This window comes from Hippopotamus amphibius, chromosome 3 (genome assembly GCF_030028045.1).
Source record: "Hippopotamus amphibius kiboko isolate mHipAmp2 chromosome 3, mHipAmp2.hap2, whole genome shotgun sequence".
In the NCBI taxonomy this organism is placed as follows: Eukaryota; Metazoa; Chordata; class Mammalia; order Artiodactyla; family Hippopotamidae; genus Hippopotamus; species Hippopotamus amphibius.
Window position 1 is genome coordinate 142,144,991 of NC_080188.1, and position 288,358 is coordinate 142,433,348.

Genomic DNA, 288,358 nt, shown 5'->3' on the forward strand with positions numbered 1-288,358 from the left:
GAACTATTGAGCCTGTGCTCTAGAGCCTGTGAGCCACAAAATAAATAAATAAGTAAATAAATAAAAAATAAATAAAAATTTGTTGAGGGTATATCTCATGTCAAGTAGTCTTACCAAAACCAAACAAACAAAGGGGCATGAGGAAACTTTTGAATATGTTATTTCCTTGAGGGGTGATAGTTTCACAGATGTATGCATATGTCCAAGCTCATCGAATTACATACATTAAATATATGCCGATTTTTTTTGTGCATCAATTATACTTCAATAAAGCCATTGAACCAAAAATGAGTGGTATACAGATAAATGTTTAAAAAATGGCCAGGGGTGTGGGGAGAGCTAGGATTTGTAGTGTTTACCAGTTTTCATGATGTAAACACCCCCACCATGAACAATGTCAAGCTACTATGTTGAACATTACTGTGTGTAATGCCAAGCTATCACTGAACTTGGAAGAGACGCATATTCTCACTGTGCAAGCCAGCTCCAGTATACCACTAAGTAAGAATATTGGAGAAATTAGAAAGTGGACTGTATGTTGGATGACATTACTGAATTTATATTGACTTTCTTAGATGTGGTAACGGTAATGTGATTGTGTGGGAGAATGCCCTTACTCTTGTGAAATATGTGCTGAAATATCCTGAAGGCATCCTGATGTTTGAAGACTACTTTCATATGTGTGTGCACAGGTGTGTGTGTGTGTGTACACGTGTGGAGAAAGAGGGGGCGGAGAAAATTTCAATGTGTCAAGAGGTTGCTAGTTGATGAAATGGGTGAGGGATACATTAGTGTGCATTAAGAAAATTGTTCTTTCAACTTTTCTGTGGGCTTAATATTTTTCAAAAGAAAAATTAATTTGTTGCCAATTTCTATTGAATTTTATTTAAAAATCTTAATTTGCAGTTTCTATTGAAAGGAACCTAAAACCTTGCAATTTGGAGCTTAAGCTCTCAAATAAGACCATTTAGCTGAACCTAATAGATGGGGGATGTGCTTTCCAGTCAGATCTTATCCCAGCCCTCTTCCCTCATTTAGGTTACCTTCCTGACCCCTGTGGGCATCTTCTTTTGCACCCCTGGTCTAGAAACTCTTCAATGAGCCTAAAATGGTCTTTTATGTTGGTTTCCAAGCACTCAATGGAGAAGAAAAGGAAGAAGAAAAAAAAAAAGGTGGTGCCTACTTAGTATTCTATTATTGCCAGTGCTTCTGTAATTATTCCTCACCTTGTGCCCTAGACTAATACCTAAAACCAATTTTACACTTTTTTCAAACATGTTTTACCAGCTTCCTCTGCTGACCCTTTCGGAAAGGATGAAACTGCTTAAATTCCTTATAAATTCTGAATTTTGAAATCACACTTCTGGGGTTAGGGAACTCTAGACTTGGGAGAACTTGATGATATGATAGTCACTTAATTGAATTTCTCCTATGGACAGTTCCTATGATGGTTCAAGGGATTAATTCAAGTCAGACTTTAAGTAGAGGTAGAATGGCTGTTCCACCGGGGATTGTGGTTTGGGGTGGCTTGGCGCCCTCTAAAGGCTACAATGAGAAGAGCAGTCGCTTACCACGTGCTCCCCTTTAAGTTTAGGGCTCCGTCGGAACTGTGACGTTTGGGAGGGTGGAGGAAAAGGGCAGAAGTCGCTTGGGGCTTCGAAACCGAAAGCTTTATTCTAACTCGTCATTTAGCCCTCCCTCGAGATCACGGAAGTATCCAGCTGGTGCCCTACACAACTTTTTTTTCTTCAGTGGGTATAGTTTCTGCTGTCATCAGCATGACAGGAAAGACGGGTGGTTTTTGTTTTAAACCGAGAGCACTTTAAGTCAGCATTCCTTTATTTTTTATTTTTCTTTTAGAATAAAGAGATTGCGTTTGGAATCTTTTTTTTAAGACAGACACTATCTTTGGCTTTTGGCTTTGAAAAATAATTTATCAAAATATCTGCTGTATGCCAACAAGGTAAGTGTCCTGGATTTTTTTTTTTTTTTCTTTTTTAATGTTTAATGAAATGTTTCCAGAAGCTTTCACAGAGAATGACTATTCTCCTCGGTGAGTGCACTCCTTAAAAATGAATGTGATCTCCTTTGAGAGCCTCTTGATTAGGGTTAAAGCAGCAGAGTTATGGAGAAAACCAGGAAGCCAAGGAAAGTTGTGAGGAAACAGTCATGTTGTAGGGGGAAACCACCCGGAAGGAAGATGTGGGTGAGAATAACAGAATCGTGGGACTGTCTGTGATTCCAGGCTCACTTGTGCTTTCATCTTTTGGATGAGGTGGAATTGCCAGGCATTGGGAAACACAAAATATTCCGCAGATGTTAAGTTAAGAAATACCACAGCCAAGGAAGAGCACTGGTAGAGTGATAATAAGAAATATAAATAGATCAAAGTCCAAACTCAAACATCATAATCAGCTACATAATTTGCTAATCATCCAACTCTCTTCATGTCTCAAAATGACTCCTACGTTTTCTGCTCTGTTAGGTATGGGATGGGGTTTTCGTGTTGTTCAAAAGTCCAGTTCAGTAGTTTAGAACCCCTCCTGTTAAGGAACTAAATGTTAGTAACCTTTGCCATACAAGGGACCTTATGTTTATAGCACACTTTGATAGTTTACAAAAAGCTTAACACACCTTACGTCCTCTTCAAGCCTGCAGTATTCTCCCCTGCCTTTCAATCCACATCTATTTTGGGCACAGTTATTTGGCACTTAGTCTCTAAGGCAGTCTGTAAAGGACAAGGTGTTTTTGCTCAAGAAAAACACAACTTGCTATGTGTCTCTAACTAGGTCTCCAGGCATAGCTAAGCAGCCCAAGAGTGTCTGCAAACATTTGTACCCAGAGCACGCTGCTATTAAAACAGGAAGCACCATGTGGTATCATGTGTGTCAGACTCTCCAAATAATGGCATCTTCTTGTGAACAGTCACTGGGGCTATGGTTATTACTATTATTTAGTCATTGGTTCTTAATCATTTTGGGGGCCCCCGCACTTGGCTCAGTACCTGCCCTTAGAGGTACACAGGGTACCTCTGTTGAGTGAATTAATTTGCTGCCAGTCTGTTCACTTTAGCACATTTTTTATTTTAACCAGCGCAATTAACAACTATTTCTTTCATATTATTATTGTAAAAACACAACATAGCAATTCCAGACCTATACCTAGTGCCCTGGAAATTTAAGTGTTCTTACCGGTGAAGGCCATTTATTTCTGATTAAAAGCTTTTGCTCCTTAATTCAAAGGAAACCACAGGTATGTTTGCCTATGTGTTTCCAAAATTGTTGATAAATTTTATCTGTGTGGGCTGTCTTTTCCAGAAAGAAGAGAGGAAAGGAGGGTGTCAGGAAGGTGAGAAGTTAATGCTGAGTAAGTATTTGGTGCTAGGCAGTTTTGTGTAATTATTATCACTGTTTAATATTCAATCCTTCAATATGGCAGTTTTTCTTATTTGCAAACTTAAGTCTTAAGGTGTGTAAACAGGTTGTTTGGGGTCACATGGTTAGTCAGTAGCAGAGACAGAGTTCAAACCCAGTTCTGCTGGCTGCCTCCAAAGTCCATTCTTTTTTTTAGATAGAAAGAAGATTATTATTCAAACTTTATTGATTGTAAAGGAAGAACTGTGATTTGGGAAATTAAATAAGCCTCTACCTAAAGATTATAGTGTAGTTTAAAATGAAATTGAAAAGTGTGGGTTGTTCTACGCTGAGCTCATCCCCACCGCCCCCGCCCCCGCCCCCACCCCAACTCTTCCAAATCAACAGAGACTCCCAAATAAACCAAAAGTCTCAAGGGGAAAAGTGTAAATTTTGCTATAAATAATGAAGCCAAGCATGAAGGTCTCAACCTTACAAAGGGCAGGGTGGCAAGTAAGATTTGGAAAGAGGCAGACTTGAGAAATCCCTCTGATCCTTGTTGCAAATCCCTGGATCCTGCTCTGGAATCTGGCGAGTCCAAGGGGTCTGAGGGCTCAGGAGTCTTCTTCTGCCCTCTGTAGAGTCAGTAACTCCACTTTGCTTTTGTGGCTGGGGGTTCTGATCTATCTAGGAGGTAAGCTACAAAGCCATAAGGACAGATTCCCCCAAGCCCAACCAGAAGGTGTGGCAGCAAGCCTGAGCTCAGGTGAGCGAAGAGGTTTAGTAGCAGGAATCACAGGACACTTCAGGCTCTCAGACCAATGAGATGTGCACATCCAGGCTCATCCTCAGATATCCAGAGTCTCTCGAGACAGCCTTTTATTAACAGAGTGGTCTTAAGTCACGGTCAATGATAATGCTGTATGTTTTCCCATTTACTGGTGTTCAGGGCTCAATAAATATGTTCTCTCTTGGTCTCTCAAGGCAAACACCACTATGGTAAGTGGGCATGACACGACAAAACTCACATGAGTTATACAGCAAGGTCTCTCCTCAAAAAGTACCATGTCTTCAAAGGCAAAGTCAAATTAGTCAACTACTCTTCTTGTGTCTCTCAGACTGGCCAAGAGGGTTAAGGAAAAGGCAGCACTTACAACTGAGTCCATCTGACACTTCAAGGCCTCCGTGTGACGTAAACCTGATTTGCTGGAATTAACTCAGTGGTTAGCCCATCTAATCAAAGCAAAAGCTACGTTGATGTTTGCAGAAGCCCAAAACATAAAATCAAGAAAAACGCCCATAAATCCCATGACACAATTATACTTCCTCCAGTCTCTCCTGACAAGTTCGGCATCCCCATTTCCATATGACCTCATCTTGGTCTCTAGAATATGCCATGTGACTTTCCTTGGGACTTAGTTCTATATTACAGTCAGTAAACCTTTTTCTGTGCAAAAGTAAGAACCTTCCCTAAATTCATGTAATATCTTTTTTGCTGGCAGGACATAGCCCATGACTAGCTGTTCTTTAGGGTTTTAGATGCTTTGAATAAAAACTAACATCTTTGCTGGTTGCAATTCCTAGCATTTCAGAGGGACTGGGTGATAGCAAAGAGTCCTTTTAATATTGAAAGGATCTAAAGTCTTAAAGGGATCAAGGTCCTGGCTACACTAGCTAATAATATGAGCAAAATTTAATTGAGCACTTACTATGTAGCAGACACACTTCCAACATATCTCAGTCATTTAATTTCATAGCAGATATTTAAAATAGGTATTATTATCTCCACTCCCATTGTAGTGATGAGAAACCTGAGGCACAGAGAAGATCAACAACTAGCCTAAGGTCATACTATAAATAAATGAAGCCAAGAGTCAAACCAAAACAGTCTGATTTCAGGGCCCTCATCTTTAGCCAAAATGTGATTTTTGCCTCAGCTCAAAGATGAAAGGAGGGTATTTATATCACTGTAAAAGTTGAGTTCTGTGACAAGGGCTTCCTTTTAGCCTCGTCATATAAAGAAGCATTGCTCAACCTCTCTCACACAGAACACACCATGGCCAAGCGAGTGGCGGTGATTGGAGCTGGTGTGAGTGGCCTGTCCTCCATCAAATGCTGCTTGGATGAGGGCCTGGAGCCCACCTGCTTTGAAAGAAGTAATGACATCGGGGGACTGTGGAAGTTCACTGTGCGTAGTTCATACCCCCCACCTCCACCGATCATAATCTGGCTGTTTGCTTTCTCCCTGCCCAGGCATGGTGGCTTTAGCCTAACTTGGTGGTCTAGCAAGGGAGCAGCTCACTGCGGTGACACAAGTTTGTGTATGGTGTCCTGCTGACCCCATGCAGATGCAGTCTGATAGGTGATGAACTTGGAGAATTGGCAGGGTAGGGGAAAGAGACGAAGGAAAGAGGAAGAAAGAGTTAAGTCTGATAAACGAACATAGTATTGGGAGTTATGATGATTTCCAGGCCATGGACATTCTAAGACAAAGTAGTGGAGTGTCACGTTGGGTAAGCTGAGTGGCCTTAGTGAATATGGAGCAGATGACTCCTTAGGAAGGACAGAAGTTGGCATCAGGGAGTGGAGCCCCAGCCCCCAGGCACGTTCAGGTCTTTGGGAAGAGAACTGACAAGGGTGAGGCAAGAATCCAGACTTTGAAAGGTCTAGGGGCTAGTTTTCACATTATCAGAAGAAGAACCCAGGTACTAATCCACCCTTCTTAGGAGTAGAATATTCAGCCTGGTAGGGTATGCTCAAGGCTAGGCCAGCCATTAGGTGACTTGAACACCAGGAAGTGGGGCTGGAAATGGCTAAATGCCACCTGCCTCTGGCCAGAATTGGCCTGGTCACTGGGAATGGCAGGGTCTTCAGAGGGAATAAAGGGATCTGCCCCAGTGGTAGGGTATTAGGTGTCAGAAGATGGTAGACCCAAATATTTAAATGCTTTGGTCAAAGAGAGAAGAGCAGCCTTTAGTGGGAGCTCAAGGCTGGGGGGTGGGGGATACTTCAAACTGGTATGAATGAGGGAAGGCTTCTCGGAGGAGGTAGCATTTTCCAGTCTTTGATGGATGGTGAAGAAAACAGAATAAGCAAATGCATGTAAGTGATCACAACCCTAGGATTATAGCATACTGGGGAAAAATAATTTTTTTCTGGTTTACTGTGGGCCTCATCAAGCCACCAAATGTCAGTGTAGAAGAAAGTATTAGGTCTGGTTTGTGTACCTTCTGCTGTTTGACCCCGTGGTTGGTTTGGTTTCCTTCTCCTATTGTAAAGTGACATAGGTTAATTTTAGAAAATAATACTAAGTTAAACAAAAGAAAAATACAAATTAAATATAATATCAATACTCATGAGTCCGTGCTATTAAAATTTTGATGTAATTTCTTCTAGTCATACAAATTTTTTTTTTCAAAAATGCAATTATAGTATTCATTTTCATCCATTCAACAAGTACTTGTGATGTCCCCCTACCAGGACATATAGGGAACAAGATAGACAAGGACCCAACCCTCCTTACAGTCTGGTGGGTAACAGAAACAGTAAACAGATCGTTACAATGCAGTATGATGGATTCTGTGTTCAAAGTACAGGGTGCTAGGGCGGGGGTGGAGGGGGTGCACAGGAGCTACCTTGTGAAGATCTGTTGGGTCATGGAAGGCTTCTTAGAGAACATGATGGCGAAGAAAGAGACTTGAAGAAGAAATAGAGATTAGCTTTGGCCATGAGAAGTTCACTGGTGCCTTTAATATAGATCTTTTTGTTTGTTGTTTTATTTTTGAATGACAGAGATCAAGACAAGATAATGAGTTGAGGAGTCCAGGAGAAAACAGAGGCTGCCAGTATGTGATGATTCTTTCCTGAAGACTGAGATAAGACAGAGGGAGACAAGGCTGGAAGGGGATGTATGTTGAAAGGGAGTTTTGCTTTGAAATTTTGAGTCCTCGGTATTTTACTTTAAGTGTGGATGGGAAGGAGCCAATGAAGAGAGAGTGGTTGAAAATATACATAGACAATAAGTGGAAAAATCAGTGAGGAGTTCCTTAAGCAAAGGCTAGAGGGAGAGGTGCAGAGCATGAGCAGAGGGAGTAATCATGGTACGGGAAGAAGGAAGAGATCAGCAGGAGAGACCACGGGCCCGCATTCATGGATTGCTGAAGGGCAGTGTCAGTCTCGGAGAGCCATGTTAAATGTTGTTAGCTTCTTTGTAGTTTGAGAAAGATATTGTATTTTACAACTCCAACCCCACCGGTGATTTCTGAGAACTATAGCATGGGGACCCAATGCTAAAATTTCCAGAAACTCTTTGGAATTACAAATGGGGCACTAACTGCTGATGGTCTCTGCTGTCTGCCTCCTATCCACACCTCCCCCACCCCTACCTCTGCCCCCATGCCGCCCCATCAGGCTAACTGTGCTTTCACCACAGGAAACTTCTACAGATGGGATGACCAGGGTCTACAAGTCATTAGTGACAAACATCTGCAAAGAAATGTCATGTTACAGCAACTTCCCCTTCCAAGAAGATTATCCCAATTTCATGAACCAAGAAAAATTTTGGGAGTACCTCCAAGAGGTTGCTGAGCACTTTGGCCTGCTGAAATACATTCAGTTTAGGGTAAGACACCTTGGGTTATGGAAGGTTAATGAATAGCAGCTGGCCCATTCACCCATCTGATGGAAATGGGATGCTTAAATAAACTTCTTCCTGACTTTCTCTCTATATGAATAAGGTACATAATAATCATGCTGGTCATGTTTTACTCAAATAAGTCACTAAAATACTGAATTTCTGGTTCTTCCTCTAAATCCAAACTCTCATTTAGGATGAAATTCAGATTTTTTTTTTTTTTTTTGAGAAGAAAGGAAAAATGGATTTTGTTCATGAAACCCATTGGGAAGAAATGACTAGAGGTCTGAACCTCAGAAATTATAATGAGTCAAAACTCATTTTCCTAAATTTTTGTGACCATCAGTATTTTAACTCATCTCCTTCTCACCAGGAATAAAAACTGAATGGCAGTGAAGGCATTCAGATGTTTTGGGTCTTAATCTATATGACCACTTTTGAGATTTTGCTCAAGTTATTTAACTTCTCTAGGGAGAAGGTAAACCAATATTAACAGACCTGCTATCTTGGGACTGACTTGGCCCACCTGAAATAACAGACATGGTTACCATACAGTCATTGCATGAGGTCCCAAGATGACCAATGGAAAGCAAGCATTTGTCTTTTGCTTTCAGACCACAGTGTGCAGCGTAACAAAGCGTCCTGACTTCTCCGAAACCGGTCAGTGGAATGTTGTCACAGAGACAGAGGGGAAGCAGGACAGAGCTGTCTTTGATGCCGTCATGGTTTGTACTGGACATTTCCTGAATGCCCGTTTACCTTTGGAGTCATTTCCTGGTGAGTCATTTCTACCTAAAACCAATGCCTACTCTTCTGGGTTCTTCTAGAAGTTACTGATTTGTAATGGGAAATATTTCCTCATGATTATAGACAACTTAATGTTCACCCTCAGAAATAATACGTACGAAGTAACTTTGAAAGATATAAAATACTATATAGGTGTCAGGTTTTATTATTTACTTATTAATATAAATACTGATGTTATCATTCAAGTTTTATCATACCTGTCTGATTCAAGTTCAATGAACACATAACGCTCAAAACTATCAGATCGGTCATGAAAACAACAGGCTTTAAATTTTGTCATTGAATTACAGGTCATTTGAATCAGCAGTGACCTGTAATTCAGTAACTTAAAGGAAATGAGAGTAAAAGGAAACCTGACAGAATTTTTTTTGAGAAATAGACCTGGGGGAATTCCCTGGTAGCGCAGTGGTTGAGAATCTGCCTGCAAGGGCAGGGGACACAGGTTCAATCCCTGGTCCAGGAAGATCCCGCATGCCCCAGAGCAACTAAGCCCGTGTGCCACAACTACTGAGCATGTGCTCTAGAGCCTGCGAGTCACAACTACTGAGCCCACATGCTCTAGGGCCTGTGTGCCGAAACTACTGAGCCCACATGCTACAACTACTGCAGACCATGTGCCTAGAGCCTGTGCTCTGCAACAAGAAAAGCCACCACGATGAGATGCCGGCACAACACAACAAAGAGTAGCCCCTACTTGCCACAACTAGAGAAAGCCCACTCGCATCAACGAAGACCCAACGCAGCCAAAAAAAAAAAAAAAAAGACCAGAAATTATACATGCAAAGAAATATCGTCACCCTCCAAAATGGTCATCACAATAATAATCCATTGGCCTCCTAAGCCAGGGCTATCCACACAACGGCATTTTAGAAATTCCCCTTGGGAAATGCTTTTGATCCAATAGCATGTTCTTTTTATATACTCACAACTGGCAAATCTCCCTCTTTTGAGGTCAAATGAGGATTACTAAAATGTAGTAAAGCTACTCTTCTTCTGTTACTCATAAGTGGCCCTAAAGGCAACTGAGTATGAAGTTTTGAAACTTCTTTGAGAAATTAAAAGAACTTTTAAGAAAGGAAGATGTGAAGAAAAAAGTTTGCAAACCTTTGCCAATAGAAAATGAAATATAGGGCTTCCCTGGTGGCACAGTGGTTACGAATCTGCCTACCAATGCAGGGGACACGGGTTCGAGCCCTGGTCTGGGAAGATCCCACATGCCGTGGAGCAACTAAGCCCGTGTGCCACCACTACTGAGCCTACACTGTAGAGCCTGTGAGCCACAACTATTGAGCCCACATGCCACAACTACTGAAGCCCCTGTTCCTAGAGCCTGTGCTCCTCAACAAGAGAAGCCACCGCAATGAGAAGCCTGAGCACCACAACGAAGAGTAGCCCCCGCTCACCGCAACTAGAGAAAGCCCACACACAGCAACAAAGACCCAACACAGCCAATTAATTAAATAATTAATTTTTAAAAATGAAATGTTATGAACAAATTAACAAAAATTCTATTAACAAAATATTCTATTTTTAAAATATATTAGGAACTGAAGGAGAATTCAATATATAATTTTGCAAAGAAGCAATATTGTAAATGGTGGGTCAGCTTCAGGCTTGTTGCTAGTCTAGAGGCTGACTACACAATCACACAGAACTAAAGGGATATATAACTGCCTTTTGTAACAGTGCTTCTATAGGGAAATGTGTCACAAGTGTCAAACAAGTGATACTTTTGGAATTACGTGTCTTGTCAGGTTTGAGGTGGCTAATCCTTTACTCCTAACTGCCTTCAGTTTCACTGCGACTATAACTAAAGAACACTGCTGCAAAAGAGAAGTCAAGAGCTGAGAGGTGATGATCCTTGTGGCAGCATGAAGTGTCCAGACTGACAGAATGGGTCCCAAGGAAAGAAACTGGCTAAACATAAAACTGGAATAGCTACACAGTTTTGCATCATCTTGAGAGTAGACATTTCTACATACCTTACTGACCTCCGGGAGGTGGGGGAGGAATGATTGTAATAGAAATATTGAGGTGCCCCTCTCTTTTGCCCTAAAACCCAGATGTTGGGGAAGGAAGAAACCCATACATAAGATTTTAGAGACTCCTTCTGAGGGGGTCTTGATTTACGACCAGCCTTTAGAAGAATCTTTTACAGGGGGACAGCAGGACAGATAATCCCAATTTCCTCTGTGTTTCCAGAGTGAGGTATCTCAGTGAGTGTACACGGTGTAAGGCAGCGGTCCCCAACCTTTTTGGCACCAGGGACCATTTCCGTGGAAGACAGTTTTTCCAAGGACGGTGGTGGGGTGGGGGATGGTTCAGGTGGTTATGTGCGCGATGGGGAGCAATGGGGAGCTGCAGGGGAAGCTTCGCTCACTCACTCGCTACTCACTCGCTCTCACCTGCTGCTGCGCTGCCCAGTTCCTAACAGCGTGGCCCAGGAGTTGGGGACCCCTGGTGTAAGGTTTCCAGGAAGTTCTGGTCTGCTACGGTTCCCTGCAGGCAATGGCCCTGGATAAGTAACATTTAGCATAAAGGTTATGAACAAAGTTCTGGTTCCAGACCCTGACCTCTCTAAGCCTCAGCAAAGTGGAAATATGAGGTCCCATCTCAGAGTAGTGATGAGGACTAAATGAGAGCATCTGTGTAAAATAACTTAGCATAGTACAGAGCACACAATAAGCACTCCATAAACAGTAGCTACTACTGTTACGAATCATGACCTTTTGTGAGCTATTATGCACCACCTGAGACCTGCTTGGAAGAACCTGACTTCCCCCAGACTAAGAATTATTTCCCCCTCTTAGTTAAGTTATAACCCCGGCCTCCGCAACCATTCCACCTCGGACTGCTGGATCCTCCCAGAGTCCTTACGGACATCATGGGATGAGTAGCACAAAGTCCAGTTCTGCAGGTCATGCCTCTTCATTCTTCTCTCTCCCATGCTCAGAAGTTGTGTGAGAGTAACTCTCTAAACACATAACAGTTGTAATCATTAATTACAGATTAGTGATTTCACATGCCTAATTATATTTGATCGATCTTTAACAAATATCCTTAAACTTTGTGAGCGTTGTACATGGACTTCAAGTGCCTGGTGTTCCTTCTCCTGAGGCAGTTGCTAACCATTTTCCAACACACAACATTAGGGGAATAATTATAAGATGAATAAACCACAATAGCAAAGTACTCCAGAGATATTTGGTGACAAGGCAAATTAAGCCCTATACCCCTCAGCAGACCCTTTTTTTTTTTTTTTTCTGAATTAGTAGTTTTGATTTACCAAGTAGATTCCTTTGAGGGGGGAGGAGGCAGTCCATTACTGACATAATCATTGACTCAGAACTACCTATGCATTCTGTACTTTTTCTTGGGTCTCCTGCTCAAATATGCAATTATGTAGAACCTATTATTTCAAAAGCATTGTGTTAGGTACATACAAAATCTGTGAACCATGGTTGAGCCCTAAGGAAGTTTCTCTCCAGCCAAACCTCAGTAAATGACTTGAAGCCCCACTCTCTAATGCATTCAGGGTACGTGCTCTTCCCCCTTCTTGAAACCCTCTTAGTGCTTCCCTTTTCAAATTCCTAATCATCTTTCTAATGTCGTTCTTTCACAAAAAAAAGAATCACGTCCTCAGTTCCACCAGGATGCCTCCCCTAGGTCAGTCTAGGCCAGTGTCCATCGTAATGCCTCCTGTTACGATGCAGTATAGTATCATGCTTGACAGCTGAGCTCCGGAGTCAGATGACCTGACTTCCTGTCCAGCCTCTGCTACTTACTGTTCGGCCTTGGGCAAGTTGCTTAACTTCTCTGTGCCTCACTCTCAGCATTAGTAAAATTGAATTATAATATTGTTCACCCTGGGACTTCCCTGGTAGCGCAGTGGTTAACAATCTGCCCGCAGGGGACACGGGTTCAAGCCCTGCTCTGGGAAGATCCCACACACTGCAGAGCAACTAAGCCTGTGCGCCACAACTACTGAGCCTGTACTCTAGAGTCTGTGAGCCACAACTACTGAAGCCCACGTGCCTAGAGCCCACGCTCAGCAACAAGAGAAGCCACTACAATGAGAAGCCCATGCACCACAAGGAAGAGTAGCCCCCGCTCTCTGCAACTAGAGAAAGCCTGCGCCCAGCAACAGACCCAATGCAGCCAATAAATAAAAAATAAATTTATTAAAAAAAATACATATATTGTTCACCCTATGAAGTTGTTGTGAGTTTTAAACTAATTAATATGTATAAAGCCCTTAGAAGGGTGTTTGGGACTTGCTACTAAGGGCTGAATAAGCATTAGTTAGCTATTGTCTATTTGCCTATTTCTCACGCGAGGATAAACTCCTTCAGGGTAAAGACTGCCTTTTATCCTCACGTGTCCTAAACCTAAAACCTGAAACAGTGCCTTGGGTTGTACAGTGCTGAAAGTGTGGGTCATGTAAGGCACAGTTATTAACCAACTGTGTTTTTTCTTATAAAAATAGGTCCCTGCAGGCCTCATCTGCAGGGCTTCTGCCCTTGGCTGCAATTTCAGGCCATTCCCAACGCTTTTCTGGTCACTCTCAAATAATGAAAAGTCTGCTATCGTTGGTTTTTTTTTTGGGGGGGGGGGGGGGGCGGGGTTTGCTATGCCACATGGCATGCAGAATCTTAGTTCTCTGACCAGGGATCGAATCCATGACCCCTGCAGTGGAAGCACAGAGTCCTAACCACTGGACCACCAGGGAATTCCCCCAACTTCTCGTTTTTATAACTGAAATGTTCTGTCTCATGTAATAGTAAAAACTTGCAATTACCTGTAACGGTGAAGCTTCTCCCCTCCCCCAGCTAGCATCTGCTTTGTGCTGACAGCTGCAGTGGGAAGAGATGGTGTGCCTGGCTGCTCCCCTCCTCTGCCAGTTCCTCCTCCTGCAAACCCTTGGCCTACCAGCAGCAGTCTCCGGCCCTTCCAGAATTGGAGTCAGGGGAAAGACAAGAAGTAAGGGTGCAGGAAAGGCTTTTCTTGACTGGCACCAATCAGGTGCTAGTTCTCTCAGGTCTTGGGGGCGGCTTTCCTAGGCTCTGCTCCAGAGAGATGCCCCCTTGCTGGGGCTCTCTCAGTGCAGCCCCTGTTGTAGACCAACCACTCTCAGTCTGGCCATTTTACAAGTCCATAAACCCTAGTTCCTCCCCAGGTTACTTCCATACAGACTATCTGTTAAGGTCTCATTGCCAGTCCAGATGGCTACCTTGTGCAAAGTCCCTTTAAGTTGGCATCAGACAGGCTCTCTTCTACCTGGCTTTCATCTGGTCCACATGAAACATGTATTCCACACTTTCAGCAGTAGATGAAAAACTTGCTACTGGGGCAGCCACCACCCCTTGCAGGCAGTTCCAGTCACAGCCTTTCAAGCATGGGTCACACACCCATCTCTGTGCTCCATAGATTCCAAGGGTCAAGGTCTCCCAGAGGTCTCCCGGAAACCCCTCAAATCTGGCTCTGTGTCTTGGGGACAGAAAATGCGACAGCACTTTAAATCCTTTCCTGAAAGTCTCCAATTTCCAACCTCTGGCCACATCGACTTCAGTCTCTGAAAGTGAGTAAGGGGCTAAGGATTGCAAAACTGGGCTGCATACACCTTCTTTATAAGTTCTGCCTAGTTGGTTTAGCACCTCCTTGGGAATGAGGCAACTATGGCATTTAGTTTTCAGCTTTGGGGGCCTCAGCAGGCAAAGACTCCTATAAAACATTGTATAGTAGCTCTTCAATAAATGTTATTGAGTAAATGAATGAATCAGTGACTGTAGGGTAGGAGAGTGATAGGTCCAGGAGACAGTTTTATCTTCTTACATTAAAATTGCAAAAGTACTTGAAGAATTGGGGTGAGACGCTGAGGAGTCCTCTCAAGTGCAGAGCCTCCCTTTCTGATTCTTTGTCATCACACCAGTCAGTAGGTCTGAAGGTCGCTGGCCCCATCGCCTTTTTTTCCTCTGCCACCTCTGATAATTTCCATTGCTGCAGCTGTTACCAGAGGCCCTTTCAAGTTGGTCCCCAACCTCCTGCCTGGTGTTGTTCAAGCCAAGAGACCAAATTCAGTTCAGAAGCAAAGGAACGCTTTATTCTTTGATCAGAGAATGGAGAGGGGCGAGATCTGGCTCTAGAGAAGGCGCTTTCCAGGAAAGGCCACAGAGGGGCCGCTTTGTAAGGTTCTCGTCAGTGGGGAGGGGGCGGAGTTCTCGCGAGACAGGCGCCCACGTGTTGCTCTCTCCAGGTCGCGGGGTGGACCCTAGGAACTCAGGTCTGAAGGACCAAGAGCGAGGCCTCTGCACGCGGCACCCTGTGAGCAAATGACACCAGACTAAGCACAACAGAAAAGAAAAAAAGGTTAAACTTATCCTATTACCCAGAATGGGCTTTGCTGGTGACAAATTCCTCCTCTGTCTTTTGCGAGAGGCGCTGAGGGGTGCAGGCCCCTCTTCTGTAACTGCTTTCCTGTTGATCTGGGGCATTGTCTTAACCCCAGGGAGAGGCCCAGAGCTTCTTCCCAGCTGCCTTTAGATGTGTTTGATGGTCACCAGGCTTCAACCCTAACTGTTCGTATCCCTGAGCGACCACCATTTGTCTAACCTTTCAGAGAGAAAGAACAACAGGTAATTTAAGATATGTGGCCCAAGTATTAGCAAGAGCAAGTGTTTCCTAAAAATGCAGGTATCTATGTCTCTTGCCTTAGGCTAACATGCCCTGATGTGGAGGCTCATTGCTGTGGCCTAAGTATCCCGTGTCACACTTTGTTGTTTTTTTGGAAAAGAAGCTTCAGCTCAGAGAGAGGTTCACATGAGTAGTCGGGGGGCCCAGGGCCCCAGGTTGTCTCTCTGGAGGTTGGGGTTTGGGGGCCTCTTCGCTCAAGGGTGATGTGCCCGCAGAGTAATCCCTGCAAGCTCAGGACAGAGCGGGTGGTTAGGGTCATCTAGTGGGGTCCATTGCCCTTAGGACTGAGCTGGTCTTGCAGGTGGCTGGTGTTCCAGGTTTTTAGGTGCACCCAGTCTCCTGGCCAGAATGGGTGGAGGGCCAGGTCAGTGGGTGCAGGCAGCACCTGATTACCGTATTCTGTGAGAGCTTCCATGGTTTCTCCTCCCTGGAGGGCACACTTGAGTTGTTGCATTTTAAGTTAAGGTGTCCCTTCTCTCAGGCTCGGGTAGTGGGTCTACCATATGTGAATTCAAATGCACTTAACTTATCCCTTGGGGTGAATCACATGCGGAGCAGGGCAATTGGAAGCAACCTAATCCACTTTTCTTGAGTTTCCAGACATAGCTTGGCTAAGGCCTGTTTCAAAGGCTGATTGGATCTCTCTACTCCCCCCCATTGGGGCCTCCAGGCTGCGTGCAGTTCTGTCCACAGTGCGCGTGATCCCCTTCACTGCTTGAGACACAAATGCTGGACCATTATCGGTTTGTAGGGATCCTGGGAGCCCAAATGTAGGAATTATTTCTGTTAGTAATGTTTCTATCCACCTAGAAAAAGAGTCTACTAGCACCAGGAGATACTTGAAAGCGCCAAGTACACTCGCCATGACAGTGAAATCAGTCTGCCAGTCTTCCCGAGGATATGTCTGTCTGATCTGAACAGGCCTTACCTGGGGGCCTCTCGGGAGTCTGGTGTTGGAATTGTTCATTGTGCAGATGGGGCAAGTCTCAACTATCCAACTGATTGTATTTTTCATGCCAGGAGTTACCATGACCTCAGCTATTTGGTATTCCCTTCCAATGACTCAGGGTCATTGGTAGGATAGATCCAGAGGCATTCCCCGAAGCTCTCCAGGAATGCCAATCTGTTGGCTCATGATTGATTTCCTATATCTTATTCCACTTGACAGGTTTCTTTCCTGCTGAAATGTTTTTGGGTCAGAGGGTGATATCCTGAAAACTTCCAGTTCTGCAGAATGTACCCTAATGGGCTGTCCTTCAGTATGGCAGATATTTGGGTCCCCATACCTTAGATTTTCTGCTTCAGATTTGTTTCAAACTACCAAAGGGAGCAGTTAGAGTGATTCTAGTGGAGGGCAGGGACACACAAATGCCACAAGATTTGGCCTAAATAAGATATCCAGTCCAGGAACCAGCATCAGACTCTTACTAGAGTCCTCAAAGACCAAAATAGGAGGCATCCAAGTGGCTTGGACTCTGATATAACTGGGGGTCCCCCTGGAATCTGTAAGGGCCTGTGGTTTAGATAGTTAGTCTCTCCTCAGGCCAAATGTCCCACAAGAGGTTAGACAGGACTACCTCTGGGCTGGACCAGCTTAACCATGTTACTTCCTGACCAACTCGGTCTGTTTGGGAGTAGTACAGCTGTCTGAGACAGGGGGCTTCTCTTTCCTCTTTGGCCAGAAAAGAGGAGATTTTGGACTTCCCACCAGGTAAGAGCTAAAACACCAGGGATTCCATGGGATACTCATCAGATCACGGGGGCAGCTGGTATTCTGCGCTGATACCATTCTTGTTCTTGCCAGAAGCTCATAGGGTTTCCCGATAATGGGATTCCTGGTCTTGCAAGCAATTCATAGGGTTCCCCATCCCGCTTCAGAGAAACAAACACTGACCAGAAGAGATCAAGTCGCTGGTTGTGTACCTACCTTGGAACCCTTTCACACTCAGGCATCTCTGGTGCCTTTTCCTGAACTCAGAGCACGCATCCCCGTTCCATTAATGTCAGGCAGTCCTTATTACCTGAGCCTTTTCCCTGTCTTGCCTCTTGGCTGATGGGCCTTGCCACTTTCCTTTACCAAACCAAAAATGACTATGGTTTGGTCATGGTCCCTGGAGGTCGGCGAGGAAGACCAAAAACCCTGGTATGGTCACTACTGCTTTGTACATGGGTCAAGAGGACAGCACTGCTGGTGAGACCGTGGGCAAGACTGCCATGGCTCCCTTGTGTCCACAGGTCGCCATGATCCCCAGGCAGCCGGTACCGTGGGAAAGCCGGCCAGAGGCGGTGGGCAAACACACCTGACTTTCAGTCTCCAGTCCCCAAGGATTGGAGGCCACAGTATGATCCCCTCAAGGGGGCTCAGTCTAGATTACTCTGTGGGCTACACTGTGTGTGCACCAAACCCGGGTTCAAGTTGCTGGTCAGAGTTGCTCTGAATCTGGCCTAAGGCTGCAGCCATTCTACCCTGTCCGGGTGAGCTCAAAGACCAGAGTCAGTCATCCTCATGCAAACCTCCCAAAGCCTCTGCCATCCTCCACCTGGAGCCAGGGCGAGCTCAGAGCCTAGTGAATAGGTGGTGAAAAGGCCATGGCCCATCCCATCTAGGTCACCAAAATTTGTTAGCAACCCTTTTGAGTTGGTCCCCACCAAGGCTCCTCCTGCCCCATATTGTTCAAGCCGATAGAACAAGACCAAGTTTGGATCAGAAGCAAAGGAAAGTTTTATTCTTTGATCAGAGAGTGGAGAGATGCGAGCTCATGCTCTAGTACAGTCTTTCCCCAGCAGGCCAGCTCTGGGGCTTCTTTATAGGCATCTCATCAGCAGGGAGGAGGGTGGAGTTCTTGCAGCTCAGGCACAGCTGTGCTGCTCTTGGCTGCAGATTGCAGTGCCAGGTGCAGCATCTCTGCACATAGTACAGCGCCACCATCTGGAATTGAGGTGTCCTGCACTGCATCTCTGCACATGGTCTGCTGAGCTCAAGGGTCAGGCACAGCCATTTCTTACTAGGAACTCTGCTCTGAAACGCTGGGTACAAGGCCTCTGCATGTGGTGCCCTATGAACAAGTGAAACTAGACTAAATACAAAGGAAAAGAAAAAGGGTAGACTTTATTACCTAGATTCTACTTTTATTTCCTGGGAATTGTTTATGGGCTTTGCCAGTGAGACAGCCACCACTGTAAATAGCTCTACTTCTACTGTTGCTACCATTCTTAGTTTATATGAATCCACAGTTTATGTCTTATATATGCCAAGGAGATAATTACCAAAAAAAAAAAAAAAAAAAAATCAAGAGGAGACTACTTGGTAGCCCTTTTAATATACAGTATTAAATATCATAATAGTGATACTTATATTGACAGAGTGCTTGAAAGATCATCCGAAACACAAATATAAATAACAAGAATGAAGTATAAATAAGCCTACAGTGTAATAAAGCATTAAGTATATAATAAAGCACAAAGTAAAATAAGCATGATGTAACAAGCCCAAATCACAAGAATAATGACTTTATTTACATGAGTAGATGCCACAAAATTTCTTTTTGTAAAAAAGAAAAATGCTTAATTCAATTTGGAAACACGTTATATAGATAAATCACATTCTGATAGAACATATATTTCTTTTTATAGTTACTTTTTTTTTTTGGCCGCGCCTCACAGCACGCAGGATCTTAGTTCCCCTCCCTGACCAGGGAATTAACCACTGGACCGCCAGGGAATTCCCATCTGATAGAACATATCTACTGGGTAAAATAACATGCATCAACAATCTACTTCTTGTCTAGGATGTTCAGGGTCATGTATAAGATGTTTCTTATTATTGTCTGCAGTAGGCTTTATTTCCCTGAGTAATTGCTTTAAAAGCAAACACTCATGGAATATAAGTTCTCCTATGTTTTTAACAAGGCATGTTGTACTAAATCAATATCTGGGCTTACTGCATCTGTTGGGATAGGAGATGATATACTGGTTGTACTTCCTGTAATTGGCAGCAGGAACAAAGGGCTGCCATATTTCTGGGACTTCCCTTTTCCCACAGACCCTATGCCTGCCAATTAAAAAGTTATAACTCCAGATATTTGTGGTCCCTCCTTTTCCTCAGGAATCCATAAGTTTAAAGGCCAGATCCTGCACAGCCAAGAGTACAAGATCCCAGCAGGCTTTCAGGGCAAACGCATCTTAGTGATTGGTCTTGGGAACACTGGAGGGGACATTGCAGTGGAGCTCAGTCGAACTGCAGCTCAGGTACACCATCTCTGAATCTGCATTCCCACCCCAGCATCATTTGTGGTATCTGGTGAGTGGTATTCAAGATTATAAAACACACTGGCCAGTCGCTAAATTATGTGGACACAGGGTGAGTGAAAAAAAAAATCCTGAAAATCCTTAAAGCCTCTTATGTTACACGCTTTACAGAACTGAACCATCTCCAAGAAAGATCTAGGAAAATTGCATGGATGCCAGACCACTAGTTATTTTTCAGGCATGGTCCTGGAACAAGATCAAATGGGCAAATTGTTCTACCCATGCCAACTATCTTTCTTTTTACACTCCCTCTTTGTAATTCTGGAAAACCCCCATGTAAAAACAGAAGGGGGAGGTTGTTTCCTGAACATCTCCAAATTTTCAATCAGGAGTCAAATTTGTACTTTATTCTAAGGTAAAAGCACCCCTTACTTTGCCCAAGAAGTGTACATAATGATTTTAGAAATTCGAAGCATAGATTCACAAGTTAGAAATCTATTCCACTTTATCATGAATTACAGGACAATGATTAGATTTGGAAATAATAGATTTTTATTTAATTCAGTTAAAATTGCTTTCTCAAAACCTCACTTTAAATCCTAAGTTATTTACAAGTAAAAAATTGCCAGCTCAATAGCACATATCTACGAGTACTATAATTCTTTACTTTATACATGATGAAAGTACCTAACAGATACGTAGACTGGGTCAAAGTGATTTAGGAAAACAATGACAGCAGTGGGGACAGCGAGTCATTTGTAGATCTAGGTACAAACTCACCAGTCCTCTGTTGTTATAAGACCAGAATGTTATCGGATCATTTGAAACATATTGAAGAAAACTACTACAAAATGATGCACATGTAGTTATCCTTCTTGCCTTACTTTTCAGGTACTTCTCAGTACTAGAACTGGTACCTGGGTTGTCAGTCGTTCTTCAGATGGGGGCTACCCAACCAATATGATGGTCACAAGAAGACACCATAATTTTATTGCACAAGTTCTGCCTTCGTGTTTAATAAAGTGGATTCAAGAGAGGCGCCTGAATAAAAGATTTGATCATGCGAATTATGGACTAAATATTACTCAGGGGTATGTATTATATTTTTATTTAATGCCAAAGTTATTTAATCAGTATTTCTCATTATATTTCATTCAGAACTCAAAATGTTCAATAATTGTGACATCGCCTTTGTTTATTCTGTTCTCAGCTTATTTTCTTAAGACAATGTCCATTAGCAGTACCACAGAAGTTCTTGAAATAAAAGTATTCTCTGTCTGGTAGCAAAGTAGTAATTGATGAGGCTAGAAGAAAATGAAGAAGGGAAACTTTATTTCCAGTTTGAAAATCAGGAAATTTAAGTTGGCCTTGAGGGTTCTCGAGATGGCTGCCATCCACAAGGAGAATATTGGCAGCACCAGCGAGTGCAGATGGTCAGCTCTCACTAACCTTTAACAAATGTCTATTCTGGCTGAATGATTAGAGGTATGAATTGCCAATAGGAATTCCTCAGGTTATATATTTTAATGTATATCTGTATAGAGCTACACGTTGGCAAGGAAAAGAAAAACTTTGAAATGCATGTGGAGTCATTAAATGTGATTTTTATTATATGTGTGACCCAAATATTTTTTCTTCGGTAAGATGGCTTTCAACTTACGAAGAAAATGAATAACAACGAATGATTCAATATACAAATTTTATAAACATTATGTCTGCTGCAATTAGGTAGAATGATGTTCATAATGAAAATATTTATTATGAAAATCTCTTAATAGATTCCATTTTTTTAATCCAAAAAGTTTTTTTATAATTTCCTCTTTGGCAAATGTCAGTCCTTTGAGGCCTGGGTGATGTGGACCCAAAACTGATTATCAAATGGATGGTTGTGTGCTTGATCCTGACATTGCTCCAGAAATTAGTCCCAAGAGACAGAGAATTTTAAACCCCACAGGGAAGAGTAGGTGCACTCATTTTCTACGTGCCTTCTCCTGGGAGCAGGAAAACAAAGCATGTTATAGAAACAGTAAGTCCGACAGACAGCTTTGAATTAGACATTGGTCAATTTACTCCCTTGGCTTGGCAGATATTTTGAATTGACTAAATAAATCATTTGGTGAGTGTCTCATGCATATAACTACAGCGAATAATTTTCTCCACTGTGTCAAAGGAAAAAGCCAAAAATAATTGTGAATGATGAGCTGCCAACCTGTATCCTCTGTGGGACAATCACTATAAAAACCAGCCTGAAGGAGTTCATGGAAACCTCCGCTCTCTTTGAAGATGGGACCGTGGAAGAAGACATAGACGTTGTGATCTTCACTACAGGATACACATTTTCTTTTCCCTTTCTGGAAGAACCTCTCAAAAGCCTTTGTGCAAAGAAGATATTCCTATATAAGCAGGTCTTTCCATCAGACCTAGAGAGGACAACACTAGCTATGATAGGCTTCATCAGCCTTAAGGGATCCATCTTAGCAGCTGCCGAGCTCCAAGCACGATGGGCCACGAGAGTATTCAAAGGTACCCGGGCTCTGTTTAAAGCCTTGTGTGAACAACTGAGTCTTGAAACAAGTGCCCTGAGATTTAGCTACGATCAAACAAATGTGAATTAGAGTAACATAGAACATCCAAAAAAATTTTAGTGAAGCATTAATTTTATATATGTGTAATATTATGGTGGGTGTGCTTACGTCACCAATGTGACTGAGTAGAAAAAGAGGCTTTGACTCTGTGGATAGGATAAATTTGGACAACAGAATAAAATCACATTTCTCAGAGTGACTGAAATTATTAGAAGCTTCAGCATCCTGTTTTATTCTATGCTAGTCAGATCAAGTCTAGTCTAGTCTATGTACTCCTAAGTCTTTCCATTTATTCCTAGCAGTAGAGTTTTATATTGCTTCCTAAGAAAGACATTGCAATAATATACACTGTAAATAAAGTTGGGGTCTAAGGAGATAGTGACTTTTAAGAAATGCCCATAAAAACACTGCAGACACTGGACACTAACAGCTGTCAGTTATCAGTGTGAGTACAGTGATAGAGTCAGGGCTACCCAGGGTCTAATCCCAACTTGGTAGCTTTGCAAGGACCTGTTTAAATCTCAGCTCCTTTGTCTGTTGCTGGGATAATAAAACCTCTTTCACAAGGATTTTGTAAAGTGAGTAATATCTACGCAGCAGTTAGCACAGTACTCGGCACATAGGAAGTGTTCATTAACTGATAGCTGTGGTTCTTACTATTGCTGTCATTATCATACCTCCCCAAAGTAGGGCAAGTTTTAGATTCACAAGTAGTTTAAAGAATTGCATTTGTGTTTGTAATTATCGCATTTGTTAAAATAGAAACAGCAGTCACAGTTGAGCCAACCAGCTATTCTTTAGCAGAATTTTTGCCCTTCACGAATAAAAACAATCACCAGTAATTTATAAATAGCATGTAACAATATTAAGTGCTATTGACTTCTGTCACACTGTACAAATATATTAGATATCAACCATACTTGAAGATGTTCTCCCAAGTTGACAAACATGGTATTTTAACTGGGGGGATGGGGAGTGGAGGGGAGGAGAAGGTGATTAGAAAATCTCATTTATTTGTATCACAGAAAAAATTCCACGGCCTTTTATTAAATTATCACAAATGTTTATTTAAGGCCAATGAAAGTGCTTTCACAGCATTTTCCAATTATATTAAAAACACAGAAGACTCTTAAGTACCTGGGTTTTTTAAGTATTCTATAATGAGCTCAAAAATGCTCATCAGGATGACAGAGCTGACAGAACAAAACTCGATTAGGTGACAGCACACGAGCAGTTGCAACGCCTCTCCAGAAAGCCACCAAGGGGCAATCTGGGAACCACTAAGTGAGGTCTTCCCAGCTTTATACAGGACACAGTGATCCCAGCGGCAAGTACATTCCAGAGCTAAGTCAGACCTTTCTCGTGTAGGTTAGTAACCCCACACCCTGGGGTCCACAGCTTGGCAACTGGCAGGGGCAGGACTGACCAGAAGAGCAGAGACTGTCTGTGTCTAGGTGGGTTACTGAGAACAAGCACATCCTCACAATAACCCAAGCAGAGAGAGACTGCCAGGCCCCTTCCATGCAAGTGAAGCCATGCCGAAGCAGGGTTATAAAAATGGGGTCATTTTAACTGTTTACATTTAACTCCTAATAGTTTTAATGCACACACATAAATACAATGTGGAAGTATATATATAATATAATATAAGTAATGTTATATGTAAAGTACAAGCAGCTGAAGAGGCACAGGTGCTTATGACCAGTGATGACCAGTGCAGTGCAGGCTGAGGGCTGGGCCACGGGCCATCTGTCCTCACAATTCCAGCGGTGGAATACCCTGGTTAAGTGAGTTCAGGGAGGGATTTTACTTCCAGAAAATTACCCCCTGCACTCTAATTCCATTCTAAGCTTTGATGACCGCATGTTCTGTGATTGGAGCAGTAGGAGGCCAGAAATGAGGGGGAAGAGAACTCAAAGGAAGAGCCACATGTGACTTTAGTGTTGTTTCTGCCTTTTCTCACAGGACTCTGTAAGATACCTCCATCTCAAAAATTGATGGCCGAGATTACGAGAAAGGAGCAGCTCATAGAAAGGTATGAAATATAGCCTGCTACAGGGAAAACTGACCCATATATTCCAATACAAAAAAATATACATTTTTCAATATAAAAGCCATTCCTAGAGAAGCAGTGTGTGGCAGGTTGGAAATAATTGCATTATGAGTCAAAAGAATATGTTTCTAGTCCTGACTCTTCCACCATCTAGATTTGTGGCCTTACACGTGTCCGGTGTGGGCACCAGGTCGCCTCAGCAGCACACAGAGCCTGCCCCAGAATAGATGCAATCCTTTGTTCACTTGGCCCCGAAACCCCATTCTCTTTGTTCTCCTGCCGCTTCTCAGGCTGCTCTTTCTCTGCATTTACAAGTGTCTCCTCTTCTTCCCTCCTAAAAATTGGTGAACCCCAACCTTAATCCTCAGACCTCTTTTCACTTCTATTAACACTCACTCCTAGGTGGCCTCACCAGGCCTGAGGCTTTAAATGCCATTTATATATTCATGGCTCCCAAACTTGGCTCTCTAGCCCAAATCTCTCCCCTGAATTGCAACTCCTAACCCAACTCCCTCTAGATATCTCCACTTAGATATGTCATCGGTATCTGAAATGTAGTATGTCTGAAAACTAACGCTCGACCTCTGCCTGCACAGGGGCTGCTCTGAGACGTTCCCCGTCTCAGTCAATGGCTACTTATTCCAGTTGAACAGTCAAAAACCTTGGAGTGATCTTTTTTCCCTCTTTTTCTCTCACATCCTCAGCAAATACTGTCAGCTCTTCTCTTCAAATAAATTCAGAATCCAGACCCTTCTCACTCCCCTGGCTGCTACCACTCCAGAACAGGCCACTAGCATCTCTCACCAGGGCACTTGCTGTCACCTCTTCTCTGGTCTCTCTGCCTCCTCTCTGCTATTCTACAGTCTAATCGTGACAATGCATGAGAGTGACCAATGCCATGTTGTGCTTCTGTTGGAAACCCTCTAACGGCTTCCCATTTCACTCCCAGAATCTTCCCTGCAGCTCTGCACCCCTACCAGCAACCAGCTGCCTCTGTGCCCTCATTACCTCCTGTTCTCCCACCTCACCCATACTGCTCTGGTCACTTCAGACAGCTCCCTGGTCTTCAGACATGCCAAGCATAGGCCCCTCAGAACCTTCACACCTACTATTCCCTCTGCCTGGAATGTTCTGCCCCCACCCCATACCTGTCAGCTCACTCTGCTCAGATATCACCTCGTAAAGGAGAACTGTATAAAATGGCAAGCCACCCAGTCTCATCACTGCGTCTCCCCTTTACCCTCCTTTATATTTCTTCATAATTCCTATTAGCACTTGATATGTTCTATATCTGTTTGGCTGGGGGGGGGGGGTGTTGTTGTTGTTGTTTGTTTTGTTTTATTTTTTGCTGTGCTGCGAGGCATGCGGGATTTTAGTTCCCCAACGAGGGATCGAACCCGTGCCCCCTACAGTGGGAGTGTTGACTCTTAACCACTGGACTACCAGGGAAGTCCCTGGCTGCATTTTTTACAGCCTGCTGGTTTTCCCTGTTAGAATGTAACTTCCTTGACAGCAAGGACTTTGTTTTACTCACTGTTGAACTCCTAGCACCTAGGATGGTGCCTGTCATGGGACAGACACTTAAGATTGATTGATCGATTGATTGATTGAAGGAATGAATGAATAAGTGAAAGAATGACATTGGCACATCATGAAAGTTTACTAACAACAGAAATAGGTAGGAAAAGAGCCTTCATATATACTATACAGTTGACCCTTGAACACCACGGGTTTGAACTGCATATGTCCACTTATACACAGATTTTTCAATATATTGGAAAAATTGGGGGAGGTTTGTGACAACTTGAAAACACTTGCAGATGAATCATGAAGCCTAGAAATATTGAAAAAATTAAGAAAAAGTTAGATATGTCATGCATGCACAAAATATACATAGATACTAGTCTATTTTATCATTTACTACCATCAAATATACAAAAGTCTATTATAAAATTTAACATTTATCAAAACTTGCACACATAAACACAGACCATATATGGCACCATTCGCAATCAAGAGACATGTAAACAAATGTAAAGATGCAGTATGAAATCATAACAGCATAAAATTAACCATAGTACATACTGTACTACTGCAGTAACTTCACAGCCACCTCCTGTTGCTATTGTGATGAGCTCAGGTGTTTCAAGTATCTGCTCAATTTGTCATGTGATGCTCATCATCTCTGCATGAGCAGTTCATCTCTCAAGTAAATTTTGGATCACAGTAAAAAGTGATCTCTCGGACTTCCTCGGTGGCGCAGTGGTTAAGAATCTGCCTGCCCATGCAGGGGACACTGGTTCGAGCCCTGGTCTGGGAAGATCCCACATGCCGCAGAGCAACTAAGCCCGTGAGCCACAACTATTGAGCCTGTGCTCTACAGCCCGTGTGCCACAACTATTGAAGCCCATGTGCCTGGAGCCCGTGCTCTGCAACAAGAGAAGCCACTACAATGAGAAGCCCACACACCACAATGAAGAGTAGCCCCGCTCGCTGCAACTAAAGAAAGCCCGTGTGCAGCAACGAAGACCCAACGCAGCCAATAAATAAATAAAATAAATTTTTTTTTTAAAAAGTGATCTCTCGCAGTTCTCACATACTTTCCATCACATTTAGTGCAATAATGTGAACTTTGAATAATACCACAGGACCCGTGCAAAGTGCTACTAGTGATGCTGGAAGCGCTCCCAAGAAGCAGAAAAAAAGTCATGACATTACAATAAAAAGTTGAATTGCTTGATATGTATGATAGATTGAGGTGTGCAGCTTTGGTCGTCTGTCATTTCAAGATAAGTGAATCCAGCATAGGGACCATTAAAAAAAAGAAAAGAAAATTTGTGAAGCCATCTCTGTAGCTACGCCAGTGGGCATTAAAACCTTGCACTTTTTGTGAAATACTTTTTTATCTTGTATTGAAAATGCAGCTTTTATGTGTGTGCAGGATTGCTATAAAAAGGCATACTTATAGACTAATGTGATTTGAGAAAAAGTGAAGTCATCATATGACAACTTAAAGTGAAAGGAAAGTGAAGAAGAACTTAATGCCAGAGAAGGATGGTTTGATGGTTTTAGAAAGAGGTCTGTCTTCAAAAATGTCAAGATAACAGGAGGAGCGGCTTCTCCTGACCAAGAGGCAGCAAACAAAGTTCCAAGATACCATTAAGACAATCATTGGAGAGAAAGGATGTTTGCCTGAACAGGTGTTTAATGCAAACAAATATGCCCTATCCTGAAGGGAAAAAAATTCCACAAAGGACATTTATTAGTAAAGAAGAGAACTGAACACCAGAATTTAAGGCAGGAAGGCAGAGGCTAACTCTACTGTTGTGTGTAAATGCAGTCGGGTTTATGATCAGAACTGCCCTTATTTATAAAGCTGCTAATCCCCCAACCATGAAGGGAAAAGATGAACACCAGCTGCAAGTCTTTTGGTTGTGCAAGAAGAAGACCTGGACAATGAGGACCCTTCTTCTGTATTGGTTCAACTGATGCTTTTAAATCAGGAAGTACCTTGCCAGCAAGGGACTGTCTTTTAAAGTTCTTTTGATATTGGACAATACCCCGGACCACCCAGAACCCCAAGATTTCAATACAGGGCCTCTAAGTGCTATATGGAAATGATTGTCAATGCTATGGAGAGAACCCCAATAGAGAGAACATCATAAAATTCTGGAAGGACTTTTACACCATTGAAGATGCCATCATTGTTATGGAAAAAGCTGTGAAAGCTATTGAGCCTGAAGCAATAAATTCGTGCTGGAGAAAACTGTGTCCAGATGTTGTGTGTGACTTCATGGGATTTACAACAGAGCCAATCAAGGAAACCATGAAAGAGATTGTGGATATGGGGGAAAAAAGGGGGTGGGGGTGAAGGGTTTCAAGATAAAGATCTCAGAAAAATTCGACGCCTAATAGGCCCCATGCCAGAGGAGTTAACAGAAGACAACTCAATAGGGATGAGTGCTTCCAAACCAGTGCAAGGTGAAGAGGCAGAAGACAGAGAAGAAGCGGTACCAGAAAACAAATTGACATTAGACAATCTGGCAGAAGGGTTCCAATTATTCAAGACTGATTTTGACTTCTTTTACAACGTGACCAATTATTCAAGACTGATTTTGACTTCTTTTACAACGTGAACCTTTCTATGATACAGGCACTGAAACTAAAGCAAGTGATGGAAGAAGAATTGTTACTGTATAGAAACATTTTTAGAGAAATGAAAAAGCAAACAAGTCAGACAGAAATTACAATGTATTTCCATACGGTTATACCACGCATGCCTGTCTCTCCAGCCTGCCCTTCCACCTCCTCCACCTCTTCTGCCTCTGCCACCCAAGACAGCAAGACCAACCCCTCCTCCTCTCCTCCTCATCCTCAGCCCATTCAACGTGAAGACGATGAGGATGAAGATCTTTATGATGATCCACTTCCCCTTAATAAGTAGTAAATAATCATCATGTCCTGCTGTGAATAGATTTATCTGTTGTGTATATATGTGTCTTGGTGTGAAAATCTAAAAACTACATGGCAAGAACTGTATGAGAAGTTTCTGTGTCATCATCATCATTGCTTAAGTATTTATCATGTAGAACATCATGTGTAAGACCTGCATTGAAGTGGGTAGCCCATCCTTACATAGGCATAAGGTGAGTGATATTTACAGTCATATAAAATTAACAATGTGTTGGTTTTCTTACTGTTTTCTAACTTTGCTTTCAAAGAGTTACATTCCTGTACAGTATGCCTCTTTCTCTCATATTTAAAGAAACTATCAGCCTATCATCACAGGTAAGTGGAGTTTTTAAATGTAACAATGTTTCTAATACTGTACTATGAATATGACTAATACTGTATACCATAAAAATTGGATAGACTCATTCATTCATTATTATACAGGCTAGGCTTCCATGAAACAATCATATTGCTGCTGCTTCTTCATTATCAATATATCATTCATTATACTTGTAAATAAATATGAATTTCTTTTTCGCATTATCTTTTCATTTTTGATATCTAGTGTTTGGGATACAAATAACATCTACAGTGTTTTGTATCATTTAAGACAATGTTGATGTAGGTACCGATAGACAACTCGTAAACTGATGGCATAAACTTAAGGTATTGATGAGTACAGTACTGTACTAATAATTTATTAGTAGTTAAATTTGAGGGGAATCAAAAGTTTCACATGGATTTTCAACTACCTGAGGAGTTGGTGCCCCTAACTCCTTCAGTGTTCAAGGGTCAACTGTACTTATATCTGTGTGGTGTTCAGTACTGCTACACCAAGTATGGTCCTCTCTACTCACCATTAACATCAATAGAAATAATTTAAGTGGTTGTATCTGTGATGCTTTCTGATCATGTTTATTTGTCCAACAACTATGGTATTTGGACTGATCTGATTTTACCGTCATATCAAATTTAAGAACCTAAAACATTATTTAAAGCTGCTCTTCCGATTGCCCCTTCTACCATCTCCTTTAACAAAGTTAATTACGCTCGCAAATAAACTCCTCTTATTTTTTTCTCTCCAACATAGAAAAACGTTCCCAACGTGGTTTAACTCCAGTAGAAAAAACAAAATGGTGGGAGGTGGGGAAACTCATGACCTGAAAATCAAAAGTGATCCATCTTCTTCCTTATCAGGGGTTTGATGAAAGATACCAGTGGAGACAAACTTGACTATATTTCCTACATGGACGACCTCGCTGCCTGCATAGGCGCAAAGCCCAACGTCCTACTTCTGTTCCTCAAGGATCCCCGACTAGCTTGGGAAGTTTTCTTTGGACCATGTACTCCTTACCAGTATCGCCTCATGGGACCTGGAAGATGGGATGGAGCCAGAAATGCCATCTTGACCCAGTGGGACAGGACACTGAAACCCTTAAAAACTCGAACAGTTCGTGATTCCTCCGAGCCTGCCTCCATGTCACATTATTTGAAAGCTTGGGGAGCACCTATCCTGCTTGCTTCCCTTCTATTGATCTGTAAGTCTTCACTTTTTTTGAAATTGGTGCCAGAAAAACTACAGGACAGAATTTCTCCTTACTTAATAAGTATTTGGTGAGGAGAAATCTGATTGGTTATGAGGGTTGTACCAAGTCATATTAGTTCTATTCCCAAATATCTTGTGTTTTTCTTCCTCTCCTCTCCATCATAACTGTTATCATCCAAGTTTAGGTCTAATCATCTCTTAGCTGAATTATTGCACTAGCTTCCTCTCTAGTCTCAGTACCTCCTTTCTGGCCTCCTTTACCTAATCAGTTATTCTAAAATAAAAACCATTGTCATTGTTTCCATCAAGATCCTGGTAGGAATAAGATAGAATTCAAATTTGGTAATTTGTGGAAATTTTGATATAAAGATTACATCAAATGGTTTGGGCAGAGAGTAGAATGAAATACTCCCAGACTAGTAACCATGAGGTGCTTTTACCATCCATGGGTGTAATGAGGCAAGAGGAGAAAACAATTATGAGTGTGAGAGAGAGAGAGAGGGTTTATATGAAATGGGCTACCTCTCAAGAGCTATGAGCTCCAGCTGACCAATGAAGGCAGTCATTGGTGACCCCGAAAAGTACAGAGCTAGGGAAATTAATTGCCTAATCTTATGTTCTTCCCTCCCTCTGACTCTCTACCCGTGCTCCCCAATGGCCTAACCAAACCAAAACTCAGAGGGCAAAGTTACTGACTATTGTGGATTTAACTGAATCCCCCGCCCCCAAAAGGTACATTCAAATCCTAACCCCTGGTACCTGTGAATGTGACCTTACTTGGAAATAGGATGTTTGCAAATGTATATAAGTTAAGGTGAGATCATACTGAAGTAGGGTGAGCTAGATCCAATATAAAAAGAGAATCCTTGTTTTAAAAAAAAGAGGATAAGACAAACAGAGACAGAGACATAGTGGAGAATGCCACGTGAAGACAGGCAGAGATTGGAGTGCTGCATCTAACAAACTAAGGATTGCCAAACAAGCAAACACTGGAAAGTGAGAGAGACAGGCATGGAACAGATTCTCCCTCAAAACCTCCAGAGGGGTGGGATGAATTGGGAGACTGGGATTGCCATATATACATTACTAATAAAAAAAAATCAAATTCTGTAAATATATGTAGTTTATTGTATGTCAATTATATCTCAATAAAATTCTTTAATAAAAAAAAGTCTAATGAAAAAAATAAACCACCTGTGATAAAACAAACAAACAAACACCTCCAGAGGAAACAACCCTGCCAACAATAATTCCAGACTCCTAGCCTCCAGAACTGTGAAAGAATAAGCCACCCAGTTTATGGTATTTTGCTACAGATACCAGTACACCAACTGATGCTGTCTGTGGAGGTCAGCCTCCTAAGCCACACAGCAGAGCAAAGATGATGGAGACTGTATAGGGAAGGACAACCAGAAAGATCCAGAGCAGACATGGTACTTTCCAGGTTAAACACCCATCAGAGTTTCTCCCTTGATTAGAGATAGTAAATTCCTGAGCCGGGAAGAGGAGACGCTTCATGATCTGAGTCCCTTTGCCCAGGTCAGAATCCTGTCCTGCAGCTTCCTCTCCACTTTACACCCTGCCATCTAGTACTACCAGACTATGGACTGTGTCGTACCTCCTCACTTTGGCTCAAGCTGTTCCCTCCCCCAGCCACTCCAATCCACACCTGACTGCCTTTCTAGAGAGAGCTTGATCATGCCCTCCGTGAAGCCTTCCCTGAATCCCCAAAGCCGACTGCCCTTTCAGAATGATTGCAGCTCATGTACTACTCTGTCATGTTCTGTTCTTACTACAGTATAATTTTGTGTGTGTCCATCTCCTAATGAATGGTGAGTCCTTGAGACAAACCATGTTTGTTCAGCTAAAACACTGCCTGATAAAAAGGCTGCAAGATACATATTTGATGACTGAACAGTGGCCTCACTGTCTGGCATTCCTTTTTGCTCCTCTTCTACCCACATTCTTTTCTTCTGCCAACTTGATAAATTACCTCAGATTACCTCGGCTCTGCAAATGAACAAGGACAGTCTACCAACACTTAATTTCATAGACAGTCTATGTGGCAGTCAGAATAAATTCAACTAATCATTAACTGGGAGCCAGGTGTACCAGTTGAAAGTGCTAACTTTAGAATTCAACCTGAATTGTAACCCCAGCTCTGCCATTAGCTGTGAAGTCTTGGCCAAGTTACTTAGCCTCTCTGAGCCTCAAGTGTCCTCATCTGGAAAGTGAGGAGAAAGGAATAATATTACCTACCTCAAAAGTAAACATTAGGGGTTCCCTGGTGGCTCAGTGGTTAAGAATCTGCCTGCCAATGTAGGGGACACGGGTTCGAGCCCTGGTCCAGGAAGATCCCACATGCCCCGGAGCTACTAAGCCCATGAGCCACAACTACTGAGCCTGAGCTCCAGAGCCCACGAGCCACAACTATTGAGCCTGTGTGCCACAGCTACTGAAGCCCGCACGCCTAGAGCCTGTGCTCCGCAACAAGAGAAGCCATCGCAATGAGCAGCCCACACACCACAACAAAGAGTAGCCCCCACTCTCCGCAACTAAAGCCCTCACACAGCAAGGAAGACCCAACACAGCTAATAAATAAATAAATAATTTTTTTAAAAAGTACACATTAAGTGAGACAATATAGGATGTTAATAAACAGTAAAAATTAAAATTAACAGCTAAAGAGTGTGAGGACATCTTTAATTCTCTGAATTAAAGGATTTGAAAACTATTGCCTGGCTCTGTTCCCTGTTGCCTAACCAGAGAGTATGACCTTTGCTGTCTGTGGATTATCTGATAGCACTTTCCAACTAGGATCACTCTTTTGTTCTTGTGTCCCGCCTCCCCCCTACCCCAAACCTTGAGGTCCGTTGCCACCACCATTGCTGCCACCAGCCCTGCACCACCCACATGCTTCTCAGATGGACCTTCCGAGATGCAGCAAGCAAACGATAGCAAAGGAAGAATTATTCTCACTCATTAGGAGTGGACCTCCTGATATAACTTGTTGATGTGTCTCTAAGGTTTTTAATGACAACAGCCCTCCAGTCAAAGAAGCACCTGATTCCAAATCTTCAAAACCAACTAAAGCTTACCAACAGGAGCAGTGTTGTTGGAGGATGGAGGGAACAAAAAAGTTCCCACAAACTGAGAAGGCATCTTGAGACCGAAAAACAAGGCAGGCAGCTCCATGTCATCAACAGACCGGTTTATTACAGGGGAACTTACTCACAGGGTGGGATCTGGACTAGGCAGTCAGTGACCTCGAAGCATTCACAGCTGCACTGCACACCACCAGGGGGCCTTTGGAACAATTTTATAGTTTACCTAGGGTATTGGGGGTACGTGCTTGGAAACAGGACACACGTTCCTAAGTTAAGATTTATGAGCAGGTACCTAGTCTCATGAGCACCAGCATACGTCAGGGAAGGTTTTCATCATTGTTTGGGGACTAACAGATCATAGAGGCCATCTGGTCCTAATGATTATTAAACAATATCTATTAACTACAAAGCCCTTGACCACAGAGAAGTGATTCACTGCACAGGACAGTCCTGGGTAGGGTCAGTGAAAGGAAGGGAGAAATTGTAAGGGCCCAAGATGATACCAGTTCTGCCAGCAGCCATACAAGTATCATATGTAAGCTATCTATACCCAAGTTCTTGAAGGAGAAAGCAGAACTGAGATGTCTTTATTACCTCATTATTCTTAGTGTTGCTATCTTTTTCCAGGTAGCAATTTCTAGATAAGAAATCAAAGACTCATAGAAGTTAGGTAATTTTTCCTTATTCACATAGCAAGTAGAGGCAGAACAGAGATTTGAACCTAAACAGATGTAAGCCTAAAGCCCATGCTGCCTCACTAGTTGCCTTAGAAGGCAACTCCTCTCTTTGCCCTTTACCACTTCAATTTTCTTGTCAATGAAGCCCAAAGCTGGACACCTCCTCCTCCAGGAAGCCTTTGTCTTCCTGCTCTCTTGCTTCCTCTACACCTTGAATAGACTTCTAAACAGTACTGAACACATTCCATCACCGCAGTTCTCAAAGAACAAGTGATACCAGGAAAAGGCTACTGTGTAGGAATCAATTTAAATGAGAATCAAATTTTCAGGGTAAACAGTTGGGGAAATACCAGGTTTTATCAAGATATCAACTTGAGAAATGAAACCAGAAATCATGAAAAGTGTTCGCTTTATCTTTTATTGAAGCAAACTTTACTTATAATTGCAACTCTGTATGAAAGGGTATTGCCTCACTACCTGAAAATGTATACAATAGCAAAATAAAATATCCTCCACTTCATACATTCTCTTAACATTGTATATGGAATTTAATTTCAGAAATCCTCAAATCCTAATAGTAGAGATGCTGGGATCTGCTTTAAGAAACTCAGCCCAGCCCTAGTCTGACCCTTCCTGATCAAGTATTTCTCATCAGATCTCACACACAGGGAAGGACCAATCAAGTGCCTGACTTGTTGTGTGTGAAGTCCACTGTGAGAGGTAATTGGAAAATCGAGTTGTGGCTGCAACCTGGTCCTTTAAGGGTCATGGTTCCAGCTGACGCTAAAACAGTTTCCCTCAGAGCAGCGGCTAGGAGTCTGTCCACCTCCACAGTTAAGAATGAAACACAGGTTCCCAAGGATGATTCATAAACCCATAATATTTGGCAATGTTACTGAAGTCATTTTAATTTCTATCACCTATCATATAATTCATATTTTTAAACATAAAAATATAATTTAAATGAAAACTACAATATTGAGAAGCATAATGAGGCAAACCACATTTCACAAGTTCTTTCAAGAAAATTAAAAATAAACCTGCTGTAAAAGTCTCTTGTTCAACAATAAAATGTGTTCAAACTCAGCATTACAATTAGATATTTCTCTTATGCAATTTCTGAAGATTTATCTTGCCAAAAGGAAATCTTTCAATTGAAGGGGAAGTCACTTTTAAAAAAGGACTAAGCTTCAGAGATTGCATTTTCTAGTTTAATAACAGTACATACATATAACAACTTAAGAGAACATAAATAAGCTCAGAAACATTATTTTCTTGGACTCCTCTTATGCATACAAGTTCTAACACCCTCTCCACATTGAGCTCGCTATAGCTCTTCAAGCCAACTCTTTGAATCTCCATGGGGATAGTAATCAGAGCACCTGCCATTCACTCTGTAGGAGAGAAACAGAACTATATTCACACCCACACATCCATTACGCTCATTTGACTTCATTTTACTTGTACCAAGCAATCTGGCCTCCTTCAGCAACCCTCAGTTTACTTTCAGGAACCTGGCAGGTGAACAGCAAGCAAAAAAATCAGATGTAATGGTTTACTGGCAGCAGCCAAAAGAATAACAGACAAAAGCAGAGAAAAGGAGCAACCAAGAAGGAAGACAGGGAGCTCCAACTAGAATAGCAGAGTTCTCTAGAGTCATATGGGAGAATTAAACCACTCCCAATAACCTTTGAGAACATCACGAACTTGAAAGACAGAAAACCAGTCAACTGCAGTAACACAGCTTTCTGAGCCTAATAGGCAGGGGGCGCCTGAGCCTCTCCAGCAGTGGTTTGGGAGGAACACACTGAATTACAGCCTGGACTATACTCAAGCCTAAGTCATCTTTTTTTTTTGGGGGGGGGGGTGGAACAGGGGAGGCGAGGGGGGACGTGGTTTGTTTTGTTTTGTTTTGGCCGCACTGCATGGCTTGTGGGATCTTAGTTCCCTGACCAGGGATCGAACCCCAGCCCTGGCAGTGAAAGCACCAAGTCCTAACCTTTGGGCCACCAGGGAATTCCTGGGCTAAATCATCTTTTGAGAGGAAATTTGGTGTCTGAAAGCAGCTGAAAATCATTTAGAACTCAATATGGGTGTATAAGATATAAAGCTGAGAAATTTCCTTTTGATAGAAAACAAAACATGATATAAATAATGAAGCTGAGATTCCACATGTCACGGAGCAACTAAGCCAGTGCACCACAACTACTGAACCTGAGCTCTACAGCCCGCAAGCCACAATTACAGCCCGCATGCTGCAACTACTGAAGCCTGCGTGCCTAGAGCCCGTGCTCCGCAGCAAGAGAAGCCACCGCACTGAGAAGCCTGAGCACTGCAACAAAGAGTAGCCCCCACTCGCCACAACTAGAGAACGCCCAGGCACAGTAACGAAGATCCAAAGCAGCCATAAATAAAATAAACAAATGATAAAATAAAAATTAAAGTATGAAGCTGATTTGCTTTTGTGATTCCAAACGATGAGTCTGAAAAATGGAGAAAGAGCAAAAGAGCGAAGAATGAAAACCCAAAGAAGTGACCAGAGCAGGAAGCTTTTACACGTTTTAGACAAAGAATAAATTTGTGAAGAGTTGGCAAGGCAGAGGGGTTTGGGCTGGAGGTAGTAAATGGTGAAAAAAGTAACCGGGAAGACAAGGGTTAGTTTGACATGGTTTGTAAAGATTTCTCAGCCCCAAATTTCCTATTTATCGTGATAAGAATGTCTTCATTCCTCCTGGTACAGGGAGGGTACCTTTCACATGGAAGTTTTCTGATCTGTTTCAGGGGAGAATTGGGTGTTGGGGGTGTCAGAGTGATTTTCCTGCTCCTGTTGTTGTCTCAATTTCTTTCAGCTTAAGATACTCAATATGCCAAGGTGCCGTATTTTGGGGCAGCATGCCCTCAACTCTGTCATCACACTTTGCACCACGCAAAAGTTAGACCACCACAGGTACGCAGGATAGAACAAAAGTTTCCTGCTCACACGTCTTAAGAAAAATCACAGAAAACACAATAATGAGGCCAAGATGATACCTGTCTACCCTTTCAATGTCACACTAAAGCATTGTTTAACAATCCTCTCAAGGATTATTTTATTTTCTAAAAGAAGTTACCATTTCCTGAATTTTCTATTTACTATTAATTAGGGACTCAGACTCTGTGAACCTGTGTTAACGCGTAGATTTATGTCCAATAAAGATGCAAGTGATTTATCTCTAGTAGAAGAGATAATCTCAAAGGTTATATAGTCTAATGCCCTGTTAAACCTGAATCAGTTTTGTTTCTAACCTAGATAATTTATTCTAAACTTTCTTTATTAAACTGCCTATAAATACTCAGTTCCTTAAATGCTCTTCGAGCCAGCTTTACATACTGATTCCCTCTACTAATTAATGAGATGATTAAATCCTTGACATGGGTTCAGTTTATGTTTGCAAAACAAAGTTATGTTTTTAACTTCTGAAAATCACACTTTCACCCTCGAAGTGAGTGAAGCATTTACAAGAACTGATCTAAATAAGTCTTTTGCACAGTGAAATCTGGTAAGAAGTGCTTTCCTGGCACCTGCTACTGCTTGAGTCATGAGCAGCGCGATACAAGGGAAAGAACATGGACTTCAAAGCCAGATAGACCTGGGCTCAAATATGACCATGTCCATGTTCTAGCTCAACAATTTGGGGAAACTCAGCTCTTTTTCTCTAAGTTCTACTCTATGTCCATGAAATGAGGATAAATATTTCTTCTACAAGGGGTTATTGTGAGTGTTAAATGAAATAATACATCCAGCATTTAACATGTGTCCAAATCCTAGTAGGTGATTAGTACATACATCACCTTCCCCTTCTCCCAGGGGGATGCTGGCAGATGTTTAAAGAAAGTTGGCGTTTGCAGATTCTCAAGGTAGAAACATTCCCACCATGGCCGATTTCAACCCATCAACCTGAAGACAGAATTGGAAATACACATACAATTGGCCCTCACACTGCTATATGAGCTGGCTCTTTCTCCTCCTGTTCTCCACCTCTGTCATTCCTCCTCCTCTTTCATATCTCAGCGCAAACACCTCTTCATCAGGGGAGATGACCTGATGCCCAGCTTAGGTCAAGTCTCCTATTATTTTTTCTCATAGTGTTGTGTGCCTTCGCTTCAGAACCTTTTTCAAAATTTGTAATTACATTTGTAATTATTAGTTAATTAACCTCTATCACATCCATTAGAGTGTAAGTGCCAGAAAGACAGAAACCATATCTGTTTTGCTCTCCATTATTTCCCCAGCACCTAGCTCAAATCTGGTACAATTAAAAGGGGGCTCAATAAATATCTGTTGATTTGATCAAGCAACCAAACAATTGAAGATGGACAGGTGGATGGATGGAACTGAGTTTTTGTCCCTCATCCAAATTGTACGTAGTTACTTGCCCTCTAACCAGTGCTCAGCCCTCCTCTGAATACTTTTGCACGCGGTGGCTCCAATCAGTCCTCCTCAGAAGTAAAGCATTTTCTGCTGGTTAGAGAACGACTGTACGATGGCTAACTTCCTGAATGGCAGTCATCTGACTACCTGACACCTCTCTAATTGAGTCAGTTCTCCAGCATCCACTTTGGAAGTTGAGTCCACATCCAATTTCCTTCTCTTCTGCATATGTTTCTGTAAAAAGAAAAAATTAATAAATAGAAACCTCAGTTAAATAGAGTCGGGAAACCAGGAAGGGGAGCTCTCTTGTCCTTCAATGATGGCAGAACCCAACAAGAAGGAGAAAGACTCTTCTTCCTTCCTGGTAAGGACTCAGCTAATGAAAAGCCATGAACTCTTTTTTACTACTGCCCTCCCAGCTTCCTTTTCCCCACTATAAAACTGTCTCCTTCCCTTGCCACGTGAAGACTTGCATGAGGCTCGCCATAGTTGCAGACCCAGAATTGCCATTTTCTGCTGACCCCAAACAAACTCATCTTTGCCAGAGAAATATCTGGCAGGCTGTTTGCTTTAGGTCAACATTTCTTACCACTACTCATATGTAATGCCTTCTACCCAAGTTCCAGATAAAGACCAACAATTACTCAGCTTGACTCTTTCAGAGAAATAACTTTCATTCATAACTAGAAGTATTTTTCCATACTCAGAATTATCGTCTCCACTCTTCAAAGGCAGCTTGATTAAATTAAGTAGACTATCCCCCAAGAAAAGAGACATTCGTTTTGAAGTATTTCCTAGGGTGTTGTCTAAAAAATAAGTCTTATTAAAAGTTCTGGTTAAACATGGCAGATAGAACCCGTGCTCATTTTTATTTCAGCTTTTTAAAACAACAGTAAAGGGGGAAAAAAGACAACAGCAGATGGGCAATGTCATCACATTTTCAGTAGATAAAAGGCATATGGAAGATAAGTAACTGACTGACAAAGTAGAGGATGTTTACAGCCTAAATTAACACAGACATAAATATCATAAAAAGCCACAGAACCTTAAGAAAGCTTGGGATCTAGAGGCATCCAGCATGGCAAAGGGCAGGGATGGGACAAGCAGATAAAAGCAGGTGAGGTAAAGTCTCCATTCTGAAGGATGAGCCCCAGACCCCTTCTCCCTGCCCTGCATCCAGAATATCAGCCACCAGGCATAAGAGTGGCACTTACTTCTCTGGAAAAATCTGAATAGCTCTAGAGAAAAACTTCCGGATTCTAACTTTTAGGGGACCCCAGCAAAAAAAAAAAAAAAAAAAAAACATGTGGAGAACCTAAAATGCCAGCTCTATTATGTCACGATCAAGCCCACTAGTTGAAAAGTCCTGCACAAGCATTCAAAGTCACAAATTAACAGTTTGGTACTGCACTCCGAAATGTGAACAAAAAGACAAGGGTCAACATATGTTTCAGGAAATCGTCCAATACAGAAGGCAGGGACCAAAACAAACACAAAGAAGTTGGAGGAATAAAAATAGTGTGTGAGTTAACATCAAAAGAATTATAATCCAGGGAATTCCCTGGCCGTCCAGTGGTTAGGATTCCACGCTCTCATTGCCAAGGATGTGCGTTCACCCCCTGGTCAGGGAACTAACATCCCATAAGCCATGCAGTGCAGCCAAAAAAAAAAAAGTTATAATCCATATCTTCTGAGAGATCAAAGTATTGAGCCCACGAGACAAGAAGAGACTATTATTGTAAGAACAAGAAGGAGCTTGTAGGAAAAAAAAAAAAAGAATGAAAGATAAACTTTAGGAATTCTCACAGAAAGTGGGACCAAAAAATAAAATGATGGACAATACAAAAGCAAAGAAAATTTAAGGACTCATCTAGGAAATTTAACATCTGAATAATAGGACTTTCAGAAGAAGAGAGTAAGCTTGATAAAATTATTGTAGGGAAGCAAAATTTGCCACCCCAAAATGTGTCTCTTTGGCATGAGGATTATTTTAGGCTGATTATCTTTAAGAAACAGAACTCTCAGGAAGTCTTTCTTTTTACCTCCCCCTTAGCTGCCTAAAGAATAAAGGGTCTGTTCCTAGAACAGAGCTATCATCAGAGTCTACTCTGTGTCCCATTGTCTCTTGTCTGGCCAAGCAAACATGTTTACCAAACATTTCCTTCTCCATCTCCATGTGAATTGCCTTCCTCTCCTTTGAAGTCCCAAACCACTACCCCAATATCCTGTTTGGTCTTCAGCTGAAAATGGTATTTAATGTGAGGGCTTTGGCCGTTTTGGTGAGTTACTCAGTTTTCCTGGGTCTCTCCCATGTACTTACGTTATTAAACTCTCATTCAATTTTCTTCTGTTAATCTGTCTCATGTCAGTTTAATTCTTAGACCAGCCAGAAGAACCTAAAGGAGTAGAGGAAATGTTTTCTTCCCCAACGTTATTAAAGAAAAAATACCTTCCCCCCCCTCCCCCCCCCCCCGCCCCCGTCAACGGAAGACCCAGTGGAAAAGCCACTGAACATGCAGCACAATGAATGAAAAAAGCCTCAAAGGGAGGCAGGATGGAGTCATTTTAGACATGTGAGGTGTGAGCAGCTGTTACGAATACCAGGAAAAATATCACATAAATAGTTCCATACATGAGTCCAGAGTTCAGGGGAGAAGCCAGGGTTGGAAATGCAAATGGGAATTCATTAGTGTGTAGAAAGTATTTGAAGCCAAACATTGAATAAAATAACCTATGGAGTGTTAAATAGAAAAGAAGAGAGGGGAAAAGGAAAAACCAAAAAGAGAGAAGGGAAGAGACTAGGGCTCAGAGAAGAAGCCTGCAGAGGAGATAAATGCAGTGTCTCAGTGAACCAGAGAAAAGAGTACTTCAGAAGGTGAACAAGATCAGCTGTATCAAAGGCAACCAGGATGGAGGGGAATAGGAGCACTGGGGAGATTTGATTGTTGGACTTAACTGAGTTGGAGAGCACCAGTGATCTTAGTAAGAACTGCACATCCTTTAGAAGCATTCATGTTTTCAAAGATTAGAGCTGGAGTACGGTGGGATAGAGAAAGATGTGTGATATTAACAAGTTAAGCGCCAAATAATGTAAAACATTGTTTTCGTATTAAAATAAATGTGGACAACTTATGGAACAGAATATGGTATTTGCATTAATTTTTGAGATAAATCAGGAGACTTCAAAGAAATTGGGCCACGTGAGGGCTTTGCTGCCATATATTCCTTCTCTCCCAAACTTCACAGAAGTATTTTGCTAAGTGTCCAGAGCTGCCCAGACTTAGAAATATTAATATGTTAATAGTTCTGTGGGAAAGTTTGAGAAGCCCCACTCAAAACATAATTAACAAACGGCTCCTCCTGATGACTCAATTTTTAGAGAAGACTTCAAAAGCCACACAGCTATATTTAAAATAGATAACCAACAAGGACCTGCTGTATAGCACAGGGAACACTGCTCAATATTCTTTTTTTTCTTTTTTTAGATTTATTTATTTATTTATTTATTTATTTAGGCTGCATTGGGTCTTCGTTGCTGCACAGGGGCTTTCTCTGGCTGCAGTGAGCAGGTGGTTACTCTTCATTGTGATGTGTGGGCTTCACACTGCAGTGGCTTCTTTTGTTGTGGAGCATGGACTCTAGGCACGAGGGCTTCAGTAGTTGTGGCATGTGGGCTCAGGAGTTGTGGCTTGCAGGCTCTAGAGCACAGGCTCAGTAGTTGTGGCACACGGGCTTAGTTGCTCCGAAGCACATGGGATCTTCCCAGCCCGGGGATAGAACCCATGTCCCCTGCATTGGCAGACGGATTCTTAACCACTGCACCACCAGGGAAGCAACATTATGTAATAACCTAAATGGGAAAAGAATTTGAAAAAGACTGGATACTTATATATTTATAACTGAATCACTTTGCTGTACACCTGAAAGTAGCACAACTAGTTGTTAATCAACTATGCTCCAATGTGAAATAAAAATTCAAAAAAAAAAAAGAATATTTGGGGTGAAATATAAAAAAAGTTCACATCTTTGGAAAAATAAAAGCCACCCTTAGGGAAATAGGATTGTGAACAAGTCAGAGCACATTTGGTGAATCTGCAAGCAGCATTGACGGTCCGGCTCACATACTGCTAGTCCCCGGCAGCTTCCTGTCACTGTAGACTGTATTAATGTCTGCTAAGTATCTGAGGAAATTTTCCCCTATTGCTTTCTGATAAGTCATTTACTGTTAAATGAATTGTATGCCAGGACTTCCCTGGTGGTCCAGTGGGTAAGAATCTGTGTTCCCAATGCAGGGGAGAAGTTCTCATGCCACAACAAAGCCCACATGCCACAATGGAGATCCCATGTGCCTCAACTAAGACCCAGAACAGCCTAAATACGTAAGTAAGTAAGTAAGTAAATAAATAAATAAATAGTATACCCGTTTTTCAGTAGTGGTCATGTCGACTTAAAAAAATGCACAACATGAGAGTTGTGAGTTGAGTTTATTTGGGGCAAAATGAGGACTGCAGCCCGGGAGACAGCATCCCACATAGCTCTGAGAAACTGTTCCAAAGAGGCAGGGGAGAAGATTAGTATATATGTATTCTTGGTAAAGGAGAAGTACATGCAATCAAACATTTTTTGTAGGGGGTTTCTTCTAGTCATGAGGAGCAGGCGTCACCATGTAGGGATTTAGTGCTTTTCTAGGTATGAGGAGACGCAAGGCTAGGCTCATAAAATCAGCTCCTGAAAACATCTACCTATCTAAAGACCTGTTCCGCCCATCTTCCAAAGCACGGAGTGCCTCATTCCTGATCTCTACCCTGAATGCCCTTCAGGGGATGTGGAAGGTCAGTAGCTACAGCAGCACAAAGTGATTTAATTCTTGTACAGGCAGAGGGCAAGTTCCAATTTATAGCTGACAGTCACAACAGTCCCAAGTGAAGGGATTGGAGTAGATCTGTGGTTTTTAACTTCCCTGTTATCTACCTCAGGGGATCAAAGATAACTGAGTGGGAGGAAAAAGCTAAAGCATGGCTTTCCCCCAACCCAACCCACAGCCCTGCTTTTTTATCTGCTTTATATATTGGGGTAGCCAGTAATATTTTATTGATGGAAAATTATAACCTGCTAAAAATTTAGAGGCCAGTCATTCCTACTAACTCTAATAGAAAAGTATTCTATGTATAAATGTTATACTCAGTCATCTCACTTATTCTCATCCCTGGTTCTGCATCCAAGTGGAGATGCCCAGAAAGTAGCTGGATTTTCAAGTCTGAAGTACCCGAAGGACAGTGGGTTCTCATTTAAAAAAAGCATTGGATAATAGAGAACACTGCATTTCTGTGACAAATTCAGGAGGAGCATTTCTTATAATGTTGTTCTGTGTATTAACTGATGGCATAAGTCACTAAAAGCAATTTTAGGAGGGACCAAAATAGTCAGGGATGTGTAAACAGGTACCTGATATTCTGGAAGGACTACATATCCTTTAGAAATCTTCCCTGAATATTATTCCCTGACTATTATTCTCATTTGAATTCCTCTCAAATGAGATTTTGGCAAGGGTTCAGCTCCCTACAGATACGCGGCCAATTAAGGGAGTATCTCTCTGCATTTTCACAGTCAACTCTGCCAATGTGTACAGAAACATTTGCACAACTATGAGAACTCAAACCTCTATACTATAGAGCTTGCCTGCAATAACTTTAGCCTGAAAAAATCCTTCTTGCTCATGTTGCCAATTGCCCAACTAGTAAAAAGGAAACATCAATGAAATGTTTTTATTTTAATTTTAGCAGTACACTTTGCAGTGAACCCTTCAAGATATTCTAGTTGCAATATGTAATCCTGGGTAATTAAGTGAATTAATCTGCTTGTGCTACTGAGTCCAAGCTTGCTCTGCTTGCCACACAACAGGCTAATAAATTTGGAGACGAGGTGTTCAGGCAAGGAATAGTGACTTTATTTAAAAAGCTGAGCATCCAAAAAGATGGCAGACTAGCATCTTAAAGTACCATCTTATCGGGGTCTGGATGCTAGTTTCTTTTATAGAATAGAGAGGGGGAGGAGGTGAGGAAGTAAAGTAAAAAGGCCATAAATCTTGCAAAATATCTCCTGGTTTTGGCCAGCCTTGGGGAAGGGATGTTTTAATTTCTCCTTTTTTGCAGCCAATCACAGGTGGGCAGGGTCAGAGTGTTCCCCTGTGAGCTGAACAAAGGCACTTTAACATTCAGACAGAGGGGCAGGGTTCCCCGAAGCAGGCCATTATGTATGCCTATAGCAATCGGACAGAACAAAAGCAATGGAAAGCAAAGGTCAAAGTAAAAGAAACAGAGCCAACATGGAGTCAGATTTGGTTCTTCCCTGTTACATTTGTTTATTTTACATGAATCAATTTAACATTAGAGAGTACTTCCTGAAAATGATACATAAAGTAGGTGTAGTGCCTGCCCTTTTAAAGCTTACATTTAAGTGTAAAGACAGAAATTAAACAAATCATCGCAAGTAAATACGTGATTACAGACTGAAAATGCTTTGTAGGAGCAGTCTAGTAAGAATGACAGAGTGACCTAATTTAAACTGTGAAGGGATGTTATCAGGGAAGCTCTCTGAGGAAGTGACATTTAAACTAAGATGTAAAGGATTAGTAATAGCTCTCCAGCTAAAGAGTGGAGGATTAAGGGTATCTCAGGCAGAGGACAGTGGGTAGGAAGTCCTGGAGGCAGAAGATAGTACAGTGCTGCTGGAAATCAGTGAGCAAGGTAATTGGCAGGGAGGCAAAACCAAACAAGCCAAATGAAGCAAGACCTTATAGGCCACGGAAAGGATGTCTGCTTTTATCAAGGTAAGTGTTGTAAACGAAAAGTACTACAAAGAGTTTTTCAACAGACTTATTAAGGTGTTATTGTCCTACCACACAATTAATCCATTGTAAGCCTACAGTTTGATGAGTTGTATTACATTTACACAGTTGTGCAACCATCATTGCAATCACCCAGAAAGTTCATTTGTGCCCATTTTGCACCTATTCCCACCCCTACCTCAGGCAACCACTAATCTGATGTTGTTACTGAACCTAACTTTTGCACAGCAAAGCCCATTTACTGACACTGGATTGTGGTGAAGGAAAGCACAGTGTTGTGCAGGGGACCAAGCAAGGAGAATGGGTAGTTCATGCTCAAAAGACCCGAACTCTCCAATGGCTTTCGGGGAAAGATTTTAAAAGGCAACGTTAGGGCTGAGGGTTGCAGGGTACGGGATCAGCTCACAGACTTTCTTCTGATTGGTTGGTGGTGAAGTAATATGGTGATGTTTCAGGAATCTTAACATCAGCATGTAGTCACCATCTTCCACGTGGGTAATTGTCTTAGTTTCTGTAGAAAAACTCAGACGTGCATCAGATTGTTATGTACATCCCTTGAGGATGAACTAGGACTCTCTTTTATCTCTGAACTATTGTTTAAACTATCATTTCTTTTCTTGTTTGACTGCTTTTCCTTTGTCTTTTTGTTTTTGTTTTTGTTTTTGTTTTGGCTGCATTGGGTCTTCATTGCTGCATGTGGGCTTTCACTAGTTGCAGTGAGAGGGGACTACTCTGAGTGGGGGCTACTCTTTGTTGCAGTGCACAGACAGTGCTGTGGCTTCTCTTGTTGCAGAGGATGGGCTCTAGGCAAGCAGGCTTCAGTAATGGTGCATGGGCTCAGTCGTTGTGGCTCAAAGGCTCTAGAGCACAGGCTCAGTAGTTGTGGTGCATGGGCTTAGTTGCTCTGTGGCATGTGGAATCTTCCCAGATCAGGGATCGAACCTGTGTCCCCTGCATTGGCCGGCAGATTCTTAACCATTGTGCAACCAGGGAAGCCCTGCCTTTGTTTCTGAATTCATTCACTTCTCTAATTAGTAACTGCTTGAGTCTGCTCTTTGGAACTCAAGGAAAGCCTAGGAGACTAAAGCCTTTTTCTACAAACAAGAAATGGGGGACACAGAAGGCTTTTGTACCCAGGAGGGTCCCAAAGGGTCCTGTTCAGTTTCAAGGTCTGTCTCCATAGTTTCCTAGAGATTTTATATAAATAGAATCATACACTATGTAGACTTTTGTGTCTGGCTTGTTTCATTTAGCACAGTGTTTTTGAGATTCATCAATGTCATTGTATTGATAGTTTGTTCCTTTTTATTGCTGAGCAGCATCCGAAGGTGTGCATATAACACAATTTTATCCATTCACCAGTCAATGGACATTTGGATTGTTTTCAGTGGTGTCTATTATGAATAAGGATGCTATGAACATTCATCTACAAGTCTTGGCATGGATATATGTTTATTTCTATGGGGTAGAGTAGTGGAATTGCAAGGTCCTATGGTAAGTTCTTATTTAACTTTTTGTGAAACTGCCAAGAGCTGCATGATTTTATGTTCCCACCATAAATCCAGTTTATTTATATCCTCAACAATACTTGTTATTGTCTGATGAAATAAAATTCATACTTTATGGCAAGATGAGAAAAACCTAAACATAAAATGTTTCTTTGCTGTTTTGGCCACCTCCCACCCCTTTAGTAGGTTTTGTGCCTCTGCATTAATCAGACCTCCTTAGGAGATAACATTCCTTTTTAATCTCATCAAGGGTCACAACTCCTTAGAAGACAACCTTCCTTGATCTTAGGAGGCCATAGTGAGCCATGACCCACTACTTTGTACCTCTAGATCTAGATCATGTAAACTGTCAATAACATGTCATTTAATGTACAGCCCTCTGTCTCAAAAACTTATATAACTGTGATTTGACATTTAATGGGCAGAACAGTCCTCAGCTTTCTGAAAGACTACTTCCCAGGTTATTATCCTCAATTTAGCTCCAATAAAATTCTCCATTTCTTTCTTAGATTGATTGATTAAATTTTTTGTGGACAGTCTGACTTTTTATTTTATTCTACTGGGTGTGTAATAGTATCTCTTTGTGGTTTTTATTTGCATTTCCCTAATGAATAATAATGTTTAACATCTTTTATTATTTATTTTTAATTTAACTGTAGTTGATTTAAAATATTGTGTTAGTTTCAGGTGTACAGCTTCAGATTCTTTTCCGTTATTGGTTATTACAAAATATTGAATATAGTTCCCTGTGCTTTACAGTAAATCCTTGTTGTTTGTCTATTTTATACATATTACTGTGTATCTGTTAATCCCATACTCCTGATTTATCCTTCGCCCCTGTCCTTTCCACTTTGGTAACCATAAGTTTCTTTTCTATCTCTCTGAATCTGCTTCTGTTTTGTAAATTTGTATTTTTTTGTTTTAGATTCCACATATAAGTGGTATCATGTGTCTGACTTATTTCAGTTAGTATGATAATCTCTAGGTCTATCCATGTTGCTGCAAATGGCAATATTTCGTTATTTTTATGGTGAGTAATATTCCATTGTATATGTATATACACCACATCTTCTTTATCCATTCATCTAATGGTGGGAACTTTGTTTACTTCCATATCTTGGCTATTGGTGAATAGTGCTGCTATGAACATTGGAGAGCATATATCTTTTCAAATTAGAGTTTTCATCTTTTCCAAATATATGCCCAGTAGTGGGATTGCTGGATCATATAGTAACTCTATTTCTGGTTTTTTAAGGAACCTCCACACTGTTTTCCGCAGTGGCTGCACCAATTTACATTTCCACAACAATGTAGAAGCATTCCCTTTTCTCCAAATCCTGAGTGGTGTAAGGTGACACCTCACTGTAGTTTTGATTTGTGTTTCTCTAATACTTAGCAACGTGGAGCATTTTTTCATGTACCTGTTGGCCATCTGTATGTCTTCTTTGGAGAAATGTCTATTTAGGTCTTTCACCCATTTTTTGATTGGATTTTTTGGGGTTTTTTTAATACTGAATTGTATGAGCTGTCTGTACATTTTGGAAGGTAGGCCAATATTTTCTCCCACTCCATAGGTTGTCTTTTTGTTTTGTTTATGGTTTCCTTTGCTGTGCAAAAGCTTATAAGTTTGCTTAGGTCCCATTTGTTTATTTTTGCTTTTATTTCTTTTGCCTTGGGAGGTGATCTAAGAAAATATTACTAAGATTTATATCCAAGAATGTTTTGCCTACATTCTCTTTTAGGAATTTTATGGTGTCATGTCTTATATTTAAGTCTTAAGCCATTTTGAGTTTCTTTTTGTGTATGGTATGAGAGAGTGTTCTAACTTCATTGATTTCCATGAGGCTGTCCAACTTTCCCAACACCATTTGCTGAAGAAACTGTCTTTTCTCCACTATATATTCTTGCCTCCTTTGTTGAAGATTAATTGACCATAGGTATGGGGGTTTATTTCTGGCTCTCCAGTCTTTGAACATCTTTTCTTTACTATACCCATTTGCCTTGTATATTTATTCTTTGGTGAAGTGTTTATTCAAACCTTTTGCCCATTTTAAAAATTGGGTTATTTGTTTTATTGTTGAGTTGTAAGAGTTCTTTATATATTCTGGATATGAATCAGATATATGGTTCATTTTTTTATCAGTTATATGATTATAAATATATTCTCCCAGTCTGTGGCTTGCCTCTTCTTTTCTTACTATTTAGGAATTTGAATAGACAGGGATAAGAGTATGCAAATTATGAAGCTATTGCCCTAATACGGTAAAAGATGTTAATTTTATTTTATTTATTTTTTTAATACATTTATTTGTTTATTTATTTATTGGCTGTGTTGGGTCTTTGTTGCTGCACACGGGCTCCCTCTAGTTGCTGCAGGCGGGGGCCACTCTTCATTGAGGTGTGGAGGCTCCTCATTGTAGTGGATTCTCTTGTTGTGGAGCACGGGCCCTACGCGCGTGGGCCTCAACATTTGCGGCAGATGGGCTCAGTAGTTGTGGCTCACGGGCTCTAGAGCGCAGGCTCAATAGTTGTGGCGCACAGGCTTAGTTGCTCCGTGGCATGTGGAATCTTCCCAGGGCAGGGCTCGAACCCATGTCCCCTGCATTGGCAGGCAGATTCTTTACCACTGCACCACCTAGGAAGTCCAAAGATGTTAATTTTAAAATGGAGGTAGTGAAGTGGAGAAAAATTGACAGATTTCAGATTTTTTAAAATTTATTTTACTGAAGTATAGTAGATCTGCAACGTTGTGTTAATTTCTGCTGTACAGAAAAGTGATTCATATATATATATATGATTCATATATATATATAAATGTGTGTATATATATATATATATATACACAGACATTTTTTCATATTCTTTTCCATTATGGTTTATCACAGGATATTTTTATACATTCTTATTGGAGTATAATTGCTTTACAATGTTGTGTTAGTTTCTCCTGTACAACAAAGTGAATCAGTCATATGTATACATCTATCCCCATATCCGCTCCCTCTTGAGCCTCCCTCCCACCCTCCCTATCCCACCCCTCTAGGTCATCACAAAGCACCCAGCTGATCTCCCTGTACTGTGCAGCAGCTTCCCACCAGCCATCTATTTTACATTTGGTAGTGCATGTATGTCAATGCTACTCTCTCACTTCGTCCCAGCCTCCCCTTTCCCCCCTCCACCCCACGTCCTCTAGTCTGTTCTCTACTTTATTCCTTTATTCCTGCCCTGCCACTAAGTTCATCAGTACCATTCTTCTAGATGCCATATATATGTGTTAGCATTTGGTATTTGTTTTACTCTTTCTGACTTACTTCACTCTGTATGACAGACTCTAGGTCCATCCACCTCACTACAAATAACTCAATTTCATTCCTTTTTATGGCTGAGTAATATTCCATTGTGTACATGTGCCACATCTTTATCCATTCGTCAATGGACATTTAGGTTGCTTCCACGTCCTGGCTATTGTAAATAGTGCTGCAATGAACATTGTGGTACATATATCTTTTTGAATTATGGTTTTCTCAGGGTATATGCCCGGTAATGGGATTGCTGGGTCATATGGTAGTTCCATTTTTAGTTTTTTAAGGGATCTCCATACTATTCTCCATGGTAGCTGTATCAATTTACATTCCCACCAACAGTGCAGGAGGGTTCTCTTTTCTCCGCACCCTCTCCAGAATTTATTGTTTGTAGACTTTTTGATGATGGCCATTCTGACCAATGTGAGGTGGTACCTCATTGTAGTTTTGATTTGCATTTCTCTAATAATTAGCAATGTTGAGCATCTTTTCATGTGCCTGTTGGCCAACAAATGCATTTTATTGTAATAGGGAGAAACAAGTCTGACTCCATATTGGATCTGTTTCTTTCACTTTAACCTTTGTATTCTATTGCCCTTGCTGCAAGTTAATACTAAAGGAAGGTTGCCTGTAGCTTAAAACACATTAAGTTCCATCTCCAGGAACCCTGCCCCCATGCCTGAGTGTTAAGCTAAAACATCTTTGTCTAGCTCACAGAAAACATCCTGACCAGGCCCAGCTGTAGATGGCTGCAGGGAAGCATATTAATACATCTCCTCTGGAGTCTTGTCTGAACCAGGAAATACCCACAGCAACTTATTGCCTTTTTCACTTTACCTCCTCACCTCTCTATCTCTGTACCATAAAAAAAACTAGCACCGAAACCCAGACAACAGGACTTCCATGCAGGGGGCATGAGTTTGATCCCCGGTTGGGGAACTAAGATCCCACAAGCTGCACAGCACAGCCAGGAAAAAAAGAAAAAAGAAACCCAGACAAGATGGTTCTTTAGGGCATTAGTTTGCTATACAGATCTTGGTCTGCTGGCTTTCCAAATAAAGTCGCTATTCCATTCCCCAGCACCTCATCTCTCCATTGATTGGCCTGTCATGTGGTGAGCAGTACAAACTTGAACTCTGTAACATTTTGAAGACATAATGCATAGGACTTGGTGATGCATTAGACAGAAAATTTGAAGAAGCAGGTGTTTTTGTTTGTTTTGTTTCATTTTTTATTAATTTTCATTGGAGTATAGTTTATTTACAGGATTGTGTTAGTTTCTGCTGTACAGCAAAGTGAATCAGCTATACATATACATATATCCCCCCTCTTTTTTGGATTTCCTTCCCATTTAGTCACTACAGAGCACTGAGTAGAGTTCCCTGTGCTATTCCCTGTGCTATACAGTAGGTTCTCATTAGTTATCTACTTTATACATAGTAATGTATACATCAATCCCAATCTCCCAATTCATCACACACGACCCTTCCCTCCCTGGTATCCATATGTCCATTCTCTATGTCTGTGTCTCTATTTCAAGGAGCAGGTGTTTTAATTCTGATTTTCTGGCATGAAAATAGATTCAATAGAGACACGATTTTCTGATACAGAGGAGATACAATAAAAATCAGATTTGAGAACAGGAAATCAGGAGTTGAATTTAAGTACTTTTGAGATGTTTGTGAATTTTTATTCACAAAATTCACAAAAATTATTAAAATTATTATGAAAAATAATTTTAAAAGATAGAGTCTTAGAAGTAGAATTGCTATGGGACTTCCCTGGTGGTGCAGTGGTTAAGAATCCTCCTGCCAATGCAGGGGACATGAGTTTGATCCCTCGTCCAGGAATATCTCACATGCAGAGGAACAAATAAGCCCGTGCACCACAACTACTGAACCCCCATGCTGCAACTACTGAAGCCCGAGAGCCTAGAGCCCATGCTTTGCAATAAGAGAAGCCACTGAACTGAGAAGCCCATGCACTGCAATGAAGAGGAGCCCCTGCTCATCACAACTAGAGAAAGCCCTTGCACAGCAAGAAGACCCAACACAGTTAAAAAACAAAACAAAACAAAACAAAAAACCCCAGCAGTATCTTTAAAAAAAAAAGAGGAGAAGGAGAAGGAGCAGGAGGAGAAGGGGAAGGGGGAGGGGGAGGGGGAGAAGGAGGAGGAGGAGAAGAAGGAGAAGGAGAAGAAGGAGAAGAAGGAGAAGAAGGAGAATTGCTGGCCCAACAGATAAAACTGATAGACATTACCAACCCTTTTCAATGACCTTTCCCTCAAGCCCTTGCTAAATCTAAATAGTATCAATCTTTTTTTTTAATTGGCCCCTTTATATAATGTCTATATCCTATGCTTTAATTTATAAATAAACATGAAAAACCAAATTTTGATTCACATTTCCCTGATTCTTGGTTGAACAACTGTGATATTATGATTTATAAGAAGTATATATTTGGTCTCTCGGGGAGTAAGAAACTTTCCTCTACCCTTCCAGGTTTTTCTGGATGGTCTAAAAATTAAGTTGACATGAGACACATTAACAGGAGAAAAGCAAACAAAAGTTTAACAACCTGTATACATGAGGTAGACTCAGAAAAACTGAGTAACACTCCAAAATGGTTGAAACCCTCATCTTAAATACCATCCTCAGAGCTAACGACAAAAGTGGATGTTGGCAGGTGGTGCTTTGAGACCTCAAAGGGGAGGAAGACAATTGACATGGAGATGGAAACAGAGAGGAATTTAATAAACTTTGCTGGGTTCCTCCCTGTCTATACACCTAGTTCATACTATCGTTGTCTATGGTAACAGCTTCTTTCCTGGAAAAGGCCCTCTATCTAAATTCTTTAGACAGAGGAAAAGTCAGACTTTCTTCCTGAGTCTTCTGGGTCTTGACTGTTTTCAGTTTGCAACACACTTCATACTGAGGAGACATTTTGGGGTGGCAGACTTTGCTCCCCTACAGGTCATTCAGATGACCAAAATATGTTTTTCATATAGTGTATTTGGTCTTCATCCATGGATCCTAGCTCACAGCCGACAAAACACTTGGGATTTCCTGAGCCATAACTGGAAGCAACTTTTGTCATATTATGTGGTCTCCTCTCTTCAGTTCCTGAAACTGCTTCAGACCATGAAGGTGAAATGGGTGTCTTTTTACTCATAACAAGACTTTTTCCACCACAACTGGGTTTATGTTAATGAGATTATTACCTGAAAACCGGGTTCGCCTCTAGGTAGGTGTCAAGCCAAAAGACACAACTGTAAGCAGATAGGGTAGAGGGTCCCTGGAGAAAGAGAATCAGGCGTGGCTTACTTGATGTAAGAGAAGCCATTTTTGGCCTAAGCTATATTGTGATCTAAGCTTGGCCACAATGCTTGCCCTTGAACTGGTCTCAGCAACTAATGACCTTATGGGAATGAAAGAATGCAAAAACAAAACTGTTATCAGGCAAGAGAAGTAACAATAGCAAAGATAATACATCTCAGTTTTGTTCCAAAAGTAAAGATTAGCCTTCAGTGCTCAACCAGCAGATCAACCCACAGATCAACTGGAACTTAAGGGATGATGATGTTGACTTTTTCTTACCCTCCTGACTTCAATCAACTAAGCTTGGACTCTGTTGACCTTTGCCCCAATTCTATGCTGGATTCTCCTCTGCTCAAGGCACTTTATGAATATGCATGTACCCTTAGCTTAAAACTTCCCCGATTTTGCTGTTGTGGAGACGTTGCTTTGGGAAAGATCCCCAGTGTTCTCTTTACTTGCTGCAAGTCATAAATCCTTCCTTCTTTCAATCTCTGGCTTGGTTTTGTCTTTTGACACCCACCAAGAGGCAAAGCCAGTTTTGGGGTAACACAACCAAGCCAAAGAGCAGGAAAAGGAAGGATTTATTACTTGCAGTAAGTAAGGAGAACACCAGGGATATTTCCCAAAGCAGCGTCTGCTTTTTCTTTTTCCACCACATCCCAGTTATTGAAAATCCTAATGGCCACCTCAATCAGTTGGGAAGTGTAGGTGGTAAGTCCTACTGCAATCTTTTGAAGATTTAGAGTCCTAAGGCTGATCAGGGATGCCTGATCATGAAAGGCCTCAGTGAGACAATCTGTGTCTCTCTTCCTAGTTTTGACTCTCATTAGGGGGTCCTGGTAACCTGAATTATTTGTAGAGGGGCACCACTTTGGTATACCTGGACAACTTAAGCGTGCCCTTTTAAACTATCTGTTGAAAGAACTTAACTCCCTAGACAAGGAAATTTTCAGTGGCTAAGAACAGCTGAATCTGTGTCTCCACCAACCTTTATTGTAGACCTCTTGATAGCTGGAGATAAAACCTCAACTGAGGATATGGGGAACCAGATATCAGCCCCCTCGGACAGCCTGTTAGGGTGCATTCTGAGTCATTGGAAACAATGTCTTTACCACAATGATAAAAAAAAACACCAACTTATTTTCTTTTGTAATACTGTCTGGCTACAATACCAACTAGGCGACCTGGAGAAACAGCCAAATAACGGCTCATTAAACTATAATAACATCTTTTAACTTGAATTCTTTTCTAAAAACCCCTCTGCCTTTTTGGAGAGGATTGGAGAATGCCTTAGGCAATACATTACCCCAGGCCCTGAGCATCGAAGAAGTACAGTAGTAATAAACACCTATTTCATATCTCAGAGTGTTCCAGATACTTGCTGCAAACTTCAAATGATTACGGTAGGACTTACCAACCCAAACCTCCCAACTGGCTGAGGTGGGCTTTAGGGTTTTCAATAACTGGGATGCAGCAGAAAAAGAAAAAGGAGACACTGCTTTAGGAAAGATCCCAGGTGTTATCCTTACTTGCTGCAAGTAATAAATCCTTCCTTCTCCTACTCTTTGACTTGGTTGTGTCTTTTGGCTTGACACCCACCAAAAGACAAACCCAGTTTTCAGGTAACAAGATGACATTTGGGAATCACCTAAGGATGGGGCTGGTTGCCAATGGAACCAACCTTGAATGGAGGGGTTGAAATTTCAGTCCCATCCCCCTAATTTCCAGGGAGAGTAGAGGAGCTAGAGGTTGAATCAGTCACCAATGGCCAATGATGTAATCAAGCATGCCTGCGTAATAAGGCCTCCATAAAACCCAGAAAGATGTGATTTGGGGAGCTTCCAGGTTGGTGAACATGTGGAGATTAAGGGAGAGTAGCTCACCTGGAGTGGACTTGGATGCTCCATGCCCTTCTCACATACCTTGCCCTATAAAACTCTTCCATCTGGCTGTCCCTGAGTTATACCCCTTTATAGTAAGCCAAAAATCTTAGTAAGTAAAATGTTTCTCTGAGTTCTGTGAGCTATTCTAGCAAATTAATCAAACCTAAGGAGGGGACTCTATGGGAAACTCTGATTTATATGATTTATAACCAGTTGGTCAGACAGGCAACAACCTGAGACTGTGACTGGCATCTGAGGCGGGGGGCAGTGTTGTGGGACTGAGGCCTGTGGGATCTGATGCTGTCTCCAGGTAGATAGTGTCAGATTGAGTTGAACTGTACATCCAGCTGGTGTCAGAGAATTGCTAGTTGGTGCTAGTGTGGAAAACCCTCTCTCCATACACATTGGAACTGGTTCCATACATTGTAATTGGACTTTTAGCAACTTTTTAGTAAATGGGCTATTTGTATTTCTTCCTTTGTGGTTTCACAGTTCCTATTGTTTCATTTTTTTTTTAATTAAGGATTACATGAACTCTTTGTTTTATGATTATTATCCCCTTGTCTGTTACATATGTTGCACATATTTTTTTCCCAGTTTTCCTCTTATCTTTTATTTCACTTATGATAACTTTCATCATGAACACTTAATTTTACAAGAACACTTCTGTTTATCTGTTTTGTTGTGGCTTCCAGGTTTGGAGTCTTGCTTGTGCCTTTCCCTCCCCCAAATTACTAAGATAGTCTTTGTTTTACTTGAGCACATCATAGTAGAGTTTCTTATGCTTAATCCTCTAAACAATTAAAATTTACTTTATGGCATGCTGTGAGATAAAAGTAAACTTTCTTTTCTGTTTCTAAATAATAACTGATACTCTCAATGACGTTTATTCTATACTCCATTATTCCCCTTTGATTTGAAATACCACCTTTAATATACTAAATTTTCATAAATACACAAGTGAAACCAGATTCTCTAAAGTTGATCTAAGACTGTTTTTACAGTAAGAATTACAGTTATTCCTGATAATAAAATCATGGTATCAGCACACAGGTGTGCTTATCTCCTTAGCAAGCAAGGGATCATGCACCCAGCTCAGAGAGATAGGATGTAAAGCCATGATGGAAGAGCCGCTTTAAAAGGAGGGTGTAGACTACATCACACTACATTTTACTTCCAACTGAATTAAATCTCTATTGACCCAGATTTTCATGATGCTATTAAAGTACAGGTTCTGCATTAGCTTCAGTAGTTCTGGGAACTATATGGAGCTCAGTAGCTAAGTTCAGAATAGATTCCTGACGATAGAGGCAAAGGCCAAGGAAAGATCAATAAGAGCTGCACATAATTTTATGCTGTTTTTAAGAGATTTCGTCACAAAGTGATACATGAGTAAGACGATGGTCAACAATGGGAGAGCAGTGCAAATTTTTCTCTGTTTGTCCTGTAAACTATTTACCTGAGAGACCCCAAGTGGAATTCGCCCAGGAGCAAACTTACTGGCAAGCATTTTAGATTTAATAACTGGTGAATTAAAGTCTATTATCTGTGAGGAATGGAGAATTGACCTTTAAGAAATGGAAGAGACCATACTTTAAGTCCTACCCGATGGACCTCCAAATAGGGTTAAAATATAAGCAAGTGCTACAAATGAGAAACCATTATCCCACAAGCCTTGACTATTTCAGAAGAAGGAGATTTACACCAGACCTTTTGTTTACTTGCAGCCATGCTGTGCGATAGTGTTCTCAGTCAGGAAAAGATTTAAGAGTTGATTTCCTTATTGGGTCTTCCTCTATTGAAAGAAAAACAGAGTGAAGATTTTGGGTTGAGTCAGTTCTTCCAATGTTCTTATTCAAACAAGAGCAATTTACAAAATATCTGCTTCTCAAACTCCATGAAATCAAAATAGCTAGTATTTATTGAGCAATTACTTTGCATATACCCATCAGCATCCCGTTATACATTAATTCTCACTAATATTTACAATAACCCTATTAAATATGTATCACTGTCCCCCTTTTACAGAAAACTGAGACTCAAAGGAGTTAAGTAACATTAAACTAGTGTATGACATGGCCATGACTCAAATCTAGTTCCAGTTAATTCCATTATACCATACAAGCTCAAAGCATGGAGCGGATGGAAGGGCTAGGGCAATGGGAGTTAGATAAGTGGGTTGTCATCCTTGTGTAGCAAGGAGACTATTAGAAAAGCGATTTTATCTGAATTTCTCTAGAGAGAAATGAGAGGAAGCAATGTTGATTTTCAGTAAACCAAGGTACCTGAATTATCCTACAACTGTAGTATTTAAGAAGTCGATGCTTAATAATTTAGATAACTTTAAATTTGTTGTTTTTATTGCTCTTGTGCAACAAAAAGCAGGCTCACTGAGCCAGCCTACGTTGACAATGATTTGGTGAAAATTTTCATCCTCCTACCACAATCAGATGTTCAATTTAATTTCAAACTATAATTAGAAGCTGCTATTTTTTAATGTTTATTATTTAATGTTGTCATAGGCTGCATGAAGTTCACTTTAAGCATGTTTTCTTATTTTGTGTTATTAAAGGTAGGTGGCATTTTTAGTGCCATGTATAACTTGGTTTGTGATTATACAAGCAGCAATTATAAGCAACAGGCTTTAGCCAAATCTGCTGAATAGACCGGGTCAGATTATGGTGGTCAGAGTAAGGGACAGGGAAAATACTCAGTGTCCCTGATAAAAATATCAACTAAGAAGTCACAGTAGGACTTCCTTGGTGGCGCAGTGGTTAAGAATCCGCCTGCCAATGAAGGCGACACGGGTTCAATCCCTGGTCCGGGAAGATCCCACATGCCGCAGAGCAACTAAGCCCGTGCGCCACAACTACTGAGCCTGCGCTCTACAGCCCAAGAGCCACAACTACTGAAGACTGCGTGCTCTAAGGCCCATGCTCCGCAACAAGAGAAGCCACCACAATGAGAAGCCCGAGCACTGACATGAAGAGTAGCCCCCGCTCTCCACAACTAGAGAAAGCCCTCGTGCAGCAATGAAGACCCAACACAGCTAAAAATAAATAAATAAATATTTTTTAAAAAGTCATCACAGTAGGTGGAAAAGAAGTACTTTGTTGAGTGGGGCAATTTTTAAAGGACAGGATGAAATCCATGATTAACTGTCCATTTTACCTTTCAGATAAAAATGCTAAGAGGGCAAAGGAAATAAATCAAAATGCAAGACAGTTCAGCTTCCATAAAGCGGCTGGACCAGCTGCCCTGATTCCAAATCACACGCCTGAGCTATCCTATGAAGACAATAGGTAAATCCCACTATGCAAAGGTAAATCCTTCCACCACCAGGAGAACATCCCTTTGCCTGAAACAGCAGCCTGAACCTGTCCAAGAGGAAGAGATTTGGATTCATACCCCTAAACTGAGACTAGTTGCAAGTGATTTCATTAATCTTTTGTTTTTCTAAACCAGCCAAGTATTTAATTAAAATATATTAAATCATACTCATCACTTATTCTAACTAGAATTCTGTTTCCCACATATAAAGTGTTAGATTGAATGATATCTTGAACTCATCTTGCTTAAGAACTGTGTGATTCTACAAGTATAGAACTGTAGGAAGAATTGGCACAATAGCAGTTTCTGAGAAAAAAAAAAAACTGTCCCAGAATGATTATTCACCATGAACTTAGAAACACAAACAGGTGGATGAATGTAAGAATAGCATCTCAATCAAAGCAGGTAACAATTTAAGGGCACTCTGTACTTCCAGCCCACATTCAGAATATCATAATCGGTTCTAAGAAACACATTCTAACAATGATACTGATAAAGTAAAATGTAACCAGTAGAGAGCAATCAGGATGGTAAGGCAGCAGGATATTGAATGCAGGAAGTAATACCAGCAGGAAGCTGGAGGGCTAGGGAATATGTTTTTGGAGCTCCTGGTAAGATTGTTCCCCTACAGCCTTACCATCGGAAACTATCTAGGAGTCCAAACCAGAGAAAGAGGCTATAACTGAACTGATTACCCACCTCCTCCTTAGAGATCCCCAGGACAAAGGTCAGCAGGCGTCACATCGCTATTTACCTTAGTCACCCACAAAGTCCAAGCTTCCAGGTCATCCAACATCACTGGGGTTTTCTCCTTCTAGGACACTGTACACACCTCACTGGCCCAACCTTCCTGAAGCACCCAAACTTTTAGGTCCTAGGGAACCCACAGCAAAATCCTTTTTCTCAGATAATTCTCGGAGTGTTCCCTACTCTGTGCTTCCCAGTAGCCTCTGTGAGTATACTGCTACACCTGCATCCTTCCCAAGTGAATCATATTCTTTTCCATATTCAACGTATCACAATGTCTGGAGATGGTGTAAATATCCTTGCTCTTCATTCTCATGTAAAAAACGAATTCCCCTTCCTGCTCCCACAAAATTTCAGCTCTTTAGAGAACGTGCCATTAGACTCTGGAATTCACTAACTTCATTTTACAACCTTCAGCCTCCCATCACTCACCCTCATTCTTTGAAGATCCGAAGCTCTGGATTTTCTACATTCCTTTCTAGCACAGCTGCTGTCATCACTACTGGTGACTCCATGACCAACAAAAGAGCCCACCAATGCCCAGGCCTCTGAGGTCCTTGATCTCTTCTCATGAAGCATCGCTTCCTGCATCTGAAAGCTTTGCTTCAGTCGTCGCATTCTCAGATCCCCACCACCTCCCCAGGTCTCCCCCTCATCAGTCCTTCAGCCTCACCAGAAATTCAGTTGTTGACACCGATACTTTCATTGTCAACCTCGTTTCTCTCCTTCTTCATTTCTCTAGCTTATTCTCTATGGTCCATCATTATAGTCACCCCTCGCATACACCGTCAACTGCTTTGCCCCTCTCCTCACTTTTCTTATTTGGAGACAAAACTTGGATCTGGGTAAAACCAAATCTCTACCCACCTGGCACCCGGCACCCGGCACCCGGGAACTGAAAATAGCTAGCTTAACATTCAGTAGCGCTGACTAGTTTCAGCTTTAAAATTACGGCTACGGATCTCAATGTGGTTCTTTGCTCCGTGGAGCAATCTCACTTCATGCCCTGGTAAAGTCACTTTCCCTCTCACCCAGATGTCTATTTTATACTCCTTTATTTCAAATTTCTAAAGCCCATTCCCCCACCCCTTCTTTGCTGTCTCTTTCTTCTCTTGCACGTGGTTTTGTTCTGAGCCCTCTTCTCTCTGTACTGTACCTGCATTCTCTCCTCAACACTTATCAAGGCCCATGGTTTTAATTATCACATGTACAGTGGTAGCTCTAAGATTTATTTCTTCTCAGAGCCCCAGATGTCTACATTCTACTGCCTGTTCAACAGCTCCCCTTGAATGTCCCCTAGGCATCTCAAGTTTACCATAGCCAAAATAGATCTCTATTTTCCACACCAAAAATATGCTTTTCCCCTAGTCATTCCCATATCATTTGCTGAGTTGCTCAAGCCAAAACTTAGGAGTTAGTCTTGGTTCTTTTCTTTCACTCACTCACCACATCCAGTGTAACAAGATCTGTGAACTTCATCATGTATGAATGGGAACTTACTTCTTAACACCTTCATAGCTACCACCTGAGTCCAGGCCTCTATCCTTCAACTCTCACCTGGACTAATGCAATATCTTACTGCTTCCACCCTTGCCCTTTGAGAGCCATTCCCCCTTAGGCTGCCATAAAACATACACTTCCCTCCTTGAAATTCTTCAAGAGCTTCCCTGTCCACTTAGAATAGATTTCAGACTCCACATAAGGTCTTTCATGCTCTAATGGACCAGCTTAATGCTCTTAACTCCTCTCCTGCTCTCTCACTTGGCTCCAGCCTCACTGCCCTTCTTGCAGTGACCTAAATGTGTAGGAAAGGGAAAAAACTTTTTCCTCTACTGTCGTTATTGTTTGTTTCCGTATCTTTTAAATTTTTTATACAATTTTTAAAGGTTTCTTTCCATGTACAGTTATTACAAAACGTTAGCTATATTCCCCGTGTTGTACAATACATCCTTGAGCCTGTCTTACACTCAGCACTTTGTACATCCCACACCCTCACTCCTGCATGGCCCCTCCCACCTCCCCACTGGTAACCACAAGTTCGTTTTCGATATCTGTGTGAGTCTACTTCTCTTTCATTATACTCACTAGGTTGTTGTATTTTTTAGATTTCACACATAAGTGATATCATACAGTATTTGTTTTTCTCCATCTGGCTTATTTCCCTTAGCATAAAGCCCTTCAAGTCCATCCATGTTGCTGTAAATGGCAAAAAAATTCATTCTTTCTTTATGACTGAGTAGCGTTCCACAGCTGCTTCCATATCTTGGCAAATTGTAAATGATGCTGCTGGTAATACTACGGGGCATGTATCTTTTTGAATTAGTGTTTTTGGGTTTTGGGGATATATACCTAGCAGTGGAATTGCTGGATCACATGGTTGTTCTATTTTTAGTTTTCTGAGGAACCTCCATGATGTTCTCCACAGTGGTTGTACCAATTTACGGGTCCATCAACAGTGTACAAGGGTTCCCTTTTCTTCACAGCCTCACCAACATTTGTAATCTGTGTTCTTTTTAATGATAGCCATTCTGACATGTGTGAGGTGATATCTCATTGTGGTTTTAACTTGCATTTCCCTGATGATTAGCCATGTTGAGAATCTTTTCATGTGCCTATTGGTCATCTGCATTTCCTCTCTGGAAAAAATGTCTACTGAGTTCTGTTTTAATCAGGTTGTTTGTTTTTTCTTTTTTTGAAGTTGAGTGGTATGAGCTATTTTTATATGTTGGATATTAATCCTTTATCAGTCATATCATTTGCAAATATTTTATCCCATCCATTAGGTTGTCTTCTTATTGTGTCAATGGTTTCCTTTGCTGTGCAAAAAATTTTTAAGTTTAATTAGGTCACATTTGTTTATTTTCTTCCTGGTCTCTTATGCTTAGCACCTGAGGCCCTGCTAATTAAACTGACAAAAGACAGATTAACAGGAAAAAGATTTATTATGTATATATACAGAAGCCTTCACAGAAAAGAAGTGAAGACCCAAAGAAATGGTTGGAACCATAGCTCATATACCATTTTCACAAAGAGCAGTAAACTGTAGGGTAGTGACAAGACAAAGAAAAAAGGGTTTGGGCTTCTAGGGGTGGTAAACTGTGGGAAGGTAAATATATAGGAGAAGCCAATGAAAGATAGCATTATTTTAGTAAGGTTTGTTATGCTGACTCATTCTCATCCAGGGACTTCCCTGGTGGCGTAGTGGTTAAGAATCCGCCTGCCAATGCAGGGGACATGAGTCAATCCCTGGTCCGGGAAGATCCCACATGCTGCAAAGCAACTAAGCCCATGGGCCACAACTACTGAGCCTGCGCTCTAGAGCCCGAGTGCCTAGAGCCCATGCTCCACAACAAGAGAAGCCACCACACTGAGACGCCCACGCACCACAACAAAGAGTAGCCCCTGCTCGCCACAACTAGAGAAAACCCACGTGTAGCAACAAAGACCCAACGCAGCCATAAATAAATAAATAAATAAAATACTAAATGCTACCTTTAAAAAAAAAAAAAAAAGACTGTGCCCAGTGATCAGAGTCATTCTCTCCATTCAGATTTGGAAAGGGGAAGAAGGACATCTTTACAAAGGGAAATTTACACCCTGTCTGAGACACAAGGAGGGGACGAAAGACGGCTCTCCCTGCATCTGCTGTTTCTCAGTTGTCTTCAGCTCAAAATTATGCTTATGCCAAAGGAGCATGTTTTGGGGTGGCGTGCTCTGACCCCCTTCACGTGCCAAGCTTTCCCTGCTCCTCACCATCATACTTACCGCTCTCACCAGTTGGAACGCTCCCCAGGTTTTGCTTGCCATGATCTTTCGTATCATTTAATTCTTTCCTGAAGTGTCACCTCCACAGAAAAGTCGTTTTTAAAAAAATATGTATTTATTTACTTATTTATTTATTTTGGCTGTGCCAGGTCTTAGTTGCAGCATGTGAAATCTTTAGTGGTAGCATGCGAAATCTTTAGTTGCAGCATGCGAACTCTTAGTTGTGGTGTGCATGTGTGATCTAGTTCCCTGACCAGGGATCGAATCCAGGCACCCTGAATTGGGAATGCCGCCACTGGATCTTAGCCACTGGATCACCAGGGAAGTCCCATCCACAAAGAAGTCAGTTCTGATCACCCTATATCAAAATATACCCTCATTTCCTCTTACCCTGATTTATTATCTGAAATTATCGTGTAGGTCTATTTACTTTTTAAAAAGAATCACCTATTAAATCACCACTAGAATGTAATCTCCATGATGGCAGTATTTGTATCCTGTTAACCACTATCACCCACAGGTAAACTGTGTCTGATATATAGTTTTACTGTTCAATAAACATATATTAATGAGATAACTGGGTCACAGTTGAGCAGTGAATATGTGGGCTCCTTTTTATTTTCCTTTTATTTTTAAATTGAAGTAGTTTATTTACAATGTGTTAATTTCTCCTGTACAGCAAAGTTATTCAGTTATACACATACATACATTCTTTTTTATATTCTTTTCCACTGTGGTTTATCACAGGATATTGAACACAGCTCCCTGTGCTATACAGTAGGTCCTTGTTGTTTATCCATTTATATATATATAATAGTTTGCATCTGCTAACCCCAAGCTCCCAATCCATCCCTCCCCCATTCCCCCTTGGCAACCACAAGTCTTTTCTCTATGTCTGTGAGTCTGTTTCTGTTTTGTAGATAAGTTCATTTCTGTCATATTTTAGATTCTACATATAAGTGATATCATATGGTATTTGTCTTTCTCTTTCTGACTTACTTCATTTAGTATGATAACCTCCAGTTCCATCCATGTTGCTGCAAATGACATTATTTCATTCTGTTTAATGGCTGAGTAATATTCCACTGTATACATGTACCACAACTTCAACTTCTTCATCCATTCATCTATTGATGGACATTTAGCTTGCTTCCATGTTTTGGCTATTGTGAATAGCACTGCTATGAACATTGTGGTGCATGCATCTTTTTGAATTATAGTTTTGTCTGGATATATGCCCAGGAGTGGGGTTGCTGGATCATATGGCAGCTCTACTTTTAGTTCTTTCAGGAACCTCCATACTGTTTCCCACAGTGACTGCACCAATTTACACTCCCACCAACTGTGTAGGTGCATTCCCTTTTCTCCCAAGCTTTCCAGCACTTATTATTTCATGATGGCCATTCTGACCATGTGAGGTGATACCTCATTGTAGTTTTGATTTGCATTTTTTGAATAATTAGCAATGTTGAGCACCTTTTCATGTGCCTATTGGCCATCTAAATACAGTGTTTTTTAAAGAATTAATTTAGTTGCTGTGTTAAGTAAAGCCAGCAAATGGGTAAGGGTGGGGGGTCAACCATGAACAGAAACAAAAACAGAGAAATGAGTTAGGATGCTATTGCAGAAGAGAAATGAGAGTAACTAGGACCAAAGTCATAGCCCAGTAGAGGGGACAGACTGTCTGATTCTGGATATATTTCGAAGGCAGTCAATAATATGCAGTGTGAAAGAAAGAGTAAAGGATGATTTCAATATTTTTGACCATGATAACTGGAAGAACAGGATTGCCATTTCCTAAACATTCATGTGCATGGCCACAACATTGCCACTAATAATCTAAGTGACTTTAGACAAGTCACTGCCCTTCTCTGAGCCTCACGCTTCTCGTTTATATAATACAATGAGAGATTTAAACTAGATCAAAGGTCCTCATACTGTGTTGCTGCGTGTGCCCCAGCAGACTGCTCAGAAGATGAGAGGAAAGTCAGGCAAATTGAATGGTGGACCTGTATATTGTCTATTTAAAGTTTTATTTAACACTGCTGAAATTTTTAAAAATTTAAAATTTGGGAGGTAATTAGGTCATGAAGGTGGTGCCCTCATGATGGGATTAGATGTCCTTATAAGAAAAGATTATCTCCCTCTTCCCTCTTCCCTCTTCCCTCCTCCCTCTTCCCTCTCTAATATAAGAAGAGGGTGATCTGCAAGCTAGGAAGAGGGTTGTCATCAGGTCACTGCCAGGTAGCTTGATCTTGGACTTCCCAGCCTCCAGAATTGTGAGAAATTGGTTGTCTAAACCACCCAGACTGCGGTAACTTTTTATAGCAGCCTGAGCTAAGACAATCGTTTTACCTAGATCTGGGGTCCCCAAACTCTGGGCCATGAACCCACACAGGGCCATGGCCTGTTAGCAGCCAGGTCGCACAGCAGGAGCCAAGCTTCATCTGCCACTCCCAATCGCTCACATCACCACCTGAACCATCCGCCTCCCCTACCATCCATGGAAAAATTGTCTTCCACGAAACCCGTCCCTGGTGCCAAAAACTGGGGACCACTGATCCAGATGACTTATGAAATCCCTTCCATTCCAGCGCTCAAGTTATACCAACAAGTTAAAATTGTTGATTTGTACAAGTGGCGTTAGTCCAACTCTACCACATCACTGTTACAGCCAGCAGAGAGATTGAGTGGGTTTTGTTGTGACCTGTCACCGTCATTGTCAATACAGTAGTGGTCACTGCCTAGCCTTTCTACGTGCCTGGTGGGAGGGAATCCAGGGTAGGATTGCTTGCACAATGCAGCACTGGATTATTTCAATGGTGTTTAATTATTTCCCCCTCCTTGGAATAAAGTTTGAAGTTTCAACAGCTGGTCTCCTTTCGAAGGCTCTTTCAGGTTTCAGTTTCTTTCATTCCTGACTTGAGCCTTCTGGCAGTAAAGGCTAATTTCTAAATGATCTGAGCGGCTCACCTCAGGTGAGTGAGAGCAAAATAGAAACAGGAAGTAGGTATGATAAGGGCCAGAGACACACCTACAGGTAGATAAGACTATGAAAACAAGCCAGTGTCTTTCCAGGATATTAATTTGTCCCCAAAATGCTACACAACTTTCAAGTTCATCCAGTATTTTAACACAATGTTTTATTCCGACATGGTCCATTCTTATTACACGACCAAAGAACTTCTGACTCCTCTGCTTTGTTTGTGCTGCTTCCCATAAAAGGAAGCGGGGTGAGAAATGCTGAAATAGCTCCACTCAGATGGTTAAAGCAATATAGAGTTGGACAGATTTAAACTCACCTTAAAATAACTGCCTTGAACAAAAACCCGGAAGGGAGATTGCTGGATCAGATGGTAGTTCTATTTTCAGTTTTTTGAGGGCCCTCCATGCTGTTTTCCACAGTGGCTGCACCATTTTGCACTTTCACCAACAGTGCACAAGGTTTCCAATTTCTCCACAGCCTCACCAACAACTATGTAAGGGTTTTTTTGTTTGGTTGGTCGGGTTTTCGTTTGTTTGTTTTTGATAATAGCCATTCTAACAAGTGTGAGGTGCTATCTCATTGTGGTTTTGATTTGCATTTCTCTGATGATCAGTGATGCTGAGCATCTTTTCATGTACCTGTTGACCAAATCAGGATCTTGAGGACATATGAGCCCTCTATGTTCATCACAGCACTATCTACAGTAGCCAAACTGGGGAGACAAGTTAAATGTCCATTGACAGACAAATGATTTTCTAAAATGTGATATATACACAATGGAATATCATACAGCCTTAAAAAGGAAAGAATCCTGGCATATGCAGCAACATGGATGAACCTTGAAGACATTTTGCTGAGTGAAATAAGCCAGCTACAGGAGGACAAACACTGCATGTTTTCATTTGTATGAGGTATCTAAAATAGTCAAACCATGGAATCAAAGAATTGTGATTGCCAGGGTCTAGGGGGAGGGAAAATGAGTTGTTGGTCAATGGGTACAAAATTTCAATTATACAGGATGAATAAGTTCTAAAGGTCTGCTGTACAACACTGTGCCTAATAGATAGCAATACTGTACCACACACCAAAAATCTGTTAAGAGGGAGATCACCTGTGAAGTGTTCTTACCATTATATATATATATTAAATAATATAATATATATATATCTTTTAGTTTTATTGGAGTATAGTTGACTTACAATGTTGTGTTAGTTTCTGCTATACAGCAAAGTGAATCAGTTATACATATATATGTATCCCCTCTTTTTTAGATTCTATCCCCATATATATATTTTTTAAACTTGCTTGACATTGACATATTCTTTGCATGACATAGTGATCAAGAGTACTTATAATCTTTGGACCTTGGGCAAGTTATTAAACCTACCTGTGCCTCCATTTCTTTATCTATAAAATGGGGCCATATTAGTGCCTAAATGAGGATCAAGTGCTTGAAACAGCAAAGGGGATGAGATAAGGAGTACATATGTGCATTAGCTTTTATCATTACTGCTGTGTTTATCCTGAGGAGTCTTCAATAAGATAAACACCTCCAAAAAAAACCTTCTCCCAACAACCTGTGGGGACAAGCCCCACTCTTGTCTCCACCGAAGCACTATGCACCGAACTGCTGCCAGTGCACCAACGCCCTTATTAAAATTACTGATACAGGACCGTTGCCCAGTGACACATCATTACAGACGCATGACTTCCTTTGCAGTGAGACTTCTGGTAAGGTCCTAAGGGCCCTAATGAGGCACAATGAAGGTAATTTGGCTGGGATTCCAGGATAGGTCAGGTAAGTTGCTGAAGTGAGCAGGAAGAGAAGTATTCTGGGAAATCTTGGAACTTCAACAAAGGAGCCAGTGGAAGGGAGGAGGTATTGAACTTTTTCTTCCTCTCTTTCCTTTCCCCTGGGTCACAGAGGATGGGAAAGCAGTTGGTTATAAGAAATCTTGAGCTGCTTTTCTCCTAGCATGCCAGAGTGATTGTTTTTAAATGTAAATACGTAAACTCCTGCTTAAAACCTTCCAGTGCCCTCGACCAATATTTTGGAATGTGTATGTGGGGGAGGGAGTCTGACACGATGAAGGCTGAGGGTTCCTAGGGATAAATGGGTTTATGGGAACACTGTTTGCAGGGAGGACAAACCACTCCCTCACAAGTTACAACCTGGGATTTTCTCATTTCCTCTCAAAACCCTCCCATTTCCTCCTCCTTGGCCATTTTCCATGCCCAAGGGAACTTGATCTTCTCAGGGCGAAGCTAGCCAGAACTTCTGCTGAGTCAGTCCCAGTTCCTCTTCTTTCCTACCTCAGTGAAAACCTGTGTCCCAAGCCAGAGTGCTTTGTATGAAAGCTCACCTGAGGCAGGATGTTCTTCAGAGACCCATAGGTCAGTGTTGGAGTCTTAACCACCTCCAAGCTGTTAATATCTTTCTGAACCTCAGTTTCTCATCTGTAAAAGAATGTAGGAGTACCTACCTGAGCTGTGATTAATTTTTGTTGTTGTTGTTGTTGTGCTTCAAGGCATGTGGGATCTTAGTTCCCTGACCAGGGATCAAACCTAAGCCCCCTGCAGTGGAATCAAGGCGTCCTAACCATTGGACTGCCAGGGAAATCCCAGAGTTGCTATGATAATTAAATGTGGCACCAGACAATAGTGATGGCTCAATAAATGTTGGCTATTATTAGTATTAAAACCTTAATTCTAGAAGCTAGAAGTAAACCTCCTTCCTTCCCTCTCACATACAAGAGGATGAGCACAGGGACTTCCCTGGTGGCACAGTGGTCAAGACTCCACGCTCCCAACGCAGGGGGCCCAGGTTCGATCCCTGGTCAGGGAGCTAGATCCCACATGCATGGCACAACTAAGAGTTCACATGCTACAACTAAGTAGCTGATGAGCCACAACTAAGAAGCCTGCCAGCCACAACTAAGGAGCCTACCTGCTGCAACTAAGACCCAGCACAACCAAATAAAGATTAAAAAAAAAAAAGTGAGCACAAACCTTGTATTATTCTTCTATTAGCCATGAAAAAATTCTAGATACAAATTAGATATACCTAGAACAATAACCATAATTCCCTGCTGTTCTAGTGTGTGACTGTGTGACCATGTATTTTTCACTGGGCCACAACAACCCGGGGAAACAGCAGGGCAGACAGGGTTTCTGCGGTCTCTACCACTCCCACCCCCCACCCTCCATTCAGTCCCCAAATCCTTCCTCCCACACTGGGAACTTCCAACCTAGTCCAAGCCCCTTGCTCGCTCTTGGAATCTTTAGGTTATGGTGGTAGCGCCCACCTTGTGTCCTCCCAAGATTGTCCTGCAGCTTCGCAGTCACTACCAAGGGCCTCAACCTCCTAACTCACCTGCGTACACTTGGTCCCCTCCCCCCTGTATCACCCCCTCCCATCCCCAATCACTGCTTCACAGGAACCTGGCACCCCGACCCAGATAGATTTTCTGCCTCCTTCCCCCTTCCCTTCTGTCCACACCTCCCCCCCACCCCATGCCATCAGTTGTTTTCATCACTGCGAGTGCCTGGCAGGGTGCTGGCCTTGCCTCCATTTTTCAGGCAGAGGCTAAGCCATTTCTCAGAGTTCTTCTCACGAGTCTCAGCCTGGACCAGCTCCAGAGGATCCACTTCCTTCCCTCTTCCTGAGGTCCCAGGAAACCCACAAGTCACTTTGGCCCCCTCAAGCAAAATGAATGACCTCATCACATTCTCTCTAAGTGCCTAGTACACTAAAGCATAGACAACAGCCACCTTGGGCTTTCCAAAGCAATAGTATATAACCAAATGTAACTTATTTTTCACAGACTTTTATAAACATAAGTTCAAAATTAAAGGAAAATAATTTTGGTCAAATTATCTGTCTTGATTTGGGATCCATATCTAGAAGAAACTATATTGATCTCTGAGTGTGGGGTGCGAACTGGGAACTGGAGAAGAGGGAAACAGATAAATATGAAAGACTGTGGTCTATCAGAAAGCATACTGGTATCCACACAAACAGGTACTGAGAACCTATTAGGCTCGGGAACATTCTAAGAGATGGGAGTGGATATCATTCCTTTGAATAAAATAGGTTCCCTGGCATCTGAGAGCTTATAAAATAATAAAACAGGTTACACAAATATCTCTAATATACAGCTAGCCATGAGAAGTGCTGCCATTAAAGTGCCAATTTTTGTGAGTGATTAGAGAGGAGAGAGTTCCAATTCATTCTCCACACTGCCACTAAAATGAACTTTTTAAAATGGAAATTTCATCTTGTCATTTTCTGGCTGTAAAAATCCTCCGTGACTCACCAAAGCTCTCACAAAAGGGACCAGATTTGGCTTACAGGGCGTCTGTCTCATCTCCAAACTCTTCCAGCCATCAGCCGTATCACCCCATCATTCTCAACTCTTTACAAACATGCCTGTTCTTCTAAGCCTCGAGGCCTTTGTACTTTCATTTTGCTTACAGTCTCCATTTCCTCTTCTTCCTCAACTCCCAGCACCTCCACCCTGCCCAGCGGGGCCTAAATACAAATCATCTCTCGAGCTTAAATGAAGACCTCAGTCAGGAAGCGTTCTTCGATCTTCTCAAACAAGTGCCCTTCCCGTGCACGCCCGTACACCCTCCACTAGATGTCACGTTCACTTTTCATACTCTTATACTGAACTTTTTACATACGCAAAGATCATGATCCTGGGACTTCCCTGGTGGCACCGTGGTTAAGAAACTGTCTGCCAATGTGGGGGATACGGGTTCGATCCTTGGTCTGGGAAGATCCCACATGCAGCAGAGCAACTAGGCTCGCTCGCCACAGCGACTGAGCCCGTGCTCTAGAGCCCGCATGCCGCAGCTATTGAGCCCCACACACTGCAACCACTGAAGCCCGCACGCCTAGAGCCCATGCTCCACAACAAGAGAAGCCACTGCAATGAGAAGCCAGAGCACTGCATGGAAGAGTAGCCCCCGCTCTCCGCAACTATAGAAAGCCCATGTGCAGCAACGAAGACCCAATGTAGCCAAAATAATAATAACAAAGTAATTAAAAAAAAAAAAAAACCATGATCCTGTCTTATTCATCTCTATGTCAAGTATTTTACATTGCCTAAAACACAGTTATTCAATAATCATCTGTCAAAAAGATGAGTAAGGAAATTCTTCATGATGAAATTCACTTACCAGGCTTCAGCCTGCATCAGCCTAAAATTTCTAAGTAAGGTGCACAACTAACTAAGGCTTTTGAATGCAGCAGACTCTATCCAGACCTCACTTCTGAACTTGAGACTATGTAACTCAGAGTTGCTTGTAGCAACTCCACAGCTGTTCAATCATACTAGTTGGCTAAATTGGCTGGCTCTATAGTTCCCCCAATCATCCCATATTGCTCCCCTGCTTCTTTCCCTTCCATACCTGTAGCCTCTCTGTATCCTAGTCATAGAATGCTTCCTCAATCCCTTACTCACTATTAAGACCTGGCTCTCGTCCAAGACCACCACTTTCCTGCTGCCTAGCTGAGATGGTTGGCCAGTTTCCCACCCTATGTACCTAAAGGTGGGTAGGTGAGGTTAAGATCTTCCTCACTCCCGATTGCACTTCCAGGCCTTCATTGTCCTTAAAGTATCACTGGTCCTGTGAGAGTTATTCTATCTCTGACACCTGCCTTCTTTACGTGCTCACATTCTTGAAATGCTTGGTAAATTGGCATCATCTTGGAAGGCCTATGTGTCCATTTGGATAACCCTTCTAATACTCTAGTTTTCTAATATCTTGATACCTCAGTAGTGACTATTTCTACTTCATTCAGCTTTCTATTCTTGTGATCAGACCTGGATCTTGTTACCCCCTGGAACTGTCCCATTGATTACATTTTTAATTATAATAATTCATTCTCTGACTATGGACTCCCATCTTTTAAGCACCATTATTTCTCACTCCCCCTAGAGAGCCCTACCTTTTGATCCTGTCATTTCTCTCAATCAGCCTTTTCCCCTTCTGAACCCAGGATACTCATGTAATTTATCATATGCACAATTCTTTCCTGAAATTATCAATTCCAAGGCACACCTATCTTTACATTCTGGATTATCTTCTATGCCTGTGATTATCTTCTCTGCTACTACATTGGGACAATAGGCAAAATTGGATAGAATGATACACATTATACAGAAGGAACCACTAAAAATTATTGATCTTCAGCCTCAACTGGGCCTTTTGTGATTTCTCTTATTTCCCCTTAAATATTATTCTAACCTTAGCAAATTTTATCAATTCTCCTTTCCCCTCACTTCCAGCAATTGATGTTCATCAAATTCCAACCAATTGGCACATCTCTAATTTTACCTAGATTCACTCTAATCCTCACTAACTTCCTTCCAATTTCAGAAGATGAGATATCCTTTCTTAACTGCATTCCCTCTTGCCTCAGACAGAATGCTGCTCCTTCAATCAGCTACCTCTTTCCTATATTACTAGCCTCTTCATCACAACTGTCCCCTGGCCAGGGTGGGGGACAGCAAACTTTCTCTATAAATGACTAGATAGTGAATATTCTAGGTTTTGCAGGCCATATGGTCTCTATCACAACTATTCAACTCTGCTCTCGTAGTGTGAAAACAGCCATAGACAATACAAAATGAAAAAGCAGGGCTGTGTTCCAATAAAACTTTATTTATGGACAATGAAATTTGAATTTCATATTTCACATGCAATACTATTCTTCTTTGGATTTTTTTTCAACCATTTAAAAATGTAAAAACCACTGTCAGCTCATGAGTGAGACAAAAACAGGGGGTGAGCCGTATTTTGCCAGCCTCTGCCTTAGCCTGTGTATCAGCATAACCGTGGTTCTCAGAGTGTGGGCCTGACAGCATAAGCATCACATGAGAACTTGTTAAAAACACAAATTTTCCTGCTCCATCCCAGACCTACTGAAACAGAAACTGTGAGTACAGTCAGTAATCTCTATTTTTACAAGCCCTCCGGGTGATTCTGATACACACTCAAGTTTCAGAACTACTAGCCTATAAACAAGCACTCTCTGTTTATATAAACATCTCTCCTTTCAAAAAAAAAGTTCCCCGACTTTGCATATCAAGCTCTTTTTCTCCTCTTTTCATCCAAAATTCCCAAGTGATCTGTCAATCCTTGTTGCCTCCATTTCTCACACATTTATAAAATGAGGGTAAGGATAGTACCAAGTAGTTAGAAGAACTATTTAAGATGATTGTTAGAGGTCATTCCACATTTCCATGGTGGGGGAAGGTGAGGAGGATTTCAACTTCACATCCCACGAGAGAGACGTATGGGAGAAATCATGCCTGTGTCCCCACGCTGCCCTCACTCACTCCTCCACGTGGAAGAAGAGGGTACAGTAATAGGTGAATCTGGGAGAGGAAATGGAGCCTGCTCTGCTCACATAGCCGGCTGGAGCCTATATGCCTCCTTTCCGCAAAGTCCAAAGAGGCATCTCCGCAAACGAACACAGCCCTGGAGAGGAAACCTTGGTGACTAGAAGGCACCCTGTGGGAATTAGAATAAGATACACCTCCAAGTGGATGGAGCCCTGGTCAGGGTCCCCAGGAACACCCCAAGCCCTGTTTGTTCAGCTCCTGATGGATTCACACTTTTCAGTCTCTAAGTTATCAAGATCTGTTGATTCCCTCAAGTCTCTATAAATATCCCCTTAGACTCAATGAAATCAGACAATCTTGATAGAAATTTTTAAATAATCACAGGTGGCCTGTCACCGGTGGGGCTCTTGCCCAAGACTGCCAGGACAACTCTCCCTGTTCTTCCTCTCTGCCGACCAACATCACAAGGGAAAAAGTGTTATGCGGTGTGTTGTTCTAAAATATAGGGGCTTAAATTTCCATCTTTCCTGGCCCCTAAGACCAGAAATGCAGTATTTAATGCAGATAACAATCTTGCCTCCGTTTTTGCTTTTGGAAAATTTTCGTGTTTAAAAAAACAATCCCTGGGCCGGGAAGATTCCACATGCACCACAACTACTGAGCCTGCACTCTAGAGCCTGCAAGCCACAAGTACTGAGCTCACGCACCACAACTACTGAAGCCCGCGTGCCTAGAGCCTGTGAAGCCATCACAGTGAGAAACCTGTGCACCGCAACGAAGAATAGCCCTTCCTCACCACAACTAGAGACAGTGTGTGCACAGCAACAAAGACCCAACGCAGCCAAAAATAAAAATAAATAATGAAAATAAATAATAAAATAAATCTTAAAAAACAAACAAAAAAACAAGGACACACAAGGAATGTACCAAGTCTCAGCTTTATTTAAGGTGCTGGTGGAATGTCAGAGGAAGTAAAAGGATCATGGAAGTCCTCCCAGATCAATGAGAAGTAAGTAGCATTTTTATAGATGGATAAGGAGAGAAAGGAGTCCTAAGTGAGAGAACAGTATGAGAAAAGTGAAGAAAGTATGGGATGCCTGGAGCACAGAAGAACTGAGAGCACAAAAGGTGGGCCTGGAATTCTGGCAAATTCTTGATCTTTATATGCCCTGCTAAGCCCTTTCAGGGCTAAAGCTATTAACTCATCCCTTTTCTTTAATGGCTCTAATAGAGCGCTTTGCACATAGCAGTAGATTATTAAATATCTGTGACATGAAAAAGCAAATGTGTGAAATTACATTTACTCATGCTTAGCTGAGTCAGGAAGCCTAACAAAGTATGAGAAGTCCCAGCAGATGGAGCAAGCTGAGAGTCAAGCTAGGAAATCTGCATATGAGTTATCCTTTCTTACTTGATGAGCTCATCAAATGAGTCAGAAACCATTTTCCCAATGTTCCTGTATAGTCAGATGGCAAATGCAAATCTTATTTGCTTCCAACAACTTTTTAAAAGAAGAAAAAAAACAGTTATTGTAAAAATAAAGCATGTTCATTTTAGAAAATTTGGAACATACCCAAAAATATATAATAAAGACAATTTATTTTATTTTTTATTTTTGTTTTTAAATTTTATTTTTGGCTGCGTTGGGTCTTTGCTGCTTCGCTCAGGCTTTCTCTACTTGTGGCAAGAGGGGCTACTCTTTACTGTGGTACCTTGCTGCTTCGCTCGGGCTTCTCATTGCGGTGGCTTCTCTTGTTGCAGGGCACGGGCTCTAGGGCGTGTGGGCTTCAGTACTCGTGGGGCATGGGCTGTGTAGTTGTGGCTCCGGGCTCTAGAGCACAGGCTCAGTAGTTGTGGCATACGGACTTAGTTGCTCCATGGCACGTGGGATCTTCCCCGACCAGGGCTCGAACCCGTGTCCCCAGCATTGGCAGGCAGATTCTTAACCACTGCACCACCAGAGAAGTCCCAATAAAGACAACTTAAATCCCTGTAATCTCACCAACTAATGATGTTTTATGTTAGCAAGAACATTTTCACATCATTAAAGGTTCTTTGAAAGTATGGCTTTTATGGATATAATTTTCTATTAATGCACACATCAAACTGTTTTCAACTTATTTAACCATTCCTCTATTATTGAACATTGTAGCTTTCAAATATTCACTACACCTGTGTAAACATATCTTTAAATACATCGCTAATGATTTCCATACCCAATAGTCCTAAAAATTGTCTTACAAACGCTATTAAAGCATAAAAGAAGGCCAGAAAAGAAAAAATACCACGTTCATGCTGAATAGTTTACCAGTAAAATTTGTAGGTTCTTCTAAAAATAACATATACATTTAATATATTTTCAGTCAAAATTTCCAGCACAGTTTCGAGATGAATGTGACAAATTGATTCTAAAAATTGGAGGGAAAAAAAGTACAAAGAATAGCTAAGGCACGAGTAGCTAAGGCAATTTTGAAAAAGAACAAAGATGGAGAACATTTTCTTACCAGATATTAAGACATACCGCAAAGCCACAGCAACAAAAATAATTTAATACTGGCATAAGAATAGACAAATGGATCAACAGAATAAAATAGGAATCCAGAAACAGACCCACATGTATATGGAAACTTTCTACATGATAGAGGTGATATCTCTAATCAACAAAGAATAAATAGATTATTTAGGAAATGATGCTAAGAGAGCTGACACTACCTGGAGAAAACTACAGTTGGATTCCTACCTCATACCACATAGAAATGCTAACCATAGTAGATTAGATACTTTAACCTGAAATGGAAACCAATAAAGACAGGAAAGTATAGAAGAATATTTTTCTGATCTTGAAATGAAGAAGGAGTTAGTAAGGAAAGCGTAAAAACCACAAATCGTCAGAGATGGGGGAGAATTCCTGGTTTTCAGGATACAAAAATAGTATTTCTTTTCAAAGAAGGACATCACAAACAAAGTTAACAGACAAATGACAGCCTAGAAGAATGTATCTGCCAACTCTAAAACTCAAGGAAGTAGTATGTAGACTATACAAAGAAATTCTGTATATCAATATGTAAGAAGCAGGAAATTTAATAGAAAATTGGACAAAGAAATTAGAATAGGCAAATCTCAGAAGGAGGAATCTGAAAGTCTAAAAAAATCTATGAAAAGATGTTCAAACTCTCTATTAATCGAATAATGCAAGTTAAAATAACGAGATGGCACTTTATAAAAATTTTAGTTTCATATCAAGAATTGGTAAGAATGTGAGAGAAGGTTACTCTCAAATGCTCTTGGTCTGGAACTATTAACTGATGCAGCCACACTGAAGAGTGAATTACCAGTAGTTATACAACTAAATACATCCCAGCAATCACACTCCTGGGAATATACCCCACAGAGACACGCATGCAGGTCTTTATGTGGGAATCTGTAAGAGGACATACATCTCAGCATTGTTTGCAACATCAGGGAGTTGGAAGCCACCTGGGGACTAGCAGACACGATCAGGTAGTAACTCTATCAGGTGTGCTGCATGCATTCAGCCGAAAACTAGGCACAGGTCAGAATTAATGAACCAGATATACATTCAGCTCTACAGTTAGCTCTTTTTTTGTTTGTTTCTTTTATTGGAGTATAATTGCTTTACAACGTTGTGTTTCTGCCGTGCAATGAAGTGAATCAGGTATATGTATACATATAGGGTTGATTGGGAAAAATGTAAGAAACAAAATGAAATTGATAAAACTGTAACAATGTAAATTTAAAATACTCTAAATAATATTTGTCTCAAGCATACTGGTGGATGCCTATGAGAGATATAGAAGTAATGATAATGGCGAGCGAGAATAAAGAAGGGACTTCCCTGGTGGTGCAGTGGTTAAGAATCCACCTGGCAATGCAGGGGACACGGGTTCGATTCCTGGTCTGGGAAGATCCCACATGCTGCGGAGCAACTAAGTCCGTGTGCCACAACTACTGAGCCTGCACTCTAGAGCCCGAGAGCCACAACTGCTGAAGCCCATGTGCCACAGAACTTGTGCTCTGCAACAAGAGAAGCCACCACAATGAGAAGCCTGAGCGCTGCAATGAAGAGTCGCCCCCACTGGCCGCAACTAGAGAAAGCCCATGCACACCAACAAAGACCCCACTCAGCCAAAAATAAATAAATAAAATAACTTTTCTTTAAAAGAAGAATAAAGAGGAAAAAAGAAGCCCTGGTGTAGACCACCTAACATGACAGACTGTGATGCTATTCCTTCAGTTGCTTAGGGGAAAACAAACAAAACAAACTTGCAACTGTTAAAACAATCAAACAAAAAGGCCATTAGACTGAGGTGGCTCTAATGCCTCAGTAGCCTGGGTGAGCAAACCTAAACCAGAGTCAATCCTGTGAATGACTCAGGGTTAAAAAGAACAACCAATCACAAACAGCCAGCTAGTCTTTCCCAAAATAACACATCCCTTAAGTTAAAGCCATTCAAACAATTTCCTTGCTTTGCTTCCTCGTTTCCTCTAAAAAACCTTGCTGCTAGTTCCTGCCGGTGGGGGGCCCCTAATCACTTCCGCTTTGGCACTGACTGATTTGGAGCAAACAAAAACAATGTTTGCTCAGATAAATATAAATATTTTAATATGCCAAGCTTATCTTTTAACAGAATATCCCTGCTTTCTTTTTCTCTCACACCCCGACATCCAATCCTTTAATGAATCCCTTATCTTCCACATATATGCAGACTTCAATCATTTGTCATTCTTTCCACCAATATCACCCTCAGCTTAGTCATCATCACCTCCTGCCTAATTTTGGCAACAGTCTCTAAACCAGTCTCTTTGCTTTTGCCTCTGCCGGCCTTTGCTATTTTCACCATGGCAACCAGAATGATCCAATTAAACAAGTGGGATCACATCAATTTCTGCTCAAGATCCTCTGGTTTTCTATCTCACACAGAATTTAAAAAGCAAAGCCCTTATTACCCAAAGCAATCTACAGATTCAATGCAATCCCTATCAAATTACCAATGGCATTTTTCACAGAACTAGAACAAAAAAATCCTAAAATTTGTATGGAGACACAAAAGACCCCGAAATCTTGAGGGAAAAAAACGGAGCTGGAGGAATCAGACTCCCCAACTTCAGACATACTACAAAGCTACAGTAATGAAGACAATATGGTACTGGCACAAAAACAGAAATAAAGATCAGTGGAACAGGATAGAAAGCCCAGAGATAAATGTATAGTCAACTAATCTATGACAAAGGAGGCAAGGATATACAATGGAGAAAAGATAGCCTCTTCAATAAGTGGTGCTGGGAAAACTGGACAGCTACATGTAAAAGAATGAAATAAGAACACTCCCTAACACCATACACAAAAATAAGCTTAAAATGAATTAAAGACCTAAATGTAAGGCCAGACACTATAAAACTCCTAGAGGAAAACACAGGAAGAACACTCTTTGACATAAATCACAGCAAGATCTTTTTTGACCTATCTCCTAGAGTAATGCAAATAAAAAAAAATATATAAACAAGTGGGACCTAATGAAAATTAAAAGCTTTTGCACAGCAAAGGAAAGTATAAACAAGACAAAAAACCCTCAGAATGGGAGAAAATATTTGCAAACAAATCAACAAAGGATTAATCTCCAAAATATATAAACAGTTCATGCAACTCAATATCAAAAAAAATAGACAACAAATCCAAAAATGAGCAGAAGACCTAAATAGGCATTTCTCCAAAGAAGACATATGGATGGCCAAGAGGCACATGAAAAGCTGCTCAACATCACTAATTATTAGAGAAAAGCAAATCAAAACTACAACGAGGTATCACCTCATACTGGTTAGAATGGGCATCATCATCAGATCTACAAACAGTAAATGCTGGAGAGGGAGTGGAGAAAAGGGAAAGCTCTTGCACTGTTGGTGGGAATGTAAATTGGTACAGCCACTATGGAGAAGAGTATGGAGGTTCCTTAAAAAACTAAAAATAGAATTACCATATGACCCAGCAATCCCACCACTGGGCGTACACCCAGAGAATACCATAATTCAAAAAGACACATGTGGGCTTCCGGGGTGGCAGAGTAGTTAAGAATCCGCCTGCCAATGCAGGGGATGGGGGTTCAATCCCCGGGCCAGGAAGATCCCACATGCCACAGAGCAACAAAGCCCATGCACCACAACTACTGAAGACTGCACCTGGAGCCCGTGTGTTACAACAAGAGAAGCCACCCCAATAAGAAACCTGCACACTGCAACGAAGAGTAGTCCCTGCTTGCCACAACTAAAGAAAACGCATGCACACCAACAAAGACCCAACACAGCCAATAAATAAATAAACAAACTTTAAAAAAAGAAAAAAAAAAAGACATGCGCACCCCAATGTTCATTGCAGCACTATTAACAATAGCCAGGACATGGAAGCAACCTAAATGTCCATCAACAGATGAATGGATAAAGAAGATCAGGTACATACATACAATGGAATATTATTCAGCCATAAAAAGGAATGAAATTGGGTCATTTGTAGAGACATGGATGGACCTAGAGACTGTCATACAGAGTGAAGTGAGTCAGAAACAGAAAAACAAATATCGTATATTAACGCATACATGCGGAATCTAGAAAAATGGTATAGGTCAACCAGTTAGCAAGACAGATATAGAGACACAGATGTAGAGAACAAACATACAGACACCAAGGTGGGAAAGGGAGGGGGGAGGTTGGGGTGGGATTAATTGAGAGATTGGGATTGCCATATATACATTACTACTAAGAAAAAAAATATCAAATTGTACACTTTAAATATATGCAGTTTATTGTATGTCAAAAAGAAAGTATTAGGAAAAAAAATGTATATCTTCCTCACTCTTTTTCTTGCATGTTGAGACTCAAAGTTGAATTTCTCTACCAGTTATATAAATAAAGCCTGCCAGATTCAAAATGAAATTAAAAGAAACATTTTTTAAGAGAGGATGATTTTAAAGATTAGACTACCCATCCACATCTCAATAAATACCTCTATTGTAAAATAGCATTGGGCAAAAAAAAAAAAAAAAAAAAGTAAAGCCCTAATGATCCACAAGGCCACATGAGCTGGACCCTGCCCCCCCAACTTACACACACCTCTCTGGCTTTATATCCTAATCTCTCCCTTTGGCCGCTCCCTCATGCCACACTGGCCTCCTGCTAGTCTAAAACATACCAAGCACACACTTTATTTAGGGCCTTTGCAGGTAGGTGTTTATCCTGCTTCCTGGAATGCTCTTTCCTTAGAGCTACAAATAGCTTGTTCCCTCACCTCTCTCAGATCTTTGTTTAGAAGTCTTAATGAGACCTTCTCCAACCACACTATTTAAAATTGCAACCCTCAAGTGGACAAAAGATCTGAACAAAGTGGGCAAAAGATCTTAACAGAAACCTTTCCAAAGAAGATGCAAATGGCAAGTACATGAAAAGATGCTCAACAACATAGGTCATTAAGAAAATGCAAGTTAAAACAACAATGAGATACCATGACACATCTATTAGGATGGCTAAAATCCTAAGAACTAACAACACCAAATGCTGGTGAGGAACAGGAACTCTCATTCACTGCTGGTGGGAATGCAAGTTGGTACAGCCACTTTGGAAGACAATTTGGCAGTTTCTTACAAAGCTAAACAGTGCATTCCTAGGAATTTACCCAAATGAATGAATGATTCAAAAACTTCTGTCCACATAAAAACCTGTTATAAAATGGATATCTGTAACAGCTTTATTCATAATTGCCAAAAATTAGAAGCAATCAAGATACTCTTCACTAGGTGAGTGAATAAACAAACTGTGTTATATCTGTACAATGGAATAGTATTCAATGAAAAAAAGAAATGAGATAACAAACCAAAAAAAGTCATGAAGGAAATTTAAATGCATATTTTAAGTGAAAGAAGCTAGTTTGAAAAGACTACATACGGGACTTCCTTGATGGTGCAGTGGTTAAGAATCTGCCTGCCAATGCAGGGGACACAGGTTTGACCCCTGGTCCAGGAAGATCCCACATTGCCATGGAGCAGCTAAGCCCATGCACCACAACTACTGAGCCCATGTGCTACAACTACTGAGCCTACAGTCTAGAGCCCTCAAGCTGCAACTGCTGAGCCTGAGTGCCACAACTACTGAAGCCTGAGTGCCTAGAGCCCATGCTCCACAATAAGAGAAGCCACAGCAATGAGAAGTCCGCAGACCACAATGAAGAGTAGCCCCCATTAGCTGCAACTAGAGAAAAGCCCACGTGCAGGAACAAAGACCCAACACAGCCAATAAAATAAATAAATAAATAAAATTTTTAAAAAAAGAAGAAGAAAAGAAAAATAAAATAAAAAAAAAATAAAAAAAGAAGAAAAAAGAAAGAAAAGACTACATATGGCATATTTCCAACTATATGACATTCTGGAAAAGGCAAATAATCTGTAGTTGTCAGAGGTTAAAGGGTAGGGAGAGTGGTTAAGTGGAGAACAGGCGATTTTTAAGGCAGGAAAACTCTTCTGTTTGATTGTAATGGTGGATACTTGACATTACACATTTGACAAAACCCAGAAACCTATACAACACAAAGAGTGAAACCTAATGTAAATTATGGACTTTAGTTAATAATAATGTATTAATATTGGTTTATCAATTGTAAAAGTGTATCACAGTAATGAAAGATGTTAACACAGGAAACTGTTGGAGGAGGGGCTTTATATGGAAACACTGTATTTTCTGCTCAGTTTTTCTGTAAACCTAAAATTGCTCTAAAAAATAAAGTCTCTTGGGAATTCCCTGGTGGCATAGTGGTTAAGAATCTGCCTGCCAATGCAGAGGACACGAGTTCTATCCCTGGTCTGGGAAGATCCCACATGCCTCGGAGCAACTAAGCCTGTGTTCCACAACTATAGAGACTACACTCTAGAGTCCGAGAGCCACAACTATTGAAGCCCATGTGCCTAGAGCCCATGCTCTGCAACAAGAGAAGCTACTGAAAAGAGAAGCCCGCGCACCACAGCAAAGAGTAGCCCCAGCTCGCTGCAACTAGACAAAAGCCCACGCGCAGCAATGAAGACCCAAAGCAGCCAAATAAATAAATAAATTTATTTAAGAAAAAAACAAAAAAACAGTCTATTAATTGAAAAAAATTTGCAACTGTCCCCACAGCACTCCCTATGCCTCTTTCCTGTTTTACTTGTCTCTGTAGAACTTATCACTTTCTAACATAATAAATTTTTTACTGATTTACTTTGATGCTGTCTGTCTGACACAGCACCCCACCTCACCTATCCACTTATACATGAAGGTAAGTCCCAAAAGGCCAGGACATTTTTTTAATGTTTTATTTTGATATAATTTAAATTTACAGAAAATTGCAAGAATAGATTAAGAAATTCCAATACATTACTTACCTAAATTCATCAGTTGTTTACATTTATCCCTTTGACCCCATTGTCTTTATCTTTCTCTTGCTTTCGCTCGTGTGTGTGTATGTGTGTGTATAAATGGCTGTATATACATATATATGTAAAAAATATACAATATATGATATACAGAAAATACATGATAAATATATATTTAGATATATATCATACATTCATTATATATATTCTATATATATAATATCTAATTATATGTATAATTTCCCAAATCTCAAAACTAAACATTTATACAATATTATTATCTAATTCACAGTCCATATTCAAGTAATACCAATTGTTCTGATAGTCTTCTACAGATTTTTTTTTTCCTAATCCAGGGCCCAATCCAGGATTTTGTATTGCATTTAGTAGTCATGTATCTTTCGCCTCCTTTAATCTGAAACAGCTCCTCAGTCTTTTTTTTTTTTTTTTGGACTTTCTTTGCCTTGACATCTCTTAAGAGCTCAGGCCAGTTACTTTGTAGTTGTCCCTCAACTTGGGTTTGCCTAGTTCCTCATGATCAGATTCAGATTATGGGTTTTGGCTGGAATACTGCCAAAGTGATGTGTCCTCCGAGACGTTAAGATGTTGGTCCCATGATGGTGACTGGCACACACTCAAAAAGAATATGCTGAATGAATGATTAAATGACTTCAACTCTGTGGAGTTGAAAAGACAAAGAGGAGGATGTGGAAGAGAAAGGAAGAGAAGAAGGAGCAGGCGGAAAGCAGCATACCTATGGAGTAGGCCATCAGTATGCACATTGTAGGTTCATAATTATTCAAAGGATTTCCAGGACATCTGTATTATTTATTTATTTAAACTATTTTTTTGGGGGTACACCAAGTTCAATCATCTGTTTTTATACACATATCCCCGTATTCCCTCCCTCCCTCGACTCCCCCCCACCCTCCCCGTCCCAGTCCTCTAAGGCATCATCCACCCTCGAGTTGAACTCCTTTTGTTATACAGCAACTTCCCACTGGCTATCTATTTTACAGTTGGTAGTACATATATGTCTATGCTACTCTCTCACTTCGTCTCAGCTTCCCCTTCACCCCCAGCCCCGCCAAGGACATCTGTATTAATAATAATCAATATTATGAGATTTCCAGGCCCATTATACTCTTGCTAGTATACCAAACATATTTTCTAATATATTTCCTTTTTTTTTTTTTTGGCTGAGCTGTGTGGTATGTGGGATCTTAGTTCCCCAACCAGGTATCGAACCCATGGCCCCTGCAGTAGAAGCACAGAGTTTTAACCACTGGACCTCCAGGGAAGTCCCTCTAATGTATTTCTTAATGGTATAGATTTGTGCCCAGTAATTACTCATTTTAAGAATATCCCAGTTCTTAAAAGTATTCTCAACCCCTTCAGGAGGAGTATCTCCTAAATAATATAGTGGAGAAGATTCATAGACCTGTTTCATAGATTATTAACTTTTATTATAGTAAGCAATCTATCTCTTATGTAAATATAATTTACTATTTACCTCAAGACATCTCCAATTTGGTTTATTGTCTTGCAATTATAAAACAAGCAGTGTTAAAAAAAAAAAGGTCACATATTCAAGCGATGTGCTTAGGGAAGTACTGAAGGACATGAAAACATTTTCTAAAAAAGTTAATTTTATCAATTTTTATCAGCTAAACAAGCAAAAGTCAATTTTGATCGGTTCAATATCCATCAACACTTACAAATAAGTGAAAAGAAAAATCATGTGAACCAATGTGTTTTAAATCACATTTTAAAAGAAACGTCAAAAGTGAAAATTTTAAGCTTGCTTTTTAACTATCAACACAGTTAACAGATTTAAGCCTGTGTAAAAAAAGGATTTTTTTCTCTTCTGATTTTTAAAAGAAATTACTGAGAAAACTTAAATCATCTCTGCTATTAGCAGCTTTTTCCCAGCTCCCCACAATGGGGGGAAAAAACCCTTATAAACAAGTCTGTGAAGTGGAGACTGTTTGAAAGCCAGTCCTTCTAAAAAACAGTTTCCAGGCTAATTGCTTCGGTCCATCAGGGATAGAAAATTTGTGTGCAGTTATTTCCCATATGCCTTTGGGACTTTATTATGTAAACAGATAATGGCACACTTACCAGACAATACTTAGCAGAATGAGTAAATTCTTATCTGTAAATTCTTTCATAAAAAAATGCAATTCTCTTTGTTTGACATATATTTGAAAGGCATAAAAATGAAGTCTATTTGCTAATTTGGATTAAAAATTTGGACCTAGTTTCCTATTTTCTATATATTCCTTCATGACTCTTCAAATAAATTAACATTTGCCAGGCAAAGTTATTTGTACCCAATATGATTAGAAAGAGAGTAAACGACACATCTACAAAAAAAAAATTGAAATTCCAAATATTTACGTGTGGACATGATTAAAAGAGGAATTTCATTCGTGTTCAAATGTCCTCTAGAGAAAAAAAATCATCTGTACATGAATAGTTTACACTCAATGGTGACATCTCACTTGAATGATTTTATTCCCACCAAGTACTCTTTGATATACACCAATTTAATCTCTTTTGCTTTTAATCTGTAGTAAGTCCCTTTCTAACTTTTTAGGCAGTGTTCCTTTTTCTGTAATTAATCATTTTTTCAACTTAAATATTTCCAGAAAGTAATTTGTGCAGAATTGTCAAAGAGAAGTGAAACACATTCAGAGCCAGAATGACCAATGTTTCACTCCTGAAGGGGTTTTTTAAATCCCAGAACAGCATCATGGTTTCCACTAAAGGGTATGGACAATCACGCCACTCTAATATCCAGGCATCTCCTTTTCTACATTTTCCTGAAAAATAAATAAATAAATAGATTCAACCACTGCCATCCCAGTTAGACACAACAAGCACTATTCTAACAACTTCAGCATGCCATTTTTACATACATGCAGCCCACAGGGAGCAGCACATGATAACATCCTCCTCCTCCTCTCACCTCCCACTCCCTTCTGAGGGATGAAACACTGAAGAAAGTGAACAAGCGGATAAGCCAATTTAAGAAATTGTGGGTGAAGCTAGAAACCTGCCTGAGGATGAAAAAGCTTCCAAACTGTGAGACTCCAAAACCATGGAAAACCTTGCTTCTTCTCATGGCACTTAGAATCTGTACTAGCCGGTTTGCACTTAACCATATTATTAACTGATATTGTTAATTCTCTTTACATATAAATCTTTACATTTTCTCAGTCATTAAGAAAGAGGAAGCTCTTACCTTGCAAAGTAATTTTTTTTCAGGGACATTTGTTTGTAAATTATATTTTTATAAATAAAACATAATTGAAACAAACCATTGGACCTAACAATTCAAGGATTCTTGCAATCCTTTTTTTTTTTTTTTAATGGCTGCATCATGCAGTGTGCAGGATGTTAGTATCCCAACCAGGGATCGAACCTGTGCCCCCACCTTGGAAGCTCGGAGTCTTAAGCACTGGACTGTCAGAGAAGTCCCAAGATTCTTGCAATATCTTTAATCAATCACTATAAAGTATTTAATTAGGTCCACTTGGTGCTTTGTACTCTGCTGTCTGAAAACCTCTTTATATTTGTTCACGTGTTTATTATCTGTTTCCCACACCAGAATGAAAGCTCAGTAACTTCAGGAACATTTTTTAATCTTTTCCTCTACTTTATCTCCTGCACCTAGAACATAATGGGAGCTCAATAAATATTTACTAAGTGAATAAAAATGTGCCATGTGCCAGCACCTAGTGAAATGTTTTTTCTCTCTCTAGCAAGCCACCTGAGTGTTTCTCTGCTGGCCATTAAATTACAAATTGCTTTTACTTGAGTCGCTATCACATTGCTTTATGAAGTCTGAACAGCAGTTCACTAACAGACTGCCTCAAAGATACTCCCAAGACTACAATTTGCTTATGTCATCCAGGTTCTCCCTAGAGGTACTCATTTTTTTCCCTTCGTGCAAATCTGAGAGATACACAAAAGTGAGTTCAGACTAGATGCTAACTCTTGGAAACCTGTACAAGTTTTTAAATTATGATGTTAAAACCAAGAACCAACAGTTATTCTGACATAGACTGGGTTACCTCCAGTCCAAAATATGAGCATCAGCAGATGCACAGAGGAAGTGCTGAGCTAAGTTTGGCATTCTTCAAAGCAGAGCCAAATAGGGATTTTCCATAGGTACAGTCAGCCCAGAAATGGAATTAGGCAATTTTAACCCATCTATCTCACCCTCTCTCTGCCTGCATGGAGACTCACAGAAGCAGGAGCTGCTCTGGCAGACAGTGGTTAATGGAACAATTGATTCTTCTGTATGCAACCTGTTCATAAGCACCAATCCTCTCTCTTGCCATCAATGCTTCTGCTGCTCCCAATTTTACCCAGATTTCTGGGTGCTCCTTCACTTCTCAGAGACTATCCCTGATATTATTTTGACTTGATTTCATTCAGATAGAAATGGTAAAAAGTGTTTTCCAAACTTGCCTGATCATAAAAAGTCTGCATTATTTATTTATTTATTATAATTTTATTTATTTATTTACTTATTTAATTTATTGGCTGCATTTCGTTGCTGCATATGAGCTTTCTGTAGTTGCAGAAAGCAGGGGCTACTCTTTGTTGCTGTGCGAGGGCTTCTCATTGCGGTGGCTTCTCTTATTGCAGAGCACAGGCTCTAGGAGCACAAGCTTCAGTAGTTGCAGTGCACGGGCTTAGTCGCTCTGTGGCATGTGGAATCTTCCCAGACCAGGAATCGAACCCGTGTCCCCTGCATTGGCAGGCGGATTCTTAACGACTGCACCACCAGGGAAGCCCCGGAATATTTATTTTTAAATGTACCTTCCAGGGGACTTCCAGAATAATTGTAGCTGTGTAAATTAACATCCTAAACCTCCTGGAAAGCATACAAAACAACAAGGAAAACTATAATAAAACATAAAAACAAATAATAATTTGTATACAAAAATGTTCATAGCAACATTACCCACAGTAGCTCAAAAATGGAAACAACCCAAACGTCCACCAAAGAATGAACAGATAAACAGAATATGGCATAATATACAATGAAATATTATTCAGCTTAAAAAGGAATGAAATTGATATATACTACGACATGGCTGAAACAAGCCAGACACAAAAGAATGAATATTGTATGATTCCACTTATATGAGGTACCTAGAGTAGTCAAATTTATAGAGACAGAAATTAGAACAGTAAAACATCTTCCCTTGGGGTGAGAGGAAGATGGGAAGTTAGTGTTTAATGTGTTAATAGAGTTTCAGCTTCGGATGATGAAAAAGTTCTGCAGATGGATATTGGTAATTGTTGCACAACAATCTGAATGTACATAATGTTACTAAAATATACATTTCAAAATGGTTACAATGGTAAATTTTATGTTACATATATTTACCACAATTAAAAAATCAAAGTATATAAAAACACTCCATTTTCAGTGACACCAGGTAACAGATATAGTCTGCAGGTTCCAAAACATATCAGGGCAGCTAAAAGCAGTTGGGAATGGGCAAAAGTCATATGGACAAGAAGTGAAGAAGAGAAATTTGAAGGGTGGTGAAAGACTCTTATATTAGAGCTCAGAAAATAGCAGGGGGAAAAAGTTCACCTTCTGAAGTTGAAGAACTCACTTTGCAGCTCAAAGTCAGTACCACTTCTTTGCTAAAAGTGTTGTGGAAATTTGGATGAGCAAGGCTCTAACCAGAAGCCTTCTTGGACACCACATGGTCCAGAGAAGTAGGGGCGGAGGGACTACCCAAAGAATGACACGGCTAATTCAAATCTTTGGGAGCAGTATGTTCCCGTAGCAACAGAGAAAGAGAGAGCCTTTGGGTTATAAAGCATTGAAAGCCACCTTGACCTGCCTCTCTTTCTGTGCAGTAATCTGCAAAAAGATGATTTATAAAAATCTAACTCATTCATTGTTAGGCAATAAAAAAAGGTTCTGGTACTCCTGGGTTTCAGCACCAAAAAAAAAAAAAAAAAGGTAAAATGTGGTTCTGGCACAGAATTGATACATATATACTTTTTTTTTTTTAATGCGGAAACAGTACAAACGTATCAATGGGCAAATCATACTGACCAGGAGAAAAATAGCTAAATAGCTATCAAGAAACACGAAATTATAACCAAAATTTTCATCATGAATTCAAGAAATCTTAATGAAGTAATTGCATCTATGGAAGACACCCACAAAGCAAAAAGACAAAAATTCTGGAAAGAGATGATGAGACTATAATAGGAGATAAAATGTGAACTGAAAGAAGTACAGGAAAAAAGTAAACCCAACAGAGATGAGGATGATACAGAGGGAGCACAGGGAAAATAGACACAGAAGAAAAACACAGTAAGGATCACAGAGTATAAACGTAAGAAAAGTGAAAGAAAGATTTTAAAGGAGAGAGCATTATACAGGAAACAAGTAAAGAAGCGCCAACACATGCATACTTTATTTATTTATTTTTTTGTAGGATATTCCCGGACCAGGGCTCAAACCCATGTCCACTACATTGGCAGGTGGATTCTTAACCACCACGCCACCAGGGAAGTCCCAACATGCATAATTTAAATCCTTGAAGAAGAAAACCAAAATGATGTCCAAACAGTTAAAGATATCCAAGAAAACTTTCCTGAAATAAATGAGGACACGAATGTAATTTTGGAAGAACATACTAATACCAGAGAAAATTCATTCGAAAAAGTTGTCAATGAAAGATTAATCAGTCCATCTAAAAAAGAAATATAAATTTTTATTCGAGCCAAGTTTGAGGAGTATAACCCAGGAAGAGCATCTCAGACAGCTCTGAGAACTGTTCTGCCCATTAGAAGTTAAAGCACAGTTACATAAGCCTTTTGAGACAGGGGGCTGTACATCAAATGATGTATTATTGACAGTTTACATAATCCAGATCTAAGTGCCATGGAACAAATGTTATCTTTAAGGAGCTGTATTATTGATGCTAGGAGAATATTGCTCTTTATGGTTGAGCAGGTATTTCTGCCAATGGGGAAGTTTGGTGGATGCATAATGCACAGTGGGGGAAAAGAGGAAGCCAAAGGGGAGAGAAATTTTTTAACTTAAATTTTTCTTGTCTTGCCATAAAATATGAATTTTATTCTACAAGCATATCCTAGGAAAGTTATTGGACTGAAAATATACATAAAGAATAATCTGGACAGCAAGGAAAAAGATTAAATCATTTATAAAGGAGAAAAAAGTCAGGATGGCCCCAGATTCCCCCACAGCAATATTCAACTCCAGAAGACACTGGATCCAGATTTCACTTCTTAAGGTTGTGGCTGGATTTGATAATTCACTGACCAATTACTTAATTCAACAAACATTTAGAAACCATTCAATAAATGTTTATATACTGGGACAAGAGAACTATCGTCTGACAACCTATAATTTTCCTGAGGGTTAAAATCACATTCCAGGGGCTTCCCTGGAGGTCCAGTGGTTGGGACTCTGCACTTCCTCTGCAGGAGGTGCAGGTTCAATCCCTGGTCAAGGAACTAAGATGCTGCGCTGTGGATGCTGCACTGCGAGGCGGAAAAAAAAAATCACATTTTCTATAGAAGCTCACAGACTAATAGGAAATACAACCATGTAAACAAATTATCACAGTACAATGATAAGGGTCAAAAATCAAGATTGGAACAATAGGAAAAGGGTGTTCAGAAATGACAAGAATTTCACGGAGAGGCGGAAGATGGCCTACTTTAGGGCCAGATCATTGTGAAATTTGACCTTAAATTATAGGTGACAGAAAGTCAATGAAGGGTTTTAACTTTGGGAGTAATTAGGAGTGTGTGTGTGTCTCTCTGTACTGTGTGTTCACAGGTGTAGGGATATGATTCTTACCGGACCTCAGATACACAGGGATAAGTTAATCACAACTGATAGGTCATAGCATATTATCATTTTTTGTCCTTTTATTTATTCTTTTATCCTCATATTCTGTTTCATTTCCCTTAACTCCTACCATATGTAATCATATTATGTTTAAGTTATTTTTTTTGTGTGTTGTTATAAAATGTGTACTTATTTCTAATTTCTGAAAATGATAGTTACACAGTTCAACTCTTTACCCTTTTTTTCCCCCTTTTTTGTTGTTGGGTTTTTTTGGCTTTTTATTTCCCCACCCGCTATGTTTGGTCTTCATTGCTGCACGCAGGCTTTCTCTAGTTGTGGCGAGCAGGAGCTACTCTTTTTTTTTTTTTTTTCAATGACTGAGGTGTAGCCTTTTTCTTTCCCCCCATTTTTTTTTTTTTTACAATAAACTGCGTATATTTAGAGTGTACAATTTGGTATCCCAATCTCCCAATTCATTCCCCCCCAACCCTCCCCGCTTTCCCCACTTGGTGTCCATATGTTTGTTCTCTACATCTGTGTCTCTATTTCGAGCAGGAGCTACACTTCATTACAGTGCATGGGCTTCTCATTGTGGTGGCATCTCTTCTTGCAGAGCACGGGCTCTAGGCATATGGGCTTCAGTAGTTGCAGCACTTGGGCTCAGCAGTTGTGGTGCACGGGCTTATTTGCTCCAAGGCATGTGGGATCTTCCCAGACCTGAGCTCGAACCTGTGTCCCCTGCATTGGTAGGTGGATTCTTAACCACTGTGCCACCAGAGAAGTCCTTTAACATTTTTTTAAACTAAACATTATGGTTTTAAAGTGTATCCCTATGGCTCTCTGTGTATCTCATCTGCTTATTGTAATTGCTACATAAGGGTGTGCCTTCATCACATTTTACCATCCACTCTCCAAATGACGAACACTCAACTCCTCACTACCATACAAACAAATAAACAAACAAAAAAAAGCTACAATGAACATCCTCTTATGTGTCCTGTTATACATCTGTATGAGAATTCCTTTGGAATATATACTCAAGAGCAAAATTGCTGGTCACAGGGTATGCATATACTTAATTCTACTAAATTGTGCCAGGTTGCTCTCCAAAGCAGCTACACTGGTCTACACTTTCACCAGTAATGCATGAGGGTAAATTCCCTCACCCTGCCTATACTTTTTAATACTTGCTGGATTACTAGGTAAAAACTGATATTTCTTTGCTGTTTTTATTTGCATTTCTCTGATTGCCAACGACCAGCTTCTCTTCAAAAACTCATTAGTTTTTCTCTTCTGTAAACATTTTTGGCCCGTTTTTTTTTTCTTTTAATCCTTAGCCTATTTTTTCCATTGGGTTTTGTTTTTTCTAAGAATATTTTAAAATATTCTATATGTTAATCCTCAGGTAGGTTTAGATATTACAAAGACTTTTTCCTATTCTTTCCTTTGTTATCATCATTTACAGAAATACTCAGTTTTGATATAATCACATTTGTCAATTTTTTTTTCCTTACAGTTGAGGTTTTTGTTTTATTTTGTTTAAGAAGTCTTCTCTGACCCCAAATTACAAATGTATTCTCCTACATGTTCTTCTATTAACTTTGTCACTTAACCTTTCACTTTTAGGTCTTTAATCCAGTGGTCCCCAACTGGAGCAGGGATTGAACCCATGTCCCCTGCATTGGCAGGTGGATTCTTAACCACTGCGCCACCTAGGAAGCCCCATATTTCTATTACTATTACATTGTAATAGATAATGATATAATTATACAATTCACCATAATGCAGAATCAGTGGGAGCCCTGAGCTTGTTTTCCTGCAACTAGATGGTCCAATCTAAGGGTGATGGGAGACAGCGACACCTGAAGTGTGTTGCTTATGTCCAGTTCACTCCGTAATCTTCTTTCGGTTCCCGTCACTGCAGAAAACCCTGCATCACAAAGATAGGATGTTGGAAATAGAAGCAGGCTTTTCAGTGCGTTTGTGGCAATTTCAGGATATTCCACCTTGATTTTAACCCAGAATGTATGCAGTTTTGAAGTTGTCCCAAACATACTTGTAAGGCCACCGTCATTTGCAAGCTCAAGAAGTTGACCCTCTTCTAGCAAAAGGTCGATTCACCTGGCTTATTCACAAGCGGGTCACAGATCCATTCCTTCCCAGGGGTCTTTTGTTGTTGAGAAGTAATGCTCAAACTCTTTTGAAAGCTGAGATAGGAGATAATGCACCAGCTGGGGGAAAGAAGGCCCTGGCTCAGTCTCTTTCAAAATCTCTGCTAATTTTTAAAATTAATTTATGTACTTATTTTTATTTTTTTATTGGCTGCATTGGGTCCTCCTTACTGTGCACCAGCTTTCTCTAGTTGCAGAGTGCGGGCTACTCTTCGTTGGGGTGCATTGGGCTTCTCAGTGCAGTGGCTTCTCTTGTTGTAGAGCACAGGCTCTAGGCGCACAGGCTTCAGTGGTTGTGGCACATGGGCTCAATAGTTGTGGCACACGGGCTTAGTTGCTCCACGGCATGTGGAATCTTCCCAGGCTAGGGATCGAACCCATGTCCCCTGCACTGGCAGGCAAATTCTTTTTTTTTCTTTTTCTTTTTTTTTTTTTTACAAATTTATTTATTTATGTATTTATTTTATTGGTTGTGTTGGGTTTTATTGGCTGTGTTGGGTCTTTTTTGCTGTGCCCGGGCTTTCTTTTTAGTTGCAGTGAGTGGGGGCTACTCTTCGTTGTGGTGCGCGGGCTCCTCATTGCTGTGGCTTCTCTTGTTGTGGAGCATGGGCTCTAGGCACATGGGCTTCAGTAGTTGCAGCACATGGGCTCAATAGTTGTGGCTCACGGGCTCTAAAGCACAGGCTCAATTGTTGTGGCGCACGGGCTTAGTTGCTCCGCGGCATGCGATGTCTTCCTGGGACAGGGCTTGAACCCGTGTCCCCAGCATTGGCAGGTGGATTCTTAACCACTGCGCCACCTAGGAAGTCCCCGGCAGGCAGATTCTTAACCACTGTGCCACCTGGGAAGTCCGGTCTGCTAATGTTTCAAACATGTCAGAAATCCCAGTGTTCATCCGTTGCCCCCATAATTCCAGTTTGGCTTTGAATGCAGCCACTCTGCTGACTTGAACGCAGTTGTCATTCTCCCCTGAAGTGACAGACTGAGTTCACTGAGCAGGTTGAATATGTCACACAAGTAAGCAAGATTTGCGACCCATTCTGTGTCACTGAAATGTGCTGCCAGTGGTGACTGTTTTTCTAAAAGAAATCTCTGGAGCAGCTCTCATAACTCAAAAACTCTGGCCAGTGATCTACCTTTAGAAAGCCATTTCACTTCTGTATCTAAAAGACGTGTGTGCTCTACGTCCATCTCCTCACAGAGATGCATGAACAGACGTGAGTTAGGGACACATACTTTAATGTGGTTGATAATTTTAATCACATCCTACAAAATGTTAAGTTCAGGTGACATTTTTCGGCTAGCCAGCATTTCTCTATGGATGGCACAGTGTGTAGACTTACATTCAGAAGCAACCTCTTTGACCCAAGTAGTGAAAGCAGAAAGCTGTCCAGTCATGGCAGCTGCTCCGTCCATGCACATACTGACACAAAATGACCAATTCAGTTTTCCTGATATGTAATCATGCAAAGACTTGAATAGTTCTGAAGCTGTGGTGTTGGTTGGCAGCAAAAGTGCACATAATATATCCTCATGCACTTCCTCCTGAAAAATACATTGCACAAAAACAAGCATTGTCGCCTTGTTGTCAACATCAGTAGACTTGTCAACCTGGAATGTGTACCACAGTGACTCCTTAATCCTCTCTAACAATTGTGCCTCAATATCCTCTGCTATTTCATCAATCTAGGTGTGGTGCTAGTCAAAAAACGAACATGTGCCACCTTCTGAACTGCAGCCACTCCTAAAAGTTCACTACAAATGTCCTTGGCAGCAGGCAGGATCAACACTTCACTTATAGCAAAGGGCTTCTTAGCTTTAGCAATGCAGTCAGCCACTAAGAATGATGCTCTCAGTGCAGACACATTTGATGAAGTGGTGGCCTTCAATATTTGCTTCTGTTCTTTGTGTTCACGTTTTTTTTCTTTTGAAAAACTCCAAAGGCTTGTCTTTTAATTCAGGGTGCTTGGTCTCCAGTAGCAAAGCAGTTTTGAAGGTTTCATGACTTTGCTGGGTAGCTGATTGCCACATATTATACAAAGCAGGCTTGGAGAATGTGAATCATCTGTTGCAATGAACCTGTAATTTAAGTAGGACTTGGTATTTTCTTTTAAATGCAGCTTTCTTTCTGGTGGCAGTCTTAGAGTCTTCCGTTGTCTCATCATTGGGTCTTTCCCCCTTTTCAAAGAAGCTCTCCAGCAATGTTTGTTTTTTACTTATTTTGCCTACGGTTAGCTTGAGGGCTCACCAAAACTGTGACTGAGACAAGTATACAGTGCAGGAAAGAGGCACAGACAAAAGTGGGAAATAAAATAATGGGCGGGCCACACACAGACTACAGTAAGTGTCAGATTCAGACCTAAAGCCTGCCACCAGATGCAGCTTAATTGTCACTTGCCACTTACTAATGGGTTTTTATATACCTGCAAGCAACTGACGTATTATGGTCTCTGTGCAGTCAGATCTCTCTGCTCGTGATCATCTGTATTTGCAGCCGCTCCCCAGCGCTAGCATCACTGCCTCAGCTCCACCTCAGCTCATCAGGCATTAGATTCTCATAAGGAGCGAGCAACCTAGACCCCTCATATGTGCAGTTCACAGTAGGGGTCACACTCCTGTGAGAATCTAATGCTGCCACTGATCTGACAGGAGGCAGAGCTTAGGCGGTAATGTGAGTGATGGGAAGCAGCTGTAAATACAGATGAAGCTTTGCTCGCTTGCCTGCTGCTCACCTCCTGCTGTGCAACCCGGTTCCTAACGGGCCACAGACTGGAACCTGCTTTAATCCATCCATAGTCGACTCTTCTATATGGCGTTAGGTGTGAAATAGGTTGTCATTTTCTCCATAGAGTGAGCTAATTTCCCTCAAATTATGTTTTTAACAATCCATTCTTTGTTTCTATTGATTTGGGAGCAAATTTGCTCTTTTTGAAGTTAACCGGCGGTTCTGCAAAGATTAGAAATAGGGCTGTCAGGTAAGATATACTGCTACAGACCAGACAGAAATAAGAACTTGACCAAAGACAGTAGCATGAGGGTTGGGGGTGGAGGGGGTGGACAGAGAAGAGTATCAGATTTGAGAGATATTTCTGGGGTTGGAAATGTGGGATGTAGAGAAGGGAGTCAGAAACAACTTTAGTTTTCGTTGGTTTTTTTTTTTAATTAATTATTTATTTTTCATTGCATTGGGTCTTTGTTGCTGTGCACGAGCTTTCTCTAGTTACAGCCAGCAAGGGCTACTCTTCGTTGCAGTCTATGGGCTTCTCTTGTTGCAGAGCACAGGCTCTACACATGCGGGCTTCAGAAGATGTGGCTCGCAGGCTCTAGAGTGCAGGCTCAGTAGTTGTGACACACGGGCTTAGCTGCTCTGCAGCATGTGGGATCTTCCGGGACCAGGGCTCGAAACTGTGTACCCTGCACTGGCAGGTGGATGCGTAACCACTGCACCACCAGGCAAGTTCCACAACTTCAGTCTTGAACCCAGTACATTCTGTCGCTAGAGATGCCACTACTGAGGTAAGGACAGGAGTGTGACCAGGTTTTGAAGAGAAGAGATGAATACAGTTGCAGAGGTGTTGAGGCTGGGGTGCCTGCAGACATGCTTTGGCTCTCACATTATTTACAAATGTGTGTGTAATTAAATAACATCATTTAATAAGTGAGAGGTTTTGTTTTTAGAAAACTATACTGAGCTTGTTTTGAAAGATCAGGACCACCATAACGCAAAAACTGCATTTCTGTCTGGCTTCAGCTGAATGGAGCCGATTAGCAGCCCCCACCATTTAACGTAGCAGGAGCTCCCCAGCTCTCCGCAGCCTGCACTGGAGCCTCAGTTCCTATAGACATTTGGGACTGGGATCCTAGTATATGCAGAGTGATGAGGTGGCAAAAAATGTGGATGTGTGCCATCAGACTTAATTTGAACCCAGGGTTCAGCCATTTACTTAACTGCTCTAAACCTGTATCTCCTTATCACAAAATGGGCAGAGTACCCATCTTATATGGGTTTCTTAAGAGAATTTAAAGAGAGAATACATATGAAGTTTAATGTTAATTGTTAGCATATGATAGCTAGAAAAACATCCAATTAAAATTTGGAAATGCAATTCCAGAGCTGAGGAGAGAATCAGAGCTATGAGCCATGGATTGGAATGGCAGTGGTGTACAGCTCTGTCCTACGATTCATGACTCTTTTCTTTTTTTTTTTTTTTGGCCACACTGCAGGGGCATGGAAAATCTACGTTCCCTGACCAAGGATCAAACCTGTGCCCTCTGTAGTGGAAGCACAGAGTCTTAACCACTGGACCACCAAGGAAGTCCCATGACTTTCTTGATGATTGGAATGTCAGAACCTCTTCTCTACCACAACCCCATCTTCATTTCTTTATATCCCTAAAAGTTGGCACATAGAAAAAACTTCATAAATATTTGTGGAAAGAAAGGAGAGAGAAAGAATGCCTGAAGGATCCAAAAACAAAAACAGAAAAGCAAACAGGGAGCCTCCCTGATGGCACAGCGGTTAAGAACCCACTGCCAATTCAGGGGACACGGGTTCAATCCCTGGTCTGGGAAGATCCCACATGCTGCAGAGCCACTAAGCCCATGCGCCACAACTACTGAGCCCACGTGCTGCAACTACGGAAGCTCGCATGCCTAGAGCCCATGCTGTGCAACAAGAGAAGACACTACAATGAGAAGCCTGCACACTGCAGCTCACCACAACAAGAGAAAGCATGTGCTCAGCATCAAAGACCCAACACAGCCAAAAATAAGTTTTGAAAATATATTTTTTTAAAAATTTGCTAAACAAAAAAATCCCAAAAAACTCCCCCACAAAACAGGCATTTTTTTTTTTCACTTGTAAAACAGAAGAAAAATGGAAGTTACTAACTTACCTAACTTTGTTCCTGTCAGCCCAGCCCCACCTCCCGGCAAATAAAAATGTTAACTAAGGCATACAGTTGCACTCTGTACTGCCAGTGCCCAGGAAAAGATTGCAAAAAGACACACACTTAGTTATGTTGGCTACAAAATATATCTTTAAGCCTCCCTGAGTAAAATACTAATTGGACAGTATTTAAAAGAGGTATTTGTTCATTTAGCTGATTCACTTTGTTGTACAGCAGAAACTAACACAGGATTGTAAAGCAATTATACTCCACTAAAGATATATTAAAAAAGTATGAGTTATATGTAATCAATAATACCAACAAAAACCCAACCAAAAAATACTAAGACATAATAATTCTGATTTAGTGAAGAAAGCGTCAAAGAAAAGATGGTTTGTGGGAGTTGGTTTATCTTTTTCTGTTGTGACACATATATATAACTTCTGAGTTCTCCACAACATTTAACTCTATAAACACGTTTTGCTCATGCTACTGCTACACACATTTTCCCATAGTCACAGTTACTTTGAATTCATTTCTTCAGGATACCCTGGTGTCTGTTCTTTCAGTAATCAGATCATGTGCTCCTTCTGAAGCCCCCTGCCTCAGTAGCAACTGGACCAAATATAAGTTATTCAATAAATGGTGCTAAACTTATAATCACGAACAATGTATGGGAAGGGTCATTCTCATGGTGTTTACATTCTAGCTGTGTGTTTGTTTGTTTTTTTAATTTATCCTTTGGCTATGTTGGGTCTTTGTTGCTGCACACAGGCTTTCTCTAGTTGTGGAGAGCAGGGGCTACTCTTCATTGTGGTGCATGGGCTTCTCATTGTGGTGGCTTCTCTTGTTGTAGAGCTTGGGCTCCAGGCACGCGGGCTTCAGTAATTGTGGCATGTGGGCTCAACAGTTGTGACTCATAGGCTCTAGAGCACAGGCTGAGTAGTTGTGGCGCACAGGCTTAGTTGCTCTGCAGCATGTGGGATCTTCTCGGACCAAGGAGGGCTTGAAGCCATGTTCCCTGCATTGGCAGGCAGATTCTTAACCACTATGCCACCAGGGAAGCCCCTAGCTGTGCTTCTGGAAGAAGATTTGCCAACAGAAAGATTTCTAAAACATGGAAAAGCAAGAGTATGATGTAGAATGTGTCACTGAGAAAAATCTTTAAAATTGTTTTTATTGTGGAAATTTTAAAAAATTAATGAAAAGAAATATAATGTATCCCTATGTATCCATCACCACCTTAAACAATATTGACATTCTGCCATTCTTATTACATATGTATTTCCCCCATTTGCTTTTTCTTTTTGCTTTGTTTTGTTTGGCTAGAATATTTTTAAAGTAAAAATAAGACATTGTATCATTCTACCTCAAAATATTTCTATATGTACCTCTAAGAGATGAGGATGTTTAAACGGCATAGCCACAATAACACCATATCCCATAAAATTAACAATAAATCCTTAATCAGGCTAACATCTAGTCCAGGAGAAATTCAGCTCTATGGGAGTATTCAAGAACAGACCCAGATCTCAAGTCTTTCAATAAGGCTTGATAGTCTTTCAATAAGGCTAAGAATTCAAAAGAAGAGAACTTCAAAACTAAAGATTGCAATCTCATTTTTTCTTGTATTGCTCTGCAAATACAAATCTGTACTCAGATTCCATAAGAAGATAAAAATAGTCTATGAATCAAAACCATTAATCATATCCTGTTATTTTTAGTTGTTTCTTCCTGATATTTTAATCCAAAATCAGTTTAATATATTTAATCACACTTTTCTTTAGGGAAAAAATAGTTTAGGTTGAGATGGAAAATTCTGACCAAAAGATAAATGTAAAGCTAAATTAGGGTGGCTGTCAGAGCCTACATCCATGACCTTGGATGAGGTGCTTACTTAGTCACTTGGAAAGTCCTATGTTAATAGTCTGTCCTATGACTCAACTATCTGCCTCACAGAGATAGTACAAAACACCCTCAGAAAACTCACACCCACAAACATAAAAAAAATCACAAAAAATAAATGGTAATCAGGTGATAGGTCACATTACCCTCCATTCTAAAAGCAGACACGTTTAATAACAGGAATTTTGAGATAGTTTGTAAAAACATTTGGCTTTGGGTAAACTTAGAGTCAAAGTAAAGGACCACAGTTTTACTTCTGTTGGAATGTTTAGAAAGACCCCTCCATACACAGTAGATGCTCAATAATATTTGCTGACTGGATTTAATGTTGGAACCAAACTTTTCCAACAAAGGAACTATTAAATTCCTGTAAAATGCAATGGTTATGTATTATTCCACATCCTAGAACTGAGTAGGAGAGAAGTTTTTTCTCATACGTGCTTTTGCTCTGCACTCAGCGTTCTTCTGTCCCAGATCTACACATTCATATTCAGGGTTCATGCTGAATTTGTGTTTGTGGGGATGGGGACATCCAGCATCTCTCCTTCACCCCATCCCGAAATTTCAGGGAAGCCAGAGGACTATCCACAAGGTGAGTGATAATGGGGGGCATTTTCTGGATATTGATAGAAAGGTACTTACCAATACTTTATTTTTACACTAATTCTTCTGGATAGACAGCCTACTTGATAAGGATATCAGATGCTCCAAACAATTCTATCTCATCTTTTCCTGACCTACAATTCACTAGACCTAAGTAGACGTTATATTATCATCTATGCTTCTTAATTACATACCAGCTTATATATAAACACATTCCATCAGCCCACATATTTGTCTACCAGCACACCTTTACTCCCAATGGTAACATGAATAAAACAATAGCACTTGGCCTCTCTGTGAAGCCTTAGGCTGTATTTTGCAGGAGGGATGATATGGGCAAATCAATTTATATTTCCTAGAGCCAAAATCAAAACAACAGACAACAACAACAACAAAAAACTGATGTGGCTTGTCTAAGTTTTTCTTATTAGCTATGTTCCTCTCCCAATCATCTTTGTGAATAGGAACAGTGCCTTCAGTATATCTGCTTTCTTAGAATAGTGCATCAGAATCACATAAAGAATTTTTTAAAAACATGAGTACCCAGGACCCTCCAGCCCTTTATCACAAATCCCGGAGTGTGAGACCCAAGAATATGTGATCTTAACAATTCCTCGGGTGCTTTTTCTGTGGCCAGCACCAAGAGCGTGTGAGAATCACTGCCCAGAGTACCTAGAGCAGCATTCTACATATAGTTTTTTTTTTTTTTTTTGGCACACAGGCTTAGTTGCTCCGCGGCATGTGGGATCTTCCTGGAGCTGGGATCAAACCCGTGACCTCTGCATTGGCAGGCAGATTCTTAACCACTGCGCCATCTAGGAAGCCCTACATATAGTTATTTTATATAAATGTTTGACGAATGAATGAATGAATAAGTCAAGATTGTGGTAATTAGCAACTCCATGAGTTCTAACCACACCCAAAATCTACTGGTCTATGTATCTTCTAAGTATTTAGGCCATTGTCTGGCCTAGATAGATGCTGACTCAACTCTGATCTGTGTAACCTCACCTCATTCCACCCTGAGCAGCCAGCAACAATCCCACTCAGCCAAGAAACAGTGATAATAAAACCACTTTATTTTTGCCCCTTGACTGGTAAAGTAAATAGACTGAAATCATAAACCCTAGCCTCACAGAAATACCTGCTGGCATTCAGTATAACTACTTATTGGTTATCTACTATAGACTTCATATATGCCAGTAGAGGATACAAAATGATTACAAGGCTTGATACTTGCCCTTGAATATTTTACATTCAAAGTTGACAAGAAAAAAGGATGTGTCACATCCTGTGCTAGGAGATTTTGATATCATCTTATTCATTCCTCAGAGCAATTCTATAGGGGAGAAAAGTATTATCATCTCTGTGTTATAGGTGAAGAAATTGAGGCTTAAAGAGGTTAAATACTATCTCAAGGTTATGTATTGGCAGCATTTGCATTTGAATTTCTCTTCTTTCTGACTCCAGAATTCAAGCTATGGCCCCTAAACTTCTATACATCACACAATGAAGATTACTATCAACATCCACTCCAGAAGTATGTAATAAGTATTTACTATACAGAGTCCTGGCACAGATGCAGATCACACAGGGTCTCTGTCTTCATGCAGTTTCTAGTTTAACTGGAAACGCACTCAGTTAACAGTAAATGCAGTGAGGATTATAAAGGAGAACTAGAGGATGTTATTATACAGGAGCTGGTAACCAGGAACTTATTTTGGTCTAAGGATTCAGGAAGTAGCTGAATCCTCTAAACCCAGGAACTCTACTTCCTAGCTACACAATTTGGGGAAAACTACAGTTCTTTATTTGCAAAATAATGACAATAACACTAGTTACAGGTTTTGTGAGGATTAAGAGATACAATGTATGTAAAGCACAGAATCTGCCAAAAAGTAACCACTCAATAATCATTAATTAGGAGTTATTTAAAATACTCATTCATATCTAAGAATATACAAAAGCAGAGGTAAAACAGAGAGAAAAGTGTAGTAGAGGGAGAAGGAAAATGCAGGGCAAAGGCCCTATGGCAAGAGGGGCTAAAGCATCACAGAACTTGGTTTAAGGTCCAGTGCTGCCTGGCGAGAAAGCAGAGAGCTCTGCCAGAGGAAGCTGGAAAGGCAGGTGGGGGACCACATCAAGCCTTCAGGTAAAGATTTTTATCTTTATACTGACTCAATTGAAGCAATTAAAGGAACTTAAAACAAGGGAGAAACTTGTTGAGATTCAAATTTTAAAAGATTACCCCAAGGGAGGGTGGAGAGAATGTCTGTCTCCATTTTCTTATTGCATATAAATTTCCTACTAGCTTGCACATGCAGCTTTTGTAATTTAAAAAATAATAAGATTAGTGATGAATATTTTACCTTGATTGTGGTAATAGTTTTACGGGTATATACATATGTCAAATTTTATCAACTTGTACACTTTAAATATATGCAGTATATTTTAAGTCAAATATACCTCAATACATCCATTAAACATAATAAATTATTTTTTAAAATAAGTCATTTTGATCAAGACAAAGGTAAAGATAGGAAGACAAATTAGCAGCTGCCGAAATAGTCTACTTAGATGACAAAAGGTGGGGAATTAGATTATGATGGTGCCAAATGGAATAGAGAGAAAAAAAAAAGATTCGATGATTGATTGGATATGGAGGGTGTTCAGGAGCAAGGAAAGAAAGGAACTGGGATTTTCCAGATTACTGGCTTGAGCAAGCTGGGTAGATGATGGTATTGCAGGTTGGATTCCCTACAGAACAAACAAAACTAGCATGCAGAACATTAACCAGATTGCTTTGGGGATCAACACCGGTGGAAGGTGGAGAAGGAAGTAGAATTAGACACAGAAATTGATCTACGTACAGTCCCAAGAAAGGCTTCACCCAACCCTATGTGGAGCTCTGGAACAGAGATGGCCCTTCAACTAGTCTACAGAGGAGGTGGGAGGGCCAGACCTTTATACCCCCACACCAATCAGATTAGAGGAAGGAGGAGTGATCTTGGGCAAGGCAGCTGTCTTTAGATGAGGCAGTCCCCCAAAAGAGCTCATATCTGTGGGCCATGTTCAGCCAGCACTACCAGGAACTGGTAAAATAAGTCATTCCTTCCTAAAGGGAGATCTGGGCAGCATATATCAGGGTCCTCTACAGTTGGGGACCCTCTCACTGAGACACAGGACATTTATTTCTTAGACTTGTAACAACTTTACATATAATAAAGGCACAAGCAGCAGTCAAGTACTATTCTAGTTTGTTAATAAAATTCTAAATTTGATGGTTACAAGGACTTCCCTGGTGGCACAGTGATCAAGAATCCTCCTGCCAATGCAGGGGACACTGGTTTGAGCCCTGGTCAGGGAAGATCCCACATGCCACGGAGCAACTAAGCCTGTGCACCACAACTACTGAAGCCCGCACCCTAGAGCCCGTGCTCCACAAGAGAAGCCACTGCAATGAGAAGCCTGTGCCCCAAAACAGAGTAGCCCCTGCTCTCCGCAACTAGAGAAAGCTCCCGCGCAGCAACAAAGACCCAATGCAGCCAATAAATAAATAAATACCCATAAAAATAAATAAATTTGATGGTTACAAAAGGGTTTTAGAAGTCTTGCTTCCTGAAATCATACCACTGCAGGAAAAACTCCCCAATTTCTTAAGATGATGGTGACGAAGTTTCTTTGAAAATAAAAGCAATGTGAGGGAACCCACTCTGCCTTTTTCTCTCCTGCCACACTGCAGGATCCAACCCCTCCTTCCATCCCCAACCCCGGCCTAGTCCTTCGATTATCATTATAGCCTCCTAAAACAGCTGCTCCTATAACCACGCAAACTGTTTCCTACATTTCAAATACTAACCATTTATATCCCCAGCAGCTAGCACAGTGCCTGGTACATAGTACACGCTCGATTAATACTTGTTGAAAGAAAAAATGACTAAGGAATAATATACATTATGCTGTATTCCATGTGTGATGCCAAGAAAATTCATGAATTTTACCCAGACTACATAATATCCCAGTGTAAATTCATCCAAAATCTCCTCTTGCCCCTGGGGTAGAATCCAGATTCAATTTATAAGGCTCTTTGAAGTCTGGTCTCGGATCACCTCTGCAGTTTTGCTGTTTACTTCTACTTCTTCTCTTTTGCTTTAAGCAACAGAGCTACCAAGATACTTTAAAATCCTCAAACATGCCATGTTCCCTTTGATTTAGAGGTGTCTTTCCACATGATGTTTCCTCTGCCTGAACCATTCTTCACCCTTCTCTATATGCAAGCCAACTGCCTCTCTTTTCCCAAACACTGTCCCACCAAATATTGCCATACCTCCCCCATCACAGACACACACTCACTCTTAACATACACCCACATAGGTAGCTAATTCTTATAAAATGTTAGGATTCCTCTTCCCTGACCAGTCCTCTCTGCAAATCTGGTTTAGGTGCCCATTCTTTTGGCTCACATGGTACCTTTTAATTCCCTCATCAGAGCATTTATCACCATTAGTTTTAATTGCTTATAATTTTTTTAACCTCACCCCTTTCTCATCCCACTTGATTACACACTCCCTGAGAGCAGGAGTTTAGACTGTCATTCATTTCTATCTCCTCTGTAGCTGGCACAGTGCCTGGTATATCATAAGTTCTTTTTTTCTTTTCAATTTTTTTTTTGGAGTATAGTTGCTTTACAATGTTATGTTAGTTTCTACTGTACAGCAAAGTAAATCAGCTATAAATACACATATATCCTCTCTTTTTTGGATTTCCTTCCCATTTAGGTCACCACAGTAGAGTTCCCTGTGCTACACAGCAGGTTCCCATTAGTTATGTACTTTATACATAATATCAACAGTGTATGTATGTCAATCCAATCTCCCAATTCATCCCATCCCCCCTTCCCCCCTTGGTAGCCATACGTTTGTTCTTTACATCTGTGTCTCTATTTCTGCTTTGTAAATAAGATCATCTATACCAATTTTTTTTAAGATTCCACATATATGCATTAATGCATGATATTTGTTTTTCTCTTTCTGACTTCCTTCACCCTGTGTGACAGTCTCTAGGTTCATTCACATCTCTACAAATGACCCAATTTCGTTCCCTTTTATGGCTGAGTAAGATTCCATTGTATATATGTACCACATCTTCTTTATCTATTCCTCTGTTGGTGGACATTTAAGTTGTTTCCATGTCCTGGCTATTAATAGCACTGCAATGAACATTGGGGTACATGTGTCTTTTTGAATTATGGTTTTCTCCAGGTATATACTCAGTAGTGGGATAAGTTCTTAATAAATATTCCTTGAAGGAAAAAAATAAAGTATAACATATTAAGTTAAATGTCCCATATTAAAATTAAAGCAAATAATATAGGTTTATGATATACATCATGACATTTACAAATAGTAAATGCACAGTTTGAATAACGTATTAAGAATTCCCATTCATTTTCTGTGATTCACTTCATAAAAGGTGAATTCTTCACTTGACAGGTCGTCTCTATGACCTAATAAAGTTCTATTCAATACTTACCAGCAAGATCAATGTCAATTCTTTAAAGCGAAATCCCTCCTAGGCTGACTTAAGGAAATTTCCTTCTAATGCAAGGTGACAATAGTTAGTTATGATTTGTTAACAATGCACTTCATCCTAATAAGCCCTTAAACCCTCAACTAGTACCATGGGCTGGCTGGCCAGCCCAGAAGTCATGCTGCCAGAGAACAGGCAAGAGGCTGTTTCTCACTGGTTTGTTTGCTTTTTTGGTTTTTTTCTCCACTGTTCCTGGAAAAACTTACCTTTTGCAACTTTGGGTGCTGAACAAAAAGTAAGAATAACAATCTTGAGCCCAAGTTTTCTTTCATACTTTGACTTTAGATAAAGGTTAAAATGTCAAGCAGATAACTAGAACTTATATTTGCATGGTACCATGTATGCATCAATGCTTTCTCATGACCTCCTCATTTCATAACAGTGATAAATTTGGATAATTAATACATTGCTGAATTGTTGATTCAATTTGAATTTTAAGGAGAGTAACTGGGGGTTTCACTATCTAAATAAGTAATCTAGTTACTTTAGTGTTTTTAATTGTATCAGACCAAATTACTGATGACTTATTACTTAATGATTTTAAGCAATAGTATTTCTTGCTTTTGGTGTTGATCTTTTAACAATAGATAGTATTCGTTCATGCTTATTCTTTCTGTGCTTTTTAAAGAATCACTTTAAATCGCCTTCTGTCATTGAGTTGAGGGAGATTTCACCAGCAATGGTCACGTAGCACAATGCTCTACGGGCAAGAAAGGAGCCTAGTCTAGTTAACAGCATCAGTCACTGTACCTCCAGGTCATAGAGCAAGTGATGAAGAGACACAGTCCTTGTGTGAAGGGTCAGAGAAAGCATGCAAACAGCCTTCCAGACAACCTGGGAGAATGATGGCAACAGCTTTGTTTGAAGTTAGACCTAAGTTCAAACACCAACTCTAGCACCGATTAGCATTGTGAGCTCAAAGCAAGCCTCTTATTACCCGCTTTTGAGCCCAGTTTTATAATCTGCATTGCAATTTGCCACATAAAATGATATGTGTAAAGGACTCAGAACAGTGCTGGTCCCCAGTAAGCATGTGATAATTTGCAGCTATAACAGGGTAGAAATTAATGCAATACTAACAGCCAAGCAAGAACCATAGTACTGATGTGTTCAATTGCTGCCAGGGGCTCCTCAGGCCTAACTTCTTGGTTTTCTGCAACCCGGCTAACCCCTCAAGATTAAAAGAAGCTTCTCTGGCATCAGATAAGGATCCCTTCCTGTTAGTGGTCTCCAGAAAGAACATCTTCTCAGACAGATCATAGAGATCAAAAGGAGATTTTAATGTGGAAGAACTTTAGAACTAAGATCTACATCTCCACTTCACTGTAGCCAGCATAGGATGACCAACTGTCCCATTTTGCCCTGGACTGAGAAGTTTCCTGGATCGTGGGACCTTCAATACTAACACCAAGACAGTCTCATGCAAACTGAGATGATTCATCACCCTAGCATTTTCCAAGGTTGGGCAGGTGGCCTGGTAACATGTAGCCTAATAGGTGGTACTATTTTATTAATCATTATAATGATTCAGACTTTCCAATTAAAAATCTCATATAGGTAATAATGAATATCGAAATGAAGAGTTTCATTTCACTGCAATTTACCCAGGCTGTTAAATACTTTGAGAATCTTTTTCTCAATTCTCTTTCAAGCACTATTCCTCTTTTCTTTTCTTCCTATCAAGACAGTGCCCTATAAAGTTAACAATGGTCCAATCCCTCGAGTATTGTGCTTAGTATTAATTCCCATTTGAAGTAATTATCTCACTGATACTCTCAGCAGCTCGAAATATTTCTGAAATAACTGTTTAATTAACCCCAGCAGAAATAAGAATGGAGAATACAAAGAAACAAAATCTGAACTGGGTGTGAACTACTGATACTTTGCAACACATGAAATTCTCTTTTCCAATGGAAGCCTAAAAGTTATTCAAAATACCTAGTTCTAGTGCTAACAAAGAAATGTACTATCGTGAAATAATGCCCTTTTGCAGCAATGCAGATGGACCTAGACATTATCACACTAAGTGAAATAAGTCACACAGAGAAAGACAAATACCATGATATCACCTATATGTGGAATCTAAAAAAAAAAAAATCCAAAAAATGATACAAACTAACTTATTTACAAAACAGATACAGACTCACAGACATAGAAAACAAATATGGTTACCAAAGGGGAAGGCGTGGGGAAGGGATACATTAGGACTTTGGGATTAACAGATACAAACTATGTTATATAAACTAGGTAAATAACAAGGTCCTACCTATAGGACAGGGAACTATATTCAATATCTTGTAATAACCTCTAATGGAAAAGAATCTGAGAAAGCATACTTTATATATATTATATAATATATATATATTTAAAAGAAATATACTATCAACCTTACTCCTCTTAATTACTACGTAGCAATAAATGATTTGAATTGGTGGCTTCATTTATACATTTTATATACAACTTGTTGGGCAGCAAAATTTAAAAGGGACTTATACTTTGAGAAATGCTATAGGCAACAGCCAAAATTACAATTTTAGAGGTCATAATTGAGTACTGTATTTATATCCATCAGTAATATTTCAAGTTCCTATTATCTGGCCTAAAACATTAAGAAATCGCCTTTTCTGTATCTTCAATTACCACCTGCCTAGTTTCCTTTGTAATCTTTTCTACTCTGCATTCTCTGGACCCACTCCCTTTCCTTTCCGTCTCTGGATCCCTGCCCTTTATTATTACTCACTTCCTGACTTAGGTGAGTAACTTCCAGCCTAAGGCAAAACTGTAAGCCGGTAAGTCTCTTTCCTCCATCTCCTTCCTCTTTCCCTCCCTTCTTCTCCTTGATATTCTCTGAACATTAACGACATTATACCCTCTTGACTTAAATTCACTGCTCCGAGAACTTAGTTTCTCCTCTCAGCTAAGAAAATTCTGGGGAAATTTTGGGTGGACAGTAAATCCCAGTTAATTCAAATTTCTTTGACATGTGACTTGTGATAAATGAACAATGCTTTTAGCCAAAATGTACTCTTTATTCCATATAAAAAGGGTTTGCTGAGCAAATTAATAGTAGTCCTGTTGCAATACAAATAGAAGTGAGTTTCTCCATTGATATGGAGGGAATAAACTAGCAGTGGGAGAAACTGTTGCAATGAAAATAGAAGTGATTTTTCTTTTTCCTCTTGAGAGCAGGGAAAATAAAAGAGAACATCAAACAGGCTAGAGGAGAAAGATAACCTGGCCTGAAAGAGTTAAACAATCTTGGTTATTCATTAGTTGTTACTACTAACACACTTGTAGCCAGACTTGTCCTTCACCAAGCTGATTACTCTCTGACTCATACGAATTTACACCTTGCACCTCGCATTTCTTCTCCCCAACACTCCTTAGTAGCACTCTTCATTTCAGAAAGAAGGTCATGGGCTGATAACTTCAGGGACACCAGACCCGGCTGCTGCGCTGGCATCAGCCAGCTTTGGCCATGAATTTGCAGAAGAAAAGAATGCAAGATCCTCACCACCTGGAGTCTTATCATTTACCTTGACTGTGAGCCCCACACATAAAATCTTCCCCGACTCCCGAGGAGCCGGGGGCACAGTTCTTGAGGTGCTAGCCTGCTGTGTCTTCCCTTCTGTCTGGCAGAAAAATAAAGCCATTTCTCTCTTCCTCCAAAATCTCTGTCTCCGTATTTCTATCTGGCCTCATTGCACAGACTAGCTGTTATTATGGCAACAGTCTGATAAATAATGAAAATCTGTATCCTACTTTACATATAAATGTAATATTTTTATATACCATATATAATAATATATTTAGTAAACAACCTTTCAAATTGGCAAAAGGTAATTTTTCAAGCACTGGCAAAATGTTTTATTAGCAAAATTACAATATTTGTTGAGGTTTATAAAATGAGATTACATTTTCATACAGTATTTGGCTATCATGGTTTTCATCACATCAGACTCATACTATTTCACAATTTTACTAAATATGATTTGCTGGACCACTGGGGAAAGGAAACCAAAATTGTCATGCGCACATAAACATTTAAGAAACACTATTACTAATGAGGCATGATACCTTCACTGGTTCTTTAATTTTTCACCTCATACCCCATAAATCTTCAGTACCTACAGGTTTATAGAATCAATCCCAATGAGAAGTACAGAAATTCAATAAAACCACTAGCAAATAAGTCTGGGCAATCACAAAGTAGGTCATATTGTTTGGAGAATCAATTTGTTTTCAATAAGAAACCAGATTGCCCTATTTCATATATCAATTGGCAATTTGATCATGTTAACCTAAAATTAATGTTTAAAAAGCAGAACTGGAAATTAAATGCAAGTTTTCATTAAAAGTGTCGTGCAAACATTTTTATGACAAATTTATCTACATTAAAGGAGTGTTAGGAGAGATGCAAATAATCCAAAACAAAATAAAAATTTTAAAGAGTATTATTTGGCTTTGGACACTGCACCTAGCGATTGCTGTCAGATTTCCCCCAAGATATTGGAAATAAGAATAATAAGACTGCTTCCTGAGAGCTAAACTTTAAGATTGTATACAATGAATATGAGCAGAAGCAGGCAAAGTCACCTTAAAACAAAAACTGGCCTGACTTGATTGCAAGTTGATTTTTATTGAAGAATATTGCTAAGAGGTTTGGGTAGCCATGGAAACAGAGAAAAGAGCATACAGAGGCACTTTAAGGCCAGTGCCCATCCAAATGCTGTCAGGACAGAAGGAGCTCAAATCAACAGCACAGCAGGGTGTCCCTACTGTATTGGAGATCAATGTACAAAGTTGCAATCATTGGAAACTGAGTATTTCTATCATTGGGATAAAATTGTACAGTCATGGAGAAAGATGAATCAAGAATAGTCTATTTACACACAACTCCACTTGTTCTGAATCTGTGCTCATCAAATAACCTTCTTATAATGCCTCTGGTTTCCTGAGTAGGTTTGTCTACATAGAAAACCCTGGCTTTGCAACCTTGAGTATTCAACTATGTAAATTAAAGCTCTTGGAAATTAATAACTACTCTGGCTGTACATGCAGTCTTGTGACCTTGGTTAATGTAAGTTCATCTGATTGCTGGAGCTGTTCTACATTGCTAACGAAAGATATTTCTGTTCTAAGATACTCTAGGCAACAATCCTAGAATATTTGGGAAAATTCACCAAAGTAATGCTTCCCTGTTTGCTTGGGGACAGTCAGCAGGCCAAGCGTTTCTATTTCAAAAGATCATTGAGATCAACGGGGTGGGGGCTGAATGCCTGTGATTTACCTCTCTTTATTAGTTTATTTATTCCAACATTGTTACAGTGACAATTTCATGACCATAATGGTATGGAAGAGAACTCGGACCAGGAGAGGTAGTCAGTAACCCTTGGATTTAAAATATACCATAAATAATTTATAAAGTGGACACAAATTACCATCTACTACATATCCACCATATGTTTAAATACAATATTATCATTATAGTCCCTCTCTTACAGATATCCTTGCCTCCCTACGTTACACTTGCCTGCTAAAACTCAGCATGGGCGAATCTTACTATTTTCTCTGTAGCTGTATCAAAGAGCTAACACTGCTGGAGAAATCATATGAATAAACTGAATGGCATATTTTTATAAACATAATCACAAACCTCAAAAAGTGCTCTCAGTAGATCATGCCAGTCCTACTCTGTTCTTCACACTAGGTTTACTTTTTCACTCTCTGAGATAAATTTTGAATCTCCTTCTCCTCAAACTCCTACATACCAAGCCCTCTCATCAGACTACCTTGCTCCCTACTTCGCTGAGAAATAGAAGCCATCAATGGGACTTCCCTGATGTTCCCACCAACAAATCATCAATTGTCCCTAGAGCTGCACCTATTTTCTCCTCCATCAGTCTCTGGACTCACTTCTTCACACCTTCTCATGGATCTCTCTCTTTTAGTTTTCCCTTTCTCTACTGCATAATTGCCCCCATCTCCCTCTTCTGGATTATTCCTATTATACAAACATGACCTATTGTCTCCAATATTTTAAAATGTCTCTCTTAACGCCACATCACTCCAGCCACTACTCTCTTTCTCTGTGAGGACAGAGTTCAAGTTCTGGAAAGACTCTATAGTCTCCACTTTCTCAACATCTATCTCATTTTTACCTCACTACCATATGGCTTTCTGACCTCACTGTTCCACCAAAAATTTGTGTGAAAGATACCAATAACCTCCATATTGCCAAATACAACGGACCCTTCTGGCTCCTTCTTCGTAAGACTTGACCTTCTCAGCAGCATTTAACACAGCTGATTGCTCACACCTTCTAACAACACTATCCTCTCTTGGCTTCTGTGAAATCATCCTCTTTGGGTTTTCCAGTTCTCTGGCATCTGTGCAGTGTTCCTTGCGTAATCCTCCACCTCCACCTAACCTCTAAGTGTTGTTGTTCTTTACTTTTTACTTCTTTCTCTAATCTCTCTCTCTGAGTTATCTTGTCTCTTCCCACCACTTTATACACATGTCTATGAAATACTGAATACATGTGAAATACATACGAAACAAGTCTGTGAAGTCCAAATCTCTATCTCCAACCCCAACCTCCCCTCTGAGCCCAAGACATGCATGTCAACTGCATACTTGATTTACACTTGGACACGATGTGAACATCTCAAATTTAACATGCCTAAAATCTAAGTTTTCTCAATTTTTTCTTTTTAATATTTAATTTTTATTGCTCCACCAATGAAACTGTTTTCCTTCCCTCTCCCATCTCCACGGTCTCTATAAACATCACTGTAATCCACCCAATTGTTCAAGCCATAAATCTACATCATCATTTTCTTTTATTAAATTTCTGGCTGTACCGTGCAGCATGTGGGATCTTAGTTCCCAGACCAGGGATTAAACCCGTGCCCCCTGCAGTGGAAGCACAGTCTTAACCACTGGACCACCAGGGAAGTCCCTAAATCTATGTCATCATTGATTCTTCTCTTTTCTTCACACCTTCCCCTCACTTAGAAGTGATCATCTCCCACAAGCAAGTATATTCTAGCTCTAAAAAAGATACCAAACCTGTCGACTTCTCTACATCCCACAGCCTCTACCTTATGTCAAACTTCTATCATTTTTCACTACTGTAATTACTTCCTTACTGCCTAGTGGGGCTGCTTGCTTCTATTCTTACCTCCCTTCAATCCATTCTCCACACTCTTCATGCAGCAGTAATGGTGAGCTTCTTAAAATGGAAAATCAGACAATGTGACTCCCCTTCTTAAACTCTTCCAATGACTTTTCACTGTACAGGAAGACATTCTGAACTCCTTACCCTGGCCTCCAAGGCCCCTCTGGGTCTAACTCTTGTCTCTCATTTTACTTTCATCTTGTGCCACTCTCTCTCTTAACTAAACTACAGACATACTCCTCCTAGTTCTAAGCTCTTTCCCAAATCAGGGCATTTGTAATTGCAGTCCACTTTGTCCAGAGTACTTTTCCACCTATTCCATGCATTGCTGAGTAGGTCCCTACTGTTATCATTTAGGTCCAAGTTTAAACGGCATCTTTTCAGAAAGGTACTCACTGACCACTCTTCCTAAAGTAAATCTAGAGTGCCTGTCTTTCTGATCATTCTGTTCTTTTCTTTTTTCTTTCCTCCTCTCCTCTCCTCCTTCCTTCTCTTTTTTCTGGTTATTCTTTACCTTGATACACTGTTTCTTTTCTTTTTTAAAAAATATTTATTTATTTATTTAGCTGCATGTGGTCTTAGCTACGGCACTGGGGACCTTCACTATGGAATGCGGGATCTTTTGTCTCAGTGCACAGGCTCTTCATTATGGCTGGCTTCTCTCTAGCTCTGGCACGTGGGTTCTAGAGCTCAGGACTTAGCTGCCCTGTGGCATGTCCCTGACCAGGGATCGAACCCAAGTCCCCTGCACTGGAAGGCAGATTCTTGGCCACTGGACCACCAGGGATGTCCCTGTTTGTTTCCTTCACTGCACATATCCAAATCTATTGTTTGATCTGCATCACTAGACTGTTTCACTAGGACCAAGATCTTAACTGTTCTTTAGCTTTGTATTTCAGGACCTAGCACATATAGTAGGTGCTCAATAAATGTTTGGTGAGTGAATAAAAATCTCCATTTTACAAAATGAGAAAACAACTTAAGAGATGTTAAGTAACTTACCCATACTACATAATTAATTAATTAATTAATTAGCAGAACTGTTATTCATACTTGTTTGAGTTTTATTTTAAAGCCTAAAAAATATGAACTCCTTTTTGTATCTTAACACAATGCCATATATATTTACACATGCATGCACACTATATATACATATATATGCACTATATCTGTATGCACACACTTCTCATTTGTTTCTCATAACAATTTTATGACTCACAAAAATTTTTTATTACACATTAAAACATTTCCTAATTGTAATATCTGGAAATTACAGAAAGACACGCATAAAATATTTTTTAAATCTGATGGCTCTAAGAAACCTATTGTTAATGTGTTTACCATTATAAACATTTCAGAGTACATTTTTTTAAACATTTATTTATTTGTCTGAGACTGGTCCTAGCTGCAGCATGTGGGATCTAGTTGCCTTATCAGGGCCCGAAATCGCGTGGAGGCCCACCCCCGACCCAGGAGCGCTGAGTCTCAGCCACTGGACCACCAGGGAAGTCCCCAGGGTACATTTTAAAGTCTTTTTTCCTCTATGACTATGCATATACATGTGTTTTTATAGCATACATATGGCATAAGCGTATTATGGCTTAAGCATTTCTCTCGTCCTTAACCATTACTCTGAATTTAATGGCTTCCAAATATTCCGTAATATGGATGTGTCATAATGCATTTACCTCTATTTCTGTATCGATAGACAGGTTTTGGTATGATGAATATTGAGTACTGTGTATCTACATTTCTAGAAAATACCAAGATACGACCAAATATCGTTTAAAGACTGTGCACAGTTTAATTCTGATACACACCGCCAAACTGCTGTTTGAACCAATTCACATACCTAACCAGCCCCTACAAGCGTGCTGACTTCCCTGAGGTATAACAACCTGTAACTGAGGTCTCTTTAAGAGCTCCTGGAGCGATCTCAAACAAAAGCTTTACCCTGCAGCGAGAGCTCTGGTCGTAGGAATTCCCTCCGTCCAGCAAGAGGCGCCGTCGCCTTCCGCCGGGGTTGGGCCGCCACGGAGACCTCACGTGATCCGGCCCTCTCTGCGCCGGGGGGCGGTCTTGCGGGGACTTGCCTTACGTACGCCGCCGCATGACGTCGTACGTAGGGGCTGGCTAGCCGCCATCTTGCTTCTTTTTCTCGCTCGCTATCTCCCTCTCGGGCAGCAGCGAAAGTGCTTTGGCGGTTTGTCCATCCGCAGCTTCGGCTTTCCGGATCCCGTGGTCCTTCCAGCCGCCCCCTACCCCTAGTCTCCCCTCCCCCTTCCCCCTATCAGAGCTCGGCGGAACCCCTCGAAGTGCGCAAACGCATTCAGCTTGACACTCACCCTGGCCGGTAAGGAAAGCGAGGGCGTAGGAGCCGCGATCAAAGCGGGCCCCATCGGGGAGGGCTGGCGTGGGGCGGCCCGGGGCGTGGGAGCGCACCCCGACCCTGGCGCCCAGAGACGGGAGAGCCGCGTGGAGAGGGCCTTGGGCCCGGGCACCCCCTTTTTCTCGTGGGCTGCCATCATCTCTGCTTCTGGGGGAGACTTGGCCTCCTGCTCGGGGAGCGGGAGACCGGAGGCAGACCCGCCCCATGTGGTCCGCAGCGGGAGTTCCGGACCCGTCGGTCTCCTCCCACCCAGGCCCTAGCTCAGGCCTTGCAGGGGGATTACGCGCGTTGCTGGGTAAGCGAAGGGAGTTTCCTTCCCGCGGGATAGGCGGGTGCGTGGTCTCTTTTCCTAGTGTGGGCTTGCGTCCCCCAAACAACTCAAGGGCTCATCTAGGCCCTTTAATGCCTACCTCTTCTTCATGTTTAGTGAGGGTGGAATTTGCAACGAGTAGTGTGCGGGAGAGACCAGGTTAAAGACCGGGCTCGGTGGGAGGCTCTTCGGGGAATCAGGACCAGCCCTACTTCCGCTAGGGACGTGCTGCCCCAACTCCAGAGGCGGGTTCGGATAGTCTTTTCTCACCCTAGGCCTCTCCATCTCCTAACCTGCATGGTGAATCCCACCCTGCAGCTTCCTTTCTTTGAGATAGCATTGGTATTGGTGTTACGATAAAGGCCCCGCTTTAGGACTTAAAGAAAAGGGCTTGGGGGCCAATAGGAACACTGATAAATTCTTCCTTACCTTGAGACGAATGTGTCTAATTCCTTCAAAGGGATGTATATTTGTTTTGACTTCTTCTGAGATTCTTCTGAGGTATCAGACATGCCTGATGTTTGCTGGCTTCTAAGGCTACCCGGATTTCCGCATTGACCGATCTTCAGCCTAGGTCCGTAGATTCATACCTCGTCAGGATACTTGGATTTATACAGTAGGCGGCTATGCTGTAAGATTTTCATTTGGAATGCCCCCAGAAGAATCAGGATTCTTAAGTGCTTGATAGCTTTCTCCCGTAAATAAAAATGATAGGGTGATACTTAAGCGCCCACCAAGCCCAACTCCAGCATTTGTTAAAAGTAGATTTAACCTCCGCTGTTGGTAATTAAGATGCTGCTCTGACTGGAGCCATTTTTAGGTGTGTGTCACAGATGCACTGCAGCATCTTTTCTGGCCCACCTCAAATGCATTGATCCCCTAAAAAAAGGAATAGATTGAATTTGAGTTTTTAGCATATAGTCAACTAGTAATTCTCACCTTTTCCATGATGGAATTTTCAGAATATAGGCTTATTACTTTTACTTGTGTATTTGGGTCTAGTAAGCTTCTGTATGTGGTTGTTTTCCCTCCCCCACTAGTAGACCTTTTACCGTGTACGGAGCACAGAAATAACCTCTTTGCAGACATTCTCTTTGTTAATCCTACAGCAAGCCTTGGAAGGAGGTCCTGTCGTTATCCCCATTTTACAGATGAGGAAGTGAAATCTGAAAAATTAAAGTAGTTCGACCAAGGTCACACGGCAGTTATTGATGGTGCTGTATAGATTCAAAGCCAGATTGTCTAAACCCGTAGGGGATGCTCTAAGCTGTCAGACTGCCTCCCTGTTTATTGTGATTTTGTGGACCATAGTAACTAAATAAGATACAGCATTATTAACCCAGTTTTTGTTTTGCTTGACTCAGTATAGAAACATTGTTGCATATGAAGGTTAAAGTGTTGCAAGGTGTAAAAAATAGATTATAGCTACAGGGGATGGAGTAGAAGCTAATTTTTGTACCCTCTTATGTTTAAAGGCCCAGCTGAGTAAAACTAACTCTGTGGTATGACAGATAATTTAAAAATTTTTATATCTGCCCTATAATATTGATAACATATTTCCTGTAAAATATCTGTAAAATGGAGATGATGATAACTGTAACTCTGAAAGGCTTGCTGTAGGATTATCATAGATAATGTATGTAAAGAGCTTATTACTGTGCTCAATATGTAGTAAAAGGTCAACTGGTAGAGGATAGAGAATGGCAGAATACTTGTAGAAGGAAATACTCTGTTCCAAGCAGTGGGTAACCTGTATATTCTCAGAATGGAGTATACTTTCTTTGGGAACTTAAGAATTAGTTCTTCTTTCCTCTTTTTTTTTTATGTTCTAGAATCAGTACCCCTGGGATCAGTATATTGGGCATAGCTGAAAATACAGAAGTTCTGGCTCATTCCAATCCCTGTCTACCCTCTACCCCTACCCCATCCACCCTCCTTACTGGTAAAGTGTCTTTGAAGATTATATTATGTCCTCCCCTCCCTCTGAGTGGTTTCCTCCCTCCCCCATCCCCCAAACACCACTTCAGTTTGTAAGTCAGTTGAGTAACGTGTTTCAGATGCTGTTTATGCCATATTTGTGTAAGGCAAGGATTGATCATTGATAAAATGATAACACAAATTGGTATAGAACCCTATTCTTACCGTGAAGGAGATCCAAAAGTTGTCATGACTGAGTCATGACTAGTATACTTTCAGTAAAGCGAGATTTTGTCACCTTATGAATAGGCTAACACAATGAAAGTTTATCTGAGTCTATGTTAACTGTTGCTTAGAAGTGTTGAGAGTTAATAAGTTAGTTTTGAGTCATACCATTTAAAAATTAATCAATAATGCCATTGATGCATCAGTCAGGACATCTTTTTGGGTAATAGTGTTCTTTAGAGAGGGTAACTTTAGTAAATTTTTTATTGTATGTGTGTCCTTTCCTCCCCCCCTCCCCCAAGGGCTAAATATAGTCTGACCTTTTTGCCAGTTATATTTCTAGTCATTATTTTGCTCTAATGCCTGTCATGTTTTTGGGCCTGTGTGTGCACATATTTGCTGGCAAATCAGAACAAGGGCTATTACTGAGTTTAAACAGTTGTCTAGTCGGCAGACAAAAACTTTTATGTGGTTAGTCTATAGCTAGAGTTGAACATAAGATAGCAATGGAATTATTACTGTCAATGTAATATACTCAGCCATATGTGATGCTGCTAGGTGCTCTACATTAAAGAAGAGTAGGACATTTGTGGAGCACATCTAGTATTAAAAAAACACTATTGGGTATTATTTACGTAACATTATCTAGTAGTTTTCTATTTGCTTGTCTGTCTTCTGATATTATTCTGTTTTCCTTTACTAGACTGTTTCCGTGCTCTTATCACTGTACAGTGTTGGCATATACCTAGAGTTTGTTATATGTTATTGAATGAACGAGATTAGGAAACATAAAGATTAGACCCACAACTAAGGTTCAGCTGACAAATACCTTAGCAGAGCAAAAGAATACCCCATCATTTTCCCCCCTTTATTTACCTATTAGGATAGTATCAGATGCTTTCAGATAGTTTGTGTTTATGTACTGTATATTGTGGTATTTATTTACATCAGGTTATCCGTCCTAGTTTTTAGATTTATTCAACAAGCATTTCAGATTCTTTTAATTCTGTAAAGCACAGTGCATCAGAGGAAAATGGCTTTTGGTTACTACTGCCAAGATGTTCAGTCTTAAGGATTAATATTAAAAGTTAAGGGCTTCCTAGGTGGCGCAGTGGTTAAGAATCCACCTGCCAATGCAGAGGACATGGGTTCGATCCCTGCTCCAGGAAGATCCCACATGCCGTGGAGCAACTAAGCCCATGCGCCAAAAAAAAAAAAAAAAAGTTAAGTGATCTTTGGATTCATACCAGAAGATAAAAAATAAAGATATACAGGCAGGTAATGGAAATTTGGGGTAGAAAATTCATAAATGGAAAATTGTCTATAGTATAAGTCAAGTGCCCAGTTGATTACAAGTAAAGGCATGATGACCAGGAGAGACTAAGAAAAGTTGTAATTATTAATATTCAGTGAGCACTTACCATGCCAGGCACTGAGCTAAGAACACTTTGAGGATTATTTCTTTCCTTCCATACAGTAAGCCTAGAATGTGGATTATTTTTTTCCCATTACACAACTAGAAAACTGGGATTTAAAGAGATTTAGTAATTTGTTCAAAGTTACTTAGGTAGTAAGTGAGATTCAAATCATTGACCCAGAGCCTGAGTGCTTAACTTTTATACTACATGGATTTCCCAGTGGCCAGTGTTTCTCAAACTTTAGTGATTCACAATTTTTGCTTTATCTTCAAGCCATGTCAACATTTTTCTTTAATGCAGCTTCTAGCTTTTAATTAAGTGAATTTACAAGAAAAATTTACACGATTATTTGGTGTTAGAGGTTTTTTCCCCCAACCTGTGTTTAAAATAAACATGTAAATTTAAATATTCCTCTGTGGACCACTTAAAATCATCTAATATACCATCAGTAGTCACTTGTATTCCACCCTTTGGGACATAACTGCTATAAGAAATGAATACTGCATAGGATCAGGCAGCAGTTGGAATTAATGAAGGCCAGAAGTGATGAAATAGAATAGATTCATCAAACAGGAAATGGCAGCATTACAGGAGTAGAGATATAAATTAGATCCTTAACTACATACTTGAGACAGCCATTTGCAGAATGAACTGCAAAGTGGAGTGGGTTCATTTAGACAGAGAACTGTAACAGGATGTCTGAGACAATCTGTGGCAAGAGAAGGAGAACAAGAATGAATGAATCTGTTTTAAGAGAAGAAGTTGTGTAATAGGAACAGTTTTAAAATAGTACAAGTTGTCCAAAAGAGTGCTCTGGCACTCACCTTATAGAGTAAGTGGTAGACACACAGCTTTACATTGCTGGGATAGTAATTTATAGCATAGAAGACTTGATAGCTACATTTCTTTCCTGATTGTTAAGGCTTTCTTGGTCCCAGAAACTTAATTCACATATTTCAGTTTCTGAGAACTGCATGAGCTCTTTTATCGTTTTGATTAGAACTCCAACAGATTTATTTATATTACACTTTGTTTTTAAAAATGACAATTTTTAATGCTTTTGCTGTAATGCTATTTGTAGTAGAGGCATTCAACATATGGTGATATTCTTAGCTTAACTATTATAGCAGTAGATCATCTTAAAAATATTGGGTGTCACTCTAACTTTTTTTTACTTAAATTTATTTTTTATTGAAATGTGGTTGATTTACAATGTCATATTAGTTTCAGATGTACAGCAGAATGACTGAGTTATACACATACATATTCTTCTTCAGATTTTTTTCCATTCTAGATTGTTACAAGATGGTGACTATTGTTCCCTGTGCTATACAGTAGGTCCTTGTTGTTTTCTCTTTTATATGTAGTAGTGTGTATCTGTTAATCCCAAACTCCTAATTTATCCACCCCCCCCCGCCCTTTCCTCATTGATAACCATGTTTGTTTTCTATGTCTGAGTCTATTTCTGTTTTGTAAATCAGTTCATTTGTATCATTTTTTTTAAGATTCCACATGTAAGTGATATCATATGATATTTGTCTTTCTCTGACTTACTTCACTTAGTATGATAGTCCATCCATGTTGCTGCAAGTAAAGTTATGTCACTCTGACTTTGGAATTACTAAGTGATTATATATAACAGCTTGCAATGGAAGTTAGAAGTTGACCAGTTCAACCTCTCACTCAAAGCAGGTTACCTTTTAAAGTATTTTTGATAAAGGCTTATCTTGCTTTTGCTGGAATGTATCTGGTGCCCAGGAAGACACTGTAGTCAGCCTTTAACATTCATATTTTAAGATTTTCTAAATTTCCAAATATTTAAACACCATAATAGCATTCAAACCTCTTCACTTTCTCTTGGCTTCCATCATCTACAATCAGGATTTGGCTTTCTTTTCAGAGCTCTTTTTTTCACAAATAAACAGTTATATATCTCTTCATAAGAGTTATTGTTTCTCTAAAAAACAAAAACTCTGGGGATGGAACAGAAGGAGAGATAGGGAGGGATGTCTAAGTATTTTCTAGAAGCACCCTTCTCTCACATACCTCATGGCATTAGATATAAATTTTGTGCCTCAGCAAAATTACATATTACTTCATTTCACAGCTCTTTGGGTAATGGTGAAATGCTTGGCTAATGGTGAAAGTAACTTATTCCCAGCTATGGATAAACTGAACAGTTAGGAAGTTTTTCTTTTGTATCCAGTTTAGGTTGTTTTTAATGTTTGTCTTAAGACTAGATTTAAGCGTAATACTCTAAACAGTGTGATAAACACAAGATTCGGTAGAACTGTCACAATTCCAGATTTGTGCATTAGATTTCTATTACAGTAGCAGTTTTTATAAAGCAGTGCTATCACACTACTAGCTGTCACTAACTGTCTTGTTTCATATGAATAGGCTGGGTCTATGTTTATGAAATTCAGTTCTTGAAGTATGATTATATAATTATTTATTTTTAAATCCAATTTAATTCTACCAAGCATTCAAAGACCTTTTTAAATCCTGAAGTCATTAAGTGCATTGTTACTCTTTCAGATGTATGTGTCATATGTGGTGTCTTTCCAGGTCTTTATTAAAGACAAAAGACTTTGAAAAGTACAGGGTCCAGTATATTAGTTTTTCTGGCTACATTACTTCATGTTATCTGTTCTTTGAATATGAAATAATTTTCAGCCTCAAATATTCTATGATTCTCATTTGTCTTGTATTTAGGGAGGAGTGTGTAAAGACTAGTACTTTGATTAATGTGTTTAAAGTCAAGTGAGGGGGTGGAGTTAATCAAAGTAAACTTTTTTAAAAAAAATAAATTTATTTATTTATTTATTGGCTGTGTTGGATCTTTGTTCTTACGCACAGGCTTTCTCTAGTTGAGGAGAGTGGGGGCTGCTCTTTATTGTGGTGCACAAGCTTCTCATTGCAGTGGCTTTTCTTGTTGTGGAGCACAGGCTCTAGGCGCAGGCTTCAGTAGTTGTGGTGCATGGGCTCAATAGTTGTGACTCACAGGCTCTAGAGCACAGGCTTAGTAGTTGTGGCACACGAGCTTAGTTGCTCCGTGGCATGTGGGATCTTCCTGGACCAGGGCTCAAACTTGTGTCCTCTGCATTGGCAGGTGTATTCTTAACCACTGCACCACCAGGGAAGCCCAAAAGTAAACTTTTTAGAAAGGTAATATTTTACAACATTATAAACCAATTGTACTCCAATAAAAATTAACTTAAAAATTTTTTTTAAAAAGGATAATATTTTGTGAATGCTTATTGACCTGGAACTCGGAGGAGTGAGGTGAAATCTTCACTTTTTTATTTTAAATGGAAAATTTAGTTAAAATTCGAGTGATAAAGAAGCTGTTGTTTTCTGAAGTTAATACATCAATCTCCTCTATGTTTGTTAGCTCCAACTACCATGAGAAAATACCATAGGCAAGATGGCTTAAACAACAGAAATTTATTTATCACAGTTCTGGAGGCTGGAAGTCCAAGCTCAGTTGCCAGTGTAGTCGGGTTCTGGTGACATCTCCCTGGCTTGCACAGGGCTGAATGTCTTCTAGCTGAGTCCTTACATGGCTGAGAGAGAGCTCTGATGTCTCTTCCTCTTATAAGAGTATTAATCCCATTATGAGGCCCCACCCTCATCACCTCACTTAACCCTAATTACCTCTCAAAGGTCCCAGCTCCAAATACCTTATATTACATTGGTAGTTAGGGCTTCAACATGTGAGTTTTGAGGGGACACAATTCATTTCATAGTAACCTCCCCTTCTACAGTCTATAGTATGTTGATTCTTATGCTTTTTACATTATTATACTTCAAAATGATGTTTCTGCAACAGTTGGAATACATTTGTTAATTGAGATGTTACTGTTTTATTGCTTTAATTTTTTATCCTTGATATTCAACTCTATTGTAATACATAGGTTTTGATAATAAAAACTTGTATCTTTTAAAATCTCTTAACCTCAAATGACGTTATTTATTAGTATATATTTTAAAGGTTTGACGCTTATGTCTTCTATAATGAAAATTGAGTTCTGATTTTATTTTTTTTTAATATTTATTTATTTATTTTGACTGCACCGGATCTTTAGTTGTGGCGTGCGGGATCTTTAGTTGAGGCATGCGTGTGGGATCGCGTTGTCCCACCAGGGATCGAGTTGTCCCACCAGGGATCGAACCCGGGCTCACTGCATTGGGAGCATCCATTGGACTACCAGGGAAGTTCTGAGTTCTGATTTTCATATCATAAGGAATCTTGGTTACTGGCTTTGACAGTAATCTTGACTCCATCACTTCCTAGCCATAAGAGTTTTACTTCTCTAAGGTTGTTTCTTCATTAGTAAGTTTTGGTGAGACTTTGAGCTTTTCTTATTTCCAATCTGATATTTTTACATTCTACATCTCTAGAGCTCAGATTTAAAATAAAAATTTGGCTTCAAGAGACATTACCAAAATAGAATGTATAGAACTTGGATCCCTCTTTATGTTAGAAATGGGAGAAATAAATATCAAAGATTACTCAGGGTTTTAAACTAGATGTTAGGAAAATGGTTATGGTGAAATTGGGGAGAAGAACATGTTTAGGAAAGCAGATAAGCTTTTAAACTTTGGGGGGGGATAATGTTAATCTCACAGAAATGTAAAAATAGTACAGAGAATTTCCATATTCGTTCATCTGTATTCTCTGATTGTTAATAGTCTGTATTTGTTTTACCATTCTCTGTGTGTACATGTACATATGCACACAGTCATGCATATTACGTGTTCTTGACTTTTAATGCCTTAGTGTAAACCCTGTCATCACCTGAAACCTTACATTCAAATCACAAACCCCTGTGCCTCCACTTTTCTCAGATAGTACATTTTCTCCTGTTGTTTTTATTAAATGAACAAAACAATCCATAATGAGCTTTACTCCTCAAGCATTCAATAAACACTGTTGTTAGAGCTTTTATTCAATCTTTTTGATATTTCCAGTTCCTTCTATTCCCGTCTTTATTCTTTTCCAAGTTCTCTTACTTTACTCTGGTTTAGACTTCCCATGAAATGTGAATCTAACCATACTCCTGGCAGTATTCTCATCTCCCTTGCTTTTTTTTACACCTGTCTGGCACAACTCTAATTTCTTATTCAGTCTAGCTGCTTTGTGCCTCCTGCTACACCCCACTCCTAGACATGCTGTTGGACATTGTTAAGTCTTCAAATGGCACAGTCTTGGGAATACTGTATATCCCTGGCTTCCAGCTTCTACTCAGGTTTCAGTGCTGCTTGTCAGTGCCTCATTTGACTAGTTGACTCTTTTCCTCCCAGTTCTTTGCAAATCTTTTCCAGCATTCTCAAATCTCCACTCAGTTGATGATATCAGCATGTCTCTTTTTCATTTGTTCCTAGTAGTGCCTGTTAATATAGTAGGCACTGGGTAAAGATTTTTTTGCGCGGATGGCAGAATTAAACATTTTTAGTTTGTAGTTCTGTCAAGAAATTTAAGTGGAGATGTTTTGTTCTATATGTATTAAAAATGAATGTCTAAAGATTGTAGCTTGAAGGAAGGATTTGGTTGGGAATTATTTTTACTGAAGCAGTGAACAGTAGATGAGGTGGCCAAAGAGGAAGAGCACATAGAGGAGAGAGCTGACAAAAGCAGTTAATATTTATGCAGAGGGATAGGGAAAAAATGAGGCAGGTGTCAGAGTCACAGAAACCAATGAAAATGGTTTACACAGAGAAGCTCTTTATTTTTATATTTGTATGTGATACTTGAGTATTAATAAGTTAGTATATTGTCTTCCTTTATTCAATAAAACATTTGTTGAATGTGCCCAGCACACTCATCTGGAAATGGCTGCAGTTTCTTTTTAATGTTAACAATTTAAATGAGTGGGACATTGTGCTGTTTCCCAGAGGAACTAAACAATCACCATAAGAATAAGGAGGAAAGAGAGGTAAACAGAGCTTGGATACTTAGAAGCCCTTGGAGGCCAGAAAGATTATGATTCTGTCATTTAATTGAATTTTGCAAGTTGGTGATTTTGATTTTGGTGATTTGGAGGCTCTCCCCTCCCCAAATATACCAGATTTTAAATATCACTTAAAATAATATTTTTGGTATTGAATACTTTTAAATCCTTTTGTAATTGTAAATAAGTCACCTTATAATCTTATAATTTTTGGTGCCGAAGGAATTTTAGAGATGGTACCTAATCTCCTCTTGATGTGGAAATAAATCCCTTACAGATTTTTTTTCCCCACAAATTTTCAGCCTGTAATACCTATCCTTTTATGAAAACCACCTTTTTGTTACCACTGTTCCATTATTTCATTTCAAAAAGTTGATGTTTATATTATGGTAATCTGCTTCCTTCTAAATTTCCCTTAGACCTTTTGGAAACAGTCTATTTGTTTTAAAAGCACTGGCTTCCTCCCCCCCCCCCCCTCGTTTCTTTCATCTTAAAGGCAACATGTATTGGTTGTTTGAAATTTGGAAAATGTAGATGCATGTTTTGCTACATCTCATTTCAGTGAAAAAAGTGCTAGTTTCTTAACCAGCATTGCTCAGAGTCTCATAGAACCTTGAATTTAGAGAGATGTTTACTTTCCCTTTCCTTAAACAGTGAAAGAGGGTGTGTTAGTGAAAAAGCTTTGTTTTTGCTAACTGACCCTCAGCCCTTAATGATTTAGATTTTTAGGTACATAGTAGACAGGGTAGTTATATATATATATTATATATACATATATTTTTTTGCCGTGCAGCTTGTGGGATCTCAGTTCCCCAACCAGAAATTGAACCCAGGCCTTGGCAGCGAAATCCCAGAATCCTAACCACTAGGTCACCAGGGAACTCCCTAAAAAATATTCTTAGTAGCATACAAATAATAAAAGCTTTCAAAATTAAAAGTGATACAAGTAGAGGATATAGTTCCTTTGGTCTCTTATAACTGTGCCATGTGTTTTTTTGAAATCAGAAGCTGGCAGGTTTGAAGAGAAAGAGTTTCAGGGGTTTTTGAATTACTAATTTATGTAAATTGTACTCTTTTGTTATGTAAGGTGTGGGTCTGCTGAATGCAGCCATGCATTTACTCAGCAATTGAGATTTTTTTTGGATTATTTTTCCTTCCTTTGGCTCTTCTTGGCATTTAGAACAAACTCAAGGGTAATACTCTTTATCCTAGCTTAAGAGGTTCTGCAAAATTTGACTTTTGTCTACCCTGACTTCCTCTCATGCCTTGTTTCCAAGATCAAAATTGGTGTGTTTTTCCTGTGGTTCCCAATCATGACTGCACTTTAGGGACACTTGGGGAGCTTTTTAAAGAATGCTGTTGCCAGATCCAGCCCCAGAAATTCTGATTTAACTGGTCTGGCAATGGGGCCTCGACATATAATATCTTTTACAATCTTCCTGGTTAAGTCTGTGCAGGCTGAGTTGAGAACCACTGATTGATTTTCTTAACTCATGTACCCTTTTCATAGAAGTCTTCCAGACTTTCACCATCCTGTCTAAAGTCTCTTTCCTCTCTTTGCTGTCCTTTTACCCAATTGAGTTTTTTCATATCCATATTTTCATTTACTTGTTTATTGTTTGTTAAAAGTTCCATGAAAACAGGGAGGGGGGCTATCATTTGTCTTTTCATGGTATATCCTAACATCTATAACAACATTTGGCAGTTTATTAGTTCTCAACACATTTGTTCTATAGCTGTTGTTGAATGAATATTGTCACTACAGCAATACTTTCAGAAGGCTTGTTGTTTCTGTGTAACCTATAGAGGATTGCTTTGCTAAATGGTATTTCGGAGACTATACTAATTACTCCAGCAGGCTTTAAGCAAATGTAGGTTTCCTTATTTAAGGTTTTAGTATCCAAGGGCAAGAGCACACAAGAGAGAAGATAGGTTGTTCTTTGGAAACAGTGTTATACACGTGGGTTAGGTACCAGGAGCCAGTGCTCAAAAGGAAGAGGTATTTTTCATTATTACACTTGCAAGCACCTTTCATGATACGAGGAAGAATAATGACAATGGTGTTAATAAGCTCAATGAATGTTCACTTAAAGTAGGTTTGTGTGTGTATTTGGAGATTACTTTTTTCTGATTTTTATTTGTTGTATAAACCACAGATCAGGCAGATCAGAAGTCAAATGAACTCACCAACTACTTTTGTTTATCTGTAGTTTTTGATAACATTCTTGCATATTTTAGATATTTGTAATGCCAGTGAGGATAGATTTTTTTAAATTTATTTTTATTTAATCATAAACCATACATTTTTGCATTTTTCTGGTCTGGAAACTGATTTTTTTTTATTTCAAGTCATTGCATGAAACATTTGTTCTTTATTATCTTCTGTTACAAAATCAGAGTGCACTTATTTAAAAAATTTTTTTTTTTTTTAATAAATTTGCTTATTTATTGGCTGTGTTGGGTCTTCATTGCTGCATGCGGGCTTTAGTTGCAGTGGGTTCTCTTGTGGTGCACGGGCTCTAGGCTCGTGGGCTTCAGTAGTTGTGGTGTGTGGGCTCAGTAGTTGCGGTGTGTGGGCTCAGTAGTTATGGTGCGTGGGCTCAGTAGTTGTGGTGCGTGGGCTCAGTAGTTGTGGTGAAGGGGCTTAGTTACTCCGCAGCATGTGGGATCTTCCCCGACCAGGGATTAAACCCATGTGTCCTGCATTGGATTCTTAACCACTGCACCACCAGGGAAGTCCCTATTGTTTAGATTTAGATGCTGCAGTATATATAACAAAGTCACAGTCCCTTATGATCAGCAGTGTCTACTGCAGATAATTTGTGGTATGATTTTGTAGACTTTTTCATACTCGACATGTGTATTTTATTTTTCTTACTTAGCATGTGTTATTTTTAAAAATCATGTGGTACTATACTTTTTTACTTTGTATCTTGAACATCTTTCTGTACTTTCTGTACATCTGTCTTTATCTTAAACTAAACATGGCTAAAACAGAACTCTTGATTTCCCCTCTTCCCCCATCTTCCCTAAATCTGGTCTTCCCCACCTCACTTAATGTCCAGTTTTTCAGGTTCAAGACCCAGATTGTCCTTGATTGCTCTTTCCTAGCCTCCCATATCTGGTCTCCATTTTTCAGCCACAGCCCATCATCTTCTGCCTAGTCTGTGGCTATCTGTGATATCTTCACATTCCACCCTTTGCCCCCTGCAATCCATTCTCCACATTGTGGCCAGAATTTACATATATATAATATATATATATATATATTTTTTTTTTTGGCTGCTCTGAGAGGCTTGCAGGATCTCAGTACCCTGACCAGGAATTGAACGTGGGCCGTGGCAGTGAAAGCACCGAATCCTAACCTCTGGACCACCAGAGAACTCTCAGACTGATGTTCTTAAAACAAAAGACAAGCCTTTGCTCAGAATTCAGGGTTTTCCCATTGTTTCAAAGATAAAATTTTAAATCCTGATAGGCCCACCTCATCCAGCCTTCTTTCTCTCCTTCAGCTCTTCCTTTCTTACTAGCTTCTGCTTCACCAGCTTTTATATTTTTGAACGTGGTTAGCATATCAGGGCCAGAGGGCCTTTGTGTTTTCTTCAGCCTTGAAGCTGTGTGCTTCCTCTTTAGACCCAAGTCAGAAGTGCTCTCCTCAGAGAGGCTTGTAGTGATCACCTAATCTAAAGTAGTTCCACCCTGTCTTACTTTCTCACGTTGTCCTATTTGGTTTCATTTATGGTGTTTGTCTGAAATGATTTTATTTACCTATTATTTGAATCACCAAACTAGAAGGTAAGACCCCTGAGAGCAGATTCTTCTCTCTTATATCTCCAGTCTACAGAATAGTAGGTGTTACATAGCCATAGTATACACATAGTGGGTATTCAGTAACTGTGTCAAAATATGGATCACTTCATGACTGACAGGTTATAAATTATATCACATACCATATTGTAGTGAATATCCTTATGTGTATGTGTATTTTGCACACATGTTAGTATTTTTTCAGGATAGATTCTTAGACTGTTTTAAGCTACGCTTCTGGGTTCTAAACTGTTCTTAGCTCCCAGGTCTTACAAAACAGGCCACAGGCTGGATTTGGCCATAGGCCTTAGTTTGCCAAGGCCTACCTTTAGTTCATTGTAAATGGCATGTGGATTGTCTCTGTTTAATGTCAGAATTCTCTTTGTGGAATCACCTGGGCTAGATGCTTTTTGGGGGTGGACAGCTTTTGGACAGCTTTTTTTTTCTTCTATTGTTTTTACCTGTTTATTTTGAGCCAAATCTGGTAATTTCTGTTTTCCTAGAAAACCCTTATTTCAGAGCCTTCTCTTCATCTGTGTATTTTAAATTATCTTTCTCATTGTTAGTGTTAACTTAAAAAGCAGAGTGATTCAGCTCACTTATATATTTTTTCCCTGAGTCAGCTCTTGAATTTATCAGTTATTATCATTCTGATTTTTATTTTCTGCCTTTTTTGGGTAACTTTTAATTAATTAATTAATTAATTAATTGGCTGTGTTGGGTCTTTGTTGCTGTGTGCGGGCTTCTCATTGCAGTGGCTTCTTTTGTTGCAAAGTGCGGGCTTCAGTAGTTGTGGCATGCAGGCTCAGTAGTTGTGGCTCACGGACTCTAGAGCACAGGCTCAGTAGTTGTGGCGCACGGGCTTAGTTGCTCCTCAGCATATGGGATCTTCTGGACCACAGCTCAAACCCGTGTCCCCTACATTGGCAGGTGGATTCTTAACCTCTGAGACACCGGGAAAGTGCTGGGTAACTTTTAAAACTTATTATTTTGTCTGGTAACCGAAGTACTTAAGTGCATTCCTTTGAATTAGGTGATTGTATGCTACATGGTTTAATAAGAGCAGTGTTTTTCATTTCCAATTGGTTTTCTTCTACATTTCTAGTTTTGTCTGTTGGTTAACTTTGTAGCACACAAGAGTCTTAAACTGCTTTCTTATCAACCTCAGGAACAAAAAACGGTTTGTAGATTCTTTGCTTATGTATTCTGACTTTTTTTTTCCTGCTCCAGTATTAGCTCTATTATTACATTGTTCTTCATTATTCCTTGTCAGATCTACTGATTTCTCCAGTTTCATACCTTGCCAGCCTGTTTCCCTCCCTGCCCTCTTCCTTTGTATAAATTAAAAACACTACTGTATATCTCCTATACTCTTAATATTCTTCTTTACTTCTGACATTTCTGGTCACCATGTGAAGAGAGTGGGGTTCCCTACACCAAGCAATTAGATTCTCCAGCCACTGTCTGAGTGTCCAAAATTTTAACTCAATTCTGATCTGACTACCTGGAGATAGCATCACATCCCAAAGATTAATAAGAGTTCAGTCCAACAAGACTGTCACCCTGCCAGTGGAAAGTCCAGATTGTTACCCATGCTTCTGGCTGAGTGGCTGGCTGTAAATCAGGCTTGATTAATTTGCTAGAGCACTTCACAGAACTCAGGAAAACAATTTACTTACTAGATCACCAGTGTATTACAAAGATATTAAAGGATAGGAGTGAATGAAAAGATATACAGGGCAAGGTCCAGAAGAGTCCCGAGCACATGAGTTTTTGTCCCTGTGTAGTTAGTTTATGGTGCTCCATCCTCCAGGAAGTGTTCCCAACCTTAGTGGAGGCATGAATGATTCAATCATGCCGCTGGTGATTAATTCAACCTCCAGCTCCTCTCCTCTCCTTGGAGGAAAGCGGGATGGTGTTGAAAGTTCCAGCCCTCTAATCACAGGGTTGATTCCCCTGGCAACCAGCCCCCACCCCTAGAGGCCTTCCTGGAGTCACTACATTAACATATACTCAGGTGTGGTTGTAAGGGGCTTGTTATAAATAACGAAAGACATCTTTATTTTTTCGTTTAGGAAATTCCAAGGGTGCCAGGAGTGGGGATGAAGACCAAGTATAATTTTCTTATAAATCACAATGTCATACCTTGCAGTCTACACTCACAATAAATTTGTGTAAATATCTGTAATAACTTTATTTCTAATCCCTTGATTATCATGGTCTCTTCCTTAATGTGTCCTAATAGATTTGTATGGTAATACTCTTGTTTGCTTAGAATTTTGGGGTCCTTGATCTTTTAAAAATATTTTTATTGACACATAACAAACCGCACATTCTTAAAGTGTAGTATCTGATGTTTTGTATATATACATCCTGAAATTCTTACCACAACTAAGATAATGAACATATCAACAAAAATTTCCTTCTGTTCCACCCCGTTCCCATCCATAGGCAATCACTGATCTGCTTCCCATACCATACATACATTTGCATTTTGTAGTGTCGGCAGAAAAAAAAGCATAACCTAAAAGTTGAGAATTACATTTTATTTGGTGGAGGAAACTGAAGACTTAAGCCTGAAAGTTAGCCTCTCAGGTAGCTCTTAGGGATTAGTCTGAAGGGGGAGGAGCCAGGATATGTAGAAGTTTTGCAACAAAACCTAGGTAGTTGGAACATCAAAAAATTACTCTTAAAGAACCAAGGGCTTCCTTGGTGGCGCAGTGGTTAAGAATCTGCCTGCCAATGCAGGGGGCACGGGTTCTATTCCTGGGCCGGGAAGATCCCACATGCCGAGAGAAGCCACTGCAATGAGAAGCCCACGCACTGAAACGAAGGGTAGCCACTGCTCACGCACCCCCCAACTAGAGAAAGCCCGCATGCAGCCACAAAGACCCAACACAGCCAATAATAATAAATACACACACATAAATAAATAATAAATCTTTTTAAAAAAATAAAGAAAACCAGGCATCACAAGTTAATGAATTTTGTGCTTTTCTGTGTGGGAAGATGGGAAGATGCAGGGGTCTGGGCTCATTGAAATCATTCCTTTGATATGCACCCTAGCTACCTAGGGCTGGTATCCTCCTTTTCTCCATCCTGAATTCCCTCAGGGTGCACAGTTGCCTGTGGCTGCTGACATGATGGCAACAACATCCTTTGTCTTCTGATATGGGAGGCAACATTTTTCATCCACCGTTGAATTCTATATATAGTGTATGTGTTGGGAGTCTAGTTTCTTTCCTTCAGCATAATCATTTTGAGATTTATCCAAGTTGTTACATTTATCAGTAGCTCATTCTTTTTTATTGCTTGGGTATTCATTCCATTTATGTATATACCACAATATGGTTATCCAGTCACCTGTTGTTGAACAGTTGGGTTGTTTCTAGTGCTTGCCTATTGCAGATAAAGCTATGAACCAGAGTACAGGTGTAAGTCTTCATATAGACATATATTTTCATTTCTCTTGTAAGAACATTGGGAGTGGAATTGGGATTGTATGGTTGTTGGGTGTTTTTTCCTGAGAAGCTGCCAGACTGTTTTCTCAAGTGGTTATAACATTTTACATTCCCATGAGCAGGCTATGAGTGTTCCAATTCTTCCACCTTCTTATCAACACTTGGTATAATTTTTCCATAGTTTTAGCCAATACAGTAGAAGTATGGAGGTATCTTACTGTGGTGTAGATTTGCATTTCCCAAATACTAATGATGCTGAAAAGTTGAACATCCTTACACACATTTGCCACCTGTGTACCTCTGGTAAAGTGTCAAATCCTGTGCCCTCTAAAAATAATTGAGTTGTATGTTGTATTATTGAGTTCTGAGAGAGTTTTGTACATATTCCGGATAAAAGTGTTTCATCAGATATATGATCTACACATGTTTTTCCCCAAATAGTAGCTGTCTTTTCATTTTCAGCTTTCAAAAGGCAAAAGTCCGATTTAGAAATTTCATCTTTTATGGATTGTGGACACACCCCTCCCCTCCCCTCACTCCACAAAGCTTGTGGGGTCTTAGTTCCCCAACCAGGGATTGAAACCATGCCCTTGGCAGTGAAAGCTCGGAGTCCTAATCACTGGACCGCCAGGGAATTCCCTGTGGATTGTGCTTTTAATGTACTAAGAAGTCTTTTTTTGTTTGGTTTTTTGTTGTTGTTTTCTCAATATATTTATTTATTTGGTTGTGCTGGGTCTATAGTTGTGGCAGGCAGGCTCCTGAGTTGCTGCTCGCCAGCTCCTTGGTTGCAGCACGTGGGCTCCTTAGTTGCAGCATGTGGGCTCACGTGGGCTCCTTAGTTGCGGCATGCGTGTGGGATCTAGTTCACAGGGATCAAACCCAGGCCCCCTGTACTGGAAGTGCAGAGTCTTATCTACTGTGCCGCCAGGGAAGTTCCTCTAAGAAGTCTTTATATAACCCAGGGTTGCAAAGATTTTCTCCTGTTTTCTCTAGAAGTTTTATAGTGTCAGCTTTTACATTTTGTCTGTGGTCCTTTCTTAAAAATTTGAGATGTTATTAACATATGATATTGTGTAAGTTTAAGATTTATTTTGGTGCATTTATATATTCTATTGTGATTACCACTGTAGTAGTAGCTTAAACCTCCATACGTCACATGCATAATTATCATTTTTTGTGTGTGGTGACATTTAAGATCTTAGTGGCTTCAAAATACATATACAGTATTGTTGGCTATAGTCATAATGCTGTACATTAGCTCTCCAGAACTTATCCCATCTTCTAACTGCAAGTTTGTACCCTTTGCTATGGTCCCTTTGCAAATTTGTACCATTTTGCATTGTTTTGTATGTTTTTCTTCTTTTTTAAAAAAAAATTTTACTTATTTATTTATTTGGCTGTGCCAGGTTTTAGTTGCGGCCTGCAAGATCTTCGTTGTGATGTGTGGGATCTTTAGTTGCAGCACGTGGCATCTAGTTCCCTAACCAGGGATTGAACCTGGGCCCCCTGCATTGGGAACACAGAGTCTTATCTACCGGACCACTGGGGAAGTCCTGAGTATTGCATATTCTTCTATTTCTAGACCCTGTTCTGTTGATCTATTTTACACTGTTATTACAGTGTCTTCATTGCTGCTTTATAAGTCTTGAAATCGGGTGACATTGACCCTCCAACATTACTTTTCTTTTTGAAGTTCTTTTGCTTATTGTAAAAAAAATTCATTTTGAGGTTTTGTTTGGGATTACTTTGAATCTATAGATAAATTTGGCAACAATTGACATCTTGATATTGGGATTTTGACCCACAGACATGGCCTATCTTCATTTATCTAGGTCTTTAATGTTTTGTAGTTTTCAGTAAAGAAATACTGCACAATTTTTGTCAGATATATCCCTAAGTATTTCCTATTTTTAATTGCTATTAAAAGTTGTACTTTAATTTCTGATTATTTGTTGCTACTATGCACTGATATAATTGATTTTTGTATATTAATCTTGTATGCAGCCTTGCTAAACTCTCTTCTTGGTTCTAGTGGCTTTTAATAGACTTCATCAGATTTTCTATATATACGAGGGTGAGTCAAAAATAATCCACACTCAGGCTGCAGAACTTATTTTCATTAACTTTAAGAAAAGACAAATGCATCATTTTTCAACATAATCTTGCTTTTCAATACACTTTGTCCATCTGTCAACAAGCTTTCGTTTTCAATACACTTTGTCCATCTGTCAACAAGCTTTCGTATTCCGTCATTAAAGAATGTTTTAGGCTGAGCTGCAAGCCACAAATGTGCCTCTGTCTTCAACACTTCAAAACGAACTTTTTGTAGTGTCGACAGTGTGGGCAGAAGTTTGCGGACACTGGCTTCAGCTCTTCAATAAGCATCTCACTGTAACGAGCACTGTGGATTTGTGAACCTATTTTCTGATAATGCTCCAATACTCTCCCTTGAGAATTCCAGAAAACTGTAAGCATCAATTTTTCAGCTGATGGTTGACTTTGGAACTTTTTCTTGGTCAGCGATTGAGGATATTTCCATTCCATACTCTGCTGTTTACTCTCAGGCTCGTAGTGATGAATCCATGTGTTGTCACCAGTAATGATTCTCTTTAAGAAACTTTCATTTTCCTTAGAGTATCGGTCCAAATTTTGTTTGCAGATATCCAAGCGCTTTTGTTTGTGCTCTTCAGTGAGTTGTTTCTGTACCCATCTCGCACAAACTTTTTGAAACCTAAATCTGTCATGGATTACTTCATTTTGAGGTGTTAAAGCATCCTCCCTCTAATCCTAATCTTGCTTCATCAGACTTTCACCTGTTTGGTCCCCTGAAAGCAGCCCTATGAGAACAAAGATTCACTTCTGATGAAGTGAGGACAGTGGTGCATTAGTGGCTCACAGCTTAGCCTAAAACATTTTTTAACAAAATAACGAAAGCTTGTTGACAGATGGGCAGAGTATATTGAAAGCAAGGAAATTTTGTCCAAAAATGATGTATTCGTCTTTTCTAAAAGTTAATGGAAATTGTCCAGCCAGAGTGCGGATAATTTTTAACTCACTCTCATATGATCATGTTAGCAAATAGTTTTATCGCATTCTTCCCCATCTGACACACCCCCCCCCCCTCCCCCCCAGCACCTTGTCTTACTGCAGTGGCAAGAACAGAAGTGGTGAGAATTGATAGCCTTTCTTTGTTCTTCAGAACATGGGTTAAACATTCAGTCTTTTACCATTAAGTATGATGTTGCTATAGGTTTTTGTTTTTTGTTAATAGACTTTATTGGTGTTAAATAAGTTGTCATAGGTGCCCTTTAGTGGTCTGAGTCTTAGTCTCCTGAGTGGATTTTATCAGGAATGGGTGTTTTGTCAGATGCTTTTTCTGCATCTGTTGAACTAGTCGTGTGTTTTGTGTTTTAGTTTACTATATGGTGAAGTGCCTTGATTGATTTTTGAAGGTTAAACCACCTTGCATTCCTGGGATAAAGGTATTTAAATAATAAAAATGTGTTTTTCGCACATTTCTCACTTCGTTTCATTCCTGGTGCTGTTCATTCTTTTCTGTAGATCCAGCCTTCTGTCTGGTAACGTTTTTTTCTTTTGTTTTCTCCTGTTTGAAAGACTTAATAACATTTCTTAGGGTGTAGGTCTGCTAATGGTGAATTATTTCATCTTTAAGTCTGAGAAACTCTTTGTTGGTCATTTTTGAAATATTTTTGCTGGGTATAGAGTTCTGGGTTATCAGGTTTTTCTTTCAATACTTTAAGCATGTGGCTGCAACATTTTCTCATTGAAATGGTTTCAAAGGAGGATTCTTCTCTAATTCTTTTTTTTTTTTCTCTCTCCCCTAACTCTTAGTTTCTTGACCAGGGATTGAACCTGCGCCCTTGAAAGTGTGGCGTCCTAACCACTGGACCACCAGGGAATTCCCTCTTCTCTGATTCTTACGTTTGTCTCTCTTAACTGCTTTTCAGATTTTCTCTTTAACATTTGTTTTGAACAATTTTATTATGATGTGCTTTGGTATAGTTTAGCTCATATTTCTTATGCTTGGACTTTGTTGAGTCTTTTGCATCTGTGTTTCTAGTTTTCATCAGATTTTGTAAGATTCTAGCTGTTATTTTTTCTTTCACCCCTTCTCCTTAGGCGACTCCAATTACACATAGATTAGGCTGCCTAAAGTTGTCTCAGGGCTTAACTGATACTCTCTTCTTTTTTTAAGTTTTCTTTCTTACTGTCTTTCATCTGTTGATGACTTCAGGTTCATTATTCTTTCCTTCAGCAAAGTCTAAAATGCTGTCACCCCATCTTGTGTGTTTTTCATTTCTATAAGTTTTGATTTTTTAATGTCTTTCTATATTTAATCTTTTTACTTGTTGAACATATAGAATGCAGTTATAATAAAATAATTTAACATTTTTGTCCACTAATTCTGATATCTGGGTCAGCTGGATTGTTTTCAGTTGGTTGGTTGTTCTCTTTAATGTGGTTCATATTTTCCTGCTTCTTTGCCTGTGTAATTTAAGAACTTTTATTGAGATATAATTGACATACAATACACTGCATATATTTGAAGTGTACAACTTGATGTTTTTTCTTATTAGTAATTTATATATGGTAATGTATATGAAAGATGTTATTTTTAATTGAATGGTTCAATGTGGATTTTGCCTTCTTGAGTGCTGGATATTTTTTTATTTTTTAAGAGAAACATTCTTTAGGTTTACTTGGGACTCAGTTACCAGAAACAGTGTGATTTAAAGTCTAGCACATGAGAATAGTCACTGTTCCCCATCCTTCCTGAGCAACAGACATTGTTCCCTCTAATTTCGGTGGTTCTTTCCTGGCTTTGGGTGGCTTCCTCACACACGTGCATGTTGATGCTCTGCTGAATAAACAAAGGGGGACAGATCTTCTGCAGATCTGTAGCATTTTCTCTTTGAATACCTCTCTTCTTTTCAGTATTATATCCTAGTTATCTTAGTCGTCCTGAATGCCCAGCTTTGAGTCTTCAACTTAGGGAGTCTCCCAGCCTCCAGTTGGATTCTCTTCGGAGTTCCCTTCTCAGTGCCCTGATCTGGGAGTTCTCCAGACAGTAAGCTCAGGAAACCATACAGCTCACTTCATTTGTTTCCTGTCTGTTAGGGATCACATCGACTCAGTATCTTAAGTTCTTGTTTTATTTATATATAAGTAAAATTATACACACACACACACACACACACACACATACACACACACTCCTGCCTTCACTGGACAATATGTATGAACACGTTGCATATGTACAGCAAAGTGATTCAGTTTTATATACATATTCTTTTCCATTATGGTTTATTAGTTCCCTGTGCTATACAGTATGACCTTGTTTATTTTATATATAGTAGTTTGTATCTGCTCATCCCAAATTCCTAATTTATCTCTCTCCACCCCCCTTACCCCTTTGGTAACTCCACAAGTTTGTCTGAGTCTTTCTGTTTTGTAAGTTCATTTGTATCATGTTTTAGATTAAACATATAAGTGATATCATATGGTATATGTCTTTCTCTTTCTCTCTTCACTTAGTGTGGTCTACAGATCCATCCATGTTGCTGCAAATGGCATTATTTCATTCTTTTTTTTTGTGGCTGAGTAGTATTCCATTGTGTATATATACCACATCTTTATCCATTCATCTGTCAAGGGACATTTAGGTTGCTTGCATGTCTTGGCTATTGTAAATAGTGCTGCTATGAACATAGCGAGTGCATGTGTCTTCTTAAATTAGAGTTTTCTCCACATATATGCCCAGGAATAGGATTACTAAAAGCACCACACTTAACTGGCAAACTGTTATAATACAGTTGGCTTTTCTGATTTATCCAGTCTTATTGTTTACGGCTACAAATCTTTGTCCTTAGAGGTGCATATTCTTTTATAGAAATAGGTACATGGTGATAGTTTGGTCTTATCTTTGGTGGAATTATCTTTTGAATGATTTGAACTAGCTTCAATCATATGTATTTACGATTTACTTTTGGAGGGGCTTAGTAGGTACTATAACGCCTTCTTGTGTTTTATACTAGAGGGGCTTATAAGCATATGAAAGAATAAATTTATTCTCTGTTCTAGTGGCCTGAGAAGCTGACTCTCTGTCCATCTTTCTTGCCTCAGAATATACCCAGTATGTATTTTGTTTACCTGTTTGGTGAAAATGCATGTACTGAAGGGCATACTGTATACACAGTAGTTTATTAATAGTGGAAGAAGAAACTTTGTACAGAATTTTGAACCTTAAAAAGAACTACTGAAACATGAATTTTATTATATACTTGCAGGAATTTTTCTTATTTATTTTTTTTTTTTTTTGTATTTGGAATTTCTTTATAATTTATAGGAAATTTTTTGGTTTTATTTTACTTTTAAGTAGGGAAATTACAGTTCATTTTTGTGATCCTTTCCAGGCTCTAATGTTTTGTGATGGCTGAATTGAAGTAGATACTCTCCTGTGGTTAAATTGTGTTGTTACTTTGTTTTCCTTGTGTAAGCATATGGACAGGGCTGAACTGCTGTGTCTTGTTAATTTTGTTTACTTATAAAATTGATCATTTTAATACATTTGCTTAGTGGTATTCTTTCTCCCTAGTGAATTGTCTGTTCATATAGCTTTTTTTTAATATATATAAATTATTTATTTATTGGCTGTGTTGGGTCTTCGTTGCTGCACACGAGCTTTCTCTAGTTGCTCAGAGCGGGAGCTACTCTTCATTGTGGTGCGCGGGCTCCTCATTGTAGTGGCTTCTCTTGTTGTGGAGCACGGGCTCTAGGTGCATGGGCTCTAGGCACATGGGCTTCAATAGTTGCAGCTCGTGGGCTCAATAGTTGTGGCTCACGGGCTTTAGAGCACAGGCTCAATAGTTGTGGCGCACCAGCTTGTTGCTTCGTGGCATGTGGAATCTTCCCAGAGCAGGGCTCGAACCCCTGTCCCCTGTATTGGCAGGTGGATTCTTGACCACTGCACCACCTAGGAAGTCCCCATGTAGCTTTAATGTTTGAATTTCTTCAAGTTTTTTTTCTTGAGTTCTTGTATAACATTTGCATTTTGTCAAAAATTGAGATATTTTCCCTGTTGACTCTCAACTCAGTTTTCTTTTTTTTTTTGTGGCTGCATCGGGCCTTCACTGCTGCGCACGGGCTTTCTCTCTACTTGTGGCGAGCGGGAGCTATTCTTCATTGCCGTGACCTGGCTTCTCTTGTTGCAGAGCCTAGGCTCTAGGGCACATGGGCTCTAGGCGTGGGCTTCAGTAGTTGTGGCTCACAGGCTCACTAGTTGGACAGGCTTAGTTGCTCTGCGGCATGTGGCATCTTCCCAGACCAGGGCTCGAACCCATGTCCCCTGCATTGGCAGGCGGATTTTTAACCACCGCACCACCAGGGAAGTCCCTCAACTTAATGTTTTTAACTACAGTTTTCCTCTCATGCTTTGTGAATATTTGGTAGGTTTGCTTCTGAAATCCTTAATGTGAAATAGATGCTTGTATTCTAGGTAAAGTTAAAACTTTATTCAAAACAAAGGAGAAATATAAACAGGCAGTAGGTGATTTTAATGTGTGGCAAGGGTTAAGGACTACTGTTTTAGCATATATCTGCTTGTAGTAAGTCAGTGGGTCCTGAACTTTTCTATTTTTCAGAATCACTGGGAGGACTTTCTAAGGCACAGTGGTGGGCCTCATCCTCAGTTTGATTCAGTAGGTATGGGTCAGAGCCTGAGAATTGCATTTCTAACAAGTTTCTAGATGATACTGAGAACCACTGTAACACTAGGTGAAGGAAAGGAAAGGAAACCCTTGGGAAAGATGGATGTAGCTGCAGGTAGGCTTGTAGGTTTGCCGCTAGGAAGTTTAAGGAGTTTCTTAATGTTGTTGCTTTCTAAATGGTGTAGGCACGTGAGGGTCTCCACTAAGTGTTGCTTGAGTAATTGTGTTGAGAAGTTTGAGGATTCTTAAGTGTTAAATTGCCATCAAATGAGGCAATTATAGTCAGTTACTTTATTTTTCACCTGAAGAAAGATTTCCTTGAATCTTAATTTTGTCATCTGGTGAATATTCACTGGAGATGAATATTTTTCCTGTATATCTTTGTCCATGTTATTGGTGAAAATATGCCAGCAGGATAGATTCTTGGAGTATAGCTCTCTTTACACTGTCATCATTAGCACCCTTGGGATAAAATTAATTATGCACATTCTTCCACATATGATCGCAAACCATCTGTATATTAATGTAGTTCTTTTGGTTGCAGATCAGACATTTTCACAGTTAGTTGAAGGAAAAATGGTCTATTGTAAATGTATACTTGGAGAAGCTAAGTGATTACAGTTACATGGGGAGGAGGCAGCATGGTGTAAATGGACTGACCCAGAAGCCTTGATTTCAAATCCAGTCTCATCTGCCTATGAACATCAGTTTCTTTATCTGTAAAATCAGAATGCTAACTATATCATAAAGTTATTAGACTGAAATGAGATAATGTGAAAATTACTGATAAATTTTACAGAACTACATAAGTATTGTGAGGCAGCTGATATGAATATAAAATCACATCTCTGCATGTGATGCTTATTTTACAGTTGACAGATGTAAAACCACTACTTGAAATGATTTTTACGATGATAGAGTCTACATAGGCATTCCTTGACTTTGAATGCTTTTTGCATTATATACTATTCTCTGCTATCTTTAACTCCCATGCTATGCTGTTTTCTTGGTAGAATTCACCACCTCCTGCTCTACTTTCACCCTCCAAACAAACAAACAAACAAAACAAAACAAAACAAAAACAGAAAGAAACAGCTCCTTGGTTGATAATGTACACCTCATTAAATTGAGGAGAAATAGTATGAGAGCTAATCTGTGTCTTTCCATCTGTTTATTAATAGACTAGTTTTTAATTAGGGTACGTTAGTTCCGAAGATTAACATTCTCTTTGTGTATGAATGTTCATTAAAATACTGTTTACTTCTAACTTGTCATGTACACAGAGGCTTGTTTCGACAAGTGTACACCATTTCTTGAATGCTTACTCTATAGCCATAAAATAGAATATTGTTTTTATGTACCTGCGGTTTATGAGGAAGTGTTCTACCCTTTGCAGAATGCAGAGAAAATAGAATGTTCTTTCTATTCTAAACTGTTAAACTAATAGATCTTTGTTAGACACGTACTGCCTGAAAACACGGGCATGCAATTTATAGGGAAACGATGTTATCCTTCTGTCATGTTTGGATTCGTATGTGTAAGCTGATCATGCCAGTTATCTCAACCCTATTAAGTTGAATAATATTTGTTTATTACATAGGAAGTCTGTTCATAGATTCACTGTATTTGAACTGTTCATCTCCGTGTGGGTTAAAACCCTTATTCTCTATAGTATAGTTAAGTGGTTACAGACCATAAATAATGTAGTCACGAAGCGCATGGTAGTTTATTTTGATTAATTTTGTCACATGTTGGTTATTGGAATTTTACAGTATTAAACAGACTCATGAAATTATTATTGATATGAATTATTGAAGATTGATTTAACTTCTCATATTTTTATTTTTCAGAATTTCTGTGAACATTTGAATTTACTGAGAGCATTTAGTAAACTAATTCTAAAATTTTCCTCCTTATTTCTCTTTCTTATGTACGTGTTGAAGACTGATTTTAAGGGGTGTGGCAGGAGGTTCTGGACTCGATGAGTTTCCACCGAAATGTCGGAGAAGTCAGGCCAGAGCACAAAAGCAAAGGATGGGAAAAAGTATGCGACACTCAGTTTATTTAATACTTACAAGGGTAAATCATTAGAAACTCAGAAAACCACAGGTGAGTAAAATCAAGTGGCATTGATGTTTTTTATGGTTTTCATGGTTTTGTTTTATTACTATAAACGACATACTAGAGCAGGGTTCCCCAACACCTGTACCGTTCTGTGGCCTGTTATGAACTGGGCCGCACAGCAGGAGGTGAGTGAACCATCCCCATATTGCCCCACCCCCTGTCCGTGGAAAAATTGTCTTCAACAAAACTGGTCCCTGATGCCAAAAAGGTTGGGGACCGCTGCACTAGGACTATTACTATTAGGATCTAGGGCAAACATATGTTAATACAGCCCTGTTGATATGGGGTTTTTTATGTACATATACATCTTTGAGGGGATATGAATTTTTTTTAAGTTGAGAATTTATAAATATTTTAAAGTGTGTTTATTTTTTCCTATTTGTTGTTAGCAGAAAATAAGTAAAACGATGTGGTTCCAAAGGAGAGACTAGGTGAATGAGATTGATAGGCATAAAGCTGTGTATTAGTGGATTTATTCTACCACTTTTAGTTATGGACTAGAGAGAGTCCTGTGGTTTTTGTTTTGTTTTCGATCCCTTGAACCCAGTGTTTACAGTGAAGAGTGAAAACTAGACCATGTACACATGCTACTGTATGGTGCATTAACAGTATTCATTATGTACATAAAGGCAGCATATTTAGTCTTTTTTAAAATTTATTCACGTATAGTTGGTTTACAATGTTGTGTTAATTTCTGCTGTACAGCAGAGTGATTCAGTTATATATACATTCTTTTTCACATTATTTTCTATTATCATTTATCACAGGATATTGAATACAGTAAGACCTTGTTGTTTATCCATTCTGTATTTAATAGTTTGCATCTGCTAATCCCAAACTCCCAATTCACCCCCCACCTCCCGCCCCCTTGGCAACTACAGGTCTGTCCTCTATGTCTGTGAGTCTGTTTTGTATCATATTTATTCTTTTTTTTTTTTTCTTAAGATTTTTTAAAATTTATTTTTATTTATTTTTGGGTGCACTGGGTCTTCAATTGCTCTGCACAGGTTTTCTCTCTAGTTGTGGTGAGCAGGGGCTACTCTTTGTTGCAGTGTGTGGGCTTCTTGTTGCGGTGGCTTCTCTTCTGGTGGAGCACAGGCTCTAGGCGCACAGGCTTCAGTTGTTGCAGCATGAAGGTTCTAGAGCACAGGCTCAGTAGTTGTGGCGCATGGGCTTCGTTGCTCCGTGGCATGTGGGATCTTCCCGGAGCAGGGACTGAACCCACGTCCCCAGCATTGGCAGGCAGATTCTTAACCACTTCTCCACCAGGGAAGTCCCATTTATTCTTTAATGTACAAAGTTTTGAGTTTAAAATTGATTCCCTGGAAAAATTACAAAATAGCATTGTTAGTGTTTTCTTTTTCATAGTTTGTAGGGTTGATTCAGTTGTTAGAATTTTCTTTTTTTAATGTATGCTCTATTTTTATTTATTTTCTGTATACTCTTTTTTTGGGTGGGGGGGCAAGGCATATGGGATCTAGTTCCCTGACCAGGAATTGAACACGCGCCCCCTGCGTTGGAAGCGTGGAGTCTTAACCACTGGAGTGCCAGGGAAGTCTCAGTTGTTAGAATTTTTAAAGCCTCTGTTCAGTGGCTTGATAGTTAATTTTAATATAATTTCTACATTGGGTTATGTTGCAGGTGTGTGGCTTAGTTTTAAATTTTTTATCTTAAAATATTAGAAAATATAATTCAAGATCCCATTAATTCCTGTTGTCTTTTTATTTTGTTTTAAGAATAAAATAGTTACTAAGAAAGTTGATGTTATTGATCTTTAGTTGCAGCTCGACATGGATTACAGAGTCTTGGAAAAGTTGGTATTTCACGGCGTATGCCACCACCTGCTAACCTCCCAAGTCTCAAAGCAGAAAACAAAGGCAATGATCCTAATGTGAACATTGTACCTAAAGATGGCACGGGATGGGCATCAAAACAAGAGCAACATGAAGAAGAAAAGTGAGTTAAAGTCTACTAAAGAATGAAATCACTCCCCTTATGGGAACTTATATTTGCTGTGTGTTGTGCTATGTGTATTACATATCTTATGCCCTTTAAAGTGTTTTATGGAATCAACTTTTGTGTTTTATATAGTCAACTTTTGTGTAATTTTTCCTATGAGTGGGTTAGTGGCAGTATTTTCATGTGTCAAGGTAGAACAGATGACAAAATTGCTAATCATAAAACTTTCCTTGTATCATACACTATGTCAGGCTTCCTCCTATGCCATCCTTACCAAATCAGGCATTCTCTTTCTAAAATGATTTGAGTTGATTCTGTTTAATAATTTCCACGAAGCTGAAAGTTACTGTCTACCTGATTCATTGAAACTGCCTGATGTACATCATAGGTGCTCAATAATATTATTTGAATGAATAAAGAATTATCAAGAAAGCTGACATGGAATTAGCAATATCCATCTTAATCATCATTCACTCGATAAATATTTAGCATTCTGTGTAAAGGATTATTCAGGGCTCTTGGTTTATTGAATGACCAAGCTAAGTAGTGGTAATTTTTTAAAATAAGACAAGAACATGAGTGCTTGATGCTTTTTGCCTATATCTGTTACTAAATTTCTGTATTCTGGTTTGGGGAGCTTTATATAATAAATGCAACTACTTGGGTGATGCTTATTGAAGACTTACTGTTCTCTACTTCTTAGTTGTTACAGAATTATTTTGTAGTAGCAAGGCAGTTTTAGGTCTGAGTATACCAGAAATATATTGCATCTCTTAAGTCTGTTAACTACCTGTTTCATTTTTAAGCCTTAACTCATTACAAGAATTGAATAAAAACTGTAGACCCTTTTAAAACACCTTTTACTAATGGGGATGCATCAGGCAGGTTGCCATTAACTCTTTTGATTAACAGCAGTGTGTACAGTGGTGTACCTGTTGACTGCCAGATGGAGAGCTTGTTTAGCCTTAGCCCCTGGCTAATTCCACCAGTCCAGACCGTATGTATGCCTATAATGTTATTTCTAATTATAAATGTTCACTTCTTCAAAGCAAATTTTTGGTAGCTATGTTCAATAATGAGTGCTTCTTTTTTCTCTTTCTCTTTCTCTCCCTTCCTTCCTTGCTTCTTCCTTTCCTCCCTTCCTCCCTTACTTTCTTTCCAAAATTAAAAACAAAGCTGTCTTCTCCTTGGGTTATTCAAGGGTAGAAATGAAAGGGGACAAAAATAGCTATACTTCATTTAAAGGAATGTAGCAGAGGGAAAACATGGGGGTGGGGTGCATCTGAGTAGATATGTAGCCAAAATAATTTGTATACAAATTTAACTTAAATGCAATATTTATTTTATTTAAACATATAATATCTGAAATAATGGATTCATATTTTTTTTAAGAGCACCAGAAGTTCCACCAGCACAACCAAAACCTGGGGTTGCAGCTCCCCCAGAAGTAGCACCTGCTCCCAAATCATGGGCCAGTAACAAGCAAGGTGGGCAAGGAGATGGTAAGTGGACATTAGCTGGGGAAACTAGTTAGGCTTGGTAGTTACTGAACAGCCATGCAGGAGATATGGGACAAATTACGGTGTTTCGCCAGGGACAGAGAACATTGTCAAAACATACTATCAGACCCTAAAATAAAAAGGGTCTTTTAAAAATTCTCTTGGGCTAGTTATAAGTTTCAGTGTTAAGAGCCATGTATGAGCCAATAATAGGGATTAAAGAAGGAATCTTTAAGATACCCTGTGCCCTACATTACTCTATCTTTACCCTGCATGACCAGACAAAATCTTGTCCCTTCAGCTCTGAGACTTAAAAGTATCAAGACATTATGTTGATTGCTAGAAATCATATTAATCTCCATCTGTGCTCTTAAACCTCTTCTGTTTCAAATATGCTGCTCATGATTTCCATGGTAGAGAAGACCTAGAGAGTAGCCATAAAGCACAGTAGCTATAATACTTCCTTCCCCACTAGGAATGATGGACTCCCAACAAAATTTAATTTTCCCATTTGCAAAACATGTCTATAAAACATTGTATGGAAAAACCCATCTAGGCCCTCAAGCTAATAAAATCAGCTCTTTTAATTTATGGAAGTATAGAAATAAATAGGCAGACAGATAGGTAGATAGGTGAATGAGTAGTGAGGTGCAGTCAGTATCTCAGTAGTAAATTAAAATGAACGCATTTTAGCCTCACCATGATACTTGTAGTGTTGATTCATAAATTCTATTTGTGATATTGTTTGAACTGATTCTTAGAATTATTTATTAGCAAAGGAATTTGACTTGTACTGAAAATGAAAGGAGTCATAATAAAAGAGAAACAAGTAAAATTCTCCTCAGTTGCCTCATCATCTTTAATGAGTCCACTGGAACAATGTCTGGCAGATTCCTTTCTTAGATTTTTATCTCCTCATGGCTGTTCATTAACTTTCCAAGGGATTCTAATTCTAGATAAATTTGAAAGTTTTATGGATATGAACAGTCACCATTGAAATGTGGAATAAATTATCAAAAAAAGACAGCTCTACCGTGGGAGGGTTTTTGAATTATCTTCAGTATAAAAATTACATGTAATGTTTTTTAAAAAAAATCAATAGGAATCCAAGTGAATAGTCATTTTCAGCAAGAATTTCCCAGCCTGCAGGCAGCTGGGGATCAGGAAAAAAAAGAAAAAGAAGCAAATGATGACAACTATGGACCTGGACCCAGTTTACGCCCACCAAGTAAGAATACTTTCTGTTTAATAAATACAGAATGAGATTATATTTGTGTTTTATCTTGTGATATAACCTTCTGCCTACTATTGTATGTGGTACAACTCACCTAGTTTGAAAAGGCAGACAGTAACTATAGTTCCTTGCCACTCAAGTATGGTTTTTACATGAACAGCTTCCATTTAACTTGAAAACTTGTTGGAACTGTATGTCTTGGGCCTCACACCCAACCTACTAAATCAAAAGTCAGCATTTAAACAAGATGCCTAGGTGACTTGTTTGCACATCAATATTTGGTCTTTTTTTTTTTTTTTTAATAAATTTTATTTATTTATTTATTTATTGGCTGCGTTGGGTCTTTGTTGCTGTGCATGGGCAGCAGGGGTTACTCTTCATTGCAGTGCTCAGGCTTCTCATTGCTGTGGCTTCTCTTGTGGAGCTTGGGCTCTAGGCATGTGGGCTTCGTACTTGTGGCACATGGGCTCAATAGTTGTGGATCACAGGCTCTTGAGTGCAGGCTCAGTAGTTGTGGAGCACCGGCTTAGTTGCTCCTTGGCATGTGGGATCTTCCTGGAGCAGGAATCAAACCCGTGTCCCTTGCATTGGCAGGCGGATTCTTAACCATTGTGCCACCAGGGAAGCCGCTGGTCATTTTTACAATAGTAAAATTTTTTAGCAAACCTCCCCAATGTGCATATGCATAATGTTTATAAATTATATCCATTCATTTGCTTTCTATTAATATTCAAGGATCCCTTGCTTTCTTAGCTCAAACTAAAGAACCAATCAATTTGGATAGTAAGAGATTCTTGTATTATGTACATTATAAAGCAAAAACTAAAAATAGAAATATAAAATCTTTGAGAGATTTTAAAATGTTTGTTCATTATATTGGATTCATAGTGTTGTTACCAAATATCTCAAAGGACCCTATACCCTGTACAGGGAAGTTCCTCTTTACAGTAATGGTTACAAATCCATGTTTTTGATAACCTGATACATTTTGTATTTCTTTGACTCATTTCTTGTCAGGTCTGGGTAAATCATCTTTTTTAATTTTTATTTTTCATTACTGTAAAGTGGATGATGAGTTTGTATTAGGAATAGATGTGTCAGCTCCACTGTTTTCTTGTTTAGTTTCTTTTCACCAGTTATCTGTTGCTGTGTAACAAATTTGGCAGCTTGAAATGACAAACTGAACTGGACTTACCATTTCACATAGTATCTGAGGGTCAGGAATCTGGCAGCACTCAGCTGGGGGTTCTGGCTCAGGTTTTGTTGGTTCTCAACAAAATTTCAGTGAAACTGTCATCTGATGCCAACTTGACTAGGGCTGCTGTTTCAAGCTCTCTCCTGGTGGCTTATTTGTGTGTGGGCAGTGCATATCATGACTTCCTCAGAAAAAATAAGGAGGGACAGATAGAAATCTCTCACCCAGGATGGAAACCCCTAGGCTTTCATAGCCTGTTCTCAGAGAAGACAGCTAACACTTCTGCCTTATTCTACAGGTTACACAGACCAGTCCTGGTACACTGCTGAGAGGGGAGTACACAGGGTGTGAGTGACAGGAAATAGAGACCATTTGAACCGAACAGGGTTTCCTTGTAAAACCATTTTATCTGTTTTATTTGATTAAGTGTAGTTGAATCAGGTAATACAGTCACTAAATCTGCTCACTTGGGCACATGTAACTATCAGTGGTAGACTGAGGATGAATGAGTGTGCATCACTGTCAGTCCTTCTGGGTTATGGCACTGCCTCCCTCCTTCCTTCAGAACACCTCAGGTATAACAGTGATTTTAATCTCTATATCAAAAATTGGTGAAGCTTAACTGGCAAGTTCTAATATTTTCTTCCCCAACCTTAGCATTTGCTTTTGGTGGTACCCTCTGAGATACATCTCTCTGCTTTGGAAGCCACTGTTCTTGACTACCTAAACACCTTCAAAGCCTAGATTTCTAGAACAGCCTAGATTAGACTTTCACTATTCCTTCACTATGCTTACTTGCTTAAATTCTCCTGAAATGTGCCTAGTTTGGTTTCACTCTGTTCCATTTTCAGATTTTTTTCTTATTTCTTCTCTCTCTTCATACCAGATGTTGCTTGTTGGAGAGATGGTGGTAAATCTACTAGTTCGCCTTTAACATCTGACCAAGATGAAAAGCCTGGCCAGGATGAAAGCGCAGGTGGAACATCAGAGCAAAATGATATCCTCAAAGTGGTGGAAAAGAGGATAGCTTGTGGTCCTCCACAGGCTAAACTGAATGGACAACAGCCTGCCCTTGCGTCCCAATACAGAGCTATGATGCCTCCTTATGTGAGTATTATTGAATCAGCCAGTAGTTAAATAAGAGGTTTTTGATCTGTATTCCAAGGAAAAAATTAGAATGGGGAAAAGTTGAGGTCTTTATTTTCATTAACATCTAACTAAAAATTAACGTTTTCTTTGATTATGAATTTAGGAATCAAATCACAGAAAGTATCAGCAGTACCTGTGTTTTATCCTTAATAGGGATTATAGATATTTTTATATCACATTACATTGTTTTTAGGTATTGCAATATGGTTTATACTCAGCATTACTTCAAAATAGTTATTAGTGTTATTTAATGAAGCACATACATTACTGTATCACAAATTTGTTTTTTAAATATTGTGGTAACAGAATTTTAGTATAATTGTTTCCTTAGTAATACTGTGTTTTCGATTATGCATTTAAAAACATTCCTGTGAGAAGAGGTCCGTAAGATTTATTAGACTGCCAAAGGGGTTGTTCATGGCACAAAAAGGGTTAATACCTGCTTTAGTTATAAAGGTTTTTTTTTCATTAGTACACCTTGAATTTTTTAAAAAAATTTTTTATAATGGAATATTTTTAACGTAAGTAGAGTGGTTAAGAATCTGCCTTCCAGTGCAGGGACGCGGGTTCGATCCCTGGTTGGGAAACTAAGATCCCACATGCTGTGGGGCGACTAAGCCCGTATGCTGCAAACTACAGAGCCTATTTACTCTGGAGCCTGTGAGCCACAACTAGAGAGAAGCCTGCACACCTCAACGAAGATCCCACTTGCTGCAACTAAGACCCAATGTAGCCAATCAATGAATAAACAAAATTTTTAAAAATTAAAAAAAAATAGAAATGATAAAAGAAAGCATGAACTTTCTTCCTTCCATATCATACACCTTCAATGGTTATCAATTTGTGGTCCATCTTGTTTCACCTGTTTCTCACCACCTGCTCTCATCTGGGATTACTACACAAATCCTAGTTACGTCATCTCATCGATATATATTTTAGGTTATATTCTAAAAGATAAAAACTAGGGGAAAATCCACAGTGCATTATCACACCTGAAAAGAATTTTTTTTTTAAAATACCAAGTCAGTATTCTAGTTTCCTTGATTATCTCATAATTAGGATCCAGGTAACATCTATTCTTGAGATTGGTTGATATTTTTCTTAGGAATCTTGTTATCTATGGGTACCTCTTCTCCACCTCTTATTTTCTTTGGAGCATATCTGTTATAATTTATTTGTTATCCTGTGGAGTTTCTCATAGTCTGGATTTTGCTGATTCCATCTTTGTAGTTTCATTTAATATATACTTCTGAGGGGACTTCCCTGGCGGTCCAGTGGTTAAGACTCCACACTCCCAACACAGGGGGCATGGGTTCAATCCCTCCTCATGGGCCCAAGATCCCACATGCCTCATGGCGCAGCCCCCCCCCCAAAAAAAGAGACTAGTGGTTGCTTCTTGGGCATGGGGAAATTAAATATATATATATACTTCTGAGCCCCATATTTCCTATAAATTAGTAGTTAGACTTGGTGCCCTCATTCGTTTGCCCTTAGTCTTCTATGAAATTATATGGCAAGTTACATGTGCTCAAGTAGATAAATTTACAGTTTTCAGAAAACCATTAATCTCAAAGGAAAGAATGATCTAGTTCATACTTTTATTTTTCTTATGACAACTCCGAAGTAGTCAAGCTCCAACCATATTTTCTATTTTTTCTTTGTATCATTATTTAACCATTCTAAGATAAAGGGAAATAAATTATTAAATACAATTACTTGTTAAATAACTTCCTTAAAAATTGGGGTGTATGATAAAATCAGTCTTATATGCTAACCTGACATTGAATAATGATTTCATCCATTATTTGCATCCAAATGCTTATCTCCTAATATTTTTCAAATTGTGCTTCCACGGAACCCTGAATTTCCAGGTGTAGGGGTGGAATGGGACAAGGGATAGTAAGAGGGGAGAGGAGACCAAGTGAGCTTTATTCCGAATTTCATCAGTGAATTTATTCAAATAAATTTAGTGTTTCATTAAACAAAAACATTTTAAAACCCATTATTATATATTGAGAACTTACAGTTGTTTCTGCATTTTTTGTGGCAAATTCCTAAATTTTAAACATTTAATACCACATGAATTTAGTATTTATGCCTAAATAATCAGCAGAAGGATCTAATGTAACTTAACCTATGAACATTTTCTTCCAGTAGTGTATTTGCTAATTTCAGTGTAGAAGTGTGATGCAACCAGAAATTCTCCAGAGTATTCCCCAGTTGCCCCAGTTGAGTTTCAGCTGTTGCTTATCTTAATTAACTTTTACTCCAACCCTGCTTAGAAATTTCTTCTTTACACAGCACAATCATATAAACATAGCCTTTCTTCAAGTATAATTCCCTCATCTAACAGCTTTTTTTTTTAAGAAAAACTAATCTATTTTAGGATATAAATTCTATATTTACGGTAATAAAATTACATTTTTTTAAACATAATTTAACCTGGATATAAGCAAATAGTAAATAACCAAGCACTCCTTGAAATTTCTTCTCTTCTAGGTTCTAGGATGAATCCCTTGGTATTACTATTTGTCTTCATAATCTATCTTATAAATTATCCTAAAAAATTCTCAAACCTAAGTTCCTATGGAGAGCATCATCTTTGGGCCTATATATATAATTACTATCTGTGTAATAACTTGACTCAGAATCCACCTGTGCCCTACCCATAGCGAATCTCTCAGTTCCCTGCCCACTTCCTTCTGCAGCTCTCTTGGGTTATGTGGGCTCTCCTTTTATCTGAACTGAGTTCCCCTTTATCAACGAATCTGCTTTCAGTTAATCTACTCTTGCATTAGAATGAGGTCTCACATTATATCATTTCAAGTATTGATATTTGAACTTGGTTAAGAAAACTGGGGTGCGTGCATATTGTCCTTCTTTTTCATTTCAGTACACAGTCATTTTTATGTAACTTTATTAATGGGATAATAGAAGTTCTTAAAATGATGTGTCCTAGTTATTACCTCTATTTATAATGACTTGGTGGAGGCGGTAGTTTTATAAATGGCTTGTTATTGAGGGTGAATGATATCTATACCAGTAGATAAAAGTAGTTATTCACAGTACTGTTTATTTTAATCACATCTATAAATTATAATTTCAGGCTTAGGGTGAACTTTTTTTTTTAAAATAACTGGGTAGCTAAATTTATCTATTTTTGTTTCCTTTATACAGATGTTTCAGCAGTATCCAAGGATGGCCTATCCTCCTCTACATGGTCCCATGAGGTTTCCACCTTCTTTATCTGAACCAAACAAGTAAGACTATTAAATGATTAAAGTTTGCAGCGTATATATATGCTTGTTAAGATTTTATGGAGGTTGAGTGGATTATGGATATTTATTATTCTGTCCAGAAGGTACATTTGCCATTAGCAAGTAACTGGCTGACTTTTGTAAGACAGAACAAAAATACTTCATTCTTCTAAAAGTTTAAATCAGTTGATATAAAATTCTAAAAATTGAAAATTGTGGCCCCCAAAATGGATGGCACTTGTTTATTCCTTCTTCCTTCCATGATGTTGATAACCCCCATTCTCTTTTTTGCTTAATGTAAGACTTGAGCATCCTCCTGAATGATGGTTTTTCTTAAAGTTCTTTATTTTGAGATTTTTATTACTCTTAGCCCTATTATCCTTTAACATGTATTTGTTTTATTTTAAATGTTTGAAAACTTTGCTATTAAATGTCTGTGTAATAAATATAATTATGCATTGTCTTAAATTTATGTTAATTTTATAATCTCTTCATACACATGTCAGGTACAAAATATTTTGTATATCATGATATAGAAAGTACTAATGTTGAATTGAAATGAACTAAATTCCAGTCTTTTAATATTTTCCTAATTTAGCATCATTAAAACTTAGTCTCTTTTCCCCTCATAACCTGTCATTGGTTAGAGGCCTTCGAGGAAGAGGCCCACCTCCTTCATGGGCCTCTGAGCCTGAACGCCCCTCCATCCTTAGTGCATCAGAACTGAAGGAGCTTGATAAATTTGATAACCTAGATGCTGAAGCTGATGAAGGTTGGGCAGGTAAGGGGCAAGATTAATTAAGTAGTTTTAGTTTTTAGGTGCTTTGAAACAGTTAATCTGAGTTCTCCTTATTTTAATAGGTGCTCAGATGGAAGTAGATTATACAGAACAGCTGAACTTCAGCGATGATGATGAGCAAGGAAGTGGCAGCCCTAAAGAGAACGGCAGGTAAGCTGTGCTCTCTCACTAAACCACAGTATGCATTTGTTGATGTAACATGAGCTGTTTATGCAGAGAGGTTTCATTAATAGGTATTTGTTCCCTGCTTATGGAATTTTCTACATTCTACTGCAAGGATTTTTACTGAGTGGGAAAGCGATTAATGAGCCAAATTTTAAAAGTACAGATAATCAAGGAATTAAGAGTTTGATGTTTCCGAAGAAAATACATATTTTTTAAAAGAAGCTATTTAGATGCATGTCATCTTATTGGAGATATTTTGAGAGACAGTATCAGGGACCATTTAAAACTTGTTACTTGCTCAACCTGATCCATATTTATAGAATTGGAGAAAAATTACTTGGGTTATAACAGCTGCTTCAAGTCTTTGATTTTTTTTTAAACTTAGCAAGGAGCAATAAGTTCTTGGAAACTGGGAGCTTTTACTCTTTTTTCTGAAATATAGGCATCAGGACCAATATATGTGTTATGTAACATAAAAATTGGGCTCTTAAAATAAACAGGAGTTTGCATGCACATATTCAGCCATAGTATTATAACACACTGCTGTTTCATGATTTGTGAGAGGTTTTAAGATGCCTGTGATTTGTCGTGACTTATAAAATACCATAGTTTGATTTCTCTTTTTCATTAAATCAGAACAAATTAGAGTAAATAGAATACATTAATTATTTATCTGGAATATTAGTTGCATTCAGATGAGAGTCTTGGATGGGGGTACTAGAAAATGATGGAATCATATTGTGTGTCAAGTGTGAGTGTCGGTATTTGACAAGTACTATATTTTACCTTATATCTTGTGATAATCTGGCCAAGCCCAGGCCTCATCACATTATAAATATATAGCATATGTTTCTTGAATGAATAAATTAACACTGCTAGGTACAACACCATCTCATTCTTTGATACATTTCCTCGCTGAAACTGTATGGAAATAATGTCTTTTTTACATTGAGAAAATGCATTTACTTATGTTACATTCTACTTTTTATTTCACCTGGATTTTGATTCTTCAGTGAGGATCAAGGTTCAAAAGCCTCTGAAAACACTGAAAACCGAAAAGAAGCAGATGAAGTTTGCAACACTAAGTCATCGTCACAGATACCTGCACAGCCATCAGTAGCAAAAGGACCCTATGGGAAAGGACCTCCATTTAATCAGGTTTGTTGGACTCATGGAGATTCTTGTCACCGCAGACAAGTGACAAGGATGAATCAACCTCATAATCATAGGGTTGCAAGAATACTTAGGAAATGGGAACTCTCTATATTTTTTCCTTAAATAGCTCTAGATCTAAACCATAATTTTATTGCATACTAACAGGAATTATCAATACAGTAGCTAAAATTATCAAGTAGAAACTAAAGTTTCACTCTTTTCCTTCTTATAGCAGTTTGGTCGTGTCAGAGTGGAGGGATAAATTGCTCTTCCAAACTAACGTAGCTGAAGTGCTTTATAGTTTGCTGAATGCTTTGTAAATCCTAGTTAGTATTCATGTGTGAACTTGTAAGTTATCTGAGTAGGGAAGTCATGCTAGGGAGTAGATAAATCTACGGAAGTGTGAGCCTTCTTGAAGAATGTTGTTTAAAAAAAGGGAAGTATGTGGGCAACAGGTACACTTGATCCTACTTCTAAGATGTAGCCGGAAGTGCACTGCAAAGTGAGAATTAGAAAAGGGCTGTCTCCCAGAGAGCCTACTTAAGTAATTCATAGTATACTCAGCATGTGTTTGTTGAATTCATACAAAACAGGAGGAGGAATCGGTGCCTTCAAGGAGGTAAAAGTAAGTAGCAAACAATGCCATGATAGAGTGCACATAGTTCTTAGAAAATTCTGTATAAAAGATTTCACAGAAGACTTGATACTTGAAGCAGGAATTAGCCAGTAAACAAAGGGAAGAGCAGTTCCAAGCAGTGGGAATATGTTCAAAGTAGAGAAGTTTAAGAAAGCATGGCCCAGTCAAGAAGACCCCAACAGTTGGATAGGGGAGGGGAGTAAGAGACCTATGTAAGAACTAGTAGTTATTAAGTCTTGTATGCTCTACAAGAGGTTTGACTTTTATTCTTAAGGCATTGGTTAGCCATTAGAAAATGAATTTGTGAATTCTGGAAAAGAAAGATTTTTAAAGTAATTTTAAAATCTGTATTTTGTGTGACTTTTAACTTACGGGTATAATGGGGAATGATAAAAGAATGGAAAAATATAGACCATATCTTGATGTGTTGATTTGCGTGTGTGTGTGACACTGATATTTATAATAACAAGTGAATAGCCCATATATATCTGGTTCCAGTGTTTTAGATGTTTCTTTACTTTATATAAGTTTGAAAGGTTTAATTTGCCATTAGAAAAAAAACATAAATAGAATCGGGCTTATGTAAATAAAAATTTGAAGTTAGAGGCATACTTCTCCACACCCAAATTACCTGGGATAGAATTCTAGAATTTGAACACTAAGATTCTACTCTTGACAAAGTTAGTTTGAGATTGTAACCTTATTGAAATGGCTGAGTGATTGTATAGAATGTAAAGTTAAGATATCTTGTAGGGACTGATGTACTTTTATTTCAAAAGAGAAAGGATAAAGATGTTTTACTTTTTGTAGTCTTTTGGTCTCACTAAGAAACATTACAGTCAGAAATATTTCAAGTAGATATTATCTTATTTTGTAAAAATCCTTTTCTTTGTAATAGGAACGTGGACCATCTTCACACTTGCCACCACCTCCGAAGTTGCTTGCACAGCAGGTAAATCTTAAACTAAATTCTTGCTAATGGTCTGTATGTATTATTCACCCTATTTGTTTTAATGGAAAGGGTCTGTGTATGTTTCTTATTTATAATTTTTATGAAAGTTATCGACTTTACATTGTAGGTGCTGCACGTCTTCCTCTTTAGCCTTTTCCTCTCCCTTCTCAGCTGATGAGCATGCTCCTAATTTTTCTAAGAAAATAAGAAGCACCTGTTCTTCCCATTTGAGTACCCTTCCTGTTTTGACTTTTTTCCTGTTGTCCCTGCTCCTGAGGACAACCCTTCTACTTGTTCCCTGGATCCCATCTTCTATCAGTTACCAGTAATATACTCTCTCATCTTTAAAAATGTTTTAAACACCAACCCTTCTTTAACTCCCACTACACTCCATCCCGCCATAGTTTCCTCCCTATATCTCTGTTCCCCTTCATGGCAAAATTGTTTTAGTGAGCTATTTGCACTTACTGCCTTCACTGTGTCTCTCATTAACCCTCTCCAGTTACGCTTTCATATCCCACTGTACCTTTGAAACTTATTATCAAGGTTAGTAGTGACTGTTCTATCTTGCCAGATACAGTTTTCTCCTATTCATTTACTTAATCTCAGCAGCAGTTGACATAATCTCTTCATCCCTCCATCCTTCTTAAAACTTTTTAAAAACTTGCTTTTGAGACAACATACTGTTTTGTTGTCTTTCTTAAATTTATATTCCTTCTGGACCTCCTATACTTAAACCTTTGGGTGTTGGAGGGCTCATTTTTTCTAACTATATTCTTTTCCTGGGGGATCATCTTGATAGCACTCAGTGAGTTATCTCGAGCCCTTAAAGAACTATCCTGACTTCAGAAGTCATGTATTCAACAATCATCTCAGCATTTCCACTTGGATCTCTGATAGATATCTGACAGTTAATAGTCCAAACCATAACAACCCCCACCCCCACACTTAGACAGTTGGGCTACTTTCTTTTTTCTTTTTTTATTTATTTATTTTTTCTTTTTTCTTTTGGGGTGCATTGGGTCTTCGTTGCTTTACACGGGCTTTCTCTAGTTGTGGTGTGTGGGGGCTACTTTTTGATGCGGTGGAGTGAGGGCTTTTCATTGCAGTGGTTTCTCTTGTTGCAGAGCACAGGCTCTAGGCACACAGGCTTCAGTAGTTGCAGCACGCAGGCTCAGTAGTTGTGGCACACGGGCTTAGTTGCTCCGTTGCATGTGGGATCTTCCCGGACCAGGGATTGAGCCTGCGTCCCCTGCATTGGCAGGCGGATTCTCAACCACAGCACCACCACGGAAGCCCCATTGGCTGCTTTCTTCTCCTGTGTTTCCTGTCTTAGATAATGACATTGCTCAGGTTAAAACATGGAAGTTACTCTTAAATCTTTCTTCTTTTGTACCTTACATCTAACCTAATCTGTCAGCAAGTTGTCACCTCTACTTTTAGCATATATTCCTACACTGAGTACTTGCTGCCACCTGATATATTTCATTTGGACTCTTGTTGTAGATTCTTAACAGATCTTCTTGTTTTCCTCTCTTACTGCCTGCTCACTCGCTATCTCCATCCCAAATTCTCCTATAGCAAATATAACTTTAAATATACATATATATTTATATACGTTACATCACGTATGTATGTTTTATACATATACACACACATGCATACACACACTAGATCAGTTGTTCCTTGCTTAGGTTCTTTTCATGGTCTTTAAAGTCTGTCTGCTTTTCTGATTTCCTCTACTTTTTTCCTTCTCTGTTCTTGCCATACAGCTTTATACCCTCAAGACATTTTATTTGCTGTTTCCTCTAACCAGAAGACTCTTTCTGAGGTTCTTCCTGTGATTGAGTTCTTTGCTCAGATATTAATACTTAGCAGGCCTTCCCTGATCACTCTGCAGTGATAGGTACATGTACCATAACCATCACCATCATCTCCACCAGTCATTTTCCTTTTAACCACTGAGTGCTCTTTATAGTATTTCTATATACATACAAGCTAAAACTAAAACATCTAGCAGAAAATGTAGAAGAATGTCTTTATGAACTTGGGCCAACAAAAATGTCTTGGATAAGACAAAAGCATGAATTAGAAAGAAAAAAAGAAATTGATCTATTGGACTTTGAAAAACATCTTTAAGGAAAAGGAAAGATATCACCGGAAAAATAATATTAATACACCTGACGAAGAAATTGTATGGGGGGGTGTGTGTATGTGTTTGAAAACCCTTACATCTCAATAATAAGAAAGTCCAACAAAATGATTTGAACATTCACATCATAAAATGAGGTTAAAAACGGCCAATAAGCACATGGAAAGATGTTCAGTATCTTTAGTCACCAGGAAAATTGAAAAGTAAAACCGCATTGAAATTTTATTACACATCCAAATGTTGAGGAAGATGTAGAGCAGGTGACACCCTCATACATTGCTGGTAGAGCTGTAAAACCTTGTAATCACTTTGGAAAACAGTTTGGCAGTTTCTTACAAAGTGATACACATAGTTACTATATGACTTGGCAGTTCCACTCCTAGGTATTCACCTAAGAGAAACGAAAACATGTATTTACACAAAGACATGGGCATAAATGCCCGTAGCTATCTCATTCCTAGTTAAAAAAAAAACTAGAAGCAGTCTGTATGTTCATCCACAGATGAAACAGATGCCTATGATGCCATACTATCCTGCAGTAGAATGGAGCAAACTACTGCTACACACAGTGACCTCAGAACCATTACCCTGAGCACAAGAAGCCAGATACAAAACAGAATATAATTGATGTATCCATTTTTGTGAAATTTTAGGAAAGGCAGAACTACCCTGTTTTGCCAGAAGTAGATTACTGGTTGCTTGGGTCAGGGATGCAGGCAGAGGACTGATGAAAATGATCTGTATGTTGATTGGGGCAGTAGTTACATAAGTTTATCATTTGTCCAAACTCATCAAACTATACGGTTAAAATATAGGCATCACATTTTATGTAAATTATACTTCAATGAAGTTGCTTTTTAAAAACTCTGTGAGTTTACAGTGTAAAGTTAGGTGTATTTATATAATTACTTTGTTTTTGCAGCTTGCCTATGAGCTATAGATGAAGTAACTGAACACCACAGAGATTACGCAGTTTGCCTAAGCACTCTTAGTAAATGGTAGAGTCTGGGTTCATGGTTTGGTTTTTGTTTTTTTTCTAAGTATTCAGTTTAGTGTTTTCACCATATCATTTTCTTTTTTGTAAGGATTCTGAATAATTATATGGCTTTTAAGGTTTCTTCACCCTAGCAGCTATTAAAAATCAATATTTTTAAAATAAAATTTTTAGTTCCTTGATGTTTCAGCTTTTCATGTGTTTTTTTTTTTGTTTTTTTTTTTTTTTTTTTTTTTCATTTTGCTTGTCTTTGCATAGTTTCTGGCATTGTTTAGACTTTGTAGTAACTGCTTTAGAACATGTTAATTGAAAATTAAATCATTAAAACTCAGCCTCTCAGGTGATCCTCCCATTCTCCACCATGGGATCCAGATATGCTTTTCTGGATCTTTCAGTTTAAAGATAAAATTCTCTGTACCCAGGCTGATTTCTAGGAATTTCCTCTCCTTTGGCATGTCAGCAGCAGCAGTGCCTCCATGTCCTTCACGTAGCATCTTTGACTGTCTGCTCTTTCCTTGTAACTACCTCAATCTTCTTGGGGCTCATGTGGTGCCATGTTGCATCTTTATGGACTTCTTTTCTCCCTGTGTAGGCATTCCATCTCTGGCAGTTCCTGCTAAAGCACATTCTAAATTTACTTTGTAAATTTAGATTTTGAAATTCGTGTTATGACAACTTCTAATTTTAGTCAATAAACACCAAGTGAGTAATTATGTCTAGCACAATAAATAGGTACACGATCAGTACATATTAGATGGCTGGATTAATTATTCTAGAAAATTATCTAGATTTACTATTTTCCCCACATTGTTACTTATTTGCATTTTGATGTGTATGTTTGTCAGGAAAATTTCTGACACTCTTTGGAGAATTTTGCTCCTGTTCCACGTCTATGATATATCCTGTGTTGTCATACTCATCTGATAATTTATTTTAATGTTTCAGCATCCTCCTCCAGACCGACAGGCAGTACCTGGAAGACCAGGCCCTTTCCCCCCAAAGCAGCAGGTCCCGGATGAAGATGAAATATGGAAGCAAAGAAGAAGACAACAGTCAGAACTTTCTGCAGCAGTGGAACGTGCTCGTAAACGGCGTGAAGAGGAAGAGCGAAGGATGGAAGAACAAAGGAAAGCAGCATGTGCAGAGAAACTTAAACGATTAGATGAGAAGCTTGGCATAGTGGACAAACAACCCTCTCCAGAGGAAATTAGAGAAAGGGAGCGAGAAAAAGAACGAGAAAAGGAACGAGAGCGTGAGAAAGAACTTGAAAAAGAACAAGAACAGGAGCGAGAGAAGGAGAGGGAAAAAGAAAGGGAAAGGCAACAGGAGAAGGAAAAAGAACTGGAGCGAGAGCAGGAAAAACAGAGAGAAATGGAGAAGGAAAGGAAGCAAGAAAAAGAGAAAGAATTAGAACGGCAGCAAGAAAAGGAAAAAGAACTGCAGAAGATGAAAGAGCAGGAAAAGGATTGTGAGTTGGAGAAGAAAGAAAGGGAGAAAGTGGAGGAAAAAATTGAACACAAAGAACCTACTTTAGAGCCTGTGGTAGAGAAACCAGAAAGTGAAAACACCTGTAACAAAGGTATGATAGTGTTGTTTGTCCTTATAGAAGCTTTACAAAAGGCTTCATGTTACTTACATTGTGGATGTTGGATGTTTTTGTATTTTTAAAACATAATCCAAATAAAAGTGATTGGTGTTTTTTGGATAGAGGTTGAATTTTATTGGATACTTTAAAATTGGGGGGGGGGGGGTAATGCATTTTTTAAATTATGATAAAATGCATGTAACATAAACTTCAGCATCTTAACCATTTTTAGGTGTACAGTCCAGTGTATTAAAAACACTCAAGGAACCATCACTACCATCCATCTCCAGAACTCTTTTCATCTTATTAAATTGAAATTCTGTATCCGTTAAATAATAACTCTCCCCAGCCCCTGGATGGTGATTCTACTTATGTTCTATGTGATTTTGGCTATTATCACTGCCTCATGTAAGGGGAATCATACAGTATTTGTCTTTTTGTAACTGTTTTTTGTTTTTTGTTTTTTTGCTTAGCATAATGTCCTTGAAATTCGTCCATTGTAGCATATTGCAGAATTTCCTTCCTTTTTAAGGCTACTAATTCATCATATAAAATACCCCCCTGCCACACACACACATTTTGCTTACCCAATCTGTTGATAGACACATGATTCCATGTTTTACCTATTTTGAATAATACTGATGTGACTGTGAGTGTACAAATAATCTCTTTCAGGCCCTGCTTTCACTTCTTTTGAGTACAGGCATACCTTATGTTGCAGGTTTGGTTCCAGACCACTGCAGTAAAGCAGATATGGCAGTGAAGCGAGTTACATGAATTTTTTTGGTTTCCCAGTGCATGTAAAAGTTATGTTACACTATCCCGTAGACTACTAAGTGTATAGTAGCATTCTGTCTAAATATATATATATATATATACACACACACACACACAAACTGCATGTACATACCTCAACTTAAAAATACTTTATTGGTAAAAATGTTAACTGTCACTGAGCCTTCAGTGAGTCATGATGTTTTTGCTGGTTGGGACAGGGGAGGGTCTTGCCTCAGTGTTAATGGCTGCTGGCTGATCAGGGTGATGGTTGGTGAAGGTTGGAGTGGTGGCTGTGGTAATTTCTTAAAGTAAGACAACAATGAAGTTTGCTTCATTGATTGAATCTTACTTTCACAAATGATTTCTTTGTAGCCTCAGTACTGTTTGATAGCATTTATCCACAGTAGATCTTCTTTCAAAATTGGAGTCAGTGCTTTCAAACCCTGCCCATGCTTTACCAACTAAGTTTATATAGTAATGTTCTAAATCCTTGATTGTCATTTCAACAGTCTTCACAGCTTCTTCACCAGGAGTAGATTCCATCTCAAGAAACCACTTTCTTTGTTCATTCATTGGAGGCCGCTCCTTAACTGTTCAAGTTTTATCACAGGATTGCAACAGTTCAGTCATATCTCAGGCTCCACTTCTAATTCTAGTTCTTTTGCTGTTTCCACCACATCTGCGGTTACTTCCTCCACTACAGTCTTGAATCCCTCAAATTTATCCAGTAGTAAGTTGAATAAAAGTGGCAAAAGGAGGCCCCCGTGTCTTGTTCCTGATCCTAAAGAAAAAGCTTTCAGTCTGTCAACATTGACTGTGGTGTTAGCTGTGTTTCTCATAAGTGGATTTTATTATGTTGAGGTAGTTTCCTTCTATTCCTAATTTGAATATTTTTATCAAAAAATGTTGAATTTTGTCAAATCCTTTTCTGTGCTAATTGTGATGATCGTGTGTTATTTTCCCTTCATTCTGTCAATGGGTAATATATTGATCGATTTTTGTGTGTTGAACCATCCTTGCATGCCACGAATATATCCCACTTGGTAATGGTGTATAATACTTTTCAGTATACTGCTAAATTCTGTTTTCTAGTATCTTGTTGAAAATTTTTGCATCAGTGATCATAAGAGATACTTGTCTGTAGTTTTCTTGTGTCCTTGTTTAGCTTCATTATGAAGATGATGCTGGCCTTGTAAATGAATTAGGAAGTGTTCCCTCCTCTTCAGTTTTTTGGAAAAGTTTGAGAAGGATTGATGTTAGCTCTTCCAGTGTTTGGTAGAATTCACCAGTGAAGCCATCAGGTCCAGGGCTTTTCTTTGTTGTGAAATTTTTAATTACCAAGTCAAATCTCCTCACTAGTTAAAAGCCTCTTCACATTTTGCATTTCTTTGTGATTTAGTGTTGGTAGATTTTTTGTTTTTAGGAATTTGTGTATTTCATCTAGGTTATCCAATTTGTTGATGTGTAGTTGTCCATAATTCTCACACAGTCCTTTTTATTTCTGTAGAATTGGTGGTAATGTCCAAATTTTCATTTATAATTTTAGTAATTTGAGTCTTCTTTTTTCCTTAGTTCACCCTCCCAGCTAAAGATTTGTCAATTGTGTTGATCTTGTCAAAGAACCAATTTTTGTTTTCATTGATTTTTCTCTATTTTTCTGTTGTCCATTTTCTTGATCTCTGCTGCGATGTTTATTTCCTTCTAGTAACCTTGGGTTTAGTTTGTTCTTATTCTCGTTCCTTAAGTCATAACTTTAGGTTATTGATTTGAGAGCTTTCCTGTCTTTCAATGTAAGCATTTATAGCTATAAATACCCCCTTTACTTTGCTTTTGCTGCATCCCATAAGTTTTGGTATGTTGAGTTTTTTGTTCATCTCTTAAATATTTTCCAATTTCCCATGTACTTTCTTTTTTGATCTTTTGGTTGTTTAAGAGTGTATTGCTTAATTTTCATAGATTTGTGAATTTTCCTGGTGATTTCTAACTTCATTCCATTGTGGTTAGAGAAAATACTTTATATGATGTCTATCTTTTTAACTCTTTCGAGAGTTAAATTGTGGCCCAACATGGTCTGTCCTGGAAATGTCCCTTGAGAATAATGTGTATGCTGTTTTTGGGTAGTGTTCTCTATATGTCTGTTGGATCCAGGTGGTTTATTAAGTCCCCCATTTTTTACTTATCTTCTGTGTGGCTATTCTATCCATTATTGAGATTGGTTTGTTGAAGCCTCTGTTAGTGTACAACTATTTATCCCCTTAATTCTGTCAGTATTTTGCTTCAGTTTTGATGGTCTGTTACTAGGTCTGTAAGTGTTTATAATTGTTGTACCTTGCTGTATTGAACCTCTTATTAGTATTTAATGACCTTCTTTGTCTCTTGTAAAACTTCTTTAAAGTCAGTTTTGTCTCATATTTGTGTAGCCACCCTGCTGTCTTTTGGTTACTATTTCCATAGAATATCTTTATCCATCCTTTCATTTTTAATTTATTTGTATGTTTGGATCTAAAGTGAGTTTATTGTAGATTATCATATAGTTAAATGACCTTCAGTTCTGTTTCTTCTGCAAAATTGTATTAGCTTCATAGTTAAGAGATGCTGATTTTTCTACTCTTTTCTGATTCCATGACATTTAACTAAATAAAATCTCATTTGTTCACATATGTTAATACCTCTAAAACTTAAGTTGAATAGAGCTTAATGGAAATTTTGGATTGTCATAATTAAATGACTGTACTCAGTTCATAATTTCGTATTTGTTTTTTCTACCAGTTTGCGAATCAATGCTTCCGTAGGTCATTTATATACTTACCAGACTGTAATTAGGCTTTTTTTTTTTAAGCCTTTGCTGGACTTCCCTGGAGGTCCAGTCGTTAAGACTCCGTTCTTCTACCACAGGGGGTGTGGGTTTCAGTCCCTGGTTGGGGAACTAAAAGATCCTGAATGCCACACAGCATGGCCAGAAAATAAAAAAGGCCTTTGCTGGCTATAATCAACTTTTTTGTTCTTCCCCAACTTGGCTTATAAACTCTAATTAATAAAACTTTGCTCCGGACTTGCTATGAAATTCAGTTTAATGAACAGCTTGAGTTAACAGTGATTTAAAATAGAAATAGTTTTATTTCGGTATGTTTTCTGTTATGGAAATACTGATTTTTTTTTTAATGATTCCTTTTGTTTTTGTTTTTTTAAGATTTTTTTGATGTACACCATTTTTAAAGTCTTTATTGAATTTGTTACAGTATTGCTTCTGTTTTATGTTTTGGTTTTTTGTCTGGGAGGCACATGGGATCTTAGCTCCTTGACCAGGGGTTGAACCCACATCCTCTGCATTGTAAGGCGAGGTCTTAACCACTGGACCGCCAGGGAAGTCCCTGAAATTTTTTTGATGTCAAAACCATGCTCTTTTTGTAAGACCCTGCTGTTTGAAGTTATAAAGCTATTTAAAGTTTTGCTTTTAAGTATTTATATTCTGGGTTACCTTCAAACTTGGTCCTTAATGTAGCTATAAGAAGAGTAAGAGTATTTTAACTCAACCTTTTAAAAAAATAAGTTACAGCCTATGAGGACTATTTGTTTAGTTACCAGATTTCACAAATGTTTATATTAAGCAGTTTAGAGGTAATTTGATATTGATAATGGGCTTTTATTATATATCATAAGCACTTTGCTGGAAACACTCAAAAAGGGTAATTTCTCATCACAGAAATGAAAAACGTTGGTATACTTTATTTTTTTTCTTCAGATCTTTATTGGAGTATAATTGCTTTACAATGTTGTACAGTTTCTGCTGTAGGTATGTTTTAAAATTGATGAATTCTGAAGAAGAACAACCTGAGGTAATCTCATTAACAATTAATGAGAAAGGCCCATGGATTAAACATAAGAAAATTCATTTTAGTCCTAGTCCTGCCAGTGAGTACGTGTATTGATGCTGATTAATTAATGTAACTCAGCAGTCACTATGTATACATGATTAATGGTGATTTTGTTTTTAATAATTGTTGTTTAGTGGCACTTTTATTTTCATTCACATTTTATATATCCTCTGATGGCAGTTTAATTTTAGCTGGGTTTATCAGTGAGATGTTGCCATTTCATTTTAAAATGTTGCACCTATTTGGCTCTCTTTTACCTCTAATGTTTTATTATTTTTTCCAACATTTTTAATACAGACAAAATGTGATTTGTGATTCTTTACCGCATGGTTTTACATTGGCATTATTACATTAGCTTTCCCCTTAAAATCCACCCCTGATTCTCTGAGAAAAGAATTTATAGCATGCATGGCTTTGTAATTGTGACAAATGGCATTCTCTAGAATGAATATGGCTCTGGTTTTCTTTGGGAAGAGAACTTTTTTTGGGTAGTGGGATATGTGTGATTCTCCTTTTCATGTATCGTAATTAATACCCCCTTTACATAGAATAATGATTTATATGTTTGAAGACAGCTGGTGATCACTGTTGTCATCAGACTTAGATTCATTAGTTTTCTTTATAGATAATAGTCCCCTGATCAAAAAAACTTTTAAGTAAACCAGTGTGTTCTGTTTTAAGTATTTATAGGCCATTTGTGTTTTCACCTATGTGAAAACCACAAGTAAATGTTGACTGTATTGTTAATATTTATTGAAACAGTGAAAAATAGGTAGTTTTTGAAATGGTTTATTATCACAGAATATCAATTACAGACTTCTGTATGGTAAAGCATTTGGACATGTGTTATCTGTCTTAAGAATCCAGCTTTGAGAAAATCTAATTGTTTTGTTAATGTAATATTACCTCATAGTTGCCAATATTAAAATATAAAGAGCATTTTAGAGTGAGGATGCTTTCTTCCTCATTAACTTTTTAAATGTATCAATCTAATTATTTCACTCCAGTTTGAATAACTTGTATTTGTTAAGTGTTGTAGATGAGTATAATTATCTTTCACCTTTTCTTTGGGCAGAAGATGACCCAGTTTTCACTAGACAAGATAGCAATCGCAGTGAAAAAGAGACCACACAAGTAGCACATGAAACAGAACCAGAATCAGGGTCTCAGCCTCGGCCTGCTGTATTATCTGGCTATTTTAAACAGTTTCAGAAGTCTTTACCACCACGATTCCAGCGGCAGCAGGTAACAATGAAAACATTTTTATCCTGGACGTGTGATTGAAAAGGTCTATTGTTCAGTAGTATAAGAAATAATTTAACATAAAACTCGAAATACACAAAGCATATAAATTTTCCCTGAAAATTTTCCCCTTTTTAAATTAGTAAAAGTTTGTTGATACAGGCTTTACTGTAAACTTCTATGTCATTCCTTTTTCCTTCTGCCTCATTTACAGAAGCCATCTTCCTTTCTAGGAAGTGTTTTCTGCAGTATAATTAATAAGTGATTAGTTCCTTAAGTCAAGTATAAGGCAAAATGTCCTAACTTTTCCTTTGTTCATCTGTCTTGCCACCTCTCACCGTCAGATTCTTTTCCCTCAAGGTTTCCAAAAAGCCTATTTTCTGATATGATTGATTATATTAATTTATCACATGGAACTAAAGTCTCAAGGTGTGGGATCATGCTTTTTTTTTTTCAGGAACAAATGAAACAGCAGCAGTGGCAGCAGCAGCAGCAGCAAGGTGTACTTCCACAGACAGTTCCTTCACAGCCATCCAGTGGTGCTGTCCCTCCACCACCACACAGACCTCTTTACCAGCCCATGCAGCCTCACCCTCAGCATTTGGCTTCTATGGGTTTTGATCCAAGGTGGCTCATGATGCAGTCATACATGGATCCTCGAATGATATCAGGTAGACCTGCTATGGACATTCCACCCATCCATCCTGGTGAGTTGAAACTGGCATGGCTCATGGCCCACTTGCAGTTGTGCAGTTTCAAAGGTTTTCATTTTCCCCACGTTTTTAGTCTTAATTCCTTTGAGAGTTGTAATTTAGTAAGAACTTAAATAGGACTTCTATCATAAAATTATGTATATTCTTTCAGCACAGAGTAGTTAAATGCCAGATACTATACCAACAGTGTGGTAAGACCAAAATACTATTATTTTCTGTTTTGCAAATATTATTTTAAAATTTTCAGATGGAAAATGATATACTTAGTTATAATATCTATTATTCGCTACATTGTTTTCATTCTTTCAGGTGTTTCAGCATTTGAATTTTGTCCATAAATTATGTATTACAGATTTTCAATTTTCTCTTTTACCAGCCTACCACTTGAATTTCCTGATAGGTTAGCTAAAACAGATAAAATAGCAGTCTTCATTAGAATAAATCCAGATAATCCAGTACCAAGATGGTATAGAGGAAAATTTAGAGGTGATAAAAATATGATCAAGAATCACATCTTGATTGTAAAATTTACACTGAAAATTTACAGTTTAAGAGGCATAATTTATAGCATATTGATCAACTAATTAAACTAGATTAATGGGATTTTCTATAGAAAATATTTTTTTAGAAAATTTATCACTTGGTGTAATTCTCATGTTTAACAGGCATAGAGTCACAGTGCTTGTTATCTGATTTTTATAGGCATTATCTTTTCTTTCCTTTAAAGTAGGCTCTTCTTATGGTATTGCTTGCTTTGCCTCCTCAATTCTTAAATCTGTTTATTTAACAGCAACAGTAATAATATCATTCACAGCAAAGCTGTTTAATTTTCACTGTTTATTTTTTGAGTTAATCAGTTTTACTTGCCAGAAGTATTTTCTTGGTTTAAATATAGAAATATCTAAATAGTAATTAAGTAATAATTTAGATTCTGTGTCTATAATGATTTTGTTTCCTTCGTACTCCCCCGCCCCCCTCCCCCCATCTTTTTCTGATCTTTTGTATAGGAATGATTCCTCCTAAGCCATTAATGAGAAGAGACCAGATAGAAGGGTCACCGAGCAATTCTGAGTCATTTGAGCATATAGCTTGCTCTGCGAGAGATCATGCACTTTCCCTCCCTGAGCCTCGTATAATGTGGGGGTCAGATCCCTATCCTCATACTGAGCCTCAGCAGGCCACCACTCCCAAGGCAACTGACGAACCTGAGGATGTAAGGTAATTATTAAAATTATTAGTAGACCAGTAGAATATTGTGGGGAAACAAAAACTAATCTACCTGAAGATCATTCTGATTTAGGACTGAGCCACAGATCTGATTTTCTCCCACTTAGTATGCCTTATTTCATTCTAGGACATATTTTCCTTTTTCTGGAATTTCTGTATTGATTAGGGCATTTTGTAACATAGTTATGTACACTTAGTGAAATGCTGAAATTTAGTGGTAGATGTTAAAATTGGCAGGATTTGGCTGTTGATTAGGTACTTGCCATGTAGTCTGGCTAAAGTGTTGATGTAATTCTTCCACTAATGAGAAATGGTAGACATTTAATTACCGATATCTTATGGCAGTTTTCTAAGCCTGAGTTAAGGACAAACACTAATTTACAGAGTTACTTTGAAGTATCAGACAATTGGTGATCTCTCATAACTGATAACCATAAAGTTAAAACTTCTGCCCTTTTAAGGAATATATTTTATGATGTTTCAAAATTCTGATTCATTGGGAAAGATGGCCCTACTCTAGAGTACTCTGGTTATAAGTGGAAATTATTAGTTTTGGTGGATTAAAAATTCACATCAGCATGGTCTAAACTTCCTCTTTTTCTTAAGGAATGAGCTTCATTTGTTTTGTTTTTGTTTTTGTTTTCCCAAATTTATTTATTTATTTTTTAATTAATTAATTTATTATTTTTTGGGGGGGGTACACCAAGTTCAATCATCTGTTTTTATACACATATCCCCGTATTCCCTCCCTCCCTCGATTCCCCCCCCCACCCTCCGTCGAGTCCTCCCCACCCTCCCCATCCCAGTCCTCTAAGGCATCTTCCATCCTCGAGTTGGACTCCCTTTGTTATACAACAACTTCCCACTGGCTATCTGTTTTACAGTTGGTAGTATATATATGTCTCTGCTACTCTCTCGCTTCATCTCAGCTTCCCCTTCACCCCCCACGCCCCCCAAACCTTGAGTTCTCCAGTCCATTCTCTGCATCTGCGTCCTTGTTCTTGTCACTGAGTTCATCAGTACCATTTTTAGATTCTGTATATGTGAGTTAGCATACAATATTTGTCTTTCTCTTTCTGACTTACTTCACTCTGTATGACAGACTCTAGGTCTATCCACCTCATTACATATAGCTCCATCTCATCCCTTTTTTATAGCTGAGTAATATTCCATTGTATATATATGCCACATCTTCTTTATCCATTCATTTGTTGTTGGGCATTTAGATTGCTTCCATGTCCTGGCTATTGTAAATAGTGCTGCAATAAACATTATGGTACATGTTTCTTTTGGGATTATGGTTTTCTTTGGGTATATGCCCAGTAGTGGGATTACTGGATCATATGGTAGTTCTATTTGTAGTTTTTTAAGGAACCTCCAAATTGTTTTCCATAGTGGCTGTACCAACTTACATTCCCACCAAAAGTGCAGGAGGGTTCCCTTTTCTCCACACCCTCTCCAACATTTGTTGTTTCCAGATTTTGTGATGATGGCCATTCTGATCGGTGTGAAGTGATAGCTCATTGTGGCTTTGACTTGCATTTCTCTGATGATGAGTGATGTTGAGCATCTTTTCATATGTTTGTTGGCCATCTGTATGTCTTTTTTGGAGAAATGTCTATTTAGGTCTTCTGCCCATTTGTGGATTGGGTTATTTACTTTTTTGGTATTAAGCTTCATGAGCTGCTTGTATATTTTGGAGGTTAATCCTTTGTCCGTTGTTTCATAGGCAACTATTTTTTCCCATTCTGAGGGTTGCCTTCTAGTCTTGTTTGTGGTTTCTTTCGCTGTTCAAAAGCTTTTAAGTTTCATGAGGTCCCATTTGTTTATTCTTGATTTTATTTCCCTGATTCTAGGAGGTGGGTCAAAAAGGATCTTGCTTTGATGTATGTCATAGAGTGTTCTGCCTATGTTTTCCTCTAGGAGTTTTATCGTGTCTGGCCTTACATGTAGGTCTTTAATCCATTTTGAGTTTATTTTTTGTGTTTGGTGTTAGGAAGTGTTCTAATTTCATTCTTTTACATGTTGCTGTCCAGCTTCATTTGTTTTTAATTGTCGAGGTAGAAACATAACACGATATCTGCCCTCCTATCAAAATTTTAAGTGTATAGTACAATATTGTTAACTGTAAGCATAATGTTGTAAAACAGATGTCTAGAACTTTTTCATCTTGCACAACCAAAATTTTTTACCCATTTAATCACAACTCATCTTCACCTTCCTCCTAGTCCCTGGTAATCACACCTTCTGCATGGATGAGTTTGATTACGTTATACGGTATACATAAGTGGGATCATGCAGTATTTGTCCTCCTGTGACTGGTTTATTTCACTTTGTGGGATGTCCTCATCCATGACATAGCATATAGCAGGATTTTCTTTCTTTTTTTAATGCTAAACCGACATTCTGTTGTATGCATATACCACATTTTCTTAACCCATTCATCGGTCAGTAGACATATAGGTTGTTTCCATCTCTTGGCTATTATGAATAATGTTGCACTAAACTTTTTATCAAGACATAAAGCTCTTTGTGATTGGGATCCATTTTTTGTTTTTAAGTTAGATTATTTTGCTGCACATGTACTTGTGAGAAAGATTTTTGCCTTGATGGCTGTTATTTCTTGGAATTCTCATCCTGTAGGCCTGAAGCCCTATTGGATCAGGAAAAGATAACTGCTGCTTATCCTGTAGAACATAGTCAGTTAGAGGCTCATCCAAAAGCAGACTTTGTCAGAGAATCAAGTGAGACAGAAGTACAGAAGTTTTTAAGCAGATCAGTGGAAGATGTTAGACCTCATCATGCTGACACAAATAATCAGTCTGCTTGTTTTGATGGACCTGATCAAAAGACTGTATCCACTCCTCAAGAAGAGCGAATTTCAGCTGGAGAAAGTCAGCCTGCCCGTAAAAGAAGTGTTTCCCATGGATCTAATCATATTCAAAAATCAGAGGAGCAGAGAAATGAGCCATCTGCAGGCATTCCTAAAGTAACTAGCAGATGCAATGATCCAAAAGAATCTGCAGAAAGGCCAGAAGAAAAACCAAAAAAAGAGGGCTTTATACGATCTTCTGAAGGACCAAAACCTGAAAAACTGTATAAATCTAAATCAGAAACTCGTTGGGGTCCAAGGCCTAGCTCCAACAGAAGAGAAGAAGGTAATGACAGGCCTGTGAGAAGATCAGGTCCTATTAAAAAACCTATACTTAGAGATATGAAAGAAGAACGAGAGCAAAGGAAGGAGAAAGAAGGAGAAAAGGGAGAAAAGGTCACCGAAAAAATGGCAAAACCTGAAAAGACAGAAAAGAAAGAACCTCTTCCTCCACCCCCACCACCTGTGGCACCAGTTCAGCCACAGTCAATTCCACCGCCACCTCAACCAGAACCAGAGAAATTTCCTTCAGTAGAAACTTCATCTTCAACTTTGGTGCAAAAGCCACCTCAAGATACTGAGAAGCCTTTGGAACCTATAAGTAGTGCTGAGGTAGAGCCTGCAGCTAAAACTGTAAACCAGCAAACTGTCACAGCACCAACAGTCAAGGAAGAAAAGCAACCCGAGAAAGTCATCAGCAAAGACCTTGTTACAGAGAGGTCTCGACCAGATTCAAGACCAACAGCTAAAAAAGAACCAATTTTACCCCCTAGGACCTATTGGAAAGAAGCTAGAGATAGAGATTGGTTTCCAGATCAAGGATACAGAGGTCGAGGCCGAGGTGAATATTACTCCAGAGGGCGAAGCTATAGAGGCTCTTATGGAGGGCGTGGCCGGGGTGGTAGAGGGCACACTCGAGACTATCCTCAGTACAGAGACAATAAGCCACGAACAGAACATGTGCCCCCAGGACCCCTCAGACAGCGAGAAGAAAGTGAAACACGAAGTGAGAGCTCTGACTTTGAAGTTGTTCCCAAAAGAAGACGACAACGAGGTTCAGAGACTGACACAGACAGTGAAATTCATGAAAGTGCAAGTGACAAGGATAGTTTAAGCAAAGGTAAACTTCCCAAAAGAGAGGAACGGCCTGAAAACAAAAAACCTATAAAGCCTCAGTCTTCTTTCAAGCCTGAAAATCATGTCCGAATAGATAGTAGACCTCTAGAAAAACCTTTTGTAAGGGACGATGATAAATCTAAACCAGGCTTCCTTCCTAAAGGAGAGCCTACGAGGCGAGGCAGAGGGGGAACATTCAGACGTGGTGGAAGGGATCCTGGAGGTCGCCCATCACGCCCTTCCACTTTACGAAGACCTGCTTATCGGGACAATCAGTGGAACCCAAGGCAGGCAGAAGCTCCTAAACCAGATGATGGAGAGCCACCAAGAAGACATGAGCAGTTTATTCCTTTACCAGCAGATAAACGGCCTCCAAAATTCGAGCGGAAATTTGACCCAGCTAGAGAGAGGCCCCGAAGGCAGCGTCCTACCCGACCACCGAGGCAAGATAAACCTCCCCGATTTAGACGGCTAAGAGAGAGGGAGGCTGCTTCAAAAACCAATGAGGTGGCAGTGCCCACTAATGGCACAGTTAGTAATGTGGTTCCAGAGCCAGTTAATACTGCTGGGGATATTTCTGGGAATAAGACACCAGACTTATCTAATCAGAACTCTTCAGATCAGGCAAATGAAGAATGGGAAACAGCTTCTGAAAGCAGTGATTTCAATGAGAGGCGCGAAAGGGATGAAAAAAAAAATGTTGATTTGAATGCACAAGTGGTTATAAAGCCTGGAGAGAATGTTTTACCTCCAAAAAGGGAAATAGCAAAGAGAAGTTTTTCTAGTCAGAGACCTGGCATTGATCGCCAGAATCGGCGTGGCAACAATGGTCCACCCAAATCTGGAAGGAATTTCTCAGGTCCTAGGAATGAAAGGAGAAGTGGCCCACCATCAAAAAGTGGAAAACGAGGGTGAGTATTTTGTGATGTATATCATTACTTTTGCTTGTTTTTTGTTTAACTGGCCACGCCACGTGGCTTGTGGAATCTTAGTTCCCTGACCAAGGATTGAACCTGGGCCCTCGGCAGTGAAAGTGCAGAGTCCTAATAACCACTGGCTACTTCTGCACCTTTAGGAAAGCTAAAGGTATACTTTTTGGTTGAACTGTGCAAAGAAGCCAGTCTAAAGAGGACCAGGACTTTCTTCTGTAATTTTTTTCTATTCTAAAAGTGTAAAGGTGCTTGAGAAGAGGGTTAGTGTGTCTCCAGAGTCTTTGCCAATTGTCACATTACATTTCTCAGAAGGCTCCTGTTAGGAATTTGCAGCTTTGGGAAGATCTACACACCTAGGACAGGATGTATGCAATGTCTTCCATCTGGTAAATCATTTTACTGATGATGAATAGCCCGCCTTTCTTTCTTGGTTTCTCTTTGGAAAACTGGCGCTCACAGATGTCCTCTGAGACTTAAATTAATATGTCATAACCATATACAGTCACTCTACTGGTTTCTAGAGAGTGAATGTTGAAACTAAAGGATAAATTATATTCCCCTCTCAAGTTGCAAACCTGCAATAAATGATCCAGCTTAGAGAGAAGCTTAGAAAACAAAGTCCTGCACAGACACCAAAGCATACCATAAATACCATGTCATTGGTGGTGTTTTTAAAAGAGTTTTTCTCAACTATGCTAAGCTTGGTCTGTTCCTTTTAAATATTAAAATGTTGGTTATAGTAAATTATTATTTTTTTTTAGTATTAGGAAACATAATAAAGTGGCATTATTCCTAGTTTTAAATCTAGGCTCTGGTACTTACTAGTTGTATAAACTCTGTTTCCTCACCAGTAAAATGGGGAGAAAGTAATAGTACTTATAAAAATGTGTGAAGATTTAGTGACATGATATTTGTGAAACACTTAGTATAATTCCTGATATATAGTAAGCAACTGTTATCATGGTGTGCATGTTTTTTAAAAACCAAATTGCTAGATTTGCAGCCTGAGCTGATAAGAAATTTGTTCAGACAAAATAATATCTTAATCTGCATTGGTTAGTTACTTACACTTAGCATTTCAGATTATTGTACCAATCAGCAAAAATATTTTTGCTTTCTGATTATTTAGAAAAATTCCAGGGAAATAATACTATAAGTTGTGTTTCTTGAGTACCTGCTTAACCCAATTTCCATCTCCCTTTAAAAGTCAAAAGGATAGGATAACATATATAGTTATAATAACAGTGTATCAATAATTGTTGACGATAACCAAACTATTAGAATTTCAGTTAATAATATTCAAGGGAAAAATTGATCTGATTTATGTGCACTGTAGATCTCAACTACTTAGCAAGACTTTTGTGCCATGTAGACAGTAACAACTTTGAGCCTGCAGAAATAGCAGTTACTGGCTGTAGTTGAATGTTTTGAAGAGTCACATTTAGAGGAAATGAGTTAATTCTTCACGTTTGACGTCATGCTTTTTGTCAGGCTCTCGTTAAGCTCTTGAATAATACTGTAGACTGAGCTGAAAATGAATTGGTAAGCCCATTTTTCATGATGTATTTTCATGAAGTTTTTTTTTAAGAGTTTTTAATATATTTTTTAAATTTTATTTATTGATTGATTTATTGGCTGTTGGGTCTTCGTTGCTGTTAGTTGCAGAGAGCAGGGCTACTCTTCATTGCAGTGCACAGGCTTATTGCAGTGGCTTCTCTTGTTGCGGAGCGTGGGCTCTAGGCACGTGGGCTTCAGTAGTTGTGGCATGCAGGCTCAATAGTTATGGCTCACGGGCTCTAGAGTGCAGGCTCAGTAGTTGTGATGCACAGGCTTAGTTGCTCTGCAGCATGTGGGATCTTGCCGGACCAGGGAATGAACCTGTGTACCCTGCATTGGCAGGTGGATTCTTAACCAGTGCACCACCAGGGAAGTCCCTTTCATGAAGTTTTTATAAAATGAACTGAAGAAGAGAATTTGTTAGGGGGGGAAGAGCCCTGTAGAAATACCTTTGGCTTCTGAAGTGAATCGTTCCCCTATTAAAACTGTTTTTTAAAATATTTACGTATATGTAAATCTGATTGAACTTTAAAAAATATATGTATACTCGTAATGTAAGCATAAAATTCTTCAGAAATTTTTTTCATATGCTGCCCTCTTCTGGAGAAGATCCGCTAGTGACTACTTTGGACTGGCTTGGATCACAGAAATATTCTGCTATGAACAATGTTGATTAGCTTACTTATAATATGACAGAATAAGAATAGGCACAATAAGAACCTTCAGGGGATAATTAGAATTCTAGAATTTAATTGCTGGAAAGAACTCTTAAGGAGCTAGTCTATGTCCTTTATTGGGAAGCTCCATTTTAGTGAAGTTGAACCCAACAAAAGTCACTAAGGTTTGTTGGTTTTAGAGTTAGGGTCTTCTGTCCCACTGTTATTTTTTCTTAGATTGAACTTTAGAAACTACCACTAAGAATATTTTTCTTTTGTTCGGGTATGTGGAGGTAGTAATAAAATCTCAAATTATTATTTCATAGGCCATTTGATGACCAGTCCGCAGGCACAGCTGGTGGTGATCCTGTCAATGGCAGCTCTGCATACCACCAGGAAGGAGCACCTAACGGTACAGGACAAAAGAACCCCAAAGATTCTACGGGGAAAAAAAGGGAAGACCCCAAACCAGGCCCTAAAAAACCCAAAGAGAAAGTGGATGCATTATCACAGTTTGATCTCAACAACTATGCAAGTGCGTCTCAGGTCCCTTTTATCTATCTGTCTGTCTGTCTGTTTGTTACATTTAAAAAGATACTATAAATAAAGAAGACATCAAAAAAGAGTTGGACTTCAAGGTAGAGATAGAGACTGGTTACGAATCACTAACTGATATAGCTTTCACTAAAATAACACCAGCTTTTAGCATAGCCTTGAGTACTTGATAAAATTCTTGTTAAAGATAATCCACAGAGTTTCACTGTTCTTCTTAAAAATAGGGGGAAATTAACCACTCTACCTTGCTAAACAGATGTGGGGAAGCACAGAAAACCAAATGACAATGCTTAATTATATCTGTACATATGCTGTGTCTGAAAAGAAAGAAATGTTAACCTCAATGAGTTATGACCTTGGTAAAATTGGTGTCTAAGATATAGTAAGTAGAGAATAAATAATAGGATGGGGGCTAGTGTTGCTATGGATAAATACTTTCAGAAAGCCATGGAGTGATAGGATATCAAATGTGAGTATAACACAGCAAGAAGGAAATATTTGATGAAGAAGTTAACGAGGAATCTCTGTAAGTAGACACTTACATTGATACATATAAAAATGTGCTATTTGCCATTCATTCAGATGAGACTTAAGCTGGAAATACTGAATAAGATTGAGAGATTTGCGAAGTTAAGATCAAATAGTAGTAATGGGAAGCTTTTGTTAGGTACTGTTGTTATTTTAGTATTACACATGTAGATGAGAGTTTTCTTTCATCTAGTTAATAGTTATACATATTAAATTTGATTTGGGCCCAGGACCTTGGCATTATTATTTCTAGACCAACGGTTCTCAAAGCATGGTTCTCAGACCATCAACATCACCTGGAAAATTTGTGAGAAATACAAAATCTTAGGCCTCACCCCAGACCTACTGAATCAGAAACTCTTGGGAGTGTGAAGCAGTCTGTGTTTTAACAAGTTCTCCAGGTGATTCCGATGTACACAAACTTTTGAGAGCTAATTCTAGAGTACCATTTTAGGATTCACGTGGGAAAGAAATAAACCTAACTACACGTTTTAAGAATTTTTAGATTCTTTAGAACTGTGGTTCTTAACATGGATGATTCTGTACTCCAGGGGACGTTTGACAATCTCTGGAGACATTTTTTGGTGTCACAACTGGTGGCTGGATGCTACTGATGTCTTAGTGGGTATAGGCCAGGAACGCTGCTAAACATCCTACAGTGCACAGGACAGCTAGCTCAAAATGTCAGTAGTGCTAAAGTTGGAAAGCTCTGATTTAGAGAGAGCGATTAAAGTAAATCCATAGGAAGCTTGGATTCTAATCTTATTGTGGGTCCACGAGAAGAGACTAACAACATCCATCAGAGCATCACAGTTGGAAAATGACAAGTGAAGATTACAGAAGTCCACAAAACATGGCAGATTGTATTCTCAAATATTTGTTTACTAGTTTTTCTTTTTCCAAACAACTTTTGGAGTAGAATTTTGCAATGTATTATATTATTGGATTAAGACATAAAAAGGTAAGAAGTCTATTATTTCTGAATTGATGATGGGAATTGAGCTGTTAGTTTTAACTTGTTGAAGTTAATTTTGAGTCATCTTTAGGTTCTTTTCCTAAAAATATTCTAGAATTTCCTTAAAATAGTCTCTAATGTCCCATTAGCCCAAAATGTTACAAAGCACCAGGCAAGAACAGGATGTTGAAAACCAGATATTGTTCACATGTGTATAAATGCCTTGTGTAGCTGAGTGAACTATTCGAAAGGTTTGTAAAGGAGCTGTTAGGCAAGAAAATTAAAATGAGTGACAGCATGACTTTGGAGACGAGCTTTACACACAGACACTTTCTAGTTTAAGTTGAAAAACTGAGACGAATTTGGAATTATGAAGCGGTCATTTCACAAGTCTGAAATATTGGCACTCATGACATCCTTTGAAATGTTGGACTAAAACCTTGCATTGAGATGAGCATTTACTCCATTTTACACAGTTAATTTCTTAAAGGATTTAAAACACAAGTAGAAGTGTCATAGATAAATCAGAATCAGTGGGTTTTCCCTTTGAAATCAAATTTTTATTAGAAAAACAGAATAACAGTAATAGGTTTATAAAGAGTGAAAGCCAGTCTTAGTATTTATTTTTTGTTCCCCTGTCAGATTTTGTATAAATGCAGATTTTTAGCTTAATTTAAAAAGAACTGTTTGCAAGTAGATTCCCTATGATCCACTCCATGGGCACATTCTCTTGCCACCCCCCGCAAGTTATCACTGTTCTGAATTGTATATATACCATTCCCAAGCAAGTATCTATTTTTATTATATGCGTTTCCCAATCAAAACATACACTGTTAGCAAAATTAAAACAATTTATTTGAATTGCCTTACCCTTTTCTTATGTTTATTGTGCGAACATTATACCCACAACCCAAAATCACATCACCTGGACTATTTTTCTTTTTCTTTTAAGTGTTAGTTAATGGATCTAGATTTCTTATACTCACTGGAATATAGAATAATTTAACAAGATAGCTAGAATAATTGTTAGACAATGAGTTGAAAGTATATCTTGAATTATTCTTCTGCTGGGTTATTATGATATATGTACATCTGTGCCACTTTGCATTCACATGAAACTTTAACATATATTTCATGTTTTTAACAGCTCCACATTGTAGACAATAATCTACATAAACTATAGAGGCATTAAGAATCGTAAGACAGCTTAGCTTGTCAGCACCGCATCCTTAAGCAAGTCAGCCTCTCAGAGCTTATTACATCCTTTGAAAAGGAGAAACAGAAGTAATACCTATCTCTTCGAATGGTTAGATGCAAATGAGTTAAAGTGCTACATAGATCCTTACAGCACAATACATATCTTGAGGCTGGAAGAGGTAGAGGTTAAGTGATTTGACTAAGATAAGACAATTTTGATTTTTTTTTTTTTTTTTTTTTTTTGGAAAAAAGTCATTACCACTACACTGCTTAAGAAAAAAAAGATGTATTCATATATCATTCAAAGTAGATAGTCTCAGGTCTTTTATTTTTAACCTTATTTATGAAACCTTTTCCTATATCTGTGAAATCTTCAAATTTTACTGCTAAATGGCCATTTTATGGTGAGGGAAATGAGTTATACTATGAGTTATAAGAACCAGATCTTTGCCTTGTCTTTTTTTCTTTTATTTTTTAATCACTACTGGACTAAACATTTATATTTATCTTTTCAGTTGAAAAAAGGAAAATATTACTTTAAATCTTTTTCTGTACCTTTAGGTGTTGTTATAATTGATGACCATCCTGAAGTAACAGTAGTTGAAGACCCCCAGTCAAATTTGAATGATGATGGTTTTACTGAAGTGGTATCCAAAAAACAACAAAAGCGTTTACAGGATGAGGAACGCCGAAAGAAGGAAGAACAAATCATACAGGTAGTGTTTCAATTTGTTGCTAGTTATTTAGATTGTTACCCAAAATATGTTAGGAAATGGTTAAGGTTTCTATCCACCTATTCAAGTGTTGAGAATGACCTGATTTTTCACAACTTTAAACTGTTTTTAACCAGAAAGAGGTAAATTTTAAGTGGAATGTAATCACTGTAGCTCACCGTTTGTCTTAGAGAAGACCATCTTTACTTTATTTCAAAACATATCTTATTTGCCCCATCTTACTTCGTTGCAGAGTTAGGGTTAATTTTAAGTCATCTTGGAAATCTCATGAACACAACTGCCATGATCTCTAATAACTTGCAGATTCTTCACCTGTACAAGTTTCTGTTGTAATATAAATTGTTTCATTTAAATACATAGTATGAATCATGGTAAGTTATTTCCTTTAAATCAACCCAAACACCCATTTTATTAAATGATGACACAAGATAAAAATAAATAGAGCACATGGGTCATAGGGATAAAGAACCCTAATGGATGAGAAGGCTTAAAGCAGGAAACACTGTAAAACTTCCTATGGGGATGGCAACATTGAGTTTTAATTGAATATAATTCTCGGGATTAGATATTTTCAGAAGCCGTTTGTTATTATTTTTTTAGGAAGGTACATTAGTGCATATATCCGGTATAGCATAACACCCAGCAACACTCCCATAATTAATGTTTCTGTGGCAAACATGAGTTGAGTGAAATTAGTAAATTTTTTGTCAGGTAGGGTCAGATTTTACTGCCAGATTAATTTAGTGCGAATTTACTTAACTTCTTTAATTTCAGAATCGTGGAAAAGAGATTGTGGATCTGTATATCAACAATATATAATAAATATCTGTCTTTTTTCCTCTATAGCATCTTCACTTCTCATAATTTAGACTCTCATTAACAACCTTGATGTTCTTATTCTGTCAAGTAGCTATCTTGTAAAGTAAAGGAGCTAAATTAACAGTAGGTAGCTTTGTTGGAATATCTGTTCGTGAGCTGTTACTTTGAGCTGTGTTATTGACACAAATGATCCCTGCAAATTTTTTAAGGTCTGGAATAAGAAGAATGCAAATGAAAAAGGAAGAAGTCAGACTTCTAAGCTCCCGCCAAGATTTGCCAAAAAACAGGCTACGGGAACCCAGCAAGCACAGCCTCCAGCTTCAGCTCTGGCCTCAGCTCCAGGTCCAGGTTCCACCTCAGCTCCAGTTCTAGCCACAACCTCAGCTCCAGTTCCAGCCTCAACCCCAGCTCCAGTTCTAGCAGCACCCTCGGCTCCAATTCTAGTCCCAGCTGCAGTCCCAGTCTTAACCTCTACCTCAGCTCCACTCCCAACCTTAGCCTCAACCTCAGCCCCAGTTCCAGCCTCCACCTCAGCTACAGCCACAGCCTCTTCTCCAGCTCCAGCTCCAGCTCCAACCCCAATGCTTGTGTCAGCTTCCACCCCAGCCTCTGTCCCCATCCTTGCCTCAGCCTCGATTCCCATCCTTGCTTCAACCCTAACGCCAACTTCAGCTCCACCTCCAGCCATCTCAGCCCCAACTGCCCCCACCTCAGCTCCAACTGTTCCTGCCTCAGCCCCGACTGTCCCAGCCCCAGCCCCAATCCCAACCCCAACCCCAGCCCCAGCTCAAGCCCCAGCCCCAACCCCTGCCCTAGTCCAAGTCCACGTCTCAGTCCCAGCCCCCAATGCCCCAGCCCAGACTCAGGGACAGACTCACAAACCAGTCCAGAGTCCACTGCAGACTACAACACAGTCTTCAAAACAGCCACCTCCTTCAACTAGACTACCTTCAGCTCAGACACCTAATGGCACAGATTATGTAGCCACAGGAAAACCCATCCAGACCTCACAGTCACATGGTACTCTTACAACTGAATTATGGGATAACAAGGTGGCCCCACCAGCTGTGCTGAATGACATCTCTAAGAAATGTAAGTGTGCAACAGAGAAGTGAAGGGTGGGGAGTGACATGGGAATTTAGGGTTTGTTTTCAATTTTATTCATATACTCAGTATGTTTTTTTTCTAGCCATCTCTTTTTTTTCTTAGTAGGAAACAGTAATCTTTTCTTAGCTTCCTTTCTTAAAACCTGTTTCTAAGACAAATGTGTTATATTTTTAACAGCCTTAGTTTATGAATGCAACTTTGTGTTGATAAAACAATGTACAGTGTTTTGGGGGGGGTTATGTTTATTTTGGTATGCAGGAGTCTCTTTAAGTATTAAATACCATGTGAAAAGTCATTGTTTTGTTGTCTAGCTACCATTAAAAGAAAGGGTTAAATGGATTAAAGGTTATTAGCCTCTAAATTTTAATGGTCATATTTCCTGTGGCTTCTCCTTTTCAGTAGGTCCCATTAGTCCACCACAGCCACCTTCAGTCAGTGCATGGAATAAGCCCCTAACATCATTTGGATCCGCTACTTCATCAGAGGTAGGAATAGACTTAATAATGGCTTTTGTGGGGTTAGTGTGGCAGAGTTTCCTTAAAACAGTTTGTCAAACGTTGGCATGCATCAGAATCATCTGGAGAGCTTATTAAAGTAGGTTGCTGGGACCTATGCCCAGAGTTTCTGATTCATTAGGTCTGGGTTGAAGACCAAGTACATTTCCAAGTTCCCAAGTGATGTTAATGCTACTAAATCTTGACCGTTGTAAGCTACTTCTCACCTTTAGACATGTTAAGGTTAACATTTTATTTTATTTTATTATTTTTTAAAATTTATTTATTTATTAACTGCATTGGATCTTTGTTGCTGCACATGGGCTTCTCGTTGCAGAGCATAGGCTCTAGGCATGCGGGCTTCAGTAGTTGTGGCACGTGGGCTCAGTAATTGTAGTGCACGGGCTTAGTTGCTCCACAGCATGTGGGGTCTTCCCAAACCAGGGCTCAAACCCTGTCCCCTGTATTGGCAGGCAGATTCTTAACCACTGTGCCACCAGGGAAGTCCAAGGTTAACATTTTTAAAGTTCTAGTCTTGTGACACAGAGAGTATAAGTGCAATTACTATTTTCTGGACTGTTCTACGTTTTTAATGTGGATGCATGTTTGAATAGTCAGTATAATTACTTAGAAGCAGAGTTTGTAGGAGGTTGTTCTAACGTAATTTCTCAAATGTGCAGTACTGGTAAATGACTGTTTAGGCCAGCGATTCTTCATTCATTAAACAAACATTTATTGAGTACTTGTGATATATCAGGCACTGTCCTAACCGGTGGCCTTAGAAAAAGGAGGTGGTGGTGTGAAAACAGAATAAAAGCCCTGCGCTCATGGGGCTACCATTGTAGTTGGGGAAAACCAGCAATACATAACACATAGAATGTAAAATGGTGATCAGCATGATGAGAAAAGCAAAAGCAAGGAAGGTTTATAAGGAATTTCCCAAGAGGTATGGAGACAACTTTAAAATAGGGTGGCCAGAAAAGGCTGCTTAGGTGACATTTGAATTAAAGACTTGAAGGAGATAAGAGAACATGCTATTCAGTTGTCTGAGGAAAAGTGAATTCCTGATTCAGAGAATAGCAAATACAAAAGCCTAAGACAGGCGCATGCCTGGTGTGTTTGAAGAACATCAGAGAGGTCCATGTGGCTTGATAGAAGTAAGAGATGAAAAGAGAATAGATGAAGTTGGAAAAATAATAGGTGGAGAATCTAGTAGGGACTTTGGGCAAGATAGGAAGACAGGAGATAGTTTTGAGAAAAAGAATGACAGTATCTGACTTTAAAAAGACTCTTCTAACTAGTCTGTTAAGAACACTCTGTGGAGTGAAGTAAGTCAGAAAGAGAAAGACAAATACTGTATGCTAACTCACATATACGGAATCTAAAAATGGTACTGATGAACTCAGTGACAAAAGCAAGGACGCAGATGCAGAAAATGGACTGGAGAACTCAAGGTTTGGGGAGGGGCGGGTGGTGAAGGGAAAGCTGAGACGAAGCGAGAGAGTAGCACAGACATATATATACTACCAACTGTAAAATAGATAGTGGGAAGTTGTATAACAGAGGGAGTCCAACTCGAGGATGGAAGATGCCTTAGAGGACTGGGGCGAGGAGGGTGGGGGGGACTCGAGGCGGGGGGGAGTCGGGAGGGAGGGAATGCAGGGATATGTGTGTAGAAACGGATGATTGAACTTGGTGTACCCCCTCAAAGAATAATAAATAAATAAATAAAATTAAAAAAAAAAAGAACACTCTGTGGGAGCAAAGAAAGAATAGATGGTAAGATGCTGTTGGAATAATCAAGTGATAATAACTTAAACCAGGAAAGTGACATTAAAAGTAATGAGAAATGGTTGGTTTCTGCGTATTTGAAGATAGAGCTCATAAATTTCCTGACGAGTTAAATGTGGTATGTGAGAAAAGGGAGTCGGTTATCTCCAAAGCTTTTGACTTGAGCAACAAGAGGGATGGAGTCCCTGTCAGTTGAGATTGGGAAGCTGTAAAATGAATCATCACTGGGGAAGATCAGGGAGTTCAGTTTTTGACCTTGTTAGGTTTAAGATGTTTTTCACACATCTAAGTGGAAATGTCAAATTGGTAGTTGAATATAAGAATTTGTAGTTCAGAGAACATGGTCTAGTTTGGCTACATGAATTTGTAAGTCATTAGATGGTGCTTAAAGTGATGAGGTTGGATGAGATCACCAAGGAGAGTGAGTTATAAAAGTAGTTAGAAAAAGAGAAGAGGATCAAAAACTAAGTCTTAATTCAGGGAGTTGTGGGAGATGGAAAAGCTAAGTGATGGGAAATGTGTCCTGGAATCCAAGTGAAAGATGAATTTAAAGAAAGAGGGATGAATCAGTGTGTCATGTGCTGCTAGACGGTCAAGTAAGACAGGCCCTGAGAATTGACAGTTGTTGTTAACAATGTGGAGGTCACTGGTGACTTTGACAAAAACAGTGTTGGTGGAGCAGTTGGTGCAAAAGCCTGGTTAGTGTGAATTTAAGAGAAAATGGGAGAAAAGATGAGTACAGTGGTCCCATGGTATCTGAGGGGGATTGGTTCTAGGACCCCCCCCCACCACCACCGTGGATACCAGAGTCTGAGGATGCTCAAGTCTCTTGTATAAAATGGCATGGTATTTGTATATAATCATCTCTAGATTACTTACAATACTTAATACAATGTAAATGCTATGTAAATAGTTGCTGGTGTGCAGCAAATGCAAGTTTCGCTTTTTGGAACTTTCTCAAATTTTTTTTTTTTTTTTACTACAAGGGTGGTGGAGCCCATGGATGCTGAGGGAAGGCCGACTGTTTAGAGAACCTAGAGTAGTTTTGCTATAAAAGGGAGCGGAGAAATGTCGATGAAGGTAGAGTTGGCAGAGTTTCTTTTCTCCTTTTCAGGGAAGTCCTTGTGCTGTCCGTACCCCCAGTTCAGCTTTCTGACTTAAGCCTGGAGCAGCTCTCATCATCTCTTTGGAGTTTTAAAGTTCTACAGAGAACTCTTTGTAAAAGTAGAATTAAGAGTCACTGGTTTCTGTATCTAAGATGCTCAAGTTTAATTTTTTTTCTTCTGCCTATTTGGGTGGTGTTTTTGGTTTTGGGGTGTTTTTTTTTTTTGTATTTTAGTTTTGTCTGTTTTTTTGTAAATTTATTTTATTTATTTATTCATTGGTTGCTGTGGGTGGGCTTTCTCTAGTTTTGGTAAGGGGCTACTCTTTGTTGCAGTGAGCAGGCTTCTCATTGCAGTGGCTTCTCTTGTTGTGGAGCACGGGCTCTAGGCGTGCAGGCTTCAGTAGTTGGAACACACGGGCTCAGTAGTTGTAGCTCACAGGCTCTAGAGTGCAGACTCAGTAGTTGTGGTGCACAGGCTTGGTTGCTTCTCAGCATGTGGGATCTTCCCAGATCAGGGCTCGAACCCATGTCCCCTGCACTGGCAAGCGGATTCTTAACACTGTGCCACCAGGGAAGTCCCTGCCTATTTGTTTTATCATTATGATTAATTAGAGCATTTCTTATACAGAAAGTTGATGACGATTTCATCAATTCAACTTTCCCACCCACCCATTAGTCATTTAGTATCTGTCTTGGTTATCAAGTTGTTCATTTTGCTGTGCTTATGTTCAAGTGACCCTTACTTGACTTAATAGTGGCCACAAAGTGCAAAAATAGTGTGGCTGGCAATTTGGGTGTTCTTACTGTGCCTAATTTGTAAATTAAACTTTATCATCAATACGTACATATGTATGTATAGAAAAAAAATACAGTATGTGTACAGTTCAGTACTATCTGTGGTTTTGAGTGTCCACTGGGGGACTACTATAATTGTTTTAAACATCCTCTGGCTTACAAAACCCCAAGTCATCTAGCATTTTGCTTGTTCATCTTCTGCCACTGTTCCTAATACATGCTGTGTTCCAGCATTGCTGGGTTTTTGTTTTTTTTTTAATTCCTAACTTTTATACTAGATGTTTGCTCTGCCAGAAACACCTTTCACTGATCCTGTATTTTATTTTATTTTTTTTTAATTTTTTAAATTTTTTATCTTTATTGGAGTATAATTGCTTTACGGTATTGTGTTAGTTTCTGCTGTACAACAAAATGAATCAGGTATATATATACATATAACCCCATATCCCCTCCCTCTTGAGCCTCCTTCCCACCTTCCCTATCCCACCTCTTTAGGTCTTCACAAAGCATCAAGCTGATCTCTCTGTGCTCTGTAGCAGCTTCCCACTAGCCATCTGTTTTACATTTGGTAATGTGTATATGTCAGTGCTACTCTCACTGCATAGCAAGATCATTTTTGAACCACCTCCCAGAATAATGGAAATAAAAACAAAAATAAACAAATGGGACCTAGTGAAACTTAAAAAAGCTTTTGCACAGCAGAGGAAACCATAAACAAGACAAAAAGACAACCCTCAGCATGGGAGGAAGTATTTGTAAATGAAGCAACTGATAAGGAATTAATCTCCAATATACACAAGCAGCTCAATATCAAAAAAACAAACAACCCAATCTAAAAATGGGTGGAACACCTAATCCTGCATTTTAAATTCAGTTTCAGTGTGACCTCCTAGGGGCCTTTTTCTAAGTGGCTTAACCATATTTTAATTTTTGCATATCCCTTATCTAACTTTTTAGTTGTTTATTTTCTCCATCCGTTATAATGCACATATTCTGTAAGTTAGATTGGTAGTGTCTGCCTGGATCAGCACCTAGCACAAAGAAGGTATTACATAAATTAGTGGTTTAATTGATGAATGAATTCCTAAGGTGTGTGCATTCCATTACCAATCACAATGTACTTTCATGTGTATTAATTCATTTTATTTTCAAAGCAGAAGTGGGTGACACCTATCTTTTTTCTGCTCCCGAATTAATTCATTTATTTATCTGTTGGTTGCTGGTGGTGTCTTTCTGTGTTTGTTGTTTTACATTTGTTTTAACTTGAGGCTGTGATTTACCCTTCAACCCAGGGCACTTAAAGCCAGGACTTTAAAATTAAGTCTTGTCCTCGTTTTTATTTTATCAGTTGTTTTCTAATACAGATCAGTAGTGGTTAAGGGAATCTTCTCTTAAAACACAGCCAGTGTCAGTTAATCTCAGTTAGATGTAGATTGCTTCAGACCTTCTGTTGTACTTTAAAAGTATGTGCTATTACATAAATCATTTAGTCAAATTTGAACTCTGCTTTGAAGCAAATTTTTAAATGTTATCTTACTAGGGAACAAAGACTAGTCAAGAAAGTGGAGTTGAAATTGGAATTGACACAATTCAATTTGGTGCTCCAGCTTCAAACGGAAATGAAAATGAAATTGTTCCTGTTCTTTCGGAGAAACCTACTGACAAAATATCTGAACCTAAAGAACAACGGCAGAAGCAGCCACGGGCAGGCCCTATCAAAGCCCAGAAGGTAAATATAATTCATGGTCCAGATATAATTGTATGAAAGCCACTAACACTTAAGAAGAATAAATAAGTTTTAAAATTGGATTTAGTTTTCAGTGAATGTCTTTGATCATTATGTGTTTTTGTCATAAACATTGAATTTAGCTTCCAGATTTAAGTCCAGTAGAAAACAAAGAACATAAACCTGGTCCTATTGGAAAGGAGCGTTCATTAAAAAATAGGAAAGTAAAAGATGCCCAACAGGTGGAGCCAGAAGGACAAGAGAAACCAAGCCCTGCTACAGTCAGAAGTACAGATCCTGTGACAACAAAGGAAACCAAAGCAGTTTCAGAAATGTCTGCTGAGATAGGAACAATGATCTCAGTATCATCCACAGAATATGGCACTAACGTGAAGGTAAGCAGCATGCAGTGATTGCCAGTTCAATTGGTGCAAACCACATCTAAAAGGGGAAGACAGCAACAATATACCTTTTTTTTTTTTTTTTTGCTTGAGGCACTTGTTTCTATAGCTTATATGGGTTATTATTTCTGCAGAGATTTTATTTCATGATGTGCGTATGTGATCTAAAGAAATTCTTTACAGTAACTTCATTCTGTGGAAACTCACTCTTAATTCTAGACTATTGAGTAAAGTGAAAAAATACTCAATTGCTCTATATTACTTTTTATTTTGTTAATGGAGTTACAATGGGCCCCTCCTTATCTTGCACACTGGTGAGTTTCTGGAGTCAGGAAATAAGATAAACTTTTAGTAGCTCCAGTATAGCCAGTTTTCTTCCAGGGTTGGAACAGATCATGTTTCATTGGTTGAACACCACGGGAATGGTTGACTTGCCTTTAGGGACTACATTGAATGAAAGATGCATAACTTTAAAAATACTCAATAAGGCAAGATACACTGAGTGACTTACGGGGACTGACGGTTGTGGGAGTAGCAAATTTATATCTGCCATTTGGTGTTCACTCTGGAACATATATTCATTGAGGAGAAAGGTAGATGGAATCTTTCATATTACTTGAGTATTTTTCTCTTTTTAATTGCCATACAGTTCAGTGCATGGAAGTGAAAAGCTTGTGTGATCTAACTCTACCATGTTTAAAGAAGAGATTCATGATGATAAACAAGGAGTTTATCCTATCCTAAAACCTAATTGTGACAGCTAAGATCTTGATGTTCATTTGTCCATGTTTTATTGTGAAGAAAATAAAAAATCTATAGTTGAAAGTAAGCTATAGATTGAGAATAAGAACCACACAGAGTTCTTTTAGAAATCCACAGAAATAAATATTTGGTACTATTGACAACCTGCTAGTACTATGCAGTATATTTTTTAAATATATAGGACCCCAGCAGTAGTTGAAATGTGGTGGATCCATGTTTGTTTCATCCCACTGTTGGTCTTTTAAGATTTGAATCTTAAGGCCTGCTCTCCTCTTCTGCTTTCTTCCAGAACAACTTTACAACTGTTAGGTTGTCATTAGAAAGTGACTCTTTAATTCAGTTTAAAACGTATTTTTTTCTATTACCACTCCACAGGAGTCTGTAACAGACTATACTACACCTTCTTCCTCTCTGCCTAACACTGTGGCTACTAATAATGCAAAGATGGAGGATACTTTGGTTAATAATGTAAGTAATCAACCTGAGATGTGGCAAGTTTGGATAGGAACCTGGCTGTTGTTATCTGATACACACTTTATGACCAGTATTTAACTCTTCTCAGGGTAAGAGTTGATAGCAAGTTTGTATTAGGAGCACTGTAGTATAATTAGGGGAAATAGTCAAAGCTGAGTTGTTGTTTTCCCCCTGAAAGTCATCAGCTTTATGTTTAACATCCAAGCTTATGATACTTAGGCTTGGTTTCATCAGTACTAATCCTATTAACCTGGTTTTGGTAAGAATTTTTGTTCTTAGCTTTCACATTCTACAGATTCATCGTTTCATTTGGTTGGTAATTTTGTTTTTAAATGACACTTTTTTATAATGCAGTGAAAGTTCATTCACTTGAAACAAAAAGACAATTAGATTATTACCAAAGATTTATCTGTTTCTTTTTGAATTTAAAAAATTATACTGGACCTTAACACTTCATTCCTCTTTTAAAGATTGACTTATAATGTATATCTTCATAAACCCTTAAATGCTCTCTTAAAAGGTGATAGTAAGTTATGTAAGTTTGGCTCTGGTATCTCACAGCAACCATGTTATAATTCAAGACTCCATTAAAAATCAGTACAGTCTAGTATTTTGCTTAGTTCACTGACTGACAGGTGAAAAATTGTAAGCCAAAAAGCAGTTAGGTAACCTCCCATGGAAGAAGTGCATTTTAGAAGTTACATGTATGGCTTTTGCTGTGGAGGACAGGTATGGTGGAAATTCGGTCATCTGCTCTCTTTTTAAAATAGCCCTCTATATTAAACAAAGGCTTCTTTTTAAAATATAACCTTTTCAGATATATTTAAAGATCTCTTAAAAGGCTTTAACTCTATCATCTTGAGAATAAAAATCTCAATTATGTTTTATTACAGTGTCTTTCCTATGTTTTCTCTCTGGCATCAGGTATATAAACTTTCAGATAAGATGCATTAGGGATCATTTACTCTAACTTTTGTGGTCCAGCTGAAGGAAAAGGGAGAGAAAGGAGGAAGTCACACATTTTCTGTTTGTGATGGGAGAGCACCTTTGAAGCTGATTAATGTAATTTGTCCAACTTAACCTATGTTGTAAAACTTCACTTCATGTGCCAAATCCTCTTCCCCTGACCTTTCGGAGAAAGGTTTATTTAACTTCTTGTAGGAAGTAATGCAAAACTTGGGAGGGGCAAAAAGACTTCCTGTCAGTTTCATTCCTGATGTCACTACATGGAGTATCAAATATTGAATCATAGTGTCTCAATAAGGTTTAATTATACTTGAATTGTGGTGTCTTTTCTCACTGTAGGAAAATATGGAGAATGTTACCTTTTCCAGAAAGTATATGCTGCTTTCTGCCAAGCTACTCTTTTCTAAAAATATAATTCATAAAATATGAATATGGAAGGAAAGATCATTATTCTCAGAACCCTTCAAACTCATTGAAAATATCCATATGGGCATTTTAATGGTTTCTGTCTGATCAGCAAGGCTAATTAACATAGTGACTTGTACACGGAGGATAACTGAAAGGAAGACGCCAAGTCTTGTGTATAAGTAAACAGTCTATATTTGAGTTTTAGCAGGGTATCCAGAGTTTGACATCAGAAGATCATTTTGGGTCAGGGAACATTATAAAAGGTCATCAGTTTGGAATTATTTCACAGTGTTGCTTATTTGTGCCAAGCTTGGTGGTGATTCTGAGCTTAATGTAGTGTTAAAAACATACATCCTACATGGGAAGAATTTTAGGACCTTTTGAAATATCCTTTTCTCATTCATTAATCTAGCGGCTTCATTTTATGCATAGAACTTGTCTTTTTAAAAATTAAACTGGGGAATTCCCTGGTCCAGTGGTTGGGATTCTGCACTTCTTCTGCAAGAGGCATGGGTTTGATGCCTGGTCAGGGAACTAGGCTCCCACAAGTCGTGTGGCGTGGCGAAAAAAGCAAAAATTGAAATTAAAATTAAACTGAAAAAAAGGCTTATTTCCCTTATTGAGACTCAACACACTTTTTAAGGATCTTAACTGATATTTATTGGTTGTAGTACCTAATACTGCAGTCATTTTGAATCTTGAATGTCTTGAAGATTTAAATGCAGGTAGTCTTTGATTATAATGGCACAGCTATTTTAAAGATTTATAAAATAATCTCCACTAGATTGTCCATAGTATCACAAAGTGATTATCTTAACCCGCCCCACCCCCCAGCATCTCAGTCATTTTATTTAAACAACTGACTGAACCATCAAAATCAATCACATAGTAGACCTAATAAAATCTCAAGATCCAAAGACTTAGAGGAAAAAGAAATATAAGTAGTAAATTTCTAATATCTTCAAGTTTCTAACAGTATTTGCCATAATCATGTCTTACTACAGCAAAGCAATTTGTTTAGTGTAATGGGGTGGAGGTGATGTTATATACTTTCCTCCCAAACATTACTTTTGTTCTTGAATCTAGTTATAAGTTGACTAGATTTCTATAAAGAGGATGATTTCTTATATTCACCCTATCATGTTAAATGCTTCTCGTAGAGCCTGTGGGTCCTGAGAGCTTTGCTCTACAGTGTGTGGTCCAGGGACCAGCAGCATCAGTATCACCTGGGAGCCTGTTTGAGAGGCAGAATTTCAGTCCTTCCCCAGGCCAAGTGAATCAGAATCTGCATTTTAACAACATGCCCAGGTGTTTTGTATATACATTAAAATATAGGAAGCATAGCCTTTGAGTTTATACCTTATATTTGTGACAGATTGTTTTTGTCAATTTATGCATAAATAAACATAATATTTCTTCTCAGAAGTTTGATCTAAGATGTCTAGAACTATCAGTTACTATAAACGCAATGTAAGTAGTCAGTTGTTCCTGTTGGCACTGATGAAAATAACCTTAGAATAAATTAGCATTACCTTTAGTGGGGCTTTTGTAGCAGACTTAGTTAGATTGTGATGTGTGTTGCCTGCCTTTTCAGGTGCCCCTGCCCAACACCCTCCCCCTCCCTAAGAGGGAGACTATACAACAGAGCTCCAGCCTAACTTCAATTCCTCCCACTACTTTCAGCCTCACCTTCAAGGTATGTACGACATCCATCTCTAAAGGTCCTTGATTATTGCATGCAAGGGGACATAGCAATACTCTTGGTATTTTTCTAGTTTTGTATGATAAGCAGCAGTACTAAGCTGAGGAAATGGAGTGATGTCAAATTATACCTTAAAATTTTATTAGTTGCTAATACTGCGTAGCAGTGACTTGACCTATATTTGAAGCGGGGCCTATTAGGCTTCTGAATTTTGTCTTAAAAATACAGGAGAGCATTCTATATTTCATGTTTGTACTGAGTTCCTCTTTGAGATCTTAATAATTATTGGATACATTAGTTGTATAGAAAAGAAATAACTTGGTGTTGCATGTTTTTTTTATCCTAAGTACTGATAATGGTAAGAATGCTCATTTTGTCTGTCCTGTAAGTCATGTGTGAATTTAGCGAATGCAATGTAGTAGTTAAGAATATTTTATAAAAAATGTAATTGATTAATACAACTGATTTTGATTTGATTTTTGTTGGATAATTTTTGAATAAGGGTCCAAAAGAGATTTTACACGACATGTGCTTTTTGATGTCAAGAAGTTTAGGCTTGTTTTTTTTTTTAATCTCCTGTTACACTTACAATTTTGAGCTTTACTAATACTTTTTTACAATTGAGTTATTTGAGAGTATTTTATATCAGTTGTTCACCTCAAGATTAGTCAGTGATTAAAAAGTACAGATGTGGAATTGAGAATTTTTTTTTAACTGCATATATTTATCTCTTTGGTGCTGTTTGTTTAGTTGTATAACCTGGGCAGGTATTTATCCTTTACTATAGCAGGGCTTTGTAATGCTGCACTGGGTTGCCAGTGAATCTTTTTGGTGATCTTTAGGAGAGGGAGTAACTAAGTTGTTCTATAATGTGGCCAGTGTTTGTTTCTAGACTCTTGTTCCCTCCCCGCCCCCCCAACTTCTTTTTTTTTTAAACCCCAGCTTGTTTTTAAGAAGCTGCTTAATACAAGTTTGAGACTATAAAATTTTACAAGACAACCACTTCTCTTTGTGTCATCTCCATGTTTACCCAGTACTTAGTGTTTACTGCCAGTTCCTACTCAGCCTTTTTTGAATGACTGTCTCAACCTGTGTTTCATACTATATCTTGTATGGGATTTTTACCATTATTCTGCTTAAAGGCAGTAGTCTCATTTCACATAAGTAAATATAGTATCATCAGTAATTATTCTTCAGGCCAGTTGTTGAGTCTTCAGAAGGCCCTTCCACCTTGCCTTCCACTTAATGTTTTTAACACGCTAAAAAGAAATAGTATACATTTGAATTAAAGTAAATTTAAATTAAATTGTATTAACTTGGACTTTTTATAGTTTCTTTTACTTTTTTCTTAATTTTTATTTTATATTGGAGTATAGTTGATTTACAATGTTTTGTTAGTTTCAGGTGTACAGCAAAGTGATTGTTATACATATACATATATCCATTCTTTTTCAGATTCTTTTCCCATATAGGTTATTACAGAATATTGAGTAGAATTCCCAGTGCTATACAGTAGGTCCTTGTTGATTACCTATTTTTAGGGGTTTTTTTTGACACCTCTCTTTATTTGGGTAATTTATAAAGTATGGAAATTTCTGTTATATGGGTTATTACTGACAATATACTTGCCAAAAAAGGAAAAATGAAAATATAGTTAAGTAACTATACTTTTTAGTTTCCTTGAATTTTAAAAATCAGAATCTAAATTTTCTTTCTGCTTAAGAAATGAAATGAAGCCAATGTGTGTGGCTTAAATATTATGTAAGATTGATATGCTATAATTTATGTATTTCCAATGCAACAAGACTGGTTATAAAAGGAAATTATAGTCTGTAAAATTGCTCTAAGCCATAAAATCTCAGGTAGTACAAGCAAATTGCATTTTGTCTAACTTCCTAAGTGGTGGTGTGGGGTTTTTTTGGTTTTGTATCTTACCCTCTGAGACTTTTTGCTTTAAAGTAAAACACATTTGAAACCAGCAAGGTGATTGTGAGGAAAAGGAAAGAATCAAGCAAACCTAAAAGTGTTCTATATTTTGAATTTGTAGTAATGATATTAGCCATAAAGAAAGAGTTAAATTATATATGGTGTGTTTTAATAGGAAAGTAGGGAGACATGTAATATTTCTTAAATACTTAAAATCAGGTTGAAATTTTTTAAGATGGTATTTCAGGGACCTACAAACTTCCCAACAGTGGTATTTCAAAATCTTACTTGTGAAAAGTACCTTCACGTAAGTCATTGCAGCTGAACTCTATAGATTATCTTGGATTTTCTCCTCTCGGCTCAGTATTTTTACTAGCAGAACTAAAAACTTCAGAATCTCTGTATCTGTTCCTTTCCTGTTCAAGGAGCCTCAGGATAGTTGAGGATCTACATCTGTGCTCTCCAGTTCAGTATCCACAAGCCACATGTAGTTATTGAGCACTTGAATGTGGCTAATCCCAGTTGAGGTGTGTGCTGTAAGTGTAAAATGAAATAGATGCTGGATCTGAAATACTAATTTTTTTAAAATAAAACATCTCAATTTTTATATTGATTATAGGTCTTAATTATTATTATAGCTATATTACGTTGAATAAAATATGTTACCAAAATTAGTTTATTTTTATTCTTTTAAGTGTGGCTACTAGAAAATTTAAAATTATATGTGACTTGCATTTATATGTCTGTTGAACAGCTCTAGATAGATTAAACACCTGTTTGTACCTTTTAAGAAACTAAACCTACAGATAAAACCAGCAGCCACAAAAACAAATGGTGGCAGTCAGAAGCTGAAATGTTTGATTGGGGTCTGGACGTGAAACAGAAAATGTTTCTACTGTTCCGAAGCCTAAAACCTGTCTTGTTACCCTGCCTTTTAAAACTCTGTGAGCATAAAACAGCCAAACAAAAGGTGCCTGTCACTTGCCATTTGAGAACTGTTGACTTAAAAAGAAAGACTGGAGAGAATGGATATTTAAAGGAAGGCCTTTAGTGTCTTTCCTGCTAGAATCAGAGTCATGAGTCAGTCCTGAAGGGACATGGTATTTCCATTTCCTTATCCACTGGTAGGAGTAGGGACCCATGTTTAGATGATACAAGAGCTGTGAGTTTGTTTCACTGACCTGTTGGCCAAAGCCTTCAACAAGCTCTCTATAGAGGCCTAATTAAAGCCCACTGCCTCCCAATTTGAGTAAAGAAGTAGAGATAAAGGAGAAAGCGAAAGGTTTGAAAGCCTTACTGTCTTAATCTGTATTTGTGGTTTTAGGAAGATTATATTTGAAATACATTTATGTATATATATTTGTATATATGTGTACATTAGTTCTGTGATAGCATAGTGATTTTCTTTTCTTTTCTTTTTTTTTTGGCTTTAAAAAAATGTCCATTTTGTTGCAGATGGAGTCTGCACGTAAGGCATGGGAGAATTCTCCAAATGTAAGGGAAAAGGGATCTCCAGTAACTTCCACAGCACCTCCAATTGCAAGTGGAGTCAGCAGTAGTGCCAGTGGACCAAGCACTGCTAATTACAATTCATTCTCAAGTGCATCGATGCCTCAGATTCCTGTTGCTTCAGTCACTCCCACAACTTCACTATCAGGTAGAAGTCTTCTTGTACCGTTTCATTAAATATCTTAAATTACTTAAAGTTTCTTATGATCTTTTCCTGTTTACTGTCCCTCAGAATATTAGTTATAAAAGACAGAAGATTACACATGAGATAATTATCAGCTGTTTTATAAACATCTTGCCATTTTACCTCCCTCCCCCTCTTTGCCCTCTCCCAATTTTAGTTTGGTAGGTATTTATTTCACTTGATCTTCTTTTCTTCCAACTCCAACCCCCAACACAGATACCAATAAGTAATTGGTGGAAAGTTTTGTCTTGTTCCTCTAAATTTTTCTATAAATATCACCTTTTGGTTTTTATTATTTAACTTTTACAGCTAATTAGACCGACTCAGAAATAACACAGAATCACAGAGCTTAAAAATCTCAGCCTAAGTCTATTGATTTGACAGATTTTCTGGGGAAGTTACAGGTAGAGAATTTCCAGTCTGTATTATTTGAGTAAATGATATCCATTAGTTTTGGGGGTTTTTTGTTTGTTTGTTTTTAAGGCGAATCCATCAGTGCCCCAACTTAGAAGGTGGTTTTCTTTCTAAATGTTTCACTAGTGTGTAATCCTTTCATTGAACTTTATCTCATATGGGGCTTTTATCGTTCTTAAAGAACCAGAGATGTTTCTGAAATATTTGAGTCTAAGAAGGTACACCCTTTTACCATGTGTAGAACCATGTTTCTTCTACTGAAAATAGAAATTTAATTTTAAGTTTTTCTAATACTGTCTAATGCTTCCAAAACAGTAGGAAACTCCTTTCCAATACATATAAAACACATACAGCACAGAATTTACTTTGGCTAGTTCTCGTTTAATGATTGCAGTAATGATTTTCAATATTCTGGCCTTCTGTGCTAGTTTTAAGCACCAAAAGGACTGTTCTTTGGGTTGTACTATAGTTATTTTGACATTATCTGGAATCAGACATACGTATTAAGACAAACTCAAAGATTCAAATCAGAGTATTCCAACTGTACTTCTTCCTTCTTTAAACCCTTCCAGGCACTCCCCACCACCCATTTGCAAGGCATCTTCATTACACTTAACCAGCTTGGGCCGCAGACTACTTGGGTGGATAGTGGGTGAGGCTATAAAGAAATCAGGAGGAGGGTATGGTAGGAAGATTAGGAGATAAAGGGATGGGAAGGTTCCTAGTTTTTTCTTTGGAACCCAACTATTATTCCTTTCCTCTGGGTCTAGTTTCCCACCCTCTTCTCAGCTAGGATACATTTTTAACAAGGACCTTCTTGCCTAGTCATCCTACTGGTAGAGATTCAAGTGGAAGAACAGAACATCATTTGATGTCTGAACATCATTTGATGTCTGAAAATGATAATAACTACTACATCACACTTTTTAATCAAATACCTGTATTGTCATTTGCTCTAGTATTATTAATAGTTTGTCTTGTTTTTAAAATATTACTAAATACCAGTTTTTGCTTGTATATATACAAGGAAAGAAAAAAATAGTCTTAAGTTTATATGACTTCAACGAGCAGTTTGTTAAGCTTTTATATTACATTAATAATTATTCTTCAGGTGCAGCACTTTGTCTTTCTGTGTTCTTATGTCTGTGCCTGGCCTTTAATACATGTTCAAATATTTATTTATAAATAAACGAAGTTTTAAAGATTATCTTTAGGGTATTTTGCCACAAAGAGGAAAAAAACTTTTTAGGAGCAATTGTGATCTCTCAAGGCCCATTTATATGCTTATGTTTATGCCCCACATAAATGAATGAAACTCTTGGTTATCCTTTGTGATAGTTAAAAACTAAATACTAGTTTGAGGCTAAATTATAACGTTATATAGACGCTTACCCTCCTTATTTTGTGAGTTTATTTTTAAGTTTTCTCATTTTAGTTTTCTATTTATATTTCTCCAGATTTTATAGTTTTATTTGCATCTCATAAGTGTTTCTTCCTTTTACAGCCACCTCATATCCACTTTTGGTCTGAGGTGCAGTATATAAGTACATAGTGGGCATAAATATTAGTTTTCCAATTTCCGATTGGTGCTTGAGTTTACTGTGAGCAACAGTGGTACTTTAAAATATACTACATTTCCCCCTTATTTTATCCCTCTCCCCAATGTAGGAGCTGGTACATATACTACCTCTTCTTTGAGTACAAAATCTACAACCACATCAGACCCTCCTAATATTTGTAAAGTGAAACCCCAACAATTACAGACAAGCAGCCTGCCTTCTGCAAGTCATTTTTCACAGTTAAGCTGCATGCCTTCCCTTATTGCCCAGCAACAACAGAGTCCACAAGTCTATGTGTCTCAGTCTGCAGCAGGTAAGATTTTTTTTTAAGATTGAATATAAGGAATTTAGAAAATGAAGATGTTTTAATGCTTATTTTTGTCTCTTCCCCTTACCCTTTCAAGTTTAAATACTTTTTGATCTGCTTTGCACATTTGTTTCCTCATAGAATTGAATGCTGTCTCTCTTTGATAAGCATTCTAGGGCTTGTGGCAGTTGTTTCCTACACATGTGTTACATATATAGTAGACAAATTAGTGTCCAGTACAGTCTATATCCATGGATTTCAAGTCTACGGGTTTAAGCAACTGTAGATTGAAAGTACTTGGAAAAAAATTCACAAAATTCAAAAAAACAAAACATTTTTTGCGTGCAGGTTTTTATTAATGTTTTCATAGTGTTTACATTGTATTAGGTATTATAAATAATCTGGAGATAATTTAAAGTATATGAGAGGATGTACTTAGGTTATATGCAAATGATATACCCCATTTTACATAAGAGGCTTGAGCATTTGCAGATTTTGGTACCTGGCAGGATGGGGGGGTGGTCCTGGAACCAACCCTCGACAGATAACCAAAGTTTGTTATCTGAAACCTGACAAATTGATGATAAAGTTCATGAGGAAGAATAAATCTAAGAACAACAAGAAAGAAAAAAATTATATATTGGGGAGGGTAACTTGTCCTGTTAAATATCACAGTGTTTATCTGAGTTAAATAGTAAATAAGTGAAAAATATTCAAGCTCATTAATGATTTAAATTCAAAATAAAAGGACAGTGAGGCTATTTTTTTGTCTCTCTATGTGGGAAATACTAGGAAGATTGATAATACCCAGCATATTTAATACCCAGTATCTGTAAGGATCCACAGGTATTATTAATAGGCTCTTAAAGTACATTGCTAATGAACATATAAATTGGCATAATTTTTTTAGAAAAGTATCTCATTTTTTATGTATATTTTATGTGTACATTGTCCCTGTAGTAACAGTTTCATAATTTGGAATCTTACCGTACAGATAAGCCTACTTTTTAATCAGATATATATATATGATGGTGTTCATTCATTGCAGTATTGTTTATAGTGATAATAAATTAAAAACAACATGGGAAGTTCTCCCAAACATACTATTATTTAAAAACAGCATAACACAAAGTGGTGGGTATAGACATAGAGAAGAAATTTGTTAAGAATCTATACCAAATGTTTTCAATTATTAAATATCAATTCTTTTGAAATATTTTGGTAAATTCTAGTTGGTAGATTTAAAATTGGAGTGGATTTGCTGGTAAACAGGTAGGTTCATTTTCTATTTTAGTGGATTATGTAAAATTTTACAAATTTTTACCCCAGTGGCAGTATGTGAGAGTGTCTATTCCTACCTTCACAAGTACTAGAGTTTCATTGTTTTAATTTACATATACCTGTCTAGTAGAAGTTTTACATCTTTTTGCATTTGCATCTTTTCACATTTCTAGTTTTTCCTTGGCCGTATTAATTTTCAGAGGGCTCACTTAATTTGAAATCTGCTTTAAAGTTTGGCTTTTCATTGCTGTTTGGAAAATCCTGAGGTTTAGACACTCATTACTGCTGCTTTTTCTTGCCAATCTGTAGCTCAAATCCCGGCTTTCTATATGGACACAAGTCATTTATTCAATACCCAACATGCACGATTGGCTCCACCATCCTTGGCTCAGCAACAAGGTTTCCAGCCAGGTCTCTCTCAGGTAAATATCACAGGCTTCTTCCGTCCTACATTTGTTTCTTGGCCTTTTTATGGTGTAATAGTATTTGGGGGCTCAATGTAGAGCTAGTAATGGGTTGAAAAGAAATTTTAGGTGTTTACATTTGGTTTTGTTTTAAAAGGGAACTGATACATACTATTAATCTTTTGTTTCATGGCTCAAATTTTTATTTTCCAGGTGTTGTCATTTGTGTAAATGGTGTTCATATATTGTTTTTTCATTGCATTGCAGCCAACTTCAGTTCAGCAGATTCCAATCCCTATTTATGCACCACTGCAAGGACAGCATCAAGCCCAGCTGAGTTTGGGTGCTGGACCTGCTGTTTCCCAGGCTCAGGAACTATTTAGTTCTTCACTTCAACCATATAGGTAAATGCTTTAAAATTATGTTTGTGATGTTGGAAACAGTGTAATTGCTGAGCCTTCTGTATCACATCCCTGCTACTCTCTCCTTCCCCCTGAAAGCAGGATGGCCCTCTTATAAACTACATTAAATAATAGTATTGAGTTTATGTCATGAACTTCAGCCTTTGGTTCAGTAAAGTCTGACAGAAATTACCAAAATGAAGCCTCAAATCTTCTTGAGGAAGAGGCTAATAGCAGTTTCATAATAATTAGAAATCACAGAAAATAGCTGCTAAAGGACCTAAAAGTTTGTGTCATCTTGCTGCTAACAAATCTGAATCCATGCCTGCTCTGTGTAAGAGCTGAGGCATGGCAGATGACAGCAGTGTGTAAGGGGGCAGAGGCCAGGGTGGAATATAATAAAAACGAGAGAAGTAGAGTGTCAAACAAAGAATAGAAGTGGTGGTGATGACTATGCTGTGTAGTGCAGAGGAACCATTCTTCTGAAAGAGTCACTGGAAGTTATCTTTGCAATTAAGCAAGTAACAAAAACTGATCTTCATTGAACTTCTTTATATATGGTAGTTATTCAGCCCTTTACATACACTAACTTACTTAGTTTTCACAAAACTGTATAAGGTAGATTAAGTCATCCCCATTTGACATCCGGGTGTTTTGTTGTTTTTTGTTTGTTTGTTGTTTTATCCTAATGTTACACTACAAATAAGTGGCAGAGCCTGGGTTTAACCCAGGTATCTCTCATCTCCAACTTAATGAGAGTGGAAGGGTGGAGTAAGAGTTGAATGATAGCAGTGATCATGGCATAACTCAGCCATCATCATGGTATACCTGTCATTGATACTCATGGTAATGGCCCTAAACCACCAAAAAGAAAAATAAATTCCTCTCAGGACATTTAGTGTAAAGAAGCTTGCAAAATTAAGCATTTCCTTTTAGAAATTTGCTTTATAAGTGGTTCAGGTAGAATTTCCATACTTTATAGATTAAACTTGGCATCAATTGATATTGCTCATTTCTTTCAGATCATGTTTTACTCCTAAAGAATCTAGGCTCAGCTAATCAAACTTTCTTAAAGGAACAGAGTTATTACTAAACTTAATAAATGTGGCCCTCACTTTTCTTTTTTTTTTTTTTTTTTTTTTTTTTTTGGCACACGGGCTTAGTTGCTCCGTGGCATGTGGGATCTTCCTGGAGCAGGGATCGAACCCATGTCCTCTGCATTGGCAGGCGGATTCTTAACCACTGCGCCACCTAGGAAGCCCTCACTTTTCTTTTTTATTAAAGATTATTCAGTGGAATTCAGTACATCTGTATAATTATATAGTATGCTTTATTTTCTGGTATTATTCTGTCATTTAGTTTGGTTATTCCAAGAAATTCTCTCTCAGTACAAGTACAATTACCCCAACTGGAATTATAGGCAGTCTCTTTCATGTTGTTAAATTTGAGGTCATCTTGAAATTTGTGGAAAAATTAAAACTTTAAAACTTCAGTATATTTAGAAATAACAAATAGATTTAATCTCAAAACCAATCTCCTTTTAATCCGTATTGGCTGTTTCATTGTTGAAAAGTTTGCTACTTTTCAGCTCTGTTAAAAAAAGAATTCAATAATTAATTAGTAATGTCTTCCATAGCCATGGGAAGTGGATTAGCAATGCACTGACATTCTGTATTTGTAACTCCCATGTAAATAATTGCCTTGGAAGATGTACTTTTTAAGACCAGACATGTTCAATAGAAATATAATATAACCTGTATATGTAATTGCGGCAAATGGCTACTTGGAAGGGCACCAGTTTCGACTTGTAAAGCAGCTGTTTGTATCCCTAACACATCATTGTGCTGTTTCTTGTTCTGAACCTAATAACTAGCATAGTATTTATTAACAGGGAATCCTTGAATTAATTTCTGCCAGGACAGGGTAGTTTTAACAGTATGCTTAGATTTTCACATTTTATGGTAGTTTTAACAGTGTGCTTAGATTTTCACATTTTATATTTGAAACAGTTATAAGTAGATGTTGTAAAGATTGCTTGTGACCCGAGACTAGTGCTCCTGCTTAATGGGTTTTGTTCCTGCCTCATGTGTAAAGATTGGACACCTCCATCCCAGAAATAATAGAGCACTCTGAGGTTAGATTTCAGCATTGTGTTTTTTTAATTAATTTATTTTGGGGGGGGGGTACACCAGGTTCAAGCATTGTATTTTTTTAAAACCTTTCAAACATGCAGTACAGTATTATTAACTATAGTCACCATGCTGTACATTACATCCCCATGACTTATTTTATAATAGGAGGTTATAAAATAAGGTCAAAAGTTTATAACCCTTTGACCATAATACTGTGTGGCATATTTGAACATTGTTAAGAGAATAGATCTTAAAAAGTTCTCATCACAAGGGAAAAAGAAGTGCATAACTATGTGTGGTGACAAATGTTTACTAGACTCATTGTGGTGACCATTTTGCATATATACAAATACCAAATCATTAGGTTGTACACCTGAAACTAGTATAATGTTATAAGTCCATTATATGTCAGTTAACAAAGCAAAATTTTGTGGGTAATCCTGTTGTTAACTACTACTCTGCTTCATTCCGTAGAGATCTTAGACCTCTTAAAGGAAATATGTGTATACACATACACACATACACACACACACACGGAAGTAATGAAATACAAATAACAAAAGTCAGAGCTATTGGTGCTATGAATTTGAATAGAATGTCAATACCAAAGAGAAAAACAGCAGATTTGATTCTGAGCTTGCTAATGAACACGAGAAGAGAGTTATTTTCATTGTTAAAGAGAAGGAAATCTTACCATTTTCTCAGGAAGAGCAAGCCTTTTCCCAGAACTTTTGCATGTGGAGCTTTGCTGTATACAGGGCTCTAAATCTTGAAACAAGTGCTTAAGACACAGTCTGTATTCTCTGCCTCTAGAATTATTCTAACTAGAGTATTTTGGTCATTGGAGATACTCATTCATAAGATTCCAGATAGAATTAACTTCTAACACAAGCCTTTTCTCTTTAATGCTTCTGTAGATCTCAACCAGCCTTTATGCAAAGCAGTCTGTCCCAGCCATCTGTGGTACTTTCTGGTACTGCCATCCACAACTTTCCAGCTGTCCAACACCAGGAACTTGCCAAGGCACAGTCGGGCCTTGCCTTCCAACAAACTTCAAATACTCAGCCTATTCCTATACTGTATGAACATCAGCTGGGTCAGGCATCAGGACTAGGAGGTTCCCAACTGATCGATACACATCTTCTCCAGGTAAGGCAGCAGCTGCAATCATGCACTATCTTTGTGTTCCTGTGCTGCAAATTATTTAAGAAAACAGTTTTGAAAGAAAAAATGTTAAAAGACACAATGGAAAAAAACAAGATCTTCCTTTCTATCTAATGCTAAAATTCTTAGAGATTACTTTGAAGTTATAACCTTAATATATTTCAATCTTACTTCTTACAAAATATTTTCTAGGCTAGAGCGAATCTTACCCAGGCTTCAAATCTTTATTCTGGACAAGTACAACAGCCTGGTCAGACTAATTTTTATAACACTGCCCAGTCACCGAGTGCTCTCCAGCAGGTAAACTATGGCATGGTAAATTTCCTCAGTTTTCTTTATTATTATTGTTGTTGTTGCTGCTGTTGCTATCATTTATGTTATTGTTGGGAAATTTAAATAGAATCAAGATGGGGAGGTGGTACAGTGTTTTCAGACTTTTCTCTGAGGTGTCTGGGAATTCCATGGGGTCTACTGGTAGTGGGACATGTTTCAGTCCTACATTACCCCTCCCCCCACCCCCACTTCAATCAGTTATGCTTTTTACCTCTTTTTAAAATGGATTTCTGTGTAATCATTTATTTTAACAAAAGATTCCACACATGTAAAAATTTGAAAACCATTGTCCGGATATGCAGTTGTGATAAATACTTTACCCATTTGTGCTAGAGCCACAGGAAGACCATGAAGACCACCACACTGGTTAATATAACACATAGGACTGTATGGCAGAGTATGACAGAGTAGAAATGACAAACACATTTCTTAAGTATATGAATGTAATAATAATTTTCAGTGAAAAGTGTGTATTTTTATGAAACTATCTCCTCTGGCAATAATGTCAATAATCAGCTTACTCTTTGGAAGTTGGGGAGCTGGAGGAGAGAGGCAAGCCATTAGTAATTTTCTCATAACTGTTTTTGGTGGGTGTTTTATGGGGTGAGAATTAAAAACAACATCACCCCATTGACATTCAAATTAAGTACCATTTGTGTGAAAACTGAAAGATTATTTTTTTTGTCAAAGCTCATTTTGACCACACCTGAAAACAGTATAAAAATATGTTATAAAAGTGAAAGTTGTAGCTACTTTCTTAAATTGTATGTTCATGATTTTATTGTATTTTGTGGTTATTAGACATGTACTGTGGATTATTTCAGATACTCATAATTTCATATATATAGTTTCTCTACTGCTAATCTGCTTTATTGTTGCACATTTAATAAAAGAATGGAAACAGTCATTAAGCAAAACATTTATATCTGAAATATATTAATAGATTGAAGTATTCTGTTTAAAACCTTTCTCAAAAGTATTTGAAGAGTCATGTATAATATATAGTTGAAGGGATATACATACAACAGGTCTAAGCAAATTGCTGCGGTTTCTGTTTGCTTGTTTTCTAGGTTACAGTACCTTTACCAGCATCCCAGCTTTCCTTGCCTAATTTTGGATCCACGGGGCAGCCTTTAATTGCTCTGCCTCAGACTCTTCAGCCCCCATTACAGCATACCACTCCGCAAGCACAGGCCCAGAGCATGAGTCGTCCTGCACAAGTAAGCCAGCCTTTTAGGGGATTAATCCCTGCTGGAACACAGCATAGCATGATCGCAACCACAGGAAAAGTAAGTGAAGAGAAATTTATAGTTTCTTTGAGAATTTAAGGCAATGAGTTTAGGTATTTGCATCTGTGTAGCCTATAAAATGTGCTGACCAAAATGCATCAGTTTTTACCACCCTTCAAGAAATGTCAAACTCAATACACTTGTTTTTTATCTGCTCACTTTTTAATGTGTTTGGTCCCCTCTGGTTTGGTTTTGTTTTGTTTTGTTTTGTTTTTAATAAATTTATTTATTTATTTATTTTATTTATTGGCTGCGTTGGGTCTTCATTGCTGCACATGGGCTTTCTCTAGTTGCTGCGAGCGAGGGCTACTCTTCACTGTGGTGCACAGGCTCTTCATTGTTGTGGCTTCTCTTGTTGTGGAGCACGGGCCCTAGGCGCGTGGGCTTCAGTAGTTGTGGCACATGGGCTCAATAGTTGTGGTTCACGGGCTTAGTTGCTCCGTGGCATGTGGAATTTTCCCAGAGCAGGGCTCAAACCCGTGTCCCCTGCATTGGCAGGCGAATTCTTTACCACTGTGCCACCTAGGAAGTCTTCCCCTCTGATTTTTACCTAATAACAAAGAGTTCATAAATTTTGTGGAAGAATTTTATACTAAGATTCTTTGCCCTTTGCCAGATGAAGTTATCATATATAGAATACTAAACACAGCACTTTAATTTATGGAATTGCAGAACTGTTAATTTTACTTTATGCTTTTTCTTAGATGTCTGAAATGGAACTAAAAGCCTTTGGAAGTGGCATTGATATAAAACCAGGCACACCTCCAATCAGTGGTAGAAGCACCACACCAACATCTAGTCCTTTCCGGTAAGATGGGCATTTAAATTTGCTTATGGAATTTCCAAATAACTGAGCACCATTTGTTTATTAGATACTTATGTCACTTTTCCTATAGTAAACATAAGACATTCTGATAGTTTTAACCAAAATGTTAAGTTACTGAATTATCAATAATGTATTTGTTATAGTCTATTTTAAGAAAGAAAATTTAACCCAGGGAAAATCTAGGTAGTATGCTTTCTCACATCTGTGCCTCCAGTATCTCTTCATTACCACCTTAATGTTTGGTAACTCACCTTGGTAAATTTTCATCAACTACCAAGTGAGATGAATCTACCGAGAGCAATGTCTCTAAAAATCTAACAGCATTGTTTATATGGCACTACTATTCTGACCAGTGCTGACTTCTTTCCAAGGGCTACTTCCACAAGTCCGAACAGCCAGTCCAGCAAAATGAACAGCATTGTCTATCAGAAGCAGTTCCAGTCAGCCCCTGCCACTGTGAGAATGACACAACCGTTTCCTACACAGTTTGCACCCCAGGTGGGCAAATATAAGTGAGAAATGAGAATTATTTTATTTATTTGCAAGTGACTGCTAAGCTGGCTACTTCTCTGATTTTATAATCTTGCTGTATTATAACCAGTTTAGAAATAGTTTTTAGTAAGTTTATGACATTCAAATATATTCTCTACAATTTTTAGCTAGACGCAAGTATAGTAACCATATAGTTCTAAAGCAGACAATTGAAATATAGTCAAAAGATTCCCCACACAGCTCTGATAGTTTATTTCAGTCCTGATCCTTTTATCTTTTTGAAGAAGTTGACTTCTCAGAGAAGGGTCCCAGTGCTTAACATTTTCTAGTTTTTAAGTTGGGGAGGGTTGTTTTTTTAAAATAACTGTATGTAGTTGAGGTGGAAATTCTAAAAGATGTTCTAATGTATGTGTAAAAATGTTGGCTTCTCTTCTGTTTGCTAATCATATGGAAGGACTAACTAAAATTGTTAAGAACTCTCATATATTTGTTGAATTAGTATTATTTTCATTTTTCTTCAGAATATATTTGGTATAGGTATGTGCCTTTTCTGCAATTATATCTTTTTAAAAAGATATCCTAATTAATAGCCTTTCTGTCTCCCCTTCAGAATTTGTAGCTGACATGCTAGAACCAACTGAAGTGCTGTAGCATGCTTTGCCTAATTTTTCTGTTAGATTCTCCAAGTGTGGCCTGTTTGTTCTTGGTCCTTGTAATAGAATGGCACAAACCCATACACTTCCTTTCACTGGCAGAATGGGCACAGATTTACTCTGAGATAAGCCAACCTGGTCTAGTTGGCTTTTTTTTTTTTTTTTTTTTTTTAACAGTTCAATGTTGTATGTTTTGTTTTTTTCACTCAGATACTCTCTCAGCCTAACCTGGTCCCTCCATTGGTAAGAGCCCCACATACTAACACCTTCCCAGCGCCTGTTCAGAGGCCACCAATGGCACTGGCCAGTCAGATGCCTCCTCCGCTGACCACAGGCCTCATGAGCCATGCTCGTTTGCCACATGTAGCCAGGGGTCCTTGTGGATCACTCTCTGGAGTCAGAGGTAATCAGGCCCAGGCTGCGTTGAAGGCTGAACAAGACATGAAGGTTAGTACAGTGTTAACAGCCAACAGAGCAAGAATCTGTCTCTGAAGCATGTCTTAAGATGCCTCTGGACCCATAACTGCATATCCAGGCATTCATTGTCTTAGCAGACTTAATATTCATCCCCGTCCCTGAGCTTTTTTTAATTTTCTTTTTTTTTCCTCCCTACTCCCCACACACACTTTTTTTTCTTTTCTTTTTTCTTTTTTTTTCTTTTTTTTTTTATGTTTTTTGAGTTTTTTTTGTTTTTTGCAACTATAGTCAGCAAACAAGTTAACATTTTAAACGCTGTGGCCAAATGAATTGCTTACAAAATAAATATTTGAGGGAGATCTGAGTTTAGCGGCTATTTTTTTGGAAGAGCAAATAAGTAATATGAATTATTATAGGCTTCCCCATTTTCTTCTTTCTTTTTTTTTCCCTCTTTTCCCACCTCACCCCCATCTCCCCATCCCAAGATATAAATCGTGGTTGTGTGAAAACTCTGGAATGGGTAAGGCATGTTACCTGTCTTGATTTTTCTTCCTTCATGAGTCATCCAAGTATAGTTTTCTTGTCAAACTGGTTTCATACCCTTTTTTTTGCCTGCCACTTGAGGCATCTATATTCTGCAACAGATTGTGTCGTTGTAGTCTAAGAACTCAAAAAGCACTCTGGGATCCTTCGTGATAAAAGGCACTGATAAACATGAGGTTTGCTAATGCAGAAGGGTGCCTTTAGGAGTCTGTGTGGGGATAGTTTTTATAGCATAAACCTCACCTGTCTGCCTGTACAGCTAGCTGAATCAGTTTATTTCTGTTTCTGTATTTACTTAGACTTGACTTTAGAGGTCTCAATAGTTTTGCCAGTTTTGTCACTATATTTATCAGGTCAGACGAGAACAAAGAAAAGCTTACTGCTTTCAAATGGGAAATGTCCCTAGTAATGCTTTATTCTGAATTAGAAACATGTTTATGACAATCCTGTTAGAAAATTTAAAGACTGCCCTACAGTGAAATGCTTGTTAAGTGTTATCTACTTTTATTAAGGCTGTGTGCCTAGGATTTCCATCCATTCATAACCATTAAAAATACTAGGATGTGTAGAAATCTTTGGAAACCATTTGGCCTTGGTTTCCAGTTCTCTTGCCTTCTTGGCACTTGATTTTCATACATCCCCATGTTGGAAATGACATTAGAGCTTAATAATGGGGTGGGGAAGGGTACAAATTTCATGAAAATTGCTTCAGATCTTTGAATAGTACAGGTTACCTATAGAACATGAAGGGCTTTTGTTATATGCAAGAGGTGTAGAAATTTTAGTTTTAATTTTGTATGTTACAGTGGTATAATTTACAGATTGACGTAAGTATATTCTTTGGGGGCACAGAGTCAATAAAACTAGGAAATTATTTTACCAGCTCAGAATGTGGTAGGAGCTATCAGAACTTAGTGATCAAGTGAAGTTGTAGTTACTAATTTCTGATGCTCTTCCCCTGCAGAAGAGAGCTGTGGGAAGAGGACTCAGCCACAAGACATTTGGTCCTAGGTGTTGGTAATGCCACAATATAAGTGCTTCCTTTTCATTTTATTGTAGACCACATGTTGATAAATAGAAGTTTTAAGTATTACATATATGTTTTCAAATTTGCAAGCAGGCTACCTAAATAAAATTTGATATCAATAAGCTCTGTTCCAGAAAAGATAAAAACCAACAACAATTTCTATTTTATTATTTTATAAAAGAGCAAACTTTGAAAAGATGGTGGGAGGTGGTCCTGTTCTTTTCGTTTTTTTTTTTTTTTTAATCACATGGAATGTTTTCAAAAATAGGAAGAAATCTGTCCGTTAAAAGCTGAAAGATCAATGAGGTACTTTGGGGCCAAACCAACATGGGGAAAACTGATTTGTGATTGGTAAAAGAATTTGAACTGAGATTGATTGACAGGCTTTGGTAACACTGCAGCATTTTCAGTTGTTGTTTCTCATTTTTTAAGGCAAAGCAGAGAGCAGAGGTTCTTCAGTCCACGCAACGGTTCTTCTCTGAACAGCAACAGAACAAACAGATAGGAGGCAAAACCCAGAAAGTGGACAGTGATTCAAGTAAACCTCCTGAAACACTGACCGACCCTCCTGGTGTCTGTCAGGAAAAAGTAGAAGAAAAGCCACCCCCTGCACCCACCATAGCCACCAAACCTGTCAGAACTGGACCAATCAAACCTCAGGCAATCAAAACCGAAGAAACAAAATCTTAAAGGCTGTGGGTTATTGCAGGGGGTTGGGGAGAAGGGAGCGGGGAAAGAGGGAGAATGAAGTCAGATAATGCCAGCAGCCAAACTGATAAAACAGTCTCTGACATTATCCTGTTCAGAGCTTAGAGGTGCACAAGGGACATAGGAGCAATTTACACTGACACACAGCTGCTGCACCAGTAAAATGTGGCTTTGCCAGCTTGCACCTACTATATAACATGCACTCTGTTGACGGCCATGCATCTTCAGTCAGAATTTATATACGAATATGTGCACACATTCTTTAAGTGCATATGATTTAGAGCTAAAATCCTTATGGTTAGATGAAACACCAGAAACATGAGGGCAATAACACTGCAGAGGAACAGCTCAGCCTGAACAATGTGATGATCCCAGCTAAGACATCAGACGTGGTTTCTTTGCTCCCTTATTATGTTCTTTGGATATGGTTATAGCATTTATAGGCTTGGTGGTGAAGAACAGAAGATAACTGGTGCTGGATAGAGGAGCCTTATTTTTTATTATGGCAGCTTGCTATTTTTGTAACATGGTGACTGAGTTGAACACAGTCAAAGTACAGTAACTGATCTCCCGTTCTTCCTGGATGAGTGAGCAGATGATAAAATATTTGCATCAGCATCCTTGAACATATCCAAGTGGGAAATGTTTGGCTACCGCTTCTGTTTGAAATGATGCTGTGTTTTGGTTGTGGCCCGAAGCTTTGAAGTGCTGCTTGGCATCTCCTTTCTTCCATGGAGCTCTTACCATTCAGACATGGCAGACTTGGTCAAATACTAGTTAGGTTGAGTCTTGCTTGCCTCTACTCAGTCATCTTTATATGAATCCAATGGTTGTCATTTGTTTATTTTTTAAAACGGTTTTTAGCTGACGTTAACGAAGAGCAGTGAGTACCTAGAACTGTGCCACTAAAGAAAGGAGATCCTATCTAAGAAGTGCATTTCTGTACCAGAGCTGTGTCATAACCATCCTTTGGGCCCTCTGCTGGAAAAGTAGAATCAAGTCTCAAATAATGCCTTTTTAATTATATCCTCTAGTATTATAGATGTAGGACAGTACTGTATCATACCTCTGTGAATGTAAAATATGTTGTACCTGCTTTATGATATGTAATAGTGACCGTGCTTTATCAGATCTGTTTTTAATGATGTTATTCTAGAACGTTTTCTTTCCAGATGATGGAGAAGCTTAAAAAAAAGAAGAAAAATAAAAAACACAATGGTGCCAGGTACCACAACAGTAACAGAACTTTGCTGTTTTCTGAGGTTTTGTTTTTTACCTTTTTTTTTTTTTTTTTTTTTTAATGGAGTGTGCTGGATGTCTCTCTTAATTTTGTTCAGATGACTGCAGAACCTGGAAAAGCTGTTGCTGCTATTGATGCGTAACATACTGCTATTGGTCTTTTTATATAAATAAATAAATCTATATATATATACATATATATATAATTTGAATTTTTGGAAACTTTAGCTGTGCTGTCAACTTTGGAGACGTATCCCAGTTGTACCGTGTTGGGTTGGCATTGTACAGAAATTAACAGCCATATTGGTCTAGAAACGTTAAACATAATTTTTTCCATTTGTACAGGGGTAACGCACTGTATTAAATATGTAAGGTCTTATCTACTTGGGTTTGATTACAGAAACTAATAAAGTATTCTCTAAATAATGAGTCTTGGAGCTTCCTATCCATTCCTAAAATCTGAAGCAAGGAGGTTTGTCATGTACCAAAAAGAGTAATCAGGACTACATTATGCTCTAGGAAAAAAATCATCTTCCCAGAAATTCATATCTGACTTTCAAGAACTATAAAGCTTATTCAATCAAAGTAAAGATTGTTTTAGAGGATAATATTTATGGCCCCTGTTCTCAAGGTAGTCATACTCATGTTGAAAACCTTCTGTCAAGGAGGAGGAGAGAAATCTTTCCTGATGATGCAAAGTGCTGAATGTAGAAAATAAAATCATTCTTGCTGGAAATGGAAGGATGCAAAATAGATCTCAGTACTTTTATTTGTATTTTTCTTATTTTTGCTAGCACATTCATAGCCATTATCACCCACCCAAGCAGACTGTAGGGGGGTTTGTTTTATCATTTACTCAATTTGTGAAGTGAAGTACTGAGGGATTTCAACTGCCTAAAATCCTGTATCTAGAACACATGGCTTCCAGACCCAGCTTTAGGAAAACTAGTCAATTCAGTTACTAATAACCTATGTGCCTTCTTTATCCATAGATATTGTGATTCTTAAACATTTAAAATACTCAAGTACTAATAAACCCTACCTTGATGTCAGAGCTTTCCAGTCTCAGGTGTTTCTCCAGCAAATGTGCTCTACTTTGGTATGATGGAGAAGGTTGGGAACACAGCCTGTACCAAAATGCTATAGTCACTGCTTCACGTATGTGCCTTCTCACTCATTTCCATTTCCACTGTTTTTCATATTCTTGCCCTTAAGTTCAGTTCTTCTAAATTTTAGGACTTAATAGAGTGGCCAGCAATATAATTTGCACCATCTTCATTTACAAGCCACCAGGTATGTGCAGTTCATTTGGTTGTGTTAATTTGAAACCACTAATGCCTTAGGCCCTTTACTAGCTAGGAGCTACAGTGCAAAAAATGACAACAAAACTATAGCCAATGAAAGAAATATCTAAGTACTTCTCCACAGTTTGGTCATATGAATGTTATCTCTGGCTTCTCCGGCATAGGATACAATAACCCAAAAGATGCTGCAGTTAGTGGTTGACAGTAGACTTAGTCACGTAACCTTCTGAACAGTCTCTGCTCCTTGAGCTCTTCTAGGAAGGGGGAAGGGGCCTGTTTTTGTCCTTAGTAACAAATTGTGCTTTATGATAGAAGAATGATCAGGGTCTGTGTTGGGGAATGAGATGGGTATAGTTTGAAAAGGCATTTAATTTACTTGTTTTCACAATACAAATTACAGAAAGCAAAGCTCCAAATATACTCTTGATTGGGGGCAAGATGTAGAAGGTAGAATCAGAATATATCATAGGTTTTAAAAAGCTGAGTGAATGGTCAGAACCTAAGTGTATATGAGGTGTGTCTTTTCTAACAAGTCATCAGTGATTTTTTTTTTAAGCTCTTTATTGGAGTATATTTGCTTTACACTCTTGTACCAGATTTCAAGTACACCAAAGTGAATCAGCTGTATTTATACATATACCCCCATATCCCCTCCCTCCCGTGACTGCCACCTTCCCTGTCCGGGCCCTCTAAGGCATCACCCATCATCGAGTTGATCTCTCTTTGTTATACAGCAACCTCCCACTAGCTATCTATTTTACAGTTGGTAGTGTATATATGTCTGCTACTCTCTCACTTGGTCCTAGCTTCCCCTTCGCCTCCCCCCCACCCCCAACCCCGTGTCCTCCAGTCCATTCTCTGCATCTGCATCCTTATTGCCCTGTCACTGGGTTCATCAGTACCATTTTTTTAGATTCCATATATATGAGTTAGCATATGGTATTTGTTTTACTCTTTCTGGCTTACTTCACTCTGTATGACAGTCTCTAAGTCTACCCACCTCATTACATATAGCTCCATTTCATTCCTTTTTATGGCTGAATAATATTCCATTGTATATATGTGCCACATCTTCTTTATCCATTCATCTGTTGATGGGCATTTAGGTTGCTTTCATGTCCTGGCTATTGTAAATAGTGCTGCAGTGAACATTATGGTACATGTTTCTTTTTGGATTATGGTTTTCTCTGGGTATATGCCCAGTAGTGGGGTTACTGGGTCATATGGTAGTTCTATTTTTAAGTTTTTTAAGGAACCTCCAAAATGTTTTCCATAGTGTCTGTACCAACTTACATTCCCACCAACAGTGCAGGAGAGTTCCCTTTTCTCTGCACCCTCTCCAACATTTATTGTTTCTAGATTTTTTGATGATGGCCATTTTGACCAGTGTGAGGTGATACCTCATTGTGGCTTTGACTTGCATTTCTCTAATGATTAGTGATGTTGAGCATCTTTTCATGTGTTTGTTGGCCATCTGCATGTCTTCTTTGGGGAAATGTCTATTTAGGTCTTCTGCCCATTTGTGGATTGGGTTATTTGCTTTTTTGGTATTAAGCTGCATGAGCTGCTTGTGTATTTTGGAGACCAATCCTTTGTCAGTTGCTTGGTCGGCAGGTATTTTCCCATTCTGAGGGTTGTCTTCTTGTCTTGTTTATGGTTTCTTTTGCTGCGCAAAAGCTTTTAAGTTTCATGAGGTCCCATTTGTTTATTCTTTATATATATATAATTTTTTAAATAACTTTTATTGAGATACAGTTAACATACAATAAGCTGCATATATTTAGAGTGTACAATTTGGTATCCCAATCTTCCAATTCATTCCCCCCCAACCCTCCCCGCTTTCCCCACTTGGTGTCCATATGTTTGTTCTCTACATCTGTGTCTCTATTTCCACCTTGCAAACCAATTGATTAGTACCATTTTTCTATATTCCGCATATATGTGTTAATACACGATATTTGTTTTTCTCTTTCTGACTCACTTCACTTTATATGACAGTCTAGGTCCGTCGACGTCCCTACAAATGTCCGTTTCATTGCTTTTTACAGCTGAATAATATTCCATTATATATATGTACCACATCTTTTATCCATTCATCTGTTGATGGACATTTAGGTTGCTTCCTATTGTAAATAGTGCTGCAGTGAACATTGGAGTGCATGTGTCTTTTTGAATTATGGTGTTCTCTGGGTATATGCCCAGTAGTGGGATTTCTGGGTCATATAGTAACTCTAGTTTTGCAAGGAACCTGCATACTGTTCTCCATAGTGGCTGTATCAATTTACATTCCCACCAACAGTGCAAGAGGGTTCCCTTTTTTCCACACTCTCCAGCATTTACTGTTTGTAGATTTTCTAATGATGTCCATTCTAACCGATGTGAGCTGATAACTCATTGTAGATTTGACTTGCATTTCTCTAATAATTAGTGATGTTGAGCAGCTTTTCATGTGCCTCTTGGCCATCCGTATGTCTTCTTTGGAAAAATGCCTATTTAGGTCTTCTGCCCATTTATTGATTGGGTTGTTTACTTTCTTGATATTGAGCTGGATGAATGGTTTATATATTTTGGAGATTAATCCTTTGTTGATTCGTTTGCAAATATTTTCTCCCATTCTGAGGGTTGACTTTTCGTCTTGCTTATAGTTTCCTTTGCTGTGCAGAAGCTTTGAAGTTTCATTAGGTCCCACTTATTTTTGTTTTTATTTCCATTACTCTAGGGGGTGGATCAAAAAAGATCTTACTGTGATTTATGTTCTTCCTATGTTTTCCTCTAAGAGTTTTATAGTGTCTGTCCTTACATTTAGGTCTTTAATCCATTTTGAGCTTTTTTGTGTGTATGGTGTTAAGGAGTGTTCTAATTTCATTCTTTTACATGTAGCTGACCAATTTTCCCAGCACCACTTATTGAAGAGGCTGCCTTTTCTCCCTTGTATATCCTTGCCTCTTTTGTCATAGATTAGTTGACCCTAGTTTATCTCTGGGCTTTCTCTCCGGTTCCATTGATCTATATTTCTGTTTTTGTGCCAGTCCCATACTGTCTTAATCACTGTAGCCTTGTAGTATAGTTTGAAGTTAGGAAGCCTGATTCCACCAACTCCGTCTTTCCTTCTCAAGATTGCTTTGGCTATTTGGGGTCTTTTGCATTTCCATACAAATCATAAAATTTCTTGTTCTAGTTCTGTGAAAAATGCTGTTGGTAATTTGATAAGGATTGTGTTGAATCTGTAAATTGCTTTCGGTAGTATAGTCATTTTTACAATGTTGATTCTTCCAGTCCAAGAACATGGTATATCCTCCATCTGTTTGCATCGTCTTTGATTTCTTTCATCAGTGTCTTACAGTTTTCTGCATACAGGTCTTTTGCCTCCTCAGGCTGAATTTTTTTAAGCTGCCATTGTATCCTATTTCATAGCTTCTTAGCATTTTCAGTATTTTCACTTTCCCTTTCCAATCTTTTTTAATCCATAGTCTTCAGTTAACCACAGTTGACCTGTTTGTGAAAATCATCTTAATTCTATTTTAGGTGCTTTAAGAAATTTCAGCTGTAAAATTTCTGCTTGTGAAATGAAACAGAAAAGAACTAGATGATGATGTCTTGATATTACACTGACCATCTTAGCATTTGCATGTTTCTTTCACATTGCCAAAGGCAAATGGCTCCTTTGCCCTTTTCACTCCTCTGTGTGCTGGTCTTCACACCCTCAGGTGTAGGGCTGGGTCTGCTGTTGGTGCTCGGAGTAGTGACTCTGAAATATCCAGAAGACTTTGGCAACAGATTTTAAGCCAATAGTGCTACTGATTTTCAGCCTTTCTTGAGGTTTAATGCGTAAAAGCTAATTTCTGTGGTAGGGTGACTGTGACATGGCATCACTTAGACTCTTAATAGAAGCCCTCATATCTTTCTGGACTGGGGCCTGGTCAGAGTGGGAAATCAGAAATTATGGATACTTTAATTGCATAATTTTAGGTGTACATTTATTTTCCATGCAAACTTTTGATAAGGCCTATGCCATTTCTTTGACGTGTCTGCTAGAGTCTTTTACCTATGGCGATTACAGAATTTCTTGGAATTTTTACAGATACTTTCTATCAGTCTTTTTCACACCTAATTTGACAGGAATTTGTTAGAGTGAAAATTAGTAGAAATCAAGTAATATAGACAACACATATTTACTGATACTCATAGTAGGCTGTTATCTAGGAATGGTTTAAACAGTTTGGGTAAGACTCACTAATTTACTCCATATTCCAAAATGGAATTATTGTCAAAAACATACACATTTCATGGAGAGGGAAATACCATACCAAAGGAGAAGGAAGTTTTACCAGAACTAGAGAGTTTAAGCAAGAGATGAGTCTCTGATGTCAGGTGCTGGGAGTATAAAAGACAGTTCTTGGGATAGACTGGTGGTAGCTTGAGGTCTTTCAGGTTGCCATCGCTGATACCTGACCTCTTTCCTGGGTCCCTCAAGCCCTTCCCCCTGCCATATATCCATACTGCTTAACTTCTAGGTTGATTAAAACCTAAAAGTATTCAGGTGGTACAAATCTGGTCTTGTTTCTCACCATTTTTTGACACACTAGCTAATAAGTAGTAGAATTATATGTAAATTTTGGTCTTAACTGGTTTCTGAGCAAAAAAAAAGCAGTCAGTTTATTCATCAGAGATGAAAAGGGAGCCCCCAAATGTGTTAATATTCAGTAGAGAGAGGGAAGAAATTTCATTAATCAGGCCTGAGGTTACACTTATATAAGTCTTAGGTTCAGGGATGATGTAGAGGGGCAGAAAAATGACAGACAGATGTATTCTGGCCCTCTGGAGTTGCCATGAGAGGAAGTGTTCACTTTCAGTTAATTTCACACTGTTCTCTGCGGAACCAATGCCTGGTTTACTGACTTAGGGTTGTGTTTTCAAATTGAAAATACAGATACTGTTCAACTGAAGCAGTTTTACTTTAAAATTTTGGCTAAGGGATTCAATGGCTACAAAATATAAGCATTAACATGAATAAGGTTAATTGTTTCCAGAGAGGATCTGCCCTCTCAAACTCTGAGAAGCCAAAAAGACAATTGCACCAAGAGTAAAGCCATGCTTCCCACAGAAGCTGATAGTGACCATTGGGATTTGATTGGGTCTTGGATTTCTATAACCTGGAAATAGAAATGGATGTTATAAAGCTCCCTCTTATATAGCTCAGTTACCATAATTTTACATCCAGCTTAAAGCCTCACAGGGGAAAAACAATTACTCATAGACGTTACCACCTTTTTTTTCCTCAGCAGCCCAGAATCAGGGCATAGTTCAGGTGCTTGAGTGTTGGTTGTTTTTTTTTTTTTTTAAGCTTCCTCCCAAAGGTACATTGAGATCTAATCAGGGAGAATATAATTGCCAAGTAGGCCTCCCACACTAAGAAATCCCATCTCAACCATAGGGAAAGGCACATGGGTACTCCTATGCATTCCAGAAACATTTGTGTAACACCTAACACATGGGAAGCATCATCCTTGCTATGTCCTGAATGTTTAAAGCCAAAAGCATGATTCCACCCTCCAAGGAGCTCACAGTTTAAGAGAGTGTGACCAAACAGAGTAGTGGCACTTCCCTGGTGGTTTAGGTTACTGAAGGACCTAGACACTAATGCCAGACCATGCTCATACTCCTTAAATTCCCATCCACACCCCTAGTGCAAAAGCTTCTCCCAGGTATGTTTTGACCAGAGGACACAGGGAAAAGTGATAACACAGAGTAACACTCTGCCCACACATGTCCAAAACAAGTTTCTTCCTTAGTGCTCCTATGTCTGCGTAAAGAAACTGCCTGTGTGCCAGGGACTGTCCTAATTACCATGTATCAACTGATGCCTCCCAATACTCTTAAAGGTATTTTTATTTTCATTTATACATGAGGAGAATAAGGCATAGATAACTTGCCCAAGGATATGCAGTATAAGTGTAGGAGCCAGGATTTGGTCCAGGCAGTCTGATTCTCAAAGCACCAGCTCTTAACTACTGAGCTGTGCTGCTGTGAAAGCACTGAACTTAAAGTTACTAAGAAAATCACAGCTCTTATGTCTGTTTTTCCAGCTCTAAAACGGAAATGATTTGGAGTTCCTCACAAGGCTTTGATCAAAGAAAAAAAATATATATATACACATACATATATATACACACACACACTATGCCTGGTGTTTGGCAGGTTGCATAAAGTGATTAATTGCCTTGCTAAATCCACACAGCTTAATCTAAACTAGTATCTGTGCTCTTCAGAAAGCTGGAATTTCTAGCCCTTCCACTATGTGAACATAAGTCTGCATCCCAGAAGAGGACACTTACCTGACCATGCTGGTACCCTGACCTCAGCCTCCAGAAGTAATTAGAGAAGAGCTGCCAAGATGGCAGGGTAAAAGGACCCTAAGTTTACTTTCTTTCATGCGCAGACCAAAATCACAACAATCTGCAGAACAACTATCATTGAAAATTGTGGGAAAACATTCAGAAGCCTTTCTGAAACCTTGAAACTGTTACTAAAAGTAATTAAAGTATGTGGGCCAAACAACTGGATGCAGGATGTCCTGCTTGAGCAGCGGAGGAACTAAGGGTACTGGGCGTGGAGGCCATGGGGCATAGGCTACCTTGGAAACAGAATATTGACCCTCTCTGGGGGCGCAGCCCCTTCCTCACTTGCACACCTCATATCACCCTGTTTGGATCCGGAGGATGGCTGGTTAGCCAGAGACGGGTAAGATTCCTCAGGGGAGGAACAACCTAAGACAGGCACAGTCGCAGAGGGGCCAACAGGGGTGGGGCACAGACCCTTACTTCTTCTGAGAGAGGTCTCCTGCCCCCAGGGCTGCTTTGCTTCCCACTCCCAGCTCAGATCGGGACCCAGGAGGCAGAGACCTGGCTAATAGCAGCTGCCCTCCTTCTGCTGTTCTTGCAAAACCTCACTGCCCCCAATTATATATAAGGCCTTTGGTTATTTCAAAGTAAAACCTTGACTGTGGGACAAAACTGGGAGTGTGAGAACCTTATGCTATCTTGCTTCTGGAATGCTGAGAGCTCAATAAAAACAACGTGGGATAAAGCAGCAGGGCTTTCGATCCTAGAGGTCTTGAGTCCCCCAGTCCCATCTTTCTCGTAAATCTGTGTCTGTGTTTCTTTAAGCTTGTGGCACCCGTCACTCACCCCGAGTCGCCGAGCTGGTCTCAGCAGAAAATGCCTAAAACCTACCAGAAAAGATCTTCTATAACTAAAGACATAAAGAAGGAACCACAAGGAGACTGGTAGGAGGGGCAGACTCATGATATAATCAAATCCATACCCCTCATGTGGGTGACCCACAAACTGGAGAATAATTATATTACAAAGGTTCTCTCACAGGAGGGAGAATTCTGAGCCCCATGTCAGGCTTCCCAGCCCAGGAGTCTGACACTAGGAAGAGGAGCCTCCAGAGTATTTGGGTTTGAAGGCCAGCAGGGCTTGATTACAGGAGCTCCATAGGACTGGGGGAAATACAAACTTCACTCTTAAAGGGTGCACACAAAATCTGACATGCATTGGGACCAAGGGCAAAAGCAATAATTTGATAGGAGCCTGGGCTGGACTTACCTACTGCTTGGAGGGTCTCTTGGGGAGGCAGGGGGCAGTTGTTGCTCACCCTGGAGACATAGACACTGGTGGCAGACATATCAAGGAGGATTCATCTGCAAGAACTCCTGGTGGCTAACATCTTGGCACCAAGACCTGGCCCCACCCAACAGCCTGTAGGCTCCAGTGCTGGGATGCCTCAGGCCAAACAACCAACAGGGCAGGAGCACGGTCCCACCGATGCATCAGCAGACAGGCTACCTAAAGACTTCCCACAGCCACCTCCAGACACGGCCCTAGACACAATTCTGCCCACCACCACCAGAAGGCCAAGATCCAGCACCACCCATCAGGGGGCAGGCACAGGCCCCTCCCATCAGGAAGCCTGCACACGCCTCTAGACCAGTCCCACCCACCAGGGGGCAAACACAAGCAAGAAAACCACAGTCCCACAGCCTGCAGACAGAGTCTGCAAATGCAGGCCAGACCCTACCCTGGGACCAGCTGGCCCTTGGCCCTTGGGTGCCTATAAGGGAGTGCACTGCTGGGACACATAGGACAATCCCTACAAAGGCCCACTTCTCCTAGGTCAAGAAACATAAACTAACCTACCACATACATAAAAACACAAATAGTAATTTAGACAAAATGAAGACAGAGGAATGTGTTTCAGATGAAGGAACAAGATAAACCCCAAAAGAACTAAGTGACATAGATTATCTACCTGAGAAAGAGTTGAGTAATGATCATAAGGGTGATCAAAGAACTAATGAGAAGAATGGATGCACGGAGTGAGAAATTAAAGTTTTTAACAAAGAGTTAGAAAATGTAAAGACCAACCAAACAAAATTGAAGAATACAATAACTGAAATCAAAAATAGAAGGAATCAATAGTAGAGTAAATGAGGTATAAGGACTGATCAGTGAGCTGGAAGGCAGAGTAGTGGAAATCACTGCCACTAAAGAGAATAAAGAAAAAAGTATGAAAAGAAATAAAGACAGTTTGAGACACTGCTGGGACAACATCAGGTACACTAATATTCACATTATAGGGGTCCCAGGAGGAGAAGAGAGAGAGAAAGGGCCTGAGAAAATATTTGAAGAGATAATAGTTGAAAACTTCCCTAATATGGGAAGTGAAACAGTCACCAAAGTTCAGGGAGTGCAGAGAGTTCCATTTAACCCACATTAGAACACACCAAGACAGGGGCTTCCCTGGTGGCAGAGTGGTTAAGAATCCGCCTGCCAATCCAGGGGATAAGGGTTCAATCCCTGCTCCAGGAAGACCCCACACACTGCAGAGCAACGAAGCCCATGCACCACCACTATTGAGCCTGTGCTTTAGAGTCCATGAGCCACAACCAATGAGCCCATGTGCTGCAACTACTGAAGCCCACGTGCCTAGAGCCCATGCTCCACAACAAGAGAAGCCACAGCAATGAGGAGCCCACGCACTGCAAAGAAGAGTAGCTCCTGCTTGCCACAACTTGATAAAGCCTGTGTGCAGCAATGAAGACCCAACACAGCTAATAAATAAATAAATAAATATTAAAAAAAAAAAAAAAAAAGAATCTGCCTGCCAATGCAGGAGACATGGGTTCGAGCCCTGGTCTGGGAACATCCCACATACCACGGAACAACTAAGCCCCTGTGCCACAACTACTGAGCCTGCGCTCTAGAGCCCTCAAGCCACAACTATTGACCCCACGTGCCACAACTACTGAAGCTCATGTGCCTAGAGCCTGTGCTCCACAACAAGAGAAGCCACTGCAATGAGAAGCCCATGCACTGAAATGAAGAGTAGCCCCTGCTCTCTGCAACTATAGAAAGCCCATGTACAGCAATGAAGACCCAACGCAGCCAATAAGTAATTAATTTTAAAAAACACACCAAGACACATTGTAATCAAAAAGACAAAAATTACAGATAAAGAGAAAATATTAAAAGCAACAAGGGAAAAGCAACAGATAACATACAAGGGAATTCTTATAAGGTTATCAGCTGATTTTTCAGCAGAAACTCTACAGGCCAGAAGGGAGAGGCACAATATACTTAAAGTGATGAAAGAAAAAAACCTATGACCAGAATACTCTACCAGCAAGGCTCTCATTCAGATTTGATGGAAAAATCAAAAGCTCTACAGACAAGCAAAAGCTAAGAGAATTCAGCACCACCAAACCAGCTTTACAACAAACGCTAAAGGAACTTCTCCAGGTGGGGAGAAAAAAAAAAAAGGCCACAACTAGAAACAAGAAAATTACAAAATGGAAAACCTCACTGATAAAGGCAAACACAATAAAGGTAGGAAATCATCCACATACAAAGCTAGCAGGGAGGTTAAAAGACAAAAGTAGTAAGAAACCATTTGCATTCATAATAAGCAATTAAGGGATACACAAAACAATTAGATGGAAAATATAATACCAAAAACAGTAATTTTGAGGGGAGAGGATTACAAATGCAGAGTGTCTAAAATGCAGTTGAAATTAAGAGATCAGCAACTTAAAACAAGTGCATATGTATATAGACTGCTATACAAAAACCTCATGGTAACCACAAAACAAAAATCTATAATAGATGTAGACACAAAAAAAGAAAAAGGAATCCAAACATAACACTAAAGATAGTCAACAAATCACAGGAGAAGAGAATAAAAGAAGGGAGAAAACAGACCTATAAAAACAAATCCTAAAGGTGAAATCACAACCAACACCACACAAATACAAATGATCATAAGAGACTACTATAAGCAACTATATGCAAATAAAATGGACAACCTAGAAGAAATGGACAAATTCTTAGAAAGGTACAATCTCCCAAGTCTGAACCAGGAAGAAGTAGAAAATATGTTCAGACCAATTACCAGTACTGAAGTTGAATCAATAATTTAAAAGTTTGCAACAAGCAAAAGTCCAGGACCAGGTGGCTTCACAGGTGAATTCTACCAAACATTTAGAGAAGAGTTAACACCTATTCTTCTGAAATTATTCCAAAAAATTGCGGAGGAAAAAAATTAAAATAAAAATTTAAAAATAATAAAGTACTTAAAAAATTCAAGAGGAAGGAAAGCTGCTGAACTCATTCTATGAGGCCACCATCACCCTGAGACCAAAACCATACAAAGATACCCCCCAAAAAGAAAATTACAGACCAATATCATCGATGAACATAGACACAAAAATCCTCAACAAAATACTAGCAATCCAAATCCAACAATACATTTAAAATTTCATACACCATGATCAAGTGGGATTTATCCCAGGGATGCAAGGATTTCTCAATATCTGCAAATGAATCAGTGTGATACACCACATTAACAAATTTAAGAATAAAAACCATATGATAATCTCAATAGCTGCAGAAAAAGCTTTTTATAAAATTCAACCTCCATTTCTGATAAAAACTCTCCAGAAAGTGGGCACAGAGGGAACATACCTCAACATAATAAAGGCCATATATGACAAACTCACAACTAACATCATATTTAAAAGTGAAGAGCTGAAAGCTCTAAGATCAGGAACAAGACAGAGATGCCCACTCTCACCACTTTTATTCAACATAGTTTTGGAAATCCTAGCCACAGAAATTAGAGAAGAAAAAGAAATAAAAGGAATCCAAATTGGAAAAGAAGAAGTAAAACCATCACTGTCTGCAGATGACATGATGCTATACGTAGAAAATCCTAAAGATACTATCAGAAAACTACTAGAGCTCATCAATGAATTCAGTAAAGTTGCTGAATACAAAATTGATATACAGAAATCTGTTGCATTTCTATACACTAACAACAAAATATCAGGAAGAGAAAGTAAGAAAACAAATCCCATTTACCACTGCATTAAAACAAATAAAATACCTAGGAATAAACTAGTCTACCTAAGGTGGCAAAGGACCTGTACTCTGAAAACTATAAAACACCAATGAAAGAAACTGAAGACAACACAAACAAATGGAAAGGTATACCATGTTCTTGGATTGGAAGAATCAATATTGTTAAAATGACTGTACTACCCAAGCAATCTACAGATTCAGTGCATTCCCTATCAAATACCAATGGTATCTTTCACAGAACTAGAACAAATAATTTTAAAATTTGTATGAAAACACAAAAGACCCTGAATAGCCAAAATGATCTTGAGAAAGAAGAACAGAGCTGGAGGAATCAGTTTCCCTGGCTTCAGACTATACTACAAAGCTACAGTAATCAAACAGTATGGTACTGGCACAAAAACAGACACATAGATCAATGGAACAGGATAGAAAGCCCAGAGATAAACTCACACACTTAATGGTCAACTAATCTATGATAAAAGAGGCAAGCATACACATTGGAGAAAAAATAGTCTCTTCAATAAGGGGTGCTGGGAAAACTGGACATCTACATTCCAGGACATTCTCTAACACCATATACAAAAATAAACCCAAAATGGATTAAAGACCTAAATGTAAGACCAGATACTATAAAACTCCTAGAGGAAAGCATAAGTAGAACACTCTTTGACATAAATCGCAATTTTTTTTGATACATCTCCTAGAGTAATGGAAATAAAAATAAACAAATGGGACCTAATTAAAAGCTTTTGCACAGCAAAGGAAACCATAAACAAAAGAAAAAGACTATATACAGGGAGAAATATTTGCAAATGATACTACTGGCAAGGGAATAATTTCCAGAATATATAAACATCTCATACAACTTACCATCAAAAAAAAAAAAAAGCAACACAATCAAAAGATGGGTAGAGGACCTAAATAGACATTTCTCCAAAGAAGACATACATATGGCCAACAGGCACATGAAAAGATGCTCAATATTGCTAATTATTAGAGAAAGCAAATCAAAATTACAATGAGGTATTATCTTACACCAGTCAGAATGCCCATCATTAAAAAGTCTACAGATAACAAATGCTGGAGAGGGTGTGGAGAAAAAGGAACCCTACTACGCTGTTGCTGGGAATATAAATTGGTGTCGTCACTATGGAGAACAGTATGGGGGTTCCTTTAAAAACTAAAAATAGAGTCGCCATATGATCCAGTAGTCCCACCCCTGGGTATATATCCAGAGAAAACTGTAATTTAAAAAGATACACGCACCCCAGTATTCATTGCAGCACTATTCACAATAGCCAAGGCATGGAAGCAGCCTAAACGTCCATCAAGAGATGAATGGATAAAGAAAATGTGGTGCATATATATATATATATATATAGGAATATTACTCAGCCATAAAAAAGAATGAAATAACACCACTTGCAGCAACATGGATGAACCTAGAGATTATCATTCAATGTGAAGTCAGATAAAGATAAATATCATATGATGTCACTAATATTTGGAACCTAAAAAATGATACAAATGAACGTATTTACAAAACAGAAATACACTCACAGACATAGAAAACAATCTCATGGTTACCAAAGGGGATAGCGGGGGGGAAGGGGAAAGAGATAGACCCTTCTCCCCATATGAGTCAAGGATAGCACAACACCCAGTTATTCATTTGTCCTGCAACTACCATGTTCGTCTGCAGTTCCACAGGAAACGGGCAAAAGGTGTATACGGGAAGTTTACTGGGGCCTGCCCTTGGGATCAACATTTGGGAGGGAGTCAAAGGTAGGATTGGGCAGAGGAAGGAATTGAACAAAGATGCTTTTGGAATAAAGGCCTTTGAAAATCCCATGAGACACTCAGGAGATAGAATACTCCTTCCATTTTCCTTGAAGCCAGCGGGCCAGACTTTTAAGCTCTCACATTGTCCACTTATTGCCCCAGGGTGAGGAGGAGGGAACACATGATCTTGGGTGGGCCATTCTTTTCAGCTGAGGGCAATTCCAGGCAAGGGGCTTAGCTCCGCCCACACTGCCAGCAGCTGGGGAAATGAGTGCTGGCATCCAGGGGAGGTATGGAGGTGGTGCAGCACAGCATCCACTGCAGTTTACCCTCTCACCACCCAGATACACCTGCTTCAGAGAAGCCGCCCTGGAAATAGCTTCAACTCTGGTTGGTCTCTTCTTGGAAGAAGGTTAGTGGGTGAAGCATAGACCCTGCCTATGCGGGGGGTCTCTAGGTGACAACTGATCTCCTCTCCTCCCCATTCTAGAGTTCCCTCACTATCAGCTGCACCTCTGCTTGCCTAGATGACTTCACCCAGGTCTACTCTCTGAGAGGGTCTGAGCCCTTGTTCACCATGCCTTTCTACATCTGGCAGCTGCATTTGTTTATTTCCTGTCAAAATTGTGCAAGCAAATACCAAGAGATGCCCCTATAGATTACCTGGTTACAGACATATTCCTCTCTGGCCTATCTCCTGATGACTGGAGTCAAGTACTTCTGCTTTATAACTTTTCTTTACCTGCTGGTCTCTTGGAAAGATGACCCCAAAGTAACTCTAAACTATAACATTTAATGGGTATCTTCTTGTGTCTCTCATAGATGTATTCCTCTTCTGAGAGCAAGAACCTCTAAATCCACAGGGCCAGAGGTTCAGGGATGAGCAGCTCATTCCCCAGGTGGGTTACTGGGAGTGATGGAAGTTGTTCAGCTCCACCCTTGATTCCGAGAAGGACAATTTACGCATTTTAGTTATCTAATGTTGTGTAACAAAGTACCCCCAAACTTAGTATCTCAAATGGCAAATAATATCGCAGTTTCCTGTGGGTCAGGAATTCAGGTGGAGGGTAGCTACGTGGCCCCTGGCTCAAGGTCTTTCATGAGTGTTGTCAAGCTGTTGACAGAGGCAGGCAGCCTCAATATAAGGCTCAAGGGGGGAAAATCCTCTTCCAAGATCACTCATGTGGTTGTTGGTAGGCCTCAGTCCCTCAGCACCTGGGCCTCTCCACAGGGCTGCTCCACATTAGGGCTGCTGGCTTCAGAGCAACCACTCCAAGAGATAATGAGAAAGCACCCAAGACAGAAGTCACAGTCTTTTTACAACTTGGTCTTGGAAGTGACGTCCTATCGCTTCTGCCATAATCTATTCATCAGAAGCCAGTCAAGTCCACACTCAAGGGGCAGAGATGATGCAAACGTTGACAGGAGGCCAGGATCACTGAGGACCAGCTTGTAGGCTGCCTGCCATGCCATCTTTGCAGGTATTATCTCCAAGATGGCACCTCAGTTGTATCTTCAAAAGGCCATTCCATTGCACTATCAGGCTGGCAGCTTCTGTGCAACAGACTGTGGGCTCTATGGTTATGTGTCCGCTGCCACATCTTCTTTGATGTAAGGTGGGTTCCTCTGTCCAAAGAGAGGTAGGAGTTCTTGAGGGGAGAACACGCATTCTCTAGACTCTCTAAGGGTGCCAGCTGAGGTCCTGCAGGCAGAGAAGGCGAACCTGTATACAGAATGGGTCCGTTCCAGTCACCAAAGTGTTGGATGGTCTCCCAGTCATTTTTCCTTCCAAGCTCCTGACCAACAAGCCAAGTCCTCTTCTACTGCCCATGAGTTTATAGATATTCTTGGCTTGGGCCCCTTCTCTTTCCACACAGAGTAAATGGCCAGATGCATTGCCCCAAACTCTGCCTATTGGGACAGTTTTCCCTATCATTTAGGGCCACGCCTAACAAGAGGTACAGAACAGCAGCTATCCAGTTTAGGCTTGCACCCACATATTAAGTTGACAGTACCAAACTTGAGTTTTTCCCTTCTTTCTAGGCTGAACTTCAGGGACCCTTCATGCAAACATAGGGATGATCTAAGGGAGAGGTGCTGGTGCAATATTAGTGAAAGGTATGGGGCTCTGGGCCACCTGCTTGTACCACAGGCCCCCCTTATGCCCAATTCTAGATATATTGCTTCCATCTTATGACAGATTGCTGCTGTCCTGTTCGGCTTATGACCCTGAGGGCCTAACAGAACCACTCAAAGTGAACAGTTCTGGCCATTTGGTCACTTTATGTCCTAAGGTCAGGTGCTCTGTTTCTCCCAGGAACCTTGTATATATAAAACACCATTGCAGATGGTCTTGCATTGTAATTTTCCTACTGTATCTTGCCACACAGATCTTTTTCCAGTCACCAATACCTTTAATACCATGGGGTCTTCTTGTTGGTTTTCAACCAAGTGGCCGTGAGTCCACTTGCCCCACTGTCTGCACCTGCAGGGGCTTTTCCTGCTCTAGAACCTGCTCAAATTTGGCAGACTTTCATGTCACTCAGTATTCCTAAGTATGGAATATGCTGCCTCAGAATCCAGAGAGGGCTACCAGGCATTGTACTCACGTGAGAGGTGTGAGGTGCAATATTTCTTCGTTTAATTTGGAGGTGATGGAACGGCATGACCCCAGATCTCTAGATCCCTAAGAACCTCACTGATGGGGTAGACCCACATCAGCCTACTCTAACAAATGCATTGACTCAGTAGCTACAAGTAGGGCTACAACTGGGTTGAGGTTGCAGTAGTCTTCAGTCTGGTTTATTGTAGAGGCCAGAGGAATGAATTAAATGGGGATACTATGGGAGCCAGTATCCCTGCACTCTTTAGGTTTCGAAGGGTGCGTCAATCAGGGCTAAAACCACCCACCACAAGATATTTTACTTACCATATTGATTTTCTATATATAAACTGCAGTTTCAGAGACTTTCACTTAGCAACTTAGTCTTTCTCACGACAATAGCTCCTAGCTCAGGCCAAGGCACAGTGGGGGAGGACTGCCAACTTCCAAGTACGTCCGTTCCAATCATACATGGAAAGCATGTGAAAAGGACCACTGGCTAGGTCCTGGACCCAGTGGCCTCACTGTAAGTCAAACCTGGGCCAGGACTCCATCCCTGGCCTCCATGTGTTCCCAACTCTAACAGAAGGACCATGTTGACACTTTGAATATCAACTTGAATCCTGTGTCCAAAAATCTTGAGATGTGTAGGTAATTCCCAGTGTACAGTAACTTGGGTAAATGGCCCTAGGTCCCCATGAGGAGTCATTACCATACACCCTTGCCAGGGTATTGCAAGGTCCTCCTCCTAGGACCTTTCTCTTTTATTTATTCATTTTTTAAAAACTGAGTAATTTTTTGGCCGTGCTGTGCAGCATGCAGGATTTTAATTCCCTGACCAGGGATCCAACCTGTGCCCTCTGCATTGGGACCTCAGAGTCTTAACTGCTGGACCACCAGGGAAGTCCCTGATTTCTCTTTGAGTCAGCGGGTTCAAGGTTCAGAAACTGAGAATGAGATGGTGACCTTTTATTAAGGTGGCTGCCCTCGGCCTCATCATCCATCGTTGATTTGATTGTAGAAACGGAGCAATACTTGCTGACTGTTCCCCATTCTTAGGAAGACTGTTCTATGAACCACCTCTATCGTTCTGTGGGGGCCAAACTACCCAGATGCCACTCTGGTTTTGCTGCTGGTTATAATAATACCATCTACCGTTCTTGATCCTTAACCACTAGACTCCTATTAATTTAATAAATTTATTTATTTATTTATTGGCTGCGTTGGGTCTTTGTTGCTGCACACGGGCTTTCTCTAGTTTCGGAGAGCAGGGGCTACTTACTCTTCATTGTGGTGCGAGGGCTCCTCATCATGGTGGCTTCTCTTGTTGTGGAGCATGGGCTCTAGGCGTGTGGGCTTCAGTAGTTGTGGCACGTAGGCTCAATAGTTGTGGCTCGCAGGCTCAATAGTTGTGGCTCACAGGCTCTAGAGTGCAGGCTCAGTAGTTGTGGTGCACAGGCTTAGTTGCTCTGCGGCATGTGGGATCTTCCTGGAGCAGGGCTTGAACCCGTGTCCCCTGCATTGGCAGGCAGATTCTTAACCATTGCGCCACTTAGGAAGTCCCTTAACTTAGTATCTATTATGCTCGCTGCTATATGGGAGACCAACTCCAATCATAGCATCTCCCACTGTCAACCCTTGTCTACAGAGGACAGCCACCCCTGGGCTTTGCAATGAGCCTGGAGCCCTTTTGTGAAGTATATTCTTTGTTTCTTTGGTAAAGAGAGTGTCTGCCATGCTCACCCCCAGAGCATACTCACCTGGTGGGTTTTCTGCCCTTACACAGTATATCCAGTCTAGACTGCCCATTTCTCTGAGCCTTTTGTTCCCTTCCTCCATCCCTCCTGGAATTTGTACTTCATTTAACGTGGTCCGCCTCTTACTGCCAGCTTCCAAGAGCCATCACAGCAGCAGGTGAGCACTCTCTCCCGGGGTCCCTGCTGGGAAGTTAAAACGTGTATCGCAGGACAGGGCTCTCCTAAACCCCCCTTGACCCGGCATTCGCAGGATCCAGTCTCACATGTAGATTAATACCACACCCAGCTGGTGCATGTTAGCCAAGTGCTGTAGCTGTTTCTTCCTACAGTCCCTTAGCAGTTTCCTGGCAGGTTATGTGGTGACTTGACTCTAGCTGTTGGTCTGGCAGCCAGAAGGGAGAGCCTGAAGGGAGTGTGTGTTGCCCTACAACAGAGAGGCCTCTGCAGCATCTTTAATCAAGAGGAGAGCTAGGCTCCTACAGGGAGGCCCAAACCATTTCTGCTCAGATGCATCTGGGGTTTCAAGGTTTCTAAGTGTATCAGTCCCCAAGTCTTCATCCCGAGTCTCAGGATCCTGTTCTTCCCCAGCCTTGCTGGAACTGAGAAATCAGCCTTCTCTGGGATGGTACTTTTATAATTAAGTTCTCAGCCTTGTCCTCAACTTCTTCTGTCCCTTGGCTGCAGAAAACGAGCTGCTGCCACGGAGGCCTCTGACTTCCTCACTTCACCTTCAACTGCTGATTAATGACCCCAATCTTTCATCGTCTTTCTCAGAAAGAGGCACTGTCCTTATAATTTGTTCTTCCTCTGAACCTCTCAAAAGCTTGAGATATTAAACCTGCCAGTTCATTCTCTTCCAACACAGTCCTATCCCAATTTACCATCAATGAAATTTTAACCACCAGCCATTGCAGCTTGCCAGGCGCTGCTAATGTTCCACTTACCGTCAGCGATAAGCTCTCTTTGCCTGGCAATCCACCGCCAAAATCTCTTTTTAGAGTCAGTTTCCTCAAACCACTGCTGGCACCCACCGTATTAGGCTGAGTTTCCTGGGGAACACACTGAAATGAAGATTTATGTCCGGGAAGTTCGTTGAGGGCGTGGCCCCCTGCCTCAGTATCTGTGGGAGATGGAAGTCGAACTGTGATGTATCAACAGCTACAACAAAGGCCTCAGTTGATTCTGCAGGCAGCTCCGGAAGTAGGATGGGTCTGGGCATTCATACCCCTACACCATTTGACGAGGATCAGTCATTGGATGAGGGCTGTCATTTGCCTCTAGGGGAGGGGCTCAGGCAACTTGGCTGAGGCTATTGTCTTCAGCTGAAAGCAATGCCTGGCGAGGGACTCAGCGGAACACCATCAGCCACCAACGGTCCTAGCAGCTGGGAAAATGAGTGTCTCAGCCAGAAAGAGGATCTGGATGACATGCGACAGCATCAGCTACAACACGATGGGTGTTGTTTTAGGTGCTGCGATACAGCAGTGAACATGGCAGGCAAAAACCCATGCTCTCGTCTACATTTTAAATGGAGTTCACAAGGAAGGCATCACTGTGCAGGCAACGCTGAGCAAAGACTTGAAGGAACAGAGGAAACAAGGTATGTAGATATTTGGGGCGGCGTATTCCAGGCAGAGGCAACAGCAAGTGCAAAGCCTGGCTTGAAGGGGGAGTGTCCCTGGATGTTCAGGAACATGGCAAGGCCAGAGTGAGAGAAAGGGAGAGTGATCATTGTTAAGGTCAGAGAAATTGGGGGGTCAGGGAAGGAGGCAGATTATAATGAACTTTGAAGGCCATTGCAAGGGTTTTTGGCTTATACTCCGGGTAAAATGCAAAGCCATTGGAGAGTTTGGAGCAGAGGAGAAATATGACATATTTTTAAAGGATTGTGCTGGCTGTGTGTTGAAGGAGGGACAAGAATGAAAACAGGCAGGCCAGTTAGGAGGCTTTTGTGAGTATTCACGCCAAAGGTGATAGTGAGTTGCAGACCAGGGCGGGTAACAGTGAAGGTGGTAAGAAGTGGCTGGATTCTGAATATAACTCGAAGAATTGAGCTCAAAATCTACCTGCTGATGGATTGAATGTGAGTTTGAGAGAGAGAGAGATATGACAACGATGACTTCTAGATTCGAGGCTCAAGCAGCTGAACGCGTGGGGTTGCCGTTAACAGAAATGGGGAAGACAGCAGGTGGAGCAGGCTTGAAGGAGTTGATCAAGAGTTCAGTCTTGGACGTGCTGAGTTAAATGTTTATTAGTAAAATGGAGATGTCATTGCTGATATATCAGTCTAGAGTTCAGGAGAGACATCTGGACTGGAGAGACAGACAGGATGTCATCATCCTATCGATGGAATTTCACGACATGACAAAATGAGATCCACAGAGAAATGAGCACAGAGAAGGGAGGAGATTCAAGGACCGAGCCTTGGATGCTCTAATGTTAAGAGTTTAGGAAGAGAAGAAACAAGCAAAGGGAGCTAAGAAAGAGTAACCAGTGAGGCTGGGGCAGGAAAAGTGTGGTGTCCTGGAAGCCAATGAGGAAATGTTTCAAGGAGGAGGGAGTGATCTACTGTTTCCAACGCCACTGACAGCTGAGTGAGAGGAGTAGCGTTTTGGTAAGTCACCGCTGGTGTGGATTTGATAGAGGACAGAAGGAAAGCGACTGGAGACAATGAATACAAACAACTCTTTTCCCAGAAATTTTTGCTGATTTGTTTTGTGGTGGGGAAAACTGGGTTCAAGAGAGAGTTTTAAGATGGGAAAAATAACGTTTGTACACTGATGGGGAATATCCAGTAGACCAGAGAGGAGGTCAGGGGAGCTGAGAGTAGACTTGAGGGGCACACATGCCTATGTTAGTGCTGATTATCCTGTTACCTCAGCTATGCCTGTAAAAATCGTACCTGGCTTATACACTTTTGCAGAGATTCAGAACAGCTGAATCACATTCGAGGTAGAGTGCTAGAGTCATACATTTTTGTAGCTTTAGGGATGGCAAGATAATATAGTACCTAGAGGTGTCTCCTCTTTGGCTTTTCCAATTCAAGTCTTCCTGGGAGGCCCAGCAGGGTGACCCATCCTGTTCTTCCGGGAGGATCCCTGTCCCTCATTTGCCTGCATATCAATCTGCCTCCTGACAATTCTTATCCTTTGGTCTATGTTCCACACACAACAAAGAGAGCCTAAGAGAGAAGTTTCAATGCCCCTATTGTAAAATTAGTAATATTGGTAGCTGTATATTTTTCTATTGTTTTAAGTGAATACGTGTTCTCGTTTTATTCTCTCTTGTGAGTGGAAAACCGTAGTCGTTAAATTTGTGAACTTTGGTGCCAGGTAGACCATGTTTTGAACTCCAGGTTTATCGCATGTTATGTCACAAGTAGCAGCTACCTTCTACTGTGATTTCATTATAGTTAATGGAGAGAAATACAGACTCTTACCGCCAAACTGCTTTATTACCAGGGCTGCTTTCTTATCCACCTGAAGTGTCAACTTCATGCCAAGATTGAGAAACATGTTTTCGATAAGTATGGGACATCATAAAGGATGGCTAGCCTAGGAGGTAGGGATTTTTCCAGGTTTGTATTGCTGTTAATCATTCAGATGTATATGAGGACAGCGAATTTCCCAAGGGTTCCTGTGTAAGAGCTCAGACTTTGTTCTCCCAAGTCATTGGGCCAAAACAGCAACAAACACAAAACAAACCATTTTAAGAAATTAGTACAGTCACTGCATCCTTTCTGAAATTTACATCCAATAATTGCTTCTGACATATTCAAACACAATACAGAAATTTGTTTATGTTTGACTTTGGTAATCATATGGCTAAAGAAAACCTGTGGGAGCACAGTGCTATCGCAGATTCTGATTGAGTTTAATTGTTGGGTTCCCACTAGGAACTCAACACTGTGCCAAGCCCCAGGATAGGAGGGAGGGAAAAAGTAGGACTCCTGCTTTCAAAAAGTATATAATTGGGTTTGTGAGGAAAAGGCTTACATTCATGGTGTTACAGGAAGGGCAGTACACACATATGTTCATATTCATCCTGGGCCATATGTATATGCATTTAAAAGTTTAAAAAGGCCAAAAATAAGGGTTAAATTGGGTTTTTTTTGCAAATATTTTCTCAATCCTCGCAACTACCCTAGGAGAAAGAGTATTCTTTTTTGTAATTGAAGTATAGTTGATTTACAATTTTGTGTTAATTTCTGCCATACAGCAAAGTGATTCTATTCAATTGTATATATATATGTATATATATACACACACACACACACATATATATATACACATTCTTTTAAAATTCTTTTCCATTATGGTTTATCACAGGAGATTGAATATAGTTCCCTGTGCTCTACAGTAGGACCTTGTTGTTTAGCCATCCATATATAATAGTTTGCATCTGCTAATTCCAAACTCCAGATCCCTCCCTCCCCCACCCCTCCCTCCCTTGGCAACCACAAGTCTGTGCTCTATGTCAGTGAGTCTGTTTCTATTTTGTAGATAGGTTCATGTGTGTCGTATTTTAGATTCCACACATAAGTGATATCATATGGTATTTGTTTTTTTGACTGACTTCACCTAGTATGATAATCTCTAAGTCCATCCCTGTTGCTGCAAATGGCATTATTTCATTCTCTTCTATGGCTGAGTAATATTCCCGTGTGTGTGTGTGTGTGTGTATCTCACATCTTTTTTCTCCATTCATCTGTCAATGGACATTTAGGTTGTTTCCATGTCTTGGCTATTGTGAATAGTGCTGCTATGAGTAGGTAGGAAAACTTTTATAGGTAGGAAAACCGAGGCTCATAGAAGTTAAATTACTTGACCAATATCATTCAGCTCAGAAGTGAGAGCCATGAAATCAATCAACACCTTTTATTTCAAAGCCAAAGCACCTGCCACCTCAGCAGAAGTGCTGAGTCATCAGGAAGGAATGGGATCAGTTATTATGATGGTGCTGGGAGGAGGGGTGTACATGAATTAGCTTTTAAAATGTAGTCAGGTAACAGGTCAAGATGTCATGCTTTCCAGCCTCTCTTTGTGCTTCCTCGTTGCCCATGTAGACAGAGATCCTTCCCCTGCTCTGCACGCAGGACCCATCTCCTCCCTGCAATGTATTGGGGGATTTCTCATCAAGATCACTTCTCCAGAGAAAATCTGTGTCAGCTGCTACCTTGGAAGGGCACAAATCAGTGCATTAACTCAAGCTCCTGAGAGAGATTGACTACAGGAGGATAAAAAGTCCGGGAGGCAGTTGCCAGCTGTGGTAGTGCTTTTGGTCTTTTCATTCTCTGAGACGGTGGAGTAACTAATATTTGGGAACAGAGTCTGTAGAGAGTAAGAGTTTTTCTTTAAAGACCATGAGCTAAGGTGTGGAAGGGTCATATCCTGAGCTGATCTGGGATCAAAACGTGAGTCAGTTGGGCTTCCTCCTAAGAACAAACCTTTCGAGCCAGAAGGTCAGGCTGGTGAGCTCAGGCTGTTGCAACTCATGTTCTGAGAATGGCCATGTCACCTCTCAAGTGTGACAGGTGTCCAAGAACAGAGACTCATCTCTCATACCTTTGGAAATGGCTTGGCACTGAGGCAGACCTGGAGGGTCATTTGGCTCTGCAGTGGAGTCCATGAAGTCAGACAAGCACTTGTTCCTGGAATCCTAGGTTCGGATTCTAGCTCTGTGCCCCCTGGGGAAGCTGCCTAATTTCTCTGCTGCTCAGTTTCCCCATTGGTTCAGTGGGGATCATAAAAACTTCCCTTGCAGAATTACTGTGGTTACCAAACAGGATACTGTAAAAGGACATCCTATAGTATCTGACACTAAAGAGGTCCTACTGCTGCTATTTCTCTTCTCAATGTCAAGCCTCCAATGTCTCTGCCAGGTGCATATCTGAACAAGTAGCCTTGTCAATCCCATGCCCCTTTCCTGTTCTTTAGAAGGTAAGTGCTCCAGGAAGAGTGCTCTGCATGTGTCAGTGATGCCAAACAGCCCTGTGAGGGAAGGGCTCTGTGGGCGTGGCACTTGTTAGAGGGGAAGCAGCACTAACAGGGCCCAGCTGTGCAACCCGGGGAGCGGCAGTCCACCTCTCTGAGCCTCAGTTTCCTCATCTGTTCCCTGGGGGGACCCATAGCTGCTCTTGGTGTCCGTATCACAAGATTGGGGTAACAATACCGGTTCTATCTAAGGTAGGGAGGACCTTGCTCTCCCTCCACAGCAGGTATTTGAGAAAGTGTCTGCCTCACGACAGGGGTGGGGCTGGGGAGTGGGGGGTGGGGCGTGGGCTGTAGGGAGGACCCACTGAGAACACCACAGTGAAAGTCCTCTGCAAACTGTGTGCTGCTGGACCCAAGCAGAGCCGTCCCAAGCCCTGAAGCGTGTTTGCCGGTCCTTTTGTTTTAGATTCACAGGTGCAGTGAATCCTAATCCTCTGTGTGCAAGGCCATGGCTGAGAAGGTCTCCATGGGCAACAGCATTAACCTTCCCTACAGAGACCTGGTTTCCGAGGTGACCAGGCGCAGAATCACCATGACCACAAGGTACTCCCGGGGGTCTCTGGCGGGGGTTGGGATGGAGCATAAAAGCTGATCCTCACCAAGCGCTGTAAACGGCTCCCAGACCCTGGTTTATGTAAATGTATTCATTCGTTGCAGGGAGGCAGATGTTGCGGATGAGAAAACACGTTGTCACCCACTATGGGACACAGAGCTTTGTCACGTGGTCCTACAATAGGCAATGATAAGGGTGCGGGGGTGAACTTCAGATCAGTGGCTCTTGACTGGGGAGGGTGAGGATCACTTTGATCAACAGCTGGAAGTTATGAAATACCCTCCCAGTGTAAAGATGCATGACATTGCAAAATCTGGGGACAGCATGGACTCCCCGAACCTCGTCCTCATTCCCAGCTAGGCTGTGAGCTCTTTGCAGGCAAGACTGTTTCTCTCCTTCACTACTCTGTGCCTGGTGCTCAGGCCTGTTCTGCCACACCCTCAGAAAAGGGGGGCCTCAACAGCTTGTCTGGCCCAAAGGACAGGGTTTGCCTGCCTTGGAGTAGCTGCATGCTGGAGTTCTCAGACGAGTCCACTGCCTGACATCTTCCCCTGATGGAAGGGTCAGTGGATAAAACACAGGAAGACGAGTTAAATTTTAATTCCAGATGAAAAACGAAAAGGGTTTTTTTGGCCTAAGTACATCTGTGTGATATTCGTGATATAATTAGAGTAAAAAAATTAGTCATTTATCTGAAACTCAAATTTAACTGGGCACCCTGTATTTTCCTTTGCTAAATCTGTCAGGCCTGTGCTGACCACTATGGGATGATCTGTCCTCTCTTTGGTCTGAGATCCCCAGATCCAGTCGGGTGCCCAAGACATCCTGTATATAAAGTTGTATAAAGAAAACGTTAGAACTCTAATTTATATGAAAACTGAGCTCTATTGAAACTAACACTTTTTAAAATAAATTTATTTATTTAATTTATTGGCTGCATGGGGTCTTCGTTGCTGCACATGGGCTTTCTCTAGTTGATGCGCGCAGGGGCTACTCTTCATTGTGGTGCACAGGCTCCTCATTGTGGTGGCTTCTCTTGTTGTGGTTCACAGGCTCTAGAGTACAGGCTCAATAGTTGTGGTGCATGGGCTTAGCTGCTCCGCAGCATGTGGAATCTTCCCGGACCAGGGCTCGAACCCATGTCCCCTGCATTGGCAGGTGGATTCTCAACCACTGCGCCACCAGGGAAGTCCCAATTCTATTGAAATTGATGTTTGGCTGTGTGCTGCTTCTTCCCTGTGTGTCAGGAGGTCCTGTATAGATTCTGAGACCTTCCTGTTGGGAGGATGGGAGCTACAAAGCTGGAGAAAGTCCACCTTCACTGGACTGCTTCACTCATTTGCAGCAAATGCCAACATGCTGCAGTTTGTCTGTGTGGGTTAAGTGGACTTATAAGGTATAGTGTCTAGTCTTAATGAATGTAAACCTCAATAGAGACAAGTGGCCTAACAAACTTCTGCAAAGAAACCTGGGGTGAAGTAATTCTAATAATGCAAATGTGAGTAAACAACAATTGGCAGAGCTGACACTTTTGGTTTGAATTCTGGGGGGTGTATAGTATGAGCTTAAAAATAGTGATTTTATGAGACCTGACAAGTTGGCCAAAAATAAAAATTATTGATTTGAAATAGGGACCTCCATCCAGTTTTTTCACAATGCTTCTTGACTTTAGAGTTTATTGAGATGTTACTGCATTGATTTAAAAAATTCTCTATAATTTCTTAGTTAACATGCATATGGAGGTGTCAAACCTTTACTGACGGGGCTACAGATCAAATCTGACACCACTGGTTAAACCGTGAGAGTGCCATCGTCTCCAGGAGGCTGTGGTCGCTATGGTCTAACATCCACTCAAGGAGGAAGAGAATCCACAGTTCTGGAGCCTCTCTTAGCTTCCTTCCCTGTTGCCACCTCCCCATTATCTTACATCCCCTTAGCAACATTAGGGGTCAACTCAGACTGGGAGATGCAACCATGAACTTGTGGTCAGGAGATCTGAGTTTGGATTCCAGTTCTGTCTTTTACTGGCCACATGACCCGAGTAAATTGCCTTCTGTCTCAGCTCCCTCAGCTGAAAAACTTATAGAGGTGAACTGTGGTTGAGAATCTGAATGTAGTTAGTTTCTAGTTAATTTCCAAGTCCCTAGAACATAGTAAGTGTTCAGGAAACAGTTAAATCTGAATCTTCAATCACTCGACTGGCTAGTCCTAGTCCCTTGAAGGCAGGGTTTGCGCAGCCCTGAGTAGAATGGAGATGCCTGGTGCATTCTAGCAGAAGGGGAGGAGACCCTGGCAGGCTGTGGGCAGGGGCTGGGGGTGGGGACTAGGCAGAAAGGAGAGCTGAAGTGAGCCTAGGCTGAACTGACTAGAGAATAGCTGGGATGCAAATAAAACCTCGAGAGAGATAGCCTGCCCTAGGCTGAAACTACAGAGAGCCGGATGGTAGGGGTGGACCCCAGCTACATTGGTTTCATGGGACCAGCAGAGATGGTTAAATCCTCTCTGAGAAGAGCTGACACACAAGTGTAAACAGAGTGTACCTCGTTTTTTGGCAGGCGATAGCTCTATAAACGGGTAGGTGAATCGGTATGTCCTCCAAAATGCTAAGTGTTCTGTTTAGGTGCTGGGATTGGGGGGTTCTTTTTTCCTTCTTCTTAAAAATCCCTTCTTTGTTTAAATGACATTCAGTGTGCCTTTCCTCCCAGAGAGGAGAGATTTACCAAGAAAATTGATGAAGCCTGGGAGATACCCTCAGATGTGGATTTGGGACAAACCCCTCCTCCTAGTGCAGCCGGCTCCGAAGTACCCCCAGCCCCACCTCCCTCTCCAACTGAAGACTCCTAAGCACCTAAAACATCAGTCCTTTTGAACTGGATTTTGACAGAAAACTCCAGAAAACTGTTTCCATGAAGTTATTGGGGTTAGCTTTGAAGACTGTCTTGGAAAATCTTTGTTCTTTCTTTCCTAGTTTTCTTCTCCTACAACCACTGTTGGGCATTGTTTATCCTTACCCATGCACTTAGAGTATCTTTGGTTTCTCAAGCCAAGTCTCTGATGTCTATATGTGGTCTTTAATTTATGCCACACCGTAGAACACTTATGGTAGTCAGTTGTATTTGAATTAAAAAAAAAAAAAGTTCCAGCCTCAGTGTTCGTTACTAAGTCTGGATGAATAGAAAGTCCAGGCCTCTCTGAATTTAAAGATCTGAACACCAGAGAACCCTGAGGGGCTTGGGTTTTCAAAGCTCAGCCTGGGATGCGGCAGTTTTATGGCCTTTTGTAGTGGTGTCACGCAGCTGCCTCCCATCTCCTGGGCTGGAGCTGGGCTGCATTTCACATTTATGGACATTTCCAAAGTTTGCTTCTTGGAAATTTAAGTGAATTTCAAACTCTAACAGAAGAGACTTAACTTGAAAAGCAGCCAAGTGCAGAGTGGCCTAGTTAGGGAGGAAGAGCATATGCTCAGACCACATGCTCAGGACTCCCCAGAGCACCTCTAAGGACCCCTCAGGACTTTTCTGAAGAGTCTGAAAGCATCAAAGATGTGGTAATTCAAATCCACATCCGGGAAATGTCCGTAGATGCTACTGGGGAGGAGGACATTTCCTCCTCTGTTCTTCTTGAGTCCTGGTGGCTAGACTAATAAAATTGACACAAGACAAGTGAACAGGAGAAAGAGAAACACATTTTAATTCATGTGCATGGAGGTCTCTGGAAGCGGGACCAAAGAAATGGCCAAAGCAAGTAGTTTTTATACTTTTTAGACAAATAAATTTGTGAGGAATGGACAGGATAAAGAAATTTAGGTTTTGGGTGCTCAATTAATGAAGAATCTAAACAGAGTTTGGGCTTGGAGTAGTAAATTAAACAAATAAGAAGGTTTGTTACATAGGCTTCTCAGCCCAAATTCTCCCTCTGATCATAAGGGTGTCCTTTTAGGTGAGAGATTTATTTCTTGCTTTCAGGGTCAGACAGAAAGGAGGGTCAGAGTATTCCTCTTGCACTGGCCATTTCTTACATAACTTTAAGATAATCCGTACGCCATTGAGTCACATTTTGGGGTGGCCTGCCTTGGGCCCCAACAGGGCCATCTTTTGTTTCATTCACTTTCTTTTTTTAAAATAAATTTTTATTTATTTATTTATTTATTTATTGGCTCTTTGGGTCTTCATTGCTGCGTGCAGGCTTTTTCTAGTGGAGGCAAGCTGGGGCTAGTCTTCATTGCGATTCGCAGGCTTCTCTTGCGGAACATGGGTTCTAGGCTCACGGGCTTCGGTAGTTGTGGCATGTGGGCTCAGTAGTTGTGGCTCAAAGGCTCTAGAGGGCAGGCTCAGTAGTTGTGGCACACGGGCTTAGTTGCTCCGTGGCATGTGGGATCTTCCTGGACCAGGGCTGGAACCTGTGTCCCCCACATTGGCAGGCAGATTCTTAACCATTGCGCCACCAGGGAAGTCCCTCATTCACTTCTCCATAGAGTCTTTGTAGGTGTTCTCTCTCCAAGCTCGGCCTTATAAGTACGCTCAGGTTCCACCCCCCACACCGCCAGCAGGCTACCCTGTTGATGTGGAAATCGGGTTCCTTCCTGCATCTGCTGCAGCAGTGAGGGGCAGGGGGAGCATGCCTGGAGCACCTGTCATTGCCAGCTGGGGGCTCAACACACAGACGACCTCATCCTCAGTCAGATGGGGGAACAAACCTGCCCTGTGCAATAGGGTAGCCGCTAGCCACATCTGGCTACTTAAACATAAATTCATCAAAATTAAATAAAATATAAAATTCAGTTCCTCACACTAGCCACATTTCAAGTGCTCAATAGCTACATGCGGCTGGTGGCTACCATGCTGGTTGTTACAGATATAGAGTATGACTGTGGTTAAGGAAAGTTCTATTAGCATTGGAACAGAGGTTATGTGACTTGTCTAAGGTCATAAGCCAGTTAAAAACATAATCAAGGAGGGGAAAGAGGGGGAAGGAGTATGCCTTGGGTAGTTTTATTTCTGGTTGTTTCTGAGCAAGTTTCAGGATATTTTTTCTGTTCATTCATTTCTTAAAAAATATTGAGTACCTACTGTGTGAGCTGGGCACTGTTTCTAGAGATATATTATTGAACAAAACAATCCCTGCCCTCATGGAATTTACATTCCAGTGGGAGAAGACTGACAAAAAACATATACAATTTAAAAACAATGAATTAGGGACTTCCTTGGTGGTCCAGTGGTTAAGACTCCATGCTCCCAATGCAGGGGCCTGGGTCTGATCCCTGGTCAGAGAACTAGATCCTACATGCCACAACTAAGAGTTCGCATGCCACAACTAAAGATCCTGCATGCCACAGTTAAGACCCGGTGCAGGCAAATAAATAAATAAGAAATAAGAAACAAAAGAAAAAAATAAAAACAATGATTCATATGTTAGGAGATGATAAATGTAATGGAAAAGATTTTTAAAAATAATAAGACAGGATAAGAAAGATGAGAAGTGGCAGAGAAAGCAGCAGGTGAGTTGCAGTTTTAAATAGGGTGGTCTGGGTGGGCCTTATTAGGAAGGTGATATTTGAGTAAAACCTTGAAGACAGTGATGGAGTTAGGTGTGTGGACATCAGAGCAGAGGGGAGAGCCAGTGCAAAGGTCTTAAGACAAAGGTGTACCTGGTGTATCCAAAGGAGGAGAAGGGGGCCAGTGGGACTTGGCTGGAGTAGAGTGAATCAGGGGCCATTAGCAGATGAAGTCGCAGGTGGTGGGGGAAGGAGTAAGATCACATGTGGCTTTGTAAGGACTTTGACTTTGAATGAGCCGGGAAGGCATAGAGGGTGTTCAGAAAAGGAGAGACGTGCTCTGGTTGCTGTGTGGAGGACAGGCTGCATGAGGGGAGGAAACAGAATCACTTCAGAGGCTACTGCAGTAATCCAGGAAAGAGCCGATGATAATTTGGACAAGTAATAGTTTGGATGGTGAGAAAAGTGGTCAGATTCTGGACGTATGTATTTGAAGAGAGAACCAATGAACATTTCTGATGGATTGGATGAGGGGTTGTGAGAGGGAGGAGTAGAGTATGACCCCAAGATTTTTGTTCTGAGCAACTGAAGGGATGGAGTTTCCATCAGCTTTAAGATGCGTAGATTTGGAGTGTCAGGATGGGGGGTGGAAAACTCGGAATTTCCATTCTTGCTGGCTTGATATGCCTAATAGACATTTAAATGGAGATGTGAAGTGGGCAAATGAATATATGAATCTGGAGTTCAGGAGTAGTCTGGGCTGGAGATATAAATTTGAGTCCCTGTTGGCACAGAGATGACATTTAAAGCCATGATGCTAGATGAGATCACCAGAGGAATTGAGTAGATAAACCGTAAAGGGAGCCCTGGGACTCTGCAGTCTTAAGAGGTTGGGGCCATGTGATGGTTAATTTTATGCGGCACCTTGACTGGACCAAGGGGTGCCCAGATTAAACATTATTTCTGAGTGTGTTTGTGAGGGTGCTTCTGGATGAGATTAGCATTTGAATTAGTGGACTCAGTAAAGTTGATCACCCTCCCCAGTGAGAGTGGGCATCATACAGTTCAGTTAGGGCCTGAAAAGAACAAAAAGGTGGAGGAAGGAGGACTTCACCCCTTTTGCTCCCAGCTGGCCTGTTTGAGCTGGGACATCGGTCTTCTGCCCTTGCCCTGAGATTTACACCATTGGCTCCCCTAGTTTTCAGGTCTTTGAACTCGGACTGAGTTACACCACCAGCTTTCCTACGTCTCCAGCTTGCAGGTGGCAGACCGTGGGACTTCACAATTGCATGAGCCAATTCCTCATACTAAATCTCTCTTTATATCTGAATCTGTATTTGTACCTATATATCTCCTATTGGTTCTATTTCTCTGGAGAACCCTGACTAGTACAGACTGAAAGGAGGAAGCAGCAAAACAAACAAAAACCAAGAAGGAGTAATTCATGATGAGGAGGAGTCTAATGTCCTGGAAGCTAAGTGAAGAGTTGACCACTGCCTTCTGTTCCTCCTTCCTTCACCGTCTTCTTTCATCCCAAAGCCAGAAGCAGTAGCTGGTGGAGGGAAGAAAAAGGAAACGTGGGCAGGATTTGGCCTCACCTGTGTGTGTGCTGTGACCACTTATCTCAACACCCCAGTGTCTCCTCGCCTTCCACCTGTCATTCCACACCTGGCAGCTAAAGGTGCTTAGACAAGTGAATGAGTTCATGCACTCTGACTTCTGGGTTTTCTGGTCTTTAAGAGTTTGCTACCAGTGAGTAGAGTGGTAATACCCAGATGTTATGGACTGAATTGTCTCCCTGCACCATTCATATGTTAAAGTCATAACTCCCAGAACCTCAGAATGTGACTGTCTTTGGAGACAGACCTTTAAAGAGGTAATTCAATTTAGGTAAAGAGGTCATTAAACTCCTTGGGTCTGCTCACCTGAGGTTATGGCTTATAAAACTCATACCCATGACAGCAAATAAGAACCAAAATAGAACTAGGGTGAAAGAGGGTAAGTTGGAGAAAAGATGAAAAGATTGTTCAAGAAGGACCAAAAGTACCCGGAGATGAGGATGGGAAGGTATGGATTCCACTGCTTGCCTGCTGTCATCACAGGCAACACCTCAAAATCAGGCAGAAGCCTTTCAGTTACACACACACACAACATATCTTGAGCAGCCTGCAATCTCACCTCTCAACCCAAAGAATTATCTGATGGTTGGAATCTACAGTCTTCTCCTCAGCAAAGTATCCCACAAAGTTCAAGGAGAATATTGTGCAAGATTATTTTATTTCACGGGGCAAAGTTTCTGGATCCCACCTGAAGAACTAGAAGGCAACTACAGTAAACACATCTTATACACGTTCAGTGCTGCCACAGGAGCTGTCCCTCTTCCTTTAGAAGCCCTGCTTGTTATTGTTGCTCATGGTAACCAGGCAACAAGAGAGAGCAGATGATGGCCCTGGGTTCCATGTGGGGAAACCTGTTTCTCCAAACTCTTCTCCAAATTTCTCTTCTTTAGCCAGTGAGGGCCTGTTTGTAAAAAGCCTTGTGGGTTTCATGAAGAAACTACTACACATTAGAGCTCTTGCCTCAAATCACCAGAAAACTTAAACTATTTTGCTTAAACATCCCTCTGAAAGCTGGCAGAAGAAAAGAATATTATAAGTAGAATCATCTAAATCCCCATATTGCTATTCTCGTCCGGTAGGACGTGGTGACCATGTGCATTCTTCTGGGTTAAGGCAAGCTTGGAAAGCAGAGGGAAGCTGCGAGGGCGTTGGCTGGCTGGCTCTCCCCTTGGGAGCCCCGAACATCACCTCCTTCTGCCTTTTCTGATAGTGCCCGGCGACTTTTCACATCTGGGAGAGCCTGATGTCATAGGTGACCATGTTGAAGTTGTCCCAGGCAAAGAGCTTCTTCTCCAGGGGGTTGTAGTCGACCGTGCTGCTGTACTTGTAGCGGTTCGTGAACGGGATGGTCAGGGCCTTGCTGCTACCCGTGCCTGTGTCGTAGGCAAAGTTGACAGTAGCATCAGGCGAGGAATAGCTGCTGATGGTGTACAAGGTGCCGCAGATGATGAAGGCGTTGGCAACAGACTGCTTACGGATGTTGGTCTCCCAGGTTTGTTCAAGGTCCAGATTCTCTGGGTTCATCTTGGAGAGGACAATGGCGCCTTTGGCCGCCTCGGTGCTGTAGATGACCCAGAGGCCTGTCTCATCCACTGCCAGGTCAATGTCTGTGTAGCCACCCCAGGAATAGGGGAACTGCCCGTGGTACCCAGCTCCAGGGATTTCCTTTTCTGCCTTCAGCGTCTCGGTGTGCAGCTCGTATCTGATCACTGTTCTGGACTCGGCCCCTTGGAAGTAGAGGCTGCCCTGGTACATCACAGCGCCTGTGCTTTCCAGCGGCCTAGGCAACACATGCACCTTGGAAGGGTAGCCCTGCACGAACTGGCTAATGAGGTCGTACTCAAAGACCTGGCGGATGTCTGTGCCCACTGTGTCAATTCTCCATGTGGTCTCCTGCGTGTAGGGGTAGGTGGCCTTGGGGTCTCTCATCCACACGCCGTACTTGCCGGTGATTGTTTCAGCTGTTTTCAGAGTGACAGGTTCTCCTACCCAAACGAGTTCTCCACATCCTGGAATTAAAACAAAAACTGTGTATCCACGATCTTTCCACGATGTGGAAGCATGGCCGAGCCAGCAGAATTGAGAACCCCAGAGACAGACCGTCTGGGTGTAAACCTGGGCTTTGCCACCCACTGCCTGTGTGATTTTCAATAAGTTACTTTGCTCTCTAAGATTCAATTCTCTCATTTGTAAAGCGAGGTAAGAGAAGTGTTTTGGGTCGTAGGGCTGTTGTAAGTTTTAAATGTAATTGCACATGTTAAGTGCTTGATATAGAGGAAAAGCCCAGTAAATATTATATGATCACTATGGGATATCAAAGTACACTTGACCCTTGAACAACATGGATTTGAATTGCATGGGTCCAGGTGTATGTGGATTTTTTTCAATAAATACTACTTCTACTTGGTATCAGTGATAAAGGTGAAGGCTGAACAGAGGGCTTCACACTGTATCTGTAATATTTGATTTAAGTTGGGCAAGGTCTCATGACGTTCATTATATTACTCTTTATGACTTTCATATCTGATTTATCTCACTATTTTAAAAAATGAGACTGTAATCAAGTTATTATCATAATCTCTATAAAACAAAGTTTTTCAAGCCCTTCCCCAGTGGACCCCCTATTTCAGCCATCATTTTAATACAATAAAATCCGAATATGATTTTTAAAATGAAGAGATGGTTGAAAAGTTAAATTTGATTGAATCACAAAAAAATCTCTGTATTTAACAGGCATCTCGATTTCTTTATAGAAAGTGGAAACTCTTTGTTGCCCATATCTTAGGGAATCATATTTTGAATATTTCAAAACTCCCCATCCTCATGCATGCCCTTCTATGCTAGCAGTAACTGTCAATAACCTGGATAGTCACTGTTTCTGAAAGGTGCAGTCTTCGTCTTAAAGTCAGGCTTTCAGGGCTCGCCTCGGAGAGGTGCAACTGTACTTTTCCTAAGTACCCAAAGTTCAGAAATGATACCTTTAGTGACAGTGTACTGGGATGGTGCATGGTGTCTGGCCCCAAGATAAAGATATGAAGGATCTACAGGAAAATGTCATTTTTTCAGAAGCAACCAATTCGATATGACAACCAAGTGGGTGAAACAGACACATCTCTCATCTTCTCCCAGTAGAGCGCAGTCCCCATCCCAAGTGTAGGTGATAAGATCCAGAGCTTTGCTAGCGAATGGCCAACGTCCTGCCACTATGCCCTGGAAAGGGAGCAGAAAGAGGGTTTGGTTCCTCTTCCCCTTTCCTGCCTCTGCTCCCAGGGAGGTTACTTGTCCACCCCTCTCCGCCATAGGAGGCTGACCAACTCTGAATGCAGAACTAGACACAGATAAAGACCACGTGGGTACAGAAGAGGAGAAATTTAACTCCATACCAGTGCCTCCCTCTTCACTCCTGGGATGACCAGATGGACTCTCCTTCAAGATTTGGGAAGCAGGAACCTCAGTTAGCTCTGACTTCAATTCCTGAAAGCCCACGTTCTCCAAATTCCATTTAGAAACTATATTAAAAGAAAGAGACAAAATCGTACTGTGAGGGAAAAGGTCTAAGGATAGAGTGTATCGAGGATGGGATTGAAATAGGCTTCCAAAGACATGATGATGTTTGAGATTTAAGATAATAAGTGGGGTGGGGGGGAGGGACAATGAAACAAGATTGGGCTATGCTGACAACCGTCGGAGCTGGGTGATGGGTGTGTTAGGGTTTGTGTTATTCTCTCTACTTTTGTGAATATCTGGAAAATTCCATGATAAAACGCTCACAAATAATAAATTGCATAACAATGTGCCTAGCACAGAGTACAGTATTCTTGTACACAATTAAAAGAATTCCCACTAGAAGGTCTGACTTATGAGTAAGTGAGGGGTGGTGCAGGGATATTGGGAGGATACTTAGCATCCTCTCTGACGCCTGAAATTCAACAATTAACAGTTCCCTGCGTGACTTTTTTTCCTTGTCATAACGCAAATGTTTCTGTAAGAAGTAGCATATTAAGCTTCACACGCTCGGCCAAAATATTCTGTCAGATCACTTTCCAAGATGAGTTTTGGACAAGGAAGGATTCCTGTAGGAATTTAGTGGAGGGTTTTTAGCCATGGAGAAGGGAAGAGGTATGGATGACATTGGTTAGACATTGTCATCACAGTGTATCACACATTGCTATTAATACTTCAACACAGAATTCTGGCATACAGCAGCCCTTGACTCCAAGAAAAGAGCAAGAGCCACAGGAGCAGCTTTTGTTTTTTTTTCCTTCAGATCTTTATTGAAATATAATTGCTTTACAACGTTGTGCCAGCTTCCGGGAGCAGCTGTTTTAAAATGTAGGTTGGATTATGGTTCAGGTATGGTGAGACCAGCAGACCAGGAGACAACTGCCATTGAAAAGATAGTTTGTTATACTCACGGATCCCCAGAGGAGGGGGGTACACCACCCCTACAGGGGGCCACACGGGGACACAGCACGGTTGGTCAGGACGGGGCGGGGGGGGGGGGGGGGAACATGGGCGAGAGCTTTATTGTGATTTCCAGGGGAAGGAATGTGTGAGGCAGGGTAAGCAGGCTTAGGATGGGCTACTTTGAATAATTTCAGCAGGCTCTGAAGCGTAGGAACTGCCCTAGTTGTTTGGTACCTGGCCCCCGTTGATCAGGGCAGGGGAATAGTGGCCCTGAATGTGAGAGCCCATTGCAGGAGGGGGTAGGATGTGGACTCCTATTGGTTCACACATGAAAGGTGTGCTTACGGGTGAGTCACTTACTATCTTTAGGAACTGGCTAACCCTTGCACAGGGCAGTCCCTCTGGTGTCAGCAAGGCCCAGGTGTCAGAGCATCAGAATAAAAAGATACACTTAAAACATCCACCTTTCCTCTTGCTGACCGACTTAGGCAGTCTGACCTGGCTCCCAGCCCAGCACTCCCAGGTGTGCAGGACCGTGGCGGAGGGCAGTCAGTGCAATGCCTGAGGCTGGGCTCCCGCACAGCCCAGAAAGTCAGGAAGACACGCTCTGTCTTTCCTCATTTGTTTGCTTAACTCTTCTAAATGTACCTCTCAGGCAATGGAACTCTTCACCCTCTTGGATGTGCCACATTTCATCCGTCTTAAGCCACACATTCTTTCACATTTCCACATGTCTGGAATCAAGGTGCCCTCTTATGGTTGCTTGTATTTAGCTTTGAGGAATGACAGCAGTAGACAAAGTTTCTCCCTGGAAGGAGGTAGAGCACGCATCCAGCTAAGAAGCCCTCAGGTTTGGGCCGGGCCAGGGCTCTGGGGGTGGCACTTTCATGTGGCGGGGCAGCTGAGCCAGTGCCTCCCCCTCCCCCTCCAGATCCCCACCACAGTCTCCTCCCCTGCCTTTGGTGCAGCTGTTCAGCTGGCCTCCAGGAGCGTGTGACTACCCTGGAGGTGGTGCGTCCTCACACCCTGGGATGGTCCTCAGTGTAGACTGGGTCGGTCGAGCAGTGAAGAGCTCTAAGCCAAAATGTGTAGCCAACTGAGGTCATCTTAGGTATGCACCCCACACTGCAGGGGTAATTGGGAGTACCCCTAGGGATGTGGAAGGTCTTCAGTGTCCTCAGCCTTGGGAAGCTGTGTATCGATCCCATCAGCCAGCCCCTCTGGAGCACCTATGAAGTGCAAGGCTAGGTATAGAGAAAAAAGGTGAATAAGATACAGTTTGCCCAGGTTCCCTTGAGGAATTCATAATCTGGCAAGGTTTTGTCGGCCAAGAAGTAACATGGGTTCATTCCAGGCTGCTTGGGGAACCAGGATCTGGTGGACCATGCAAATGGTTGCCGGAGAGTCCAGGGAAGTTAATTTGGTTCCCTGAATCCCTTCTCGCTGTCTGAAGAGCTGTGGGGTGAGGAAACGCCTCTGTTCTTCCCTCTAAAGATTGCCTTGACCTAGAAGGGTACGCAGGGCAGAGGCTGATCCACTAGCTCCGATGTAGGTTCCCTAGACCAGACCCGCCCTGGACCCTCACGGGCAGCGTGGGAGAGGGATGGGGTGCCCGAGGGCCCCTGTTCTTCTGTGCTGCCGGGAGCAGGTAAGCGTGAGGAGGCCCCTGCTTGTTCGAGGGGCTGATAGAGCTGTCTGTAGCCATCCCTGCCTCCTGGAACCCAGGCCTCCGCCCTCTCTGTCTCCCTCTCCCATCAACTTGACTTCTCTCTTAGGCCTACAACACGAGGAGAGAGCCCTGACCCCTGACCCCTGGCTGTCAGAAGCCACTCACCCTGCCTTGCCCACTCAGCCTTTGACACAGCAGAGGCTCATACAATGTGGTAGTTTTTCAAGGTCAAGTCACTGAGCGAGTTCCCTGAGGTGAGCTGTTTTCCTTTGCTTTGTACCTTTCCTCAGACCACTGTTCTTCAAGGTAATTCGAATGTTGTTTCCATGAATTCTCAGAATACAGGAGCTGGTTTCAGGCAATGTGAGGTGAGAGAGAAATACGGCAGTGGCATCTGTGCAGAGCTAGAGGGTTCCCTGGCCCCATCCCAGCTCCCTGCCCTTCAGCTCCATGATCCAGGGTTACGTCCATCGAGGGCCACTGTGCGCCTGCCCTGCCCTGCACCCAGCTCCTTCCTTTGTACATCTGATACAAATTATCTCACTCTCTGAATGTAGCTAGGATGGTCATGTAATTCAGCAAGAAATTTTACTGAGAAAAAGACTCATATTCAGAAAAGTAGAGGCACACACCTGCAAGTCAGTGAGAAGAAAATTAAGAAAAATGGGGGACTTCCCTGGCGGTCCAGTGGTTAAGACTCTGTGCTTTCAATGCAGGGGGGCCCAGGTTCAGTCCCTGGTCGGGGAACTAAGATCTTGCATGCCGCATGGTGCAGCCAAAAGAAAAAGAAAAAACAATGAAAGAATGAAAAATGCCCTCTTCAGCCACAGGGAAACAAACCCAAACAGGCATTTTCCCAAGTAACTTCCTTGAAGACAGCTAAAGTAGTGGCACTGAAATACTGAAAAATAGCTTCTTTGTGAAAAGAGATGATTTATAGCTCTTTCTACATTTCAAAGCAGTTTTATGTAAATTACTTATGTGCTCTGGTGCCTTCACAAGTTTTAGAGAAATAGAATAAGGCTTTAGAACTGCAGTCTGCACCTAATTTAACTATTGCCACCACTTATTAAGTGCCTCCTATGAGCCAGATACTGTGCTAGGCTTTTGCTATCATTACCTCTATTCCACATAACAGTCCTAAGAGGGAACATTATGATCTTCATTTTGCAGAAGAGGAAACTGAGGCTCAGAGAGATTAAGTTACTTGCCCAAGGTCACACAGCTGGTAGGACTAGGACTTGAAACTATGTCTGCCATGGTCATGGCAGTTGTGAACCTTTCCACCCTGTGGTGGGGATGTGTGTCAGTTATAAATGTACTGCCTGTCAGTGCTGAATGTACCCTTCCACAGATGCTCTCTAAAAAAGGCATTTCTCCTTTAAAGTGAGCACTAGGTTAGGCTTTCTCAGTAGAGGGCGCTGGAGGGACACTATGGGGGCCGGTCTCCTGCAGTGTCCGCAGGGGCTGGGCTGGCAGAAGTGTGAAGACATCTGGTGGAGCCTCACCCCAGGCACAAGCCCAGGGTGAGGTTCCTCTGCACCCTCACAGCCTCAGCCTGGCCATAAGCTTTCCACAGCCCTCTCAACACGGCACTCAGGGTCACTGCACCGGGACACCCGTGCTCTGCAGACCTCCGCAAGCCCCCAGGCTGGCTCTGCAGGGCTCCCGCAGCTTGTCCCAGACTCCGGAGGTGTCCATTCCAGCTCCAACCTGGGCTAACCGGTCAGCATCTCCGCTATCTGATGGGGTCGACCCTGCCTTCCTCAATGACGTCAGAATCCATTCCAAGGTTGTCCTTCCTCTGGTGCCCTTGCTCAGCCCGAGGGTGCCATATGGAGTTTACTTTATCTTATGGTTGCTCTTTGGTCAGTTAATTCTTTATATTAAACATCCCTGACTTAACCTACCGTGTGGTATCTGTCTCCTGCTTGAACGCAGACTGCTACCAGAGGCTCTACAAGAGCCTCGAAGGTGCTGAGTGCTCCTGGAGCCGACTCAGATTCCAGGGAGTGGCTCAGGCACACACAGTCCCAGGCGGTGCACCCAGAGAGACCTCATCCCATCAGCTCTTCCTCCCCCACAGGTGTCTGGCTGGTACCCAGTTCCTTTCCTGGTCCCACCAAGGCTCTCAGGGCTCTGACCAGGTGGCCTTTCTCCCTGCCCCCCAAATCCCGCTAATCACTCTTTGCAGGAACCACGCCTCATGTGCTTTCTTTGGCGTAAACAAGAATCACAATAAAACCTAATGTCAGGGAATGGCTTCCAGAAGGACTGCAAGGCCGGTTCTCAGTTGGCAGGTGGGATGGTTGGATCTCAAGCCTGCTGGCTGCTGCTTGGCTGTGTCAGCCAGGAACACCTGGCATTGGTCAGATTCCCGGGGTAGAGTCGCCTGGCATGAGAACCAGAGCCTGTGGGAGAGGATTCAGGGCCCAAAGGCAGGGAAGCTGTTGTGCGAAGGGGCCTGGCTGGGCCAGAAGTCATAGTTTCCTAATTCGGTCCTGCCATGTGCCAGCTGTGTGACTCTGGGCAAGTTACTCAATCTCTCTGAGCCTCAGAATTCTTAGCTCAAACTATAAATGAAATGATCCTCAATAAAAATGTAACAAAACTAAAATTTCTCTGGAGTGTTTCAAAATCGCTCAAATTTCATTCTGAATGTGCGAGAAAAACAAGAGGTTAGGAAAAGATTAAGGACTGAATTGTATCAGACAGCTAAACATTTTTAGGGCTTTGGTTTGTTTTTTTGAAAATTCAGTCCTTCTACGGCGGAAAAGTTCATGTCTATTACAAAATTCTGGAAATATTTTCTTTATGCTCTGTCCTACTTATATACTTACATATTGATATATATGCAAATGACATTATAGTGATTTCTGTAGTTATTTTCTATCCCTGCCTGAAACGTTAGGTCAGTATTATATACCTGAAGAGGATGAAGCAAAAGAAGGCTGCCAACATAATCACAGGTTGTCATGAATCCTCTAGGAAAGTGAAGATTAGCTGGCAGACTATTGCCCTGGGTGCTGCTCCAACACGTACTGTCTCTGGAATCCGTGTGTGTTACAGAACAATATGTACACATTGGCGTTTTGATCTATAAATGACGTTTTTAAACAATAGTGGAGCTCAAGCAGAAGAAGCCCTCCGTAGTTATGCTCACTGTGTGCCAGGCACTGTGCTGGATGCTTTCCCACATTACTTCTAACTGGGGAGATTATCCTCCCCATCCTGAGGGTGAGGAAGTGGAATCTGCAGCGCTTGTGTTGAGCCACTCTGGCGCCCCGCCCCACATATCTTGCCCAGCTTTTCCCAGCCATTGTTGTGGCAGCCTCTGCAAGAACCAGCCTGGTGCCTGCATCTGTGGATCAGGGAAGTGCAACATACCCCTGGGATGATCCTTAGCCAACAGCATATCGGATCTGGGAAGGAATGCTCCCTTCCTCTGCCGCATCCTACACAGCTCCTCAGAAGTCTTGGTGGGGTAGGGCCTTCGCTGCCCACCGTGGCGACTGACTGGAGAACGCCCCTCCTCCCCACCCCACGCTGGTTCTCCTTCCTTCCCTGTCACTCTCCCCTGGTCCCACTTCTCCTCCTTGGGATCGTGGCCCATACAAACACTGCTGCAGACAAGCCCTCATCCTGGGCTCTGTTCTCTGAGAGGACCAGTTCAAAGCACATGAGAAATACAGGGGAGGTGGGGCTTCTCTTGTGACACTATGAGCAACTCTAATTTACCCTTTGATAATCGGTATTTTCTACTTTGGTCTTATTTAAAAGATTTCTAGACTTTTCACCTCAAAAACTATTACTACAGCATTTGATGTGTGAATCCTATTTCAGCTCACACACACACATATAAACAAATGACTTCCGTGATTCTAAGGAGAATTTTTTTCTATGTAACAATTACCCAATAAAGAAAGCGGTGGTGACAATTCGAATTACAGGTGGAATCAGAAAGTGTCCAGCTTCTCAGGACTTTCCTCTGCTCACTCGGCCTCACTCAGCCCTCAGCCCCCCACCCTCCGTCTCTCAGTTACTGCCTCACCTGCGTAAAGCACACCCACACCTGAATCCCAGCTGCCCCAAACACCCCTTTATCTCAAATCGAGGACCTTGAAGCACATCTTTTGTTCCAAGCATTTCTTTCCCTGACATTTAAATGCAACTTTTCTGTCTTTCATCTTTAGGTTGTATAAACTAGAGGTCACCTCAGGGTCCTGAAGAGCTACTGAACCTCGGGGGACGGGCCTGAATTCTAGTCCGGCTCCGCCACTAGCGGGCTGCTGACCGGGAACAACTGAGCGACCTCTCTGGGCCTGTTTCCACATCTGCACAAATGAGCCGGAGGTGTCAGATGCTCTCGAGACCCCCTTTCCAGCTCTACATTCTTGTGCTAATGTAATTTCTTGCTCACGAAAAACCCACTGCTAGAAAAGAGTTTCTAAGTCTGGAGTTCACTATAATGAGCTGTTATCTTTATTTCAAAAGTAGAGTGGCTGGAAAGGACAAAAAGAAATATAAAATCAGAGAACACATCAAATAAATTCCCAGAGACTTGTTAAATGACCACAAGACAATAAAAAAAAATGTTGCCTCTATTTTCACACACACACACACACACACACTCCACATACACACTCACTCGTGGGTTTTGTTCATTCAGTTAACAGTCTGAAATACGTAATGCCTCATAACACTTCTGTTAATAATGATTCTTTCCATTTGTGCTCAAAGACTCAAGTTCAACAAGTCTCAGCTCCATCACTGATCAGCTGTTCAACCTGGGGGCCCTTGGCATCTTGGGACCTTACTTTCCTTCATTGTAAAATTTAGACTTGGATCTCTTCCAGCTCTAGCAATATAGGACTTTAAAAAATCCTTTATATCTTAGAGTCATTTCATTTGGACCCCACAAAAATCATTACTGAGAACAGGAATTTTCACTGCCATGCTATGGATGAGAAACCAAGGTGCAGAGGCTAAATGACTTGCCCGAGGTCTCACCCAGGCATCGACTCTTGGGTTTTCTGGTCTCACACCTGTGCAGATTTTGCCTTTTAGGCAAAAAGTCTCTTTAGAAAAAAGTTTCCCATCATTTTATTTTGGAGAGTTTCAAGCCTTTAGAAAAGTTGACAGAATAGTGTAATAAATCCCCCATGTGTTATTCACTTAGAGTCACCAATTGTTAATATTTTGTCACATTTGTATTATTTTTCTTTCTCTCGCTCTTCATATATTTGTAGTCTTCTCAAGCCAGTTGAAAGTACATGTAGACATTCTGACACCTCACCCTGAAGTACTTGAGTATGAACCTCCTTAGAACACGGATCGTCTTCACAACCACAATATCATACCTCATCCAAGAAGCTGAACATTAACCCACTAACACAATCTGAGGAGCAGTCTATGTGCAAATGTCTTCAAGGATCCCAAACCTGTCCCCTGCAGCTTTGTCCCCCGGCTGCAGGAGCCACTCCAGGGTCACGCGCTGCATTTGGTCACTACATCGCTACAGTCCCCTCTAATCAAAAACAAGGCCCCCCCACTCCCACCTCCCTTTATCTTTCTTGATGTCAACATCTTTGAAGAGTCCAGATTTGTTGTCCCATAGCTGAATATGCTTGCTTATTTCCTCATGATTGGACAACTTATTAAACAGCGAATATTCGGGAGCAGCATTTCACAAAAAGTGACACAACGACTGTCTTTGCAACTGCTGGGAAGAGTGCGCCCCTCCCCAGGTGCTCATGCACTCGCCTTCCGGCAGAGGCCAGGATGAACAGAGTGGCATCTCAGGTAGCAAAAGCCACCTCAAAGTGACTTAAAAGCAGAGGTCCGCAGATTGGACCAAGAGCAGGGAAACTTCCAAAACAACATACTGAGGGAATCCACAAAGGGTGGCTGCCTCTTTATTTTGCCACAGAAAGACGTTAAACAAACAAACAAACAAACAAAAACCTACCACCCATCATCATTTCGTAAATCTATTGCCATTTCATAAATAGAGGTCATCTTAACACCAAAAGGTAAGAATCAACAATCTCTGAACAAAGATACACAACAAACAGTTTTCTACAAAGCGAGGTTGGCAGCTTTCCGCTGATTACAATACACCTGCATCTCACCTGGTCCCTATGTTTCTCATTTTGCCGTGGATTGTGAAGACTGTCATGGGTAGGCACCAGAACGCAGAACCACTAACCTCAACAGAGCTCTCACAAGCTAACTTACTAGCAATTTGGGAAAGTGATTGCGTTGCCCTCAATTTGTCTGCCTCACGCTAGGCATGTGGTACCTGGGAGAAAGGAGAGCACAGGAAGGACAGGCCTGGGCCCCCTGTAACAGGTCACCATGAACCGTGTCACCCTCACCCCACGTTTTTACCTTCCCTGGAGCCCGGAGGCAGGTCCTGAGAGGTGCTGCGGGCCTGGGGACACTGGCCCCTCCTCAGGCTTTCTACCTCCTGGCTGCTGCTTTCCAGCCTCCTGGCCAGAGCCTCGCTCTCCGCCTGCAGTCGCCTCTTCTCCTCCTCCAGAGCTGACTTGTCACGGACGAGGTTCCCGTAGGCTGACTGCAGCTCCCTAGCTTGGGTCTCCAGCTGTTCTCGCTCTCTCCTCAGGGTGTCCAGCTCCCTCTGCAGCCCCTCCTGGGTCTCCAAGGGCCCGACAGCCTGGCCCAAGGTCAGGCGGTGGAGGAGGGCCTCCAGGGAGCTGAGCCGGGCTTTGGTGGATTCCAGGGCTGCGCGCTGTTCTCTGCTGTCTCTCTGCAGGTCCTGGATGGCTGACATGGCCTGGCCCTGCTCGGGGCAGCTGGCCTCACTGGGGCTGGCCACACTGAAGGTGTACTGGCATCGGCCACTCTGGTCGTCGGCCTTCCGGAACTGGGCTGTCCTGGCCCCCCCACCCCATACCAGACAGGCCAGCAGCAGCAGCTGGACAGCTGGCATCTTCAATGTGCACAGAAGCCCTCAGAGCAGAGCCTGGGAGAGGCTTCCTCTGGACCCCTCCCCTGCACTGTGAGCTGTCTGGATGGGTGGGCCTGCTGGTTTCTGCCCCAGCTCCACAGAGGTTTATGTATACTGGGGAGCCAGCCCTGCGTGGGGGGAGGATGAGGCGGCCACGTGTGGCCGGGTGGGGCCATGCATAAGGGGGGGGTGTTTTCACTCTGCCAGCAAGATTCCTAGAAAATGACCTTCCAGAAGTCTGTTTTGAATTTCTTTTAAAAAAGAATGTCCCACTTTATGCACCCCCCGTCCCCGTAACAGCCCCTATATCTCCACCCTATTTTTCCACATACACTCACACCTACCCTCCTCACCCAGCATGACTACTTGTGTGTCGATTTCAACAAGGATTTATTTCTCGTTCATATTTCCGTGTACTCTACAAACTTTATTGAGAACCTGCTCTGTCAGGCACTGTTCTAGAAAACAGGGATACAGACATACCTAAGACACAGTCCCTGTGTCCCTGTAGCAGTGACAGAGACGAATAACAGCCAGCCAGGATACAAGGGCAGCACACCTCCAGGCTGCAGGGAGCAACCATCCTATAAAAGCAGTTGTAAGCAGAATTCTTCCCTTGCCCCTTGCTTTAAAATAAGTGTGGGTGTATCTTTGGGAGGTCTTTCTTTCTTTTTTTTCTTCTTCAGATCTTTATTGGAATATAATTGCTTTACAATGTTGTGCCAATTTCTGCTGTACAACAAAGTGAATCAGCTGTATTTATACATGTATCCCCATATCCCCTCCCTCTTCAGCCTCCCTCCCACCCTCCCTATCCCACCCACCCCTCTAGGTCACCAGGCATGAGTTAATTCCCTGTGTTATGCAGCAGCTTCCCACTAGCTATCAATTTTACATTTGGTAGTGTATATATATATATGTCAATGCTACTCTCTCACTTCATCCTAGCTTCCCATTCCCCGCCACCGCCCCACCCCACCCCCCACCCGGGTGTCCTCAAGTCTGCTCTCTACATCTGCGTCTATATTCTTGCCCTGCCACTGGGTTCATCAGTACCATTTTTTTTAGATTCCATATATATGCATTTAACATACAGTATTTGTTTTTCTCTTTCTGACTTACTTCATTCTAGATGACAGACTCTAGGTCCATCCACCTCACTACAAATAACTCAATTTTGTTCCTTTTTATGGCTAATACTCTATTGTGTGTGTGTATATATATATATATACATATATATATATACACACACACAACATCTTCTTTATCCATTCATCTGTTGATGGACATTTAGTTTGCTTCCATGTCCTGGCTATTGTAGAGTGCCGCAATGAACATTGGGGTGTGTGTATCTTTTTGAATTATGGTCTTCTCAGGGTATATGCCCAGGAGTGGGATTGCTGGGTCATATGGTAGTTCTATTTTTAGTTTTTTAAGGAACCTCCATACTGTTCTCTATAGTGGCTGTATCAATTTATATTCCCACCAACAGTGCAGGAGGGTTCCCTTTTCTCCACACCCTCTCCAGCATTTATTGTTGTAGATTTTTTGATGATGGCCGTTCTGACCGGTGTGAGGTAATACCTCATTGTGGTTTTAATTTGTGTTTCTCTAATGATTAGTGATGTTGAGCATCTTTTCATGTGTTTGTTAGCCATCTGTGTGTCTTCTTTGGAGAAATATCTATTTAGGTCTTCACCCCTTTTTGGACTGGATTGTTTGTTTTTTTTGATATTGAGCTGCATGAGCTGCTTGTATATTTTGGAGATTAATCCTTTGTCCGTTGCTTCGTTGGCAAATATTTTCTCCTATTCTGAGGGTTGTCATTTTGTCTTATTCATGGTTTCCTTTGCTGTGCAAAAGCTTTTAAGTTTCATTAGGTCCCATTTGTTTATTTTGGTTTTTATTTCCATTACTCTAGGACGTGGGTCAAAAAGGATCTTGGTGTCATTTATTCCTAGAGTGTTCTGCCTATGTTTTCCTCTAAGAAGTTTATAGTGTCTGGTCTTACATTTAGGTCTTTAATCCATTTTGACTTTATTTTTGTGTATAGTGGTAAGAATCGTTCTAGTTTCATTCTTTTCCATGTAGCTGTCCAGTTTTGGGAGGTCTTTCTGACTCTAGAATTGCATCTCAGGCACCAAGGTCAATGCTAGCCTCTAGACTAGTTCTTACCATGTGTGCATGCACACATGAGCAAACGCCACCAATCTCACTGGCGAAATCTGTGGAACCCTTCTCAGGAAGATGTTTTTAAATGTGTAGAATATATAAGATTGCAAAGAAAACATGTGACATTGAAATACAACTATCAAAAAATTTTAAAAATTGAAATATACATGTCCTTTTTATTAACATATTAAAAACAAGGTCTAGCAGGCAGGGTGGCTAATTTCAGAGTCGTTTTGAGTGTAAATACTATTGCATGCTATCTTCAACAACTGTACTGAAATGTAAAATGTCTGTGATCTCTATTGGTGGTGACAAAGTCACAGGTACTGCTAACACAATTTTGGATTTACAGCTAGATCCACATGGAAGAAAACGTTAAACCCAAATTTTAGTTCAAAGGTGGTAAAAATAAAGACGCAATTTTTTTGAGGTAATTTTTTTTTCCATCCAAATTCATGAGCTTTCTGGACCCTAGGTTAATAATCCCTGCTTTATGTTAATAAATGTAAAGAGAAGAGCTTCCCTGGTGGCACAGTGGTTAAGAATCCGCCTGCCAATGCAGGGGACACGGGTTCAAGCCCTGGTCTGGGAAGATCTCATATGCCGAGGAGCAACAAAGTCCGTGTGCCACAACTACTGAGCCTGCGCTCTAGAGCCTGCAAGCCACAACTATTGAGCCCATGTGCCCTAGAGCCTGTGCTCTGCAGCAAGAGAAGCCACCGCAATGAGAAACCAGCGCACCGCAAGGAAGAGTAGCCCCCGCTCACCACAACTAGAGAAAGCGCGTGCACAGTAATAAAGACCCAACACAGCCAAAAATAAAATAAATAAAGTAAATAAATAATAATAATAAATCTAAAAAGAGTCATGAAAAAAATAATAAATCTAAAGAGAAAAATAACCCCACCAAATATGCCAGGAGGAGGTCTATGCAAATCAGAACGTGCGCGGCAGTCTCACTGGTAACTTTTAAAATAACATTTGCATTTAAGCAATTGATGTTGTCTCACACCAATACCATCTTCAATATTTGTGAGGTAAACAGAATATTTCAGATGTGCCCTGGCAGACTCAGCTTGAGATTGAGAAAATATATTTTGCTCTAAAGATTCCATTCTTATTTGATTGGTTCTAAAGTTAGACTTGAACTTGAGATGCTTACAAGTAGGTGTCTGTTTACCGCTGACTAGAGGGTACTATTCTCAGTTCTTGAATCAGATAATAAATATTACCAAAATGATTTTTTAAAATATCTTATAGTCAGCAAGAACTGATTCAAATCTGTTTGGCTTTACTCTTAGGAATGTTCTCTTGCTGTTAAAAGGACTAAGATTGTTTGTGAGCTTCCAACTTCATGGAAGAAAAGAGTTCTGGATAAAGAGAAACATTAAGTAATTTTACTTCAACTTGCTCAGGATAACTCTGCTACTAAAGGAAGAACTCAGGACTAGAAATCAGATTTTCTGACTTCCCTTGAATTGATTTCCTTTTTGTGATACAGCACTGCCTCAGACAATCCAGGAGCACACAATCTGTATTTCCTGGGGCTTTTGAGGTCAGTTCCCACTGCCCCTTAGTGAATCTCTGTCTTTTTCACCCACATTTTATCCCTCTCTTCTGCTTTATTCCCCTAAGCTGCAGGCTAGTCACTGTTGAGCTGTGTGGGTACCACTTAGAGGTGAAGAGTTTAACAATCCCTGGCATTTTTGCTTGGACCAACCCAATTTTTGACTGCCAGGTAAAAGCAATCATTCTCAATGTTCTTTATGGTTCCTGGCAAATGCCATTGTGCTTAGTGAAAGGAATGTGGCTGTTGGGTTCACTGACCTTTGCTCTATCACTGTGGTTCACTGAGCTGTCTTCCCCCTGGAGCCTGATGTGATAAGGACTGACCACGTCCCCACATTCTGCCTTCCTCCCCTAACCTGCCGTAACCACCCCGCACTACACCTCACTGTTGGAGCTCTGCCTACTGTTGGCTCTCACCATCTCCCTCTCCAAGCCTTCTTGGAACACTAGAGCCACAAGGGCACTTACAGATGAGAAACTAAGGCCCAGAGAAGCAGAGGTACTTGCCCAAGGCCACACAGCCAATGAGCGGCGGAACCAGAAAGAAGACTGAGGTCTCGAGATTCTAAGGTTTTCTTCTTGCACAAACCAAGTTCAGCCAGGTGCCCACCAATTGCCCAGAATATGTGAAAGACCCCAGTCATTTCTTCTAGGAACCAACGCTCTAGGAAATGAGCTAGCTTCCTATATTTCCATTAAAAAAAGGCCTTCAGTGAAGCAAATCCATGCATACCCTTGAGTTCTCACAGCTGATTTTACAAAACTACATCCTTTCACAAAATAGTTATTTTCCTGAAAGCAGAGAAAAGGGCTCACTAGAAGACACAGGAAACTTTCCAGCCCTGTTAACAGCAATAAATATCTGGCCGGCTTCACCCTTCTGCCTTTCGCCACCCTCACCACACCAGCGCCCCCACTCCCTGCAGTCTCCCACCTCCTGGGAGTCTCCTGGACGTGGGGACACTTTTCTCTCTGAGGAAACCTCGTCCGCTCCAGATTCACTGTTAGACTGTGTGTCCCAGCTCCATCTCCTTTCTAGAGCCTGGAGCCAGGATGTCTCCAACGCAGATGCTCTGGGCAGCCAGAGAGGCGTGTGTCCAGACCAACCGCAGAGCTAGGCTTGTGGCGGGAGGAGGCATGGAAGGCTGTGGCCTAGGGCCTCCAGTGCAAGATGGGGGCAGCAGGGGGCGCCGGGGAGCCTCATTCTTAAGGAACATCCCTTTCGCAATTCAAGGTTGTGTTTATTTCCGTTCTTTTAGCCTGGTGTTGGCTACTGGTTTTCTCCTGCAGTTCTTCCAAGAAAAACTGGAAACTTCACGAGAGTAGGGCTGGGACTGCCTGGCTCACCATTTTGTCCCCAGGGTCTGGCAGATATAAGTGCTCAATAAATTTTCAATGGATTCATGGATGGGTGCATAATTCAAGCACAAATAGAAAACAAAAGAGCCCTCAGGAATGAGAGCAAAATCACTGGTGGTACCACCCTCTGGGCACCACCCTGGAGTCTGTGCACAGGGCTCTTCCAGCTAGAGAGGAAGTCTTCTGTGGGGGCCACCCCTCTCACCAAATGCACACACATAGCCTCAGTTGGGCCTATTTTATGTATACCTTTATTTCACTACAGATAAGGAGGTTTGCTACAAAACATGGTGAATTAAAATGGTAACTTACTAGCATGAAAATGAGGACCAGGGAAGGGACTGATGAGAAGAAGCGGTCTTAACTGGCGAGCTCAAGGCACCATTCACCACCCAACAGCTTTCATCTGTTTCCCTGGTGATTCATCATTGAAATGCTTCAGTAGTAAGGACCTACTGTGTGCCAAGGGCTGTGGCATGTACAGGTATGTGTAAGAGGCGGCCCGCACCCTCAAGGATCTCTCAGGCTGTGACACTTGGTAAGGCTAATGGAGTAACCTAAGTGCTGGAGCAGCCTAGGGGAGGCAGGTGTCCCTCGTGAGTGGAACGGCTTCACAGGGGAGATGCGTTTGTAGTGGGACCTCATGAAATAACATGTTAACAGTGGCTCAGGCACTCGGGTTGTGACTTGGTTACAGGTCTGCTTGGATTCTTTTATGTGTACGCTGAGTCTACTGACAAGGCATGCAGAGTCACTTTCAGGTTGAACATTTCCTATTCTATCTCCTCTGTTGCTGCCTCCCACAGCCCTTTGACCCAAATCAGGAAGGAAGGGGAGGTCTTAAGGCAGTGAGCCCTGCACATTCTCTTCCATCCAGTGCTTGTCCAAGGGTTGTCCAGTGCTGTCCAGGTGGTCCTTCTCCTATTGGGAGAGAGACGGACTTACAAGGGCAGGACCCAGCAGCTGCAGCCACAAAGTATAGCCCAGGAGCTTGTCCCTGCCTGGAGAGGAAGGCTCTTATGAGGCCTGAATGTGTATGAGGACAGCCTACCTGGCAGTCCTGAGAGCTCCAAATGTCATGCTAGCATCTAAATAGTGTAAAACCGCACTTAATTATCACAATCACATTGTTGGCAACTTTCAGCCTACAGATTCTACCACTAGTGCCATGAACATCCCAGGAAGCCTTCTGATGTGACATGTTAAGCTGATTTTCTTCCAGCTATTATTGGGTAGGATTTCTACAGGGTATTGGGGGGTGGGGTGGGGTGGAGGATACCAAGATATGAAAGGAAGCACAGAAAGAAAAAGTGAGACCCTTCCAAAAGACTAAACAATAGCCCAGTTTGAAAAAGAGCATCACGTCTGTTACAAAGGCTGTGATAGACCAGGGTGGAAGAACTAGGCTTGGGAGGACAGTGATTTATAATGATTTCTAACCAATCAGAAGCTGGGATACAGTATTCTGGTATGTCTGGCTTTACAAAATTGTTAGCCTTTCTAAATTAATTATGTGTCACATTCATATTTATTTTATACTTAAGATGATTAAAATTAGTTCTCTTTTGAGAGTTTCTTGAGATTCCTTAAGAAAACTGGACTTTTTAAAGGATTTGGGGTCCCTGCCAGCAGACCCTGCTGGTTTGAATACACTCAGTGTTCTAGGTGTCTTCTAACAGTCTTGTTTTATTCTCCATTCTTTCATCTTTCCTTTAAGAGCCTGATTTAACAGTCAATTGTTTGTGTCTCCTGATACAGGGAGATGTTATGAACATGTTTATAACACTACCTTCTGTTATTAAAACCTATCCCATCCCTATTTGCTTCCTGCATTTGGAGAATTTTGATGTTGCTGTTATTTTTGTGTCCTTTTCTTGCCTTACATTCCTGAGCATGCCTCTGCACAGTGTTACTGTCTGTTTTTGTTTTGTTTTTTAAATAAGGATCCACTTTGGGGTCTGATCAGATCATGCTTTTTATGTTTTTCTCATTTTTCCTTCAAGTTTCCATGGAAGTCCCTTCCTAAGGAACAGGTACTTAATTATCAATTTGGAAATGTCTTTTTCTGAGCTGTTTTCCTTATTCATTGACCTTTGATTCTCGTCATTTTTTCCTGAAATTAAAAACAGGGGAAAACTTCATTTTCCGTCATTATTTGCTCTCCTGGAATTTTCACATGGACAAGTGCCACAACGGGTCAAGTTTGTTTCTTAGCTCCTCCCTGATGGACTTACCTTATGGCATTTCATGCTTCCCGAAGGTCAGCTTCTGTCAGGGGGAGCGTCAGACACGAAAAACAAGGGCAGACACAGCCCGAGCACCTCCCTGGAGCTGACGCTCCTTGTTCAATTTTCTATCACTCAGCCAAAGACGTTATCTGAATAAGGGCCAAAGAGTTTACAGGACACTTTCGCATGCCTCATTTTATTTAACCTCTTACAATAACCCTGAGGTAAGCTGGGCAAAGTTCATAATTCCTCTTTTACAAACGAAGAAACTGTGGATTAACTGATTCATTCAAGATCATAGAGCTGGTAAATGGGACCAGGACCTGAATACTAGCCTTCCCACTCCATCCAATTTCTAAATTTAATGGTGTTGGGACTTCCCTGGTGGCTCATTGGTTAAGAATCTGCCTGCCAATGTAGGGGACACGGGTTCGAGCTTTGGTCCAGGAAGATCCCACATGCTGCAGAGCAAGTAAGCCCGTGCGCCACAACTACTGAGCCTGTGCACCTAGAGCCTGTGTGCCTAGAGCCCGTGCTCTGCAACAAGGGAAACCACCACAATCAGAAGCCCGCGCACCGCAACTAGAGAAAGCCCTTATGCAGCAATGAAGACCCAACGCAACCAATAAATAAATAAACGTAATGGTGTTGCAGGGAAGGCCTCAAGAACGAACTTCACAAATGCTCTTCAGATGTTTCCCCTCTACCCATTCTATTGACTGGCAGCTTGAAGACTAGATTTGCCCAGACATAAATGGGGACGACTGCTTTGGGTTCATTCCACAGGGTGGGATTGTGTGTCCTACACTGTGTGGGCCAGAGCAGAAACATGAGCAGCTGCTCTGTGGCCTGTGATGTTACCGGGGCGTCCTGGCCTAACCCTGAGGGCAATCCAAGACTGCTCCTGAGGCCGTGTGAGGGCTGCGGGTGTGAGGGCTGCGGGTGTAACTCTTCCTTACATTAGCACAGAAATTCTCCTATTTTAGTTTCCAGGTACATATTCCCATTCAACTTTCCTCAAGGAAAAAAAGAAAAAAGGAAAAGGGTGTGTGGAGGGGGGCCGGGATGGGTAGGGAAGCAGAAAATGATGTGTCCTCTTAAATTGAAACTGAAACTGACCTTTTGAAAAATGACCAGGCACATTGTTCTCCCTGCTTCTCAGGAGCAGACCTCACTCATGGCAGCTCTGCTTCTCAGAGTATCAGCTCTGTTCTCCACTTTACCAGCATCTTCTGTTGACTTCAGCTTTCATCTGGTCCTGCATGGTCTACCCAGGCCTGAGCCCACCTCATAGCACAGGGTCTTTCAGCTCTGCTTACTGACTCAGTCTATTTCCCAGGCCACGTTCTTGAGAGATTTGATTGGCTGAGCTCCTTCTTTCAATCCAACCATACCAGTCAGAGGTTATCCAGTAGCCCATTGAAGTTCTGCCCTTGGGACAGAGACTCAGCTTTAATCCACTTCATTATGTTTTGTTGGGGGGAGGGGTGGGGTGGTTGTGATGAGGGGACTCTCTAGAAGAGAAAAGCCTGCTGGCAAAAAGATTCCCTTACAAGGAGATGTGCGTTGGCAAAAGATAGCAACTCTAGTTCAGTGCCCCAAAGTAATATCTTCCTCACCATGTTGAGGCAATGTTTCTTATCATGGAAGGAAAAATGGTGAGATATTCATCTAACAAGTATTCTAGGGCCTTCTGTGTACCCAGAACTGTGCTAGGCATGGGAGAGATATTTCAAAGTTAGGGATTAAGGGGAAGACAGAGGCAACTTCCTGATAATGTGGACTTTCCCTCTCATCCACATGGAAGGAAAAAAAATCGGGCACACACTAGCCAATAGTAAGAGTACAAGTAAAATAGACTTTTATAGTTTTTTGGGACCCTACTTATTATTTACATTTTTCTGTAGGAAGGTGCTGAGTTCTAATGGCTTGCATCAAGGAAGAAAAGCATGCTTCTATTTTATTTTATTTTTATTTTTTATTTTATTGAAGGACAGTTGATTTACAATGGTGTGTAAGTTTCAGGTGTACAGTGCAATGATTCAGTTCTATAGATCTATATATTATATATTATATATATGTGGCTTCTCATATGCTAAACGTTTATGAATTACTGATGGAGCACAATCCACTTGTGGTTGTTGGGGTGACGTCAAGGAGGTTCGAAATCTACTGTTAATTAAAGAAATGGTCAGTACTCAGTGGAGGGGTGACGAGAGCCTCGGAGAGCCCCATGCCGCAAGAGCGACACGTCGGACTGGGCTCGGTGTGTAAAAACTCGTGAGCTAACACTGTGGGCTTTCAAGAACACTTACAGATAGATGAAATGTTGCCTTATCTCTCTGAATGGTACCTTGTGCCTAAACGCAGTTGTACGTTTACCAAGTCATTTTTGTTTTGCACGTCATGACCATGCTGAGACATAAGTGCCATTAATCCCATCTTACAAAGGAAGACACTGTGGAAACGGACGGGTCAATCCCTGAGGGGGTCACAGAGTTTAGCACCACCCTTCCCCCACCCCACAGCATCTCCCCTACTCTCCCATGCTACTACTCACCCCCTGCTGCACCGCATCAAGACCATGGAAAAATTACACCATTTTAGCCGCGATCTGTATTAAGTTTATACGGATTTTTCCTGGCAGGTATAAACTTTACTTTCACAGAAAAGCAGAATGCTCTCGATAGATAATGATAAAAGATTATTAAAATATTCCCATTGTATTGCTTTTAGTCTAAGTGGAAGATTAGTAATCAATCTGAACTTTTTTTAAGTGATTATTAAATAACATCTTAAGCTTCCTCCAATCTTTTTATTTATTCCTTATGTTTCTGCTCTTTAGGAGTCAGTATATTACGGCAAAATAGGGTGGGATCTAAATATCTCCATATGGTCTGTTCACTCCTTGTGTCCTTGGGGCACTGGGCAACTGGCCATGCCTCAATTTTTCCAGATTTAAAATGCTTCCGGGGGGAAAGCAGGGTGAGGGAGGTGGGGATGAACTGGGAGATTGGGATTGCCATATATATACAAGACATAAGAAAAAAATATCAAATTGTACACTTTAAATATATACAGTTCATTGTATATGTCAATTATATCTTGAAAAAAGTTCTTTAAAAAAAGAAAACAAACAAAAAAACCATTAATGCAAATGTTTAAGAACTGTAAACCTGCCACAATAGTGCCAATTTACCTGTTATAATAATAAACTGTATTATTTGGAAAAAAATAAAATAAAATAAAATGCTTCAGAAAGTTCTTGTGAAGCTCAGATGCCCAGTTAGACCGAGAGCCTTTAGAGCATGGCATCAGGATCTGTAATGCTCATTGCTACTCATCTTTACCTCTAGTGGTGCAAAGGGACCCCATAAGGATGAAAGTTTCTCCTGAATTCTTTTTATGAGACATTTACTGGATGATGCAAGGGTTAAGGATCACTTCATAACAAAATGGCCCTGATTGCACTCCTTTCAATTACTCTACTAGATGCTTAGTAATTTCCCCACATGACTTCTGAATAAATTCAGTTTCTAAGGCTCAAATAAAAATGCATCAGTAAAAATGGGAGCTGGGATGTGCGCCCAACTCTTCCCCAGGGCCTGGGCTCCCTGAGTGACTGGTTTGTTCTTTCTTATTTGAATGAAGTTGTCAACTTACCAGTCGGTAATTCCTCAGTGTGACATGTATTATTAAAGAGAGGGATTTCATTACTGGAACATTTTCAGCCATTCATTTCCTTTCTGAATTCTTTTATGCCAGGGGGAACAGAAAATCTCTTCCCTGCTGATCAGTTAAATCTGTGTAACAGATTTCAGTAACATGATTCAAAGGGTTTTTAAGAAACCATTACATTATATTTTATTTTAAAAGATGGAACTGTGATCTCCCACCAGCAAAACTGAATGATGAGAGAATGCCACTGTTGCAACATAAACAGAAATGAGGTTTTTTTCCTCTCCTGGTAACCAGGAACATAAAGAGAACAGTGAGCAGGCTAGAGAAGAGAGATAACCTGGCCTGAAAGAGTTAATCACTCCTTGTTTTATTTTAACTGTCACTCATCTGTAGTGTCTGTAACTAGATTGCTACTTCACAAAGCTAGCCTCACTCCCCTGATGCTATGTAAATTACATTCAGCACCTATCACCCCTAACTCTGTGTGAGTTACATCCTGAGCCTCTCACTCCCTAACCCTATTATGTCCCAGGATTTACATTCTATATGCCTCCTTGTAACAAATCACCCCCTGTAATTTTTGCATTTCAGAAAGAAGAGCACTGGCAGATAAAGCAGAAGCAAACAGACCCCAATTACCGGGCGGCCTGACGCCAGCTATGACTGTTTTGAAATAATGCAAAGGAGAAAGAATGCAAGACCTTCGCCACTTTTTGATCCTTATTATGTACCCCGGACGGCGAGCCTCGAGACTGAGTATGAAATCGTCTCCGATTGCCCAAAGAGAGGGGCACAGTTCTTGAGGCACTAGCCTGCTGTGTCTTCCCTGTGTCTGGCAAAGAAAAATAAGAAGCCTCTCTGTTTCTTTTCTTCCAATTCTCTGTCTCCATATTTTTATTCGGCTTTGGTGCACAGGGAGCCAGATTTGGCAACACCACGGAGGCAGGCACACACATTCACTTAAAGTCAGCAGTCTGGGTTTAAGTGAGAACAGTTTGTCCTTGAAAAAGCCAGTGCTGGTAGGTTATATCCAAAGCTCGGGGGCAGGGGGTTGCGGGGAACTGTCTCAAAAGAAAGGCCTATCTTCTTTGTGGCTTTCTGCCCTGTGTAAAAGTGGAAAAACATCAAATGTGGAAAATCAGGAAATGACTTTATGTCAGTGACCGCTGAGCATCCTGCTGGGAATTATATGCCTCGCAGATTATCTGTGGATGTATTTCATGTCCAACAAGCTTCCTAAACAAGCTCCCAATCTCTCGGGCAACGTTTCCGCGAAATCTAGCTCACCAGTGGTCAGGGAAGTCAGAATGATTTTACTATTAGCACAAGCAAGACTAAATAAAAAGGTAAATCTGCTAGAAACAAAAGCAAACACAAAACAAAACCAAGAACATAGTGCAGCCCAGGTTAAATATAACTTTGCCTTTTTTTTTTTTTTCCTTGTCTGTCATTGCAGCATTTAATGTTGATTTTGCACTCTTTCTGCAATATAGCTTCACTCCTGTTGCAGCAACATTGACATTCCCTGGGTCTCCTGTGCCCCTCTGATGGTCCCTCCTCTGTCTTAGCTGGATTCTTTCCTTCCTTCTGCTCTGTATCTATGGATATAGATTGCAAGTTATAATGCACTTTTTATTTTAGGTAATAATTATATCTTACCACACATTGAGTCCTGCTGTGTTCCAGACCTTGTGCTGTGTACTCTATGTGCATTATCTGTTTTAACCTCACTGCACGCAGTCCTGCAAGGCAGATGTTCACACCCCCAACTTATTGGTGAGCAAGCTGAGTTTCAGAGATGAAAAGATATTTGCCCAACCTCATACATCTAGAAAGTTGTGGAGCTAGGATCCCCAGAGATGACCCTCTGGCTCTTAACCTCCTGCTCTTCCCCTATGCCCCATGCTTGGCTCAGCCCTGGGCTGTGGCCAGGGGGGTGGGATTGACCCTGCGTTGACCTAGGCTCTGTGTATGCGGCTAGGGGCAAGGTGGAGGCTATGAACAGAAAGGAATTAACTGGATGGGTGAAAAAAATAAGAGGTAATATCTAAGGTCTATTACTTTTTTTAAGATGGAAAAATCCTCGATGTGTTTATATGCTGAAGGGAAAGCGCCAACAGAGCAAAAGGGTAAGTACTGATGATAATAACAGCTGACACTTATTAAGCATAGCCATGTGCCAGGGGCCATGCTAAGCATTTTAGCAGGATTATATCACTACTCTTTCATAACACACTTATAAAGTAGGTGCTGTTATTATCATGATGTTTTACAGATGGGAAAAGTGAGGCTTTGTCCAAGATCTCCCAATGAGGGTGATTTAAATCGAAGGGATCTGAACTGTGGTGCTCAGAAATGCAGAGGTAGCCGCTTTTCCTGGTGTTGGGGAGCCAAGCTTCTGTTTAACAAGCACCCAGTGAATGCCAAGGCTTTATTTACTATGACACTTGATGATATCCCTCAGGGGAGGCAGATAAACACCTCAATCCCAATCCCCACATTAAAGCGAGAAAACTGCGCTCTGTGAATAGTGACTTGTTCAAAGCCTGCATCTTTTCTCTTTAAACAGCCTGTAATGAATGAAGATAAATGTGGGGCTCTATATCCTCAAATCATTATCAGCATTTGTTTCCAACCCTTCGCATCTAGGGAAGTGGAATGAGAACTCCGAGCTCAGGAAATGATGTTCTCGGAGCAGTAGTTTAGGACTATTTCGCTGCACCACCCTCCCAAAGAGATTTGACTCAGCCGTTGGCACTGAGACAACACTGGCAATCAGCTCTTTGCTCTTCACAGGGGAATTCTTAAATTTATTTTATTTTTTTAAAATTTAATTTATTTTTATTTTATTGAAGCATAGTTGACTTACAACTATACTTTTTTTAAAATTTATTTTATTGAAGTACAGTTGATTTATATTGTGTTCATTTCTACTGTACAGCAAAGTGATTCAGCTATACAAATATAGACATTCTTTTTCATCTTCTTTTCCAGTATGGTTTATCCCAGGATATTGAATATACAGTAGGACTGTTGCAACAGTACCACCAACCGAGTGGCTTGAACAACAGAGGTCTATTGTTTCCCAGTTCTGGCGGCTAGTGGTCCCAGATCAAAGTGTCTGCAGGGCTGGTTCGCTCTCAGGCCAACGAGGGAGAATGTTCCAGGCCTCTCCCCAGCTTCTGACGGTTTGCGGGTAATTTCTGGCATTTCTTAGCTTGCAGAAGCATTGCGCTGATCTCTGCCTTCCTCTTTACGTGGTGTTCTCTCTGCGTGTGTATCTGCCTCCAGATTTCCCCATTTTATAAGGACACTAGTCACACGGGTCTAGGGCCCACCCTACTCCAGTATAACCTCACTCTAACTTAACTAATTCCATCTGCAAAAACCCAATTTCCACATAAGGTCACATTCTGAGGTACTGGGAATTGGAATTTCAACATATGGGGAGGGGGGGCGAGGGGGAGCGGGGGATGGGACACAATTCAACCCATAAGCAGCTGTCCAGGGATTAAAGTCCAAATTCCTGATGTGGCATTCAAGGCCCTCTCTAATCTGGTCTAGACCCATGTTTCCAACAGTTTTTCTCCTACCTCTCCCCTACCTGCATATATATGGTAGTCTTTCATAGGAAGGTGGGGCTTCTGAGATGAAAGAAAGAAAGAAGGATTAAGAAGGCGAATAACATCTTCTGAAAGTTTACTAAATACCATGCTGGACGGCAGGGGTTTCTCCAACATCATCTTATATCATCCTCACAAGATGGGCATCGTGCCCATCTTACTGATGAGGAAACTGAGTCCCTGAGGGTAAAGTAACTTCCTCATGAGACAGGCATGGTGCACATTTTACAGATGCAGAAACTGAGGCTCTGCACGCAAAGTAACTTGCTCATGATCACACCCATGGGAAGAGGGATGCCCAGAACCATACCCAGGCCTGTGCAGCGCCAGAGCCTGTGCTCCCGCAGCTCTGCAGGCGAGGAAGAAGGCTTTGCGAAGCCTCAGGGTGGGCAGAAGGAGGCTTGGAGAAAAGTGGGGAGCAGAGGACTAGAGTAAGTGGCAGGTAGGAACGGAAAGAGATATTTGGTAGTGATTCCCCACAGGAAAGGGTGTTTTGTCAGAAGAGCAAGGAAAGAGACTCTGAATGGGGTGCTCTGAGGAGGTGGGCCCGAAAGAGGAGTCTTAGAAAGATGGCAGAGCCCGAGGACACCACTGCAGGGCAAGAACCTGAGGGTCCCGGCAGGCTCCAGGGGCTGGAGGTTCCAGAAGAGACCCTTTGTCTCATGGGTGTGCCACAGGTGGATCAGGGCCGCCTTCCAGGAGGCATGTCCTTTTTTTTTTTCCTTTCAAAACGCCAGTTTTCTTTTTTTTAAAAGAACTTTCATTGAGGTATAATTGACATACAATAAACTGCATATGTTTAAAGTGTACAATTTGAATTTTCTTATTAGTAATGTATATATGGCAATCCCAATCTCCCCATTCATCCCACCCCAATCCGCCCCTCCCCTCTGTCCCCACTTGGTGTCCTTTTTTGTTCTCTACATCTGTGTCTCTATCTGTGCCTTGCAAACTGGTTGATCTCTATCATTTTTCTATATTCTGCATAAATGTGTTAATATACGATATTTGTTTTTCTCTTTCTCACTCACTTCACTCTGTATGACAGTCTCTGGGTCCTTCCATGTCTCTACAAATGTCTCAGTTTCATTCCTTTTTATGGCTGAGTAATATTCCATTGTATATAGGTACCACATCTCCTTTATCCATTCATCTGCTGATGGACATTTAGGTTGCTTCCATGTCCTGGCTATTGTAAATAGTGCTGCAATGAACATTGGAGTGCATGTGTCTTTTTGAATTATGGTTTTCTCAGGGTATATGCCCAGTAGTGGGATTGCTGGGTCATATGGTAAATCTATTTTTAGTTTTTTAAGGAACCTCCATGCTGTTCTCCATAGTGGCTGTATCAATTTGTATTCCCACCAACAGTGCAGGAGGGCTCCCTTTTCTCCACACCCTCTCCAGCATTTACTGTTTGTAGATTTTGTGATGGTGCCCATTCTAACTGGTGTGATGTAATACCTCATTGTAGTTTTGATTTGCATTTCTCTAATAATTAGTGATGGGGAAGCACGTTCTTGATTAATGTCTCTGCCCAGGGAGGCTGCCCCTCAAGCATGTTATAAACTCCAGTAGCTGCACTGGGCTTTTCCAGGGGTAGGAACTCTAATCAGTATAAGATAACAGCAGAATCACAGAACGCGGTGTTGTCAGGTGCCCGTGAGAGCCGGGAGGTTTTCAGGCCGTGCCTTTGGGAGCCCTGGGGTCCTGCGGGGGTCCTCCATGGCCACTCTGGGTGGGCAGAGGTCAAGCAGGCAGGCCTCCAGCCCCCACCCCCTGCCAATCAGAGCAACCCTCCTGCTACATATTTTCCATACTGAATTTCATATAAGGTTTTATTTCAGGAAAGGGTTCCTTTGCAAAAGAGAAGTTTAAGAACCACTGAAATTACCCTTTTCATTTTACTGATTATGACCGTGATATCCAAGGACATGAGGGTTTCTCCTCCAGGCCACAGGGAAGTGGAGGCACGGGCAGACCTAGAACTGGGGCCTCCTGACTCCTAGCCCAGGGCTCTCTTTGACAGACAATGGATATGCTTTGGAGAGTAACGAGGGAGCGAAGCCAGGCTGGCTTTGGGGTGGCTGGGAGCTGGGACGTCACTCAGGGGACCCCGTACCAGGTGAAGGAAACAGGAGCGGTCCCTTGCTCCTTGGTTACAAATCCGCACGTGTCCTTGTTGAAGTTGAAGTCTGCTCTGTCTCCTACTACAAAACCCCATTGTAGTCACCTGCCCTTGAATACATGCTGTCTGACCATCTGTAACAAGTGTCATGAATAATCTTTCTCTTTAAGAATATTCAGTGGGGAATTCCCTGACGGTCCAGTGATTAGGACTCCGGGCTTTCACTGCTGAGGGCCCGGGGTTCAATCCCTGGTTGGGAAACTGAGATCCTGCAAGCCAAGTGGTATGGCAAACAAACACACAAACAAATAAACAAAAACCCACAGTATTCAGTGGAATATTATTTACCTTAAAAGAGAATGAAATTCTGATACCGGACACAACCTAAATGAACACTGCAGACATTGTGCTCAGTGAAACAAGCCAGTCACAAAAGTACAGATACTGTCTGACTCCACTCAGATGAGGTACCTAGAATCTTCAGATTCATAAAGACAGAAAATTGAATGGTGGTTGCCAGGGGCTGGAGGAGAGGGCAATGGGGAGTCATCGTTGAGTAGCGTCAGAGTTTCTATTTCGGGTGATGAGAAAGTTCTGGAGACGGGTGGTGGTGATGGTTGCACAACAATGCCCCTGAACGGTGCATTTAAAAAATGATCACAGTGGTAGGTGTTATGCTATATATAGTTCACCATGATAAATAAATAAATGAAGGGGGATTCACATCTGCTTGCAGGCTTTTCCCCACAGGCCTCACCAGCTATCATCAAAAACCTAGTTCTCCAGACTGGTGGTTGCCGAGGGAGGGGCAGGGGAGGGATGGAGTAGGAGGTTGGGGTTAGGAGACGTAAGTTTTTATATATATATATTTTAATAAATTTATTTATTTTTATTTTTGACTGCATTGGGTCTCTGTTGCTACGCACAGGCTTTCTCTAGTTGCGGAGAGCGGAGGCTACTCTTCGTTGCAGTGCTTGGGCTTCTCAGTGCGGTGGCTTCTCTTGATGCAGAGCACAGGCTCTAGGTGCATAGGCTTCAGTAGTTGTGGCACACGGGCTCAGTAATTGTGGCTCACGGGCTCTAGAGAGCAGGCTCAGTAGTTGTGGTGCATAGGCTTAGTTGCTCTGAGGCATGTGAGATCTTCCCAGACCAGGGCTTGAACCCATTTTCCCTGCATTGGCAGGTGGATTCTTAACCACTGCGCCACCTGGGAAGTCCAAGCTTTTATATATTGAATGGATAAACAACAAGGCCTTACTATATAGCAGAGAGAAATATATTCAATATCCTATGATAAACCATAATGGAAAAGAATATTTAAAAAAAAGATGTATATATATGTATAACTGAATCACTTTGCTGGATAGCAGAAATTAACACAACATCGTAAATCAACTGTACTTCAATTTTAGAAAAATATTGATTAAAAAGAAAAAAAGCCAGTTCTCCAGGTGATTCCCATGTGTAGTCGTAGCTGGGAACCACTGGTCTTTGGGGCAGTTGTCTTAATCCCTTTTCAGGGGAGAACGTTGCTCTTAAGCTACGGAAGGTGGTCCCTTTGTGGGTCCTAGAAGGACCTGATGAGTGTCAACTAGCTGACCTACAGGCCAGACTGCCCGGGCTGAGTCCTGAGCGCCCCCCTTGCTCAGATGGCTGCAGGCTGCTACTTTGCTCCCGCAGGACATCAGCAGGACGAACCAGATTGCCTGCCCAGGAGGCTGTGTTGTGAGGGGACATGAGACAGCCATGCAAAGTGCTTACCACGTAGAAAGACCGTCAATAAATGTGGGTTGATATGATCAGCTTTCAGATCAACTGAGAGTGAATAATTCCTACTGTGTCCTCTGTGCTGTGGTGGGGGAATATAAAGAGGTGTCAAGCTGGTTCCTGCCTCCAGGAGTTTACAGCTGTGTGACTTTACAACTACGTGTGTCATGAGAGAGACAAAGCAGATGCTGCGGGAGTTCTAAGACAGGTGTGATGACAGAAGGGCTGGAGCAGGAAAGCCTGGAGGTCAATGGTGTCTGAGCTGGCCTTGCCTGGACTCGAAGCAGAAAGCTGACCTCCCTACCACCCTGTCAGGCTACATTCTTCTCCTTTTCCAGTGAGATATCCAAGCCTTACAGGGGTTAGAGACCCACCCAAAGGTCAAGGTAGTTTATTAAAAAGTCTCTATCCCCACCCTTACCCCTGCCCCCCCACACACCAAAAACCAGGTTTCATAATCCCATGACCCCGCTCACTGGAAAGCCCCCCGGAGGCTGACTGACAGGTCTTGCTGCCCAAATGTGGTTCACTCCAGGGCAGCTCCAGGCCGCACGCAGGCTCAGTGTGCTCTGGCCACAGGCAGCCGTCCAAGCCCATGCATCTGCCCTCCTCCCTGCCCAGGTGTAGGGAGCCTCCAGGCCACCTGGGGTAGCACTCTCTCTTGGGGACCCTAAGCACCCAACAGAAAGGGAGGTGACAGTGCTGGGCAACCAGCTGGCTGGAGGGAGGGTGTGGTTGGTGTTCTCTCACGGTCTTCCTTGGCCCTTTGTTCTCCCAGCACAAAGCTTTCATGATGGAGAAGCCATCTGTCTTCAGGGGGAGACCTGGTAATTAGAGCCTGAGGGGGGGAAGCCCTTCTTTTCCCGTGGCCCTTGCAGCTTCGATGTCACCCAGGTTTCTGTTGAACACCTGGATTTGGAAGCAGTTAGAGGAGTGCACTTAGGGACTGGAAGCAGTCCAGGAATGTCAAGCAATCAGACGCACCTGGAATGTTAGTAGTTTAACTCAAGGGTTGGCCATTACAGCCCATGGGCTAATCCCGCCCTCAGTCTGTTTTTATACAGCCGGCAAGCTAAGAGTGGCTTTTATATTTTTGTAAAGTTGTAAAACAAACAAATAAGAATATGCAACAAAGACATATGTGGCCTGCATAACCTAAAACATGTACAATGTGGCCTTTTACAGAATCAGTTTGCCAGCCCCTGGTAAATGGAGGTGCTAGAGATGATAAAATGTCTAAAGTTCACAAGGAAAGGTAAAGACACAAGTGAATCCCTGGAGACAAGCCTTCATCTTCAGTTGAGAATGACACCAGCCGAGTAGGCGCATGGCTCCCCTCTCAGCTGATGGTGCCCTGCCTGCTTATTATGGGATGTGGGTACTTAGGGTGGGTGGTAAGGGCGAGGTTTCCTAGGTGGAAATGAACAGAGATTGTACACTGTGAAGGGATGTGATGGAGAGTTTTATGTCCACTTGGCTGGGCCACGGTACCCAGATATTTGGTCAGTCATAGCTGGATGTTGCTGTGACAGTATATTTCACATGGGATGAACATTTAAATGAGGAGACTTTGAGAAAAGGAGATTGCCCTCCATAACCTAAGTGCATCTCATCCAATTATTTGAAGGTCTTAAGTGAAAAAAGATTGACCACTCCACCCAGCCCCCCAGGGGAAAAGGAAATTCTGCAGCAGACAGCCTTGGGATGGCCTTTCAGTGTCTCCAGCCCGCTGGCCCATCACATGGATCAATTCCTTGAAATAAATAATTCTGTGTGTGTGTGTGTGTGTGTGTGTGTGTGTGTTCTGTTTCTCTGGAGAACCCCGACTACTACAAGGGGCCGCCTACATACAAATCTTGATAAAACTTGCTCTCTGGTTACAAGCGAGGCCTCGTGTGACTTGTTCTCCTGGTACCAGTGGCCATCAAGCTCAATAAACAGCCCCAAATGTCTGCAAGTCAAACCAGACTCTGCTTTTTCTGTTTTCCCAAGACTGCACGTGGGGCTGAAGACACACAGAAGTCAGGTTCCTGGTGACCACAACACTCTCTCCAGGGCTCCCCCCACCCCCATTCTTCGTACACATCTCCGAGACCTTGGATGTGTACTCAGGGCAGGGCTCACATACGAGCGTCCCAAGGTTGACGGCAGCCCTCCGGTTCTGATCACCGACTTTCCTCCCACTTGCAAGGCAGTGTGGTGATGGAGAAGCTGCAGAGCTGGGCCATCCCAGCTCAGGAGCCCGGGAGGAGACTCTGAGGCCGAACTTAGCAGGCACGAGGTCTCCTAGGCAGTGCTCTTGGGACCAACACCTTCACCGGGCGAGTGCGGGAAGCAGGGTGGGGCAGAGGGAGCAGCTGAGCCTGGAGAGGCACTGGGCAATCCTGTGGGGAACTCTGCCGCTGGGAAGCCCTTCAGAGTTGTTCCTGTTAGAGCGAGGGGGTCAGGCCTTCCTACCCCCTCAGCGAGGGGATAGCGAGCCTGCCCAGGAAGAGGATGTGGTCTTGGCTGCGGGCAGTTCCCAAAGAGAACTGAGCTGTGAGCCAGAAGGTGCTGGGAGAATGGGAGGCAGTCCTGGAAGGGCGTCTGAAGGATGCAGCCGGCATTCACTACAGTGAGCTCAGCAAATCACTTCCCGGTGGAGCCACCTTCCTTATCTGCAGCTCCACTTTCTCTGGGCTTCACCAACCTATGCAGACAGACGGGGTCCCGGCAGCTAAAATGGCTCGAATTTGCAACAACTTCCTCAAATGAATGTAACTCAAATGTCTCCAGGTTTCACCCACTGGCATCTGTCAATGCCACATCTGTAGCACTGACCAAATTCACAGTTCGTTTGATTAGCAGAGACTCCAGTGTTTGCGGGGGAGGATGAACTCTTCAGCCATCCCCTCTAGAAGCCTCTGGCAGGATGGGCAGGGGAGAAGATCTCACATACAATGGAGCCACTGCCTCTGTCTCCCATCCAAACTCCCCTCTGTTCTGTGCAGTCTCTCACTCAGCTGCCTTGGGCTTCTAGCTGTGCCTACTCATGCCCAATGCCTAAGCCACTTCTGACCATCTCATCCTCCTCCACCCCACCTCTGGCCAGCAGGAAATTTCCATTCTTGCCCTTTTCCTGACCAGCTCCAGCAGAAGGGTTGCTGGGTTTCAAGTGACAGCTCTCTCACTGATGCCCCAGCCCATCATCGTTCTGGATCACAGGCTCTTTGGGGCAGGGGCAGGGGGTGAATACAGGGAAAGGGATGGTCAGGCCAGCCTCAGGCCATATCTGTAAGGTGTACACACAGCTCTGTCCAACACCCGAGCCCTGCGGCTGAGGCTGCTCCACACGGTTGCACCTTTGCTATGGCCACTGAGACTTCCTCACAGGAGGCTCCCTTCATTGGGGAACCTATTCCATCAGATCGTTCTCTATGCCTGAACCCCAATTATGAGCTGGCTTTAAGTTTTTCCCACTAGACTCTTAGGATGCATCTGAACATTTATTTTTCTGTCCAGAACTTTCCAAGAGAGTTTAGAAGCTTCTTCTCATTTCTCAACAGTTGAAACATGCCCTCTCATGGCAAGCAGGGGAACTCTGGGGCACTTTGCTGTTTAATTCCAGAACCATCCTAAGAGAATTGTGAACACCCAGCCCAAGATGACAGCACACAAAGAAACTGGTGTCCTTTCAAGGTCTGTTTGACAAACGGATAGAAGAAATGCTTTTGAAATGCACATTTAAAAGTGTCCCCCCTGGGGACTTCCCTGGCAGTCCAATGGTTATGATTCTACGCTTCCACTGCAGGGGGCACAGGTTCGATCCCTGGTCAGGGAACTAAGATCCCACATCCCACATGCCTCAGAGCACAGCCAAAAAAAAAAAAAAAAAAAAAAAGTGTCCCCTCTACACTTGGATCACGGCCCAGCTCCACTGGTGACCCTCAGCATGACCGAGACTGGGACCACGGTTGTGTGGGTCAGAAGAGTTGGGTTCTTGCTCTGCCTTTTTCCTTCCATGCTGTGTGCATGTGTCCTACCTGGGCCTCAACTTTCTCATTTGTGACATGGAGATACGGCAGCCTTGACTGTAACCTTGGATGTCAAGTGAGCGGATGTCTGTGAAGCAGTCTGCCAGGTATGAATGACACAGATGGGGAGACCAAGATGGCTGTGAGACGCGCCATCTTCCTCAAGAACGCTTGGGCCAAGCAGCCAGAGCTGGTCCTGTCCTTCACCATATGTGCCTCACTGTAATTCTGCTCCCACTCAGCCTCTGCACCAAGTACAACCTCCTGACCAACCGGGCCACCCCCTACAACCATCCAGTGCCCCTCCAAGACGGTGGGAACATGCCCAGTCACCCCCGGGGCCCCAAGGCCCAAGCTTGGAGTGGATGGAGAAAGTGTGAGCACCTCCGTGCACAGGGAGAGGCCCCCTCCCCTGTGGCCCCCAGGAAAATGTGGACATGGAATAAACAAATAAGTAAATTATGTAAATAAAACACTCTAGTGAACATAACAAAAAAGTAGCAGACTCACAGATGTAGAGAAACAAACTAGTGATTTCCAGGGGGGAAAGGGAAGGGTGAGGGGCAAGAGGTACAAACTGCTCTGCATACAATAAAGAAGCTCAAGAATATATTGTAGGGACTTCCTAGGTGGTGCAGTGGTTAGGAATCCGCCTGCCAATGCAGGGGACACGGGTTTGATCCCTGCTCTGGGAAGATCCCATGTGTTGCAGAGTAACTAAGCCCGTGCGCCACAACTACTGAGGTCCACGTGCCGAGAGCCTGTGCTCCACAACAAGAGAAGCCACCACAATGAGCAGCCAGCGCACCATGATGAAGAGTAGCCCCTGCTTCCTGCAACTAGAGAAAGCCCACGTGCAGCAATGAAGAGCCAATGCAGCCACTAAACAAATTAAATAAATAAAAAGGATATATTGTACAGCATAGGGAATATAACCAATGTTTTATGATAACTATAAATGGACTATAACCTTTAAAAATTATGAATCACAATGTTGTACACCTTAGGAAATTTACATAATATTGTACATTAACCATATCTCAATAAAAAAAGAGACAGAATGTAAGTTCACTGAAGATAAGGACATTTTATGCTTTACTTATCTTTGTATTCTTTGAGCCTGGTAACTACACTGTACATAGTAGAAACTCAAATATATTCATTGAAATAAATAAATAAATACTAAATAAATAACACAAAGGTAGGGTCCACTTTCTAGCCTCTTGGTCTAACAGCTGCGGCCACACTGGGAGGTCACTCCCACAGGCTGCTTGCTCTCTGTACCTCAGCCCACACCTGTGGTCCTCAGCCAGAGGCAGGGTGTGTACGAGCATTATTGACACCAACCCCTCCCCAGTAAAGATTCCCAGATGCCCTGGTTGGGGCTGGGAGAGGATGTAGTTTTCGAAAAATAGCTTCAGAAAGTTCCATGAATCCCCACCTCCCAAGTTAAGCCCCCCAAACTCAACTCCTTCAAAGAACCCACTGAGAAACAAAGGCCCTGGAATTCCCAACAGCTTTAGCTCATTCAGAGCAAAAAGTTCACCAGAGATTCCTGAATGGTAAGCGATGTCAGACAGGGCATCCTCCCCTGCGTTTTCCTGATGTGGGTCCTCACCCCCCATCTCATTCCCTCCTGTTCTGGGGCTGCCTGGACCGTCTGGAGAGGCCTGGGATACAGCAAATGGTTTCCAAGGGTCTGAATTTAATGAACCGCATCTTTTCTGAAGCCATTGTAGAAAGAGATAGTGGCTTCCAGTGGGAGGTAAAGAGCCCTTTCCGCATCTTAGCGGGTGGTGGGCATGCAGTTTGGAAGGAGCCCAAATCCAAATGAGGACCCAGGGAGGATCGCTTTGGGGTGAGCCTCGCAAGTCACCCCTCTAAGAGTGTGTACCTCAGCTGTTGCCAAGGCTGCCGCTGGCTCCCAGCCTGGGAGGGAAAGGGGGACAAGGATAAGAATGGTGACACTCACTCAGCATGTCCTGCACCCCAGGCCCAGCCCTGTCCAAGCTCCACCCCATCCAATCCTCACAACAACCCAATGAGGTAGGTTCTTTTATTTTTTTTTTAATTTTTAATTATTTATTTATTTATTTATTTGGTTGCATGGGGTCTTAGTTGTGGCACATGGGCTCCTTACTTGCAGCAGGCAGTCTCCTTAGTTGTGGCATGCAAACTCTCGGTTGCAGCATGCATGTGTGATCTAGTTCCCTGACCAGGGATTGAACCAGGCCCCCTGCATTGGGAGCATGGAGTCTTAACCACTGCACCACCAGGGAAGTCCCGAGGTACATTCTTTATTAGCCCATTTCACAGATTAGGAAGACAAGGCTCAGAGAAAGTAACTGAGGCCAATAGCCAATAAGTGTCAGGACTAGGATTTGACCTTCTCTCTCCAGCCACTATGCTATGACCCCAGGGAGGTTGAGGCATCAATTCTCAGAGAAAAACTGAATGATCCCTGACATGGGAACTCAGAAAAGGGCCTTCTTTTAGGCTTAGCAGCCATGGGGTGCGTGGCATGAGTGTGGGTTGGGGATGTGGGGAGGAATGAGACCACCCAGACCTGGGACACTCCTCGGCATCTACCTGGGCTTTCCATTTGGTGGTGGGAAGTCTCTGTGGCTGTCCCGGGGGTGGCCTAGCCTCCCTTTCCTTGGCTCCCCGTCCATCTTTTTCTCAGGGGGCAGCCAGGCCTGCCACAGAGTTCAGAACGCAGCTGAGCTGGCCCTCTGGCCTTGGCATCCCATCTGTTCTGCTCTCCTCCTTTCTGCAGGAGGAAGAAATCTCTGTTTTATCTGAAAACACTTGGGCATTGAGGCTCTTAGGCACCGTCTGCAGGCCTGGGTCTGGGAGCTACAGCCAGAAAGGGGAGGCATGGAAAGAGCTGGTCCTCCACCCTTCCTCACACACCTGCAAGTCAGTAAGGGGCTGGCTCGAGACAAGCAGCACTTTGTCCTTTATTTTTCCTTTCCTTTTTTTTTTTCTTTAAAACACTTATGTTCCATGATAGCTGGTGTTCCTCAGCGTTAACTCTTATCATTCTAAAGCCCTTATTCCTTAAATGTTTGCTTAACATTTTTTTTGGCCGAGCAAAGGAGAAAGCTCCACAGGTCTCTGCAAATAGCCGCTTCCCAAAGGCAAGGGAGGGAAATGCCCAAAGAAATGCTGAGCTGAGAGGGTCCGAGTCCCTGGCTAAGCCCTGGGAGGTTCTCCCAACAGCCCGAGGGCTGCAGCTCATGGCCAAGGCCATAATAAGGCTGCCTCCAGAGCCCACTCACTGACCAGTCTCTGGGGCCCATGAAGGTCATGGAGGCTATTAGAAACAATGTCATCTGACCTCCCACCCAGGGGCCCTTGGTGGGAAGTGCCCGCAATGCTGGAAGAGTCTAAATGATCCACACCGCAGTGGGGCCTCTGCACTCAGGCCCCAGCCGGGCAAAAGTCTCATTGCGGAGCTCTGAGACCAGGAGTGGCCCCAGAACAGCCCGACAGCACCCCAGCCAGGCACCTCCAGCACCTCGGCAGGCCAGCTGCATGGTCTCTCCTGTGGCCCTTCTCCTTGCGTTACCACCTTACCTTTGCAAAAGTCCTTGTGATTTTCAAAACACTTTCACACACATTTTTTATTTGATCTTCACCTTTCCCTGGAGGAAGGCAGAGCAGGTATTTGTGCCACTAGGCAGATGAGTAAACTGAGGCACTGGCAGGTTACTGGCTCGCCCAAGGTCACTTCATGTCATGGACTGTTTGTGTCGCCCTCCCCCCAAACTCACACGAGGAAGCCCTACCCTCCAGTGTCAGCCACTCGGACGTGGGCCCTTGGGAGGTGTGATGTTTAGATGAGATCGTGAGGGTAGGGTCCTCATGATAGGATACGTGCCCTTATAAGAAAAGGCGCCAGAGTTTGTTTTCTCTCTCCCCACCCCACGCTCGTGCTCACACACACAGGGAAGAGGCCACGTGAGCCCACAGCAGGCTGGTGGCCTTCTGCAACCCGAGGAGAGAACCCTCACCACCAGCTGACCCCGCCGGCACCTTGATCTTGGACTTCCAGCCTCCAGACTGTGAGAAATAAATGTCTGTTGTTTAAGCCACGCAGTCGATGGCATTTCGTTACAGCAGACCGAGCAAATAATATACACATTGGGCTCCTAAGACCCTGTTGGAACACCGAGGTCTACGGCCTCAGCTCCCCTCAGTGCGTAGTCCTGTTCGCCAGCCCCTCAACCCCAGAAACCTGGGTGCCTCCTGATTCCTTCCCCCCGGTCACCTCCCACCCACCATTCTACCCTAAATATCTCTGCGGCCCACCCCTGCCCCTCTGTCCCTACAGCCACTGCCTCCATTCAGGTCTTTGTTTCTCACCTGGATGAATGCAACACCCTCTCCCTCATCCTCCACCTGGGATGCAGAACACAGATCCGGTTATGAGTCTCCTCCAGGTCACCTTCTTAGTGATCCCCCATGGTCTTCAGGGTCAAGCCCAAGCCCCTGGCACCTTCAGGGTCCTCATGGGTCACCTGATTCCTTCTCTTACATCCCCCAGTCATACACATGCTGCTCCTACCCTTCGCCAGGGCTCGGCATGGCACCCAGCCCCAGCCTACCACCCCCCAAAACCCTGCTGGATGACTCCCAGTCACCCCTCAAGCTTAAACTCAGCCCCACCCAGGCTTCTCTGGGAAGCCTTCCCAGACTCCCCCAGTCTCAGGTAGGGGTTCCCGAAGCCCCCGCTGCCTCCCCCCTTGTGAAGCTGCTCCCACTGGGATATTCCTGTGAGCTAATTCTTTGTCCCTCCCACTGGGCTCTGAGCTCCCTGGGGCACAGAACTGAGGTCCAACCTCCATGTTACCTGGGCCTGTCTTCGGACACATTTTTTGAGGCAGTAAATAGGTCCAAGGACTTCAGCTGGATCCCTGAGATGCAGACTCTGTTTAAGATAGGATTTTATAATTCTTTCTCCAAGTCCATTATCTTCACTCTATCAGGCTCTAAACTTGGCTCCTTTGAAACAGTGCCCATGCTGATTCCAACCAGGCTTCCCAGCTCCTAGCTGCCTCATCTTCACCCCGACCCACACCCGCCCACTTCCAAGGGTGAAACGGTACACAAAGGCAGAACCAGGTGCCACCTGAGAAACAGTCCTAAAGACACGTCCCAGGCATCTGCTTGTTAAAGGACATCCAACCTCTTAGAGGAGGGGACAGAGACAGGGGATAAAATACAAGGTCAGCCTGAACGGACTCCCAGGAGCAAGCAAGTGGCACAGGTGGCCGTGTCAGAGGCTGTGGCACCTATTTGTGGCTCTACCCCACTCTGTGGAGTCAAGCTGGGAAGCAGCTTCCTAGGCAGGCTCTACATTTCCCAGTCTCCCGAGCGTCTTGGAGGGGCCTGTGGCTGGGTTCTGACCTGCAGAATGTGGTCAAAGTGGGGTTAGGGGTCCAGGCCTGGCCCCTAACAGCATGCAGCAGAACCTTCCACTTCCTCGGGGTTTCCTGGGAGCTGTGCTTGCAGGCTGGCAGAGCCACCCTCAGCCCAGGCCCTGAATGGGACTCCATTCCCCCTGCCCCCACTGCCAGCTGTGCTTCACGTGAGCAAGACAGAAACTCCTCTTGTGTTAAGACCCTGAGATCTGGGGCTTATCTGCTATCCACGCAACAGGAAAGCCAGAGCCAGGCAGACAGACGTGCTCATGGGATCAGCCACAGCTCCTGGAAGGAAGTGGAACCTGCGTAAGAGCCGGTGGGTGGCTCTGGGGTAGGAATGCCTGGTCCAAGTCCTGCCTCTACATTTACTGAAAGGATGACTTGGGCCAGTTGCTTGCCCTCTCTGGGGCTGAGTTTTCCTCTGTAACATGGGGTAGTATTAGTACACACCTCAGAAGGTTGTTCTTGGGGATGCTGTTGGAGACTTACTCTATTCCTCTTTCCCAAGCTGGGCTGCTAACAGCTCCCAGCTGTACCCTTCTCCATCCCCCTTCAGCCACCTCGCCCAGAGATTCCTTCCAGGTTACAGTTCCACTCCCCACCCACGGTGGGGGAGAGTCAAGTTTAGCAACAGACTGAGAGGGAAAAGATGAGAAATTGAGAAGGAACTCCTAGAGAATGCGGAGCAAATAAAGGTGAGGACAGACACGTCCTCGGTAGCTACTGAGTGGTGGGGGGAGGGGGGGTGCACCCATGGGTAGGAAGCAGGAGTCAAAAAAGCCAGAATGAGGGCTTCCCTGGTAGCACAGTGGTTAAGAATCCGCCTGCCAATCCAGGGGACACGGGTTCGATCCCTGGTCTGGGAAAATCCCACACACCGCGAAGCAGCTAAGCCCATGCGCCACAACTACTGAGCCTGTGCTCTAGAGCCCGTGAGCCACAACTAATGAACTCACGTGCTACAGCTACTGAAGCCCGCGCCCCTAGAGCCTGTGCTTTGCAACCAGAGAAGCCACTGTGCTGAGAAGCCTGTGCACTGCAAGGAAGAGTGGCCTCTGTTTGCCGCAACTAGAGAAAACCTGCCTGCAGCAATGAAGACCCAACACAGCCAATAAATTAAAAACTAATAATAATAATAAATTAATTAAAAATTAAATAAATAAATTTAGAGGGAAAAAAAAAAGCAAGAATGAAAAAACCCTAGAAGATTTTTTTTAAGAAAGTAAGGCCCCAGAGTATACAAAGTCACTTCAACTCCCAGGGCCTGTCTCGGAATATAAGAATTTCAAGAGCAGTGAACAGGAAACGTGTAAATATCCTGGATTCTTCAAAGTGATTTATAAATCTCGGGTTATTAAGACTGCATTATTCAGGTTAATTTTCTCTTACTGAATTAAAATGGAATTTTTTCATAACTTTATAATCATAGATGGCATAAATATTTTTTTTTAAATCCTGCAGTTATTGTCAGCTCCATCTTTCAGCTGCTTCCGCCAAAACTATTGTAATTACCCTTGACCTTCCCTCCCACTCATACACCATATCTAACCCAACAGCAGATCCTATAAACTCTCCTCACCACCTCCACAGCCGCCAGACTGGTCCAAGCCACTGTCACCACTCACGCAGGTTATGGCCTCAGTCTCCCATAGTCCCCACTGCTCCTGGACTCACTTGCCAAAATGCAGTGGGACTTGTCACACTTTGGTTCATACCCTCCAATGACTTTCCACCTCAAGAGTTAAACCCAAAGTCCCCACGGTGATGTGTAAGGATCAGGCCTGCGTGACCCAGCTGCTGCTCCCTCCCTCCTTCTCCTGCTCCAGCCCTCCGGACCTTCTTGCTCTCCCTCAGACTTGTCCTTTCTGTGATCTTTTGTTGTCTCCACCTTGCTATTCCCACGAGTATCCAGACAGCTCCCCCCCAACCCCCACATATTTTGCAGGTCTTTACTCATAGACCGTATTCTCAGAGATGCCTTGCCAGACCTTCCTATTTAAAATTAAATATTTGATATACGCAGAAAAGATGAAAACGCTAATTTGAAAAGACACATGCACTCCAATGTTCACTGCAGCGCTATTTGCAGTAGCCAAGACATGGAAGCAACCTAAGTGTCCATCGACAGAGGAGTGGATAAAGAAGATGTGACACATATGTACAATGGGATATTACTCAGCCATAAAAAGAAATGAAATATTGCCATTTGCAGAAATATGGATGAACTTAGAGATGATCACACTGAGTGAAGTAAGCCAGACAGAGAAAGAGAAATATCACATGATATCACTAAAAAATAATGCAAATGAATCTATATACAGAAAAGAAACAGACTCGCAGACATAGAAAACAAACTTATGGTTATCAAAAGGGAAGAGGGTGTGGCTGAATTAGGAGTAAGGGATTGACAGATACACACCACTATATGTAAAATAGATAAGCAGCAAGGATTTACTTACAGCACAGGGAACTAGATTCAATATCTTATAATAACCTATAATGAAAAGGAAGCTGAAAAAATATATATGTGTATGTCGTGGTCCAAGTGCAGGCTGGAATAGAATTTCCAGACACAAGGCAGAATGTAAGGAAGATAGAATTTATTAAGGAGAAGGGACGCTGCCAGAGCAGCGGGCCAACTTCCTGGTAGCCAGGGAGAGTCGACCATGAGCATGTGTTGCGTGTCTGTTTTTACAGCCCGGGAACCTGAGAATCTTCTGCTGACCGGGCAGAGTAGGTATGCTTTCAGTGTGCTGAGTGGGAGAAGAACGGGCAAGTATCTTTCCTTATATGGGATGGGCAAAGGGACAGGGCATGCTGCTTGGGAGGGCTCTGGGACGTTGCAACGGTCATATTGTGACAGAGTGATAGGAGTCCTGTAACTCTTTGTTCTGGCAATATTGGCCCTTTAAGTCTATCTCGTTCTTTGTCCTCGGGGCACACCACAGTATAATTGAATCACTTTGCTGTACACCTGAAACTAACACAATATTGTAAATCAACTATACTTCAAATTAATTAATTAATTTGCCCCTGTCTCTCTTTCTCTCTCTCTTTCTCTCTCTCTCTCACACACATTCTTTCTCTCATATTTTATTTCTCTTCACGTAATATGCTGTATATACTATATAATTTCTCATTTATTTTTGTTTATCGTCTGCTTCTGTCAACTGGAATGTAAGTCTATAAAGAAGGGATTTTTGTCTGTTTTGCTTACTGTTGTGTCCCCGGGGCTAGAAAAGTGACAGATA

At 40.7% G+C, this 288,358-nt stretch overlaps 4 protein-coding genes, 1 long non-coding RNA gene and 1 pseudogene across 23 annotated transcripts; 4 read left to right on the forward strand and 2 right to left on the reverse strand.

Moving 5' to 3' along the window:
- The first annotated feature begins 1,699 nt into the window (after positions 1–1,699).
- Positions 1,700–31,543, forward strand: FMO4 (flavin containing dimethylaniline monoxygenase 4). Of its 2 annotated transcripts, none has more exons than XM_057728132.1 (9): positions 1,700–1,963; positions 5,402–5,541; positions 7,786–7,974; positions 8,601–8,763; positions 19,589–19,731; positions 20,623–20,822; positions 21,902–22,254; positions 24,282–24,351; positions 30,019–31,543. In XM_057728132.1, the coding sequence occupies exons 2-9, from the start codon at positions 5,410–5,412 to the stop codon at positions 30,437–30,439; spliced, it is 1,671 nt and encodes a 556-aa protein (XP_057584115.1). In that variant the 5' UTR covers positions 1,700–1,963; positions 5,402–5,409; the 3' UTR covers positions 30,440–31,543. The 2 variants fall into 2 exon arrangements, with proteins under 2 accessions (XP_057584115.1, XP_057584114.1); XM_057728131.1 differs by lacking the exon at positions 1,700–1,963 and adding an exon at positions 3,328–3,366.
- Positions 31,544–49,185: 17,642 nt separating this feature from the next.
- LOC130850448 (uncharacterized) lies at positions 49,186–115,257 on the reverse strand. 2 transcript variants are annotated; one of them, XR_009052896.1, is made up of 3 exons: positions 115,164–115,257; positions 57,127–57,211; positions 49,186–49,552 (listed from the first exon to the last, which is right to left on the reverse strand). It is a non-coding gene; the product is annotated as an uncharacterized LOC130850448 (long non-coding RNA). The 2 variants fall into 2 exon arrangements; XR_009052897.1 differs by lacking the exon at positions 49,186–49,552 and adding an exon at positions 53,444–53,510.
- A 167-nt stretch (positions 115,258–115,424) lies between these two features.
- PRRC2C (proline rich coiled-coil 2C) lies at positions 115,425–212,185 on the forward strand. Of its 17 annotated transcripts, none has more exons than XM_057730001.1 (36): positions 115,425–115,563; positions 142,362–142,527; positions 144,321–144,498; positions 145,894–146,003; positions 147,103–147,228; positions 149,316–149,536; positions 152,756–152,838; positions 153,483–153,616; positions 153,697–153,784; positions 154,813–154,957; positions 156,490–156,543; positions 160,635–161,268; positions 167,002–167,171; positions 167,626–167,875; positions 168,889–169,099; positions 171,752–174,007; positions 176,568–176,776; positions 180,038–180,192; positions 181,239–182,121; positions 182,536–182,621; positions 187,862–188,050; positions 188,191–188,442; positions 189,586–189,678; positions 192,653–192,754; positions 196,142–196,343; positions 198,462–198,665; positions 200,250–200,362; positions 200,612–200,748; positions 203,795–204,026; positions 204,234–204,356; positions 205,445–205,663; positions 206,368–206,471; positions 206,861–206,987; positions 207,845–208,081; positions 209,559–209,611; positions 210,054–210,274. In XM_057730001.1, exons 2-36 carry the CDS (start codon positions 142,416–142,418, stop codon positions 210,124–210,126), a joined length of 8,565 nt encoding a protein of 2,854 aa, XP_057585984.1. In that variant the 5' UTR covers positions 115,425–115,563; positions 142,362–142,415; the 3' UTR covers positions 210,127–210,274. The 17 variants fall into 17 exon arrangements, with proteins under 17 accessions (XP_057585984.1, XP_057585985.1, XP_057585980.1 ...); XM_057730002.1 differs by lacking the exon at positions 209,559–209,611 and adding an exon at positions 209,890–209,927; XM_057729997.1 differs by lacking the exon at positions 209,559–209,611 and having other exon boundaries at positions 144,327–144,498; positions 145,894–145,988; positions 210,054–212,185.
- A 19,594-nt stretch (positions 212,186–231,779) lies between these two features.
- MYOCOS (myocilin opposite strand) lies at positions 231,780–239,823 on the forward strand. The gene is made up of 3 exons (XM_057727197.1): positions 231,780–232,033; positions 236,833–236,969; positions 239,685–239,823. The coding sequence occupies exons 2-3, from the start codon at positions 236,875–236,877 to the stop codon at positions 239,821–239,823; spliced, it is 234 nt and encodes a 77-aa protein (XP_057583180.1). The 5' UTR covers positions 231,780–232,033; positions 236,833–236,874.
- A 4,910-nt stretch (positions 239,824–244,733) lies between these two features.
- Positions 244,734–257,201, reverse strand: MYOC (myocilin). The gene is made up of 3 exons (XM_057730010.1): positions 256,559–257,201; positions 247,476–247,601; positions 244,734–246,101 (listed from the first exon to the last, which is right to left on the reverse strand). Exons 1-3 carry the CDS (start codon positions 257,118–257,120, stop codon positions 245,317–245,319), a joined length of 1,473 nt encoding a protein of 490 aa, XP_057585993.1. The 5' UTR covers positions 257,121–257,201; the 3' UTR covers positions 244,734–245,316.
- A 22,613-nt stretch (positions 257,202–279,814) lies between these two features.
- Positions 279,815–280,058, forward strand: LOC130850447 (NADH dehydrogenase [ubiquinone] 1 alpha subcomplex subunit 3-like; annotated as a pseudogene).
- Positions 280,059–288,358: the final 8,300 nt, after the last annotated feature.

Excerpts from the sequence above, each read along its gene's own strand:
- MYOCOS (XM_057727197.1), top strand. The coding sequence starts at position 236,875 with ATGGCTGAGAAGGTCTCCATGGGCAACAGCATTAACCTTCCCTACAGA. Across the intron at positions 236,970-239,684 it reads AGAATCACCATGACCACAAG|AGAGGAGAGATTTACCAAGA; the intron begins GTACTCCCGGGG and ends CTTTCCTCCCAG.
- MYOC (XM_057730010.1), bottom strand. The coding sequence starts at position 257,120 with ATGCCAGCTGTCCAGCTGCTGCTGCTGGCCTGTCTGGTATGGGGTGGG. Across the intron at positions 247,602-256,558 it reads GCCTCCGGGCTCCAGGGAAG|TTTCTAAATGGAATTTGGAG; the intron begins GTAAAAACGTGG and ends CTTTTAATATAG. Across the intron at positions 246,102-247,475 it reads GAGTGAAGAGGGAGGCACTG|GATGTGGAGAACTCGTTTGG; the intron begins GTATGGAGTTAA and ends TTTTAATTCCAG.
- FMO4 (XM_057728131.1), top strand. Across the intron at positions 5,542-7,785 it reads GGGGACTGTGGAAGTTCACT|GAAACTTCTACAGATGGGAT; the intron begins GTGCGTAGTTCA and ends CTTTCACCACAG. Across the intron at positions 22,255-24,281 it reads GGCCACGAGAGTATTCAAAG|GACTCTGTAAGATACCTCCA; the intron begins GTACCCGGGCTC and ends CTTTTCTCACAG.
- PRRC2C (XM_057729991.1), top strand. The coding sequence starts at position 142,416 with ATGTCGGAGAAGTCAGGCCAGAGCACAAAAGCAAAGGATGGGAAAAAG. Across the intron at positions 144,499-145,893 it reads GAGCAACATGAAGAAGAAAA|AGCACCAGAAGTTCCACCAG; the intron begins GTGAGTTAAAGT and ends ATTTTTTTTAAG. Across the intron at positions 196,344-198,461 it reads TCCCACAACTTCACTATCAG|GAGCTGGTACATATACTACC; the intron begins GTAGAAGTCTTC and ends TCCCCAATGTAG.